Source organism: Lutjanus erythropterus, chromosome 13 (genome assembly GCF_056507025.1).
Source record: "Lutjanus erythropterus isolate fLutEry1 chromosome 13, fLutEry1.hap2, whole genome shotgun sequence".
Lineage (NCBI taxonomy): Eukaryota > Metazoa > Chordata > Actinopteri > Lutjaniformes > Lutjanidae > Lutjanus > Lutjanus erythropterus.
Window position 1 is genome coordinate 16,104,246 of NC_139329.1, and position 288,358 is coordinate 16,392,603.

General features: G+C 39.4%; 12 protein-coding genes across 14 annotated transcripts; 6 read left to right on the forward strand and 6 right to left on the reverse strand.

Annotated features, from left to right (window-relative positions):
* The first annotated feature begins 42,561 nt into the window (after positions 1-42,561).
* rag2 (recombination activating gene 2) lies at positions 42,562-44,541 on the forward strand. The gene has a single exon (XM_084733900.1). It carries the CDS (start codon positions 42,567-42,569, stop codon positions 44,166-44,168), a length of 1,602 nt encoding a protein of 533 aa, XP_084590026.1. The 5' UTR covers positions 42,562-42,566; the 3' UTR covers positions 44,169-44,541.
* Positions 44,542-49,031: 4,490 nt separating this feature from the next.
* On the reverse strand, positions 49,032-55,098 carry rag1 (recombination activating 1). The gene is made up of 3 exons (XM_084733546.1): positions 54,770-55,098; positions 52,290-53,395; positions 49,032-50,860 (listed from the first exon to the last, which is right to left on the reverse strand). The coding sequence occupies exons 1-3, from the start codon at positions 55,096-55,098 to the stop codon at positions 49,113-49,115; spliced, it is 3,183 nt and encodes a 1,060-aa protein (XP_084589672.1). The 3' UTR covers positions 49,032-49,112.
* A 17,141-nt stretch (positions 55,099-72,239) lies between these two features.
* LOC146316334 (uncharacterized) lies at positions 72,240-76,837 on the reverse strand. Its single transcript, XM_084734424.1, has 3 exons — positions 75,794-76,837; positions 72,966-73,157; positions 72,240-72,529 (listed from the first exon to the last, which is right to left on the reverse strand). Exons 1-3 carry the CDS (start codon positions 75,984-75,986, stop codon positions 72,243-72,245), a joined length of 672 nt encoding a protein of 223 aa, XP_084590550.1. The 5' UTR covers positions 75,987-76,837; the 3' UTR covers positions 72,240-72,242.
* A 108-nt stretch (positions 76,838-76,945) lies between these two features.
* On the reverse strand, positions 76,946-90,677 carry accs (1-aminocyclopropane-1-carboxylate synthase homolog (Arabidopsis)(non-functional)). The gene is made up of 16 exons (XM_084734425.1): positions 90,414-90,677; positions 89,600-90,263; positions 87,366-88,129; positions 86,716-86,775; positions 86,501-86,571; positions 86,290-86,359; positions 85,171-85,237; positions 83,332-83,429; positions 82,580-82,657; positions 82,272-82,372; positions 81,691-81,780; positions 81,538-81,583; positions 81,247-81,388; positions 80,203-80,345; positions 79,896-80,049; positions 76,946-78,245 (listed from the first exon to the last, which is right to left on the reverse strand). Exons 2-16 carry the CDS (start codon positions 90,237-90,239, stop codon positions 77,827-77,829), a joined length of 2,943 nt encoding a protein of 980 aa, XP_084590551.1. The 5' UTR covers positions 90,240-90,263; positions 90,414-90,677; the 3' UTR covers positions 76,946-77,826.
* A 1,289-nt stretch (positions 90,678-91,966) lies between these two features.
* On the forward strand, positions 91,967-194,810 carry furinb (furin (paired basic amino acid cleaving enzyme) b). Of its 2 annotated transcripts, none has more exons than XM_084733566.1 (16): positions 91,967-92,762; positions 103,071-103,350; positions 143,064-143,162; positions 151,995-152,090; positions 154,491-154,619; positions 156,262-156,338; positions 173,094-173,182; positions 176,557-176,729; positions 182,976-183,188; positions 184,527-184,627; positions 186,867-186,970; positions 189,388-189,505; positions 189,732-189,911; positions 191,094-191,221; positions 191,875-192,003; positions 193,788-194,810. In XM_084733566.1, the coding sequence occupies exons 2-16, from the start codon at positions 103,174-103,176 to the stop codon at positions 194,492-194,494; spliced, it is 2,520 nt and encodes an 839-aa protein (XP_084589692.1). In that variant the 5' UTR covers positions 91,967-92,762; positions 103,071-103,173; the 3' UTR covers positions 194,495-194,810. The 2 variants fall into 2 exon arrangements, with proteins under 2 accessions (XP_084589692.1, XP_084589693.1); XM_084733567.1 differs by lacking the exon at positions 91,967-92,762 and adding an exon at positions 101,930-102,041.
* A 6,383-nt stretch (positions 194,811-201,193) lies between these two features.
* Positions 201,194-223,577, reverse strand: man2a2 (mannosidase, alpha, class 2A, member 2). The gene is made up of 23 exons (XM_084733844.1): positions 223,456-223,577; positions 221,065-221,989; positions 220,384-220,641; positions 219,648-219,792; positions 218,286-218,457; positions 217,919-218,046; positions 215,987-216,160; positions 215,288-215,474; positions 213,537-213,714; positions 213,021-213,223; positions 212,009-212,191; positions 211,673-211,787; positions 211,488-211,558; positions 211,217-211,382; positions 209,458-209,694; positions 209,088-209,210; positions 208,680-208,794; positions 207,636-207,769; positions 206,428-206,569; positions 205,952-206,085; positions 204,928-205,122; positions 204,710-204,823; positions 201,194-203,041 (listed from the first exon to the last, which is right to left on the reverse strand). The coding sequence occupies exons 2-23, from the start codon at positions 221,194-221,196 to the stop codon at positions 202,889-202,891; spliced, it is 3,459 nt and encodes a 1,152-aa protein (XP_084589970.1). The 5' UTR covers positions 221,197-221,989; positions 223,456-223,577; the 3' UTR covers positions 201,194-202,888.
* An 8,248-nt stretch (positions 223,578-231,825) lies between these two features.
* On the forward strand, positions 231,826-239,723 carry unc45a (unc-45 myosin chaperone A). Its single transcript, XM_084734060.1, has 19 exons — positions 231,826-231,835; positions 231,933-232,157; positions 233,111-233,286; positions 233,418-233,507; positions 233,651-233,818; positions 234,104-234,272; positions 234,383-234,553; positions 234,808-234,979; positions 235,438-235,738; positions 235,840-235,934; positions 236,088-236,229; positions 236,383-236,523; positions 236,641-236,768; positions 237,097-237,163; positions 237,268-237,381; positions 237,480-237,595; positions 238,308-238,425; positions 238,898-239,053; positions 239,150-239,723. The coding sequence occupies exons 1-19, from the start codon at positions 231,826-231,828 to the stop codon at positions 239,435-239,437; spliced, it is 2,847 nt and encodes a 948-aa protein (XP_084590186.1). The 3' UTR covers positions 239,438-239,723.
* A 1,268-nt stretch (positions 239,724-240,991) lies between these two features.
* rccd1 (RCC1 domain containing 1) lies at positions 240,992-244,457 on the forward strand. The gene is made up of 8 exons (XM_084734701.1): positions 240,992-241,292; positions 241,500-241,703; positions 241,790-241,955; positions 242,263-242,384; positions 242,475-242,579; positions 243,457-243,627; positions 243,736-243,765; positions 243,903-244,457. The coding sequence occupies exons 1-8, from the start codon at positions 241,091-241,093 to the stop codon at positions 244,076-244,078; spliced, it is 1,176 nt and encodes a 391-aa protein (XP_084590827.1). The 5' UTR covers positions 240,992-241,090; the 3' UTR covers positions 244,079-244,457.
* cib1 (calcium and integrin binding 1 (calmyrin)) lies at positions 244,231-247,008 on the reverse strand. Its single transcript, XM_084734702.1, has 7 exons — positions 246,950-247,008; positions 246,509-246,543; positions 245,878-245,977; positions 245,576-245,729; positions 245,368-245,486; positions 244,554-244,642; positions 244,231-244,454 (listed from the first exon to the last, which is right to left on the reverse strand). Exons 1-7 carry the CDS (start codon positions 246,998-247,000, stop codon positions 244,433-244,435), a joined length of 570 nt encoding a protein of 189 aa, XP_084590828.1. The 5' UTR covers positions 247,001-247,008; the 3' UTR covers positions 244,231-244,432.
* A 1,955-nt stretch (positions 247,009-248,963) lies between these two features.
* Positions 248,964-256,999, reverse strand: LOC146316341 (titin-like). The gene is made up of 4 exons (XM_084734884.1): positions 256,849-256,999; positions 256,181-256,295; positions 249,226-255,477; positions 248,964-249,072 (listed from the first exon to the last, which is right to left on the reverse strand). The coding sequence occupies exons 1-4, from the start codon at positions 256,867-256,869 to the stop codon at positions 249,038-249,040; spliced, it is 6,423 nt and encodes a 2,140-aa protein (XP_084591010.1). The 5' UTR covers positions 256,870-256,999; the 3' UTR covers positions 248,964-249,037.
* A 168-nt stretch (positions 257,000-257,167) lies between these two features.
* gdpgp1 (GDP-D-glucose phosphorylase 1) lies at positions 257,168-260,381 on the forward strand. Of its 2 annotated transcripts, none has more exons than XM_084734341.1 (2): positions 257,168-257,253; positions 259,068-260,381. In XM_084734341.1, the coding sequence occupies exons 1-2, from the start codon at positions 257,169-257,171 to the stop codon at positions 260,165-260,167; spliced, it is 1,185 nt and encodes a 394-aa protein (XP_084590467.1). In that variant the 5' UTR covers position 257,168; the 3' UTR covers positions 260,168-260,381. The 2 variants fall into 2 exon arrangements, with proteins under 2 accessions (XP_084590467.1, XP_084590468.1); XM_084734342.1 differs by lacking the exon at positions 257,168-257,253 and adding an exon at positions 257,558-257,646.
* A 7,124-nt stretch (positions 260,382-267,505) lies between these two features.
* Positions 267,506-276,556, forward strand: rhcgb (Rh family, C glycoprotein b). Its single transcript, XM_084735141.1, has 11 exons — positions 267,506-267,854; positions 270,135-270,327; positions 270,942-271,092; positions 271,607-271,754; positions 271,857-272,023; positions 272,589-272,726; positions 273,048-273,184; positions 273,345-273,469; positions 273,637-273,710; positions 275,075-275,142; positions 275,818-276,556. The coding sequence occupies exons 1-11, from the start codon at positions 267,632-267,634 to the stop codon at positions 275,849-275,851; spliced, it is 1,458 nt and encodes a 485-aa protein (XP_084591267.1). The 5' UTR covers positions 267,506-267,631; the 3' UTR covers positions 275,852-276,556.
* Positions 276,557-288,358: the final 11,802 nt, after the last annotated feature.

Below are 288,358 nucleotides of genomic sequence, written 5' to 3' on the forward strand. Positions count from 1 at the left end.
AATGCTGATTATTACAGTTCTTTTTGTTTTCATCCAGAAACCCTTACATCACCCAGTTATAACTCAGACTGAACATGATACCAGCCTTTGACTTAATTTTCTTAGGTATATCCAGAGTTCTTTAAGTGCACAGCAATCAACCTGTCAGATATATTTTAAATGTCATCTAAATCTTTCAGTGTAGGCCTCATATAGGTTCAGTAAGCACTCTAGCACTATTGTTTAAAAAAACAACACTGTGTGTGACTCAGGATTGGGAGTAGAAAGAATCAGCACATGCCAGATAATTAGATTACACAACATCACATTTTTCTGGAAATATAACTGTCAAAGTTGGTCTGAATAGTACATACCATCAATTAATTTGTGATTCCTATGGAACGTTGTGGAGTTACATAACGCTGACACCATTTGTGCCTCCCACAGACGAACAACAATAGGTTAATTATACAGATGTCACTTCTTACCCACTTACATGCTATGTTGTGAATGTTTGCTGTCATCATGTATAACATAATTGTTGACAATAAGTTCAGAAAATTATGAACCAAAATTGACAATGAGTCATAACGTTAGGAAGACTGGGTCACATTTTCCAACAGAAAAAGGTGGTCTGACCAAAACCTGCAGTAAGTGTAGTGTAGCACACAACAGATCGATTTATGAGCAACCATGGCACCATTCAGTGCCTTTACAGATGTGTTTGAGAGGGAGGGATTTCAACAAGTCTTCTAAATTAAATAACAAACTATTGTTTGTGCCCTCTGGACTCACACTCACGAGTATTTTCTTATCTGGTCAAACTTCTAAAACTGTTTCGAATCACTGTTGGAAAAATGCATTTGTTTTATGATCTTACCACCCTGTAGTTAAGGTTTGGTTAGGCACAAAATAACTTGAGGATGGTTTGGGAAAGGTTATGGTTTTGGTATTACCATTTTGTCAAGGTAAGAGGACTTTTGTTGTCATGCTAACAGTGAAAAACACTGCATTATGGAAGAGGAATGATCATGGCCATGGTTAAAAGTGAAAGACACTTATAATAAACTGAGTTAATAAAAATGATTAAACACTTACTTGAGTCACCTGCAGTTACCACAGTGGGCTCAAAGGTATACATTAATTGTCAGTGGGCGCTGCAAACACGAGCAGCTTTGATCCCTTCCTCAGTCCAGGCCACACGTGTAATAGCTTGCAGCTACCAATTGCCTTGACACAGTTGTGATCCTGTCAGTCGACCAGTGGCATATTGATGCATAGTATATACAACAACCAGACATTTTGGTAATTTGGGTGCTGGTAAAACATTTAATTTGCAGCTTGATAACTAGTCTGGATAACTCGGGTAGACCACTGCTTTTGTTGCCGTGATGTGTGGGCTGCTTTTCTATGATGTCAGCTGTATAAGTCTACCAGTCTATTGGTGAAGGTTGTGAGGGCTGAACACAGCCTGAAAAAAAAACCTGCAAACACTACTCAGAGCAGAAAAGAGGTTTTACAACATGTTTTTTCTAGTAAAAAAAGTAAATCATTAAACCTATATGTTATTTACAATCAGTGTGGGGTAGCATTACTTTTAAAAGTAACTTGTGACATTACAAGATTACAGCCATACAAAAGTAAATTGTTAGGTTACAGTATTACCTACTGAGAAAAGTAATGTGTAATAATTTTGCTTTACCAAAAAAATGAAAAACCCTTTGTGATTCCTTGTGCATGAGGTTATACTGTCCTAATGATCTGACAGTAAACCTAAGAGTGATAGGGGGTTATAGTTCCCCTTTTTCCTTTTGTTCCTTGTCCCCAAACCTTTTGTACAGGTTTTCAGATATGGTTAGGCTGTGTGTTATTGAAAATGCCATCACTGTGGTGTGTGAAGTAGTTAATAATGGGACCAGGCTCAAGTTTGTCAAGAGCTACATGTTCACTACCTTCCACCTCAAGGACTTTTGTATGAAAACCAGCACTTGTTTTAGGATCCATCCACCACCAGCATAAACTGAAGTGAACAAAACAAGATGGAGTTCATGAGAACAAGGACCCTTAGTAAGTAAAACCTCTAGACTGGACTAATCTGCAACAATGTAAACCATAAAAGTGCACAGGCTTTTCACATCATGTAAACTCAGACTTCCAAGGGTAAAAAGCCTCTCCACAGGCACACTAGTCTGGATGGTGTTGAGTATTGACTGGAAGAAAGATTTGATCATGGGGACTTTGTTCACCCTCTGGGGACAGATGTAGGCAGCACTAGTTCTTTCAGTGGTGGAAATGTGGTAAAACTGTAACATTAGCCACTTGCTTCTTTGAAAACATAACTAAATAATGGAGTACTTTAACTACAAAATGAATGTGTTATGTGGCTCATTATACCGAGTAATCTAAGTACTCTAATGACTTACCTTGTATTGCATGACTCCCAACAGTGTTTACAATACTAAATATGTTATAGTTGACCATTGGTCAAGAATATATATATATATATATATGTGTGTATATATATACATACATGCATTTTTTTTCTTTACTAAAGAGGCAAAGAAACAATAGAACTTTCTCACATCAGACTTCTGACATGAAACAGTAGAGTAATCAAAGGTGTTACCAGTGATACTACTAATGATCAGGGTGGCTATAGTGCATGTTGGCTCTGCTATGATGGAATGGGGCCTTTATTAGTATCATTGATGTGTCATTGAACACCAGTGTTTACTCTACAATTTCATATCAATCTTATTCATCTTTAAATGAAACTGAACAATAACCAGTCTGATCATAATTTATTTGTCTGATGTAAATATAAATTTCATTCACCTATGTATTTATTTATTTTATTTCATTGTATCCCCCACACCTCTGAAACCCTGTGGACATAAGTCAAATATCCTTGGGCCACTACAGGGCTTTCCAATGCAAACATGCTTTCCTGAATGCTGTCTGACAGATTTAAGATTATGTTTCTTTCAAGATAACATTGTTTTGGCTGAAAGTGTATTCATGCAGAACATTCCTTGTCATTCATCTGATTTTGACCTTATGAAGGTAGTGCAGCAGAGGTTCACAGTGAATCAAACATACAAGATCTAACATTCTGTATTTGTCAAGTGCTTTCTGGAATTGTCCACGCGGATGATATCTCAAACTCAGTAGGCTTTGGCCAGAAAACCCTTCAGCCCTGTTCCACACTGCACTACAGCTGGATGTGTCTTGTAGAAAATGGAGAGAAAAGAGCAGAAAAGTGCAGTTTTCTTTCAAGTATTCAGCTCTGCTCTCTCCTCCTTTTCGAGCTCAAGCCAGAGGAGGAAACTGGCGAGTGCACACAGGAGGGCGGTAATGTGGTTTCAGTGTCTGGGCCCCTGTGGTATAGTACCCTCAGGTGGAAAACCTCTCAGACTGTGTTGGCACATCACTACTCCAATTATCAACAGCAGGAGTGCCCTTTCATTTCTATTACATCTTTCTTCCTTTCTTCTTACTGCACCCCTTCTTCTGCTTTGCCTGTGCTCTCATCTCTGCTCCTGGCTCCTTCACCCTACTCACCCTCAACACTTTTCTTCTAATCTTCTGTCTCAACAATCATACCTTTTTCCCCCCCTCTCACCACTGCGTTGTACTGCACTGAATGACTACCGCTCTCACCGAAGAATTACTTACTTTACTCAGGCCCAGCCAGGATTTGGCCAGGAAACGTCTCTCTAAATGGAAGCATATTGGGCTGTGAAGATGATCAGACTGGAGACGAACTGATGATTCAACTCATCTGTCGCAGACACAGACTATCACTAAAACACTACAATCCACAAGAGAACTATACTATCACATTTAAGTTGGGAGTCTCTAATCAAAAGACCAGTCTTATTGATTTCCTTCTCCCTACTTTCACATCACAAGTATCTCCCTCTTCTCTACCCTTGCTTTTTCATTGATTATTCTTTTTTTACTTTCGTCTCTCATTCCAGTGACTTTTTATCTGTCCTGACAACCATCTTCAAGTTTTTCCCATTTCTTTCTGCTCTTCATTCCTCATCTGCACTGCAACTTTCTCTTTTAAAATTATTTAATCTAACATTTTATAACATGAGCTGTTTGGCTGTATCACCATTTTAGAAAATTAGTAAATTATACCTTATAGTAAAGATTCAATAGAATAAACTGTGAAATTCCGAGGCACTTGCATTGGAGATTTCATTTATTAGGGAGTAAGATTGTGCTCTGATATAGTGAATGTGACATTTTTTCCTAATAGCAAGCTAATGCACTGTTTGACAGTTTGCAAATCAGACATCTTGCTCACATTTTCTGCTCCACCAAATCAGATAGAATGATCACTAGTCATATTCGTTGGAAATATCTGCAGAGTCTAGTAAGTGATTTATTGAAGCATCCCTAGGTATGACGAGAGCTACCGTCCCCAGAATTACCTCTCGATGCCTGTGACATTTGTTTCTATAACCACAATTTCACGGCGCAATTATCCAAAGACAGCCAAGCTACTGAGGTGGAATGTGAGATCCCTCGAGGATGAACTTTATACTTCATGTTTTTGGTAAAGTCACCAGCACACAGTGCTACAATTATCAAGAAAGCTAATTTCATAAATATGATGTTGTTGAGGGAATAGTTTGACATTTAACTTATCTGCCTTCTTGCCAAGAGTTAGAGGATAAGATCAATATGACTCTCATGTCTAGACATTAAATACAGAGCTAGAGCTAGTAGGCAGTTAGTTTAGAGACTGAAGGCCTGGGAAACAGCTGGCCTGGCTCTATCTGTTCAAATATATGCCAACCACGCCCCTAATGATCACTCACTAATATGTTGGTTTAATCAAGTGGTTCTCAAACTGACTGATTGAAAAAATGTGGGTTGGGGAGCATGAACCTTTTTCTGCCTCTGAAGGGGTCATGACATTCATGATATGGAATATTTTAGTGTTTGTTGAAACGGGAAACTCATTCATTCGTTCATTCATTTTCTGTAACTGCTTATTCTGGAAGGGTCATGGGGGGCTGGAGCCTATCCCAGCTGACATTGGGAAAGAGGCGGGGTTCACCCTGGACAAGTTGCCAGTGAAACGGGAAACTGAATTGCTGAAAGGACTAAACTGAATTGCTGTTGAATAATACCAATAGTGTAGGAATGGTGTGGAATACTGTATCAGTGTATGAGGAAGCAGGTGAAGGTGAATGAATAGTTAGAAAAGTAGGAAAGGGAATGGAGATGCAGAATATAGTGTAAGGCAGGAGATTCCAGCATTCATGCCCAGTAACTATCCAACTTCTCCACTGGTTACCTGTCGACCCCTCAGTGACGACAAGACTCAGAGCGTCATTGAGATAATCTGTTGTTTGCCAAGAAATAGCCTGTAAAACCACAAATTGTCATTTTTACATTTAAGCTAGGCTGACTGCCTCCTGTCTCCAAGTCCTCATTGAAGAAGTTCTGCAAGAAAGTGAAACATATTTCCCAAAATGCCAAATTATACATATGAGCCATCTTAAAGTTGATGGGGTATTATGCTTCAGGGGGTTTGTTGTTGTTGTTGTTTTTACTGTTTTCAATAAAGGCAATGCCATAATAGGTATATAAAACTCAGCCAGATACAGGTCATGAGATGTAATCCACTTAACTTGATTGCTTAAAATCATCCAAAAGATGAATGAAATAAGATGGAGGACGTTTTCCAGATGACAAAAAAACGGCCTCTTTAATGCATAGGTCTACAAACATGTTGGCAAATTCAAATTTGCTGTCTTGACTGTGATTCATCATGTGTTTGTATTGCAAATAAGCGTGTCTGCTGCTCCAGTGCCCCACAAGGTCCAGTGGCATCATCAAAGAAAAAAACGTGTCCTCTGCCCTGAAGAGAAGTTTGCTTGAGTTGGTATTGTTTAACAAACACAATTCATCATTTCAGTACCAAATGACTGCATGCTGAGAGCAGTGAGTGATAAAATAATGAACTCCTTGTAGCTGCGGAACTAAAAGACATGATTCATCATTTTGGTGATCCTACTATATTTCTCTTTACTTGCCCGCTGGGGAGACTTTGTCTTCCCATTATAATTAGCATCAAGTCTCCCTCTGTCTAGAAGCCAGCCAGCAAGGGCACTCAGGGATGGTTGAGTCAATATGTCTTCTCTGCACTTTTAATACAGAAGTGCAGACTGACTGACAAGTCATTTCAACAGGGCTTGATTCCCAGATTCCCATCCCTTCTCACAGTGCAGTCTCTTATGGAGGTAACTGACACAAAGCAGCTGCTTCAACCTTACCTTCAACACATTTTCAAGGACTGACAAAAACTTGAAAAACTTAAGGGAAAAACATGCACCCTTTTCAGTCACGGCACAGCGCATTAGTAATATTACATTCAATTTTACAGTAGTTGCAGACAGTTAAAATAGTTCAAAAATGGATGTTGAAATACTGGTATATTATGGATGGAAATTCTGGACAAATCATCCATCAGTAAAAAGATATGTATCTTTATGGAGCTCTGACAGGTGGAAAATGACAGTCCCACCATCCAAATAAAAAAGAAATAGAAATGTGTAAGAATGTGCAGTAACTAGAAAATAAAAGGTGATGACTGAGCAAAAACTTCCCACAGAAAGCTTCAAACAGATACTTGACAAAAAGCAAAAATATATTGTGCAAATCTCATTTGTTCCATACGCCAAGTTACTGCACAGTAACACATTACTCTTAACCTAAAAAACTTATATTGCTTGCCTTTTTTAAAGTCAAAGGTCTGTGAATTGCAGCAGTGCAAAACTGTCTCCTATAAAACTAGTTTATATGCCAAATACCTTTGGAGACACCACAAACATAATAGCTGCCTGGACTGTGTTCAATGGCAATGTTTTATCTAGGACACGAGACATTCTTATACTGAATGGAGGGAGGGATTTTGGGATGGATGGGGGATTTAGGTTTTGAAGCCCAGTCAAGTCAAGCCCATTTAATCGAGATAGCGCTAAATCATAACAGAAGTTATCTCAGGGCACTTTCATATAGAGCATGTCTAGACTGACTCTTTATAGAGGGACTTTGATACAGGAGACTGATGTTCATAGCTTCATTTCAAATGTTCATAGATTTAAGCTTTTCAAAGACTTAGTTAATGCTGGGGTAGGCAGTGCATTTTTGGCATCACTGAGTAAAATTTTCAAAATAACCTTTGAGCATGGCTCTGTTTTCAGGCTTTAGAAAATACACCCTGTGACGGGAGATTTTGGCCAGTCACAGGTTCAATAGATAGTTGATTGACGAGTATTTGACAACCTGGGAATAAGACTCAACATGCACCTACCTTTCTCCAGAACTGCCTACCCCACAGTGGCTTTAAAGTTAGGTATCACGGTTTTGATAAAATATTGAAAAAGTCAACACAATTGAACAATAAAACAGGCTTTGTACCATTTACAAATGAGTGGATTCTGACACTGGACACTAAGGTTCCCATCCTAGTAGGGTATTTTCAACCATGCTGGCAGCGTGGCTCCAAGGATGGCTATGTTGTTCGGTTTGTCCACTGTTTTAATCCAGTGTATTGAACAGATTGTCGTGAAATTTCTAATGATGTTAGTGATGCCCTGACTTTCCCTCAAGTGCTAATTAGCATATGTTAGCATGCTAATACAGTAAAACAAGATGGTAACCATGGTAAATGTACTGTGCCTAATAATGTCAGCATGTGAGCACTGTCACTATAACCGGTAATTTACACCAGGCGCGGCTGCTCCCAGAAGCGGCTCAGCGCTCCGCTCCACAGAGAATACACAGCAAGTCTATTTTTGGCGGATGGTGCGTTAATTAGCACGGACCAGGTTGAACGGGTAGGAAGTCATGCACGGAAAAGGCAGGGAGAATCCAGTTAATTTTCAAAATAAAAGACCCCGGGCAGACACATGATCATAAAGACAGAAAATAAACTATTTAACTTCATAGCCTGCTTATCCGTGGTAGAAGCACAAAAAGCAAGGAAAGAGGACTTAATCAACAAAATCAGAGTAAGTAAACATAATCAGACGGGCAAAACACTCAGCTGCTGAAACGCTGCTGGTGGAAATTGCAGTAGCTTGTATGACGGAACAAAACTGCGGCGCACACGCGACGTCACAAAGCCACATCTGGTGTAAATTACAGGCAAGAATCTTAGCACACTGAGGTTAGAATGTAGCTCATATCACTTCCTCATGCCTTTAGCGTAACTCTTTAATCTTTTCTTGTTACATTTTGAAGTTCACTTTAATGGTTTCCTTGTTTTCTCATATTGATAAAAAAAAATCCAATAATCCAGGAAGCATCACATTTCACACAAAACACTTGCATTCAGTCTATTGATGGTGAGAAAATCTTTCTTATTTTGTGTGGTATTGTGTTTTCTGAATGGAATAAGGTAACCTGTTATCACTAAACAACATACACAAATAAAAGACAAATAAAAATTAAAATAACATATTTATCTTATCAGACCTGAACCCATCCTTTATCATCAACAAACATAAATTTCACAGATTTAAAAAGCATGTCAGTGATATCGCAGGGTGTTATCAAATAGCAAATATGGCACCACCTCAGTGATATAAAATTATGAAACAACAGCCAAGCCCTGTTTCCTTGCCACCTTTACAAAGATGCAGAGTTCAGACAATCACTCAAAAAGTTGGAACTGAAATGTTAGAAGTGATTGAAACTGAACACTTTGCCCTTTAGGAGATGAATGACCCAAAATCACGTGAGAAGAAGCGGCTCACACTTTTTTCAGTGCCACCATTAGTAATTGAATTTTATAGACGTGTTGCCATGAACGTGGCCACACCCTGCATATCTCAGGTATCCTGCATGCACTCCATGCCCTCATGGTGCTGTGCTGGGACTCAACATGCAGCTATACACTGTCAAACTAAACTATTTGTTTTAACTTAAAAAATAACTTAAAAAGACAAGTTCAAATAATTTTATAATGATTCATAACAAATAGATGTTTGAAAATAATAAACTTGATATTCAGTTGAAACCATGTTCAATAATCTTAAGATATTAAGCTGAGCCAACAACTCTTCAGTCATACTGACAAACGTTATGAATAACTTTTATGTCCTTTGTCATTTTCTCAGTTTGATAATTCTGCTATGCTGACTGAGCCTAAATTTAAATCAACCTATGTATGTATATTAAGTTAATGAGAAAAGATAAGTTGATTCCACTATTTTCCTGTATGATGTTTTACAGTGTACAGCAGTAGCCTTTTCCCTCCACTCTGTTTTTGTCCACCCCGCCACTGTAATGTATCTGAGAGTATAATGAAAACAAATAACACAAAACAGCGACTTCACTGGAGTTGAGTAATGAGAAAGTGCGGCTATAGAGGATGGGTTGGGGTAGTTGTTTAAAGGTAACACAAGTGAAGCAGCTCTTTCTTTACCTCTGAAGGTTACAGAACAACAAGATTAAAGGAGTGTCAGTCTGCAGCTTTAAATGGCTGGCAATGAATGCATCTCTGCAAAGAAAATGAGAGAGCAGCTGACTGGGAGAAGGAAAATGGGAGGTTGTGCGAGGGATAGCTGAAGAGGAGGAACAATGGAGTGAAAAGTGAGAGAGATATTGGGGGAGTTTGGTGAGACATTTAGGAGGAGACGACAGTGTGATGATGGGTGAAGAGGCAAGTGATGGATGAGACAGAGAGAGGGAGAGGGAAACAGAAAGAGAGAGGGAGGATGGGGGAGAGCAATTGTGCTGTTCTTGACACCTCCACAGAAAACACCTTGGCAAGCTGTCAATCAGACAGGCTCGCTTGATTGATTTTCTCCTCTTTTCAATCAGCATTTCACTTTGCGTCCCTCTCTTCCCTCAGAATGTGCCCTGATGCCAACGTTTTGCTTTTTTTACGTCCTTTATGCTACACACCGGGGCCAAACGGTGTCTGTCACGTCAGTTGTCCTGAGGCAGAGACATAAATTAGGTTAGAAATTTAAAAAATACAGTGTTTTTAATAACGCCTCTGCACAATTAATCAGGGCAGATTTAAACTATTTTTTTACATGGGATATGTGCACCTGGGAAATACTGTACTAAATACTGTGACATTCAAACTGCACTGCAGCAGTTCAGTAGCAGGAGGGTCTTCAGAGCATTTGGTGATAACTATTTTCAGAGATAAGTAAAATGACTGTGGAGTGGTTTAGACTGTTAAAATTCTAAGCATGGCCTAAAGTTATGACAAACCTTTCAAACCACATATATTCCACTAACACTTTAATATAGCCTACAGTACACAAAATTTTAGTAGTTACCAACGAGCAAGAAGGGAACACATCAGAAATTGTCAGTTTGGTCTCATTGCCTGTCCCACATCTCCACAGGTAATTCTAGACACTTTATCACATTGGTTCCCAACATGGGGTCCGGGTCCCCCTCAAAAATCACCCCAAGCCTTTGTCTGCTCTGGGGTTAACAAAATTGGATTTGCACGTTAATTAAAACAATTTATACAAAAGATATATTTTTCAAAAATACTGTAGTAGGATACCCTGAGATGAATCATTATTATTCCTCTGGTAAGGATGAGCATGAATAAAACTACTCTGTTCAGGTGTTTAATGGAAAAATGTTAACTAGAAAGGAGACATTTACCAAAGGTGAATGTTCTAAGATTGGAAATGATGACACTTAATTGATGTTCATTTTTGACAGTAAAGCTTTGGAGTGAATCGCTTATTCTTGTTAGTGCATCTGTGCAGGATGGGGCACTCTGACATAGAAGTGGGGAGGGGGGGTACCATGGAAAAAACTGGGAACCCCTGCCTTATTACACTGGTGAATGGTTCGTACTACTATGTTTGCATTTGTATTTTTATGCTTTGTGTATGACTTTGGTCTCCACCACTCCTGATGGAAATAGCTCACTCTCTTTAGTAGCTAATATCTAAGTAATGAGTAATTAATGGGTAGCATTAGGTTTTTGCCACTCAGCAGCCTATTGAGAGTAAATCAGAAAGATATTTAAAGCTATTACAGGGAGTATTTAACTGGTTGTGAAACAGTCTCTGCTTATTAATGATGCCTTTATATGACCTACATAAGTTCATGACACCATGAGCAAGAAGACTGGCTATTTCTGCATAGTTATTCTTTATGTCTGTCACCTGGTTGGATTCTCCATTAAATCAGATAAAACAAGTCTGTGTTTACAGTTTTCCAGGCAGCGTTATAGTGAGTCCTATGTTAGCCAGTTAAAATGAAGCAGGAGGAGGTTTTTGTTTTGATTACTTTATTTTTGAGGTTATATTTTGTGGTTATGGCAATGCAAGTACTCCGGCTTTTGTCCACAGGGGCCTCCCAAATCATCTAAGATAAAAATCATTTAAGATCTAATCATTCTATATTGTTTCATTAAGAACATGCCTTGAAGTCTGCTCTCGATGAATCCATTGTATAGCACTCAATCAAGAGTTATTTAGGAACATGAAATGCAACTTGGTATGGTAAGATGACAGTCACCTCCTTTTGCTGGCTTATACCAGCACCAGACTGCATGTTAAGTGCACCTGCTTGGCCTCTGCAAAAATACATGCAGGACTGTAAACTTATAAATCAGAGGGGAGAAAAACAATAAGCAGAGTAACCTTTTCATTGCTATCTAAAAGGTTAACAAGCAGCCAATAAAGCCTGGGGCAAAGCCACTAGTCTCATTTGGAGAAGAACAAAGGCATACCATGTGTTGTATTAACAGCTATACAGTATAGCTACATAAGCTGTGTAAAACTTCACAGCTGTCAGTCTGTCTCTCAGTCCCTCCTCTTCAGGCCCAAATTGTTCTAATCTTATTTCACAGCAGTATTTTCTGAGACCGGGGATTTCCTAAGGAATAATAGCCTTTTATCTTTAAAAGTGTTATCATATCATTTGAATTTATGCAGATAACAGTGTTTATTGCAACAGTGGGACTAGTTGTCTACACTTATGCAGCTGACTCAGATGGTGGGCAGAATTCCTGTGGTAAAAAAAAAAAAAAAGTGAGCGTGGACAGAGGGGGTGTGTCTGAGAGACAGAGCCCATTGATTTCCATGCGGATGGATGAATAGATCAAATGCTTTTGCTTTTTCTCCTCAATTCCCCCAGCATCCGTGAAGGCCAAGGCCAATCAAATAGCCACCAATTGTTTTGGTTTTTCGGTGAAATAGTGGGGCAACGGGGAGCAGGTTTTATATTAATCAGAGAGACAAATGGGAGAGGGCATGTGGGAGGCGTCCTGGGAGAGAAATTCTGCAGTTATTACGAGTGAGGGGAAGTAAAAGCCGGCACAAAATAAGGAACAAAGAGGAGGAGTAAATATGACAGCACGGCACATGACAGGCGCAGATTTTAATGTAAAGGACACCAACATGCATAAAAAGCCGCTTACTAAATGCTAAAAAAAAAAAAAAAAAAGAAGACGAAGAGTGATTAAAGAGAAAGTACATGCATGCACTGATTTGGAAAAAAGGCAAACAGAAGACAGAGAAGGTGCAAGTAGACAGAAAGCGGGAAATTACTCAAGGACGAGAGATGTGCAATTTGCCCCTCCGCCAGCCACAACAACATAATAAGGTGATAAAATCAGACAGCTTTGCTTGTTACTTTGGCAATGACATCTATCCATCATTCAGTATGCATCTTCACAGCTTACCAACATGTCAATCACTCCATCCTTCTCACTTCCCACCAGCACCAAGACTGTCCAGAAAGTGAAATCAATTATCTTACTGGCCCTTTTTTCCCCAGAGCTCTTGACCCTGTTGCTTTTTAGCATTTACCATGAATATGAAATTCATGATGTAGATTACATTCCTGATTACAGAACTGCCGTCTTCCTTTTGCAATGTGAATAGTAGGTGGATGTAATCGGGGCCCAGTGGCAAAGGGGTCCTTATTTAGTTTGTGAGTGAAGATAGCAACAGGGAAATGAAAAACCCTGTCTCATTTCCTGTCTGCTACAGCAGCTATGAGGTTTCAAAGCACAAAATGTTCCTCTGGTGATACATATCGCTCAGCCCTTAGACTCCAATCGTAAACCAAACACAAAATTGCTTTTTTTTCACGTTCTCTGTAGGCCACCCTGAAGCCTATGCTGAGGAGGGCATGTGAGGGGGGCCATTATGCAAGGAGCTATGCATTTCACAATTTCCTTTTGTCCTCAGCATGCTGGCCAGCCCTGGAAGTCTCATTCACCAGGGTCACACTGATAGCCATGACTCCAGGCCTAATTAGTCCAGGGGAAATATAGTAGCATTTATTGCATTTTATATCCTGTCTACAACAGATACAGGCTTCATAAATATTATAAGTTTGAGATACCCAGACGCCAGACGGTTATTAAAAATGAAAGGCATGCTTGACCTCCAGGCACACCATACATTTCCTCCCATTGTGCCCTGCACAGCACCTGCACAGAGCCTCTCAGGGAAAAGAAGGATGAGTGAACTGAGAAGAGCCTCAGCATCATGTCAAAGATCCCTCGCTCCTCATTTTGCTCCGACAGACACAAGTGTTGATTGTCCTGAGCCTGCAGAGAGCCACCAGGGAGAAAGGCCAGAGATTAAGGCTGACAAGTCAGCCCCCACTTGTGAGAGAAAACATGTTACAAACATACAGCAGTGTCACATTAGACCCACTCCCTGGTGGGGAAGGAGACAATGCTGAATTGCTGAATTTTAAGGCAGCCATGTTGCTTTGTATTGCAGTTTCCTGGATGTCTTGTGTTATTGAGCAGGAACACATCCATGTCACACTTGCAGCCTGTCATTTAATTCCCCCTGAATGACAGTATAAATGACTGAGAGTCATGGGAAAAATGAAAATCAATAGGACACATGTGGGGTCCAAGAAACTGCACAGAAGCTCATAAACTGAAAATGTTTCCACAGAAGGTTGCTAAAGGTCCAGTGTGTAAGATTTACAGGGAATTATTGGCAGAATATGGCAGAAATTGAATAAAATATTCCTAACTATGATTTAGTTTATAACCACCTGAAAAAAAACAATCATTGTGTTTTCGTTACCTTAGCTGTTTATCTCTACAGAGGGGTGGGTCCTCTTCCACCGAGTCAGACATTTTGAAGCAGCGTGACTCTACAGTAGTCCTTACTACATTCAAAATGAACTAGTCAAGAAAAATTAAATGCAACAAAGAGAAATATGGATGCCAAACCTGACTGTTTTAGTATATTATCTGGTGTTATTATTTTTAGCTAATAAGGCAAAAGACTGCCATTTACTCAACATTAGAACTGTGCAAGCAGATGACCATGGCTATAGCTGCAATGATATAATGTCAAGTTCAGCCTGTGATCTGTCACTGTCTGTCTGAACAGCCTTATGGAAGTGATATTTTACAATTCTTCATATTATAACCAACTAAATTCTAATGGCATTTAGGGGCTGCTTGTGTGACTCCCACAGTGCATGCCACAATGTCAAATATTGTCAGTCTAATAAAGTCAGTGATTACTCAAAGTTATTAGGCAAAGCTCTTCAAAAGCTCTCACTCACTGGGTGTGAGATTTTTGATGTTTTGTTCGGGAGATTATTACTGTCTTTCTTCAGCGCTGCTCTAAGAGATCGCCCCACCCTGCTGTTGAAAGTAAATCCATCATTAGCTGCAATCTCTGCCAGTTTTTCCCAATTTCCCGTCTTTATATTTCCTGGGAAATGGTTTGGATGGGCATTCCCTACAATTCAATTTTGCAGGATTAAACCCTAGGACAAACCAAACACTGGCTCTAAATACAGCCTTTTATGTTTTACATAAGTCTTGTGGCCACCATAGGTTCTCCTGCATGCTTGGAGGGGGGCTCAGCGCTGGGGCCACCAAATCCTGTCTCTAATGGTCACCAGGAGGGGGACCCATTCCATTAGCTTATTGTTGTTTGGATCAATATGAGATTTCTGGTTAGTGAAAATGAACCACTTATTAAGGTATACTTGTATCATATGTGACTGTGGTTCTGTTTATGGTTTAAAGTGGGTGTGAGTGAGGTGGTTACAGTGAATCAGAAGTTGCACTGAGCCTAATTCAATTCTCTAATGGAAGCTGTCTCCTTTATTACTTCAGTATATTACCTACCTCACCCTTTTCCTGTAACATTCAATGTGGGTTTCTATAGGTAGTATCTCACAGTGTTGTGAAGTAACAATGTGAACAGATAATGTACTCCACACTGCTGTGAATGGCATCCATTGCATTGTTTGTTTCACTGTGTGGTCCTGTCACAATTATTTCAACTGATTGCGAGTGAAAAAACCTCAATGCAGTCTTCTACCCCATAACCTCCCAGCAATGCCACTGTTACCTTAACATTAATTAGGGTGTGTGTGTGTGTGTGTGTGTGTGTGTGTGTGTGTGTGTGTGTGTGTGTGTGTGTGTGTGTGTGTGTGTGTGTTAGAGCCTTTTGGTCAGATCTGGATTATAAAGCCACTGCACACACCTCCAGTGTCACTGTCCTTCCTTCCATCACTAAGCTCTTTTAAATGAAAACAATTCAATAAATCAGTGTTCAGTTGCAAAAAAGACGTTGTCTGATCATGGCGTTGGTTATTGTAATAACTGTAATAAAAGTGTCTGCATGTGTTCCATGTGATGCTTTTACAACTTGTATTTAAAAGTCAAGCTTCATCTCAAGCCTTCTGATGCTCTGCAGTGCTGTTTTCCAGTGAGTCATCAGTTACATTTATATTCTATTTACTAACATTTTAATCCAATGGAAATGCTTTTTGTGAATCTAAAAAAAAAAAAAAATGACTGTATGTGTGCTTTTTAGCCACACCAGCAGCGTGGCATTGGGGATAGCAGAACTGGTCTGTCCATTGGTCTTAAGCCTAGACTGATATAGTTCATCAACTTCTGGACGGACGTTTTGAGTGAAATGTCTATTGAATGGATTGACTTGGTACAGACATTCATGTCCCCATTTGGATGAATTGTTATAACTTTGGTCATTTCTTAACCCTAATCTGCTAGTCAAGGTTTGAATTTCCCCAATAGGCCTACTTTGGTTTACAAGCAGATAGCATTCCCGGTTTTACCTCGCCTCAAATTTGAGATTAAGGCTGTCACATTCTTGTTGTTTTGGATCCAGAAGTAATCATGTATAAACAAGAGCGTGGAGCTGGTTGGTGACATACTGCAAGTTGCAGCACTTGGTTTTGGCTTGTCCGATGGCAGCCTGCCTGGTCACAGTTTTTTTGTATTACAATTTAACAGTGCACCAAAATATGTTTCTGAAAACATTTTTGTGAGATATAGGAAATATAATAACAGAATCTTGATCCTTATCTAATCTGCAGTGCCTAATTGTGCAACTTGATCTGAGTTTCACACTGGACAGACTCAATGAGAATGACCTATCAATCACAAGGTAGCCATGCCCTAAAGCATATCCTGCTTTATTGTCTATTTTACTCTAAATGAAAACATAGTTTAGGAAATGAACATTGTGCGGTATAGAAGACTTGCGACTCATTAGGAAACTGTTTGCTGAGATAATAAATCAAATGAGAAGCAGCATTATTTTGCCATAAGATTACATACAATTGGACTTCTTTTTGAAACCAGTGGAGCTGCCCCTTGCTGACTATTGTATACAGGTTTAAAGCACTTCTTCAGTGGCTTCACTTTTCAGCCTCTTTTCAAGCTCTGTCTGCTATTTATTATACAGTCTATGACTTTCCTTTGTGTTTAGTGCTAATGAGCAAATGTAAGGATGGTTAACTAAAGCCTCATATGAAAGGAGATTTCTAATTTTCCAAATTTTCCAATCTAATGAAGTTATTGCAAGCCATACTGTGTGACATGGATCTAATGAACTTGGGAATGACATCAAGTTGATGAATGTAGCCTGTACAATGAGCTACTGAATTGTAGGTGTGTAAGACACAAGACAACAGTATTCGTAGTATGTGAAAATATCATACATAAACATTTGTGCATTCCTGTCAATTGGTTAGTAGATGCGGGCCATAGCAGCACTCACAGTGTAAGATTGTTATCCTAAAATTCTGATACTGTCTGAATTTTGTCCCTGGTTAACTGTGGTTGCAGGGAACAGCTGTCTTAGAAACTCTCTCACAGTACGATGTAGGACCTTCATTTTGGAGCCACAGCCAACACTATTGCCACGTTTCTTCCATGCTGGCCATCTTTCATCAGGGACAGCTCAAATTAACACAGTGTACCCAGCTTAAGATCACAAACATGGTAAACATACCTGCTAAACATCAACGTTAGCTTTGTCATTCTCAGCATGTTAGTATTTTGACATTTAGGTCTAATGCTGCATTCCAGTCAACTAAGTATTCCAGGTGTACAACACATAAAAGTAAACAAAAAAACATACTTAACCATGTCAAATTTCTTTAGGAAGTGTACATTGACATGTGACACAATGCAGCATAAGTTCCAGTGTCCAAAGTCAACAGCATGGCTCTCTTTTCTCTTGTTTGTTCATTTGAGAATCCATTGGTTACTATTAGGGGGATAAATGCAGATGCACATACTGAGTGTAGCTTTGCTTCACACCCCTGATATCAAGTGTACTGACTCTGAAAAATACAGTCACGCTTGGCTGCACAAGGTCAAGAAAAGGTTGTGTCATATGTCATTGCAGCGACTGCTGTCTAATCTCCTCTGATCCACATTAATGACCAAACCTTATGCTTTGTATGTAAAGGTCAAGTTCATTAGACATAATACAAGCTGCAATAAAAAAAATTCAAAGAAGTTCATATCTCATTATGATCCTAGCTTAAAATCTGGTGAGAGCACGAAACAGCTATTTTTTGCCTCCTAGAAAGTGTTTAATAAAATCACTACAGACTGACTTGAACTTGAAATACCCTGCCTCTGCTGCTTTTCTCCCTACTGTCCATGTCCTCATCAGGATTCAAGCAGGTAAAGTCGAGCTGAGGAGCAGCACAACCAAATTGAGTTTTCGGCAGCATACATGGAAGTATACAGTGGCAGTCTGTTTGTCCCCGTAAATCCCACTGATCCGCCACAAAATCCAGTCTCGACCACAGAGGGCTCTGTCTGGGGCCCAAGGCAAGCCCTGACAGGTGGTGCCGTCCTGAGTACTGGCAAGGTGACTGTCTGCCACAAAGGGACAGCAGGGGTAACTCCTAAAAATATTGCGTTAGACATCCAAAGCCTGCATACTGAACCACAGTATTTCTTTTTCTCTTGCTGTGTATTCGTACACTGACATGATGCCTCACTATCATATGTTTTTAGAACCGCATCATTACGTTCTAACATAAATCAGCACTGCCTGCTCCATGAGATATAAATGTGTTTTGCGGGAGATCTAGCACAGAGGAAATCAAATTACACAAACCTTCTATGTTCACATACATATCAACACAAGTAAAAGGACGCATCCATGAATCACAGCCACCACAGTCCATTTATCTAAAGCTTTGAGCAACATGACAGGCCAGAAAGGTCCATTATGGCAATAATGCAAAGCTCACTTACACCAGCAGGGCTTCTCCTCTATCTTCAAAGCTATGAAATGTACTTACTATTGCAGCTATTTTAGACCAATTGCTTGGCTGTCTTCCTCTGTTTGTCTAAGAAGTGAAAGCAAAGCCCAAGTTCCGCCTTAAAAGACTCTCATACATCCAGTGTAGAAAGCTCCCTGCTCTCTGCCTCAGTCCTCACTGCCGGGAGCGTGTATGCTCACACATGTATAGGGAGCGTGTATGTGTGTCCAGGCCATGTGTCTGAATGTGCGCGTGTGTTCAGTGTTGCAGAAATTTGGCGGTCTGTGTGCAGCCGCCACCATAACTCATTAGTGCAGTGGGACCATTGGACGAGGCTCGGTGCCTCAGATGTGGTAACAGTGACACCCACAGGATGAGAAATGTACTGACCAACCTTCCTGCCAGAGGGAAACAAATTCCCACTACCTTCACTGATTATACCCTGGGTGCAAGCAGTTCATGGAGACATATTGGGCAAGGGTAAAATAATAAAATATTAATGGCACCTATTTTTTATCCCTTTCTTAAATAGGCCAGGAGAAAACTTTCTCAGCAACAGTATTACAAATGACATGATATGCTTTGTCCAGTGTGCTGTGTTCCACGGAGCTGTTTGTACCTCACAGTGGTCTGTTTCTCATTGCACAAAGTAAATCTGTTCCTTCATCAGTGCATCTCTTGAAGATAAAATTCCCACAGTATGATTCCTGTGATCATTGTCATCGGTTTACATCTGACACATTATCTTGGAACTATTAAAATCATCATCAGCTATAAAATATTTTTGGCTTACGGGAGTTCAAGAGGGACTGCAGTATATGAAGTGTGTTTACTAATGTACGTTGGAGCTAAAGGCTGTAAACACAAGAAGCCAGCTCCTGAAAGGCAGAGGGTTCTGTGATTGGTCCAAGGAAGAAAGAAAATGTTCCTCCAAAAATGTGGTTTCTACATGCTTTCATTCATTCATTTTAATGTGCACAACAGACCCAATTAACCAGACATGAAACTTCCTTTAGTCAAAACACCAATAATACAATGTATTCACAATTTGTCTTTTTGTCAGGTTTGAGATACAGATGTTTTTCATATTGATGTTACTTAATTTTCCATAGAAGGAAGCAGATGGCTTCTGGAGCCACAAATTATCCTCATTAACTTCTAATTAATGAGGTCTATCTGCAGTGGTCAAAAGCAACTAAGATATGAAATAGATGTCATTATGTAAGATACAAAAAAAAATTATAGATATATATAGATATGCATATAGATACAAATAAGATGCATAGACTCAAAATACTGCAGATAAGTTAATTTGTTTAATTATGACATTTTAACAAAGTATTAATTGTCACGTTTTAACAATGTTGCAGCCATGTCATTATCTAAGGTAGAGGAAATGTCATGCAGAAGACATTAAACAGAAGGTGTACCATAGAATACCTTTTGCGTTGTAACATTTCAGCAACATAACAGCAACATAACTGTGTTATCACTGTAATACTGCAATAAATACAATGTTATAAATGAACCGTCACAATCACAACATTGGAGGAACATACCAAGTAAATGGTCACATTTTAGCAACAATGCAGCAACATTATAGTATAAAATACAGGAAACATCGTGGAGAGGACGCTGAGCAGAGGTCGCAAAAACACCTGGGAATGCCTGTTTCAACAGTGGCGCAACAAAGTAACTTATGGTAACGTAATTGTAATGTTGCAGTAACGTCATTACAACATCACAAATGAAATGTCACAAACACGATGTGGCAGGGACATAGTGTGTGGCTTGGGAATGTACTTTTTACTTTATTACATTTGTTTTGCATATTAACACAAAAATGTAATAATCAAATAAGGTATAATGCAAGACTTAACGGTAAATTAAAGTAGGGCCTTTAGCAATTTAATACACCAGTAAAAATATAATCATGTAACTCTAAGTCTGCAGCCAATTGCATAATTAGCAATTTGCTGTCTTATGCAAATGTTTTTGAAGATAATTACCTGCTTCTGCCTAGGTCATTTTGAACTTTACCTGTACCATATTATTTTTCATCTTACTGCTATTTTTGTTTAAATAAACAAGCTGAGTATTTTCTGCCATCATCATGTGTGCACCATGGCACCACACCGCGTTTGTACTTGTTTGTGTTATTACAGACATCAACAAAGGATCTGAGATAGGATTAGGCACATAACAGCAAAGAGAAGATGAAGTTAAGTGAATCATCTGTCACTCTGGTTTCCATCTGCCCATGAAATGGACAAATTACTCTCCCCTCCATCCAGGCCTGAAATAACAGCAGTCAGGTGACTTACAGTTGCCTCTTCTGTCCTCAGTACACACATTTAGGTTCTGTATGTCATCAAAAACACTGCTTTCTTACCTATTACCATGATCCTCATCAATTACCCATCTGGCTGAGCTTAAAGTTGTTTTGTTGTGAATGTCCTGTGAATGCCAAATGTTGCCTGTACAATTTCAGCTGCACGCTCTCCAGCTGCTGTCTGCTTGGCAGTACATCGAGCTTAACTGGCTAAATGGCCATGCTGCTTGTTGAATCAGGGTGGTAAATATAGTATTGCGACAAGCCAAGGCCCAGTGTTTCTCCGTGGTCAGAAATTTAGCTGCTGTGCTTTTTAGAAAAATATTCCAGCCGTTTCAGCCCATCATGGAAATGTGCTAATTATATCGAGACCCTGCTACAATGCCAGAAAACTGAAAACTGTAAGGATTTTTATCATTTTTCATGTGTAGTGCATTTGCGTTTCTAGTACAACTTTATAATATTATGGTTGCTGCATTTTTTGCTGCGATTCTATAATCACTACTTAATGTTTGGGCCACACTTTATTTTACTGTACACTTATAAGACGTATACTTCGTACCACATTAGACACAAACAAGAAATTATATGTTCTTCATTCGACACTATTTAACTCTTTATTAGAACCTTATTAGAATTTATTAGAGGGTAATTAGGGACACATTACAACAGGATTGTGCTGTAAACTAAAGTGCCACTTCACCATTTAAAAACTGTATATGAACTCCAACAAAATTATAGAGGTAGAGGAATATTTAGTCTATGTTTGGCTGCACAGACTTATTGTATTACAGCAGATAATGTAATTTGATTAATCTAGAAGTAGGACATATGTGATGTTATTTCACTTGTTGTTGTCTGTTGTAATGAGTCTCACATCACCCCCTGAGAAAGTCTAGAAGGGTCTAAACAAGGGGAAATAATACATTTTAGTTTACAGTACAGTTCTGTTAAAATGTGTCCCTAATTACCCTAGTAAAGTGTCTAATACTCTTCTAATAAAGAACACAAATTTCACTTGTTACATCTTATTAATGTACTGTAATGTACAGCTTGTTATGTCTCATTAGTGCAGAGTAAAATAAAGTGTATTGTATGAGTGTGGGTCAATTCGATCTGATCCAGCAGGATAAATATACATTATTAAAATACTGAGTGAATCTGGTTCAATATAGGAACAAAGAGCGTTAAACTATGAACAGCTGTGCCAGATGGAGGCCCCTGTGTCTCTCTTCTGTTTGATTTGCTCTCTCTCAGCCTTATCACCTGGGTGTTACTGTTGGTGCCCCACTAACAGTGCACCTGCACACAGCGGTGGGGGCAGACAGGAGCTGGGGGTGCCCTTTTATCTCAATCCTCATCTCTCCTGTTGGGGTAGCACCAACTGAAAGGCTGTGGTCACGGCCCTTACTTCTCTGTCACCGCAGGCAGCGGCACCACCTGGGGGGAGAATGAGCTTGTGCTTTAGTGCTGCAGGACTCCCACAGCACTAAAGCCTATTTACCCGTGTAGAGTCACTTTCTCAACCACACAAACAAAAACAGGAGTATACTAACGCACATCAGCACAACATCAGGCTTAATCAAAGCAGAATATCAGTCACACTTTATTCTATGTACACTAATAAGACATAACAAGCTGTACTTTGTATCAAATTAGACAAAAACTAGAAATAATGTTTTCTTCATTAGACAGTATTTATACCATAATTAGACACCATACACACAACTTCACACTAAGTCATACATTGTATCAAATTAGATGAAAACTTTAATAGTAATATATAATAATATATATGTTCTTTTTTTACACAGTATTAGACCCTTTATTAAACCTGTATTAGATGCAATTAGGGACATATCACGACAGAACTGTACTGTAAACTTTCCCATTGGTAGATCCTTATTAGATTATGCCATACACTAAAGTGAAATCACATATCTTCCCTATTTAAAACAATATGTAAACCAGATCTACCAAGTAAAGGCCAAAATTACAGAGGGAGAGGAATATTTTGTCTGTGGGTGACAATTATAAGGGACCAGCCAAAGAAGGTGTGTCTCAAGCACCAGATATGTTATTTCGCTTTAGTTAATAGTACAGTTCTTACCCTCTAATAAAGTCTAATAAAGGCTGATGTCTGGCTTGAAACATCTTGTTAGTGTACTGAAAAATAAAGTGCAACCAGAATATTTTATAAATTAAATGTGCAATAAAATGTGCTGCTTTGAATCAAAACAAAGACACTGTGTGAATTCATATTGTCAGATGATCTTCAGCAAGTGTGTTTGTCCAATCCAGATGTGAGTCATACATGAATAAATACTCAATACTCCTGATACAAAATGTTGCCAACGAAATGTGTGTCAATGCAGTGACATTTTTTTCCTACCGCTCTGAAAGTTTAACATAGCCCTGAAAAGGTCTTGTCCTTTTGGTCTTGCTCCACTGTGCCATCCACCAATTAAATGTGAGGAGACAGGAGCGGACATTAAACATGCATAGCTTCAGACTCAGTACGCAAATGTGAACACATTCTTTTAATGTTTAAAAGTAAAGTAAACCAACATGCGTACTGGAAAATGTGTTCCGATTTTCTGCAGTATGAACTCGAGCCAAATCCTGTCACGCACGCTTAGTTTCTCTTTCTAGCACAAACATTTCATTTATTTTCCCCTCTTCCCCACTCAGCAACACAAATACATACTGTACGGGCAAACACACTTCCTGGTACATAAGAGAACAGCATCCAAGAGTGGCAAATAAAACTGAGACACAGAACAAGAGAGCCTTTGCAACCTATAGCCAGCTGGAGGAACAAAACAAAAAGGATTCTAAATAATAGCAGTGCTAAATAAGTCACTGCAACTATCCGATATTAAATTAGCTAACATACTCTTTGCCATCACCTCCCAGGTTTCCAGCCTTTGTAACCCATTTGTTTCTACAGAAAAAGCACAGAGACACAGACTGTAGCGACATGAAATTAATTACAGTGCTGCATGTTCACCCAGTGGGCTACAAACACTGAAAAGCTGACAGTTGTACCCAACTAACACCTTTCCCCCAAACCACACACACAACAAACACACACACACTCCTTTTCCCTCATGCAAAAACTTTAGTTCTTAGTTATTAAAAGACCCTTTAGACCAACCTAAAATCAATTAATTTACCAAATATCCACAAAATTTAGCAAGAAAATGTTGTTAACAAAATGTCTACATATCTTTCATGACGGGTATAGCATCTTTTCTTTGTGTCTGTCTTGCACATCCAAGAACTGTTGAAGGACAATTTGAACATGATTATACCTTTTTCTTGTTTCCAAAATTCTCATTTTCATTTTCACATCAAGGTAAATCTTTAGTTTTCAACAGGGGGTCCATCCCCCCTAGTTTGTCCTCAGAGTTACTGCAGAGGGCCACCAAATTATTTCTGACATGTTATTTATTGTTTGTTGTTTTTTCAAATATAAAAAATGTCACATTAACATCACACATTAACTTGAATCCAACATATTATTAAATCAGTCAATTCATTAAAAAAAAATCAAAACATTTACTTTGCAAAAAACTTTTTAAAAGGCTACCAATGAATCCCTGTGCAATTATATCAGCTAACTAACCTAATAAATCACTTTTGCAGCACCTATCTATAAAGGCAAACTAGTTAGCTATGTATGATTATAACATATTGGCCAATTAGCTGTTTTGTTACCCCAAATGACTATACAGACACTCTTGTGGGCCACTATGGATTGACTGAGTTCACAAGCAGGAGATTCTGGCATACTGTACAGCTCAGCAACCACCGGCAAAACTGCAAAGGGTAAGGCTAACACACCTGACATTAGTAATTTCAGGCCACATTAGAGAAGATCCAAAAATATTCAATCCAATATCTGTAGTAGGGGGTTCTTGATCCATCTCTCTATCAGCTAAGGGGTGTGTGACCTGAAAATGTTGAAGCGGTAGATAATTCTCCGGTACTTTGCAGTTTTCTCTTGCCTTACCTGTTTGCCTTACCTTAAAGTGCCACAACTTCACAAAATATGTGGTTATGGTTCTTATGGATGAGCAAAAGAAGAGCTATGGTAACACCCTTGCTAAGTGCTTAGTGTCAGTCAGCAAGCATGTTAGCGAAGGTACAATAGCTTCCTCCATTTAGACAAAGGTCAGCACTGTTAGCACTGGTTTTCTAGTGGTCAGTGCCACAAATCCGGATGTCACAGTTCACTCAACTTTAACTCAGCCTCAAAAAAATATGGAGCAGATTTACCTTGCCCTAGTGAATGAAACCCCTAATTCCAGGTATATGCTGGTGTGAGTAGGCCTTAAAGCTTTTTATTAAAACTGAAAATTTTACACTGTTCTGCAATTCATCTTGACTGGTCTTTGACAGAGATGGTGGGTACAAACATAACTGCAGTGACCATTAGGTCAGTTGGTTAAAATGTATTTTCAACAGGAATGCATCAACAAATAGTCACCAGGAAGCATACTACAGCCAAAACTGGAGTCACATCAATATGCACATCAAAACTGAGCTTCTGTCAAAATTGTTGGGTCTAACAGTTGGCCGACATTAAGCAGTCTTGTTGGCTTCTTGTTACAGAGATGATCTAACTTGAAATTTATTTAAGTTTTTTATTGCGTTGCATGCACATAAACATCACAGTTAGCTCTATCAATAAAAACAGACAGATGTTGTGTTTCACAGCTGCTTATCGTCATCATTTCATCACAGACTTTTGTGGCTGCCAGGTTTCATTATTGCGATCAGTTGTGCTGTGACATTTTGTGTCTGTCCTCGGGGCCCCTGGCAGCGAGGGTCAGTTGCAACTGCGTCAGGTGACAGAAGCAGGTGAGTCAGTGCAACATCATCCTCACCTTCCTGGTGGGACATCGCCAACTACAGCATCACTGAATGACAAAGAAAGGACAAGTTATCCTGCTTTCTTCTTCCTTTACTTGACAGGACAGATGAAAGCATTATGGGTACATAATGTGCGCAGAGAAATGTAAATGCTTTCACCTCAAGTCGCTCCTGCTACACTGACACAGTAATAAATGCTGCCACCAGAGGACACTTAATTGCATTCAGACAGGCACATGGCGAGATGTGGAAAGACAAAACCATTAAGTCCTTTTCCAGCTTTCCCTTTCCTCGTGTTGGACGCTCCACTGGCTCTTGCTGATTTGGAATGACAGCTTCTCTTACCTGCATAGCAAATCTGTTGTATTCCTTAAGATTAAAATAAGTACAGCATTACACTGCAAATGATTATCTCATTGGCTTTGTTTTGTGTGATCATCAAACGCAATTCAGGAGTGTGACAATCAAATTAGTGGAAATGAGAGCTGACTCGCTGTTCAATTAAAATCAGGCTCCAGTTGTTTCTGAAAGGGTTGCTTGTCAGTGTAATTGAATTGTATCACCAGGAAATCATGCATGGAAACGATAATTTTGCAAAGTAATTATTTTACCTTCTTGAATTCGCAACCAGTGGACGCTGCGAGCGCTGCGTCTCATATGCTTTGGGAGAGGAAAGTGGCTGAAAGTGCTAGCAACGCCTGCCAAACACAACACTTTTATTTGACGCAATCTGTCTCTCAGCTCCACCCACAGCCCAAGCAAACAGCTCTGTCTCACTGAGAGAAAACACAGGCTTCAGCCAGCATGGCTGCACTGAGGGAGAATTCCATCAAAATGAAAGGCCTTATTAGTTGTGTCAAATACTGATATTCACCATGGCAAAGTGCACAGAATACAGATAGCATTACACAAGCATACAGTGAGCCATATCAACAGCTCAGGGAAAAGGGCCCCAGACAATAACTTGAGGGATGGCGTGATGGCAGGCCTATGAAAGGCGTCACAGATGACGTCTAATCTGTATTAAAAGCCCTGGGCTGGCTGTAATCACCTCTCTGTCACTGTGCTAATGGAATCCAAAGGCAGATAACAGACACGAGAGAGCAAGGAGGGTCAAAAACAGCACAACACACACACAAAAAAAAGACACGTGCAGAAAAAAAAACTGATAACAGCAGGCAGACAAAAACATCACAGCAATTGTGAAGGCCAAGACAGAGCAGGCTTAGAGCCGAGAGAGTGGAGAGCAGAGGGCAACTGTCAAAGACGGGCCGGGGTATACGATTATGTACTCCCCTGTGTTCATAAAAGGGAATTTCAATCAATTTGAAGGAGCTAACACTATTAAATATTGACACTCTCCTCCTCCTGCCTGCCTGCTAACCCTTCCTCCTCCTTGGTTTAGCAATCACACATGATTGCCAGATGATGTAGATCATAATTAAACAGCCAGCCCCTCTTTATCTTTTCACTCATTTGTGGCATTAATTAGGCAACTGAGATTTTCCTAGAGACGTCACCAGTAGCTCATAAGCTACGGCTACAACATTACATGACTGCAACATGCGTAGTGGAAGTAAACGTGCATTCAAAAGCTTAATTAACACTCTGTTAGTGATGCCCTGTTTAAAAATGTCTGTTGTTTTAATCTGAAAAAGGCGCCTAAAGGGTAAAATGTTCCCTTCTTGTCTCGTTGTGTGAAAACATTTCCTTTTTATTGGCAGTCAAAGGTGATGGTAGCCATTTTAAGAGGCGCTTGAGCTGCATAACATCTCAACATAATTAGCATGACATATTAAACATAACCACTTCTACTAATGAAGACATTAAATAAGCTAAATAACAAGTAGACTGCAGAAATCACAGCACAGTGTAGACCACAGACATCTTAAATGTCTGACAGCAGGTGTTAAACACCACCTTCAACAGTAATTGTAATCAGTCACAGACATGGTGGGCATGAATGTTTATTTGCTCTTCAAGGGGATGTTGCTTTGAAATTTTAAGAGGAACACTTGTCCAGCTTTGGTCATTTCTTTTTGAGTCCTTTTTTAAAGGAGATCAATAGATTGACAGCCAGTTATGTTTTAGCAGCTGCAGTGACGCGCCAAAAAAGTCAGAGGTCAACCACAAAGCACAGAGCTCTATGAGCACTGCTCACCTGTAAGATATAAGAAGCTGAAAAAAGGTTTGCTTTGCAAGGTGGTCTGTCTTAGTGATTATAGTCTTGCATGGCCAGACCTGTCTCCACAACACTGAGTCAGCACTGGATAAACATCTGGCTCCACCCTTTTCACTCTGCCATAGAGAGGCAAGATCATGCCCCTTTCAGTGGACCACCATGGGACAGAAAACAAACAAGGATCCGACTGATAATGTTTTGATCCTGTTCTAATTGTGCTGTGAATTACACATCTGATGTTAGTTCATTTAAAAGATAATTTTACAATTCAAGAAAGTCAGCATAGACCCCTTTGCAGCCAACGTCATCAAAAAGCTGCATGCGCATTTCGGCAACAGAAGTAGCGGTCTCCCCCAGTCATCCAGATAAAATATCAAGCTGCAAAGGTTGAATCAATCATTTTACCAGCACCAAAATCACCCAAGTGTCTGTTGACTATATGATACATCAGATTCAATATTCCAGTTTCAGAGCAACTGGTGGTGTCTACGGCTGTAAGCTATTAAATGTATTGACTGGACTAAGGGCACGATCAAAACTACTTGTGTTTGCAGCGCCCACTGACAAGCTGTTCTGGTCTGCCATACAGACCACACACAGCTTTCTCATAGTTTTCAAACTGTAAAAGAGTCTATTTGTTGTAAAACTGTTGAAATGTAAGACTGTGAAAATGTTATTAGAAAGACTTCACACTTAACGGTCACATAAATGCTATCATGACATTCACATTTTCATGCAGGGAAGCAAGCCTGGTATTTAAATGTCTAAAAGCTTGCAATAGAAAAGATAACACCTGCTAGCCTGTTTGCGTTCATATCGTTAGCAAACGGGTTAATGCTAATTTAAGCTTAATGTTGGACACACATAAAGATACAGACAGTTTTCTGTTTGTACTCTGTGTTCATCCATATTTGTGCACGCTTTCTGAGAGCTCCACAGAAGAAATGGAGCAGTACCACTGGAAGTCATGGAAGCAGTGTAGCAGTATAGCCAATAATTTAAGAAAGATACGACCACAGGACATGATGTAGAAGTTTTAAAAATCCCAAACTATTGGAAATACAACATTACAATTTCCTTTAGTGCACTGGTTCCCTAATTGGGGGACGTGGCCCCCCTGGGGTGGGGCATAGAGCCACTGCAGGGGGGTGCATGGGTGACCAGAGGAGAAATATATACTGAAACTAAGTTGAATAATTTTGATTTGTGAAGGAGAAGGAAATGCTGACCTTTATTTATTTATTTATTTATTTATTTATTTATTTTTGTATCAATTGATTTAATTACTGTTAATGATTGATAATATTTGTTGGGTGGGGGATGCATGAACATTTTTCAGCTTCTGAAGGGGTTTATGCTAGAAAAAGTTTGGGAACCACTTCTTGCAAAGAGCACATGGAAGTATTTCATCAGTGACGGTTACAATGTTTGAAAGGGACATATCTATTTATGTAAAGGGGGTATAAATGAGCTTTTAGGGTTGGGGTAACTTGCCATTTTGAGTATGTCAGCTGTTGTCTTGGACATTGTTGTTTCCCATAGTGACAGAGATTTTGAAAATGGTAACACAAAGATAGCAGAAGGGTAGGAGAAGGCCGCATTAAATAGGAAGCCGGTGGCAGGCTACATCCAGTGAGTCAGACTATGGTGATCATGACAGACCGAAGAGTCTCCAGAGGAGGTGGACCAGGAACTGCTTACTGGGAGGAGATCCAAGAAACACAGCAGCACATCCCCCTGCAAGAACACCTGGAGATCCCCAGAAAGTGCTGGAGGAGATTAGTGGGGAAGGAGATAAATCAGGACATTTTTGGCTGCTGTGCTTAGACTGATGGATGGATAGATGCATGGGTGGATTGTGTCATGATAAGCTCAGAGTATATGCACCTTTTCACCTTGAAGTATGAAGTGTATTGTTAGTCTCCCTTGTCACTCCTCTTGATGAGCTGTCTGCCTTAAAAATGGCTTCCGGGCTGCTGCATCCACAGAGCCACCACAGACAGAAGCAGAGATAAAGCACAGACACAGACAATACAATAACTTCTGCTCATGTTTATTCAGAATTTCCGCTCTTCAAAACTTACATTTTTACATCACTATTTGGACTCATCTGCACTTTATAACTGCAGCCAATTTCAGTGCTCATCACACCCGCAGCAAAACACACAAAAATTACATCACAGACAAAACTGTATCTGGCATACATGCTATGCAAGCCCCCTCTAGACTGTACTGTAATTTTCATGAGCCAGACTAGACAATCAGCTCTTAACATGGTTTAGTCTGCAGGTAGCTACGCACTACATGTTTGACACCCACAACCGCAGATGGTAAGGTGGGGAAATTGACACGGGGGAGGAATTGGTAGGAATAAACAGTATCAAGGAGGAGGGAGAAGTGTCATACTGTGCAAACTCTGACATGCTAGTCTGTGTATCTGAGTATCATGGGGTGTCCCTCACTCAGCGCTGGTTGTCGTCCATCATGTCATACTAAATGGAATATCATTGTTCTCATTTTTATTCTCAACACGTCACCCATCCATGACTGGCAGCACGAGCCATTACTGGGCTGATAGGTGGATTCTTAGGGCTGGCTTTATATGGTGACTTTCACACAACTCGCTGCAGGTGGTAAATTGCATGAAATTTTCAAGCATCTTGAAAGCAACACTATGTAGTCTAAAAAATCTAAGTCTCATGCAACAGGATTTAATAGTTTATTTCATTAAAAATAGCTGGTTAGATTGATATTTTTCATCTGTTTTACTGCTTTCTGTCTAGACTACATCAAGTAGGAGGTGTCACTGTAACCACATTTACCACATCTACATACAAAACCATAATTTCATTATATGCATACATATATGTGTGTACAGTATATACACTGTGTGCAGTGGTTGAAGAATTGTTCAGATGTGAGTGCTGATTATAAGTTATTGAAACTGAACCTAACACTTAAAACTTGGCCTAAATCTCCCCAAATAATCCAGACAGGCTGATTCATCCAGATGCCAAATGCTGAGCAGTCATTGATTGTGTGGTAGAGGCAATTACAGGCCGCTAAGTGTCAAAGAGACACAGCCACTTTCCAGAACGCCTCCTTTCACTCTGATTTTACGCTTACTGCAGCATATTTATAATTACACATGCTAATCAAGGTGGGAGTTCACAGTAAGCCATTCCATTATGTCAGCATCTCTGAGTGGCAACAGAGAATCAACAGCCAAATCACTTCTGTACCGTTTGGCAGAGATTATACAGAGACGACCCCCACCACTCCAAAAATCCTCGCCCTCCACTCTGCTGTGTCAAACACTCAACATCAAATCACACACATGCTGTTGATTGAGCAGGTCAACATTACGCAGAACACGTATGAGCTAAACGCACTCACAATAAATGAATTATTGTAATATTGGCTTTTAAGTCTGTGATCAAGGTTAGAGCTTTGGTATGGAAGGTGCATCGAGAATAAAAAACGAGAAGAGCTAACAGCAGGACAGCTACGCAATCTGCATGTTGATTATCCATAAAAATGGTAATATAGACCATTTAAAGGGAAATGACTTCCTTAATCACGCACATTATATGCATTTAATATTATCTATATTCTACTAAATTAAAGGTTGACACATAAATGCCTTTCAAAGGCTCACTGAGGAACTGTTGCCTATACTTCCTTGGATTAAAAAACATTTGACTTTTATTGAGTTTCCCGTTCTTTTTTGTGCAAATTTTTAAAACTCAGTGAATGTAATTTACAGCAGAGCCTCGATTAAAAGAACCATTCTCCGTGAAATAGCATTGTGGCCATCTCAAAGCCTCATATCAATACAGCATGGCAAATTCCTACCTCTCTAATTCCAGCATAATCAGAAAAAAATGAGGATAAATTGATATTAATGAAGATCCATACGCACAATTAAACAACCTTATTTTAGAATAACAAGAATGTCATTACTATGCTCTTCCCAAAGAACACCTGCGTTAATATGCCAATCTGAATTCTGATGAGACACAGGGAGAGAGGTTTGAGTGGAAACAGAACATTTCTCAAAGGAGGGCTGTTATACAGGTTAAAAACTCATCTCAGTAACTCTTGCTGCTTGAAGTAAAACTCTTTCATATAACAAGACTAACAGACAGACAGACTAGCAGTGTTGCCATGCAGCGATTATCGGATTTGTACCATCATTTTAACAATTGTACAATATATGATCAATAATTCCAAAAATTGTTCCATTTCAATAAAGCCACAACAAAACCTTCTTTGAGATTTGAGAGCCACCCATCCCATCCGCGCTAGTGATCAGACTTCATAGCAGCACCACACTGATCAAGCAGCTGGCAAAGCAGCGACGCAGTCTGTCGGATAAAAACGGATAAGAGAGGAAGGAGTGATTGTGTGATAGCTACAGTTGACTGTGGTGTGAAGCAACAGTTGCCATCTTGTTCAGACGATGGAGTATCCATATAATATGGTGCACATGGCACAGTTTTGCTCGTCGCTGTAGTGTCCTGGCTACACAATAATTTTAAAGCTCCAGTAAAATACTGCTGTATTTTCCATGTGGCAACAGTGAGTTCTGTTGACATACACTTAGTGCAGCTGTGCTTTGCCCTAAATGTGAATGTCAGCATGATAACATTCTGGCAATGACGATGGTAACATGCTGATGTTCAGCAGGTATAATATTTGCCATTGTCACCAGCTAACTATCATTTTTGCATTTGATCTAAAATTAAAGTTTAGGCCTAATTAAAATATTGATTAATATAAATTTATTACAATTTATCCCGTGGTGACTATGAATGTTTGTGACAAAATTTATTATAGAAATCCATCCATTTGTTGTCTCTGGTGAATGTAGGTCCAATATTCACTTTCCCTTTAGCTCTGTTTCTGGTCTCTATTTACTATTTAGGGCAATATGAGCCTTTAGCCAATAAATGTCCCACTATGTTCACCAGCTAATTGTTAACTTTGTATTTGAATGAGGTGCTGGGAAAGTAGTGAACAGTGGGATTTTCAGAACCAGGTTGGTGAAAGCAGTGAGACTGACCCAAAACATTAAAGTCGAGTGCTGTAAAACTGTTTTGAAAAATAATGTGCTGAATGACACTAGGCTGAGAGGATCTGCCAGTTTGCGTAATAATTCTTGGTTTGTCACTAGGATGGACACTTTTCATATTACACATAGTCATTGGATCCATTGTTAATATACAGAATATTGATTGAGCAGATTTAAAATAATAAGATGCCACTGATATGCCAGTTTTCAAATTGACGGAGAAGTTTTCGTTCCACCACATTCAAAAGCTCCATCTTCTTACAAATACAAAATATATCCGAATTGAAATTATAAATGATTTACTTAATAAATACCATCTCCATTATACCTTGTAAATAATACTTGGTGCAAAATCAGGACCTCCAGCCTCGCCTCCGGCGCTGTAGCATTAATTCCCACAGCTGCTACCTGTCAAACCAGCAGCGCCATCATTCATTACAATAAGATAAGACTCTCAGTGAAAGAGAGCTGTGTGAGAGGAATATCTTTCATCATACTCTTATCGTACAGTGTACAGTGTCTAGCAGCCCATAAAATTTAATCATGATGATCAAGTGGTGTTATTGACTGTAGTTGTTACATTCGATGTCCAACGTGTTTGGACAGTCAAGGGCCTCTCATGCTGAACTGGTTTTTATGCTAAGGGATCTTGGGCTCACTCAGCTGCCTTTTTAATCTTAAAAATAATCAAAGGCGTGATTAATTGTAAGCCAAATATGGGATCCTATCTGAGACCATCAGTTTCACTGTGCAGTTCACTGATGTATGGTATCGATTGCAACAGGGAGCCCTCTAATCAGAATCATGGCAAAATCAATAGCTGGCATTGCCTGAGGTCCTGTTCATGCTTCAGTGTACACATCTGAAGTAAACTCCCCTGCGCTGAAACAGTGCGGCCATTTGCTTAAAGAAAATCGAGGCTCGCTGCAATGGGGGAGGACTGTGGAAATAAACTGGAGGAGACAGACAGAGATAAAGGAGGAAAGCACAGAGACAGGTGAAGGAGAGGAGGGGGTTATTCAACAGGGGGATTCAGAGTGATTGAAAACTTCTCTGCAGGTTTTCTCACTCAAAGCTTCTATCCATCAAGCTTCCAGGGTGCAGCGGAGGATCAACAAGCGGCTGACCTCAACCTGATCCACAGGCGAGATCCAGCCACCAAGCTGTCCTGCTGTTGTCACATCTCACTCCCTCTGCGCTCTGACCGCTCTGTTCCTCCTCTGTCTCCTGATCCCTCCATCTCCCTCGGGAGCGAGTTAAGTTGCAGGGCCGCACTCATGTGTCTACTCACAGTATTCCCTGTAGGGAGATGGTAGAGGCAGGGTGAGGGCAGATCTGAGCTTATCAGCTTAAAACATGGCTTCAGGTCGCCTGTTCAACATATAACAGTCACAACCCATGAACTGTGACACTGTCCTGAAGACAGTTAAATGAAGCAGACCTAGAAGTGCTCAGAGGAGCTGCAGAAAGACTCCAGGGCTTCCACCAGCATCTGGTGTGGTGCCAGCGTATCCGAGGCAGTCTGCACGACTGGCATCCTGCCATGTACCACAGCATCCAAACCTTTCTGCTCACCTAGAGGGAGGACAACAGAGGAGAAACACGTTTAGTGGAGCAGGGAATCCAAGAACAATAGGAACTGGATAAAAGAGGAAGAGGGATTTGGAACAAAGGAACGTTGAGTGTGCAAGGGGCACTGTGGATTCAACAACGCTATTCCTTACAAAATTCACTTATATATGAGTGATTTGCTTTGGCAAGAATGTTTTTGAGGAAACATACTGCTCATGGATTGTGTGAATTGGCAGTGCTTTTTCCATTTCAGGAAGTCAGACAGCAGTAATACTATGAGGGTAGTTTGTGGACTTACAATACACATGTAAGTGCAAATACAAGACAGAGTACTTTGATGTAAGGCTTTATCTACCCTGTTTCGACACATTAGCTTTAGGCTACTGAGACATTTAAGGTCAGGCTTTTATCAGAAAAGTCACTTCCTTATGTATATTTAAATAGTCAGTGCTTCAAGCGAGTTTTGACTTTTCCAAAATTTTAACCTGCATAAATTGATTTCTTGTGTTTGGGGGCAGCACAACAAGCTATGCATACACTTTTGAAACATTATCACCTTATACAGTCGATATCGCTAAGATGTCAGTCCTTCCAGGATGTTCTGATCCTGGAAACAATTCATGCAAATTCAACCACTCCACATCCTTGCAATTTTGTCACAGTCCCCCCCACCCACAGATTTTGCTTCTTTACAAAATGCCCCCCTGGTGCATTTCTTCATTTACAAATAAAGTATATTTTGTCAGATTTTTTGTATTCCTGAGCATTTTTGAGAAGGTTGCTGAGAACACTCAGAATAGTGTGCTTGAATTCTCCTGGGAACAAGTCGGCTTTGATTTTGAATGAATTATATAAATAATAACAATAATAATAATAATAATAATAATAATAATAATAATAATAATAATAATAATAATAATAATAATAATGAATCACAAAGGTTGTTTCTTTTTCTTTTTTCTTTCAGTTTTCACTTGCTCTCACAGTTTAATTCCAAAAGATGGATGACAAGTTTTTAGAAAAGCTGCCATGAAATCAAGCATTTAAGGCTGCAACTATCCTAAAAAAAAAAGCCTACAAAATCCTGGAGGGACTAAAATACAAGCAAAGAGTTGCCTATTAATACACTCAGAAACATAAGCAAACATAAGCACTTGACTGGAGTTGTGTTTCTTGTCAAACTTTTTCTGGCATGACCGCCTTCAGAAAGAAGCCGAAAAAAAGTTCACACACACACACAAGCTTCACCCCCAGTTTTATCAATCATTAACAATGATAAAGGAAGTTGAATTTCAGTGGAATAGGTCAGCGCAATAGCATCAGCAAACTCTTGTTTGGTTATTGTCCCTGCATAAATCATATTCAAGCAACTTCACTCTGTATTTTTCCTCTGGTCATCCACCCCCCTACCCCCTGCAGTGGCTGTATGCCTCACCGCTTTCAGAACCCAGACTTCTAGACTTATATTCACTCTTCTTTAAGCTCTTAAATGCGAAATGGTCCACTATTGTCGCTACCTATTCACCAAACTTATCTGTCTGTTGTTCAGTGCTGGGCAGGTTGCACACATTTGGTTTATCAGAGCTTTTTCACAGAGATGAGCTGCCTGCTGTGACTGGAAACAAGGTTGATGAGAGTGATGAGAGTGAACCAAAACATTAAAGGGACAGTTCCTCCATAGAAATATGAGTCATGAAACTGCTCACAACAAGGTCTGTGGTTTATCTTGAGTAACCAGGTCATGATTTCTGGAAAGAGACATTCAAATGCTTTTGCACGTTAAGCTGAGTGTCATCTAGTTCCATTATACTGGAGAGAAGGTTGACATCTCTACAGCCAATATCTCCAAAACTCTGCAACTCACATTAAACAATTTATAGACTTAACAACAAAGCAAAAAACAGACTGAAAGTTTTGAAATGGGACCTGTAGGGTTGGATGATAATTATCAGTGCCTTTATCCCTACAAGCATATTATGTGTAGTATTTTTTTAATTGTTAATTTAAAAAAAAATATTAGAAATTAGTGCAGGTTTAACCTAATGCTTTGAGTTCCTTAAACATAAACACAAAAACGTTACTGTTTAAAGGTCCAGTATTTAAGATTTTTGGGTATTTGTTGGCAGAATATGGCAGAAATGGAATATAATATTCAGAAATATGTTTTTATTAACATATAATCATCTGAAAATAAGAAATTTTGTAATTCCATTACCTTAGAATGAGCTGTTTATACCTACAGAGGTTGAGGATCCTCTTCAGGGCTGTCACAATATCAGATTTATTCTGGTCAAAATACTTCACAATAACAACATTACTGCAATATTTATAAAAGATTATATAAATAAAAATGCTATCTGTAAAATCCATTTTAAACTTTGCTTATTGCTTATAGTTTCTTTCTCTTTTTTTAGAAAACAAACTATACAGAGATATAGAGATATAAAAGAATCAAGAGAGAGTCTGTTCAAAAGGGTAGGTACAAAGGCACTGGATTATGATTTGTGTAAATAATTTGTGTCTTATTAACATTTTTATTTAAGCACCACTGTAATAGTCAATACTGATATATACTGGTATGGAACTCCACAGAACTGTATGTGGATATATTCAATAAAAATGTTTCCTTGTTATATTAACAAATAGAATAAACTCTGAGGCATTAAGTTTCTCTATTAAATGAATTTGCAAACTAGCAATATGTGAACATAATATTTTAGGAGGTAGGGTTACACTGTGAAAGGAAATGAATCTGAATGCAAAAACTGAATTGTGATATTACAGATCACCCGTCACCAAATGATAACCACCGTACCGCAGCAATATTAACCACAGTGAGGTGGAAGTTCCCCACTGGCACTCAGTACCAATCACCACAAGGGGAGCAATTACCGTAACATTAAATAGTGATAAACACCACTGCACAGTGATCGTCAGAACATCAGAGCTGTCACCGCATCATCCGTCAAAACCCCGCTTCAGGGTAGCAGCAGTCAGGTAGTGATACATTACAAGGGACAGAAACAGGTGCTACCATAGATTCTAATTACTTTGTTCTATCAATTATGTACAAATCCTTGCATGGCCTGGGGTCTGTCACACACTGCTGTGCCTCCTACTCACTCTCTGCACCGTCCCAGCTGTGGCTACATATAGCAGGCAGCAGCACTTTTCAACAGCGCTTTATGTGGATGCCTTGAGGTGACTAGAAAGGTTTATTTTTCCAAGGCTGAATTCTTACGGATGGAACAAAAAAATAAAGAGAAGAAAAACCCATTCTGCATATCCCACTGACATCTGAATTCATGCGTTATATCCTCTCTAGTAACAAGAGTAAATTCTTTTCTCTTCCACTCAGCCCTGTAAGCATCAGTTTAGACACACAGGTGCTCTGCTGTTTTGTGTTTTCAAGCTGTAACGGTCTTCCAGGCACTTGTGGTTTCTCTCTTTGTTTTGCACACTCCTCAAGTTTTCTCTCAGCCGCTCGGTGCACAAAAACATTATGCTAATGAGTCGGTAGACATCTGCTGCCAGCTCAGTTTTTCTCTAGGTGTTTAGGCGTGTGTGTGTGTGTGTGTGTGTGTGTGTGTGTGTGTGTGTGTGTGTGTGTGTGTGTGTGTGTGTGTGTGTGTGTGTGTGTGCATGTGTGTGTCACTCGTATAGGAGATCTGCTTTTACATACAGTAGGTCAAGTCTTTAAAATGTATGATATGCAAAGGAATTTCAGACTTAACCAGCTGCTACAATGTATTCATCGTTGTTTAGGAGTGATGTTTTGTTTTTCCTTTGTTGCCCCTCGTGAAACAGCATCATACTATGATAATGCATTAGGTTCAGTGCACTGTGAGAATTAATGACTCACACTCTCGATACAACATGTCATTCAGCACTGAAGGTGAGTGTTTATGCACAAGGCAGGCTGCAACTAATGTGTATATGGTTAGCTATAAGAGCAGACTGACAAGTGTGTAAAGGATCAGATCATTTTTGGTGCCAACCGTGAGGGAAAATGAGAGGCAAAATGCTTAAAATGAAGGCAAAGCTCAGGAAAAATAAGGGAATAGCAGAGACATCAGATACGAAAACAGCTTAAAGCTGAAAATGTGAATCTGGGCTGCATAACAGCAAATTTACCTATAGAAGTATGTGGAGCAGTGCTCAAATAAATATTTCTGCTTTCACATTTGAAGTTTTGCCCTTGACTTGTTTTTTTTTTTTTTTATTCCAATCAAAGATCATTATATACTGCCTCATAATTAAAGTTTAATTAGAGCCTGTAATCAGCTTTAGAAAGATCTAGTGAATTAGGAGTCCTGTCCTTAGTGAATAAACTACTGTGAAAAGAAATTATTTCAGAAACCAGGGTTAGTTAATTATGAGATTTTAAGGAATTTCAGGATGTTCAATTTCTAAATTACTGTGGGAAGCATATTAATGAACTCAAATTTAGCTAAAAGCAAATTAACAGTTTAAAACGTTTGCACCTTCATCTGTTAATATGATAATTGAGATATTATGGTTGATTATTTTTTTCAAATACTCTTTTCAGTTTTGTCTCGTTAAGTTGGTGAATGTGTTGCAATGACTGTATATTTGGAATTTGCTTCAAAAAGCTTTATTTATATATATTTTAATGCCACTAAAACAATACTAAAGTTTAATTAATAACTTTATTGATTGTAATTGTTATTGCTTTTAATGTTTTAATTGCTTTCATTATTTAAGTATTTATTTGTCTTGTCAATACCTTTACTTTTTAACGTTATTCATATTTTCCTTACCTGCAAGCTTTCTTTGATGATTTTAGTTGTGTCTTTTCTAAATGTCTATCCGTACCTTGGCACTATTGTAAATGAGAGTTCTCCTTCGATGTTTTTTCTGAGGATTTAAATAAATAAAATGATGATGATGATGATGATCACACATCAGAGGTGGGTCTTGTTACGACAATAAAAAGAACCAATAGTACTATGTTGGGCTAATTCCAAACATTGTAGTCATCATGCCTCTCCTCCACAATGTAGGTCATGTTTTGCACCATCTGTTATGAGCATCAATTTTAATTATATATTTCTACTGTATCACTTAATTAGGCCAGTTTTAGATGTTTATTCAGTTTATTAATTTAATGTAAAAAATGCATTCCCCTAAAAGAAAGCATTGTGGTAAAGCAGAACAAAGCAGCGTGTCCTTCTTCTTTTGGATCTGATGTTCAAATGTCTTCAGCTAACATGAGAAAAAAATGCATATAATACACAGTTTTTGAATTTCTCAAGGTATTACACAGGTTATGATTGTTCAGCAGTCAATAGTCTCACAGCAGCCAGTTGTACCTTCTTTAGTATAACTGATATCCAGTGATATCAATGAAGTGACTCAGTAAATGCATTCAGGCAGCACACCTGCCAGTGAGCTGCAGTCACAGACTGTTAACCTCAAGATCTGGAAGTGTTTGTGAGTCAACGAAGCTTCACAAACTGTGACGCTGTCTGCCTTTGTCAAAGTTCAGATAGATAAAGAGTGATTTAGGTTCATTTTAGTGACTGTAAGATTCACACTGAAGTCAGCTCAAAGCACTGCGTCCTAGTACTGTCTGTAAGGTAAGCAAATTTAAAATTCTAAATTACTGGAAGAGTGAAGAGTTCTCAGGCTTTTTTTTAATCAATATGGTTCTGCTGTTGCCTTCAGCTGACTTGTAGGGTTTATGCTGCTGTTAAATATAGTAAAAACTGTCTGTATTCAAGTGACTCATACTGTCCATAACAGTATTAATGTTGCTGTTAAAACTAATGCATGTATTGTTATACAATGATGAAGTAATGATGACACAACAGATGGCTCAGTCCAACCAAAACTGGAAATTGAAAAATGACTTCATAATTTTATTTGAATGCATCTTCCTTTCAAAGGTAGAATCCACATTATATATACCTAAAATACCTGATACGCAGTGTCCCCACTGTGCCATTGGTCCATCATTTCATAATGCTACTGACACTGTTGTACCAGATTGTAACCAATTTTCCAGGAAAATCATTCTGAGTGCTACTGTCACCTTGCAAACATTCCCAGAAAGTTAGAAATGACTCAGTGAGGCAGCTGCTTAGAAGTGTTTGTGTTTCATGCTGTGGTAAAATACACCGTTTAAGGCTCTGATTCAAAGACTGAAAGTTTATATGAGGTTTTGTTTGTGGTTGACAGTGATAAAGCGACCCCATACAAAGGTCATTTTTCCTCTCTGAATTGTGTGTGTGTGATTAGATATTGTTGCTGCTGTCTGATCTGACACAGTGTTATTTTGGGATGCCAAACACTAGCAGCAGCAGTGGCAGACTCAGACTATCTGAGGAGCAGGGGCGAAAAAAAAATGAGAAGGGCATCAGCACAGTGAAAGTCATGATGCATTTATGGTGAAACAGTTCAGATCCCTGGTGCAGATAAACAGTGTTGTATTTAATAATTTAAAGACATTAAGAGATTAAATAATTTTCTGATTTTCAGATCGCAACGTAGTAATAGTTGTAGTTACAGGTGTGGGTAGGTGTGTCAGTGTGCACCACATCCTCAACATGTAATATTTTGGCAAAATGGGTCTTTTAAAAGTTCAGTTTGCATCCTACGATTTTCACTGTAAACTCTATTTTTCATATGAACATAATAATCAGTAGTAGTAGTTATTGTGTTGTTGTTGTCTTGTTGTTAGTAGTAGTATTTCTAAAAAGCTTTGTCACTGGTTTTATTGAAATTTAATTCCTTTATTATGACCACTAATATTTCTCTATTATACTACATCTATATTGGTATACTGTGACAGACGGCCTAAACACAGAACTTTTACACACCTGAGAAAGACATTGACATTGTACAGAGTGACCACCTGGCTGCCCAGAGAAGACAGACTGTGCTGTCAGTGTGATGAAGGAGCTGCAGAGGCAGAAATTCACTTTTAACACAATGTCAAAACAACATAAATATCAGAGAGGAATTCTTTCCAAAATTTGAAAAATATTGTCCCGACTTCCAGAGTTTAACAGAAAGGGAGGAATTATCCTTCATTCTAGGGGAAAAGAAGTCATGTGCAGTGTTGGCTGTCAAACATGTCGCCTCCTGCAATACAAAAGAAACTATCACTGGGCACAGACATATAAATTTTACTGTATTATATAATTTATACTATATTCAACCTACTGCCACCATCTCCATTTGTTTGTTTGCTTGTTTGTTTTTCTATGTTATTGATAGATTAAAGGTTATCCTTAATACTAACATTTATTCATTTATTCCCATTCTTATTGTTGAAATCACATATTTACTGATAGCTTGATATGTTTGAATAATAGCTTGATTACTAATATTAATTAGATAAGGTATATTTAATTTCATTTATGTACTTCATTCCTTTTTTATTTTATTAGAGGTACAATGAGGAACTTTAATATTTTTGATGATTTTGGAGGCCCCTCTGAACAAAAGTAGTTGCTTTCGGTAATAGTACTTTCCACCAAAATTACCACAAAATATATTTTTTAAAAAACATTTATGTAAATAAATCTCTCCCTTATTAACTGTCACATGGATTACTCATTGTAACTTTGCTTGCAAAAAATGCAAACATAGGCTTGTTTTATCTGATTTCAAAGAGAATCCATTACGAATATTGAAATAGCCAATGAGTATTTAACTGACTGTTTCAAACTCCTATTGATATTTACATTATTATTGTTGATTTAATTCTTTAATATTCTTTATTATAATAATTTTATAATTATGCTCTGACAACACATACCAATAAAGTCTACTAAAATTGAATGGACTCGAAAATGAAATGCCCTTATTTATACATTGTGCATATTATGATGATGTGGATTATGGTCCTGCAGGTGTTACTGTAATAAACAGGAAGTAAAAATTTAAAACCCCTGAATGAAAACAATCAACAGCTGACTGTCATGTTTTGTTTTGTGTCTTTGTGTTCTGTTTTGACGCAGGCACCTGCCAGTAAAATGACCCTGCAGCCATTAACTCCAGTGAACTGTGCAAGCCTCCTGCAGCCTGGCTGCTCTCTGCTGCAGCTGGACGGTGAAGTTCTCCTGTTTGGCCAGAAGGGTTGGCCTAAGCGTTCGTGTCCAACCGGTGTATTTGGGGTCCGGTTGAAGCAAAGTGAGATGAAGCTGAGGGCCATCTCCTTTTCCAATGACTCATGCTACCTTCCACCATTACGTTGTCCAGCTGTTTGCCGCCTCGACCCCTATGATGGGCTTCCAGAGAGTTATCTCATCCACGGTGGCCGCACCCCGAACAACGAGATCTCATCAAGCCTGTATATGCTGACTGTGGACAGCCGTGGCTGCAATCGTAAACTGACCTTGGGCTGCAAAGAGAAAGAGCTGGTGGGAGAGGTTCCAGGAGCCAGATACGGCCACACGATGAGCATGGTTCAAAGCCGCGGGAAAACAGCTTGCGTGTTGTTTGGCGGTCGATCTTACATGCCCGCAGGAGAGCGCACCACAGAGACGTGGAACAGTGTGGTCGACTGTCCTCCTCAGGTGTTCCTGTTCGACTTGGAGTTCGGCTGCTCCTCCGCACACACTTTACCTGAGCTCAGCGATGGACAGTCTTTCCATTTGGCCCTCGCCAGAGAGGACTGCGTCTACTTCATTGGCGGTCACTCGCTCACGTCTGACTCCCGCCCTCCTCGACTCTTCCGGCTGCATGTTGAGCTCCTGCAGGGCAGCCCCCTTCTCTCCTGTGAGACTCTAGACACTGGGATATCAATCTCTAGTGCCATAATCACTCGCACAGGTCCCGCTCACAGATATATCATTCTAGGTGGCTACCAGGCAGACTCTCAGAAGAGGATGGAGTGCAGCGCTGTGATTCTGGATGAGAAGGGGATCCGCTTTGAGCACGTGGAGGCCCCTAAGTGGATCCCAGATATCGTCCATAGTCGCACTTGGTTTGGTGGCAGTGCTGGAGAAGGAAGTGTCCTTCTTGGTGTCCCTACAGAAGGAAGACCATCCCAACAAGAGATGCATTACTTCTATCAGGTGAACTTCCAGACAGAAGGAGATGGCAAAGAGGAAGACGGACTCCAGGGCTGCAGCCAGGAATCAACAGATTACGACGACTCCACTCCTCTTGAAGACTCTGAGGAGCTCTACTTTGGTCGTGAGCCTCATGAGCTGTTGGACAGCAGTGACGGAGAAGGGGATATATACAACGAGGATGACGAGGAGGATGAATCACAAACAGGCTACTGGATCAAATGCTGCCTGAGCTGTCAGGTGGACCCCAACACATGGCAGCCATATTACTCCACCGAGCTCCACCGGCCAGCCATGATCTTCTGCTCCCGAGGGGAGGGGGGGCACTGGGTCCATGCCCAGTGCATGGAGCTGTCTGAAACCCTGCTGCTCAGGCTTTCGCAGGGCAGCAAAAAGTACTTCTGCCTGGACCACGGAGGACTGCCCTACCAGGAGACGACCCCACCTCGACAGGTCATACCTCTGAAGCGGACCCCCATGAAAGTTAAGAATAGGAAAACTCCTCCGATATTCAATATGTCACCTGCCAAAAAAAGCTTTTTCAGGAGACTTTTTGAGTGAATCCAGTTTTACATATAATGCATGTAGATAGACACTGTTAAGAATACTACATAGATAGGCTGAGCAGGTATCTTGTCTGTATGACTAAATAACTGTGGAAAAATATTACAACAGCAATCTGATATTTCATGTCTAACAGCTGTATATTTTCATTACAATTTTACAATGTTTGTGAAGTCTGTCCACAGTGTTTCTAGATTGTGTTTCTAGCAGCTGCATAACAATAGTTCTGTATTCCATTAAGAAGACAGGTTTTGGTAACACTTTGTAATAACAATCATTAAAATATGGTATTTATGCTTAATTAAACTTTAATTAATGGTTATTTCACTGTTAAGAATGCTATGTAATGTATTTTGAGGCAATGTCCTGTTTATATTCATTGAATAAATGGTTGATGACAAATGTTGATCTATATTAAATGTGAAAAACTTTGTGGAGAGAAAAAACAATAAAATTGCAACCTGATATTTTGTCCATCAGCGGCATATTTTTATTATAGTCTACAGTCTGTCTGCAGTGCAGTTTGTGCTTTTATCAGCATATTCCAGGTTTTGGTAACAATAACCATCATTAAGAAATGGTAAATTGATAGTTAAACTTCAGTTAATAATTATTTCAAAAATGAGATGATAATTAATGTTTGCTAATTATTAGTAATGCTAGAACTGACATTGTTAGAGATTTTTTTATTATGTCTGCAATAATAATTTAATTTAATTTACTAATCTAGTCAGAATCAGCTAGAATTTTTATTATATATTACATTTATAATTTTTATTATAGATTACAATTTCTACAATTATAGCCATAGTTTAACCAAACATGATTTATGATAATTTCATTGTTTGAGCAAAGCAACTATTAATGGTGTGGCAAATGTGTGTAAGATTTGGGGGGATGAAAGTGGTATAAAATGGAAGAAATTTAATATAATACTCAAGTATGTTTTGATTAGTGTGTAATCACCTGAAAATAAGAATTGTTGTATTTTTTTTACCTTAGAAAACCAACGATATCTACAGAGGGCCATGCTGCACTGCCATGTTTTTATAGTAGACAAATCAAACGCTGGCTTTAAATATTGGCTTTCATGTTTTGCGTCCTACATACTTGCAAGGGGAAAGTGAGACGAGGTGTTTGCAGTCTGCAAGCCCACTGCTAGATGCCACCAAATACAAAACATGCATTCTTTAGCTGAGTTTAATTAACCATTAATTCACCATTTATTAATGATGGCTACGATAAAGTGCTACCCATGTTTTACTTACACTTTTATCCACAGCTAAATGAAGCTGAATTCTTATTGCAATTCTTTATACAATAAAATAATTACTGATTGGAAAGCTGGTCACTGTTAAGAATGCTCTGTATATCAAGGAGGGCTCTTGTTTATATTCAGTGAATAAATTATTGATGAAAAATACTTAACATGCTGATCTGTAGTCAGTGACGTCAAAAATAAACAGCCTGCCTCAAATTATATGTCGTTCTGTGTCTTGCATGTTTATTCCTAATGTGTTTTCACAAACCTTTCATGTGACAGAAAATCTATTTTAGACAGTCTGACAGTGTTTCTAGTTTGCATTTTTAGCAGTTGTATATCAATTTGCAGTCATTTTGTATTCCATCAAGGACCGCAGTGAAAATTAAGGGTTAAATTCACACTTAACACTAAAATTGGCTTCCAGGACCAAAGGAAAATAAATTGTTTTTACAGTTATATATAATACAATAATACAATAAATCACAATGAACAACCTGAACCTAAATATCTTAATAAGTGCATATTTTTCAAGGGCTTTTACAATCTTGATATGTGACAGATCATCTCTGCAGTGTTTCTAGTTTGCATGTCAGTGTTATTTTGTATTACAAGACTACAGTGAAAATTAGCAATAAGTGCTGTCATTCAAGACCAAGTGTGAATTAATGATTTGTTAAAAAAAAAAAAAAAAAAATGTTTAAATGTCAAAAACAACCCAGAAAATTAAGTCAGGTTTTGAGTTTATTAATTCTTTGAGGGAAACAAGGACAAACAAAACACAAACTCCCTCTTCCATAACTCAACAAAAGGATGGTAAGTTGTTTGTTTCAATGGAAATACATATGAAATATCTGAATACTCTATAACATTGAAAAAAAACATTTAAAAACTGAAAAAAAAACAAGTTGTAACTTCAGTATAATACTGTACTAGTAAACCAGTCACCACTGAGAGTATTATGCAACCAGCAGTTTACTTGATATTTAGTGTAATGTGGAAACAAAAATGAGAAAATACATGGTGAAAAGTGAACAAGTGGAATTCAGTGACTCATCCATCATCCATTACTTTGGAAATGCAATTCATTACAGCAAAAAAACAAATATGAGACAAGTTGCAATATAATGCACTCTAAAACAAGATGTTATTGTAGGGTGGTGACAACTATCAAATGAAATGTGAATATTTCACTGCTGTCATATGGTTAAACTTATGACACTAAATAAAATCAAACATTCAATCAAATAAGAAAACAAAATTGCCTGTCACGATTCAAAATTGTGAGGGCAGAAGAAGAAAATATAATCAATCAATCAAACAAATAAAGTTGCCAACAAATCGGTTTACATCAGGTCTTTGGGGCTCCCGCTCATCCCTCTCCTCTGTCAACCGTGGCAATAGAGAAATATTAGCAGAGAAGAAAAAGAGCCAGGTTATATACAGAAGTTAAGAAAAATCCCTGCCTGCCAGAGAGTCCATGGGGTATTAGGCTTCGTAATGGACCATACTGTATTTTTATGATATCAACAAAAAGGTCAGTATATGCTTTATTTTATGTGAGGAACTCGAATAAGTATCATCTATTCTCCACTGTGCAAAAACTAAAAGAGATAAAAATTGGTTCAAAGTGACCTGGCATCTATTCTGCCCCTCAGGGATCCCAAGATAAAGCACTAAAGTAATTTTTTCAGGGGGCACTCATGAAACAAAGAACATTTGGGTCTCTGTGATTGCATTTTGCTGCAGCTCAAATGATATATTAATACGGTGGCCACAAATGTGGTCTTTTTAACGCAATTTCCCTCCATGACTTACAGCGCTTTCATCTGTTTCCATAAATATCCTCTCTATATAAATTCATAAATGTGTCACATCCTTGCAATACAATAAACTGCTCCATATTTCACAGACGGTGAAGATAAAAAAGACCTTTCCTGCTAAGAGGAAGAGAAAAGAAACCTGTGTGTTACTTCTATGTTCTTCTGCTGTCCCATATTTGCACTGTAGTAACTAACAGCTAACAGAACAGGGCAAGGAAAAAGTATCAATGCAGAGCCTTTAAACAACAAAGCCTAACACTTTATAGTGAGGGCACATGAATTCACACTAACTTCATGCACTAATTCCTCCATGTAGTACCAGGAATGTACAAGAACGAACAATATCTCATGCAATAACAACATATTAAAGCCACTGCAAGGAGTTTTTACCTGGTTATGAAACAGTCTCAGTTTAATACTGTGCCTCTATATGACCTACATAAGCTAACAAGACCCTCAGCAAGAAGACTGGCTATTTCTATAGTTATTTTTAATGCCTGCCACCAGTGTGAAATCTGATGAAACACGCCTGTGGTTACATTTTCACTGGCAAGTTACTGTGAGAGGTATGTTAACCAGTTAAAATGAAGCAGGAGGATATTTTTGAATTGATTTTATTTTATTTTTAAGAAACAACCATGATTCTTTTTTTTGTTGTTGTTGTTGTTGTTATTATTATGGTGGGGGAAATGTTACACAATATGAAAGTTCCTTGTAATAGCCTAAAGTTATTAACAAAATATGATTAGCATATTAGCATACTTCACAGTATGCAATGTGTGTCTCTTATGAGACCCATTTATTTAATACTTTGAAGAAAACATATATGATGAAAATTTGTGTGTCGCAAAAACACTTTAAGATCAGTCATAGTTGCTTTTTTTCACAATAATACAAATGCTGTTATAATGAAGGTTATTATTGAATTAGTTAATTAAAAGTTAAATGATTATAATAAATGTTAAATTCTGTATTATATATTATGTTTGTCAGTGTGACTGAAGAGTCAGTGTCTTAAAAACATGTTTTCTCCAGTACAACTGAATAAATAGCAAGTATATTTTAATAGAAAAGTTCATTGTTTTGAATCAATGTTTTCAATCAATTACAAACTTACCTCAACTTGTCTTTTCAAATTCATTTCAGTTAAAATTTTAAGGCAGCCCAGATACTAACTTTATCAAGTTAAAACAAATAGTTTATTATTACAGTGTAATGCTAACTTCATTCGAATTTTCAAATTCAACAGAATGCATGTGCACAGCTGTGACTTTTTCACCCTATGCCTTTAACTGCAGGCTTACCTCGGAAGAAGACGTAACATAATTAATATTAATTAACTCAGAAATTATAATGACTTAGTTGTTCCATTTCTTAACATATTGGTCTTGCATTAAGTCATGCATGAGATACTGTTCTTATACAAATACTACATGAATTAATTCTTTTTTTTTTTTCATACACAAAGTCATGTATAAATTCATGATAATGTACCCTTACTATAAAGTGTTAATCACACATTTAAAAGCATGATGGAAGAAAAACATTAAAACATTTGAAAACAAAAAGATTAAAATTTTGAAAATTACTATATTCAAGTATAGAAAATTGCATGATTATTCACTTTAAAAAGTATTTTGTAAAATCCAAAAATAAACAATGATGATGTTTTAACTTGCAAAGGATGACAATGTGACAAATGACAAATGATGTCAATATTCTAAATATCAATCAAAGGGTATAGAAGTAAATGAAGCATATTGGTAATCAAGGCTATTAAAATACAAGTATGATACAACTATCTTGAAATCAATAAAATGTTAGTACTTAAGGTTCACATTTAAAGAAAAAAAAATGTCAGAAATCATCTACTTCCAGGGACATGTCCTCATCATCCTGGATCTCTACTGGGTCAATGGTGGCTTGGAAAGCTCTGGCAGAGTCTTTGTGAGCTTCCATAAACTTCTGCAGGTACTTGGAGGTGTAGAGCCAGTGATGCTTCAGCACGTCCTCCAGCTCATAGGCCTTCGACTGACGTGCATTCATCTTCCGGAAACGCCTGAACAGTTTGTTTGCCGACTCGTTCCCCTCGCTGGCCCAGGCTCCAATGGATCCATCTCTCTCGATGATTTCTGGCACATGAGCCAGGGTCTTGTGCAGGTAATTGGTTATCTTTCCGTTGTACCTGTATTTGAAGGTAGAGGAGAGGAGGTCGGCAAAGCGCTGGGAGTTAAAGCTGTAGCGGCACAGCTGGTCGGGGCACTCTTTGGCTGGACAGGTGGCCCGCCACACAGGCTTCATCTGGAGGTAGAGCCTCATGAGCTCCCTCAGGGCCTCCCTCCGCTCCTCTGTGGGCACCAGCTCGCACACCACCTCCACAGACTCCATGGTCATTAGCCGCCGGGCATAGTTCCCATTCATCCTCATTACCGGTTTTAGCTTCATCTTCTTCCTCAGCTGTTTATCCAGGGCTGTCCTCCAGCTGCGCCGCTCCTCCCGGCTGGGGCTGACCTTTTGGTACACCTCCCCAATCTCATCCTGGAAGATTTTGTAGAACTCAGTGGCGTTACCGATATCGCAATGCAACGCATCCAGTGTGGGATGGGTCTCCAAGAAGGGCTTGGCAGAGACCCCTTTGACTCTGTCTCGCAGCTCATCTGCAGACTCAGAAAAAGGGTTGGTTCTCCATATTTCGTAACGCTCCAGGTTCTCTTCATGATTGCGGGTGACGGAGTGCAGGACCATGTTTTGCGAGGCCTCTGCACGACTGGTGTCGCAAAGAGTGCAGACATAGGTGGACCCTGAGGCCTCGAGGCCCTCCATCTCACGTACCATTTTCTCATCATATCCCGTGCCTCTGAAATGGAAGCGGATGGACCGAGGCAGTCCACCGATAGATAAGATGAGCCTGCTCTCTTTCATGGCATTACGCTCCGCAACTATTGGCCAGAGAACAGCAGTGAGAGTCTCATGGTCCGACTCATCCACAAACATCAAGCAAAGCGGCTTACAGGACAGTTCTGAGTTTGGCTTCGGCTCTGTGAAGATTCTCACCTCTTCCTCCTTCTCATCTGCCAGGACAGAGACAGACATGATAGTGAAAGAGAAACGAACTGCCTTCTCAGGAACAATCGGTCCTCCGCCGTGCTTCTCGCTGACATCACCCATGCCGTCACAAGACTCCTTGATCATGACACTGAAGCCCGAGGTGCAAGCACTGTCTTCCATCCCGCTCTCCCTCAGCCCCTCCATGATATCCTCCTCCAGATCCTTTAATGCTGACACCAGTGCCACATCATAGCGAAAGCGCCGAGTGATGGTGTCAGCCAGGGAGTCATCCACTGAGGAAGCCCATCCAGACAGCCCATTAATAACGCCAACATTGCAAGATGTCGACACATTCTTGAGAGCTGGCTGCCATTCAAATTGGTGAAAGCCAGGGAGAAGCTCCTTCTCTGTGTTTCGCAGGGTTTGCAGGGGCTGAAAAATTTGGCGTCCACTGGTGGCTTTGACAGTGCGGTACATCTTGTGATACTGGCTGCAGCTCATGAACGTGTTGACCCGAATGGCCAAGCACACAGCAGGATGCAACCCAGAGCCTCTGCCTGCAGAGAAGGAGGGAAAATGAAATGTTTTAGAGACAGAAAGAGGCAAAATTTTAAGAAAGGAAGGCAAGAAAAAAGGATAGAGACATGAAGAGAATTATTTAATAGAAAACTGTGGAAGCCCATTCGTAGCGCTTTAAAAAGAACTGCAGTATCTAACATTTCCTCATTTCATATCCGGCATTTGGAGTCATTTATACGATGAGACAGAGAGAATCGCAAATTTAACACCCAAATGTGAATGTATCATTGTCAAAAGCCCACAAGCCCATGATTACAAAATCCAATATTTCCTAATTTCCAAATGTTATAAGGGGACAGAGGGTGAATCAGTGAAGCTGGCAAAAGTGATGTATTGGCTGCAGATGAAAACAGACACCAGCTGGCTTCTATTCCCCAGAGAGGAGGATGGTGCTGTCTGTGTAATTTGCAGATACAAGAGCTGCTGATGTTGTTTTGATTCTAACAGCCCCTTCACAAGAGTTGTTATTGTGCATTAAAGGGAGTGTGAGACTGAGGGACTGACAGACAAGCAGCCTGAGAGTGAGAGTGGGAGAGAATCAGAGAGGGGTTGAGCATGTAACAGTGGTGGTTCAATAAGCAGAGATGGACAATAATGAAATGCTTTTCAATCAAAACCACAGAAAACTTTCTTCTCTCTCCTTAACAGTGAACTTTTCAACTCATTGTTATTTATGAGATGGCTGAATTCCTCAGAGCTAGGCGGAAATATTAATGAGCAAACAGTATCATAATTCTCATTTGCTTGTGTCCCTCTTACTTGGCTGTGGAGGGTTATGTTGATTGAATGAAAGCCCTATAATACACATCATACACAGTAAAACTCATAATTTCAAGGCAATAAATTATTTTACAGACTAAACAAATTTATTTTTCTTCTTTAGATTAACTTGAATCTTTGAATTTTAGAAACTGTAAAAAGAAGAAAAGTAAATTATCTCAACAACTTTTTCAAAACATAAGATTTGGAGTCAGGCTCAAAACTAAAATAAATTAAATTAATTTAAATTGTCTAGCTTTTAGTTTCAGACCACTTCAGAACTTATAAACATGATTTCATTTTGTTTGAGTCAAATGAATGAACTGCTGTGCGTTCACTCAACTCATCAAAAGGTTTGAAATAAATTTGTTTAGCATATTGTCACTGCAGAATTCCCCGCATGCAATTGTTTGAGAGTTATTACTCTCTTCAGAACCCTCTATTTTGTAGTTTGAATAAAACATAGAAACTTGCTGCATGTCTTTAATATATATAAGATGAATCATGGTTATTTCTTCATTCTCTACCCCCTTACATTTAGCTGATTCAACTTAATATCTTGAGACTAATACATTATATTTTTTTAAGTTCACTGAGCTCAGTCGGTTTAACATTTTCAAGTCGATGATTTGCATTGTAGTCTCTTACCTTGCATTATGGCCTCTAGCTCATCTGCCTGCCGGTGTTCACCCCCGGATCTCAGCGAAAGCAGAAACAGAGTCATGCACACAGACTTCAGGTCACCACCTTCCTCTTTGTCTGCAAAAATCTTCACCTGGTTCTTCAGTTCTTTCAGACGGTGCTTCTGAGCACGACGGGTTAGGGAAAGCAGGTGCTGACGGGGTCTTCCTCCTTTACTGGCTAGCAGGAGGCTGTCAGTTTCTGATGACTGCTTGTTTGCATCCTGTTTGTCCAGGTCGTGGTCCAGACAGTGAGCTTTGAATGAGTCAAGCCGTACCTGCTTGCCACAGCCATTTTTGGGGCAGCGCAGAGGCAGAGATCGCAGGGCTGATAGGAAAGCTTCACCAGGTGGGGTTAGATCATCAGGGACACACCGCAGGTTGCAGGCTGGGCAATGAGGTCCCAGAACATAGCTATATTTTATAAAACAGCTGCGGCAGAAGAGGTGTCCACAGGGGGACTGGACGGGATCAGAGGCCAGGTGGTCACACACCAGGCAGGTGAAAGATAGGAGGAAGTCCATAGGGAGCTTCTCGGTAATCAGCTTGGTGCTCAGGTGGTCTTTCTGGCAGTGCGTGATGTTCCTTACCCACTGCTCTCTCTGGGTGCTGGGCTTCCTCCAGGACCTGAGCACGTGAGGTCTCAGAGTCCTCCTCTCACCAGTGCCGTCACTGTGGTCCCACTTGGTCCTTTTTGCCAGGCTCTGCGCTCTGGGAATGGCCTTCCGCCTCTTCCTCCCAGTCCGCTGGAATGAAGGTTTCCTGGGAGAGCAAAGGTGGCAGGGGGAAGAGTGGGGTTTCCACTCAGGGACTCTTATTTTAGAGAAGCTGCAGATGCCCCCTCCCCGTATAGCAACCATCCAGCAGCGATGGCAGAAGGACAGTGGGTGGACAGCTTCTGTGTCTTCTGTCACGTCCACTTTGAAGACTTTGATGATGACCTCTGACCATCTTTTCAACTTGCAGCCCATTTTACGCAGGGCACCTTTGCTCACCTCATCCAGCTCCCCCTGAACATCGTGCATCGGTCCTTTGACTTTTCTCAGCAGCATCCCACAGAGACGGCACAAAGACCTGTACAGAGGAAAAACAATGAAATCAAATCCTTAGAAAGAAATGCATATGATTTAGGGTACAGGTAACACTTCATAATAAATATTAATAAAGGGTAAATTTATACTTCATTAAACATTAGCCAATCGTGTAAAACACTGGAATTATGCATATATATATGCTTTATAAACCATTTATTGAGCAATTGTAAAGTGTTCTAAACATCAGTTGCAACTTGAAAATAGCCATTCAAATAATATTTATGGTTGCAGTATTAATTTAGCCGTTAATAAAGTATTAGAAACAACACTTTACAACTTTACAACTTCACAGATAATTTTTCTAACCAACAACATACAGCAGCTTTGTCAATGGCCCTGCGCTTCAAATTATGACGCTGTAGGTACCCTGCTAGAGTAAATTTTGCATACACAGGGCGTATTGATCAAATTACCAGTAATAAATGTGGAATGGCCATGTTGATGTTATTTACTTTAAGTTAACATAAGTGATGTAACATTATGAGGAGCCATATAAATCTTAAGCCATCTGACCCTTGCACATACATACATATATTCTCCTTTCACATAATATATTTTCACTTTTACATATGTATTTGACACTATTTTAAGTCAAACCATGATCTTTTCCTAAGCCTCACCAAGAAACCTAACTTAAACCTAACAAAACTATGACAAAACACTGAAACCAATTTTACAAAACTGCTAAGTATTTTTAAGTCTAAAAAAAATAGTAACAATAAGCTTTGCATGGAAGTCAACCCCCAGTCTCCTGGGTGGAGGTTTAACTCTTCCACCACAACCTGCTCCTGGTGGGACGTCTCCACCAGAAAACCCTTTGTGTTATGTTAACCACATCTTTAGATCGGCTTTCTGGCATGTACTTCACTGTGCTGGATACCAAAAAACAGATGAGACAAAGTCACATGCATCTGAGTGTCAAATATACATATGTGAAAGTGACAAAGTTATTATTATCCATTGAAAAAGTGTTTCAAATATCTGTCCCATCTCTCTATAAATTGATTTCTTATAAGTTTACACATTATTAGGTAATCATTAACAATGATCAAACAAATGTCACAACAATTAAGTTTACCAGTTTGATCAGAATGTAATCGTGACAGTCTCTTATCAGCTATGACACCATATAATTTATAAACTTATGATTTTATATTATACAAACTAATACCTAACTAACATAACTTAATATAATACAATAGTTAGTAAAGATAATTAATTACCATTTCATTGCTTTTAACAGTGAAATATCTATTAACTAAAGTTGAATTGATATCAATTTACCATTTATTAATGATGGTTATTAAAAAAACGCTACCAGCATGGTTCATACTGTGTAGTGACATTTGATCACCTGAGGTTGTTCATGTGGGTGTCCATTTCCTGCAGCTTCTTATCCACCCTCCGGCCTGGGCCCTCCACACTGTCCTTGCTTTTCCCCCCAAGGCACAATTTCATAACACTCCCTGGACCCGCACCATTATCCGCCTCTATATTTGGAGCTGTGGGAGGTGAGATCCCTAACAAGGCTCCTTTCTCAGGCTGTGTCTCACTGGGCAGAGGTGCCCTCTCCATGGACTTCACCCTAAACAGCTTAAACTTCCACTGGGAGAACTCAGAGTGTGGATAGTGGAGCTCAGCCGGCACGGACGATCTGGGGTCATCTGGGTTCTCCTCCGCCATGATGCAACTTAGACCTCAGACCCTGGAAAGGAGAGGAAAGCTTAGTTTGATGCATCAGAAAAGTATAAAAATAATTTCATCTGTCCATGAGAGGCTCATTAATGGATACAGAGAAAAAGATTTCAAGGTTGAAATGCTCAGATATCCCCAGTGTCTTCTCAGCGTTGAGCCTGTGACACAATCTAACAGCTTTACGTGATTCCTGTTGAATTTATATACCAAGTATCCTGAAATCCCCCTGAACAGCGAGCAGTGAGCCCCGACCTAGAGCGCTGTATTATACCATAAGTGGCATTTAGATCTTGTGTAAAATGCATGAGACAAGCATTGGGGGGATCGATATGGCACCAAAATCTTCATTTCTCTCATCTCCAATCCCATCGCTCAAGGGAGCCATTGTGACTTTTTTCCTTTGACACAGCGAGTTTGCTAAATGGGCAACCTTATCCCTGCAAGGCTGTCAATCATTTATATTAGTCATTTTCTTGGCTGGAGAGAGAGAATTGGAGCCCTGGGAGCCTCCGACTGGCATTTTAAACGCAGTGAAAAAAATCAGAGACACAGGAAACTTATTTCATAATACACAGATATTGACCAAACGGGAGGGAAAAGAAAACAAGAAAGCATCATATTGAATAAAGATCATAAAGAATTATTCCAAACACAACGTTGTTCAATTTAGGAGACCCATTTCAACAGCCAAGTGCGCCTATGATACAGCACAGGTAAGATCAATGATACCACTGCACTGACAGACCTTATTTCATCTCCTCCCATACTGTCTAGGTTCTATTGCCAATTCAGGCAATAAAGCAGTCAAACAATCTTACCATTGCACACCTATAGCGCGCACACTCTAGCATCTTCCGTCTATCCATCTTTCTCACTTCGTTTTCTCCCTGGGAGGCTTGAATCTGGCAGTCTCCTTCATTTCCTGGCTCTCCGTGTTCTTCACATGCTAAACTCTCCTTTGAGACAAACAGCTGAGCCTGTGTGCGTGTATGTCAGCTGGGCTCTTACCTTGTTTTTCAGTCTCAGCTGGCGTCAGCTCCCCTGGGGGCCCTCTTCGCATGGGAGCACAAGGGAAGCCCTGGAGCCAGGCCTTAGACACTGTGTATACTGTATATGTTTGTGGCTGGAGCACACAGCTTGGAGCATCTGTTGCCAGTGAGCTGTGGCTCCATACAGTGGGATAGCTCCCGTCTCTCTCCTTGTGACTTGTATTTATACCCTTCCTTTGGTGGGATCCCAACAGTCAACTCCTGACACCTGACACAGGCAGCTGATTTGAGAAAAAAAAAAAAAAACAAGGTCAACCCCAAAGCACAGTTGCAAACATGTGTTTGTGTGTACAGAATCCAGCAGCACACCCCAAACAAGCAACTTTCTACCACAGCACACTGATCCTCAGCTGGAAACACTTCTATGTCACCTTTATCTCCCCTCTCTCATATCCATCTGCTGGCTCACCTCATCCAGGTGGCCTCACTCTGACAGAAAGACAGATACTGTTAGACTTTATGAAAAGGCTACTGGTGCAGAGACACTGCAGATCATAGAATAAATGCATTTTCCTGTCCCACAGACAAATAAAAAGTCTGCCAAGTGTTATATTACAAATATTTTAAAATAGTGACATTACAGTTTAAGAATTTGTCTTTGGCCAAATCTTTGGCCTCAGATCTCATTGCTTACACTACTTATTCTGTTTTCTCCATCGGCAGGACTTATTCTTGTCAGCATCATCAGATATTCATCAGTAAATTGCTAACATTTAGTCACTGTCAACGTAATTTAAATGTACAATATGTAAGTTCTGCTGCTATGGGAATCTCTCTCACAACTAAAACCCCTTATTGGAGCACAGAGCAAAAAAGGGGTGAGACTTTGTAAGGGTCAAATATTTATCATGATTCAAAGAATAGCAACATGTTAAAGATGGTCACTTTGTTTGTTTGTTTGTTTGTTTGTTTGTTTGTTTGTTTGTTGGTTTGTCATTTGCTAATTGTGCGGGCAGTGTTAAGCAAATGAAAGTGTCTTTAAGTCTTTTTCTTTTTCTTATATTAGTGTGATCAACCAGCTGCCCAGCCTGGAGTCTGGCTCTGCTTGAGGTGTTTGTCTGATAAAGGGAGGGTTTTTCCTCACCACTGTCACACTAGTGCTTGCTCTTGGTGGGGACTGTTTGGTCTATGTAAGTAATATTATAAACAGTATGGTCTAGACCTCTTCTACGTGTAAAGAAGAATGAATTGTTATGAGTTGATTCTACATAAATAAAACTGAATTTAACTGAATCTGTCAAAACATAAAGAAAGCATGTTAACATCTTGAACAGATAACTGTGATACCAAAGAGAGAGAAGGTAATAAATGTGTCATATTTGTTGACAGGTAGACTAATTAGGCCTATGCATTTGTATATGTTACACATATGTAAGTGTGTGTTGCAGCGGCAGGAATAAATAGATGCACTAGGGTGTGTAATGGTAAATATATGATATAAGAGAGATGGAAGGAAACTGAATCATGATTTAAAAAGGGCAGACATAAATAAACAAAAACAGAAAATAATAGTAATTGTAGCAAAAACAATGATAAAATGACTGTGTTGTTATTGTCATTCTAATTACTCCATTATTGGGACTTTTCCCCTTGCCACTCAGTTACTCTGTTTGTGAGTGATGCACCACGAATTCAGGTGGTGACTGCTGTGAATCAAAATGACAAAAGGCAGCCACGCAAGTGAGTCATATTAGGTTGAATACTAATTAGCACTTGGCTGTGAGAATCTCAGTGTTCATCTGGCAATTACCATTTTGATAAGTGAGTTTTCAAAGCAACATAATGCAACTTACACGGGTGTACAGAGGCCTTAGCCACTACCTGAATCGTTGATGCACAGGTCAAACAAACCAGAATGTTAACAAATTATTCCTTTTTATTCCAAGGCACCTGCATTGTGTTGCATGCATTGTGTGACTGTCATCTTGTCTGCCTCTTGTGGTTTTTTATCAGTTTTTCTTCTCTCTGTAGAACATCATCACATTTCATTCACTTCTCTAAATGCCGTCTCTCTATCACCATTGAGAATGGGTTTTAATTAGACAGCATCATTTGATGTAATGTCTCAGTAGGTATGGGGAGTATTTGCCCAAGATCATTCTTGTTTGTAATTATCCAGGGGATTAATCTGGTGTATTCGCCACAGGAGCCTGTTGCTGTTGCGTTGGATTTGCCAGCCAAGTCATTAGATACACAGTCAGTGGGCACCAAACAACAGTTGGGTCTCTCCCACTCTTGTCAGCTTAACAGGGGAGCAGGATGAGTACTGGCAGGCTTTGCAGCTTATATTCTGTGCATATGGTCAAGTGTGACCTTAGACAGCGATAGTTGTTGTTGTTTTTTGTTGCTGTTTCTTTGTGACAAGCATACTTATTCACAAGAAATCCTGATGAACAAATAGTGGTAAAAAAGTGCTCTTTTCCAGGCAAATCCATCAGACACAGCTGGGAGATTTGAAGTATACAATGCTTGATGCATTGCATATCCAAGAACAAGCAAATGATGGATTGTAGCAAGATGTTCCCAGCCTATTTATAGTTGATATTTAGATTTATGATAGCCAGCTAGCCACATGTTTCCAAGGTAAACGACACACCTAGCTCCGCGGCAGACAGGGACAGAGCTGCAGATGTCTGCCTGACAAACAAGCAGTGACCCCCTGAGACCCTCATCTCTCAGCGCCTGCTAATTGACTTGTTATTGATCAACTCAAAGACAGTCTGATTTATGGGGAAGAGGACTTGTGGAGACAGCCACCTGGCATGGAGCGGAGTGTTATGAATGTGAGGAGCAGATCCTGGGGGACTCGAGGCTGCAGCTTAGGAGGACATACAGGAGTTTGCAATGCACCAGTGAACTGACACCACGCACTGTAGGAGAGGGTGTTTTTTCTAATATGATGAATCCAAACAACATCAGTGTGTGTCTTTTCGTGTGTGTGTGTGACCATGTTGCAGGTGTGTGCAGTAGTTGGGATGAGTGGGAATGTGCAGAGGTGGGAATTAACAAAATACAAATACTTACTGTATTGTACTTAAGTTGAGTTTTCAGGTATTTGTGCTTTGCTTGAATATGGATTTTTCTGACAACTTTTCACTTTTACTGCTACATTTTAAACGTGCAATCTGCAGATTGGAGTTTGATACTGTTGTGAAGTAGCCTGGGAGCATGGCAGTTGTCTTCACTTTAAATCTACCACTGATTCTGGAGGCCTCTGTGGAAAAAAGTGGTAGTTTTGGACTGCCATAACCAGAAAAAACATCAAAAATAAAACTATCTAAACAAAAATATCCTCTTCCTTCTTTTAAAAGGAGAAGTATGTAGTAATTTCGTGAGGAAAAATGAGTACTGCAGTCCAAGTAAGTTGGAGCCATAAAATGTACATTAAATAGGTTGAGATCCTATTTATTATATGATCTATAGTTGAAGTGACTTGCTTCCCCTGCCCCCCCTTCCCGGAGTGGAGGAAGCTCAGACAGGCTGCAGGGGCACAAAACACATGCAACATCTTGAATTGACAATAACAATTCACGCTGACTTCCTTCCTCATTCTCTGCTGTATTTGACATACAGAGTTATATAGCAACTATCTAGCAACAGATAGCAAGAAATTACTGTGCAAAAATTACAGATTTCTCAGAAAATTGTTGGAAAAATTTGGAAATGTATGTAGACAACTCCAGAAAATGTATAATATAGGACCAGCGTTTTTAGACATTCAGTGTGGAAAATGTTACATATTGTAGCTTTAACTTCTTCCATTTTCAAACATGCTCGTCACATTAGTTTTAATGCATTTTAGGGGACTTGTTGATTATTTTTATCTTGCATCATTGCGCCCCACTTTCTCAACATCAGGACCAATTTCAATCTAAATGGATAGGACAATAATACATAGAAAAGATGATTCCTTGGTGTATCTATCAGTGCATATCAGGCACAGCATGAGTAACAAAACAAAAAGGATGCAAAAGATGCAACGACACAGGGAAGAGGGAGACTCGACCACAGAGAAAAAGTGAGATTCAGTTAATAGAAGGTAGAAATCTCCTTAAGAGGGATACTTTTTATTTTCGTACTTTGGGTATATTACAGAGCCTGTTCTTTTTCACTTTTACTTGAGTAAAGAAGTTGAATTGGTACTTTTACTTTCTTTACACCGGTATCTGTACTACTTCAGTAAAGACAGTGTGCACTTTTGCCTCCTCTGAGAATATGGTGAGGGCAGTACATGTGTTTGGGAATAGGGGAGGTGAAGAGAAAAAACGGGCAGTTGGGAGGGGCCGTGTGTCTGTCTTTGCGAGTCCTTGCTGGTGTGTAGGTGATGCCCAGGAACAAGACTAAATAAATATAAAGCAGTTCTACTAATCCATCCCTGAGAAACTTCAGCACTGTTACTTTTGGGTGTGTAAAACAAAGAGACAGACAGGCGGAGAAAGGGAAAGGGAAAGAAGGTGTAAGAGGTGAAAGACAGAGAAGGGGGGATATACTAGTGATCTTGTGTAAAGGAGTTGCACAGGATAACAGGCTTAGCTCAGAGTGGAGAACACAAAAGGGCTTAAGGCTGATTGCGGGCTGTGACAAGGAAAGGGGGGAAGAGATCAAGCCTTCCAGGCAGAACTATGTAAGCCAAAGGTCCAAAAAAGACCCTCTGACAGCTCAAGTCACACAACAGCTTAAGGGAAAGTGTCAATAGCAAGGAACGGGCAATGAATGAATTCCACTGCAGCGTCTGTATCTTCCTCACAGGGAATAAAATGTCAGCATCGTCCAAATTTGAATAGACCGACCAAAATTGCAGCATGATATTTCTAAATGTCATGAAGAATGTGGGAATCTTTGTGATTGTATTCAGGGTAAAGAGGGCATTTCGCTCTCATATTTCCACTGAGTGTTATGCAATATATCGAGCCTTTAGTATGCTAATTCTTAATTGCATTTTCATAGCACGTTCAACAACTTCTTCCTCAGCCTCGCCCAGCCAATTCTCGGCGAATCACCTCCCACTGTCCACTTCTTCCATCCCTCATCCAGACACATGATTTGGTAGATTAATGCTCAAAGAGGTAGACTTCAATTCAGAGCTATTCGTCAAAGCTAGCTGCCAGAACAAACCCCTTACCCCACTACTCAAATACCCCCTCATTCATCTCCCCCTGTCTCTCCCTCTCAAAGTCTTGTTTCCCTCGTCTCGGCCCTCTCTTCTCACCCTCACCTTGGGTTTTGTTAATAATCAATTATGCGATTATTCCAATGAGGTGATTAATTACTGCCTCTCCCTCCCTCTGTACCGCAGGTTAGCGTGCTTATAATCACACAGTGACAGCCAGGGGGACGGCTGAGTTGAGTGATGCTGTCTTGAGACCTCGTGTGACCCCACATGACTCGGCCGCGTTTGTTGTCGGCTCATCCTGACTGATGGAGCTTTAACAGAGAGCAGAGACACACCACAACATCACAGCTTCTACAAATAACACCCCCCACAAGCTACTGACAGCCTGACACCACAATATCTTCCATGTCCAGCTATCCAAATATTCATTTTATTGGATAGTCTAGTCTTGGGGCCGCATTAATTCGTTCCAAGTCTTGCATTATAACTCTCCCTGAGGCACTGCAGAGTTATTTTGGTTTTGGACCGGTTCCATTCATCTCCTCTGTTCTGGTGAGTTAGACAATATGGAGAACAACTTAAGCTACAGCAGCTGTGCATTTCCATTAAAAGAATCTTTTTTTATATAAACAACAAATCCTATTACAATAGCAAGATAGGCCACAGAGGGGTCAATGACATGCAGAGATCCCAATGTAAAAAAAAAAAAATACAGTAACTTCAGTGGAATCAACTAATCTTTTCTTATTAACCTAACATAAATATACAGGCTTTATTTATTCAAGTTAATTAAAAACACAATATTCAAATTCTGCCACTAGGAGTCTCTCTCACTTTAAAACTATAACAAAAGACATAGTCTGATGATGTCATTAAGTGACATAGGATCATGGGAGTTACTATCTTCACTTTTAAACAACCAGCTTATAAAATCTATCTGACGTGAGGCAGAATTTGTGTCCATGGACGAGGTAAAATTGAAAATTTGATCACATTAGCTAATCATATTTGCAGACCATTTGTTGAACATGTTTTCTCAAGTACAACTGAACTGATATATAATTTTAGGGCAGTACGGACACTAACTTTTTTTTTTTTTTTTTTTTTGAGTTACAACAAAAGTTTATTTTTACAGTGCGGTGTGATTGTGCTTGAGTTTACAGTAGCCCACCATAGAAAAAGTCAAACCTGCATCTGAGCAGACAATCCAGATGGATGTTGATCCACTCACAGTAAACCAAATGAAATTAAACCCTAAGCCGGATTCAGGAGCACTAGAGTAGAGTGGGGAATCAAGACCAGTGTCTTTAATCAAAATAACAATGCTCTTTAATTCTATGTTAATTAAATGTAGATTTCCCTGATTGAAGAGCAGTCCCTTTGATGTCAGGGGACCTCCAGTCACATAAACATCCACTCACTGGATTTGTGTTGTGTTTAACCATGTATTAGTCTTCTTTCCTCAAACTGTCTGTTGCTGGTTTACACAGAAGGTCTGTCAGCTGAGGGATAGTAGCTCGCAAACAACTCCTCGAGTTTTCAAACGTTCAGCATCCTTGAAGGGAGGATTTCTTAAACACCTTAATGAGTGGCTTACATCTGTACAGTTCTCGAATGAAATGAGAGTATAGTTAAAACATCTTACATTGAACATGTCTGTCCAGGTCAAATTGAACCCTATAAGCACAATGCAAAATACCAGCGGTCACATGCAGTTGTTGCTGAAGTGAAAATTAAATTCAAATTTAAAAAAAAGCACTACCCATAGCCTTCTTCTATAGGTAGCGCTGCTGAAAATGGTCTGCATTCAGCAAACCTAAAGTTACCTCGTACAATCTGGATTTTTTTTTTTTTCTTCAACATCATGGTTACACTAGGTTAAGAATACACTCAAATCTTGTACATAGTGTATTGACTCTCCGAAAAGACAGTATAATACATACCACATCCGCACATGTGTGAGGGTCTGCTAGGCTCAATGTGCCATAAGGTTCATCAGAGGGTGTAAGCATAGGATCTGTGTGGACATCAGAGACTGATCTACTGCGCATTTGGGAACACATCCTCCAAACAGACTCCAGAGACTGACGAAGATAAGTTGTCTGTGGTGTCAGCTGCTGTCCATGTGTGCATCTGTTCGGGACTGTAGACCCCTAAACATCACACTGGAGAACCAGTTGCTAACAGGTATTTTACATACTGACTATAAGCAGATATTTATTATTACTAATATTTTTCTTCACCATGCTTCGCCATCTATTTAATCTTATTGACTGTTCCAAAAATCAGTACAGTTGTTCCAAATGCTTTTCAGTTACTGTACAGATTAAATTACTGTACTGTGTACAGTTTAAATACACTGTAATACAGAACAACACATTGTATAAAATATAGGTTACTGTAGATTTGCTACTGTGGTTTGTTTTTGGCAGTTTGTCATAAGCTTTGAGGAGACTATGTTTTTATTGCGAAAAAATGATTTCCCATCCTGTAAGTATTATGGGAGTAAAATAAACAAGTGTGAGTTTGCAGTAGTTGCTACCAAGTGTTTTGACATGCATGTGCATATGTATCCACAGTTGCATGCATTCACACACACGCACACACACAGGAGTCATGGAAGGGGTGTGGCTAAAATGTAGGGGGCGGAGCAGCAGCAACTCAGCTGAGTAAGACTGGGTAATGAGGTTATGAACAGAGATGGACTAATGGACATCATTTAAATAGAAACGCTATGACAAATGGCTCACAGCTTAGTGGGTAGAGTGTGGTCAAAGTGTAGGGGGTGGGGCATAAGTCACTAATGAAAAAGGAACTCTGATGAGTGCAATGATGCCTTCCACATAAATTTGGTCATATTACATGAATCCATTTATTAGTTTGTGATAAGTCACGCCCAAAACCACACCCCTTTTAGCCAGTTACCATGAACACAAACACACACCTTCACAGACATGTACATACATTTAACCCTCCAAATTTCAGTCTCCTAGAGTGAAAAATGGGGCCGCCAAAGGCCTGGGAATTTTTGTGGACTGACTGACAGAGCGACCTACGGAGCTGCTGGTCACAGATAAAAATAAAATAAAATAACCATAGTTTAAAAAAATATATGTTGTCGTGTATTTGTGTATTCATACAGGAATGATGACTGTTGATTTGTATAGGAATTGTGTACCAAGCTTTTTGATCTGTGTAAGAGGTTGATTACCATAATCGTGATCACTATAAGTGGTTTCCACTGTAATAGTGAATTCTAAGCACTAACTTGCACGCTATTTGTCTCTTGACTGGTCATTCACCGTCTTTCCCTTCTTATTCCCTCCCTTAGTCCCCCTCCATCAATGTAATGAGCAAATCATGGCCACTAGGGAGAGATGTAGAGAGAAAAATTGGTCCCATTATGTGTCAAGGAGTGTGAAAAGAGCAGCGCTGTTGTCTGTCAACTCTAACCCCCAACTGTCCCTGGTCTTAACTTCCCACCAAACACAAAGGGCTCCTTTCCCACACGTAGATCTGCTTATTATTTCCCTGTCTTTTAACTACAAAGTCCATTATAGGAAATGCCAGGACAGCCGTGCCCTTTTCTGCACCAGCTCTGCCAGAGCTCAGACAAGGGAACAATGGACACAGTAACACGCGGTGATTCAAGGCTGATTTAGAGTGACTGGTCCTAAACCCGACTTATAGAGTACAGTAATTATAGGAGGTGAAGGGAGGGGCTGTGTGTGGAGGATGCTCCGGATAGGTGATGGGGGCTTGTGGGGAGAGAGATTGTTGTCATTTGGCAGCCAGTCCAGTTGGAGAGAGAAATTACTACTGGAGCCAGAGCCTGGGTGGTGGAGCATTTATCAACCAGTCATCGCAATGATTCACACGATCCAGCGGGGAGCCATTATTTTACCACCCCGGTCTCTCACGGCAACCTGCTGGTGGCGAGGATGATGATAGCTATGGGCTTTATGAGCGCAGGAGCAGACATATACAGTAATTGTTTGAGAACTGATTTGGAAAGTCCCGTCTCTTTTCAGATATGCAGTGTGTGGATTGGACGACACTGAGCCCAACTCAGGGGCATATGGCGTCTGTTCACCGCAGCAGAACACAGAGACGCCTCAGGATAGGACTGACAAACGTGTGGTCCCTGTAGCTGGGGGGGGAGAGCAACTAGCACGGAATACATAAAGATCACAAATAAACACGCCATCCACCTGCTTCAGCGAGCACTTTGGGGACCGGGTAGCTCCGAAGGCGTTGATACAGTTTTGCATTTGCCGGTCTGCCCGTACAAGCGAGTATAACAGTCTGTGCATAAGCAAATGAATTCCTAACTGAATAGGGAATAATGAAAGAGGCGAGGGAGGCCTGTGATGGCCTTCTCATAATAACAATCATAAAAATGCTATTCTTCTATTCAGACTCCCCTCACTCTTCCTTTACCAACTTTCCCTTTTGACTCCCGTGGGAGGCACATCATCCTAATATACACAGGTTTTCATGCCATCCTCTTTTGTGAAAGACCTGCAGGAGAGACGGAGACAGAGACAGGAGGAGGGTGAGAGACGGGACTGTTTATTCAGTCAGATGGTCTAACGTGTGTGGAATAGATTTGAGCTGAAGAGGAAGCTGTCTATACAATGGCAGTTGGCATCAGTGAGTGAGAGAATGATGGTTTATCTAAAATCACTCCTTCTTTCACTCATTCACTTTACAGTATACAGTATCTGTAGTGAGCAGTGAATCGAGATTTTGGATATTTAGGAATCATCATCATCATTAACAGTAATGTTGCATAATGGTAATTGTTGCATAGCAGTTATCAGTTGAGAAAGCATTCAGACCCTTTACTTGAGTAAAAAAAAGTAAAAATTATATTATATTATATTATATTATATTATATTATATTATATTATATTATATTATTAACATGCTGAGTATTTTCTCAGTTAATTGGTTGATTGTTTGCTTGCACAAAGATTTTTGGGTAGCTTTTTGTGAATGAGGTGTAAATGAAATGTTTAGGGGTTTTATGAATAGGCCAATTTCTCCTTAGTTACAATTTGTTGGATTCATGTTAATGTGTATTTCCCTCCCACACAAGTAGAAAGGAGAATAAAAAGAAGACTCACGTAATGAACAAGTTACTCAAATTTGTACAAAAGTGGGCCTACATGCTCAAGTAAATGTATGCCACACTAGTCACATTTCCTCTACTAGTAGTAACATATCTATTATGGTAAAACATTGCGTTGTGGTATATTAAGCAACATGAGTAGGATTCTGCAGCCATGCTAGTAGACTTGAACAGTGCTAACATGCTGATGTTTAGCAGGTAGCCAATAATATTTATCTCCACACAGTGTGTTAGCATGATAACATTTGCTTATTAGCACTTAACACAAAATAGCCTACAACTGAGAATTGCCATTTGCTTTGAGAGTCAACATATTGAACAATTTTAATTTTCAAACTGATGATGGTCAGGCGATCACTAATATTACAGTTCTTTCCAAGATTAATGTCTGTACCAAAAGCATAGCCATCAATCCAATCCAATGGTGGGATGGAAAGCACAGACAAAATTTGTTTAAAATTTGGTACCAGTCTAAGAGTCTAAGAGAGTCTAAGCCTGATAGTGCTAGATGAAAAATCAAGGGCTCCTTAGGACTCTGTGGTCTTACCAACTGACAGACTGACATGATCATCCTTTGAGTCACATGTTAGCATGGTTAAAAAGTAGTGAACATGCTTTATTAAAACATATTTTTTGCTCCATGTCAGGGCAGTATAATGTGTATAGATTTTGCACTTAGAAATCAAATAAAAGTAAATACAGTGCACCGGATAGCAAAAGAGTCAGAGTGTTTTTGTCTTCTCATTTTCACAGATCTCCTTGTTGCTTTTTCACTCATGCAAAATTATTTTCCCAAGATGGCTGCAACCACGTCTCTATGTCTCTCTTCTATGCTCCTTTTTTCCTCAGCCTCCCCTGGCTTCACTTCCTCGTGCCATTCACTGTCATTGTGAAAAGGTGTGTGTGACTCCACTAGTAGAGCAGAGCCCATTATCGTAAATAGGCCAATAAGTAACTTCACACAACGTGTCTCCAAAGCAAGCACACTCTATATGCAAAGCAGAGGCACACTGTTAAAGAAACTGGCGGCAAGTGATTATATTTGTAATTTAATTTCCTTGGTCACACAGCGATAAGACAAGGGAGCGGCTACAGTTGGCCAGGGATGAATAGAGTGACGAGAATGGGACTACAGCTTCATTGTCTGGACTGAGATGTCCGAGACGACACCACTTACGAACAAGGGTGCTGGTGGGCAGATATGGTGCATACACAGGGATTCACACACGTCTTAAATCAAAGACACAAAAACAACAGTAGCAGGGATCGCAGAGGGAGTTTTACAATGCAAAAAACAGCTGCACTCTCAAATTGAATGGATGACTGTAAGTGCAGGGAAATCAAGTAACTTTTTTTCCTTGATTCAAGCTCTGTCTCCCCCCTTTCTGTCGGTCTGCTTTGCACTCAGTTCTGCTGAACAAATGTAATCAGCATGGTGGTCTGGGTGGGATGTCAGTCACAAAGAGCAATGGCTCATTGCAGATTCTACAGGCGAGATGAACTGGGTCCCTGCAAGAAAGACGACTGAAGGACACAAGGTGTGCTCTCCCAACATCTCCCTCCCCCCGTCTGCTTTTTCTGAAATTGTAGTACTGCAGAAAATTCCCTGACTTTTCCATTTTCAAAGATTGTCCACTTATACTGATGACAATGCATTGGAGGGCACAATGCTGCAGTGGTCAAACTCTGATTTTGACTATATCAGGGCATTCGGGGATAAGGAGAGCGATGGCGAGGAAGTAGAAGGTACAAAGTTCATCAAAATCTGACACTACACACTGCTGTACAGAACTCAGGGACAGTGTGAAACTATTTTGTGACATCTCAAATCCTCTCTTCCCCCTTTGTTCTCTCCTCCTCTCATCTTTATGTCTGCTTCTCCCCTGCTGTCTTGTCTTTCTGCGTATTTCCTCAGTGTCTTCACTTTGAACCCGACAGCATTAACCTGTCAGGGAAGTTACAAATGTTCTGAGTGAATTATGTAAACCACGGAGAAATAAAGCTGCGAAAAGCATGGAGTTTTCGCTTTATTTCATAATTCATCACGCTCCCAGATTGAGCCAAATAAAACTTGACTTATTAAGCAGTCCGGCACATTCTTGCTCAAAATCCTCTGAAATATGCTCGGGAATATTAATCACTCTTTGTCTACTTCGCAAATAAAAATCAAACACACACACACATAAACATACATGCACAGATTTTTTGTGATTTCATTACTCATCAAATGGGAGCAGTGTCTCCCTCATTTCACCAGATTTCATTGCAAGAGGCAGAGTGATAGATGTTACACCAGCACCACCAAAAGGTGAAGCGCAAAACAGCAGTTTCTTCTGCCTCTTTCTCTTTTCCTTTGCCTCCAAAACACAAACTTACAGCGCTGAAAATCAGATTAAGGATGCTTCGCCTTGGCAGACAGCAAGTTTGTTTATTTATCTCAATGAACACAACCACAGACACACAGGAGAGAAGGGGAAACACACACTTCATACTGGGGGGATGGCGTAGCAGCAGTGCAGCGTAATTAGTAGGACATGGCTGTATAATTGGTCTCTAATTGATATGAAGAGCAGTGGTTTAGCCCAGGTTGTGTTCTACACATGCTGCAGGAAACGCCGGCGGCCCGCTCAATCTTGGTGCCATCTTCTGATTGATGTCTCTGTGGCAAATGCCCTTCAACAATCAGCACCCACAATCTCTCTGTGTCTATCAGGCCACCTGTCTATCTGTGTGTAACATCTTCTACCATTCATGTGCCATTTCTTCTTTTGTGCCTAAACGTCTCACAATCTCTTTCTTTCTATCTCCACATTGATTTGGCCCGCCGTTCTCTGAAGGCATTCTCAACCTTTGGTCTGTTTCTCTCAGTAAAGGTGAAAGAGCAGCGTTTGTAGTGTTGCGAGGTGAAAAGTGGAGGGTTTGTTTATGAGACACTAGCAGCCATAAAAGACTGTGCGCTTTCAATGGCCCAGACAGGCTCCAACTGGGGGAAATAAAAGCAACTTTAGATGAAAAGGAAATCAATTTTAAGTGCTTTTATTTACAATAGAAAGTGGGTTACCTGCTCTCTCAATTTAGCAAATGAGATCTGAGAGGTTTCTTTTAAAAATGAGAATTTAGCTAAAGTAATAGTTGCTGCTGAGAGGTGCAACTGGACACATGAGGTCAACACTCAGTGAAAGGGATGGATTTGAGGTTTGGATAGGAAACAGAACAATTCTGTTCAGTGATCGTGACTTTCAAAGACTTCTCCCTAATTTACACAACAATGAAGCTTTTGTTCATATAAAAAAAAGAGCAAATCAGGACAAATCTTTACAGTATGACTGGGTTTCACCAACAGAGATTAATTTAATCTAAGATTATTTCTAATCAGAGTTCAACAAAACTGTTTAAAATGAGTAAATCCACATTTTAAATTAAGCAGAGCTCTGTTGCAAAATTAAAAATTTATCCCTGTTTAGTAAATTTAATTTCAATATGGAAATACTGGCTTACCCTAATTAGAATAAATAAAAAATAAAGGGGTGAGGCTGTTAACACGCTCTCTGTTCCTTCACAAAGCATTACATTGTTTGCTAGGTAGCAAAAAATACAAAACGTTACACTGTTTGTTCACTAGCTAAAAAGTTAACAAAGAATTACATTGTTAGCAAGCAAAAACCTTAAGCAGCTTTCTATCTCCACATTGATTTGTCCTGCCGTTCTTAACCCTTGGTCTGTTTCTCTCTAGAGGGTGAAAGCGCAGTGTTTGGGGTGTTGGGAGGTGAAAAGTGGAGACACTGGCAGTCATATAAGACTAAGCACTTTCGCTGGCCCAGACAGGCTGCGACCAAGGAGAATAAAACCAACCTCAGATGAAAAGGAAGTCAGTTTTAGAAGTATTGTTATTTTCAAAAGAAACTGGGTTACCTGTTCTCTCAATTTAGCAAATGAGGTCTGAGGAGGTTTCTTTTAAAAGTGAGAATTTAGCTAAACAGTAACAGTGTTGAGAGGCACAGCTGGTCACAAGAAGTCCGCACACGATGCATTGGATGGATCTGAAGTTTGGATGGGGAAGCTCTTTAGAACAATTCTGCTCATGGATCGGGTGCTGATGCAAGACGACCTTCAAGGACATTCCCCTCATTTACACAGCAATTAAGCACTACCCTGTTGGTAAATTGAAAAAGAGACAAAAATCCTCTGTGGATTTAATAACAAACTCATTACCAGGGCCCAACAGGGCGGAACTGCCTTTTAATTAGAGCAACACCTGATTAACGCCCAATTAACAGAGCCAGAGCCACTTAATTCTCCCCCACTTTGGCAGGTTGAGAGCATAAACATAAGCAGTCCAGCATCAGAGTGCTTCCTCTCCTTCTGGGAATGTGCGAGAAAAAAGTAAATAACGACTTTGGAGGCAGTCTGTTGTTTGGTGGTCCAAATGCTCTGCAGAGCCGGGAACGCTGCACTGGAAATGCATGAGGTAAGTGTTTCAAAAAGAAGACAGATGTAGGACTGGCTGGCAAAAACTCTGCTTCGCTACACATGCAACTCCTAGTGGGCGGATGTCCAAGAAGTGAAATATGATGCTCAGCCACAAAATATGGTAAATATAACTCTTGCTCCTCCCACTCTCAGATATGATACACTTCAGCCTTTAAGACAGAAACACTATCAAGGATGTTAACTTAAAACTTTTATTTAGCTCTGAAAACTGAACACCATTTGTGCTACTTATCACTTATTATCAGCAAACAATAATAAAACAACACAGGAACATGGACATTAGTATTTGACAATAACCATGATATCCATACATTGAGACCTGTAGCTCACATTTAAACATATGAAATAAAACATAAAAAAAATAAAGTTTTCTTTTGTTGAGATTTTAACATTCATCAACTACACTGTAGCACTTGCTGAACCTGTCAGTTTAAGGTATACTTGAATGTTTTGTGTTGTGTTTACATGAAAAAGAGCAAAAACTTGGACAGTACTTTATGATTGGGTTGCACCGACAAAGATTAATTTAATTAATTTAAGATTAGTCCTAATCTGAGTTTAACAAAACTAGGTTTAAAATGAGTAAAATTATGCTTTAATTATTTAACAGAGCTCTGTTGCACAATTAAAAACAGGTCTCTGTTTAGTAAATTGTTTATTGATTAAAAGTTTATTGATGTAAACTGAAATTAAATAGAGTTTAATTACAATATGGAGATACTTGCTTACCAAGATTAAATAACTTAAAAAATAAACCTGAGTGCTGTTGGGATGCAGAGGGGACAAACTGTTATCTTTCGGCTGTTCTGTATTCATTCACAAAACTTCACATTGTTTGCTGGCTAATTAAAAAGTTAACAACACACTAAATTGTTTACTTAGCTAGTTTTTAGTGCAACAGGTTAAACCATGGTTATCAGTGTCATTAATCGGTTTTAAAAATTAATCCCTGTCGGTACGACCCAGCATATGAGAACTTTGTAAACAGTTCTACACATCTCTTTGTCTGAGAACAGTTCTCATCTTGTCAGCCAGTACTGTTGTTCCTTAGTGTTTTTTTTTATTTTGTTCAGTCGATACTGAAAATAAAGAGAATGACCACTACGATCAGCTCCTCAGGAAACTGGAGCCTTTAGTCCCACTGACTTCCAGGATTCACGATCTTAATTCCTCCAGCCAACACTTAACTCCAGACACAGTTAATCAATATTCAGTCTGGTTGTATGGATCTATAAAGCAGCGAGGAATTGCTGGTTTCTCATTGAGTCTCTGTGCATTAATGTGCACCTTATACATTCATTTTGTTTTTCATGTCCTTCTTCTCTCCTTCCTCTCATGTTGACATTTAAACCATGTCGCATTTGCTGTAACCAGTGTGATAACCATCACTGAAAGAGCGTTGAGCCTTGAGTTGAGAGGAAATCCGCCATGACTCCACAGCCTTCTCTAAGTCTGGCAGGATTTCTGGCACAACAGCTTGCTCAGCTATAAAGACTATCATCTCCACGACCAACAGCAACACCCATCCCAAAGCCCCCAGCCAATAGGAGGAGCCGAGGCTTGAGAAGTCTCGACAGATTTCTTCACGGTGCTGATAAGTGAAAAGAGACCAGCTGAGGAGGAAGAAGAAACCTGTAGATAGGAGAGGAAAAAAACGAGTCAAATCAAGTATCATTGCAAGGAAAAGAAAAAAGTCATTAAGGTCAATTATTACACGCCTGGAGCTTCAGAAAAGAGTTTCTATGATAATGAACTGCAATTCCAAGTAAAGTAAAAAGTCTCTTTAAAAAGTGCTGCCCTGCAGGGTATGTAAATGAGAAGTACATAAAAGAATTTCCCGAGGCGTGGGTTTGACATGAACTACACAAACCAAAAGGCTATTTGGAGGTTAATTGGAAATGGGGCTATTTTTTTTGTACCACCATACTTGGAATGAATATATTATTTTAAAATTCCCAAGACAACAGCAGGCTAATTATTAATAAAGTCAAACACCAAAAACATGGTGTGTGGCTCGGGCAAACAAGTGTTTCACACAGTGTATTTCTGAGCAGTGCAGTGGTGTTACCTGTAGAGGCCATGGTGAGCAGCAGCAGCGTGGTGGGGTAGAGCGCCTGTCCTGCCATGAGGAGAGCTCGAGTGTTGGAGTAGGAGCGCACTGTCTCAGATGTCCAGCAGAGGGCAAACACCAGACACAGAGACGCAGTACTCACAGCCATTAAGAAGGAGAGAATCGCAAATACTCTCTCGGCTTCCAAGGCTGGGAGACAACACAACAACAGACACATGGACACAGTCCAAAAAGAGAAAATTAAACTTAATTAATTTTTTTTCATTAGAAAGATTGATATTCATTTTAGATTGCCACAGTTGTCACTACAGGAACTACAGTACTAGTGTGCTGCAAGTATTTGTTTTCTGTTAATCATTTGTTTATTTGCACACTCTGAATTCTGCTTTATTTTTTATATCTTATATTTCTTCTCTTTTATACTTTTATATTTCTATACTTTCATCTGTGCAATATATACAATATTATTACAGCTTTGCATATAATTGGAGCATGACATAATATTTCATATTGCTTTATTTCTGTTTCTTCCTCTATTTTTCTATATATTGATGTTATATACTGTAGAATAAGCCACATATATTTTACATACTTCTTATTGTATATAGTATATATTATTCTTATATTATCTCTGTTATGGATTGTAGTAGAATGTACACATTTTTCCATACTTTTTATTATTTCTAATTTCTCTATGCTTATATGTTTTTTTCTGTTTTTTAATGTGAGCATCTGTAATGTGACCAGTTTTCCCCCAGGGATCAATAAAGTATTTCTGAGTCTGATTCTACTTTTTTATTTATGTATTATTCTCAATTATTCATTTTTTATTGTTCTCTTCATACTGTTTTTTAGTCTCTGGGGGTGCAATTGTAATTTAATTGTGTTGTTGTTTTGCAGCAGTACAATGACAATTAAGAATCTTGAACATTGCATGGAATACATTAAACTTCTGCCATAAGAAGTCAGCATGACGAAGTGAAACATGGTGAGGTGACGACACACTCTCATGAATGCCCCCACACAAAGTCCCCTGCCTACAACTGAAACCAGAGGAGTGAAATCAAAAGTTCATGTACTTTTAGGTATTTTTCAAGCACATGGGGCTACTTCACATTACACTAGATTCATTGTGAAAGTGTGTTTGCATAAAAAAATTACACACTGGGGGTGAACAATTTCTGTTTGTTAACTGGGGATGGGAAATACCACAAAATTTGGTTTCAATCCAATAACAAGTAATACCAGGGCCAGGATCACAGATATCAATACCAATATTGATATTTTGTATTGTTAAGAGCAGATAATGCTGATGATCATGTAAGGGAAGGTGTCATAAGTTACTACTATTCTCCTTCTGAATATTACCACCAGACATTCCTTTTACTACCCCTGTTAATTACTTAACAGTAAATAAAGAAACTTTCATTATGTGTATGATCACATAACAGTGGGATCCAATTTTTTGGTATCAACCCAGTTAACACTAATATTGATACTCACACCAAGACTATCAGTAGATACTTTGGGGATCAATCTACCCCCCTCTATTAACAATTACCACTAGTTGGTTTCAACTGGGTGTTTGGTTGGAAGGCGTAACCCTTACTGGCACAGCTACATAGCAGTTTAACTGACATTGTTACACCTGACATTTTATTTCTTATCTGCTACCAAGTGAATATTTGACAACAGTCTTTTATCCACCCCCTTGTTGGAACATTATCTGTAGGTGCATGTACTATTACAGCTGTTTTGTACTGTTTTACTGTTTTGTTCATTTAGTTTTTCTATGTTTACTGCGAAACAGGCTGGCTATTATACAAACTGTCTGAGGCAAATGTGTTTCCAAAACAACCCACAACAAGCTAACTGTTAAACTGCAATCATTGAATTTGTTGGACTTGTCAAAGGCTTTTTCTCAATAGGCTCCAATAATTTGTAAAGGAAACAGTTTTCTTCAACCTTTTTTTGGACGTGAATTAGCTTGCTGCATTCTAGTAAATCTATATAAAGTGAGGGCAGAGGAACTACACTGCATTATATTCACTCTGAATGTGTGTTTCTGTGTTAAAATGGGACTGTAACAAATTTACAGGAGAGCTAATTTCTTTTAGTTAACAGTAGAGCTGCAAAAAGTAGTTGATTAATTGATAAATTAAACTATTAAATTAATCAGCACCTATTTTGACAATTGATTAATCATTTTGTCTTTTTTTAATGTCAAAATTCTGTTCAGCTTCTCAAATGTGAATATTTCCTAATTTCTTTTCTCATTCACATCAGAAACTGAATATCAAAACAACACATTTGAAGGAGTCTCCTTTGGGTACTGGAAACACTGATCAACATTTCCACCATATTTTGACATTTTATGGACCAAGCAACAAATCGATTAATTGAAAACATGAACACCAGATTAATCAATACTGAAAATAATTGTTAGTTGTAATCCTTGTTAACAGTGACAGGAGATGTATCTGTCAAAGACCAGGTTTCAGCTGACCACGACTTCAAAACACTTGCCTTTAGGCATGTGTGGGAGCTTCAGCAGATACAAGGAATGCACTTCCTTGCAGGTACAGGCTCAAACTTGTTTACTTTAGCTGAATTTCAGAGGTGTTTGTTAAGCAGAACCAGTCTTATCAACACAGCACAGCAAAGACATTTTTATGCCTCATTCAATTTGCTGCCCTGCCTCATACATTGTATTTGACTGCTGTCCGTCAGTCCAACCTTTAACCTAACCCTGAGCGACAGCTTCAGACAGACGATTTGATGACTGCAGAGAAATGTCAAACATGCGAGTGTGGCTTGTGGCTCACCATTGAAAACGGTGCCATCTTTGCGATCAGTCTGGTCACTTGTAGTGTTATTCCAGTCTGTCCAGAGTCCTCCCTCCTTCAGCCAGAATGGGGTCCAGACTGCGAAACACACACACAGGCAACCTGCCAACCCCACACAGGACTGAGCAAACCTGAAGCGACTGATGGTGTCCCCCAGCTCCAGTAACTTCATATTGGTACAACACTGAGAGAACAAAAGAGACAGGAGGAAATGAATGTGTTATTAGAGTGTACTGAAGTCTGAAATCTGCCTCCAATCTAACATTGTTATTCAGGTCTTATAAACCCGCTTTCATGTAGAAATGTAATTAAAGAACTGCCTTACCTTTGTTGTTGTAGAGAACAGAAAGGTGTCAGGAACAAAGCTGTGAAGTTAGTCTATACAGAAACTTCTTGTGTTTCCCGCTGCACGACTTCTACTGTACAAACACTTCCAACACCCTGACACATTATTACTTGTACCGCTCATGGCCACAAGCCCTCACTCGCAGATCAAACCCTTCAGTGTTACCCCGCCTCTGTTGCAATGGAAACTCCCCCAGCCACCAGCTGAATTTCCCCGTGAATTCTCTCCACTGTCTGTGACCCACCAACTCACACTGTAGGGAAAGTGAAAGCACCACAAACGGCCATGCAATATTTGAGGAAGCAGAAGTCTGTGTATGTAACAACAAATAACAAGGAATACAGTATTATGGAACATTAAAGGGAAGTTAAAAAGATAAAAAATCCATTCATACTTGAGAGGTACTCTTTAACAGCAACATACAACCCACTCATCTGTGTCTATCAAATGCAGAAACTGTGTGGGGGGTGTCAGCAGGTCATTTCCTCATGACAACACATTTAAGGAAATCCCACTCTCACTTTATTACAGTGGGGCACAGCTGTGCTTGATGGCGGCTTCAACCTCAGATGTCGCTCCCCTTCGTCACAGAACAACCTCCCCCTTCACTTTCCTTTGCTGCAACGGAAGGGCGCCCACAGCCCACCCAAAAAATGTCAGACTGAAATGCAAAGAATGATATGTGCAAAGTAAGACAGTAGACATCTTAAAATAAAAGAACAAACAGGAGATAAGTCAGGATATGCAGAATTACTCTAATGAAAGATTTTAGCCAAATACAAACATAATAATTCAATACTTTATTCAGAGATCATTAACTTTACAGAAAGTACATTACATTCTGATTGTATGTGGTACTTACTGATAGTCAGTGTATTAGTTCCAGTAGACGTAGGTTGGCACTACCCCAGTTTGAAGAAACTGAGAGGGGGCACCAGCACAGAAGCTAAGAAACGTACTGCTGTGGACGGGGAAAGCAGCAAAACATATTTTAGCCACTTAAAAAAAAGTCTACCTGAAAAAAATAAATAGCAGTTTAAGTGTATGCTATATTTGGAATATTTCCACTGCTTTGCTTTGAAATCTGACAGCCTTTTCTGATGGGAAACCACTGTATAACAGCCAAATATCACTCTCTCAACAAACTTCATGGCTGAAATCAGTCATTTTACCTTGCAGAAGACAGGTGCTCCTCTCTGCTTCTCCTAACTGGGGGTGTGCCGACCACCATCTACTGTAGCTAATACACTGATCATGGATGAGCATCTCATACAACCCTAGTTCAAATAATACAAACCTTTTCAGAATCGAATGTGGCTGATTTTGGTTGATTTACACTTGCCATTCTAAATAAACAGTCTGGATTAAAAAAAAAAAACAAGGCTGCCCCCTTTAGCATCTTAAAAATAAGGCCTCAGATGCAGAGTGAACAGTACTCTGTACCGTTTCTTCGTCCTGGCCTTGCTTTCATTACTTTTCTTCCTCCCTCCTCTTTATCCTGCTCTCAGCTTATTCTTATTCTCTTCACTCAGAAATAGGCATCAGATTTGACCTTGCGTCAGGTGTTTGTGTCAAGCTTTTCACGATAAACACAGGGAGTAAGAAGGATGCTCAAGTACTGCCTCTTGAAATTTGGCAGCTCCATTCGTGCCTGTTTATCCTAAGCTTACTTTCTGGCTCTTTGCAGCAGGGCCTTGAATACATCAAGAATCTCTGGGTCCTCTCCGGCAGACAGCTCCGGAGTGTTCTTCTCCAGCCAATCGGAGGAGCGGATCTGGTGCCTGAGAGTCCCAATCAGAGAGTCCAGACCCTCTGCGGGCTTCGATGTTTGGCAGTCCAGCAACACAAACTCCTCAGCGTCCAGCGAGCCTGTGTCAGGAACAGGGCTATCCTTTTCTGTCAGCTGGTCAGATGACTTGCTCCAGGGCGATGATGGTGAACTGACAATCACAGCATTGTCTGAATCTGGACTTTCCTCCTTCACTGATTTTTTCCTCTCCTTACTGGCTTCTTTGATAGAGTGTGGATCGGGGATGGTGCTTTTTTCTTCCATTTCTTTCAAAGCCTCCCTAATTCGCTTCAGGCCTGAAAAAGCATCAAACATTAACAGAAAAAGTCCATAACTATTATCCAATCAATACTTAGTTTAAGACACAAAGCAGGAGATGAGCTGGAATAAAAACATTGACTGAATAAATGTAATAATAGATATGATCAAATCAATGTCTACTTTAGAGCAGAAAATTGGATTTATAGAGAAAAACATAATGCACTACTTGAAATTTTGAAAAACCGATATAAACTTGGGTAACTTCTGCATTTTTTCCCCAAGTTTTTGTGTCTAAGTGACAACAATTTTTAGAAATTGGTCCAGTACTGGGGAAGAGCGCTGCAGCCAGCGGAAGTGAAACTAAGCTACAACCTAATCCCTGCTGAAAACTGGGCATTGTCAAAGTATGTCCACTAAAAGTGCTTGTTTGTGCCACTGACAGGCTTAGGCTGTTATTTAAGTCTGGCAACAATATGGAAAGGATAAGAGAGAGATAATCCTTATTTTAAAGAGTAGGATAGGTTTTGTTTAACCAGATACAGCAGTTACATGTCTCTCTCCAAACTACTCCCTTTGCTAAACTGTAATTTTAAAAACATCTTCATTTAAACGCAACAAAAATAACACTCACCAGAAATGTCTTAGCTTGTCATTCCACTGTCATGCTCTGGTTTGGTTGACATAAACAATTTATTCACTGAGGCACAAAATATTCTGACTGTATATGCTGTTCCTCCCCACTGCTTCTCTGATGTCCATCCTCCCGCTCTGTCTCTCCAGATATTTTAACATCTAACACGGTAAATTAAGGGTTTATTTAGACAAAAGCAGAGTTGGTGATTGTTGGACCAGCTGAAACATGAACCAAGATATTCTTGGTGGCTTTACTTTTGTTTCAGTCATGTTTGAATGAAGATGACAATGACAATTTTAAAATTACAGTTTAGCAAAGGGAGGCTGGTTAGTTTGGCCAGAGCAATAAAACAGCGGTTTCTGATAAGACTAAACACTAAACACTCTCTCTTTAAAAAAGGTCTCACTCTGTAATGATCCTGTCCACAATGTTGTCAGACACTTGTAATAACAACCTGTGTCTGTCAGTCGCAAAATACAAGGCCTTTAAATGGACTGCAGCACTCTCCCTCAACACTGGACCAGTTTCAAAAACTGTTGTCCCCATCAGTCACTTCAACACAAAAACAAGGGAAAATAAGGTCCAGGTTCAAAAATACATAAGTTCCCTTTTAAGACTTAAAGTAGCTGAACAAGCTACCCTTCCTAAGCCCTGCCCCGTTTTGCTTTGTGCTTTAATGACAGTTGAGCAAACTTGATTTTCAGACACCTTTCTCATTTTCCTGCAAAAGCAATGTACATGGGCACATCACAAGTTAGCTAATGTTAGCCAAATGCTAAATAACTAGTTTGCAAATGATTGATGATTGATTAGCTTGCTAGTTAGCAAACATTTCGCTAACATTAGCTAATTTAAGATGCAAATTTATGTTGCTTTTACAGGTCTCTGCGCAACATCTTTTAACCATCCTCAAAATTTGGTTTTCTTTCCAGCATAGATCAGCCTAGCACATAATATATCTGAGCACAGGAAACAGACAAAAGAAAAAATTGAGTACCAAAGTACCATGAATGGGCATAAGAAGTTCAACAAGATGTAGTGTAGGACTGACCAAGGTGAAGTTGGTTCTGTTTGTTTGCAAAGACAATGCGGAACCAGCCGGGCGTGGAGCAGGAGAAGGCCTGACCGCAGCTCAAAACCACTTTGTGTCTGAGGAAACACCTCCACATAGACAACTCCTCTTCAAACGACGACTCTCTGAGCCACTACAGAAGTGGAGAGACAGAAGTGACACATCAAGGGCATGGGAATTCACACACAAGAAGTTATTTGCATTTAGCATTTGCATTAGACGTGGACAAGTAAAAATGAAATATCAAAAATATCAAAACGAAATATCAGCCACAGAATCTTGATACCTTTCTGAGGTCAGCCCAGACATATAGTGCAGCAGGCCTGTCAAGGAAGGGGATGCCTAAACTCCGCAGCTCTCCTGTCAGGTAACTGCGAGCAGCTCTCAGTCTGCGTCTGTTCTCAGGCAAAAATGTCTCACTGATCCACTCTACAACATGACAGTGTGAAGTGACAATAGATACGTGTAAATTAAATGTTACAAGTCTTTGTGCAGCCTGATGTTCAGCAGAACCCCATGCTGTGCTCCTGTCATATCAGAAGAAGCCAAAAAAGGGATGATATTTCTCGAAAGCAGGGAAACTGCTAGGAAGTACATGTTTGAGTTGTTTGAACAGCTTACATCCAAAATAATTAGTATTTATGAATTTATACTCAACTAAGAAGAGCTGATTGTACACTCTTAGAAATAAGGGTCTCTAAAGGGTTCCTCATGAAGGGCTGCTTCTGAAGAACCCTGTCTTGAAGAAAGGGTATCTGAAGTACCCTTTTTGGAGGAAAGAAGGATTGTTGAAATCCTCTTTCATCAAATTTCCTTTGTCCCATAATATAAAAGGAAAGAGTTCCAAGTAAACACCCCTGGGTGGGTTCTAGATAAAACCCTGGAAATATAAAAAGGGTTCTCTGGGTGGGCTCGAGATAAAACCACTTCAATAGTGTTCTTGGTATAACTCTGGATACAACCCCAGGAGACGGTTGTGGGCAAAACCATGACACCACAGTATAGTTTTTTGTAGAGCCTCTCATGGGAGGTTCTAGGTAAAACCTTTCACAGGTGATTTAAGTATAACCCATTATGTTATTACTATGGGGTCTCCATAGAACTCTCTGGAAGGGTTCTTAGGGGCATCTTTATAAAAGACTCTACCAGGAACCAAAAAGGGTTCTTTTATGGAGACAAGCTGAAGAACCCTTTATGGTTCTTGTTAGCACCTTTATTTCTCATAGTGTATTAGTGTGACTTTTGACTGGTCTTTACCAAAGTGGGGTTGGTGTCAGGATTATTTTCCCTGCACATCATGGAAGGAGAAACATAGCAGTTGGATCCTTACCTCTGTCCTGAAGCAGCTGTGCTACCTGGTACTGGCTGGTTCCACAGATACCATGGAATGAACCCAGCTGGGCCAGAGCCTCCACAAGGTCTCTGTTCTCAGTATACAGGGTGCCTATTCTGATTCCCGCCATGGCAAAGTCCTAGAAACGACAAGATAAATAAAACGTAAATGGAAAAGAACTGTGAAAGCAAACACCTACTAAAAAAGATGACATTTCACTGCACTTTCAGCAGGGATATAAAAAGTCTCACAGTCTGGCACTCACGTAGAGCTTGGCACAGGACGTACCTTGCTCATCCCCCACATTACATGTGTCCTCTGTGGGTCGGGCAAACTGAAATAAGACCACATCATTAGCAGTTAAGAGGCTGTCTTCAGCCACAGTTGTTATGATTAAGGGTCTAATAGAGTAATCACGCAGAGGTTAGGTTCATGCAGTACCTGTCTACACTGAGGACACTGTGAAAGGTGACAGATTCATCAAAGACCGTCAGCATGTACACTTCATCTACGATGGCATGGAGCTCATTTCTAAAGCAGAAAATGAAGGACAAGAAAGAAAATATAAATAAATACAGTGCGGCATTAATAAACCTTGTTTTTTTATGTTGCTATAATGATTGTTAATGACAAAGAAAATGCAACATAAATGTAAAATTGTTCCTTCAACGTCCTATGTGAGTGTAAATGCACTGTGGTTTATGGTTACAACAACTCAGTGCCTGCAAAGGTCTGCAGAGGGAATTACTCTGGCAAGATCATTCAGAAAACAATAGATGATGCAGGAGACTCCTTGGCACATGGCTGCACTTGACAATATGCTGATGGTTAGGAGAGGTGATAAAACTCCATCAAGAGCGCTTGATATTCCACACACGGGACAGAGCCATAAAATAAAAAGAGTTCACACTAGGAACTGTATGCAGTGCCTTGGCCATGTGCTTAAAAGGAGCCACAGGACTGCACACCGGGAGGATTACAGTGTTAGGCCACAGTGTGAGATGATAACGGGGCAAACACACCTTTTGGCAAACTCCAAGAAGGCAATCATCTCCTTTGGGGTGTAGATCTCTGCCAGAGGGTTGTGGGGGTTCATCAATATAAGTGCTCGGACGATCACCCCCTAAAAGAGTCGGCCAGTTTTTAAGTAAATATAACGTGATATGCAGTATCTTCACAGTTTTTATAGAGATAAAACCGGAAAATAAATCACAGAGAAGAATAGAGTTTCTGAGGCGTTTATCTAAACTAAGAACTTTGGAGTGGTTCAGTCTTTCTTTAAATATTCATTAAGGGTAAGTGCTTAAGAAAAAATGCATTCATGAATCACCTCTTGCTTTGCCCTTTTCAGACCTTCTTCTAGTTTCTCTACAGTGAGGTGGAAGGGTCGACTGTTTTTACCATCAGCCTATAAATAAAGAATAACAACAAGGAAAAATACATAAACATCCACAGTAAAGAAGAGACAAGGTGAAGGATCACAATGCACCTCAAGGTGAATGCAATGTCCATAAAAATGTCAGTTACATTGAATGTATACAATCAGCAAGGTACATGTTCAAAAAACATTTTATATAGTAGGCACAGGGTAACTACACCTTTTCCAAAGTTAAATTCAAGGCTGTTTCAAGTTTCAAGTGCATTTTCAAGCTTTTCTTTCTGTAATAAATAAAATGTTTTTTCATGTCTTCCTCAAATTAAATCATATGCTATTGTATTATAAACAACCAAAATTCTGTTTTGTTATAGCATTCTACAGAAAAGTGACAAATTAAAAGAAAAACACAATATGTTTGAAAATGTGTCAGCTGCCTGTAAGAAGATTTGGCAACCTGGCAAAGCCAATATCCAGCTAATTACCAATTTTACTTTTTTATCTAAAAGAGAATTGTTCAGTCAGGTAGCAATTTATTATGAAAGTAGTGCAATTACAACTTCAATCAGTTTCAAGTACTTTATCCAAAGCCCTAGCAATTTTCAAACCTTGAATACTCTACATTAAAATTCAGGTGTTTTCAAGGATTTCCAGCCCCTTTACAAAGCCTGTAAGCACTGCAGGTAAACCAGGCTCTGTATTCCTACCTCACAGTCAAGAGGAACGTGAAAGAGTTTGACGTCACTGTACAAATGTAGATCCTCAGTGATGACACCGTAGAAAGGAGTAGGAATAAGTATGGCATCTGCAACATGACAAACACAAGGAACAAATGATATCAAAATACAAACACATACTACATCATCTCATCACAAATTGTCACTATGAATGACCCTTCATGTACAAATGCGTACAAGCCTATCATGGATGTATTAATGACCAATCTTTAATGATAAGCTAATATTTAGGTTATTAGTGTCCTTTTTTAATTAGTAAAATTTACTCATCCAAATTTGCCTGGCATGTTGTAAATAAATACATGAACATGGGCTGCTTTTTATGCCACTTTGTGAGCAAAACAAATAGCTTTCCTTTAAATTAAGGCTTGCTTGCAGTGGCACTAAAGAATAAGCAATTTACAGTTTTATAATTATTACCCCTCTATGAAATTTAAAGTTTTTTTCAAAATTTAGTGCTTTTTTAACAGAGGAAGGACTTTTCAACATAGCATTTCTAAACATACTAGTTTTCTTTAGAAAGTATAAATTATTTCTATTTGCACACAATAACAGAATTATTTCAGAAAAAAACAAAAATTACCAGGGTCAATATTATTATCCCCCTTAAGAACTGACCTTTTTTATTGAGCCAAACCACTGTTGTGCTTTAATTTTGTAATGCTCAAAGCTGTAAAATCAAGTTAAACCTGAGGGTTATCTTCCAATTTCCACACAGTATGAAAACAAAACACCGCATTTCAAAGTGTCAAGGACTGGAGTGAGAAGTATCATCAAGAAATTCAAAGACAGCCACACAGTACAGAACAAGTCTGGCAGAGACAGGAAGCGAAAGATTTCAAAAACTCTGGAAAGAAAACTAGTGAGAGATGTGTCTAAAGACCCCAGAACAACTGCCAAGACACTAATGAATGACTTAGCCAAGTCAGGAATTGTAGTTTCAAAGAAAACAATCACTAGAGCCCTGCACAGGAGTGGACTGTGGGGTTGAAGACCAAAAAAAACTCCACTTCTGCAGAAGAGACACCTTCAAGGAAGACTGAAGTATGCTAAGTAAGGACACCCTGGAGAAAGATTATGCATACTGGAAGAGTGTCCTTTAGTCAGATGAGACAAAACTAGAGCTCTTTGGCCATAGAGACGTTGCTTATGTTTGGAGAAAGAAGGGAGAAGCGTATAACTCAAAGAACACAGTCCCCACAGTGAAACATGGTAGTGGGAGTGTTATGCTGTGGAGATGATTCAGTGTGTCTGGAACTGGGAATCTGGTCAAGGTGGAAGGAATCATGAAGAAAGAAGGATATCTGAAGATTTTGAAAGAAAACCTGCAGCAAAACTGGGTCTGGGTCGTCGCTTTGTCTTCCATTTTGACCCTAGTAGTTTTTGGGGTTTTTTTAAATAATTGTGTTTCTGTGTACAAAGTAAAATAATGTAAGCATCCAAAATAAAACTAGGATGTTTGCAAAAGCTGTGTTAAAAATCCTTGCTGTTTGACAGCACTTGGGAAATACCTTTAAAAAAAGAAACTGTCATAGGGGGGCTAATAATTTTGTCCTCATCTGTGTGTTGCTGCCTGAATAATTTTAAGTGTTACGTTTCGAAGATTACACTTCCTCCCCCGTTCTCTGTTATACTTTATATGATAATCATTTTTAATAGAAAACAGGCAGAGAAGAAAAGAAACCTGGCAAAATTTCCTGTTGCCATTCTACACACATTCGTATTCATACAATATAGACATGGATGTATAGTGTGTGTGTGTGTGTGTGTGTGTGTGTGTGTGTGTGTGTGAATGCATTCTGAACTTACCTTTGGGGTCACAAATGACTGCAGCGATACATGAGAAGAGGGAACCACAACCATTCATCACCACAACCTGAAAAAAACACACATCCACCATATAATGAAAGACCCTAATTAAGGCACAAAGGGAGACCTGATAAATATGATTCTGATTCATCCACCTACTAAAGGAGCCATCCATTACATCTGCACATTAAGCTGGTTATACTAAAAGAAAGCTATATTAGTTCAATTGCAGCATTTGGCATCTTTATAATCATTATAAGGTTAATGAATTAATTAATTCAATCCACTGACTTCATGAAAATGAATGGCTATAATCCATTATTATCCATTAGAATCTTCTGGAGCAGCAGTACGAAATATTTAAAAAATGATTGTTGTTAGTAATTAAGTAATTTGCTGGACATCAGTATAAATCATGAAAAGGGAACCTTCTTAACACAATTCATAGAAATTCAAAGAAAATGTATATGTTCCTGTGGAAAATGTAAACAATGTAACTTTGACTAGACTAGAGTAAAAAGAAGAACATTATTACATGTAATTTAGAGTCATTGTGAAGAATGATTGCTTTTAGAATTTAAATGATTAACAATGAATGTTATGGTAGAACAGTAACACTCTAACTGGCTCAGACATTGTAGTATTTAGTAGACTAGACACTAAACTTTTATACTGTTAAAGCACAACTGTTAATTGCCTCCCTCAATCATCATCTTGCACAGCCTTTTAAACAGTTCATCTCTTCCTCAGTCATCTTGTTCTGTGCTTTCTTTCTTTATTAAATTTGGTTTCTAGTATATTTTTTAGACTTGTAAACAGAATAATTGGTGTAGAGACATAGCAAAAGAGACATAGCGAACTAAAACTTTCTTTGCATTAATAATGTGTTTACTTCTGCAAATGAGAATAAAGACTTTAAATCATATGAATCCTTGAATATCTTTTACCTTTTGCACATATGTGGTGTGTGGAAAAAGTGCCTGCTATCTACAATCACAACTGTGCTGGCATCCACTTTCCACCTTGTCATTCTCTCCATATAACATGTCTAGTGTTTTATTAGTATATTAGTATAAATGACTGTTGCCTTACACAGGAAAAGCAATAACGTTCACTCACATTGTCAGCTTTCAGTGGGTTTGGAGAACGGCAGTAGTGAGTTAGGAACTTAGCGACCTCCTCTCTCAGGCTGAAAGAGAGCAAGATGTAAAGGTTGAAAGGGTTAAAGTGTTTACTCTGAAAGGTCCACTAAAGATCTAACTTCACTGGTCCGTTTGACAAATGTGCTGCTCATTTCAAATGAAAAGAAAAGTCCACTTTAATCTCTTACAATGCACGTCCTCTCCAGTCTGAGTACTGCAACAAAGACGGGTCGACGTGCAGCATGTCAGGCTTGGTCAGCTGCAGCAGTAAGGAAAATGAAATTCATTAGTGAATGCAGGCAGAATCATTAAGAATAATGCGATGTGGCAAACACATATTATACAACATAACACTCTACAGCATTATATCATCATTACCAGGATATTCTTGTGTTAATCTTACCCGGTGTTGAAGAAGATCATAGCAGAGTTTGTTCTCACTAGTACCCATGTTGATTATACCCTGGGAGCGAGAAAAAGAAGAGTACCTTATAAAATACTCATTAGCGATTTTTTCAGTTCCAATCTGATTCTGATAACTGAATTTGGATATCTGTCAGTACCGATACTGTACCAATATCAGCACTCCATTTTCTTGATGATTATGTTGGTTATGAGGATGGTTTTTATTTTTACTATTATATACTTACTATATGTGTGTAGTAGTAGTGGTAGTGGTAGTAGTAAGATTACATGAGGCTGAAACTGAACTTCTGTCTGGAAAGCTTGTATATTTTGCATAATGAATCTTGTATAATGGCATCCTTCAACCTTTGTGGGGTGCTGTAGGATTGTGGCTTGTGACATTCATATGTGCAGCTGATAGGCTGAGAGACGCCCCTCATTTGCATAATTTCCCATGACGCATTGCTGCGAGCGTCAGTTTGCTATTTTATGTTCCAAAATGCAAATGTTACTTTTTATTTGTGTCTGTAATGTGTTTGTGATGTGTTAATTTAGTAAATGTTGGTTCATGGTGGTGTAAATCCAATCTCTAATAATCATTATTTTGTGTCTGAAAGCTGGGTGTTTACGTGACCTAACTCCACTCACATCAGGGTTATCTGTGTCGTGGTATTTGTCCATTCCATATTGGGCAAAGCCTTCCTGGAGAATGCCTTGCTGCTGTCGGATGCTGTTACCACGGTTGGACAGATACACGCTAGCACCAGGAGTCTGTGCACCTCTCAGTGTTGCCAAAACATTCTGAGACATTTCACCCGTCTTCACACATGTGGGTCGTGTTGACTTTATTGTCTCCTGAGTGGAAACGGCCTGTGCTGTGGGAGCTTCTGAAGGCGGCTGAGATAAGGATGATGAGACGGAGGGGGCAGCAGTGGTCATCAGTGAAGCTGACAGATGAGCTAGGGGTGAGACAGAGGGGTCAGTCAGGGTTGTCTCGGTGGTCGGAGCGCCCTGTCTGACAGCAACCAGTGCCCCCGTGAGCATGCTGAACAAGCGGAGCTCGTGCTGGCGCTCCCGCTCTGCCCTCCTCTCCTCCCACTGTTCCCTGCGATGCTCAGCCTGCATCTCTCTCTCCAGCCGAGCCTCCTCAAGTGAGAGGAGGCGCTCCTCTGCCAACTGCTGCCTGTTCAGGAAGCTGACCAGGGCTTCATCAAGGTGCCCCTCAACACCACATCTAGCACCACCTTGATTCCATGACGTTTTATCAGCCCGGTGACGTTTCCTCTGTCTCACAGAAGTTAAGGTATGAGGACCCTCTGTCCTGGGCTGCCCAAATGTGTTCTGTGGCACGGGACCACCAACAGTCTGAGTGGCAGCTGTGGCAGAGCTGGCAATGTTCAGATCACTAAAACCTGGGGATATGAAAAAGAGAAATATTTCAACTATCTACTGCTCTCTAATCTTATGTTAATGATCGTATTAGTAATATTGCTAACACTTTAAGGGTACGTGTAGTATCATGATTTCAGTCATGAAAAGCATGAGTTCATTCATTTGGTGCTGCATCACCTATCAGGAATGTACAAGAATTAATAGCATCTCATGAATAACTAAATTCAAGAACAACATGGTAATTTAAGTGAAACCAATGTAATTCAGTAAGTTATTAATGATGTTCATGTCTTCTTCATAGGTAAGTCTGCCGTTTAAGAGACCTGACTTGTCACAGCTGCACGTTTCTGCTGAATTATGAGTATTGTAATCATGATAAACTAAGGATCATTTTGGCATTACTTCATCATATTAGTAGGCCCTTCAAATAAATTGTCTGTCTTAAACACTAATCAATATCACAATTAATCATGGCATAATTGTGAAACCACGTGTATTAACAATTTGCTGGTTATGCATACATGATACAAACAGGACATGAACATAATGAGGTCATGAAAAAGTGATGCTTTGTCAATCATGATTACAACACCTGGAATCCAACAGAAGACATGAGCAGTGCTTCATCTGCTCAGGTCTTTTGTCTTTTTGCATTAACTGCAGACTTGCCGATGAAGAAGACATTAACTTCATTAGTAACTCAGAAGTCATGATAATGAAAATGCATTAGTTGTTGCATTAATTATTGTATGGTTTTTGCATTAAGTCATGGATGAAATACTGTTAATTTTTGTGCATTCCTCATAGATCTTGAAGTACTAGGGAAAACCATGTGTTATTATGAGCAATACACAAATGTCCTCTACTATTACAGACTATTTTTTAAAACTTTTGGATAAATAAGCCCATGTCTGACGGGATGAAAACACAGGTGCAGGGTGAATGCAACGGTTGAATAAAATCAACAACAATAAAGTACTTAACATTTCTGGCATATAATCCTCATTAATGCTTCAGTCAGTCCTCTAAGCAAATGACCATGTTACTCTAAAATCAATGTATCATGTTGAATGTCACAACTGTATAAAACTGGTCCAATGCATCAAAATCACCTGAGTACATGATCACCTCTTACACACTGTCCCTCAGTTAAAACAGCCTTATAATCTCTGGCATACACATCTGGACTGATGTCACCTCTGCTGGTCTTCTTCACCCTATTCCTGGACATTTCATGCACATATAATGAGCAAATAAATATATATTTAATAATAAATGATTTCATTTTGTATTTTTTTTTCTTTTGAAGAGAAAAACTCGTTTTTCTACTGCCCCATGCTACATCTTTCCCCACATACTGCTACCCCCTACATGACTGAATTCATGATTTTTCATGCATCGAGTCTTGAATAACTCTTGGTAATTCATGTATCTTTACCATAAAGTGTTATCATAATAATAATGGTGATAGAATTATTTGGACTAACAACCTGAAGGTGAGATTCTTGCATTTGCTGTGCTCTCTCCTCGGCCCTGAGTGTCCTCTGGCCCCAGCAGAGACTGCCCATCAGTTTCCTGATCCTCACCAGATCCATAGTATATCTCAGGGGGTGGGACACCCGAGTTCATCATGCTCTCGTCAACAACTTCACATTTAATATCCAGCAGATCTTCACTTTTTGGAGGCTGACCAAACAGAAAGCCACCGGAGGAAACGGGACCAAAGGAGCCTGTTGGTGCTTTTTGCACGTATACTTCATGCCCACTGGGGTTCTGAAACACATGTTGAGCTATGACAGTTCCGCCCAAGGAGGAGTAGGTGATCGCCGGTCGGTTGGCCAGCACCCTGTCCATCACATCATAGAACTTCCACGATCTCATCTTGTAGTTGTCCTTAATGCGGCGATACTCTAGTTTCATCTTCTTGATCTTCTCCCTGCACTGGTCACCAGTGCGGTAGATGCCCTTTTCACGCAGGATGTGGGCCATACGGTCGTACACACGCTGGTTGCGCAACGAGCTCTCCAATTCAATCTGGACCGACTCGTCCGACCACAGCTGGAGCAGCTCCACGATCTCCGGGTCGGTCCAGTTGCTGCCTCGCTCATGCTTCCTGCAGCGAAAGTCCATCCTTTTTAAGTTACAGGACGTATTCTGCAACACAGGATGAGAAGGGGGCGATACAAAGGAACATCAGTGGCGTAGCTCTGTCATCCTAACTTCAGGAACACAAAGAAACGCATGTGTTGTTTGTGTCCGTACTTTATGTAAACAGTAAATATATAAACACCTGTATTTGCTCACCGTAAATCGGACGTGCAGCTCTTCTGACAGACTGCTGTGGAGCTGTCACGCAAATGTGACATTCACGCTCACATGTCACGGTTTGTTTGCCCGGTTTGGACTGGTTTGGAATGGCATAGAGCTGTGTCCAGTCGGTGCTGTAACATATAAATCATTTGAACAGCAAATTTGTCATAACTTGGTGAGACGGCGAATAGACGCGGACAAAAATATCCACATCCGGGTTGACGGCACATGCGTGCTGTCCTTATTCCGGGATAACTTTGGTCCGTGTTAACGGGGGTAGCTGCTGAAAGCGGGCTGGATTTCACTTATACCAGGCTGTAGCAGGGTAGACAGAGCCATGCGAGTCAGTCACACTGTGTTTTAGCCCCCTCTACCGTACGAAGTAATGTTTCCAGTGTTGCCAGATTGGTTTGATGTTTTCCACCACAATAATTACTCAAAATCCACCCAAATCGGTAAAATAAATAAATAAAAATGAAAAACACACAAATATTATCTATAATGAACAAAACAAATTAATCCATAAATAAACTAACAGCATTGTCTTTCATCACAATTTTTCAAAATGACATAATAGTAAAACAAGCGTTCACCAAGTAGGCTAGAACGCAGATAACGCGATACAATGCAACTATAAAACTTTACATTACCTTTAAGATAAAGAAAAAATAGGACAGTTCAAATTACAAAAATATTAGCTTTTTTATGTAAGTTTGTACTCGGCAGCAAGCCTTTACATTACAATAGGTGTCCTTTATTATAAATGCATTGTAAGTTGTACATTAGTGATCTTTTACTAGTATGCAAATACTTACAGTGCTAGGTTCGTTCACGTTTGAAAAGTGTTTATTTTAATTATTTTCAGGTCTTTTGTAATACACACGAATGCTTTATTAAAGTGTACTCTTATTTCACTTTATTAGAAGTGTATTTATGTAAGCTTACATAATGTGCACTAATATGAGTTTGCGCTGACATTTAATATATTTAACATATTTATTTTTCACCAGCCACGCAACCCTGAACAGCCCAATCTGGCAACACTGGTTGTTTTATTCATGCGTGTAAGTCCAATAGATATCCACACGATGGCGCTCACACACAGCGGTACAAATCATGATACAAATCGGCGATGTGGAGAATAAGGGTGCGTGTTTGTAAACTGGCATACCCCGGAATTTCTTTGTAATGACAACATAACTATAAATGCGATTGAAAACAATACAAACAACCATCATTTTAACAAAAATACGTTTAACATTACAATTAAGGAAGCATCAATCGTGATTTTGTTGTTAAATATATTTTGCTTGTATAAATGAATACTTTTTACTATTAAAATCACGAATTCATGGCTTCATATTATGCAACAAATTAATTTATTGACGCGCAAAAGAAGCAGAGCCATCAACGTCGAATAACAAGTGGATAAACGTGACTTTATGTAAGGTTAATCTTCCTCCGAGCTACATTATAAGCGGTGACCCGCCCCTTTCGACGATCACGGTGTAACGAATCAAGCATACGCGACGGTCCAGTCGGCTCCGAACGTGACGTATTTCCTGGAGAAAAGGGTTTGTGGCAGTTTGTTGTCATCTCCATCCAGTAGTGAACCGCTATATTGTTTTGGCACATAGCCCTTTATTCTTCCCCTTTCGCCTCTGCGTGTTTACTTTGCGCGTGTGAATCAATGCCAGCAAACAAGCCACAAGAAATAAGAGAAACCGCGAGAAGAAACCGGTGAAGAAATATCTGGGTGCGACGGGTCGAAGTTAACTGGTAAAATATGACCATGGTGTCAAGTTGGTGGCGGATGACAAGGAAGACGGGATAGTTGAATTCAGCGCTTTTTGGAGGAGAATGGGTGTGTGCGGATAGCGTTATTAATATTCATCTCCTGGACCAAGTAGAGGACGTACAGCGTCAGGTTAGATGTAAAGTTGAGAGTGAAACCGCAAGAGAAAGAAGAGGGGAGTCTCCACCCGCCGGAGGGAGAAGAAGAAGAAGAAGAAGAGGAGGAGGATGAGGAGGCATGACGTCTCGGCTCTTCTTGTTGGCATCTTAGTTTGTGTAAAAATCCACGAGTTACATGTGTTCAAAGCAGGGAGGGGAGCCGTGGCAGAGTGGGTGGGAACAATGGGAGTATTTGCGGAAAGCATGACGGCTATTTCAGCATAAAGTCTCTGCCAGCCGCTGCCGACAGCTTACACCAGTCCTCCCAGTCCAGGTAAATCCATCCCCAGTCAGAGTGGACAACAAGCAGGCTTTCTTCATCCCGTATGGGTGGACCTTTTCTTGCTGAAGGAGACATGACAGCAGCTTCCTCTCTGAAGTTTATTGCTGGTAAGATGACTGCATGTTTGTTGTTTGTGTTTACACTGTTGTTTTCTGCTGCATGTCTCATTAGACTGTTAATTCAGATCCCGCTTTCCTTCCTCCTCCTCTCTGTCTCTCTGGCACTCACACTCTTACATTTCCTTTCTCTCCTACTTATCCACCCTGAAGCCTTAATAGGCTAAACCCCTCATCAAGTACTTTTATCTGTGTAAGGTGGGAATTGCTGTAATAATTTTCAGTTAATTCTGCTTCTTAGGCTAAGCACAGAATCTTTACACCTAATAGTTACGACTGTTCCTCTGCACACTGGCAGCATACATGTGTGCCTATTTTAAGACAAGCAAAGTGTGCTCAGCTTGAACTAACAAGCTTAAACACTAAACTTGAAGTGGTTGAACTCATCTTGTCCTGTCCTCTGGTCACAATTGTTATATGATAACTCCAGTACAACTCCTACTGAGATCTCAACAAGGGAGGAAGTCAAGGTCACCAGCTACTGGGGCAAACAGCAGGGCTCCAAGATTTCTTCCTCAACTGGATTTTAATACCTCAGCTGGGTATCATTCAGAAACTTTTGATTTTAGTACTGCCACCGATACCTTGAGTTCAATACTGGTTCCTGAACAATACCAGTTTTATAAAAGCCATTTTCACAAAAGCAAAATAAGATATATTATGTTACAAATCCCCAGTTTTATTTTATCATCTCACTCACAGCAGTTTAACAATATAAAAAAAATAAACTGCAACTTTGAGATTTACTCTTGAGGTATTAAAATTTGGTATCGATGTAGATACTTGACATTATTGATGCAATTCAGTCAGTGCCATAAAAGTATCCTGAGCAATTCTTTTTTCAATACCTATTTTCTAAGTCCATTTTAACAAAATGAAAATTGGATAGATTATGATACAGATCTTTAGTTTTATTTTTCAGCTCCTTTTTACACACTCAAAGCAGTTTCATAACTTAAAAATATGTGGTTAATTTTAAGTTGTCTTTTTGAACTCTTTAGTTTTCTGTTTTAAGAACCTTGGCCTTCCGCTCAAAGCAGTTTTACAACATGAAAAATGAACCACAATTTAGAGATTTACTTCTGAGGTATCAAAATTCGGGATCAAATGACAAGGTATTTTTGATATTTGACAGTGTTGAAGCAATTCGGTCGGTTCCATAAAAGTATTTAAGTTCAGTCCCCAGCCCTTCCTCACCACATCAAAGATTTCCCTATAAAACCACTCTTTTCTGTCTGTCTTTTTTGCTCTGGCCAGTTATGAGATCAAAGCTATTAGAGGCGTTGGTCCTGCCTTATGTTTATGTCTCCAGAGGAAGCCTGACGGAGTGGTTCACATACGCACTTCGCCCTTTTCAGCTCTGTTAATTCGTACCCATTCGTACCCATTGTTAGAGCCAGTACTGGGTTTAACAATACTGGTAATTCTTGAGTTGACAGTTCACACATTTTATAAGGGGCATAAAGCATGGATGCAGTGGAGGAGAGAGAAGCAGGAAAACAAACTTGTCAACAATATAACTCATCTATAAACTAGGGCAGAGAGTGTTGTGGATGAGAGGAAGTTTGACAAGGGGAACAATGCCAAGATTCAGATGGCTGTGAAAAATCGGGTTGGACCTCTCTGTGGGACATTACTTACAGAATTGATTCTTCCTCCTGGACACATTGCTGCTGCCCTAGACAACATTTTATCAGTCTTTTCCATCTCCGTAGTTCATAGACAGTGGGAGTTATAAGATGGATCAGGCTTTAGTGGCACTCAGTCACAGTGTCGTCGCTCACTTCGCAGCGTCCCTCAGATGATCGCCGTACAGCTCATTTCCAGCTGTGTGCCGCTGCACAACATGCCTGTGCACTGCCTCTGGTTTTCCAATCGCACTCTAACTTGGAGCAAATTTCCCTCTCAGGAGAGGGTGCTTTGGCTGTCAGTGGTACTTCACAAATGCTGCAGCTCTCTCCTGTGCCTTGGTTTTCTCTGAGAGGGCAGCCCAGAGCACATGGTGGGTGTTGATTTGGCTGGTGGGCAGCCTGAAATAGAGCTGGAGTGCTGCATATGGTCTGTCACAGCTTCCTGTGGTTGTCATTAGCAATGGAAATCGGCTGTTCATCCCCATCAAGAGTAGATCTGTTATTCTGTCACATTATGTTTATTGCATTTTCTCCAGAGTGATGCTAATGTAGAGAAAGTTAACTGAATGCAGATGCTGCAGATACATCGCATTTTCACTGCTGGACATGTTCGTGTTCATAACTGTAGGCGTCTGCTGTTCTTCACTGCAGCTGGGGGTCAAGTGTTGTCTCAGGGCATATGAATTTTCCAGATGGATAGAAAAATCAAACGGGCAACTTTCTGGTCTCACGTCCAGTTCTCCAAGTTTACTACCTGTACTTTATAACAGCTAGATTTAGAGCTGAGCAATGCTTATAAAGTCAAATGTTGCTGTATAATGGGTTTGACTCAGTGCCATGACATTAATAATGAAGCGAGATTATCGGCGTTGTTGTTGTTCTCTTAATCAGCAGTGAAAAAGATGGCAAAGCACATAGTCAGTCATTTATTAATCATTTCGCTCAGCTACAACCGACCAGTAATGGATTTTTGAGGCCAATACCAATGTGAATATTTGTTAAAGGAACCGCTCACCCCCAAAATACATATTTTTCATCTGGCCTGTAGTGCTATTTATCCATCTTGATTGTTCAGGTGTGAGTTGCCAGGTTTTGGAGATATCTGCTATATAATGGAACTAGATGGTGGTGCTGAAAAGCGTCCAAAAATCAGTTTGAAAAACTCAGAGGTAATGCCTCTTTGGGTGTTTTCACCACCAGAAGCCGAGCGCCATCTAATTCTATTATATTTGAGAGAAGGCAGACATCTCTACTCATCTCATTTCCAAAACTTGGCAGTTCACCTAAAAACAATATAGATGGATAAATAACACTACAGTGAAGTGGAGAAATATGTTAAGCTTTATTATCTAAGGTGGCAGTAACAGTAAATATAAGCTTTTTCACTTTTACTTCCAGCATATACTGTATAAATGTAGCCTACTTACTGCTGTTTTCTTTGCACATCTGACAAAATATGCCAGAACTGCCACTGATGTTAATATGTCTTTGATAAGCCAGTATTGCCTAATAATATACGTCATGCCAGGGGACAAACTCAGCACCAGCCACCAACCAAATGCTGGTAAAATATGCAAGTAGCTGGTAATTTTGCTTCACTTACAAAAAACACAATAGTAATCTATTGAGTGGTTGGTAAAATTTGAACATTCACGAGCCATTTGGCCAGTGGACAAAAAAGTTAATTTCACACTCTCCTCCGCTGATGTGTCTGTAGCTGCAGCTCACAATTAGAGATCAAACGGTATGAAAATTTTGTTGCAAGATGATAGTGACGGAAATTAACACTGTTATCAGTGTTATTGTGGTATTAAATGTTAAATGTCCAAAAATAGTTAAAAAAGCACTGAAGTCATTGCACAAAGTTTAATATAAAACTTTGTGGAATCATGTCCTGTGCGATTTCACTGTTTTCACTGATGCAAAACAAACCCATGTTGCTGCTGTTACTGCGTCTGTGAGACTGCTGCCAACTTTGATTGATGGTGGACAGTATTATTTTTAAGAAGGGCAGCAATCAGACTTATTTTTGACGACAATTAAAATGCAAATTTGAAATCATAATACTAATCATCTAAAATTTTATTGTAGTTTATTGTGAAACCAGTAATTCATCCCTAATCTGTCATAAAAGTGATACAATAAATTAAATAGCTGTTATTATAGTAATTTGCACCCCTACCAAAATATGCCAGAACTTCCACTTGTGTTAACACATCTGTGATAAAGCCAGCACTGGCCAATAATATTCATTTTGTTATAGCTATAACAGAACCTGTAAGATCAGCAAGTAAGTAAGGTCAGATCTTGCTAATCGGTTTTTAGTAGTCTGGCTCACAACAGACCTGATAAGCTAGTGTTCCTCAAAGCTGCAAATCTGTAGGATCTCCAGCAGTGTAGAAGCTGTTGCCCAAGGGCTTGATGGTGGTATCAAGACAATAATGAATGCACAGTGTTGGTGCACTGCTGATCTATCTCCCCTTCTCCTCAGTAGTGTTGAAGAGTGAGGGGGCGACACAGAACAGGAATCACTCTGTGGTTAGTTTGTACAACACAGGCTTGTTCTGTTGGCCACGGAGCAGCTCCACTGGAGCAGCTGGGGGTGAAGTGTGCTCCTCAAGGGCACCTTAGCTGTTGCTGCAGAGGCAGAGGAGAGGACCACTCATTATGAATTTTCTAAACAGAACTTAAAGCTGCCACAACTTTTCATATTGTGTTGATTTTGGAGGGCCCTGTGGACAAATGTGATAGTGTTTCCACTGTCATAACCACAAAATATATCATCCAAAAATAAAAATTTCTCTTCAAATATCTCCTCCCTTTTCCTCTTAACTGGCTAATGTACTACTTACTTACTGTAACTTTGCCTAGGAAAATGTAAAAACAGGCTTGTTTCATCTGAAAATCCAACCCGGCGGCAGACATTAAGAATAACTACATGCAAACTACAAACTTTTTGTTGTAGGTTTTAACCAAGTATTTTATTAGGAACAACCTGAGGTCTGTACTACAAATGGAGCTCAACATCACCAGGCTTTCTTTGCATGAGCTGGCGTGATAAAACCTAAAACCCCAGTCAGAGATAACGGGTATCACAGTGGTGGTTATCAACATTCTTTGTTAACTCAGGCTTTCTTCTTCAGGCTCTGTGTGGTTCACATAAAAGGGGGCATTTGGGGTGTTATTTGACTCTTTTTCTGCACAAAATGGACGCATCACGACATCTGCTTCAATCAAGAGGAACAGGTTGTAATATGAAGAATATAAAAAAAAATTATGGCAAAAAAAGCAACATCATTGCTGCAAAAAAAGGCAAAAGAGGGTTGCTGCCAGAAAATTACTAATCAACTTATGCACTCTCCTGTTTATTTCTAATGTTACAGCTGCACATTAAACAATTAGTCTTGATAAAACTCATTTTAAGAGGATACTATCGGTCTCACATTGTTCCATAATGAAGGACATGTGGAAATCACTGTTTTGGCCAAGTCAAAGTTAAATGAATGTTAATGATTAAATATTATCCATGATAAATTGAATATACTAAACAATTTTCTAAGCAGTGTCCTGAGCTGCAGTAACAGCAGTGTAGACTTGGCAGCAAATCAGGATCAAGCTTTAAAACATCCGTCAAAGTAGTCTCTAATTGCTTTATCATTATTCTAGTGCATGGATGATATGACCTGAACTATACGAGGAAAATGATTTTTTGCATCACCAGCTGAGGATCTCAGCAACACGAAAAATACAGTTTGTCTTAGTGTTCTTACATGGCTTTGCTCTGTGGCATTGCTAATGTACGGCTCAGCAGGTTTGTATATATATATATGTGTAGTCCCTCCTCAGCTGAGAGTCTACATTGCTTATAAAGAACATTGTCAGGAAAAGAATCTGTTAAAGTGTTCATTGCCGGGTTAAAAAAAATACAGACTAATACATCCTGCCACGATGATGAAAAAAATACATAATCAATACTCTGGGCTCTTCAACCACATCCTACTTTCCTTTCTTTACCTGCTAAGAAGATTATTGAAAATTCTTTCTCTCGAGAAGAAAGCGTCAAAAAGTCAGATGTGAGCTTTTCACGTCAGTTTATGGTGTAGCAGGGATCAAATCACTGAATGGTAGTTTGATCAGCATTGGGACTGGACTTCCATTTAGACCGGCATCACTTCCCTCCTCTTCATCTTTCTGATGATGAACAGATATACTTAGCGGATTCATGCACCTTATAATCTTTCTTCTCATCTCATGGCAACACATCTCATACAGCTGCTATGATTATATTACATGCCTTCTTCAATGATATTACTAACATACAGCTCAGCAGGTTTGTGTATATAACATCTTCAGCTAAGAATCTATGTCACTCATAAAGAACATCATAAGGAAAAGAATTGGTTAAAGTAGCAACAATTAATTGATTATTAATTTGCTATTAAGTTATTCGGCATCTTCTCTGATGGTCGATGAATCATTTTGAGTCATTTTTTTAAATGAGAACCTATCCAAAATTCTTTTACATTAATATTTTCTGGTTTCTTTACTCCTCCATAGCAGTAAACTGAATATGTCTGGGTTGTGGACACAAAAGACATTTGAAGACGTCATCTTGGGTTTTTGAAAACAATGATCGACATTTTCTGATATTTTATGGCTCAAACAACTAATCAATTCATTGAGATAATAATCAAAAAAATTAATAATGAAAATAATCATTAGTTGCAGCCCTAAGTTAAGGAGTGATGCTTTGCAGATGCAGTTTAAAACTGTGAACATAACCTGTTCCCAACCAGGTTAGGAGTTCACCGTAAGTTAATGACATAATGACACTGAAAACTCTGACTTTAGCCTTAGCAAACCTCATTAACCCCTTAACCTCACTCCTTAGTCACAGTCTCTGTTGTCACTGCTGCTGTTGTATAAGTCAGAAAGTCATTTTTGAACAGGAATCTCTGATCAAAATGTCTCGCAATCCTCATCATCATGAGATACTGATCTAAATTTGGACGTCTGTCAATAGCTTGAAACAGAAGGCGCTGCATTAATAATTCATAGCTGTCATGTTATTTTAGAATACCACAGGTCACTTATCCACCCCTGCATTTCTACCGGCTCACTTACTCTGCGTATGGTACTAATGTTGGGAGAGGTTATGCAACTGATTTTCTATTTTCATTGTAGTTTAGATGCTAAAGTCTTAAGTTGTGCCATGGTTTGAAGGCTGAAGCTTCATCACAGTTTTCAGGTCTTTGATGTATATTGTAAGAGTAAGCAGCCTCTTGTTAACTCCTCTCCAGGCTGTGTTTTCAGAGAAGGTGTTTTGAGCGTCGTGTTATTATGTGCTCGTTATTTTCCGCAATGCCGTACGGAGGAGGGATGCCGCCCCTCTCTCTTCCTCTTACTCCATCTATTCCTCCCTCTTCCAGCCCTCTCAGTGACAGCAGACCCCCCGCTCCTGTTTTCTGTGACTCCAGCATAGCATCTAATGAGCTCAGAAGAATTGCTCCGCAGGAAGAGTGACAGCCCCTGGTCATGTTTCCACCACCTTTCCCGCTGCGCTCAAATCACACCCACTCCTAAATGTATCTGTGAAGCCAAGATGTATTCAGTGAGTTTCTTGTCTTTGAGTAGTTTGGATACACATAACTCCTCAGAAGGAGGGGATAATTGTTTGGAATTGTCTGTGTTGGTGAAAAGTGAAAGGTTTCCATGTTTTGGACAAGGGGTGGTATGGAGAACTTAAGGGGAAAACAACAGCTCACCTACAAACCAATTACATTGTAACATTACAAATTGCCTACTGCCAATAGGCATTCTTTCAATCAGAATTTGTAGGTTTTATTTTCCAAGTCCTTGAGAAAGGGTTTTTTGACAGGACACATATTCACTGTGGAAAATCAATATTGATACACTCAGTAAAAATACATTTCTGTGAGATGTTCTGTCCAAGCTTAAGCAATTGTGACCGACCTTCAGCCCTTTTTCACAAAAGTGTCTAAAGGCCACAATGTTTTTATTCCTATTCAATTGCTGTGGACTGCGATCATTAGAAGATAGAATGTAATTAGACAGTAACATGATGTCATATTCACAGCTTTTCCCAAGTATGACTGGATTGTCTCTATTCCCTGTTGCCTTTTTCTGTTGTTTTCAACTGCTGCTATTTGCCAGCTTTGTTACCAGTACAGTGGTGTTGGGAGGTGAACAGACTTATGCTTTTAGACAGTGCCAGCTACTGCCAAAAATACCCATAGCTTAATTTGAATGTACTGTGAAAAAAACTTTATTTTTCTTTCACCTTTAATTCCTAGAAGAATGTAAACACTCAGCCACAGTCAGTGGAACAGTCTGCTCTCCTGCAGGTTTACCTTACCTTGCAGAAGCCATAGGCTCCCACTGTTTTTCAAAAATCCATTAACAAGACTGAAAGTCTAAAGCCCCATAGCAGCCCCTAAAGCCTGCAATGTTCATTACGCTCCCCAATTTGAAACTGTTTGACAGAATGAACACCACACTGAGGATTTCGCTATTTTCAGAGCCTTAAGGGAGTGAGGATAAAAATGTTAATTTGTCCTGAGGGTGGCCATAGGGGAAAGACCACATGGTCATTAGAATCAAAAGGGTTTCTTATCTCATTGGGAACCTAAAACCGCAGAGCTGAGCTGAGCTGACTATGACAGTCTGACTACTAGATTGTGAGGTCAGAACAGGTGAAAATTTCATTGGCTTTTCAAAATAAAAGGATCAAGGGTACTGACATGTAGAGGCCTAACTTTGGCCTGGTGTGGCAGCAGTGGAGAGGGAAGGTGATTAAAAAGGAATGTTCACAGCATTTCTTGTGTAAAGGTTCATGTTTTGGCCTGATGGTGGCACTGGATGATATATGCTGCAGGGGTTAGGGATAGGGTTATGGCCAGAAGTTAGGGTAGTGTACCGGGGTGTTGGTGGAAGTGTAGCGGGGATGGAGGTGGTGTCTCCTGGGTATAAGTGGTGAGCTAAAGTTTTTATTGTGATTCTGTGACAAAACAAAAAGACAACATTACAATAAAAGACATTGCAGACTGGACAAAGAGTTTAAAATTCTGGTATTGTGACAACTCTAGTGGCAATGATCATTTTTGCATCATAACTTTCAATTTCACTGAAAAAAATTAAATGATGATGTGACATTTGTTGAGGTCTGTACCAAACAAACATTTTTTTTTACATCTGGAGAACAAGATTTGTAGGCCAGGGCATCTCTGCAGCACTAGAGTACTTCATTGTGGTGCTTTTTTTCCTTTATCAAAAAACTGCAGCTTCTGTGATTTGGATATTGCACTTGGCCATATTGCAATTTCGATAATATTTCGATTCATTGTGGAGCCCTACTTGGCAGTCGCTAAATCTCAACAGAATTGAATAACTGTGGTAGACAGCGCCATCCATCAGATTTTGAGTCTTTGCCAGTGCCCATGGACATTTTTGTTCTAGGGGCTTTTAATGGCCCATCACCTCACAAAGGTATGTTATGTTCATTGCCAGGTTAAAAAAAATACCGGCTTGAACATCCTGCCATGACGATGAATAGAACAACCGGTCCATGTGCTCAGCTATTCTCCTTCATCCTGCTTTCCTTCCTGCACCTGCTAAGAAGGTATATATTGAAAATCCTTTTCCCAGATTGAAATTCTCTCCTTGATCGAAATACAGAAAAATCAGAAGCGAATACACCAGGCTTAATTTGTTCATTTCCAAAAGGCTTAGACTGGACGCTTAAAGTTATTTCTATGTCTTTTCACATCAGTTCATGGTGTAGCAGGGATTACCACACTGAGTGGTAGTTTGATACCATGTTGGTGGGATCAGCAGTGGGACTGGACATCCATTTAGACCTGCATCCCTCCTCTTCAACTTTCTTAGGATGAAGAGATATACTTAGCAGATTCACACACCTCATCATCTTTCTTCCCACTCAGAGTCAGTTAACTTACCACAAAGCGTTCCTTTTTATGTGTGACTTACGGGCTCCTTTCCTACGACTCAAAGAGCTACAAATCAAAAGCCAACAGAATGTCCCAGTGAGAAAATCTTCTTCGTTTGAACACATGCTCAAATAATGGCCCTTTTTTTTATCACGCTTGTTATTTTACTCTTCAATTAAAATATGTCATACAGTACCTTCACAGACCTAATAAGTCGCTGGCAGAATTTAAATTTTGGAATATGCTAAAATTAACAGCAAGCAGTGTCTGAGTGAGCGTCTAGATGTCCTCTCCCTCAGATGTCTTGCCACAAGTAGCTGTGTACTGGTTTGCTTCTAGCTCGTCCTGTATTGCAGCAACATGCCTACTGTATATCATTATCATACATTACCATTTCAGGTCTGAAAAAAGATGAGGGAGGATTGAAAAACAATTCTGTTTTTGGCAGAGCCCTTGTCTGTTTTGACCTAATATTTATGCTTTGCACATTTATGAAGACATTTTTTTTTCTCCTGGTTTGACAGTTGACAGTGAGCTAAGTATGATGCATGATAAAGGTCTGTGGGTGTGATGTTTATTTTTGCTGCAGTTTTGGCTTTGTCTTCCGTATGGTATCTGCAGTAGGTAATTCAGGCCCAAGAGTGACCCACTTAAGAAGGCCATGTTTGTGTTTATAGCTGGCTCTGTCCTCTCATCTCTAGGCCACTGTTCTACTTTGCTGCTGTAAGGTGGAGCAGCCCCACTCTGCCTGGGAAGCAGTGCCAGACGGACGGATAGACGGCCCTGTGAAGTGTTCTCCTTTTCATGGATGCCAGGGTGGCCCTGCTGCACTTATGGACAGTCCTTGTCCTCCTGACAGCAGAATGGAAGTGGATTGATGCTGCAGAGGTCTACACCAACACCTGGGCTGTCCAGATCAAGGGGGGGCCAGAAGAGGCTGACCGCATCGCTAGGGAACATGGTTTCATCAACCACGGCAATGTAAGTCCTGTTTTTTATTCTTTGTATTAGGACAGCAGTTTATATCACAAGGTTTATATTAGTGTTGGGTGATTAGTTAATTTTTCCAACTGGCCATCACAGATGGGACATGTGAGCAAGCTGGGAATTCACTATGTTACATTTACTACATCCAGTAAACAAAATGAACTGTCAGAAGTGAAGAAAGGAAATATTCTCGCACCTGTTCTCTTTTTTACCAAACAAAAATGAGCTTTAATTGCCTTGTTAACGCTGTCAAACACACTTCATTCAAAGTCCACAGACAGAAACAAAATAAAACTCACCAAAACCATCTTGGTTAGTCTTGTCATTGTTATGACAATCACCAGTTCTGGTTTGGTAGAAATAAATCCATAAATGCAAGTTAGGTGAGAATATAATCTGGTTCTCCACTGGAATTGCGATGATTAATCGATTAGTTGTAACTTTAACTATTAAATTAGTCAACGTCGTGTCTCCTTGTCTCTATCAGAGATTTTTGAGTGCTCAGTACCATCCTTCCCATTGGTTTTCTTGTCGAATGATGATTGCTCATTAAAACCTACACTTTCAGTGCCCTGATAGTTCAGCTGGTAGAGTGCACACCTCTTCTACAGAGGCTTACAGGTTGATTCCATCAAGCATGGCACGTCTGCACCACGGTTCTGATCCATCCTCTGCACAGCTGCAAGCCCCACCAGCAGCGTTCCAGAAACATTTCAGCAGCACAGCGTTTTGCCCGCCTGATTAAGTTTGCTTGCTCAGATTTTGGTCCTCTTTCCTTGCTCTCTGTGCTTTTACCATGTATAAGCAGGCTACATGGTTAAATAGTTTCTTTTCTGTCTTTCTTTATGATCGTGAGTCTGCACGGGGTTCCTTATTTTGAAAATTAACCGGATTCTCCCTGCCTTTTCTGTGGGTGTCTTCCTCCCCATTCGATCTGCTCTGTGCTAATTGACGCAGCATCCGTCAAAAATAGACACAGCGTGTATTTGAAGTGGAGAGCCGCTTCTGGGATGCGCCAAGACTCTGCTGGTGGAATCGCAAGCATTGTGTAGAATGGCTGCGATCAGCTCCGGCTGACGTGGCATAGCGGTAATGTGACACAGCTGCGCCTGGTGGAGTTTTAGCCGTAAGTCCTCAGCAGCAGTCAAAGGTTTGATTCCAGCCTTCAGCCCTTTGTTGCATGTTTTTCTCCCTCCCTCTCACCCATTTCCCTGTCCTATCAAATAAAGGATACAACCCCCCCCAAAAAATTCTTATACTTCTGCAACGACAGGTATGGCTGGCAGGCCTGACAGCAGTCAAAAAATGTTAGCTCTACATGGACATCCTGCATTCTTTGCAGAGACAATAGTGGTTTTATCATTTTGATGGATGTTCTCTACATGGAACAATCTGTTGCAAAGTCACATGGTGCAAACCCATATAATGGAAATGCTTTAGTTAATGCTGTTGAGAGGATCAATTCTAATGTTGGCATATTAGTCTGTTTTAGTCCTGTGGGATGGGGGGATACATTGGTTTGTTATTTATGTCCCATGAAGTTTGTGTCTGTCTGTATGCATGTATTTCTTTTATAATCAATAAAAAAAATTATCACAAAAAACTATTAGTTACCAATTTTTTTTTGAAAATTGATTAATCAGCCTGAGTAATTTTTAAAGAGAAAGAAGTCAAAATTCTCTAATTTCGGCTTCTTAAATGTGGATGTATTCTGTGTTCTTTACTCCTCTGTGACAATAAACTGAATATCTTTGGGTTGTGGACAAAACAAGACATTCGAGGACATTATTTTAGACTTTGAGAAACACTGATCGCCATTTTTCACCCTTTCCTGTCATTTTATAGACGAAACAACTAATCGATTAATTAAGGGCATAATCAACATATTTTATTGATAATCAATAGTTCCAGTCTTACTCTATTGGCTTTCTTCTCACTTCGTCCTCCAGCCTAGTGGGTGTGCACTGTGCTGCTGAAAGAAAGCGCTATTGCAGGCCATTAAATTAGCAAAATAAAGTGACAAAAATCGCTCCAAAAAACAACTGCTGATGGACAATTCCCAACAGCCAATATATTCAGCCAACCCTAGTATATAAATTAGGACGAGGGCAGTTCCATTTCCTCTGCTGTCCAGACAGTGTAAGTTCTATTTACAGTATCCTCTGCGTGGTGTGTGAATGCAGTGAAGAAGTGGCTCTTAAACTTAATAACAATCCATACCGCTCCATGTGAGATGGTATCCTTACACAGCTATAGCTTGTAGGTGAATATCAATGTTATGAAACTGTTGTACATCAAAGCCAGGCATCAGAGAGCCTGACATGACACCTCCAGGCAATCCTGTTTGTGCATTGGATTGCAAAAGTGTGGCCTCCTCCACTTCTTGTAGCTTAAAGTGGGGCATGCATGACTTCCTAACACACTGGCAGACAGTTGTGTTTACTGAGTACTGTTAGGAATAGACACGAATAATAAGGCTGTTATTTCAGGGTCTCCAAGAAGGTTGTTATATTTAATTGCGATGTAGGTAGTTCAATTTTATTGCTTCCACTTTAGTTTCTATTTTTGAGATTGGCAAATCATTTTAATTATATGTCTGTGTCACACAGTTTACAGATAGGAGAAAGGAAACATTTGTCAGAAGAGGTGAAGGAGAGGGGGGAGAACTAGTAGTGACTTATTGTTCTTTCAGGGGTGTGTTAGGTCCCTCGAATAGCAAAATGCTTCTAAGGCTAAGCTTTTTCCATATTTGTGCTCAGCAGTTGACAGTGAGTTGCTGTTTGGTCCCCTCTTCCCCTGTTGCTCCACTTGAGACTTAACTTCATTTGCATGCGTCTTTGTGGAGCTGCCTGAGTGCTACACACGCCAGTGAACAGCCTTCTGGATTACTTCTTAGGAATATGCGTAGGAGGTTCTGCATATTCCCACCCCACTTCTCCCCACCTCAAATAAAGAGGATTTTCTGAAAGAGAGGTTTGCAAAATTAATTCAGGCTTATCTTTGCTTGCTTTATTTTGTCAAGGATTGAGCTTTGTCTTGAGTGCAAAGCCAGATGCTTTTAGGCTCCCTGTTATCAGAGTGAACAGTTGTCACATGAGTTTACGACAAACTGGACAGGATTAGACATGTGCCATTATTAAATGCTCTTTATCATCCACCACATCATATTAAATTGTATCCATGTGACTTAACATAGACCTTGTCTAAGGGACTTGAATTGAGGTTGACTCTGGAGTTCATTTAGTATTGATTTGGATTGCTGCAGTTGTTCCAACAGGCTAAAACTATTGTGCTGCACAGTGAAAGAAAGCGTACATTAGGTGTAATGGCCCCTAACAGACTTTTAGTCCTAATTGCTTTCTGTGAATTCTAGAAAGTGAATCAATCGCTAGTCTTAGTGAATTGGGTAAAATGAAATATTCAATATTCTGCTCACAGAAAACACATACATATTCTAGACATTCACCCAGGGACACAATGCAAGAAAAAAGCAAGGAAAAAGTCTCTCCGCCGTTGAACGAGGCAATTCTTCTTTCTTTAATATTCCCCTTATGTGATCACTTTCCCTAAAAAAAAACTTTTATGGCTTTCTTTCTCCTGTTTATCTCTCCTTTCCTTCATTTCATCCTGCTACAAATACATCTACAGCCTCTATTCCCTCCATTAAACAACTTGATTAATGGGGAGATGTGTAGCTTTATTTTTTCCTCTCTGTTAAATAGGGATTGTGTCAAAGGCAGGACTCTATTGGTACTGGATACCTTTAAAGCTATAACACGTGACATTCCCATACTAAAATGTCTAAAAATGTTAGACACGTTATAAATTTTGTTGGGTTGTGTGCTGACACTATCTTATGATTTCCAACCATCTTTAAACACAGAGAAATCCATTATCTATTCAAGGAAGCGGTATGTTTCCTGATAGCTCTTGTTAGCTAGTTGCTATAACTTTGGGAAAACACAAGATACATCAGAGAATGAGGAAGGAAGTTGGTTAATGTGACTAAATGTAATGCAAATAATGCATTAATGTCAGATAGATTTTCATCAGCTATGGTGTTTGTTTAACAGTGAAGATCCTGCACTACTTCATGATGCCATTAAACAATGTCTTATTATTTTAATGATAGAGAGACCCTTAGTGGCGGAACTTACACATTGTACATGTAAGGTGTCAACAAAAATAACCCAGCACCAAGTAGTATTGAAACCTCCAGTCAAATAATACCTGCACTTCCTTTTTGCGAAATAAAAGATGCAACATTGATTTATTAAAACAAGGTTGCATAGCAAGATGTAAATGTATTTCTCTCTTTGCTACTAATAAAATGTCTAAATTTATATGCAGTAGATTAGTTGAAGAGATAGTCAGAACTATTTTAGATGGAGGAATGCTGAGAATGAATTAAGCAGTCTCACGGCCTGAGGGAAGAAGCTGCTCTGTAGTCTGGTGGTATGGCAGCAAACACTTGTCTATCTCCTTTCCAGATGGCAGCTGGATGTATCTAGATCAAGTAAAAATGAAGCTGAGCATAGTTGGATGGAGTTGGCAGTTCATCGTGCCAAGATGCCAACGAAACGTTAGAAATGTGGCTGTACTACACACCCGTGACGTCTGTTAAAAATAAATGCATAAAATGCAGAAGCATCATTTTCCTCCATTCACGCAATGAAATAGAAAAAAAATCTTATGAGGTACTCTGTTGGTATCGGTATCACTTTAAGAGTACTGGGATTCAGGATCCGACGTTAAGGTTTTTTCCTACTTGCCCTGCAGGGCAAGTACTTCTCAAATCTACTTGCCCCATCTAAATTCCTACTTGCCCTGCCTAGGAGGTTCTTTTTATGATTGTGTGGTGCATACTTTCCCTCACAGCTTATAACTAAAATCCATTGCCTGTTGACTCTATAAAACACTACACAACACTTACAGTATTTCATCAGAGAGCAGTATTTATTAGCTATATTATAGCTATGTGACCACATTAAGCACAGACACGGACATCAACCTGCAAGCAGAGCTGCTGCTGCTGCTAGCGCTGCTAACGTTAACCACACTGTGTGTCAGGCTGGCAGCTAACGTCAGCTCTGGGTCCTTTACCCGCAGACACTGTCATCCTCTTTGGTCTGAAAAGGTGAAGCATTTAGTGAGTTGTTGTCATGTTTTGTACATTAATGTGTGAGGTTTGTATGGCACAACACAAAGTAGCGCGCATTTCAGCGGCATTTAAAGTACGATTTGGCGATTGTAGACTGCGATTAACGGCTTCAAATGGCTCTTTTCCGATAGTGTTTAACATTATAAATTAATAAATTCTGCTGAATTTTAACAGTTTTCTTAGTGTTAGACTAGTCGACTAGTCTAAATTAAATTTTGCATTTCATCAACAGGGGAATTAGTCACCAGGAACATCCCTACTGGCTACACCCTCCATGCTCTCTCTGAACAGATGAGCCACCTGTTAAATGCTGTCATTGCCATGGAAAAACTATCCATTTTTATTGGCTTTAGCTGGGAACTCTCTGCAGACAGTGCAGTACATAGCTGGTATTGTGGCATCGTACTCCACCCATGGATATATTTCTTTCGACGAAAGGGGGAACGTTCTGTGTCTCTTTTCTGTCTCATTAGCAAATTTAGCTAACTTTAGCTGCGAGCCTTCCGCCATAATGTTTGATGTTGTTTGAAATTGGCCATGCCGGGGCTCCATTGTAACAGAAACGAGAGAGGAAAAACATAATGATGATAATAAAAAAATGATCGGAGTCGGTGCTTGCCTGATCGGGCATGTCGGGGCAGGTTTTGCTTGCCCACCGCTTATTTTTAGTTATTGTCAGACCCTGGGATTGATACTGGAATCGTCTATTTTTAAATGAAACCCAGCCCTAGTCAAAAGAGTAGAGCTAGACATGAGCTATGTTCACGATGCAGGCAAAAGTGACCCAAATCTTTTTTTTTTTTTTTTTTTTTTTGCTCCTATGTGCCTCAGATCTGTTTTTTCATGGCAGTGTGAACAGCACCAATCACATGGAATCTAATCTTTTCAAATCAGATGTTCACATGTGGTTCTAAATCAGATACAGGTCTTAATTTTTTGCAGTGTGACCTGGAATTTAATGCAACTTTAACATCATTTGGTTGAAGTGTCTTGAAAGATAAAGTTAAAGTTAAAGTTGTATTAGTTAAATAAGTTAAAAGTAGCCCTTGACATCCTGGGTGAAATCTGTGTCTGTGAGGCCATTCAAATCCTGCCACGTATGGCTTACAGTGTAAATGTAGCCATTGTCACAAGAACAAGTCCTCTCATGGCTGTCTGTTACTGAATCTCTGATACCATATGGCAGCTTGTCATTTTAGTGTAGGTGACATTAAACCGCACAGGTCCTGGAGCGTGAAAGAGGAGTTGTAGCCCCATTTGACAAGGTGGGTCCTAAAAACAACCCAGTCATTTATTCCATCCCAGCAAATCAACAGTACTTTTTTGTGCTTCTGGGTGTATGACTCCACATCCCACAATATGTCTGTCTCCTTTACAGATATTTTTTAATCTGAAGAAATGGTATAGCAGAGCTTCTCTTTGCCGTTTTGATGTGAGAGGGAGATATTTCAACAGTGGATATAGGTGTCTGCAAGGTGGAGACGGATAATAAAAGGAGAGTGGGGAAGAAGGTAGAAAGAATTGAGATAATTGACAATTTCCCATCGGAAAAGAGGGTAGAAGTGAGACATGTGGTGATAGCAGGACGGCTGTGAGGACGTGTGGGAGACAGCAAAAAAAAAGGGAAGATAGCTAATGGAGTATGGTATTACGGGCCGAAAAGCATGAGCGCTGCATGACTGGAAGGGTGAAATTTAGTATTATCCGCTGTCTGGAATTAGATTTTGTGGGAGTACATCTTCAGTCATTGTTTCGCAGAGGCACCCAAATAAGTTTTATTTTAGTCTCTAGTCCCTGAGTGGGTGCTATGAGAGAGGGATGATCTACAGTATTTGCAGTGCCTGTGTGCTCTGACAGTGCAGTGTGGGTTATGTGAGGGTACGGGTTAGGCAAGGCTTTTGTAGGGCTATGAGCTTAGAGTGGAAAGGACTTAGTCATCTTTCCATCATCCTTCGTGGTTGCTCAACGGGCACTTTAAGGGAGCAAGCAGGCTGATGTATTATCAGGAGGTAATGGGATTTTGATCTCTAATGTGATTACGGGATCATCACGTAACTGATTATATGTTCACCACGGTGCTCAGAAATGCTGTATTGTCGTGGTGCGTCTTAATGTATTTGCAGATTCACTCATTATGCTTCAGCTTAATTTTTTTCGAGTGGGTGTGAGGGGAAGAAAGGGTCTTAAGTGTGTGTGTCCGCACCATGCGTTCAACACCAGGATTTAAGTGTAAATGTCATCAAGACTTCCTAGCATGCATCGGCATTTTACAAGTTGTCACAAAGGGTTGTTATATCTGTTTCTCTGTAATCAGTTCAGTTGTGTTTTTTTCCAATAATGCTTTTGTGTCTGCGTGGGAGTGCCAGACCAGGGTTTAGAGCTAAATGTCATGTTGTGTTCTTGGTGAACCGAGTCAGAATTGTTGTTTTTATGAGGATGGGCAGGCTCTGTGGGCGTTGACAGACTGAATCACCCCGCTCTGTGGAAAAGACGTCTAATGCCAGAGAGCTCTCCGTGCCTTTATGTCTCTCTATCTCTCTCACTAGTACATCTCTCCATCTGGGTCTCTCGGTCTCATTCTATTTATAGCTAATTTACTCAAACCGTGGCCATAGTGTAATCTGAAATAAACAACACGCAGGTTTTGTTATTCAACTTGCTGCCATCTGTTCCAGCGGCTGCGGCCCTCTTCAGAAGCCACAGGAAGGCAGCACTCCACCGAGGTAACAGGTCATTTCCAGGTATTGAGCAAATGTTTGACTGCAGTCACCTTGTGTCAGCTGATTGTGGTATAATATTCCTTCAAAATCCAATATTCCTGCTGCAATTTTTTGGTTTTCCGAGCGCTGTTTTCCAATTTCACACCATCACAGCCCCCAAACACACACAAACACATACCCGCCCTGTGCTAGGTAGGATGTAATGCGCTCCAAGGCCATTGTCCATTACTCTGCACATGATACCCTGCCAATTGTGTGATGCACCGGCCCACTGGCCAATTCTCTCTCTCTCTCTTTCTCTCTCTCTCGCTGCCTCTCAATTCAATTCAAATGAGCTGTATTGGCATGAAATGTAACAAAATAAATACATGATATACACTGCGCTCTCATTCCTTTCCTTTCTCTCTCTCTGGCCTGTTTATCTGGTGGTTGTGTGAGATGGTCACAGCACATCATGACTGAGTTAATGTTTTATTTCCTAAAAAAAATGACACATATGCTTTTAAGATTGTACATGGGCAGTTTGCTCCGTGGGTGAGGAGAGTTTGATAATTTTATATTCAAATGTAATTTGTGAAGCAAGCTCTTGTCAGGCTGATTATATCAGATAGCGTCATTGCTTTTATCTTGCTTCCATTTGCCGAGAGTGCAAACCGGAGGCATTTGTGTTCTTGTCTGTGTGTGTGGCACTTCATTTATTTGGCTTGCTCATGTTTTTGTCCTCATTTTAAGGTAATAGTTTATTAAAAAGGAACATCAGAAGTGTCTCTAGTTCTCAATCTTCATCTCTGCTCGTTGTTTTCTCTCCAGTGCATACCTGTTCTGAGATCCTCACACTTCAGCTCTCTAGTTTCACTCATAAACCCATACTACACTGTTCTGCAGCACACAGACAGGCAATGACTGCACCTGCAGTATTTGCTGTCTTCTATTTCCCACAGGACTTTGAAGGGAAAATAAGGAGTGTCTCTCTGAATAAAAGCTGTGAAGTCTTGCCGTTGGCACTAACGAATCTCCATAGAAAGAGTCTGCGGAGGTGCTAATATATTATAATGGTACCAGGAGATTATTATTATTATAAGAGAGAGTAAGATTCTCTCTCAGCAGAATCCCAAGGTTTATCTTGCTCTATCACAAGTCATTTAAAGAATGATTTATCTGTCTTTTTTTCTTTTTGGTCTTTCTTTATTTTGTCATAGGTAAACATTTTGTGATGACTATGAATATTCACTTTGAAGGAGTAAACATTCTCTTGTTTTTTATCTCAAGCAGAACTGATCAGTGTCACACTGTCTGATCCCCAGTCTACACAGGCACTCATATTCAAACTTCAAGCTACTGACTAAGCATGGTGTTCAAGACCGTTAAAATGAACCTTTTGTATTAGTATTTCATAAATAGTAGCCACCAAAAATGGATTCTGACAAAACTGACCAAATCCACAGAAAAACTGGAAGAAGTCTTGGACAACGAAATATGCCACTGAACCTTGCTTCCATTTTTTCTCAGTGGCTACTCCTGGTATTGCAGCAAAAAATCTCCCCGCAGCCCAAAAAACTTTTTTCCCCATAAGCCACCATTATATAAGAGGCATTTGTGAAACTGTTGACAGGACACTGAACAGCAGAAAAGCTCAATTATGACTCTTTCTATTGTGAGTTTTTTGATCCATCGAGGTTTTATATTTGTAAAACTTTCCTAAAGTTGAGAAAAGTGAAAATAACCTGTGAAAGTCTGTAAGCTAGGCAGGATCTCGTAAGCAGAGCCAGCAGGAGAAACACATCTGCATATATTCAGTGGGCCACACAATGCAAAAGTAAACCTGGAAGCTAGTAAACTTTTTGGGCATATGTGCCAGACGAACAATTCTCATTCGACTGAATAGATGCCATCTTTGTGTCTGGTATGCAGTTCTAAATAGTACATCCATGGTCCTTATAAGGTAAGCAAAGATAACTGGGCAAGACCTTGTTTGTGTCATCTGTGATAATAAACTGGTAAACTGGTGTGGGGTGATTATATTGTTATGTTATAGGGATGTATAATAATATTGGCACGTGATTGCTGTTAATCGATACAGGCTTTCAAATGACATGCTGTCCTGAAATGAACATTTCTGCTGATGTTACAGACCAATAAGATGTTGCTTAATTATGTGGTGTAGAGGGTTTTTGTTTGTAAGATTTTTATTTATATTTCTCAATATATACACTTTCCATAGCAAAATACCACAACAAATAAAACAAGACAGAAAACCAAAACATTTACAGCACAGTAATTCAACAAAAACCTACAAGCTCAGCCTCAGTATTTTAATATCTGATCAACTTAAATGGAATATGTTAAAATAAATAAACATGCACATACATATAACTCTTAACACCATTCTTCTTTATCGAGTCCTTCACCAACCGAAACTTTCATAAAGCAGTCCTTTAGTGTCAGACCGCTCAGTTGTTTTGCCCTAAGTGGAATTCTTGTTTACCTGTCCTACATTCTGACAAAAAATGTGTGGAGGTTTTTTTGACGTGTCTGAAACAGATAACGAAGTTGCTATTTGCAATGATTGCTTTGTATTGCGTTGTATTTCGTTTGCATCTGCCAGCATCCATTAAAGGAAAGACTTAAAATTCTCTGAAATTTGGTGGAAAAAAATGTGTGCATATATCAGCCAAAATCAGTTGGAAAATACCAGCACATTGAATATGGCAAAAATACAATATCATGCATCCCTATTGCACAATGTTGTTTGGAAATGTTGTCTTACACATAGAGAAGTCGTGTTGTAGAGCTGTTACTGCTGGGAAATCACTATATTTGTGAAGTGTTTGCTCTCTACTTAAGTGGAGCTAACAAATGTACAATATGCAGCATTCCTCTTGGTGTGTTTCATCTTGTTGGGTAATATACTGTTTGTTTGTTCATCATTATTAATTAAAAACATTAATATTTATACAGATTGATTGACAAACATTGCCCTGATTCACTTCTGCGCTTGCAGCACCATTTCCTTCCAAACATCATTAAGCTGCATGACATGATCCAAAACCCCACAAATTTCAAGATGAGGGCCCCCAGATGCCCCATTTTCAGTCTTAAACATCTTTTTTTCTTTCCGTCTTCCTTTTTTCTCACTCTCTATCCCCTCTCCCTGCCTGCTCCTTTTTCTTCTTCAATGCCTCAGTCCACAGAGCTTGGACAAATCGCTCTAGAAAGTTTATAAAATTGTGTTGTAGATAAACAGTGACTAAGAGAAATTATTTCATGTGGATCAGTCATTTCTCACCAATATCTAGTCCATTTAATCAATACCAATCCAATACTAGCATCACTAACACTTGTTGTGTGCTCCCACACAACTGAATTTGTGAAATGGCTGTGAATCTGAATGGTCATTTTAGTCTGAACTTGTATTTTGTCATTTCAGTTTTCTTCAGTGTGTTAAAAAACAGCTTGGCTGCAGAACCCTTTCTGGTGAATCAATAGTGGAAAATGTATGAAATGTTGATATCTTTGTCCCTTGAGAATTTTGAAGAAAAGTTCTCTTTTCTGTAATAGCCTGATTATTTTGTCAGCCTGCTGCCTCATATTGAAGTATTTGCAAGGAATATCAGAGTTTCAGAGGATTTGAAAGATCAAGCAGAGATTTTAAAGCTATTCTATACAAGGTAACTAAATACAAGGTAACAGACATTAAACAGTTGTTGTGGCTTTGTATCACCATTTTTATCACTTTGAGATATATTTAGGGCTGTCCCCTGAAAGGCAAAGATTCACATGAGACAGCATGGCAGGCTGTAAACTTTACAAACCAAGTCTGAAAATCACCATAAACAGCCACTTCATGCCAGTGCACTGTAGAGCTTGTTCTTGTTTTTTGTGACTGACAGGCTCAGAGTGTCATTCTAAATATTTGAACATTTTATGGAAGGGATCACTACAGTGAGAACTGAGCGCATTGAACTGAAAAAAAAAGTACTAATCATCAAATATTCGTTTTGTACGGCCAAATCTGATTCGACAGTCAACAGTGATTCAAGTCAGGCACATTCCTAAACGGAGTTTGAATCTGAATTTGTGAAATTGAAACAGCCATGAACTTGAATGGCCATTTCAGTTAAAATTTGTACTTTGTCATTTCAGTCTTATTCAATGTGTTGAAAAATAGCTCAGCTCCAGAGCCCTTTTTGGTTATTAGTGGAAAAATGTATGAGATGTTGAAATCTGTATCCCTTGAGAATTTTGAAAAAAAAAGGTCTCTTTTCTGTAATAACCTGAGTAAATTTCCCAGCCACAGCCTTTTGACCTTTTCAAGGAATTCGAATCAGAATTTGAAAGATTTAGCAGAGGTTGTAAATCTGTTCTACCAAAAGTAACTAACATAAGGCAGTCGCTGTGGCTTTGGATCACCCTTTATATCGCCCTAAGATATAATGCTTTTTAATCCACTGTTAACATGAAAACATTTTTCTAGAACGAATTGGTTCATAATTTATTGACATTATTCATCTTTAAAATTCCAAATGAGTAATCAAGTACTTTAATGAGTGTTAACTTGCCTGCTGGCATCGCAAATCTCTATTAATGTATTTAACCTTGCATCCTTTTTCAGTTGCTGTTTCTGTATTGAGCAGCTCCATGCTGTTCTCTCTCTTTCTGTGTACATGTGAGCGCATTTGTTTGTATGATGGTTAGTTATCTTAGGATGGTACAACCTTCTGCTCCTTCTCACTGCCTCATAGTCATACTGTAAAGCCCTTGTGACTGTCTGCCTGCTGGCACACCAATCTAAAGCCTGTTCTGGCATTAGGTTGCCATGGAGAAAATTGCCAGCATATTATTTCCAGTAGATTGACTCCAGTGTTGGGAGAGGGGGGGTCATTTTTTGTTGGTAATACAATACCATTCCATTTTTCAATATCTCAAGGCCACTTGGCATTTAAAAAATGAGGCTCAATTGAAGGCTTCCTTTTGTCAGCTCGTCTTTCTTCTTACTTTTCTTACAGGTATATGAGGTATGTTACACCTGCCTCATTCTCTTGCTTCTACAGTCCTGTAAAATCCACCGCAAAATATTGCTTTGCAGTCTTATTCACCTTTGTTACTCTGCCTTTTTCACCTCCTGTCCTCTTTTAAAAACCTCCAATATTTTGCTGGTTGTTTGCAGGTCCGGTCTCCAGTCAATGTCCTGTCTTCTTCTTCTCCCTAGTTTCTTTCCCCCATCTCCCCTCGTCCATTTCTTCAGCCTCTAGCTTCCACTTTATTTCAGTGTTTACTGATCTGAGTGAAGTGTACCTCCCCGTCCCAGAGCTGTCTCTCATTTAAATGCACCACTTCATTATATGGAGCCCGCAGCCACAGACCTTTTAGCTGTTTCCAAAAACGTCTCCTAGAAATGGGTTGGTGCTGTGCCAGAGATCCAGAGAAATCATTACTCAAAAGGTACTCAAAACGAGGTTTTATAACTAGAAAAATCTTTGACCTATAAAATTCTGACTCTAGCCCATCGGTAACCAGTTTGCAGCTGGATTTTGGACTGGAAGAGAAGGAATGTCAGAAAGAGGGTTGTTGTTTTAATGGAAAAGATGGTAGGATGACTGAAAGGCCAGATGGTATAGATCAAGTGAGTGGAAAAGGATAAAGTCTATCAGACTGCTCTCTGTTCCTCTGAGATATGGAGCCAGCCATGCATGTGCATTGTCTGCCTTCATTCAAGGCTCTTCTCTTCAGGGAGGTCTTTTTTAAGACCAGTCACATTCATAATCTGCCCATTATTGACTTTGGATGGCTTTGAGTAAATTGAAGATGGAACTTTCCTTTTGTGGGGCATTGACTTTTGTTCACAGGAAAGAATGTAGCTACAATTTAATTCAGCCTCAGCTTCAGCTACAATAGCCGCCACTTTGCTGGTTTGTGTTCCTCTTCAGCTGCAATATTTCACTCCTACAGCTGTCCACAATGGGATATATGTTCAGTTTTATAGCATGGTGGAGTGTAAACAACATAATGTCATGGCTCGTGACTAGATGGACATTCCATTGCGATGTGCAACCCCGGTTATAGATTTCTGTGTTTGCTTGCATGTCTGTTCATTCCCTCACGTGCGTTTTTATTTGCACACTTGTGTCAGCATCTACAGTTATTGTACTTGTAGTTGTGGTCCCTTGGGAAATTACTAGAGAGTGGAAACAACACAACATTTAATTCCAGCTCATTAGCAGGTATTATCAAAAGTAAAAAACAGCTTTGCACACGAGCTAGCAGGGCTTCTCAGATGTTTTGTTTATCCATCAGGGTTTTCTTTTTGGCATAAGTTTGACCCCACCCAAAAAAACAAAAACAAACAAACACTATAATCTTAATTACACTGGCAAAATTAATTGAATACTGTCAGTATGGGAATATGATAATACCCATTCAGTATTACTTTTTACATTGCGATTGATCCGATTTATCCAAGAGTTCCATGGTGAATAACTGAATGTTTTTTCATGAACTTATGAGTTATGTAAGGATTAAGCTGCAGAAGAGCTCTTTCTGTTTCTGATTTTACATAAGCATGTCTCTTCCTGTCTGTCTTTGCATCATTGCATATGTATTATGCAGCTCAGTGAAAATAATACCAGTGTAGTGGAATTCAATAACAGAACCTGATAACAAATAAAATTTATAATACCTATAATCCTGGTGTTTGTTGAGACTTTATGAGAGTGGTCTTGATTCGACTGCATTGTAATTTTTAGGGGTTCTAGTTTGTGTTGTTGATTTGAAGAGGCAGGGTTAGACAGGGTTAGCTTTAGAAAATATGTCCTCAAAACTCATTACACTGTTGAATGAACACTTCTTTGGCACACTCTTAACTGAAATTGACCATTTTTAGTTTCAGAAGGGTAGTGCTTGCTGCAGGGCTCTTTTATTACATTAGTTTGTACAGGTTGGGTTACTGTGATATCATTTGTCATTCTTGGTTCTCTTCACTGAATGTTCCTGAAGGGTCCATTGGAGGAGGCCTATAAATGTATATGACCTCAGCCTGGGAAATAAAACAACAATAATAGGTATTGTCAGTAAACACTTCATCAGTAGCAATAAGAAAAATGTTCAGTAGTTTCACTTAAATGCATTAAATGAAAACTACCATGAAAGCACACAATGAATATGCCCTGGCTCATAAACGGCCTGTCATATCTTTTGATTGGGAGCGTGCCACGAGTAAAACAAAAACAGTCAATCATGTGAGTCAGATGTACTGTACAGTTAGACCATTGACATGAGACACAACGACAGAAACAGGGCGGAGTGAGAAAATGAGTGCAGACATGATGAAATCCTTCCTAAAAAAAAGGACAGGTGAGCTCCCCAGTGTTTTTTGTAAAGTCTGTTAAGTCTGTTCACTGAGTGCTTTGATAAAAAATATGGCTGAATTCAAAGTAGCTAGTAAATTCAAAATGAAGTAGTTTAATTTAACCTTTTTCTGCTTTAAGAATAGGTCATTAAAAATGATCAGTAATTATCGATATCAGCTGAAATGAAACACTTTCTCATGATACATTTTTCAGCAATATCACCCAGCTCTAACGTGAGCAGATTATCAGAGGCGTAGATCAGAGTTAATTTACTGTATGTGTGTGTGTGTGTGTGTGCAAGTGTGCATGTGTGTGTGTATGTGCATGCACACGCATGCAGGTCTTGAGCGAGACATTATTCATACAGATTTTTGGCTTTTGCACATTTGCACTCAGAGTCGGGGTTACACTCTACTACATGCAGCACTCAGGTGTACTTAACAGAATAATTTGTGTACCAGTCAGTGATGGCATGAATAGTTTAAAAGCAGGCTGTGCAATGGGCAGTCAGATATGTGTTGCTGCAGCAGCTCAGGCTTGTCAGGCTGTCTACAGACATTTGCAATATTACTGTGAAACACTTAGAGAAGCACTACCTCTGAATTGCTCTGTAGATGTGTAATGATTCATTCATTGCATTGATGCATCAATTATAAATGATGCCAATTCAATGCATCGATTTGCTAAGAGAAATAATCAAATTACTCTGGCTTGAGCAACAATCAATACGGAACAGTTTGAATTGCAGTAATCAAATTGAAATGAAACTCCTCACTCCTTTGCCAGGATTGAAAAGCGGAAACTGGCACTATTGCCACTCCTGCCATTACTGCTACTACTACTAGTACTGCCACTGAAAGTATGACAGTATAATATTCAGACTACTGCTGTTAATGTCAGTATTACTAAGGCACCTGCTGCTGCTGTCACAACAAGTAGTGTTACCGCTCAGAGTAAAATGTGGGCCCTCTTTAGGCAATCAGTAAACACATTTCTTTAATGTGTGCAGCTCATTTATTTTATTGTTAATCAGTGTAGAAGAAACCGTTTCGGTTCATCGTTACTGAATCAATTTGTTTCCCAAAATTGAACTGAATCACATCAAGAAAGAAAAATAGTAATAATCCCTCTTGAAGCAATTGCCAGCTCGAATAATTTAATTAAATCGTTGTCAAGCCTGTAATCCACACACCTACTAAGCATTTTTTTTAATGTCTGAAAAAAGCCTCTCTTTCTTTGCTGTTCTGCTGTAGAGCTTGGGCTCATCCTTTATCCTGCCCACAGGTTAAAGAAAAGCTATGCACAGACCTTGAGTCAGGCTCTGGCTTTCCACACGGGGGATAACCTCCAAGCTTTCTGTATGCCAACCAACAGGGTTGCAGAAGCAATGTTCAAGAGTTACTCGTTGCTACCCAGCCATGTTTTTTTTTTTTTTTTTTTTTACTGATAACATACAATCAGATGGAATTTCTCTTCCCTCGGTTTCTTCTTTCATGTGAGCATTCTGATCCTGGCTTTGAGGAGATTTTATTAGAAATGTAAGATGTGTGGGGAACAAGATGGGTATAAATGAAAATAAAAATTAGAAATAAAACAATACAGCTATATGTGAGGGGAAAATTGTTACCCAGAGGTGCGAGTTAGAGATCAGATTAGTGCTCAGCCAGTATTACATTCTGCTGGGAAAACCCCTGAACACCTCTTTTTGTCCTTGCTCCTCTAGAATATGAAATGGCAAAGACAGTGCAACGCAACCTGAAGCCTGCAAGTGTACAAACAATAATTTGACTGTGACTGAGGACATGAGACAGGTTATTAAGAAGTTATTAGTTTTTTTTTCTGCATGAAATGTCTTACATCTTTGGATATCTCACAGTGTTATCTTTTATTTGATATTGTAGTGTTTCATTCTTCACTTTTTAAATTTAATATCCTCTTTGGTGCCAGTATAATGCCTTGGATTTTTCGTGTAATGTTTTTTTTAACGTGAAACCACTAGTCAATTTGACATGAATATTTTAAGACTCCATGAAATGTAAATCAGAGCTCCGTACACAGAGTAAATTTTGATAAAAGGGAGTCATAGACCGAATGTCAGCAGGGGGCCATGGTTGAGTTTTCCTTTAATTTTGAGAAGATATCAATTAATAACACTAACCTGGGAACCAGAGAATCTGCAAGCTCTCGTTTTATTTGGTCTGGCAGATGTGTCAGAGTGAGTTCCACCCGTCCTGAATCCCTTTGGGCCAGCCACAACCATATTGAATTTAATATGCGTCAGGTTTGATACAGTGATTGACAGAGGAGTGTCACTGGTCCAGATTTGAAAAGTCACACATCACGCGTCAAGTGCAACACACCAGGCTCGCAAATAGGGTTGGGTTTCATTTGGATTTTAACAACTGTCATTTCCAATTCTTTGACTGCGTTCTTCACAGCAGCTTACTGTGAAACACTAATTACAATAGTTAAATGTTACCCTCAGAAACACTGAGCTAAGCTAATGTTAGTTAGATAACCGTAACAACAGTGGCCAACTTCTATGTATCACTCAGAGCCATTTTCCACCAAATTAGCTCTGGTTCTTGAACCGGTTCCGTTAAAAATGCTTGGAACCTTGGTGCTATCTGCTGAACCAACCCTTGTTTCCACCAGTTTAGAGCCGAACTCTTTCTATAAAGGATGTCATCAACAGAGGGCACTGCACAATACACGACACAATAACCCTAGGAAAACCTGCTATTTTTTGATACCGGCTGGGAACCGATTTATTTGTGGTTGAAATGCACTGGCTCTGATTTGGTTGTGGGTCTATCCAATCAGCGGAGGCATTTTGGTCTGCAGCGGTTGATAATGCCCCCTTGGAAATTTGCTTTGCGATACCAGAAACATGCTGAGACAGGTGGTTGTGAAATATATACTTACAAAGAATTTGAGCCCATATTGCCTTGGAAACCCTCTTATGCTATATGCACATCAAGTTCACAAGATAACATAGGCTGTCAGCTCAACTTGATCTTGATGCATTAAAACGCCACATGAATCATCTAACCACACAATGACTCTCAAAGAAAAGTGGGTTTCGAATGTCAGTCTGTTTCAATTATGGATTTCTGCTATGCATGTTTTTTCTGCTGCCTGTGATGTTCCACAAGAGACTGGTGCATCAATTCAGGACCAGCATGCTATCTTTTTTTACTCTTCTTCAGGGGGTCTTTAATGTAAGAGAAGCAGAAATTCATTGACAGTCATTAAGCATTACTTTTCTCCAGGAGCATACAAATGACCATGTTCACTGACCTCCCTGCTGTGTTCTTGCTGCGTTTCATGGATTGTGTGGGAAGGAAAAATAATGTATTCATTTTCCATTAATAAGTAAAAGATAAATCAAGCGAAACTTTTATCAGCCAGCGCCAAAACTATCTACAAAGATTTATTGTCATACTCAGCCAGAAAACACACCATGCTTCATGGGCTTTTTTCTCTCTTCTTTCCCCTTATCCTAAAGAAAAGTCAGACAAGCTGATATGGTGCAGAAAAAGTTGTGCAGAGCAATCTGTGCATTGTGCTGCTGTAAAACAAAGAAAAAATATGACCTTTTGAGGAAAGCAGAATGGAGAAGTAAAAGGTCTGCGAGGCTGGAGATATCAGGCTCCCCTCTGAAGCGTGACACTTGGTCAATTGCAGGCTGATGCGATTTAGCAGAGACAAGACAGAGAGTGATGGTGAAATAACAAGGCAGCTGGGCCTCCCTGGCTCAGGCACTGTTGCTGATCAGGTAGCTTCTTCCACCAACAGAAACTTTGTGGATTAGTTTTCATCAATATCTGCACAGTGTACAGTGATTGCTCTGTTGCATCATACATTATTCAAATGCAAGTTATAAGCATTAAGCCCCTTTAACAGTGGACAAAAAAAACAAGTAACAAATGGTTTTTGTCGTTTTTTTCTTCAGACATGTGCCAAATGCTGCAAGCAGGCAGGGATGGAGAGCACATAACTAATGGGAGAATCACAGATTCTGCCTTTTATGATGGAATCATTTTGATAAATTTTTGATTTGATATTGAAATTCTGATATCCTTAGTTTGCACCCACTTGAAGATAGGGATGCAACAGTTATAGATTTTGATTGTACGATTATAGTCTGAGGAATAATCACGGTTTCACGATTATCACAATTATTATGTATTAATTAATTTCACAACACTACTAATGAACTAATGTATAAAATCACATGAACATTCTAGATTTTAATGTGTTATTTACTGCTGTCAGAAATGACACAGTCATCAAATAATACAGTACAAAATAATAAATAAAGATAAATAAAATCTCTTTCTTTGGAATTAAATAAAAGTGACATACATGTCAGTATTTCCCTTTTGAACAAAACAAATGGAGTCAAAGGCTGCAGGACGTCTGTCTGCACGGCTCTTTTGATCAAAAATATCACAAAATTATTTAGTATTTTCAGTTTCTGTATTCTTTCTACACTTCTTTTGGACCTGAGTCGAGAACTTGAAAACATGGTGGAAAAATATTTGAAATAAAGTATTTTAAGTATTATTATTAATATAAGACTAAGATTAACTTTACTGATCCCCCAGGGGAAAATGTTACTCCTGTCTGTTCTGTTATTTTGCTATCTAAAAGCTGTTTATTATGAAGCTGCAAAATCAGGAAATGTTGGGTTTCATCAGCAGTAACTTGACACAACTACAATAAAGCAGATACCTGCGAGTACAAACAGCAACACAGGAGACAAGCTAAACTTCAGAGACAGAGATGCCGTTAAAAGCTACAGAAGTAGTGAGAGCTGAACACATGGACACTTAAAATGTCTTTCTCTCTGGTCTTCTGCACACATGACTTGGTCATGCACACACTGGAAAAAAAAACAAAAAAGCAAAGTCATCTACTGGCAATAGAAAAGGGTCAATTGCCTGTTTTTAGCAGGCATGTAAGAGCTAATTTTGATGTAAAAAAAACATTTTAGATACCTCTTGTACCTAAACAAACAAAGCGTGGTCCATGAATAGACATTTATATTTTATTAATGTACATAGTGCTTAGATTTACGTACGGAGTGCATATGGATTATTCTCTCAAACTATGAACATCTGTGCAATTAGTGGCTAATGATCCATGTGGAGCCATTAGAGAGTTCTTATATATGGGTGGATGGGTGCTATCATGCAACTCCTCACCCACAGATGGGAGTTGTATGTAGTAGTTACAGTTTAATGCAGCCAGATCATTCACACCCCGAATAAGAGTAGAAAGAGTGCCTGCCATGTGGAAAGACTACTGTTCACAGCGGAGGATGAATGCAGAATACTTTTCGCAGTGTTCACTCCATTTTCATTCTCCTTTCGAATCCTTTGTGGCAAAGACTGAGTGTGCAGCGCCGCATGAGCGCTTCGCTCTAAAATTTAAACGATGCAGGGGTTCTTCAAATTGTGTTCTCTAAAATAAAACTGACATGAGAGAATGGAGCAGTTGACCCAGAACATACCAGGGGCTTTTCGTTCAAATGGCACTTACAACACTGTGGCTCTTAGCTCTTGATAAAGAGTTTGTCTCAGATATACAGTAATTTAAGCTGGGATTGTGGAAAATGGGCTCTATAGGGCGAGTTTATTGAATGCAGTATTCACATGGAGCCCCTAGCAATGATGCTCATCCCTTGTGACTCTAAACCTACTTACTTCTGTGCACACAGAAGCCTATACTTTTATTTCTGTTTTCTTTAACTAAAAGACAGTTTCCACATATTATGATTTATGCTTTTATTCCAGACACTGGACAAGCAAGTTTATTTATGTATACTACTTGGTCATAATAAAAAGTAATGCACCAGCTACTTAAATGCCTCCTCATTAAGAGGTTGGGAACAATAGGGAGCACTATAAATTTCTACTCTGCATTATACTGTAATGGAAAAGATGACTGCATTATTTATTACTACTTTTTGTGTACACTTGTAGCTGTTGTAAAGCTTTCTCCCACCATCATACATCTGTCCTCCATCTGTGCTGCATTACTACTGCAATTGATGCTGCAGGCTATTCTGTCTCAGTTATTTTACAGTAGGACTGATTGGGAATATTGTAATACAGCACTCTTAATTATCCAAACAACGCCTTTTGGCAGTGCAGTAGTTTCTCTTAGCCAGACCACTGTGCATACTTTCTTTTTGCTGCACCAACGCAGAGCAATAGCATAGCTGAATTGAAATTTAAAGGAGCAATATGTAACAATCGCGCGTCCAAAAATAACTACTGCAGTCCAAATAGCAAGTTGGAGCGAGACACGTCTTGGGTTGAAGCAAGTTGTTTTCCCCTGCTCCCTCCTACTCAGACTTGAGGAAGCTCAGGTAGGCTGCAGGAACACTGTAAGATGAGCGATGACAATTGTTGACGAGTCCTACTCTGTAGGTTGATCAGCTGTTTATAACTGTCAATTATCTGTCCACATAAGGCTAAGCCCGTTATCTTGCCAACAAAGGAGCACTGCTTCAAAAATACCCACTCTCAAGTTGGAGTTCAGTGACTGTCTGCCATCATCAAACATCTACTCCCTCTAAAAAATTAATATCAATTAATATATTCATTTATATGAACTCTAGTTAATGTGAAACAGGCAAACAGTGACACAGGTTTCAGACTGGAATAGAGGTCTCAAAGGAGGACTTTGCAGCTGTCAGAGAAGTGGGTGTTTCAACTTAGCGTGTTTCCTTAATTTCTAAAGACATATCATGCATAGCGGGCGTGACACGGTGTGGTCACCCTTCTAAAGTGGCGAAGGGGTGGAGTAAATTTTGTTGAGAGATGATCCTACAAAGTTAAGAAGATTTCTTTCAAGCTATTGGCTCAATGCGTCAGAAATGCCTGAACCGCTTCTCCTCAGCTTTTCATCATCAATTCAATGCCATTCTGCTCCTTGCTCCATTGTTACGCCTGTTGTGTGTTGTAGGAGGATTCTGGAAGCAAACAAACAGTGCCGCACACCAGGTTATCTCAACCCAGCCTTCAGAAAATGTCTGTGTCTCAGTTATGGATATATGAGGGGAAATTGAAAAAAACAAAACGAGGTTAAAAAATAATAAAGGTTCCAAGGATGTTAATCCCTTGCTCTGTTTTGCAGAAAAACTTCCCAGTATGCTCCCGTCCTGAAGGTGCTAGTCATATGATGTAGCTTAGCAGAATGCTCCGGCCATTTATCATTGTTATGAAGGCTATCATGGGACCTTGCACAAGAGTCCTTTATAATAAGTGCTCTGTTCTCTCATATGTTCAGCACTGCCACACAAATGCACACAGCCCACACAGCAAATATGAGTGGTAGTGTAGTCCTTCTGTTTTTGCTGCATTAGATTTATACACTGCTGCAATAGGGTATCTTTAAACTGTTAAATCATGAAGATAAAAGCTCTATGGCTGAACTTCTCCGTTCCTCACAAATAGCTGTCTTCTTCCAATTATTTAAAATTCCCCTCCTCCCTTTAGACTTTGTTTTTGTGATCATAGGCATTTACAGTAGTGTGTAAAACCGTGCTTCTACTGATCACACTGTGTTGTGTTAAGATGAAATGGTTGTAAATGTCATGCCCTTTCCAGCACAGGGATGTTTTGCCTCGAATAACACTATAAAAAGCATACCTGCCATGGCTGAATGCCACGCCAGAATTTTAATAGCTTAATTTATGCTTGGTCACTTCATACTTCGGCCGTTGTCCCTACAACACTGTCAGCACCGTGATGTTTATGCCTTGCTTACAATAAATTGGAACACAAGAGAAATTATTAAATGGAGTAATCAAACAATTAACTTCTTCCACTCTGCCGGTTTAATGTGGGCAGCTCACTCAGCTATAAATAAAGTTTGTGTCTGTATAACACTCATATATATATATCGCCATATTTTCTTAATGTTTTGACAGCTTTGAAGAGCAGTTATGACCACAGCAGTGAACTTTCAGTACCACTGCACAACAGTGACAGTTATTCCCTGTGACATTTATGACACTTGGAAATGTGTAATTTTTTGTCATGGCAGAAGCGTTTAAAGGGACAGTTCACCCCAAAGTCAAAAATACACATTTTTCCTCTGGCCTGAGGTTCTGTTTATCCATCTAGGTTGTTTTGATGTCAGTTAAGTTTTGGAGATATCGGCTGAAGAGATGCGTGTCTTCTCTCCAGGCAGGGAAGGCAGACATCTCTGCGGCCAACATCTCCAAATTTAGATGGATAAACAGCCCTACGGATAACAGGAAAAAATGTTGCTTTTGGGGTGAACTGTCCCTTTAAGTGACTACTAATTAAGATTTAGGTTTAATAAATTATAGTATGTGCACACGTTCTTACATGGATAATATGTTCTGTACATACAATTCTGTATTTTTCTTGCCATTTCTTTTTGATTCTTTTGTGCAGTAACTCATTGTTGTCCTGAGTTTAAACTGCTTCGCCCTCCCATCAGGTTTTGGCACAGAGCCAGCTCCCTTACTGAGGTTATTTCAGGTTCTCATGAAGCTGTACACAGCTCAAGTGCCAATCCCCTTTGCACAGAGACCCCAGCTGTCAAACTGTTAGGATGTTGTTTTGACGTCTTATACTGTCTGTGCTTTTGTGGTTCAAGGAAGGGGCTTAATGTTCCACAAATTTGAATGAGGCTTGGTTCAAAGTTGCACACGCCCCTCCACTCATGCTCCTGTAGCTTCAGCTTCAGCTGCTGCATGTCATGTCCTGGGCGCGTCTTGGGAAACAAATTGAGGGTGCTGCAGATGTGTGTCATGAGAGTCTTGTTCTTGATCTATGAGGCCACTGTGAAGGTTCTACTTTTTTCTGGTGTGCACAAGCGATGTAAGAATATGTGGAACTCTTTTACTGCTGCTGAGGTGAGATGATGCTTCATCACATGGTTGGTTTTGTCATATTTTAAACGACTGCTTTGTTGTGGTATATATCAGGGGTTTTTTAACCTTTTGCAACTTTAGGCCCACTTCTGATTCATTGTTAAAAAAAGATTCTGAGGACCACCTTCTGAAATAAATGAGAAAAAACACAACATGAAAAAATAAAAACACACATTAAACTGTGCTTTTAGCCCAGTGTTACTGACTGCTATTCTGAATCCAAATGTAATATGTTTAAGGTCATATTTCCTCACCATGCTTTGAAGCCTTTACTAGCACAGGGCCATCTCACATATTACTTTTTAGTTTCAGAAACCGATCCATTTTGTGTATCCACTAGCTAACATTAGCCAGTTAACATGCTACCTGATGATGTGTCTTGATTGGTGTGATGATATTAAAACGTAACTGATCATTGAAATAATGAATTTTAATTGTACACCTTTTTTATATAAATTATTTAGCCCATTCCGTTATAAAAATAATTAGCTTTGTAAATTAACTTTTTTTTTTTTTCTAGTCTAAGCATTTGGCAGTACCACTACCTCTGGGCACAATTCACTTATTTTTGTCCAAGGTCTCATATATCACACAAATAAGGTAAACATTTTAATAAATAAAAATTTTAAAAATGAAATTGAAATGTAAATGGAACACATTTTCAGGCACTTTTGCTCGCTTTAAGGAAAATGGATAGAACTAATTAATTATACAGTGAATCTTATTAAACATTATACCTCAAGGTGCACATTTGTTTGTATGTGTAACTCTAAGGTAGCACATGCACAGGTTCAATTAAGAACAAAATGGAGTTGTCATTTCATATTATTACCACGTGTTAATATGACTGCATAGCAGATCTCTGTACTTACTGTACTTTTAAATAAATTGTGTAGGTGGCATTCGGTACTAAATCTGTAAAAAGCTGAGAGTTGGTGCTGAATGCTTTCTCAACATTACAGTCAAGGGTAGTTACTGTTTGTTCTCATATTGTAGTTTTAGACAAAGTTCTTGTACAGCTGTCCTTTTCCACAGAATATTAATCAGTCATGCCCTAAAGAAGTCTTAAGTTGCTAAATGACAGAAATACCTTTTGTCTTTTAATGCCTTTATTATCAATACAGTGTTTTGCCAATGCAGTATCAAATTGGCAACAGTCCGAAATCAAGATGGGGGTCTAATCAAAAATTAATGTATGTATATTTTTGTACATCGTTAAGGCTTGTTTCAGTTTTTATGCATCTCAAAACTTTGTTAAAGCATTCATGAAGACTAAAAACATCAGTCTGGTATAGATGAATCTGCATCTGTGTAGAAATTGTTTGGCCATTGAGCATCATTTTCCTTTTAATCCTCCGTTACAACTCCAAATTTAATATAATTATTCTACTTTGGGCAAACGACAGTCCTATTCAGATATGCAATTCTGAAATGATTTCCCAAAAGAATCTGTCATTTCAGGCAAAAAATACATGTTCCAAAGTTTCATTTCACTTAGAATTACTTTTGTCATTGTTGAAACTTTATCTCAGAAACTCATTAGTGGGATAAATATAATTTATCCTTTTAAAACGAGCTTCTTCAGATTTCTATGTGACAGAGGTTTTGTGGGCAAAAATGTGTTAATACGCATCAGATAAGGTATTGAAAAAGGTATTTGTTTCGTTACTGTTAAAGAAGGTCAGTGATTAGCACAATGACAAAAGGGGTGATCCCCATTCCTACTTTATTTTGTATTTTATTTTAAAAGGGTCTTCTGATTTCCTAGTTTACCTAGCTACGTGTCTTTGCTGGTTTGGTCCACTTAATTCTAGACAGCACGTGCTCACCCTCAAACCACTGAAGCAGCTCAGACAGACACATTCATCAGATGCATATGGCAACGGGGTGAAATAAGAAAGAATCCATTATCATATATTGTCTGGAGTTTGAATGATCCTAGACAATAATCAGCTCCTCTATGAAAATGTACTTGAAACATGATGTACTGTGGGAGAAAATAAGCATTGTTATATGAGAGGTGGAAAGTCAGTAATATACAGCAGCCCAAACATGCTGCCAAGGTTATATGATGTCTCTTTTTAAGATTTTTGAAGAAACTCTGGCGGTTACCATGGTTCCTGTGTCTACTGATATTCATTTGGAATAACAATGATCGACACAGTTGTGCAGTGCTGAGGAGTGTTTTGGAGGTTGTGTTTACTTTTTGAAGATGGTTCAGACTTTAATCTTAACTCTAATTGCATTTTTCTTTCGCAATTAAATGTGTTTACTGGTCGAAGCATGTTTAATAGAGATGAAACAAGCGCACAAATAAAAATAGGTCTCTGTGGCTTTTGGAGAGGTTTATTTATTGTGTGCACCTCCATCTATTAAAATGACAAAAAGGTTGAAGAATAGAGGTGCGGCATGCACATAGTGCTGTTGACCTTGTCTGAGCAGACAGGCAGCAGACAGCACAATCTTGACACCAAAATTACAGTGCGCCGCTGCCAGTGACAAACCTAACCTACTGCACCTTCTGACCCGCTGCCAGGCATGGCCAGTCACCAAAATGCTGAACTGTGCAGGCAAAGTAAAAATAATGAAAAATGCTGCACCTCAGGAAAAGGCTACAAACATAGAATTCATAATGTCCTGAAATACATACAGCATAGTACACTCTGTACATAAATGTGCTCAGTTGGTAGAGCATCTGCCCCATGTTTGGAGGCTGTCAGTCCTCTGCAGTGGCCACTGGTTCACCTGTGGCCATTTGCTGTGTGTCATCCCCTCTCTCTTCACCCCCTTTCCTGTCTGCTCTGAAGCTGTCCTATCTAATAAAGGCAAAAAGCCCAAAAACATAACTAAGAAAAAGAAAAGTATTAAATGTAATATTCTCAGAGACGTATTGAATTTCAGTCACAGTGTATTGAATTTTGTTTACAAAGGTCTTAAATTGTTTTTCTTGTCCTTTCGTGATTAAATAAATTCTGTAAAGTTGTAAATAACTGTCATGGTATGTATGTTTTGTGTGTGATGAATGTTACAGTTTACTCTGTTTGACTTGGATGTTAATAGTGTGTACAAGTTCTTGCACAAAAAAAAAAACCTCCTTGCATCTCGCTACTAACAAGCTAACTTAAGCTTGTTGCCTCAAAATAAGCATCATTCTAGCCCCAAGTTTAGTCCTAAGCCTTTTTCAAGCAGTGATCATGAGACCCGATGCTGTTTCTGCCGAAAATCTTTGAAGCTGGGGACGATGGGACTTATGGCTTTGGACTTAAATATGAAAAGGGTGAAACACGTGGCATGTGCAACAGGCGCCTAGAGCACAGTTCTGTGCAGAGCTACGCTCTTCACTAACAGTAGCATGTAAAAATGGGACCACAGCTACTGCTAACTATACTTTTTAATATATATATATATATATATATATATATATTTGGGGGGCATTTTATGCCTTTAATGACAGGACAGCTGAAGATGTGAGAGGAAATGGGGAGACAGAGTGGGGGAATGACACGCAGTAAAGGGCCATGAGCAGGAGTCAAACCCACGGCCGCTGCAGAGGACTGACAGTCTCCGTACATGGGGCGCACGCTCTACCAACTGAGCTATCCAAGCGCACTGCTAGTTATACTTAGGAAACTGCAGGTGAGTATAATTAAAAAATGTTCAATTTAATTCAAATACTTGGTAAATAAGTCTTTGACTTTCCATTATATCCTTCATACTTTTGCCAGTATTGCCTTGAAGTCGGCATTCAATCTCATTTTAAGTGGTATTAAAAAGGTCTTAAAAAGCCTTAAATTTAACTTGGAGAACCCTGGGGTCCTCTGTATAAACTGGGAAGAAAACCTGAGCAGAGAGGACGACATGAATGATTTTAATAAGGGTCTCAACATGAAGAGAGGGATAAAATGTAAGCAGTGAACATGTCAGTATTAATAGCTGGAACCAGAGGATAAGTCACAGTGGGGGTGAGTGAAAGACACAGTGAGTAAAGGAATTAAATTGACAAGTCCTGAATGGAAATGGAAGTGGAACCTATTTACTTCAGTTCTTTAAAACTAGGGTGACAGAGCCTGACAGAGGCTGTTCTTGCACCGGGGAATTCAGCATAGGTGATGTGGAAAAGAGCAGTGGGCTGAGTTACACCCCGCAAATGAATAAACCAGCAGCTGCACAGAATCCTGGCGCTCTTAAGCAGGCCACCGTCTGAGGAGCGAGCCGGAGGGGACAGCTGGAGGCAAGAGCTGCCTTTTTTTTTATTGACCTCATCACACACAGAGAGTGGAAGACAGAGACGTAGAGGTGTGAGTGTCTTAGCGACTGCAATGTGCGGGTGTGTCTTCGTTGCTCTGTGAAGTTTAAGTGAGAGTGTGACGTGATTTTTCTCTCCAGGGGTTTGTTTTTTCATGAAGCTGGGCTGCGTCTTCTTGCTGTATGTCTGAAGGTGCTGACAGTAACCATTTTGCTGAGCTGAGCCCTTGAAGTGAAGGACACATACTAGACAGAGGACATTTTGCACAATTCCTTTTCAGTAGTCCATCATTGCTGCTGTACACCCACAGCGTCTCTTTCAGTGCTTCTGCCTCTCCTCTTGCAACCATTGATAGATTGACTGATCTATGTCTATGAAAAATCAATAGGACAACCCTTTGAGTGCTCCTCAGATTGATTTTTCATGGACAGTAGTTACTGTACTAACAAGTAGCAGGCTTTTTATTCCTTGGGAAAGTCAGCTGTTCCATGACTCTGTGGACAACAAGCTGAAAGAAAGTCTCATCAGGGCACAAGGGCACAAAGGTACTATTAACATAAATGAGTGGAGCAGAAAGAGGAGGAGGAGTGAAGGATTGTTTTTTTGCATGGCAGAGTCAAGTGCAGCCTTTGTGTTCTATTCACCTCCAATCAGAATAGCTTTTAAATTTTTATGACATGGCAATCAAGGCGACATGATGCCTCTAGGCATAAACTAAAGGCCAACACCACTCAGGATCTACTAGGACAGCACAACACCTTTGAATAATAAACACTGTCCTCATGCAGGAAGTAATTTATGAACAAATTTCTTCTTATTTTTTGCCTATCCACAAAAAAATGTACTCTGTGGCCACCAAATATTTGATGTGTGGCCGCCAGTTTTCATCCTCATACTATGAGTCATGCAAACGTAACGTAGTTCCACAAACATCCCGATTCCTTTGCACCTTTGAGTCCAATATTCTACAAAAACAGCGAACAGTACTCGTCATTGGCTAGTTGCAGATATGGCAAGTATGGGATTACTAAGCCTTCACACTGCTAATACAATCTGTACAGAAGAACCAAGAAATAAAAGGAGTGAATGGATGCAGGAGTTTAGGTGGCTAGAATATGACGCATCTGAGGATGTAATGTATGTATGTGCTGCAAGGTCAGCTAGCTGAGAGGTCTAGCTTGTTTTTCACAGGAAAGAAAGGCTGTGTTCAGTTGAATTAAATGTACTTTTCTGTATTGCTTTTACACAAATACATTAATAAATAATTTGTGCATTTAAATGTTTAAAATAAAAATGTAAAAAAAAGATATTCCTTTAAGCTCTGTTCAGTTGGTAGAAAATAGCAAAAAGCTTTAAATATCTTTTCTTTTACTGTACCGTACGTCTCTTTGGTCACATGCCATTTACTGTATGACAGTATGTCAACTTCACTATAGAGGGTATGCACATGAAATCACAGTAGGCGTAGTCACTGTGGTTTCACCCACTGAGTTGCAAAATGACTGAGCTTTCAGCTTGAACATGATAAAAAAAACACATCAACCAATGCCAAATGCTGAAGTCCAGGCAGTGAAACGTGGATTTGTGGTCGCCATGTAGTGTCCCATACGTTGGATTTTGAGGTAAAATTATACCATAAGTTATATACTGTATTGATTACTTTTTAATTAATTGTTACTTAATATCTTTCATTTATATTCTGTCCTACAATCACACTTTGTATCTTGCATCCTCAACACTAGCTTTGTGTATTTCCCCGGCATTGAAATCAGATCCATGTCAGGAAACCCACTTCTTGGCCAAATATCAATGTCCATGAACGATTGTGTCTTTGGTAGGTTGTAAGGATCATTGTCAAGTCCATCTGACCTTAATTTAAGTGATTTATTTTATTTCAGGTTATGTAGTTTCCCCTACTTACCCTTGCCTAGCCTTTATTGGTGCCGTTTCTCCAATTCTTGGCCTTGTGCTACAGTATTTGCACACTATACAACACCTGTCCACCCCCTCCAGTTTATGATCAAGTGGGAGTCATCATTCAGCACACCTGGGAAAGAGCAGATTTGGATGGTTTTGAATGTTTGGTGCATCGAAAGTTGACTTTTCTTTTTTTTTTTTTTCCTCTTAGCAAAAAATTAAGAGTGAATATAAGATAAATTTAAGAAAATGCTGCTGCATGAGGCCCACTATTTGAGAAGATTTCCAGCTGCAAAGAGGTTTGTCTTTTATTTTATAATTCACTCTCCAGCTTTTTTTTGTCTTTCTCCTCATTTGCATAATACTATGCTTCATTGCCTAAGCGCTTTGACAGATGCACTCACCATGGTGGCACATTTGTTTCCATAGCTTCTTTAGATCCAAAGAGCACTGATGCTGTTCATCTGCTCAAAATGTCTATGTACTCTACCTCTCTCCCGACGGCTTGCAAATTAACCCAGTTTGATCTCAGTCCTTTGCTTTCCGCTGAAGTTGTTTTCATATATCATGGAGTCTGCTCGTGCTTTTCCCCATGGCAAGACAAGGAGGCCCCTTGTGGCCATATTTTCAGCAAAGACTGTTTACCTGTGTGTTTGAATCTGTGTTTGTCTATCTCGCTTCTTTTTTTCTCCTCTCATTTGTCTCGTATTTCTTGCTCAATGAATGGTAACGGCAGCATTACATGGAGCAATGCCTATCCTCCTTCACCCCTGGGCTCGACACACCATTGCTCTGTAATATCAGAGCAGGTTAACAGTATGATTACTGATATTACCAGTAGTAGGAGAAAGCAGCCCCACTGCTGCGCCAGAGCAATGCAAAAAGCAAATGGATCCAACCTTCCCTTGACTCCATGAATATTCGATGCTCCGGTGAAGCATAGTTAAAGTTGGGTGTTTACTAATTTGGTTAGCGCATTTCTCCGACCAAGACAGGGATTTGAGACTTAAGAATCACCCCGGCGGGATAAATCTCAAATTAAAAAGGCGAGGAGCCATCTGAAATATTTAAGGTCTCTTTTTCGTGCGCACACACAATCTCACTTGCAAGGTCTTTTTTATCTCTCCTATTTCTCAGCGCCGTAGCTCAGAATCTTGAGAGTGCATGTGTGCGCGTACACGTGTGAATCACTTTGAACACCGACATGTTTGTGATTTCGAGATGCTGGCTGGATGGATCAGTGCCACTCTGAGCGAGGTTTGGCTGACTGATGATGCACCTTGACTCTGCATGCATGTGTGTGTGTGTGTGTGTGTGTGTGTGTGTGTGTATGTGTGTGTGTGTGTGTGTGTGTGTGTGTGTGTGTGTGTGTGTGTTTGGTCTATGATAAGCTCCCCTCTCCCTGCTCTGTCCCTTATCTTTTCTCTGAAAAAAAAAATCAGGGACCACAGAGATAAGTTACATCAGGAACTCTGGTTTTTCTACATTTTTTATGTCCGCAGCAAATGCATGAGATTCGAATACTCAGGCCATTTAATTTTCTGGTTTAATCTAACTCTAAAACCCTTTGCATCAAGGCATAAGAGATACGGTATAGATTCACCATGTTTTATTCAGGCATAGAATCACAGAGGGTGATACCATCATTGATAAGAATTACAAGGCAGTAGTCATTTACTGTGACAGATCTGTTTAAATTTAGTTTTATGGTAATATTAGCCAAAGGTCAGGCATCAGTAGGGGCTGTATTTCTGCTATCTTAGTTTTCACCATGACGCATGCCTTTTGTAGCCATTCCCTGCTTAGTTCTCCACCGTCTCCACTCATCTATTCTCCTGTGATACATTTCTTTCCCCTGCTTCACTTTTATTCCTTTTCTTTCATATTCCACTGTGTCCTACTACTCTCCCAGAATAGGAATAAGTCTAGCTGGACACACCTTGATTTAGAATCTCTTTACCTTCAAGGTTTTTGTGCTTTTCCCCCACAACTGTTTCTTTGTTTTTATTAAAGAAAATTTATGCAATGGCCCAAATCGGTTTTCACACCTTTCATGCTGCTTCTGTTACCTCACCGCTACTGCAGAAACGGTCTTCATAAGCGTTTTGTTAAATCTTTGCTATTCAGCCACATAATTAGCCAGAACAGTTTTTTTGTGCCTCTGCTTCTCCCAAGACAACAAGTCCCTTGAGCTGGCGAATGTGGTCGAGGCAGGCAACACGCAGAATCAGAGCTCATAAGATGCAAACAAATAATTACCCTTCATTTGAAAACACTCAATTAGCCTCTGTTTCAGAGTAAAATAATGAGCTTCTCCCACTAAGCGGAACCCCAGAGTTTCGGCTGTAATTAGTCTAAGAGATGGCAACCCAGTGGCTCAATGCAATGGACGATAATAACATGACTGTTTTATTAGCTCAACAGCAAATAGCACACCATACTGATGCACAACAACACATTTGGTGTGTGTAACCTGTAAGTAAGTAACAAAGAGTGCTCCTTTTTTCTGTAGGCTTTTGTGTGACTAAGCAACATAAATAAAAGGAAAGGGTGATGTATAAAAGGAAAAGAGAAAGAGGAGAAAGGACCGGTGAGCTGTGTGGCAATCAATGAGCTCTGCCGTGCCGCTGACATTTCTATCTCAGATGTGCAACAGAAGCTGCCTCTGAGTGCCTCCCTGCTGTACAGAGGAGCAGAAGAGCATTGTGTGCATTTCACATCCACTGTATGTGCCTACTGTAGCATTTTCCATCAAGGTTAGTGGATTCATATATGCCACAGGCTGTGAATTAAAGTGCCTGGTGTTAAGAGTGAATTACTATTATTGCTGTGTCTCTAACCAACCATTGATTGCTAGTATTTTTCCTTGAAAGATGGCTCTGATTGACGCCGAGTCCAATAAGGTGGATTTGCCTCTCTGCACTTTGCTCAAGCTTAAGGGAATACACTTAATGTGGAACTCTGTCACAGTCAATATGAGCGTAGTGGACCTTTTAAGCTCCCATGCTGAATACTGAGTATTTGTATTCAGTTCCCATGCTGAATGCATACAAAAACACGCACACACACACACACAGTAGTTGGAATCCACACACATACTTTCACTCTCTACTGCCTCTACACTGCCGCTTCTCTGAATATTGGAATTCTTTTGAGTCTCCCTGCAGAATTTCAGTTCGGTGATAAGAAAAATTAGATTTTATTACCTTTTCCATTGCCTATCACTTGAGACAACCACAGCGTGTCTGGCACGAAACAAATTTCAGGCACATTTCTCAGCAAGTGCAGTGCATAATTTTATCCTCGTCTAGTTTGATGAGAGTGGAAAGAAAACTTTCCGGCATTACAAATCAGTTTGAAACATTGGAGAGTTGCCTAAACACTTGTATGCACATACACGGCAATGTGAAATAACATTAGGTTACAGCCCAGTGAAAGCTTGCTACATTTCTGTTTTCGGCACCACTGATCTGAAGCCAATCCCCTATGGCCAATATTGACTTAACAACTGTGGCAGGAGGGGGATGGAGACCAAGGCAGCCACCATAGAAGAGACCAGGACAGGACGGAGCAGAATATGGGATGTAGGAGACACACTGTGACATTACTTTTCAGTCACCTTGAAGTCTAACAACCACTCTGGCCGATAACGTCAGCAGAGAGCTCGAATTCCCTGGTGGAGTGTAGAAAAATACTATGAGTGTGACCCCGATATGGAACATGCTGTGGTAAACACTGTCCTTTTAACTTTCATTGCCCAATAGTGAGTGGGAAGATAAAATGGGTTAGGTAAAGGATTATTAGAGAAATAAAAATCAAAAGTGAAACATTGATGTGGTGAGTGGGCTGAAGAAATAGTGAAAAACCCAGTGTGCAACTGATTGGTGCCTCTTTGATGCTCTTGCATAGCTCTCGGACTGACAGAAAGCTTTTGATAAGTGATCTTAATGTCAGTTGCAGTCAAGTTCAGCCAACGTGTAGACAACTGCACACTCTTGCAAGTTCAAAGTTGTTCACATTACAAACTTGAAGTACTTGACATTCACATCAGATGAACCCAATTTAGACAAATTTCAGTTCAGAAATAATGTCATTTTAAGGTGTCAGAATTCAAATTCTTTTTTGTAGCTTATCAAGATTGTTACTACATTGCATATTTCTCACTTAAAATGTTTTCAGAAACATATTTTAGTGACTATTTAGTTGTAAAATGAGAAATATTGTAACCGTGTGGCAACTATCCTTGGCTCTCACGTCTAGAATGGAACCCCAGACCTGCGAAAGATCTCACAATAGTGAACATTTTAACCCAAACTATTATCTTTCCCTAATCCTAACCAAGTGTTTTCTGTCCCTAAACCTACCCAGATTTTAAACAAAGCGTTGTCACATAAAGCATAATTAGTTTGTACAATGTGCACAATGAACAAACATCGTGCACAAATCACAGAGTTTAAATCTATGGTTCCTATGGTGTGTTTGTAATGATCCATATTTAGTTTAGATAGACAATGAGAGAATCTCAATGCATCTAATAAACTCTTTTTCCCCCCAACCCGAGAACACAGAGTGAAAAAAGTAAATTATTGTGCTCCATATAATATATTATATCTGAAAGTACATTACAGTGGCTACTTTCACTGGAGTTTACAAGGACATTTTTATTGTACTGTCTGTCCTTTCACAAGCCACTGCTCTCACAATCTGGGAGCATAAAATTTACTGAAATATTCCTTTGGATGAAGTAAAAAAAAAAGGGGATAATAGATGTCTCTTTAAAATTCCACAGACTCCAAAGTCACTTATAAGTGAGCCATATTACCTTAACCATATTAACAATATACCAATATTCTTCTACAAATCTATTGAGATCTGTTATCCTCTATTGTTAGCTTGTCCTTGACTCACAAAGGCCTATAATATGTTACTGAAGAAGTGTAGCAGAGTGCAACATTCTTGCTGATGTCAACAGTCATATCTTATTGTTCCTTTTTATACTTGCTCTACTTACACGCATGCTGATGGAAACACATTTCTGAAGAATGCAACAGTTTTTCAAGTACACAATACGCAGATTTGAATTTTGCCTGAGGGAAACCTCTGGGCACGTCTTAAAAATACAAATTTGCTGCAGTGTCCCACCCCCTTTTCATAAATGAAACATACTTCTGCGTGGATGCATATTTTAAAGATCACATGGAATAATCTTGAATTAGACGTAGAACGTATTTGGACTTGTTTTTATTGTAAAAGGATTATCTAATGCTGAAGTTACACAAAGGTATAGACAGGATGGAGATGGGGGTGAAACAACTAAAATAAGGAGTACATGAGATAGCAGCTCCTGGCACTGCTCAGTGGGGAGTGTAAAGGGCAGTATGCCTCTAATGCAGACTCAGAGCATAGTGGCAGGGTGACTAATGACCCACAGTGCTCTCAATTATTATCGCTGGCACGCATGCACACGCACACACACACACAAACACACACACTATATGATTCATTCCGGTTCAGACTGTAGAGAGGCATGACTCAGCCACACTCATGGGCAGCTACACCAACAGTTCTATCTCCATCTCAATTTCCCAAGACCCATAGACTCTTGGTCTAAATGAGGACATCAGCACTCCAGGAAATAGGTTTGTCCCACAGAAAAGCCACCCTGGTGCAGCACAAATTAGCTTTCTGCCCTACCGCAATCAATGTGAAAGTGGGTCTCATTAATTTCTCAGGTCACACCTCAATCTTGCATCATTCTGAGGTCCTTTCCTTTTTTTCACGGCTTGGACGTTACTTTCGAGATGGGGTGTCTGTAAGGTCAGTTGCTGATTGTCTAATTTAGTGAAGATGTCATGGAGTCGGCATCAACTGAGGACCTTGCACAACAGCGTCTCTGAGGAGAATATCCTCTTATAGTGGCTCTAATGAACCTTTCGGTCTGGTACTATTAACTATATAACTTCCAGTGTGCCAAGGTAACATATTTATATCTGGTTGGTGTCTGGGAGTTTAATGATAATTATCAAGTACAGTTTGACTTGAAGACAACTACTTCACCCATGTACATGTAAGTTTAAAAGGAGAATATGCAGTTATGTTTTGGGGCTTTTCTTGCCTTTGTTAGATAGGATAGCCGAAGAATAGATGGGAAAGGGGGGGTGAAGAGAGAGGGCATGACGTGCAGCAAAGGGCCACAGGCGGGAGTCGAACCAGCGGTTGCCACAGAGGATTGATTGATTGACAGCCTCCACCATCTGAGCTAAACAGCTGCCCCAGAATATGCAGCATTGATTGTAAACTCACCATTAAAAGTTGGCCCTTTTTCTCAAAGCAGTGCATCGGACAAATAATGTTGTTTTCTAATATAGTTTCACAGTGGTTACATTCTAATGCACAAATAAACACACCACCACCTGAACAATGCTGGATTTTATGTGAATACAGCAGATGCAATCCTTAGTCTGCTGTACCTGTGTGTGTTTGTGTGTGTGTGTAAAACTCTTTCTGCAGCTCTCACAGACGGACAGCAAAGGAAAGAGACAGAGAATGCAATGTATCGGATGTAACCAAGCCACAATCAAAATGTTCAATAATTCCACAATGTCCATGAAGTGATATTTATTGATATATTTAAAAAAATGAAGAAAAATTATGACTTAAAAAAGATGCCCTTTATTAAATAATATGTCTGACTAAACAGTTCTATTGGCATGAACTGCCGTCCCTTTATAAGATAATATAAGACTAATAAAATAATTAACCATATAATGTAAGATATTGCCACAGTGCAGTGTTGTATTGAGATATTTTTGATTGCAGTATTAGAAATATGTTTTTCATCCTTCGTAACAGTTGGTCTCTATAGAGAAGATCTTTACAGAGATTTTTATAGAGTCCTGACCTCACAACCTGCACGCTGTATTGGCTGGGGGCTAAACACCACTGCCAAACAGGCTGAAGTGCAGAAACGTCCCGTGCACAGCAAAATATAAGAAAATAAGACACTACAGGCAGAGAGCTTAATCTGCATGGATACAGCCATCACCATACACTTCTAGTGGGTCAGAAGTGATCATAGAGGGGGATTATGTTTATATGAGTCTTTACTATGGCAGCCACGATGCCCATGACCTCCATGCCCCCTCACTTTGGCTTTATGCCCCTGAAACAGTTATCTGCCCTGTGGCCACAGTGGCCTTGATTCCCCACCAGCACAGCCCCAGCTGATTTTGCCGTTTTCTCCTCTGTCTCTTTTCTTGTCAGTCCAGTTTTTAGACTCCACTGTCTTTTTTCGGAAATTCTGACTGGGAAACATCAAGTGAAACACTGTGCACATAACCAGCAGTGGGTTAGATATCAAGCCTGGTATGAACCACTGGAAAACCGGCCTGCAGCAAACTCGCATCAGAGACAAGAGCGCTCAGGAGCGTGAGAAAGCAAATGTGCTAATGGACAGAAGTGTCGACATGATGTAAACTTTCTTTGATCATAAAGCCTAATGTGTCTCTACGATTCTGTGGTTTACATTGCAGACTGGAGTCTGTTAACAGACCTGCGTTATGTGCACTCATTTTCACTTCATTGTGCTGCTGGATGCATTGTCTCTCACTATGGACCCATTAAAAATCATTTTTAAACTGTTAAGTTCAAATTCATTACGTTATTTCCGTGGACATTTGACCTTTCCAATTCTTGTCTGTAAAATGTTTTTTTAATATGCTGCACGGTATGCCTTTACATCAGAAAGAAAGCTTTTGTGTTGATATTTTTTCTTGTACTTGTGATATTTTTAGTCATTTAATCATTCCTTTTTCAAAGCCTTCTCCTCACAAAAGCAGCCTTATTCATCTTTTCAACGTGAACTCCAAGGGAGAAAAAAAAAAGATCCTTTTTGTATAACACTGAGTAATTTAAGACTGATGGCCACTCGGGTTTATGTGGAAATTATCACAGCAAGTGATTTCAAAGTCAAGTCTTAATTACAAATATTTGACAAATGAAGTCAAATTGGCCGGCACTGGGCTGGCAGCTTTATTTCAGTGCTGCCAAACTAGGCCTCTGAGCTCCATCCTCCAGTCTGGTCGACTCGCAGACAGCCAGCCGGCAGAATCAGCCTGCAGCCCCAGGAGAGCCTTCCATCCTGCTGCGTCTGCTCTTCTCCCTCCTCACACGCATCCATCCTGCCTGGTCGGCCTGTCAAACCCTGCACCCCCCCCCCCCCCCCCCCCCACCCTTGCCCATCCCTTCGTCATTCCCCCTCCTCCTCTCTTCCTCCGCTCCACTGGGCTTGTGAAGGTGAGCCAGTCCCCGGTGGCACTACTGTACAGATTGCGATGCTTCCTCTTCAAATGGAGGCTGCTCTCATGTGAATACCCGTGTTAAGAGTGGCGGGGCCGCCCCTCGCTTTTGTTTTCCTCTACCTTTTGTTTGGTTATTTTTGTCTTTTTTTACCGTGCACTTATCTCTGAAGGTCTGTTTTATGTAGTCTCTATCTTGCTCTCAGGTCATCTGTCCTTGACCATGACTTGGGGGAGGCACAAGCTGCTTCGTGTGTCACTTAAGAGCACGGCTGACAGAAAGAAAGCACTCCCCGAGGCTTTAGGCTAGTTTGGTGACAGCTGTCACCCAATTGCTTGTCCTTAAAAGCTCTTTTATGAGCAAGGCGTGTGAAGGAACACTGACAGTGGCACAAGGAATGTTTCAGCCTAGTTCTGAAGTGACTCTACCTCTAATGGATGCGACTAATCATTTTTCATAGATACTGTCCATCTGCAGTCGTATAATGGATGTCTTTCTGTCAGTGCACTTCTGTGTGTGTGTGTGTGTGTGTGTGTGTTTGACATTTTCTCTAGACTGCAGAGAAGTCACTTCACTCCACTTCCAGGTTAGCTTCTGTTCCTCTGGGTTTTGTTGCTCAGCAGAGTCGACAGGTTCTTTTATCATTCTCTCTGAAGAGCTGAAACATGAATCTGGTTTTTGCTCAAATAGCTAAGTAGATGTCTAACTCTGCACTGGCTAGTGGAAATTTAAGATCTCCTTTAAACAATAATAAGAGACCCATTTTGTTAGCATTCAAGACTACAAATCTCACATGGCTTATTATAGCACGTCTGTGGCAAAGCCTCACGCGATATGTTTTGGGTGCTAATAAAATAATGGTTGTTTTATGTGTGAGAAGGTGAAGAGACACATTTCTACGAGCCAGCACAGGAATAGATACTCATTTAGCTTTGCATATGGACAGAAAATGCCAGGCTTCGATGTCCAAATGGGCTGTTTCCGAAATGAAGACTATCTGCTCGTGTCTGCACATGAACGCGTTGGTGAGCACGGTGTTTTATCTGTCCGTCTAGTTGCTGCAGGTGAACTCATTGCCTTTCCCTTTGTGTTTGTGCAGGTTTTTGGAGATTATTATCACTTCAGGCATCATGCCGTGGAGAAGAGGGCTTTGTCTGGCCACAGGGGGATGCACATCAGACTGCAAAAAGAACCACAGGTAAGACTGGTGTCAGCTCCCACACAGATCATCGCAGCGCTCCATGTTGGCAACAAAAGGCCAAAAGACAGATTGGATTACACACACACAGAGTGTGTATATCACAGGAGAAAAGGATGCCAGCATCAATGACAGCTTGTCAAACTCTGTATTCCTTTCAGTCCACACCGGTCCTTCCATCTGTCCCCCTGACCCGATCTGAGGTACCACGTAGCTGTAAATATGCAAAAAAAAAAAAAAACTCCCAAACATGACGACAGCTGGGAGTATCTCTGTGTTTAGCTTCACATTTTCCCCAGTCATGTAAAATCATTATTTGCTTCTAAATGTTAACTAAAATTCCTCAATCTAACATCCAAAAACACAAACATTTTCCATCCCTGAATATATAATATATATCTCCATTTGGGCATCTGGTTCAGAATTTGCACACAGCCCAGCCATCACTTTATACCTGGCGTGCAATAACTGCAAAAGTCTTTTTTTCTGTGTATACCAGATGTAGTTGAGTCAGCATGGAAATGCCAATGTAGTGTTGGGACGGGTTTTTTTCTTACAGGGGATTAAGAGATAAACAGTCTCACATTGCCAGACCTATATCTGTACTATGTTTGCACTGTTCATACAGGAGGAAGATCTGGCAGGATGCACTCTTATTCTGTTGTTAGTTAAAAAACACACAAAAAAAAAACAAAAAACAACCTCTTTTGATTTTATATCTTAAACTGAGAATTACACTCTGGTCAAATTCATTTTTCTGACAGCAAGTTTTTCTTCTCATCGACAGTGACAATGGAAGTCAGAAGAGAAAGTGAAGGAGGGCAGAAATCACTTATTCTATCTTGTTGTAAATCAGCCTTCATGAATAACAAGAACCTTTTTCTGTATTTAAAATCATTATCAGGTTTCTTCTTTGCATAATGAAATTCATGCACTGGCTTGGAACAAATTTGTTGATTGATTGATTTATTAATTTTGCTTGGTTGTTGATTTGTTCATTTTAGTTAACATTTTTTACACTGATTGAATTCACATAAACACATTACTCTTGAATTTTTATTACACCTAAATCTTCACAATCCAGCAGCCTTCAGATCAAAGCACGTCAACCCGAGCTGCCTCACAGTACAGAGAAAATAATCCTCGAGGAAACACAAGATATGATCTTTAAAAAAGACATTTTATTGTATATGAAAATGATAATAAGATATTATTATTACACGGCTGTCTTGTGAAGACAACAAGAGATATGCTGATAACAAGCCTATATATAAAAACTGTAATTTTACCCAGAAGCTGGCATTATTTGGGTTTTATTATCTTATCTAAAATGCACAGAAGAAATGTTGCAGTAAGACAAAGCAAACAATCTTTTCAGATGTACTCTATACTAATTCACTCTGTGCGCATGTGGCTTGGGAGGTGTGTGTGTCTAGAGGGGACAAATAACGTAACAAAAATAAACATTAATATGGTACATTTTTGACTTAAAGAATGTCATAACCTTTTACAACATGTGTTCATGAGCTTTACTGTTTTTATTCGCTCCTGAGCTGTTGAATGAGGAAATTTATTCAGACGTGAGCAGGCAAAATGCCACACAGGTCCCAGGAACAAAGACGGGTGCTCCACAAACCTCTCTGTAAATGGTTTTCTATATTTTCTATATAATAATGTAGAAAATAGTTCTGTCGACAGTGAGAACCGTGGAACATTGATTCTGAAAAGAGACATGGCTGTTGTTTTTCTATTGTTATGTTTTTACGCTTCGAGTGCTGTAAACAAAATGCTCTTCACCTCCACTGTGTGTGAATTCTCACTGGCAGCAATCTCAAAACCTACAATAAAACCAAATATTTTTTGCATGGCAGGATACATTTGCACTTGGGGTAAAAGGGAATGGATATTTTCCTTTGTGAAGAGCTGCTGCCACCTGATTCAGCAGCACACTGCTGCCATGTTTACATTGGAAACACTGGAGGCAGCAGTGGTAATTGCTGCTATTTAAGAGCATCTCAAGAGGTACCTGACTGGTGCTAAAAAGGGGGCAGTTAAGAAGTGAGAGCAGACTTGGACCATCTGTAGCAAGCAAGGGCTGCCAAGTAGAGCCCAAGGACTACTCTCTTGCTTTTCCTGAGCCCGAGTCAAGCTGGCTGAGGAGAAAACTGATGTGGTCTGACAAGCACAAAGGCCCCAAGACATCATTAGTGAGATATGGTGACATTCACTGAGGCCAGTGGTGTCAGGGGTCAGGCTAAAGGGACGTTAACAAGGCTCTGAGAGCGTATGGGTTCAGAGGTGTCTGCCGGGAAGCTGGGAGAGCACCATGACACTTAGATGGTTATTTGGGATCTTCCAAATCAACAACAAATGAGATTTAGTATGGGCAGTGACAGAGTCGAGGATAAAGGATTGGATTGCATAAACCACTTTAAAAATACTGCAAGGAACTTTCATATTTGGCTGATTGTGGAGGCCCCTGTGGACAAAAGACATAGTGTTTCCACTGGAATAACCACAAAATATAACGTCAAAAATAAAATTATCTAAATAGAAGTCTCGTCCTGCTTTTTTTTAACTGGCTAATGTACTACTCACTGTAACCTTGATTGGAAAAATGAAAATATAGGGTTGAAGAAAAATTAGAACCATATATTGTGAACAATACAATATGGCAGGTGATATACTTGCTTTTACTTACATTTCACATATTCGCATCTATATGCATCATGGCTGCCGCACATGTCCTGCATCCATTTGGAACAATAGTTATATATCTCTCATAGTGTCCAGTGGTTTTTCCCTGTCCTGAAAAATGTGTCTTGGTATATCCTCCTTCCCTTCAATCCCCATAAATTAGCTGTTGTCTCAACAAATCATTTCATTTTTATGAGACTGTTATGGTTCCCTTAAAATTTTCTGTAGTAGTTTAGAGCAAATAGGAAGGGTTTTTACTTTCAACATCCTAAGGAAAATTCTGATGGTGATTTAATGCAACTCATTTTTTCATAAGGTGTCCTTGATGAAAATTTAAGGGCAACTCTAGTCATGCAACCGGGCACTGGATTTCAGAATTGTATAAAATGGTGAAGGATGAAATGCAGAATGAACTGTTGGCAAAAATTGTAATAATAAACAATCAGTTGAAAGTTGATGTCCTCCTAATAAGTTGCAGGCATGACTAGAATTAATTTGAAAGATTGAAAGTGATTTTTACTGTGTGCCTAGATTGCAATGCCAAAGCATGTAGAATTTAAAACCGGAGCCATACCAGCAGCAGGGAGATAAAGATGTGTCAACTATAAAGACATTTTTGACAGAATATCTTTCAGGTTCATCTCAGGCAGTAGTTCAACTTAACACCGTGCTTGAACCTCCAGCTATTCAGGGCATCAGGCTTCCGGCTAGGGAGCAACAGTTTGTCCTTAGGTTACCCACCCACCCACACAAGCAGCAACAGTCCAAACCTCAGGCACAGCATGACCACTGCCAAAAAAAAAACATCATAGCGTAAGTGAGTGGGTTTGTGTTAACATGTGTTTATTAATGTGCATTTGTATATTCACAGGTGTGCATGAGACCATCTGATCCCTGGAAAAGGGGAAAGGAAAAGGTTCTGCTTCACCTAGTTTAAATAAAACACGTTTAAAAGGCAGTGAGAACATAATGGTTGGATTTGGATTAGTCAATGCTAAGCTTTGAGCTCGTTACAGTGTTTCCTCTCTGTAATTTGGCTGCTGTCTCTCACATTACTTCCATTGTCTCTTTTCCTCTGCTCCGCGGTGCTAACATGCCGCTTATCGCCATTCCCTTTGAATAATCACACAGTGGCACGATGACATTGGCAGCTGCATAAGCTTTTACCGTTTTGCTTGCGAGGGTTGTTTGTCATCTGCTCTCCACACCCCACACCTTCTCTATGAGGGAAGGAATCGATTTGTTTTGGGGTGGCTGCTGCTGGTTTTGTACAAACCGCAGTGTAAGGCAGCTTACTGCATGCTGTGTTTCTGAGGGACCTTTCCCTACATCACTCTTGCTCTCTCTCTTTCTCTCACAGTTTCGCTACAGTCTCAGGCTGTAAGACTGCATTCCATCTTAACTGTGCAGAGGCCTCGCTGTTAAAGGACAAGGCTGCTGATATGCTACATTTTTGTTATTGCCAATAAATCCCATGAAAAGAACAAATCCCACAATACATTAGCAGTTTCTCAATGCATTCTGGCTTCCCTAGCTTGTGTGAGGCACCCCGAGCCCACATATTCCTACTGAAGACATAAATCTTTAAATATGAGTCATGACATGAGGGACATGAGGAAATACTGAATTTGTCGTGCGCTGGGGTTAGGTACTCAAAGTCGCAGGTTGCATACATCCACAGGTTGTGAATAGTTCAACTCCGGTCTGACAGAGGGATTTTTCCCTCTCAGATATGAGTTATTTTTAGAGGCCTGAAGATATAAAATGATCCAGGAAAATCAAATATTAAAGGAATGTCTGCAAAGTAAACATAGGCCCGTGTAGCTTTTTTTTTTCTGCTTTCCTATTCTGTTTATCGTCTCACAACCCCTCAAATTTATCTTGCAGCCCCTTGAGGGGTCTTGGGTAGTGCTGGGCAATATAGACAAAATCAAATATCATCATCGATATTTACCAATATTGTGACAGTATATTAGGCAAACTATAAAATGATGAGATTTTTTGATAAATAATCATCACTAATGTAGATATAATAATTAGGTGATTAAAAACAATTAATAGAGCAGCCAGAACAGTCTGTGAAGTTCAGAAAATTACATCCAGGGTTCATAAAAACTTGAATTTTCAAGGTTTGAAAAGTCTTTGAAACTGCTTTAAAAAATAAATTTCACTGCTTTTATATTAAATTACTTTCTAAGCAGTTCACTTTTTAGATAAAGAAATAAAATAAGTTGGAGAGAAAATGAAGACCTCTGCCCGTGTGGCTACATTTAGTGTGATCTGTCAGTCTGTGTTGATGTGTGTCCTCTGATGGAACAGTGAGTTGAAGGCTACTAGACAACAACATGCCAGGAGGCTGCTTTGGCTTGAAAACAAATAATGAAAAGGATTTTACTGAAATTTGAGATGTTTAACCAGTGATGGCTTGAGTAATTGTTTTATATTGGCTCAGTCAGGTTATATAGGAAGTGAATCTACTTACAGACAGGTAATGCATTTCGAATAATGAAACTTTGTTGTGTTTTCTTTTTAACTTATCACCCTTCTGGAGAATGCTGTCACAAAACATAATACAGTATGTATATAAATATGTAATTAACCACAGCTATAAGGTGGACATTATTGTAATGCAGCCTTTAAAACCAGGAGAAGACAATATTTATAGCATATAACAATATCCAAAATCTAAGACGTTATCTAGTCCTCTGTCATGATTTCAGTATAAATGATATATTGTCCAGCCCTAATCTGATTAGCAGTACCAAAACAGTGTGAGAAAGACTCAAAATAAACTACAGTGCCCATGTCTGTCATAATGTGTGGCTCACTGATGGGTTCGTAACAGTCTTTGACAACAATTGAGATGTATGGCTCAGAGGAGGAAACTATATCAGGTTTTGGATACACAGACAATACTTGTTACTCAGCTCAGTTCATTGTTGGTTCTGGTCTTTTCAAGGGATTTTTGTTCTTTTAACATACATTCTTTCCCCATAAACTGTGAGAGCACAGATCCATAGATCAAAGCACAGGCTGTGTCTCTAACAGTGTCTCTGTGTTACAAACAATACCAGCACAGCTTCGTCTTCCTCAGTCATCAGACAGGAAAAGCCCTCAGGACAGTGTGCAAGAGATGGAACAAATAGTTTATTTCTCAAGTGGATTATGGACCGGGGCCATGTGGAGACCTCCTTCTTGTCTCGTGATTGCTTCTTCGTGCGGTTGTGTTTGGCTACTCTTTGTCTTTGTCCCAGACCTCATGGTGGTTCTTGTTTCTACTTTATCTCTGTGTTCTTATTTATTCTCCATCACTGACTTGTTCTCCAGGGAGATATCGATTAAGAGTGGGTGATTTGGCTGGAATGTTGCGTTCCACATTTCTCGTACATACAAACACATAATTACACAATTTTCCATAATTAAAAACATTTCATCCTTCAGATCTAACAAAAAGTTGTCACTCAGACGTGAGATATTTTGCTAAAGTGTTGTGTTCTTAGCTAAATCACTGTTTCTGTGCAGGCTGCATTAGCTTAATGAGTTAAGCTAATGTTAATTTGGCAGGAAAGAGGGTTACATCAAACTATGCTTAAAAAATAGGTGAATAAAAATTAAAATGATGAACGTTTAGCATAGGCATTTTTATTTTTGTAGTTGTGAAATGGATTTTAAACCTGCAAAAATCCTGCTTATATAAATAATCTGAGTTGAATGTGCTAACGTTTAATCATCTGTATTCTTTGACAGTGAATCGTGAGTATCCTCAGCGGATGCTGTGTCCAGCAGATCATCGTCTGTTTCATGTATCAGTTGTAATTTTGCTCTCATAATAATGTGGTGTGCAGTGGGCAGCAGTGCAACGAGGTCAGCCATGTGCAGTTATAAATGTAATGAAATGAGATAAATGTTAATTAGTCTAGGGTCACTTGAATGAGGTTAATGGCTTCATTTTCTGAGGCAAAGTTTTCAACTAGGTTAGGAGCCACACCGCCCCCAGTAGCTGTGCTGAACATGTTTTTATTCAGACCACATTCTTTATAAGAGCATGTAATCATCAAATCAAGCAAATAGAGAGGCCTTGCCACCAGGAACAACTCAACAAGCAAAAAGAGATAAAACTGACTGAAAAGAAATTAAAATACTTAAATAACAAGGCATACATCAGAATCTGCAGGGCACTGCAAAGGAAATTCACTGAGTTAGACATGCTTCACTTGAGTGTTCTTTATAGAAGTGGAACCACTTAAAGCTTTGTCACCTTCAGCAAAAAATAAGCAAAAGATGCATTTATCACTGACAATAATAACGCACAATAGCATGTACTCAAACTGCTGGAGAGGATAAGTGGCTCTGCTTTGGTTTCACTCCATCTATGCAAATTCCCTCTGCAACAGTTTTAGTTTAATCCAAGTTAACTTTTAAATATTATTTGAATCTGTTACTCCATAACTCACACTTGCAAGAATAATAGCAGGTTTTTGTTAAATTATATCAAAGTGTAGCATTTCTTAAAGCAGTATCTCCGGTCTTTTACGCGAGATCCAACGTTCTCTGTGGTTTCCTAATGGCTTCATTTCTCATTCTTTGGATCACGCACATGCTGTGGGCTAACTAATTTATTTATGAAAATATTCATTCTGTTATAGGAAGACATGAAACCCTTGTTGGCATGCTCGTCTAGGTGGAATACCGTTCCATCTGTGAGAAAGTATGGAAGTTGACTGGTTGTGTATTCCATATTCAAACTGAGCAGACTTCACAACTAAGAAATCAGATGTTGTTTTTGTTATTGAACAGCAGACAGGTGTTTCTGTTGCAAGTGGAAGTATTTTTGACCACTTTCAAAATGGAAGAGGTGCAATAAAATATATGTCTTTAGAGTCCATCACACCACAGAAAAATGTCTTATTAACCACCCAACCAAATTTGAATGATTATGAAAATCCATGAAAATATAAATGTACTCAATCAGGTTTAAAGATTGTGAAAAAAATAAGCGGTTTTCTCCATTCTGACATGCTGGGGCTGTGTTCACTGTCTCAAGTGTCAGATAACACTACAACCTGAAAAATGGATGCTCCATCTAGCAGCTTTATTAGACTTGCACAGACATGTTTGAGCCACCAGAGCCGAGGACAGTGACCCACTCGAGAATTAACTCATTCCCCTTAATCTGCAGCAAAATTATTTTCTTCAGCATCGGGTTGTTATAACCAGGGCAGGAAGTTCATGAGATGCCATGAAAGTTGAAAATCCTGAACACAGAAACAGTTTAACAGTCTAACTTTACAATTCAGTGGTTTCAATGGTTTGCAGTATCTTCACGTTTTCAGCAATTATTTTCTAACATTTATTATGTGTTTAGAAACAAATCTCTGAATTTCCTGAACACAGACAAATATTTGGCAGTTGAAGAAGAAGGTTGCCACATCTGGAGGAGGCGCTGCTACCTTCACGATGCAACTTGATAAACTCAAACCGAATTGTTTTGTTTTTGTCTAGTATTTATGTGGTGTGAGTTTAAATATTTAAGCATAAATTGAAATATTAAATTCCACAGGTGTCTTTATTTATTTTTACTACTGGCAACCATGCTCACAAAGCGAAGTACCTGTCAAAATATATTGATGCAAGCAAGAAAAACCTTCATTGTAACTGGCATGTGGACAGACATTCAATAATTTGCTATTGTGTGGTTTTTGGCAAGCATGTTTGGTTCTCTTTTTTTTTTTTTACAACTTTAGAAACAAAACTAATGACATTTATTATGTGTGATATTAGCAATTTCTGTCACACACCCCAGCCAATCCCATACAAACCCCTGCAGCCTTCAGGACTTCAAAGGCCCCTACTCTGACACACTGTACAGTAGCCACTTTCCCCTCTGCATCTTAGGAATGAAATAAATTAGATTTGCTTCACATCTCTGCCTCTCTTTCTGGTTATTGCTTTTCGAACACAGCTGGGGCCGTGTTTTTCCACGTCTCCGGTCTGTGGGACATTGCAACACTTTCTGAAATTAGAACATTAGTAATGACACAGGAGCATACGAGGATAACTGTGTAAACTATGAATTTTCTGTGTGTACGTGTGTGTGTGCGTGTGTGTGTGTGTGTGTGTGTTTGGGCACCGCAGGTCCTGTGGGCGGAGCAGCAAGTGGTGAAAAAAAGGAAGAAGAGGGACGTCTATGAAGACCCAACAGACCCTGATTTCCCCAAGCAGTGGTACCTGGTGTGTGCTGTTTTCTGTTTTCTTATCTTTACAGCTGAGACCTCATTAGTCTATCATTATGGCAAATATGTTAAAAATTTAGTCACGCTTTATTTTACAGTACACTAATAAGTTGTAACGAGCTGTACTTTTTATTAAATTAGACAAAAACTAGAAATATATGTTCTTTAGTAGTCAGTAAACAAACAGCTATATCTTAATTAGACACCATACACCCAGCGGTACACTAACAAGACATAACAAGCTGTGCTTTATTTCAAATTAGACAAAAACTAGAAACAATATGTTTGTAGTTATACCCTAATTAGATACGATACACCTAATGGGACATAATATTTAACAAGCCATACTATGTATCAAATTAGAAAAAAATAGAAATAATCTGTTCTGTATTAGACAATATTAGATCGTAATTAGACTTTATTAGATTGTAATTTAGGACACATTACGACAAAGAAGTAGACATCGGTCTTGCCTATTCTGCCAATTCTATTTCACTTAAGTTTATAGTACACTCCTGATGTAATTTGTCCCTAATTACCCTCTAATAAAGTTTGATAAGGGTTTGATATTGTCTAATAAAGAACACTATTTCTAATTGTCATCTAATTCCATACAAAGTACAGCTTGTCATGTCTGTTTAGGGCACTGTTAAATAAAGTGCAACCAAACATTTAAATATTCAGTATATTATTTATAAATTGGTATACATAGTGTAATTTGCAGTAGCATGCTTATTGTTGAAATCTGTGTCATATTACCACAAAGAAAGATGCACAGTAAAGCTGAATATAAGATGACTTAAATTTTTGAATTTCTAACTTAAGATTTCAAAGCTATGGAGAAGGTCTTCCCCTGCATTCAGATTTTTTGAATAGCAAAATGCACATTTTTTCAGTTTTCGCCATGCAATTATTTCTGATTAAACACTGAAGGACTCCTCATTCATCCCTCTCTGAGCAGAGCAGCACTCTGTGTTTTCAGCTCTGTGGAAGCATGTGAGGATACCTGATTGAAAGATGTATTCATTATCGCAGTGGCAGAAGTTATTAATTCCCTTATGGTCAGCCAGATAAGCATAAATTGAATTGCTTGTCTTTTGGACTAACCCTGAAGGGCTTAGTTACATCAGCTTCACCACCAACACAAGGTTTCCTCCGCGAAACGTATAATACAATGCTTCCCAGAATGCTGAGATGAATGTTAAAATTAAATGTCAGGACAGATCGGCTCCTGAGCGGCATCACCTGTGAAACATTGATAGAAAATGGTCCTGGCTCCATGTCTGTTTCGTTATTCACAGCTTTTCTCAGAGATGCTTCAATTTGCCCTAATCTCCCCTTTTTCCTTTTTTATATGCACAAAACCTCTGTCACTGCAAGGGATTAATGACAACATTGACTATCCCAGACATAAATCACCACTGAATAGAAGTTGTGAAACCACCTCTGCCATTCAGCATTAGACCTCTAATCGTTTGAGGACTTAAGCCCCTTTTTCTCTATTCTACACAGCTCTTACTTGAGAACCAAACAAAGATGGTTTCACTGAAAGTACATACTGCCAGTACTGAAGTTTTGTCTTGGTATCGCAACCGTTTTGTTTTGTTTTTTTCTATTTAGTGAGCTTTTATTTTGGTTTACTTGGGTACATCAGTTTGTGGCAAACATTTACTTAAAATGTATTGAACGGTGTTTGCAAGTTAAAAGACTACATTCAGGAATTTAGGCTTACCTAAGTATCTAAGCGTTCTCACAGAGGTGCACATGCAGTAGTTGTGCCCGGTGGAGAAAACTCAGCAGGAAACAGAGGAGGGGGCAGAGAAGGTTGTCTGTGATGTTTTTCCATTCCTCCGTCTACCTTACATGTTTATCCGTAACCATCTCTTTCACCTCCGGCGCTCACTTCTCTTCATATTTCTCACAGTACGAATTTTCCCTTCTTCATCCAAATCACGCTTTGCCACCCCGTATCCCCCATTTGTCTCCCTCTCCCCTCCTCTTCTTGAAGCTTGCAGACAGTTATTTCTTCTGCGAGAGAGGCAAATGCTCTCACCATGATTTCTGACCTGCAACAGGTTGTCTGTCTTCTTTCTGACAGCGTAACTACAGCAGGATGCTCGTGCTGAGCAGCTCAGAGCAGGCAGACGTGTCCGGGTGATGCATTAAAATTGGATTTTAAGTGTTCATGAACTACCTCTGATCTTTCCTTTTATGTCTTGTTTTTTCTTGTATTGAGCATTTCTGTTTTCATTTCTAACATAGGATTTTTCAGCGAGAGAAAGGTCTTCGCAGATGATTTGAGCTGTTCTCACATGGACAGACCTTTTCTGCTATTATGTCTGGGCAGTGTCAGTCACAGCAGATTGACAGCTTAACAAATTCCTTGTGTCTCCTCCAGTCCACCCCAACACATCAAGACCTGAATACCAAAGTAGCCTGGGCTCAAGGCTACACGGGAAGAGGTGTAGTGGTGACTATTCTAGATGACGGCATCGAGAAAGACCATCCGGATCTCATCAACAATTACGTAAGTCAAAAATACAAAGTAGTCTCCTGATTTGTAATCAGCATTTCGGTTACAGAAAAATGATAGTGTTAACTTTGACAAGAATTTTTTATTTAGTTTTAGTCTTAAGCTGCTTTTACACTGGATAAAAAATCTACTAACACCCAATAAGAACTGTTTTTTGTTGGAAAGGGTGCAGTTGGCATTCAGTCCCAGGTCAAGTGTCTCTGCAGTGGTCACAGGTATTTATTGGCTCCAGCTCCAGTCACTAATGAAGGTTTGCTGCTTTTGTCGGTAATAAAGCAGATACCTGAACTTTCAAACAGCAATGCAGGAGAAAAACTAAACTTCAAACCGCAGAGATTTAGTTGGAAACTAGAAAATTACTGAGAGCTGAACAAAGAGAGCCTTTTCTCTCTAGCCCCTAAACAGACATGAGTTCAGTATCGGCTTTCCAGCACCCATCAGGAAAAACTGACAAACTCATCTACTGGCGATGGGAAAAGGGTCTGTCGCTTATTCTTAACTATTTTAGCTGCATATTCACACTAATTTTGGTGTTAAAATGGTATTAGTTGCTTCCTAAAAACTGTAGTTAATTAAATTCTCACATCTTTTGTTTTGCTTTATTCAAGATTTATTCAATGATTTGGTCATAATTTTCTTTTGCTGAAGGATATTTCTCCTGGCTGTATAAATACTAATGAAAAGTAGGTATACCTTGAACTGTGTTAGGCTGAGAAGGTGTTACTGACACATTCTTTCATGTAAAAATGAATGCATAAGTCACTATGGATGAGTCGTTATCGGTTTTCGGACACTGATGATGTTTATTATCTGACAAAACAGACTTTTTATATTATTATATTATTACTGAGGTCTTCTGCTAAATTTGACGCCATGCTTCAAATTATGTTAAATGTTAATCAGAAGAGTTGGTCTCTGTTTATGAAATTGTAAGAAATAATAATTACATTTTAGAGGGAGTAGATATGTGCTGTAAGATTGTCTCCGTTAAATCTGACAATATGTTAATGAAGCAAGACAAAGTGCCCTGAATCCACACAGAACTTTTTATACATTAAATATAGTCCTAAAATGGAATTAATATGTACATGCTATCGACTCAGTCTACTCAAATAACTTATATAAACCTGAGCAGACACGTCGTGACAGTGTGTTTTCAGGTGTCTTTTCAAATTGGTTGCGTTTTGTCCACACGTCTTTAATCCACAAGGTGTTCCTCACTAGTGGAACGCCTCAGTCTGTCCTCTGAATGTAAGAGAAAAGTGTCCACAAGTCATCTCTCCTCTTTCTTCTGTTTTCTTTCTTTTCTTCTCACCTGACAGGCTGCTGGTGAAGATGAGGCATGCAGCTTTTGAGCTGGCTTCATTCTATTAGTGCTTTGAGATGGTTAATTATTGCGATCTGACTAAGGTTTTCCACCTGAAAAGAGCCAACTATTTCTTCTTGTCATGACTCATCAGCGTATAATGAACAAAGATTTTATCATTTTTGTCAATATCTTTTTCATTCACATCATTAACACAACTTAGTCATGAAATAAAAGGACTCCAGTGAATATTTATTTATCAAAATCTTTGTTGACAAAATAAACACAACTTTATTGAATGGTGTCCTAACCTTTTCATGTCCCTTGAAGGACCCTGAGGCCAGCTACGATGTTAATGATGGAGATGCCGACCCCCAGCCGAGATACACGCAGCGAAATGAGAACAGGTAATTTGGCAAGAGCGGCATTCTGGCAACACCATGATCCTAATTGCTTCAAACAGAGCTTTCAAACTTTATGGAAATTTGGCAAGCAACAGGCACAGACATGATTAATTTCTTTGTGAGAGTGGGCATTCATGAGCCGAGGAGAAAAAAAATTGGACTGGGATTTTCTCTTCTACCAAACAACACTTGTCCAACCCTCATTGTTTCTGACTCGGCAGTAGCTTCCTACAAATGTTAGCTGACAGGGAATGGCACTGGCAGGAATGCACCATGTCTATACAGCTTGTGGCCCAGTGCTTTTGGCTGAAGCATTTACATTGAGAAACCAATTATATAAAGTTTGAAAGCACTGGTGCAGTCACTCTGAAAAGTCTTGAAAGATAGCGCTGTGTTTTTTCTTCTTGCTTCAGTACACAAGCTGAGCTGCTATAGCTGTATTTCAAGGTCCAGCCCATATAGCCCTTGCAGCCTCTTTGGCACATATTTGTTGCTAATATAATAGTTGTTTACTTGCCCTCAGTGATTCTTGCCCTCGCCTTCCAGTCTATGGTGATCGTATTAAAACATGTTCACCCCGATTTAATGATGGAACACTAAAGCTCCAGCAAGGGCGAATCCTAAACCTTCATCCCCTCCCTCTCTTTTCCCGTTTCTCCAAACACCATGGTCCTCAGCCTTAGTCCAATCCCCCTGGAGCAGATGAGAAGCTACATCCAGCCTCTGAAATGCACAGCAGGATTTGTCTCAAATCTCTCCCTTTTCTGGGACGACTGCCACCGTGTCTTTTTTGTAGCTGTTTGTTGTTTGTTTTTGTTCTTTATTTCGGCTTTCAAAGCGCAGCATCCACTTTCAGTTGGTCAGAAGGAGACGCTAAATAAGCTTAACAAGTTCCATGAGATTGTAGAAACTAGTGTGTGAGAACAGAATCATTTCTGTGCCGCTGTTCTGATTTGAACTTTCACGTTTCTTATCTCTCTAAGCCGCCTCTGTTGTACAGGTAGCGCTTGTTTTTCTGTCTTCATCTGAAATGTGATCTATTCATCTACAGCGTTTACTTATCTTGAAAGAGGGGGTAGCATCAGCAGGTTTTTTTGAACAGAGGCCTTGTTTCTTGTCCTTGCCGACAGCTCGAGCAGCCATGCGGAGCGACCCCAGCCCTTTCTGTCGGTGCAAAGTAGATCCCACTCTGTCCTGCTGATGGAACAAAGCACTACTGGAGGGGATTACTCCTTGCCTCTGGTTCAATTCAGCTCCCCAACTGCACCGTGCTATTACTTCAGAAAGACGCTCACATAATAAAAACACGGAGTGCGCTGATTTGCACTCGCACACACACTCTTATGCTCATGTCAGTGGAATTGCAGAAGCAATTATCTCGGATTGGATCAATTTATGGGCATGGAATGAAAAGCAAGGGTGTGGCTCTGTTTGTACAAGCGTGGAACTGCGGTGTTGGGAGTGACCTGTGGATGAGTTATATCCAATGAGTTATGTAAATCACCACAGAGTAATGCAGGCCGACAGTGAGTAATGCTCACAACCCCCTCACAATGAGATTATATGAATATATTCATAGGACAACAAAAAGCAAAGGAGAGTCAGAGGCGGGCATTTTCCATATCCGTGAAGGCCAGTTCATTTGTACTGATGACACGCAAGGCTGATTTCTGAATTCTCATCTCTGGCTTGTTCCATAGAGATGCTCTGTACTATTGAGTTGGCAGCCTGGGCAGATTTTGCTGAAGTGGGTGCAGCTCAGGCTAAGTTGAAGGCTGGTTGAAGTCTGGCCAAGCAGGTAATCCATTTGTGCTTCGTCATGACAATATTTGTCTTTTTTTCTCTATTTTCCTCCACTTTTCCTCCATTATGTCAGCGTGATTCGGATGTGGAGGGCGAGCGTAGAGCAGGGGATGGCAGGATTGATTCCTCTTCCTGTCAGTCGAGCAGAACGCTCTGTGTATTTCTGAAAACCTCAAATAGCGACAGGAGGGGCTGTGCAGTACAGGCAATCAGTGCTCAAAATTAAGGATGTCCCGTTGTCCCCAGGACAATAAAAATAACACCTGGGACACAGAGATATGGTGTCTGGGACAATTCTGGGACAGTAAAGAAACTTGTTATTACAAAAACTCAGCAAATTTCCAATAAACTGACCACATATTAGGAATTTAAATGGTTACTTTCTCATTTAAAAAATATTAAAACTTAATAAAGTTAGCAGTCCTACAGCAAATTTAAACAACAGCTACCTCTCCAGTCGTTCATTATCATACACGTAGGTGTATTTATTATGCCATGAATAATCCGGAAACCTGTATAGTTAAACAAATAACTCAACTCTGTATGTAATATTAGTTACTCATGTGTATTAATATTCGTAATAACTTTGTGGAAAATATGCAGTGTTACATTCACATCTTAGACCTGAGGGCAGCTGAGTCTGTAATTTCCCAAACTCAACCACCACTGACTGTTGTCTGACAAAAATAATAATGGCATTGTTAAAATTTAGTTGTGTACAACCTATTGTACTTGTCTTTATGAGAGTTTTAATGAGCAGCAATTTCAGAATGAAAAAAACAAGTTTTGGACAATGGTGGTTAAGTCTGGGACAGTTCAAATAGTTGCAGGACACAAAGAAGCAAACAATATCATCATGAGGATTAAGGGTGTCAACAGTAATTCACAGTTCGATTTGACTTTAAATTTTAAGGTCATGATTCGATTAAATTAAAAAAAAATTGGATTTGTGAAGGTCAGCAAGTAATTAGTTTTATGCCCCATCCATTCTCATTTTTGAAGTTCTTATTTAAAAAGATTATTATTGCATATAAGTGTCAAGCGTGATAAAATGGCCAGTAAGCTACACTGTGTCGTCTTTGAAGGATTCTTTTTTTGGATGCAAGCCAGAAGCTGCAGGTAGGCGGGATGGAGAGGAGAGGGAGAATCACAGAGTCTGCCTTTGATTTCAAATATTGAAATTTAAAGTTCATTTCAGGCAATTTTCAATATAATATTGATATATCAGGATATTAATTGTGATACTAATAGATCTTTTACACTCTTTATCAATATGACTGTGTTAATTTTCAATTACTGCTTGCTCGGAATCATTAATTTGGAAAATATTTTATGGTTTTAGTCATAGTGATTGAATTTTTTATGCCTCTGCACTAGTGACAGCCATGGCAGGAGATATTGTGTTTTCAGGTTGTTCGCCAGTGCATCCCATTTTCATGAACACAGTATCTCAGGAACACCTTGAGGGAATTTCTTCCAATTTGGCACAAACTTCCACCATTATTCAACGGCCATTATTCAACATCATGGCTCAGGAACAGAAGGGGAGATAGAGACCATATTTCACATTTTGTCGGACACCGAATTGGATACTAATCTTGGATGCCCACCTTGAAGCAACGCTGTACCTTTTATTACATTAATTCAAAGTCTTCGCTACATAAACTGTGTTATATGAGTGTGGACATGCAAACTGGAGTGGTTAGCGTAGGCGTACAAACACGAGGCAGTAATTCTAGTTTCTTTCAGGTTGTCTATAGCTGCTTGTGTTAATCTCCAAAATGAATACAGACAATCAAAGAAAATTCACTGCCCCCTCTACTTCAAATGTATTCAGCTCCAGACACACTGTCTCTGTCCCCCTAATGTCCCTGCCAGTAGCCCCTGTAGGGAACTTTTCACAGGCATCCGTTAATTGAGACCCACGTGCTTTCACTGTAAGATTGTGTAGTGACAGCCTTTATTAGAAATTTTTTGGCATGCTACACAGACGTGAGTGTCCTTCAGTCCAAACCAACCCATCAGCACCTGAATACTAAAGTGACATAAACTGGAGGCGAGGAGGATGAAGGAAGAGGTGTGTGGTTGGCTAATCTGGATGATGGCATTGAGAAAGACCAAGAGAAGCGTTCTGCAGGCTTCTTTCGCCCTGTCAAATTGCTTTGTCCTTGGTGGCACATGGCTATTTGTTTCTCTGACCATGAAAGTGCACCTTCAGCAGAAACGCACTAGATAGGAAAAATGGTAAATGCACCTGCACCCGTCGCAGTAGAAGAGACACATCTTAAGTTTAATTTCATTAAACTCTTAATTTCTTATCGCATTAGTCAAGGTCGGGCAGGCATCCCCTGCAATAGATGGACGGGATAAGCCCTGCAGTTGTAAAGTAGCTGGTAAAGTAGCTGATGACTTGTAGTCCCTTGGAATGTAATATTTTTATTAAATTCAATGAAATATTTTTGAAAGGTTTATCGATTGGAAAAATTAGCTGTGATGGTCATTAATTAACTAATTTACCTGACTGGGCATTTGGGGAAGTGAAGAAAACATTAATGTTGAACCCTGTAAAATGTGAAACTTCCATGAATAAAATATCTCATCTGTCATCACTGATTTCCTGCTGACATTAATTCATGGTGTTTACCTGTTACAGTTTGTACTTAATCCAACAATATTATTCGACTCTGACAGATTACTGAGGTTAAATGTTTTTGTGCGTCACTGTCAACACAGGATTTTAAAAGTGCCACTTTGGAGTATTTTGTTTACTTATTTGAAAGAAAATAAATCTCTGTCCAATTTGAATTCTAGCCACGACAGCAGAAAGAGGGAAAGTGGCAGAGCGGTTAAATACTATCTGTGGGCATTGTGCCTTTGGCTAATCGTTGCCAGACAAGTGGCTTCTCAGGCCTGAAATGTTCCTTATTTGAGAATGTAAATGCAAATGAAAAGCGCCTGGATAGATTTCTGCAAATCCACAGCCCCGCTCTACCCTGCATGCATATCTAAGTCTGTATTGAGGTAATAAACCTGCGTCATCAAGGGGATGATACAGGACAAGTCAGACTGAAGGATGGCACAAATCAAAGCAGACAGCTTCCTCCTGTGTCGTCTGCTTTAGCGCCTCTGTTACAGTGTTTGACACGGCAGGTCGCACATGTGCCACGTTGACTTTGCTGATGACACATTTTAAAACAGAACATTGCATAGAAGTGACATTCCCCGAGCATCCGCATACATGCTTTTATGTCAAGTATTTTTTTTTTTCTGACATAAAGAAGTAGTTTATTTCCTCAGTGGTTTGCAGAGCAGAAGACATTTTTAAATAGTCAAACATCAGTGTAAAAATAGTAGCAAATGTATCTCAACACTGATTCCAAAAAAGTTCCATTTTCACATGTGCTCAATTGGAAACAGTGCAAAGACAGAATATTTGATGTTTTACCAAAGCAGCAACCAGGGCTGAAAAGTGAAGCCAACACAGAAGTGCCAAAAACTGCAGCTCCTCAAATGTCCACCTGAGGTTGGCTTCAAAAGTAAGTCAATCCCCACTCAATCTCCACTGACCCTGTACAAAGGTTGAATTTTATGAAACTCATGTATTTAATTTATATTAAGGTTTAAAGTTATGCAAAGATAAGATAGAACTTAATTCTATTTTTTTCATTCTGTTTGTTTGTTGGTGTTTTTGCTTTGCATTTTACTAGGACTGGGTATTGGTCAAAATTAAAATAAAAATTGTTTTGATACCATTACCAGTAGTTTGGCTTTGATACTGGTTACTGCACAATACTTTTTTCCATACTAAATCAATTTTAACCAATAGAAAATTACAAGACACATCAGGGCACACTTACTCACTTTAAAGGAAGAAGTTGTTCAAAGACCTGGTGGTAAAAAACAAAACAAAACAATGATACTCACCTCTGGGTGTAACATAGTGTTTCTCCTGCATGTCTCTTCCACATTAGACAGCCAATCACCAGCATTATTAGATCTTTATACAAGCATACTGCATGTTTAATGGCTCATTAATGCTGATGAGATTTACTCTTTAGATATCAAATGACAGGGCATTTTTTGATACTCATTAGTATTGAAGTAATTCGGTCCGTGCCATTGCAGTATTGAAGTTCAGTACTCGGCTCTATGTTTCACAAGATGTTCCAGCTTTTGAATTCAGGGTTATAACAAGTAGACGGTGAATGTGCTTTGGAGAAAAGCAAACATTTGTGATCTCTTTGAGACGCTTGACTGTTTGACAAAAGTTTTCTCAGACTTTTAAGTTAACTGCTGGCATTATACATGGAAAAAAGACCAGGGAACCTGTGCACAGAACATATTTTCTCTATTTACTCTGGCCATAGCATGCTGCAGATAAATGCCCTCCACTGTTTACACTGAGTTTATCAATTATTGTTTACAAAGCTGCCACCCTTTGTCAAGCCTGAATAATGTAATTCTGCTTCCCCTCGTCTTGTTTATTCTGCCGAGGATGCTTGTTTATTTTTCAGACAGCCAGGCAGACTTTTTCTGAGGTGATGTTGGCAGGGACCTCACTCTTAAACTTGATTCCTCTGGCTTTCTGTCTGCTCTACTGCTATTATTTTTGCCAAAGAAAATGATTGCAAGCTGCTTTACATTTTTTTTCTTGGTGATTGGAGGTGGCAGTCAAACCCCATTCTACAAGACATTACTGATCACCTGAAGCCAGTCAATATTACCTTGTCATGTTGACTGGATACTGTCAAATATGGCATCTAATTTGTTTTAAGTAACCCACTCTGAGAGGCTGTGCATCTCTTTGTTTTTATTTATATCCTAGATACATTATCATTCAGCAGTGGTCATTTTAACCAGAATAGCCCTATTAAAATAGTTTATTTCTTCTACCACTGTGCTCCATATAGCTCATTAATAAGAAATTTTATTCAGGGAGAAGCACAGCTGTTGCCTTAAAGTTAAAGATTAAGATTTCTGGCCCACGTCGCTTTTCGTTTTTTTCCCTCCATGTCCGCATAAGTTTCCTCCCACATAAGGTCATGCAAGTCAGATGGATTGGAGACTCTAGCATGACACATGATGGACTTTGTGTTTCCCAACTGTTCTTCTTTCTGCCCATTGTATCGTAACAACAGAAATCATCAGTGTGAGCAGGCGGAAATGCCCATATGCATGTGGTTTTCTCAAACCCAACACATTTTAATCTGGAATTTGAAACAAACCTGTCTGATCATCTTTACGAGGCTGGAGACTGCACCCCTGTGTTTGGCCACACAATGAAGAGATCTCCACTTCACACTCCAGTGTAACCATCTGAACAGACCTGCCTGAGGCCACAGCTGAGCTGAGCAGAAAATAGCCTAATCCTTTTGGCAGCTCCGATGAACGGACCCTATTCAGTTCCTCTAAAAACAGATATAAACCAACAAAGCAATGCTGAGAGACTGATCCTACAGTTAAGCCAAGCATGGGTTAGACATCAGTCACACTTGGTGATGCATATTTCAACATGCAGCACTGTATACAACACAACACAAACACTGCATAAGTGTGTTTGTGTGGTCACATCCGCGTACCATCTGTGATCATAAATGCTTGATTACACATCTTTCTGTTTCAAGTACTGTACTGTATGAGAAAGTAACATGCCATGTAAGCATGGAGCAATAATGTACCGTTCTCGCTCATCTGCTGTTAGTAAAAACAACAGAATTTTGAGATTTTTGATCATTTGGCTTCACTCCTGTAGCTTAACAGTACAATTCACCCCAAAATCAAAAATGCATACTCTTTCGCTTACCTGTAGTGCTATTCATCCATCCAGAGTGTTTTGGTGTGAGTTGCCGAGCTTTGGAGATATCGATGTCTGGCTTCTCTCACATATAATGAGAGTAAATAGCCCTTTGCTTGTGGTGCTCAAAAATTTTTTTTTAAAAAGTTAACAGCAGTGTCTCTTTACAGAAGTTATAACTCAAAGTAATCCACAGACCTTGTTGTGAGCACTTTCATGTAAGAACTATATTCTTTCTACACTCTGCCAGAACTACTTTCTAACTACTTTCTTTCCACTAGAAAGAAAATAGTTCCTACATGAAACTGTTCACGACAAGTCTGTGTTATCTTGAGTAACCAGATCATGATTTCTGGAGGGAGACATTGCTGTTGAGTTTCTAAAATGTATGTTTTTGGTGCTTTGAGCACCACAAGCCGAGTCCCATGTTGTACCATTATATTCGAAACAAGGCAGACATCTCGACAGCCGATATCCCTAAAAACTCTGCAACTAGGACCAAAATAATCTACGTGGATAAACAGCTCTAAAAGGAGGGTGAGGAAGACATTTAAAGGAAAAGTATGCATTTTAGATTTTTTTGGTGAACTGTGCCTTTAAATGGGAGCCTGATTCTACATGTGAAGTTCAGTTTAGTCATCACGAATCAGCATCAGCCAATGCCTACACACACAAGGTCGATAAACAAAAAAATCTCTTCATACACATCTGCAGGCAGCTTTGTCAGTGTCGCTGCTGTGGAACAATGTAAGCGCTCCCCCTTGTGAGTTTTGGGAAGGTGGTGTTAGTTTCGAGCCCTGTTCTATAACTCTGATGCATCCTGCTGTAAATGTTTGTTTAAATTTCTTCAGTCATCATCATCTGTTTGAAATACAATCTAAAGCTGTTACTGGCTAGTGTTAAGTATATATTTTGTTATAATGTATGGAATAATGCAGTTAAATGATGTTCCTGCTGAATATCACTAATGTTCTGAAATGTACAACATAACCCAATGTATTTTTCAGTTTCATTAAGTAGTAAAAAGTCAATCGGCCATGGCTTCTCCGCTCTCTAAATAACAGCATCGGCCTTTGAAAAACCCCTATCAAACCCTGTCACCTGGGTTTTCTCAGTTTGGGTTTGACACTTAAAATTTGTAGATTTGTTTCAGAGTTATAAACTGGAGGCACTGTGTTTGAAAGTGGGCAATTGGAAGGTGGGGAGAATCTAAAGAAAGGGTTTGTTGCATTATGGGAAAAGAGGGATCCAGTGTTTGTAGAGCTTGCCCTCTCTAGGAACCAATAGTTATGACACATGGGCCTTTGTGTTTTGGTTTTGACTATTATCTTTTCAAATCTGTCTCTTATGAGCAATATGAAATCTCTGCAGCACCACTTTAAGGTAGATTAGTTGTTTTGCATTATGCATCTGAAGGTGTAAGCCTCCTCAGAAATGTAATTACACATCAGGCCTACAGAAATACCACATGGAGACGAGAACTGTGACTGGTCAGCATGGGTTGCTGATGTTGTTCCTCTGAGTTTCTGATACCTGTCAAGATTGTTGTGAGAAAAGACAAAATGAGAAATGTGAAGAAAGACTCAGTTATCGACTCCTTTTCAGAAACCCAGCTTCCTGTCACAGAAAATTAAAGAATGTAAACACTGTGACTGCTTGGAAATAGTCTTATATTCAGTAATGAGACAGCGCAAACCTTCCCACCATCACTCATTTCACAAAGTAAATGAAAGACTGTTAACACAGTGAGGAGTGTGAGGAGTATAATTAAACCACAACATAGTGCCTCACCAAATGCAATACATCTGTCTACTGCTGCCATGGTGATATTAACTGGTGAAATCAGATAAGGGCCTAAAAATCAAAAACAATGGTAGAAATATCTACAGCATTAAACCCATGTTTCAAGAGTATATCCAACTTAAGATTTAAATGTAAATTTCAAATGTCAGTTTTTGCCTTTTCCATCTGCTCACTACTCCTTCCCAAGGTGTCTTCATTTTGTTGTTATCTTTGTATTAAGTTTATTTAAGTCTATATATATTTTTTGTTGCACACTATGCCTTTAATTAATACAGACAAATAATACAGCAAGCACTCACAACAACTCCAACTGCATGAAAAATAAAAAGGCAATTAGACAAAATAAAAGAAACATAAATGAGAAAAGAAGAAAGATAAAATTAAAAAAAAACCCTTCAGTATTTCAAAAAATCTGATTTACAGTACCAGTTCAAAAAACTGAAATACAGGTAGGGCTATTTAGACTTTGGTATAGTCCCACTTTTCACTAAAACAAATCTTTTCCCATTATTTTGTTCTCATTTGTAATGGTTTGTAGTGATTACTTTTCCAAAATAAACTGGCTTTGCAATGTATTTATTAAGAAAATTAAGTTCATATTACTTCTTGATTGAGCTTTAACTATAAATACTTTACTTAATAGAATAATTGCATTCATTACCTGGAGGCATTCTTTAACCAGAACCCCAATATCATGTTTAAAGGAATAAATTTAAAGTGAGCCGATGTTGGAACAAAAAAACAAAAAAATTTTAATAAATTATTCTAGTGACAAACTCCTGGAATCAGTCATGAGCACATAAGCTAGGATTTTTTTTTAATTCTTATAGGAATAAACAATAACAATTTCACGATAAACCACAATAAAATTCCAGACAATTAGTATATCATGTCAAATTATCATTAAACTGTGTTTTATTACCAAGCTTTAAAGAACTGACTGTACTGTACATACTGCTCAGCATCAACTAAAATTAGCAAGTCTCCCAGAGGCAGGTGCAATGTGCAATGTGGGTTTGTTTTACGTCAATGAAGACAAAAAAAAACGTGATTTCAGTCCGTATATCAGTACTTTTTTCAGCACATTTCAACCATGATCATTTTAGTCACCAAAACTGTGATGTTTTTTTTTTATCTCTAATTGTTTATTTATTGTTACCCTTACCCCTTACTAATTATTTAGTCATTATAGTGGCGAGAGTAAAAATTTTGTGCTGATCAAAAGTTTGTTTTGTATTGTTTTTATTGTATTGTAAATGTATCAACACTTCAATACTTTTTGCAACCTTAAAATGATGCAGTTTTTGCAAAGTTAAATCCTCTGAGTTGTATGCAAATGCTGTATGTATCTGCATACTGTACATTAACAGACTGTACTGTGCAGTGTATTGTCACTGCATGGTCTGTGGCTACAATGCATCGTATCCAGAGAGATCGCGTCAGGTGACATGTCTACATTCTTCAGTAAATGGCAGGGCAGCAGCTTGACCAAATATGGTCCCTTGTCCTGAGGAGGAGAGATAAAAGCATTACCTCACTCTGTCCCTTTGCTTCTGATAAGATAAGGGAGGTCACATTGGCTGTGTGAATAGAGCGTCTCAAGTTCAGCAGCCTTTTATCCGAGCTTTGTTGGGTCTTTTCTCCACAGCTTGTCTTTTGAACAAAGCATGTAGCTTTTCCCCATCCTCTGGCTCACATACTAATGATTTATTTACTGTGATTGTCTTTCTTCAAGATGAGGCCGTGCTATTTTTAAAGCCTGTTTTCCCACATCTCTTATATAAACTTTTAACTTTACAAACAACGCTCGCGCCTGACCCCACGAGTGTGACACCTCTTCCGATCTATTTTAAATGGATATAGAATGGAGGTATTCAGTAAAGTGTCTCGGAAATCATTTAATTTCATGGCCATTTGACAGATAAAATTGTGGCTTCGTCTCAGACCCTTTTGTCCGCTCTGGCACATCTGAGCCGCCCTGGATATATTAAGCTGTCTGGCTGTTTCAGCTGAATTCAATCCAGGCCACTCACTCATTCACACTCGTACACACACATGCATGTGCACATGCTGATAGTATTCAAAACAGCTGCATCTTGGTGTGTATAAATGTCGCTGAGGCCTCTGGCTCTGTGTTCTCTCTCTGCTCGTCCTGGCTGAATCCCCTGCCTGGCACCTCATCTGTGGCCACAGCTCCTTGGTCTGAGGATATGTGCTGTCTGGAGCACAAATGCCTGTTTTATGATGCTGTGCATGAAACTGTACCTGCAGGTCGTTGCAGCACTTGCAGAACTTGGTCAAGCTATTAACCATGATGGACTTTCCTTTGAGTTTTAAAAATAACGCACCTCATTGTTTCAGGCTGAGAAGTGATTGTTTGGCTGACTTACAGTATTGCTAATCAGATCTAAAAAGGGACTGTTTATTTCCCTGACACAAATTCAGAGCGTCTTTGTTTCAAAAGGCAAAGCTGATCCAAGCATTTCGTTTATTTATTTGCTTTTAAACAAAAGTCATTGACAGTTCACGCTGCTATTTGCAGTGTAATTCAACTGCACATTTCTGCACAGAAAGCGTAAGCATGTAGTATTTTGGGCCAAGCCATCTGGCCAGGTCCCGGTGCTGACTGTGTGTGTTTTTGGCCAGTGTGTGGATGGATACAAGCTCCCTGGCCTGTGTATTAAAGGCGAGTGAAAGAATGGGTTCCCATTAGAAATTAGAGCTTCCTCTGTGTTTACTCAGTAGTGATACATCGCAAGGAAATTAACAAGACTGCAAAAGAGACTGTGAGGTATAAATTGCTTTGAAATGTAGCTAAACTTCAAACTAAAACAAACACATGCAAACCTAAAGTTGCATTTATCATTTCCAAGAAGAAGCTCATAAATTGGAACCTGCACTGGCTCCCCACACATTAAAACAGAGACTGGGAGATAGCAGTGACCCACTGCTACATAAAATTACAGGGGAAGCACTTAGTGTCTTGTAAGTCTTTAAAAAGATTGCATCTACATTTGTCTTTATGTTTTAAAGGCACCATGTAATTTGAAGGGGTGTGCATAAGACTGCATCATCATTAGATCATTACACTGTCATAACCATATCATGACACCTGATGAAGGCGTCTATGAATGTTTATGACTGTTGTCATGAAGTGTCATTTGATCAATTATGTCATTTTTAATGACAACTTGACATTGTTTGAGATGTCTTTGTTATGACAACTTGAAGACACGTTTAGCTCTTTGTTTTAACATTATACAATACTGTCACTTGTAGGTGGTTTTGACACTGGACGTCATGAGAACATTATAAATGAGTCATGAATAATTTCCTGGTCTTCAGCTGAAGTGGAACTATTTGGACTTGTTCTAAAGATTGATGACAGAGTACAGTACCAAGGTGATTTCGCTTACAGAGTTAACTGATTGACAGATAGCAGTTAGCTAGTTTACTTGTTGCTAAAGAAGGTTAACCTCAGTCTCCTGTTATCTGTAGCTGGTGTTATAGCTAGTTAGTTTGTAAGCTGGTCACCTTATTAGCTGACTCAGCCTCGGGGTGCCAGGAGCCAAACCTAGCAAGAAAATCACCTCGGTACTGTGTTCCCTTCCCTCAAACTGTCCATCATCAGTCTCTGAGGTTGTGATTGAATGATGCTTAATGATAACAGTCAAAACGTAAGACATCATGTTCATGACAGGTGTCATGACATGATTATCAAAGTGTAATTTATGTGAAGCAGATTCACTGAAATATAAAAAAGGCAGTGGGTGTGTCCCAGATGAGTCCTGAGCAGCACTGATAGCGAGGGAAAGAAAATAACTTCATCACTCGCAGTAAGGTTAGTGGTCTTATAGCTACACTTGTTTCTGGCTTGAAATGACTGACAGTCACCATTCAGCACCCACTCTGCAGTGTTTCAACACATAATAACATGATTGATTTGTGTGGACGAGCTTGTAGAGCCAGTCAGTCAGACACTGGCAGGCGCGCAGTGGTGAGCTAAAATGTAATAAGTGGGCAGGTCTGTTCCTCTTTAGTGCTCTGATTAAACAATACATTCTCACTTAGAGGTCTGCTCACCACTTAACATGCAGACAGAGACGTCCTGTTGTACATCAGCAGTCTGAATAAGTGAGACCCTGAGCTATGCCTCAAGCTTTTTCGTACACTCAATGTTTCTTTAATAACTAGATAAAATGAATGATTTGTGTGTGTGAATTAAAGTAATTCTCTCACATTTATTAGACCGTCGGTTCAAAGCCGCAGTTTTTCCCATAAAATGCGGTTGCTATGTGGTAATGTCCTCCCCACATAATATGTCTCAATTTAACCCATGAGTACAAAAATTGTTCTTGAGGGAGCCGTCAACTTTCCATCAACCGCTGCCATTTGTACAATATGAAATAAGCTAGTTAGCAGTAAAACAATGTAGTTTAACCTCTTGATAGCAATGATAACACTTCAACTGCATTTGTGATGTATTACACCCTGCCATATGTTGTGTCAAGGTCTTTGTGTAGTAAGGGCAGATTCATCAGTGAAAAATAAGCCCTGTCAGGCCAGTTGATTACTTGTTTAAAAATCACTTTAACACTTGTAGTTGTTGACAGCCTGGGTCATGTAATAAATGATTTGTTCAGAAGCAAGAGTCTACTGCAACATTGTTTTTTCTACCCCATCCTTTTTTTGGTTTCCTGTTTCGTTATTTGACATTGTAAATCCTGAGATTGTAAAAAAAAAAAAAGGAAGCGAGAAAGACAGAAGAATTAGGAGGAAGACAGGAGTGATCCTCTCCTAAAATGTTTTAGAGTGAGAATTAGCGGGTGGCTAATATATCACAGAGCTACACAGAGTCTAATCAGGATCCCAGCTGGAGGCGTAGCCGTGCTCTGACCCTGTGAAATGACTTTGTCCTCTGCCTCATCATCAGGGAGGTTGGGAGATCAAAAAGGAAGTAATTTTTGGCTCTTTCAAAACAATACTGTGGATGTAATTAGCTTTGTTCCCGATAACGTTCACACAGCTCGTCCCAGAGACGGGTGTGAAAGTGTGACACCTCCCAATCAGATATCTGCACTGTAATCAGGAGACAATCTTAAAGACCTGCGTTAAATTCTGCTCCATCCATTCACAGTCTGATCATTCAACCCCAGATGTCAATGAAACGAATGAAATCCATTTCACTAATGATTACAGTTTTGCCTAGGATGATGCAAAGCTGTAAAGGTTTCAATTTAGACTTTGCATTGTCTTTTGTAAGACCGGATCTGTTGTTGATAAAGCACATTTTGTGGGGTTGGAGTGGTTTCTTGTCTGTGAAGTGTTTGTGTTTTTGATACAAGACATCACTCTATGGGGAACCTGTCTGTTCTCTGAATCTCTAAGCTGGTTGAAGATATTAATGAGGGACTCAGTGAATAATTCATGCACGTCAGTAACACCTCATATCTCATTTGGATGGCCTGTGGCCAGTAAGTGTCAAGGTAAAGTTAGTTTTCGACAGGTCTTTGTATTTGTCCTCAGGTTTTCGCTGTTATTTTTGATTGGAAGAGGGTGCATCCGGTAACCCTGCAGCATGCACAACAGATGTCAGAACAGGAAAGATTTCCAATATTTTCTCCCATAAACTGAGAAGAGGTGAAAAGAGCGACTCTCTGAAGCAGCTGTAAACAGAAGATGATTGTGCAAATACTGTATATTGACTCTGCTCACCATTGCATTGATTTTTAAACTGTGGTTCAGGGGCCAACGGGGGTCCTCGTGTGAGTTGTAGGGGGGTCCCCAGCAAAAGGATGAATAGAATACTCTAGGTTTTATCATGTTTTTTGAAAGTTGAAATAGCAAGGGAAGAAATAGAGCTGGCTGTTTACATTACTTGTAATTTCTAGTGATACTAGTTTGATTGTTAATTGACTATAAAAATGTTATTTTCTTCAAACTTAAAAAAAAAAATGATCAGAGGGGATTCCTTAACACAGAATGTTATCAGATCTCATACTGGGACTCCATGGTCTAATGTGCATCTATTGTTGGGGTCCAGGAGGAGATTTTGTCTCCTGTCCCATCCCACTCCCACAAAAATTCTTATGTCTCATCCCAATCCCATTCCAAAGCAAAAAAAAAAACTCCTGTCCCATCTCATCCCATTACCATCAATCCACAGCCCAAATACATCATGCACTAATATAAATGGCTCATTCTAAAGTAACGAAAACACAATAAGTCTTATTTTCAGGCAATACACTAATGAAGACATGCATATGAATATTTTATATTAAATTTCTTTCATGTTCTGCAAATGAATCACCCTAAATCTTACACACTGGACCTTTATATATTACTCTATAAACTGGGATATTCTTGATAAAATAAGCAACAATTAAAGCTAAATTCCTTAATCATTATATATTAAGAATCTAACACTCAAAACCTCATAAAATCTGTGACTGTGTGGGTGTGTTTGATCAGATTTGATTGGCAGTGCTGGCAGCAGAAGCAAACAACCCCACAACTGTCACCAGATTTTGATCCAAATGTTACTAAACCCCGATTGGTGCATGAAAATACGCAATATCACCCTTTTTCCAACTGTAGGTGTAAAACTATATACAGTAACTATATAACTACAAATGTACGACAAAAACACAGATCTGGAAATCAACCAAAACTGTTCAGACTTTGGTAGAAAATAGTGTTGTTGTAGAAGCCTGTCACTCAGTGTAAGAAGCTGATTTAGAAAATGTGTTTTCAAGGCCTTTCAACATGAACATTTCTGTTATCTAATCATTAAATTGCTTTGCTCGACACACTCTTAATGCTCCACGTGACTCTTTGAAAGTGTACAGGTTCAGAGCAGTGCTTATTGTTTATTGTGCGTCTTATATTACCTCATTGTAAAACTGTTGTGCCTGTGGTGCCTCGAATTGCACATCATGTTCAGCGTTAAGGTCGTGCTTCTCTCTCTCTGCTGTTATAAGTCTTGAATTCTAAAACTCAATTCAAGACTTACTTACAACAACACAGCCTGATATGCCTTCAGTTCATAAGACGTATCATGCTTTCTGGCACTTACTGTTACAACTCTAACATGAGTCTGCTGCAGTTACAAAAGGGCCACTGGGGTTTGGAGTTTTTTTTTTCTTTTCTTCTCTTTTGACAGTGATGTATTTTTAGCAACACTTCAGCTACAGTATTGTTTAAAAGCAGAGTTCAGTTCAAGGAGCTACAAATAATTTGCTGCTTTTTTGCTGTCAGTATTTAGCTGAGTTATGGCAATGCCCCTGCTTGATGTCTTGTTTCTTTGTAATCTTCCTGTTGTTTTATAACTCTCCTTTGTGACTGTGTTCTCTTCTCAGACATGGAACTCGATGTGCAGGAGAAGTTGCAGCTGCAGCCAACAACGGCGTGTGCGGTGTAGGTGTGGCCTATAATGCTAAAATTGGAGGTGAGTGAAACATACCATTGGGATTTTTTTTAATTGGGAGCAGTGTTTAATTAGAAATAATATGAATTTAAATGAGTTTTCATATTATTTTAATTAGAAATAATATGTACAATGATATTCACACTTAAAGTAATTAACTGAGCAGTGGATTTCTTTCAGCTAGGTTCCCTTTAATCTGGGACCTGAATCAGAATCACAGCTTTAGCTGTGTCTTCATATTTTATTATAGACTCAGTGATAGATTTTAAAGCTGATATCCATAATGTATTTTTTCTGGACCATTGACTATCTTTTACCGACCCATTGCTTCCCTTTTGTTCAGATGCACAAGTGACAGCGCGCTGCACAGATAGGCAAGAGCGGGCAGTGAACAGTCCTTGATCTATTGCCACTGAGAAGAATAGCTTTTGATCACTTTCTGTAGGTTTTTTATTCCTCTAGAAACGAATAGATAACAGCTTTGTTAGACCTGCCGCCTGTTTGTAAAAGCAAATAAAAGAGTCAGTCTCATGATCCTCATATCTGAATCTGATTTTTTTGTTTTCCAATCAGTACAAAACTCACCCCATCTTTATTTGGCCTGACTCCATTCTTTGTTCCACCAATTAGATAAAAAGCACGTTCAATTTTTTAAGTGTTTTAGTGAGTCCTTTGTGATGAGAGAACAACCTAAGTTAAGTTTATGTTGATGCCAAGAAGACTGGCTTCACAAAACAGTGGACATCTTCTCAGACCCCTATGTAAATCATCTGCCTAAAAAGCTTGTCAGAATAAAACTCTTAGACCGGCTTCTTGTCCAGACAGTAATGAAGCTGTCAGCATATCCAGATATGTATTAAAGGAGCAATATGTAACACCCTAGTGTTCACTAATGAATGCTGCAGTCCAAATGTTGGAGCTATAAACGATATATATATGAAACAGAACAAATCCCTATTTAATGCATAGTCTATGGTTGAAGCAAGTTGTTTCCCAGACTCAAAATCTCAGGCCCACAGGCTGCAGGAAAAACATTATGGTTTGTGCCGGCCCTACACCTAAAGACTCATGAAGCAGTCTCACTGTCACAGACAAATTTCCAATATCAGAGTAAAATCATGGGAGTCTTACAGGAGGTGAGGCATGTTCCTGTCGTTGCGATTGTTTGGTGTAAGGTGGTCCTAAAAATCAGACTGAGCTGTCTTTAGACAGTCTTTATAATCGTGTGTGTGTGTGTGTGTGTGTGTGTGTGTGTGTGTGTGTGTGTGTGTGTGTGTGTGTGTGTGCATGCGTGCGTGCGTGCGTGCGTGCGTGCGCGTGTTTGTCAGGCAGGAGGACATAGTGTCGGTAAGAGAGAGAGTCCAGTTATTGTAGTAACTTTCTGAAACTTTCTTTGTATATGAACTTATTAAAGTGCAAGTGAGTGTCTCTCACTCAGTATCTCTGGATCAGGATCCTGTAGCTTGAAAATTTATAGTTCATCTGAGCTTCTCCTCTCTTGCTCTTTGCAAGGAGATCAGAACATACAGAAATCATTTATCGGTTCATATTGTAAAACGTTATAAAGGGAATATAAATTCAGTGCTTTGATGTTACCCTTGTTTTTTGGAATATACGATCAGATTAATGTATTTTGACCCCATTTTCAAAAATTAGAACTTATAATGTTTCCTTGATCTCTGATAACATATGGTCATTTTATGATTTAGCACTGTAAATATATGTTTCTCCTTTACAAAAGAAGATATTTTGTTTAAATTAAACCTGGGTTCACAAATTAAGTCTGAAAGGATGTTTTATTATTTTTCCTCCTGAAAATGTGTCGCATTTGATAAAGTATTCCAAGGAGGCTTTCAGTAACTTTCTGTCACCAAACAATCTGTCAGTGACACGATTGCAGCCAACAAGACTCAGCGGAGCCCCGAGCAGTCCCGTTCACAGATGTTACTCATAACTCTCCTTCTTTGTCTTCATTACTATTCATCTCCCGACGGATCCGTGCATTGGCCCCGCTCTCATGAATTACTCCTCTGTGAATCTGTTCACATCACGGGGGTCAGCGGATTGTTTATAAACAGCTGTGATTTGCTCCCAAATACCAATAGAGAGTGTATGTGTGCACAAGTGCAGTCACAGTTGCATAAAATGTGTGTATCCTCACTGAGCTATGATTAGTGATTAGTGTTTAAAACTGGTTAATTGACCCTACTTGGCTCTCTTGGTGTTTCCGTCCTACTGTACCTGTTTTCCCAACACACACACATGCATAGCTGCCTCCCTACCTGCTACCTCTGACTCACAGGAGCTGCAGGGAACTCGCACAGCGGTGTCTTAATAAGGTATTGTCGAGCTGCAGGAAGTTGATGAGAATTGTTACAGACAGTTATTATCATTACTGCTGCAGTACAGCCTGTGCATAATGATCAGCGAGCAAACATTGTGCTTTATGTCACATGTTTAGCCAAGTTAAGTTCATTTATTTTTTTCAGGCTGCTCAGTATTCAAACTCGCGTTACGCCGAATCCCCACGCCAACAGAGTAATTACTGCTTTGGCTCCGTCCCTACTGGCACGTGTTTATGCCTCCGGGGCCAGGCAGGTTGTCTAGAATAGATTATTGAAGTCTTAATGTGGACGTCGTCAGTCGTACTGTTGCCTCTGAGGTCCGGGGGTCCTCTCTCCCAGTAATGGACCCTATTTGAGGGTGGTTCATTTCATGCCTCTCTACAGCCATTAATGTTTAGAGGAGTGATCTGAGGCTGCTCACTTCAAAGGCCCAGACAGGGTTGTGTTCAGGTATGATGAAAGGTGACATTTGGTGCTACCCTGTGGACACGCCAGACTGTTGAAGGCTCTGTAAACTCTCTGCTCATCTATATCTGTGTGTGTGTATGTGTGGTTTTGTTACTTCTGGAGTCTGTTAGATTTGTCTACTTGTCCCTTTTTGTGAGTTTGTCAGGGTCAGGGAGAGGCCTTTCTTGGTTTAATAACCAGCTGGGGTTTTTGTTTATGTGACCGTAAAGTGGTGTAGTATCTGTTGGAGCAGCATCTGTGGCTGAAGCTTTGTACGCGCACTCATTAAACTGGAACTCTGTGAAGTCTTTGGCTTCTCTTATGAAGTCTTTTGTTTCGCCCGTTTTTATGTTTTGTTTGTTTTGTTTGTGGCAGAAGATAAAATGGGAATTTGCCGTCCAACATTTCTTTCAGTCTTACTATGACAGCTTTTCTCTTCTTGTCATCTCAGTCTGGGTTTTCTTCCCTCAGGTTTTGTCACCTCTCCACCATCTGAAACTAAAATTCTCACTATCTCTTTTCCATCTGCCAGTCTGTCACTCTTTCCTCACCACTTTTCACATCTTTAGTTTGGTAACCTAATCTTGTGATCATTTTTCACAGGAGTTCGTATGTTGGATGGGGAGGTGACAGACGTGGTGGAGGCACACTCTCTTAGCCTCAACCCTCAGCACATCCACATTTATAGTGCCAGCTGGGGCCCCGAGGACGATGGCAAGTCACTGGACGGCCCTGCCAAGCTGGCAATGGAGGCCTTTCTCGAGGGAATCACCAAGGTCAGTCAGAGCATGAGCTTGGACTTTTAATCGACTAACATCTACCCCATTTCTCACTTCTAGCATCACTATTAAACTCACATCAACTCTTTAAAGGTTTGACATGAGTTTGTCCTTTTCTTGCTGAGATCCACTCCATGTCTGCATGTAAATGACACTGAAGCCAGCGTGCAGGTAACTTAAAATGCATTCACATGCTCTTCATATGGCCCCATTTCATGAGTTGGTAGGGAAAGGTAGGGTAGAATAGGGTATGGTTGGGTAGAGTGGGTTAGGGTAGGGTAAAGTAGATTAAGGTAGTCTAAGTGTAGTGTAGGCTGAGCAGAGTAGGTTAGGGTGGCCTATGTTAGGATAGAGTAGGTTTAGTGTAGAGTAGATTAGGGTAGGGTATGGTCGCATAGGCTAAGTTTAGTGTAGGGTATGGTAGGTAAGGGTAGGGCAGAGTAGGTTTAGTGAAGGGTAGGGCCAGGTAGAGTAGCGTAGAGTAGGGTATGGAACTTATACTGATTAGGTAGAGGGAAATACAACTCTGTGAGAAAACAGATTTAATGAGCTTTAGAGTTGGTGGCAGATGGATTTAATGACTTTTGGAGAGAGTCATGCTAGCTGTTCCTCTGCTTCCAGTCTTCATGCTAAGCTAAGATAACCATCTTCTGGCTGTAGCTTTATACATGAGGGTGGTATGAGTCCTCTCATCTAACTCTCGGCAAGGAGATGAGTCCTATAAGCCTATTTCCCAAAACATTGAACTGTTCCTTTTAAGCACCATATGGTTCAGTTTCTGACAGCAAGGAAATCAGAGATCTGAACATTTTTCCAAATATACAGTCATACTATATAAATACTGAGCGGAGGGTATGTCTCAGAGATGCACCGTAGAAAAGGATAAACTCAAGGTGAGTTTGGTAATTGTCCTCTGACTAGTTCTTTAAGGTTGGATAGAGTAAGACATTAAAGAGTATGACACAATATCTAAGGCTAATGTCATCATTTCTCATGTGTCAGCATGCTACATCAAAAGGCGTTAGTGGAGCAGCTAAATGATAAATGTGAGATGGGAGAAAATAGAAATGGAGCAGCCAGCCCTGATGCAGAACAATAGTTAGATTCAAAGACCACAGTAATTAGCGTATAAATGAATGAAACTGCAAATTTTCTTTGCAAAAGAGTGATTCATGTGTCACGTCCCGAAATGTGAAATGCTGCTCCACATATCACGGTGTGTTAGTGAGGAAAAATTGCCTGACAGCAGCACAACAGGACCTTTCTGGATCAGCGTGTGTTCTCCTGGCAGTGAGATAACCTCTGGCACTGAAAGTGTTATCTTGTGGCCTCCGTAACCTGCAGCAAAGGCAGAATCAGGTCGTAAATTGGGCTGGAAGGTTTAGGAGTATTTGCTGTAGCTTCAAGACTCTTAATGTTAGGATACAGTACGTTTCACACAGTATCACTATCAGAATCAGAATCAACAACGCTTTATTGATCCCCGGGGTGAAATTAGTCACATTACAGATGCTCCCAAGTGTAGAAAAATATTAAGCATACAGAAATGATGAGAAAATAGAAATAGAGGTATCATACACTCTTAGAAATAAGGGTTCCGAAAGGATTGTACCTGTAGGTTCTACCCAGAACCAGTTTGCTTTTGAAGAACGCTTTGTCTTGAGCCATCTGTCTTCAGTTAGTGGCGCTTTTTGCCACAGTCAACTGCTGAAGGTAAACCCATCAGATGCTGCAGTATTTCACCCACCAGAATTTTGGATGAAGTACAAATCCAGTATTCTTCCACACTTTGGGCTTTAACTTTTGTTTGAGATTCCAAATGTTGCAGCAACCCTCAGTCCAGCACAATTTATCTCTGAAGAACAGCGCACAATTAGCATTTTTATTGTATTTTGAAGTATTTCCACGCAAGGCTGGTGGCACACATCTTGTTGTGTGTCTAATTTGGATGGTAGAGTCACAAGTTGCTGTATGAAGTGCTTTAATGATCACTTGTTTGAATTCATGGCGCTTTGTGCTTGTTAACCAATTAATGAAAGCTCTCGGCTGGTAACACATAAGAGCAACAAAACACACTCTGCCCCACATGAAAATTAAATTTTAACAATATAGCTTATCTTATGACTTTATTTGTGATCCTTTCAAATGGCATGAAAATTTATTCGTCTATGGCAATTTCACAGCTGCATTTTTTTCCTGCTTTGCCTCAAGATTGGGGGGTCGCTTCACTCCCAACTTAAACTTTGAAGGGGCATAAAACCCAGTGCCCCCCGTAGATGGTGCCTATAGGTGAAACCCTTATAAAACATACTTTAGTTCCCCCTGGGTTGGTTCTATATGAGACCCCTTAGAATATAAAAGAGTTTTTGGTGGGTTCTTTTTAACACCCTTACAAAGTGAAAAGGTTCTGGCGAGAACCCCCACAGAGGGTTCTAAGCTTCTAAGTGAAACCATTGCGCTATAGAAAGGTTCTCTGTAAAACCTCTCAGGGGATTCTGAAAATCTCACAGATGATTCCAGATAGAACGTTTTATGTTGAGTTCTAGGTAGAACCCTCTGAAATGGTTTCAAATGAAAACCTTGGAATATAAAAGGATCCTTGGTAGAAGCCCCTGAGTTGACAATGTGAGAGGGTTCTTGTTAGCACCCTTAGAAGGTGGAAAGGTTCTGAATAGAATACGCAGCAATACACAGCAACCTGTAGAATATGACACAAAAAAACTTTTCAGGTTTCAAACCAGTTCATTTTTGTTGGAAACGCTCAGAACAGCTTAAAATTAGGTGTTTGAAACAGAATGGTTCTGGTTCCATGCTGGTGGAAAAGGGCCCAGAGAGGGTTCTAAGTGGAATCATTACACTATAGAAAGGTTCTCTGAAGAACCTCCCATAAAGGGTTCTGGGTGGAAGCTTTCACAGATGGTCCCAGATATAACCCCTGATCTTGAATTCTAGGTAGAACCCTCTGAAAGGGTTTCGAGTTCAATGTTTGTAAAATGTTCAGGAACCAAAAAGGGTTCTCCTATTGGGACAAGCTGAAGAACCCCATATGGTTCTAGTTAGCACTTTTATTTCTAAGAGTGCACATACAGTGGTAGGATAATTTTCCCCTGCTTCTGAACGGAGGTCATCTGTGACATGGAGATGTGAGAATCCATTAAGAAAATTAAATTGATAATCATTTAAAACAAACCAATTTCAGGTCTCTGTTTAGGTCACATTGAGGTCCCTTTGTACACTTAATATTTGATTAACTGTGACAGAGAAAACTGTGTTGCAACAACAGTGATAAGGAAGCATAGATTCCAGTATCTCTATATTTGTCGGGACTGTGAAGCTGAAATACTGAAACGGATGATGTGACAGGACTTTTATTTCTTTAACAGGCAGGCCAGACTCAAGCAGGCAGAGAGCAGAACAGACAGACAATCACAATCTGTAACAGCACGAGTAGCAAAACATTCCTGCAGCTTTTTCCCATCAAACACTCTGACTGACAACTTATGTTTCTGTTTTTTTATTTTTTGTAGTTTTGTATATCTGTGGGTGAACAAGAGGGTAAAAGAAGGAATCATATAGATCTATTTTCTCTCACCTTATTAATTTCTTGCCTGTTTCATTGTTTCTGCTTTCTGTAGGTGGGATGTACTGTAAAATAAGTCTCTCCACTTACTTTTATCTGTTTCCTTCATCATATGTATTTCTTAGCCTCTTGTTTTGTTCTCTAAAATGAATATTTTATCTGCCCACTTGGTTCAAACTGTAGGTGGAAGAAGAAAAGTTTCCTTCAGTTTTATTCTGAATGTCACTGTGTCTTAGTTGCTGCTTTCACACTTTGATGGAAGATTTTGCTTTTAATTGTTTAATTAACTTTTGAATGGCAGTGTGTGATTCACACTGAATAGAAATGCGAGTTGTGAGTAAATTATGAAAATAACATTTGTTTATTTGGCAGTTTTCAAAAAAAGTGCTTCACAGAAGAATAAATATAATAATTTGCCTCCACATAAAGACAGAGAGATAACAAGCTCCAACGAAGAAAAACATGCTTGCTAAATATGTAGTTTTACAACAAGAACAGCATAACAAAACATGACAGCAAAAGTTAAACTAATTAAGAGACTATTTAAAATACATGTCTGTAAGACTTTAGCAAAAGGACACTGAGGTTGTCCTCTACCCAGAGGCTTTCAGAGCTGCAGAACCCTGACTGCAGATGCTTGGCTGCCCTCTCTCTCCAGCCTGGCCCGTGGGGACAGTCAGCAACAACTGGTCAGCAGACCTCAGGCTACCATCAGCTATGTGTTGAGAAAAAGAAGGTCAGCAGTGTAGGAAAGGGCCAGACCAAGCTGTGCCTCAGAAATAAGCAGTAAATCTTAAAAATCGATTTTGAAGGCTGTGGGTTACCAGTGCAAGGAGGCTAAAACTGAGAAAATATGCAAAAATTGTCTAAAAATCGTGATTGAAACTGGAGCATTCCAGCTGGTAAAGAGTTCCAGCCTAATTGACTGGAGACAAATACTGTATATATAAAGATTTTGTGTATTCTGGAACAAAATGAACAATCTAATCATAATGATTGTCTTGGTTTGTTACTTGAAAAAAAAAAGGAAATTTTAATCTTAGTCATAAACCAACCCAGGATTTCTAGCTTACTCTCGGCAGTCCAGACCCAACTGGACTAAATGCACATCTCACTGTGTGTGTATTTTAGGAGCATACTGTATAATCTCACTGCCAGACATCATATTGTTATTTATCAAGCCCCTAAACTATATTCAGCCTGAGTAGATGTTGTAATTACATTTCCTCTGTTTGTTATCCGATGTTCTGCCGCAATAAGTTGCCTGACATTATGATGTATTAATAACGGTTGTGCCTACAGCGGTTCACTGTTTTTGAACGAAAGTACATAAGTGACAAGGCATTTAAGCAGTGAGACAAACGCCTTTGTCAAAGGCAATTTTTCACACTTCAACCAGCTCTTATTAGTGTCTTTCTCTTAAAGGGGCGGTTTGAATTATTTGAAGTGGGGTTATATAAGGCAGTTGTACATTGTCAGTGTATTACCTACAGTACATGGTGGTCAGCACACCCCCACTTTGGAGAAGCAGAGAGAAGTCCCAGTGTCTGAACTTAAGCAATAAACTGCTATAGACTGAGTTAAGAGCAAAATGTATTTCAGGCTTTGTACAGCTGCTAGAAATTCTTGAAAACACTTGAATTTTATTGTAGTGTTGTCAAGGTTTAAAAAGTGCTTTGATATTAACTGAGGTGCTTGAAACTGTATTCATTTCATGATAAATTATTAAATTGTGAAATAAAATAAGTTGGTCAGTCATGTTGTATAGGATGCGAAGTCTACTTTGAAACAGGTGAGACATTTTGAAAAATTTGTCTTCTTTTAATTTGTCATCCTTCCTTTAGAACATAATCTTGGTTGATTATAGCACAATAAAATCTCATTTATTGTGATTAAGAAGAGAAATAACCATTTTGTGAATAAATATATACTTTATTCATGAACGCTTGGCCACCACAAGCCAGTTTTAAGCAGGAGGTGTCAGAAAAGTTACCACAGGGATCTAAAAAAGTCAGAAGGATCGTGAGGCCCCGCTTTCACGGTCTGTATTCACACTAAAGTATACTTCACAAAGCTGTAAGGTCCTGGAAAAGTTTGAAAATGAACCTTGATTTGGAACCCTGAATTTTAGCCACCAAAAAAGACCCACCTAAAAAACTCAGTATCAGTTTAAGTGTAGGACTATAATGTTTTCACCGCTTTACTTTGCCATCAGACATCCTTTGACCTTGCAGAACACAGGAGTTGCTGGTCTACCGCTGCCTCGATCTCTTTGTTTGTGTTATTGTGACTTTGGTAAATCTAAACTATCCTGTCCTCCACTGACTAACACGTTGAGGCAGCGGTAGACCAGAATCTACAGTGTTCTGCAGGATAAAATTAGAAATTTTGCCCATAGAGTCTGGTTGGTTTGGAGAGAATGATATTTGGATTATATAACAGCATTTTTTTCTGGCAGAAAAGGCTGTCTTATGGCAAGCTAAAGTGGTGAAAGTATTCTAAATATAGCGTACATTACAACTGATAAAGTTTTTTAACAGGTCTGATTATCAGTAATTGTCTCATACAACCCCACTTAAATAATCCAAACTATTCCTTTAACCTATTCTCTGTGTGTTTGTGGATTGCATCTATATGAGGATATATTTGTTTCTATATTACAGGGACGAGGCAAACTGGGCTCCATCTTTGTGTGGGCCTCGGGGAATGGCGGGCGGGAGCAGGACAGCTGTAACTGTGACGGCTACACCAATAGCATCTACACCCTGTCCATCAGCAGCACCACGCAGTCCGGCAACGTGCCGTGGTACAGCGAGCCCTGCTCTTCCACCCTCGCTACCACCTTCAGCTCTGGAAACCCGGGGGAGAAACAGATAGTGGGTGTTCATACTGTACACACACACTCACACTTTGAACATCTCAGATTTTGTGCAGTTTGTTTACACTTCAAATCTTGAGCGCACTATAAATGTCAGCATTGCAAAAATAACCGTACATCTCATATCTTGTACCTGCTTTATCAGTCAGCCCAAAGTTGATGCAGGTATATCCACAATGAACCCATTTGGAGTGCAAACACACGTTAATTTTATCTGTCTCACATCAAAAACTGTCAAAATCAGAGTGACTGATGTGTAACATACAGTGAGCAAAGCTGACAAACACTGAGAAAGGCCACATGCCTCCTTCAAGCTGCTTGTCGGCTGAAGAAAGACTTGCCTCAGGGACATAGAATAACATAAAACAACCATAAATCTGCCATTAGGAACACTACTGAGAAGCTAAAGAATGATGTGAAAACCTCAAAAAATAAAATAATGGACCTGTTCTTTACTGAATGTACTTAGTCTTATTCTAAAATGTCAGAATATAGTAAAAATATTCCCAGGTGATGTTGTCAGATTGTTTGTTTTGTCAAACCAACAGTCCAAAATGACATTACATACATTTAGACTGACAGAAAAGAAGAAAATAGCTGAAACCAGCAAACATTTGATTTTTTTTTGTTGATAAATTACTTAACTGATAACACTTGTTAAATGATAAATCAATACATTGTTTAGCATTAAATCAGTCTGTAAAAGCAAAAAACAACTAATGAAATATGACGACGTCTCTGTGTTATTTTGTCCATGTCTGAGATCTAACAGTTGGTCCCTGCAGACACCTGCATCCCTTTGTTTACCCTTCTGACACATCTTTCTGCAGATAATGGTCATTAGTGCCACAATCTGTCAGTCCAAAAGTTGCAAACCAAGAATGTGTCCCTAACCTTCACAGCTCGCCTTGCCCTCTGGCTTCTTGTCATTTCTGACGTATCCCATCATGACCCAGACAGGCCTCATTAGCTTTCTGGCAGTGGCACAGACAGAGAGCGGAGGTATACCTGGAGTGCTAACACACTTTGTCTCACCACCACCGCACGACCTGGCTGCACTGATTTGGCTGACATTCACTGCCCCGACTGTGACCCTTTGGCAGGGATCCACAGACCTGAGACTGAACCTACCTGCACACTCTCTCCCCCACCTCCTCCTCCTCATCTCCTATGGCTGCAGGCAGACCTCCCATTGTCTCCGGCCCTCCCCGGTCTACCTCTCAACCTCTCTCACCATGAACTTCACTCACACTGAAGGGGGAAACTCAATGTGTCATATTAACTGTGTTTCTCCTCTGTATGTCTGCGCGTTTCTCTCTCTTCTTCTGTCTCCAAGGTGACCACAGACCTGAGGCAAAAATGCACAGACTCTCACACGGGCACGTCCGCATCGGCCCCACTGGCTGCTGGGATAATCGCTCTGGCTCTGGAGGCCAAGTGAGTGAGAACAACAACGCCTCCTGCTATAACCACAGAGTTATTTTTGTAACCAGTACAGTTTTATAGTAAAAGAAAATTAACTTTTTTTAAAAAATTTAATTCGTAGTAATTTTAATCTTCATGCTCCATTTGTGGTACACCAAAGTGGCTCTTTTGGCTTTTCCCCATATGAGAACCCTTTTTGGTTCCACTTAGAACCCTTCTATGGTGTAAATGGCTCCACCCAGAGCTCACTCTGGGGGTTCTATTCAGAATCTTTCCACCTTTTAAGGGTGCTAACCAGAACCCACACAGAAGGTTCCACCACAAACACTTTTACATTTTAATAGTTTTCAAATTTATCTGGAACACACTCACGGGGTTCTAGATACCACACAGGGGGTTCTACTGTGAACCCTTTTTATACTGCAAAGGCTTTATTTAGAACCCACTCAGGGGGGGTTCTATGGAGTACCCTTTTATATTATGGTACAAAGAACCCTTGATTAATGAGTTTCAACAATCTCTCCAAAAAAGGGTTCTTTGGATGAAAAGGGGTTCTTGAAGGAACCTTTAGTAAAGAACCCTTGACAAACCCTTTCTTCAAAAATTAAATGGTTCTGGGTAGAACCTCAGCCTTTCAGGAAAAACTCCTTTGGAACCCTTATTTCTAAGAGGTCGGGTGAATGTGTGTGTGTGTGTGTGTGTGTGTGTGTGTGTGTGTGTGTGTGTGTGTGTGTGTGTGTGTGTGCACGGGCACGCACGCAGTCGCGTCTGCAAGTGCGCGCGTGTGTCTGGGAGTCGGCGCTGGCCTAAATCCCAGCCCAGAAATTCTCTCCTCAGCAAATTAAGCTTTTGATAATCAGTTAATTAGCAAGACAAATCAGCAGCTGCAGCCCACACAGACATCAGAATACCTGTAGGGCTGGTAGTGAAGATTTGAGAAGATGAGAATGCCTCTCATTATCGCTCACGCAGGACTCCAGGCGTCAGAATCCAAGTTTCTGTCAGAAGCTCTAATGTGTTCTACATTATGTTCATATCTTGAGTCATATCTTGCGTGTTTTAAGTCCTCTTATCATGCAGCAGTTCTCCACTCACGCATAATTTCTCTTCATTTCAACATCAGCAATTAGCTGACAGGTGTCACATTCGGTATTACCTCAGCCTGGTTTTAGTTCAGGTGTACATCCCCAGAGTCCCAGGATTATCTTAGCACTGTTACCTCTGATATCATAAGAGAGGCTCAGTGACTGACAGGCGAAGGTTTACACGACGGACTATCTCTCACTTTCAACACCAAACTAGAGTCAGTATTTGTCAGGGAGAGGCAGCAGTAATAACAGGGTAGCTGGTTTATCAGACTGGGACTACACTGGAATTCACAGAGATGGAATCATTTAATAGGCAGAGTGTTTTGGTTTTCTGGTGTTTTATTATTTTATTATTTTCCCCTTCGCGCTCGGCTGAGGTGACATTGAGTGGATGGGGGATCTTGTCCATTAATAACACATGAGAGGATGTGAGATGTGAATGCTGATGTGGAGGTGATGCGCCACAGTGCAATTCTGTGTTTCTATTTCTGTCGACTGTGGTGTTGCACTCAGCAACCAGTATGATTCATGGTTTGATTATCCTAACCCACGGAGCAATGTTTTCCTCATTGGTGACTCAAAGGCTTCTCCTCTGAATGTCTCTCTGCTGTGCCTCTTAATAAATCTCTATAAAAAAAACCTCTTTTATTGGGCTTCTACTGTGTGGAATGTGACCCCCATCCCCCAATCCCAGACCTCATTAGAAGCTATCATTACAGAGTGGTCTAGACACAGCCCTCCACGGTATTGTATCCACTGTTTTACTGTGTTCCCTGACCTTTCAGAACAATAGGTTATGATCTACCTTTAATACTGGTGTTTTGCGCTGGTGTTAAAACCATAATGTGAGCCCGTACCTTTATTATGGTTGACTGACATATCCCCCAGGCCTTCCTCTGTGTCTCAGTATAATATTTCATATATGTATGGCTGTCCTCACTGTATATACTCAGTGGGATCACATTTCAGGTGTGTCTACAGACTTCTGACCTTTTCCATATCCCGTTGCTCCTCACATTTCCTCTGCTCTATTGTCATACAGTTTAGGTCAGCGAAACCTGGCTTTTCTCATAATGTGCATAACATAGAAAGTAGTACCTTCAGCTATTACATGACACAAAGTCAATACTGTTTACTTAGCTTTCCTTCCTGTGTCTGCGCAGCATGAACCTGACCTGGAGGGACATGCAGCACCTGGTAGTGAGAACGTCACAGCCTGGACGCCTCAGCGCCGTGGACTGGAAGACCAATGGAGTGGGACGCAGAGGTAGAAACTGGCTAGTGCCGATGAAGCACAGATGGTATTATGTGGTGTTATATTTGTCCCTCCATCCTCGGCAGACAGTGGGACGTTTTGAGCATGGAAATATTTTTTTTGTGAGCACATAAATAATATTTGGTAGAAAGTTCATTATCATGCAGAGACTAATTTAATTTAAGCAAACAAAAATCAATTCTGTGCACAGTAAATTTATTTGCGTGCATACTCTTCTGCACATAAGCACACAGTAATAACCTCTCTCACTCAGTTTGAAGCTCCCTGCTCAGTGCACTCCCAAATCCTTAGGGACTTCCTTGCACTCTCAACATCTCGCTCTGTGCGCTCTCAGGTTTGTCCACAATCTGACAAAGTGTTACAGTGTTCCACAGTTTCAGCCAAAAAATTGGGCTATAATATTTTAATCATTTCTGATTAGTTTTCATCTCCAGTCCAGTTGCTAGTGGGATTATCAGTTAGTAGGGGCACTGGGAGAAACAAAGTTAATTTTCCCCTGATTTGTCTGTCTGAAATATACAATTTTAGCGTCCGAATGTTCAGATGATATGTGGCTCATGAAAAATGGGTCCAATAGTTACTTTGGTGACTATTTAGGAAAAGAACTGGCCATAATCTATACTCATGATCGCTTCTCTTATTGATCTGAATAAACTCAGGACCTGCTTGGAGTCTCCTGTGGGAAACCCTTGTGACACAGATACCTGAAATGACTCAAAAGTGCGCTCACCTCTTTAAACTGTCTCTGGTAATGTCAGCATACTAACATACACACACAGTCACATTGACTACCAGCCAGACAGCAGCCTGCTGCACAACTTGAGAGCCACAGCTTCTGATCAACAACTGACATTATTTTTCCTGCTTAAGCCTCCTTTTCATCTAACTTACAAACACACGTCATGTCCCTGGGAACCAAACAAACTTTCACCAGGGAGAACTGCACTGCCGATATAATTTTCCAGGCTAGATAAACTAATTGATTAGTTTCTCAGCTGCAGCACATTTAACAGCATGCAAACTTGCCTGCTAATATCAATGTGGTCTGTTTAGATTCTGGTATGGTCCACTCTTAATAACACGCTGTCTGCCAATGGCTTGTAAGCTACAACGCAAGTTTGTTTACTTTGTCTCTTGTTTAGAATCACAATCAGGTTTATTGCAAGGATGTTTTCAACTACAGTTTGCCTTGATTTTTTGGTGCATAACAATGAAGGCAAAGGTAAAAAAGTAAAAGCCAACTTTATTGTGGTCATACAATCATAGAGAACAGTTATGTAGTCAAATTATTCTCTGCAAACCCATCCTGGTATCAGGACTGGTGGGCAGCTTAAATTGACCTAGTATATGTGTTTTTGATGGTGAGGTAACTGGAGCATCTGAAGGAAAACCCACGCAGGCACAGTGAGAACATGCAAAGTCCACACAGAAAGGCCATGTCAGAACCAGGACTCGATCCCGTGACCTTCTTGCTGTGAATCAAAAGAGAACAAAGAAAAAGCAAGTACTAGCTAAAGTCAAGAAACAAAAACAGAACAAAAAAAACCAAAGAAGTTGTTTAAATAATATATCCGTTTTTAAAATGAAAGATCTGACAGTGTTCCTGTCAGGGCTCAGCCTGCCAGCTACTGTCCATCAAACATGACACACCCCTCCAGCCAGCTTAGCCAAAGAGGAGCATTTCTGATATTTCTCCCAAGACCTTTTTTCTTTCTTTTAAAAACAAAAATGACTGACAATAAATAAAAAAAAAAAACATATTTACTAGGGATGTAAGGAAACCAAAACCCCAAGTCCATGACCCTTTATTGCAACATTTAAACCAAGATAAATTATGTCTAGAAAAATGTACTTTATTAAATAATAAATCTGATGTCTTGTCTTTTCTTGTTTTTCATTTTAACTTGAAGTGTTTCCACTTTCCTTCCATAATAAAATAAAATGAAATGAAACCAGCCATGACCTAAGCATGTGCAAAACATGGCATGAATTGTCTGGCAGTTAATGTTTGAATTCTGTATGTACAATTGCAAAACAAGCAGTCAGTTTTAATCAAGCAATCATGGTAGATATTGTCACAGTTTTATATGGTATTGAGACACTTTTTTACTCACGATATTCAATATGTTGTTACATCCCTAATGTTTACATTATTTAGAACTTCAAAACAAAAAGGATAACTAAATTTCAGTTGCGCTTGAAGTTCCTGAACACAGTAAAAGTCAGTATTTTTGAAGGAGCTGTATTTATCATTGTGGGCTCAGGACTGAGAAACAAATACACATTAGTATTACTGTAAAGAGTGGCTTTGTGACTGACTGTAATTTCTCCCTCTGTGATGTTGTCTCACCACTACCACCCACCAATCTGCCACTCCTGTTATCCCTCCATCGTTTTTTTCTCCACAGTGAGTCATTCATACGGTTATGGGCTCCTGGATGCAGGTGCTATGGTGGCTTTGGCACAGAACTGGACCACAGTGGGGCTTCAGCATCAGTGTGTTCACACCATGCTCACAGAACCAAGGTGTGTGTGTGTTTGGGAGTGTGTGTTTGTGTGTAAACTACAGTGCGTTTTAGTCTCATTAGGAGCACTTGCTGTTCTGTCATCCAGCTCAGCCTGATAGATGTCACCGCATTCTGCTCGGAGCTGGGACACTTGCGTAGATTTGCAGCACGGTGCTATTGTCTGTGTCCATTTTCTGCAGCCACACAACATTAACCACTCTCCCCTCCACTTGTCAAACCTGCAGAGACATCGGGAACAAGCTAGTGTTCAGCAAGAGCGTGGATGCCTGCTGGGGACGACCGGAGTATGTCAGCTCTCTGGAACACGTTCAGGCTCGCCTCACTCTCTCCCACAACCAGAGAGGAAAATTGGCCATTCATCTCATCAGCCCACTGGGCACACGTTCCACCCTGCTGTTCCCCAGGTACACAGTAAAACACACCACCATACACACCATAATATAAATCTCTCTTTGTCCGTGTCTCTGTCACACACACACACACACACAAAAACAGTGTGCATGTGTGTGTGTATCAATTTTACTCATGCACAGATACTCCCACAAGTATACTCTCTGGAAAAAACACACTTTCTGCTTTCTAGCACAGAAAAAATAACACTCTAGTGCCCATAACCCCCTCATTCTTCAACTATGGAATAAACAGCCCTCAAGCTCTGCCAGGACCCTCCAACTACAAAGGTTGACACCTCTAAATATCAGTTACAGACCATTTATTTACTCATGTATTCATGTTTATTCATCACCTATTTATTACTCTTTTTAAATTCTTATTATTATTATTATTAGTAGTAGTAGTAGTAGTAGTAGTATTGTTATTATTATTATTATTATTATTACAGAACTTTCTAAAATACTCATTTAAATCACAGTAAATGCTTGTAATTACTATTTCATCCTTGTTTGTTTTGGTTTATATATGTACCATGTCGAACTGTCACACCACTTGTTTTTTGTTGGTATGGGTTTTTTCTGTTTGTTTGTTAGTTCTATTTTTTTGTTATTTCTTTTTTTCTTGCTTAACTTTCTTTGTCCTTGTGTATTTTGACCCTGTTTTTGTTCATTGTTGTATCTGTAAAATTGCCACTGTTTTGTTCTTGCACCACTAAAATAAAAAATTAATAAAGGGTTTTTCAGGGTTTTTCCAAAACAAAATAAGATATATTTTAAAAAATGACAAGTATACAGAGCAGGACTGATAGAGAGTTGAAAATTATGAAATCACAGTAAAGACCTTTGACCTTTTAGATATAAAATGTTATGACCTCATTATTTTTATCCTATTAGATATTTGTGTTTAATTTTGTCATAATTAGTATTTGAATTCTTAAGTTATGGTCAAAAATGTGTTTACTGAGGTCACCAAAATGTAATCAGATCATCCCTGAATCCAAGTGGACATTTGTGGCAAATTTGAAGAAATTCCCACGAGGTGTTCACTAGGATGGGACAGATGGACAAATTAAAAATACAATGCACCTGACCACAGCTGTCACCAGCACTGAGGCATAAAAATAAATTTAAAGAATTAATAAATTAAGACAAAAAAATAACACATACACCTTTCTCTCCCCTCTTTTCTATCAGGCCCAATGACTTCTCCTCAGAGGGATTCAACGACTGGGCCTTTATGACCACCCACTCGTGGGACGAGGATCCTCAAGGAGAATGGACCCTGGAAATAGAGAACATGGCAGCTAATGGTCGTGACTATGGTAACCCCACTCATCACCATTAATTGTTCAGACTGGTCACATCATATCAAACCCACAGTCATGCCATCATTAACTGCCCCCTCATCAACTCAAGTCCTCTTGCATATTTTTCATGCTTCTCTAAATAGCCTCTCCTCAGTTCCTCTCCTCTTCTGTCCCTCTCTAATGATTCCTGTCTTTGGGTACCAGCGGGTGCAGCTCAGAAACACATCCGGATTAAAACCTTCCAGCCGCTGAGCAGAGAAAAATTGTTGTGCAAGAAAGTTGTGAACAACCTTTTGATTATCAACTTTAGTATCTTGAAAATGTTTTTTTTGTCGCAACTATCTGGCTGGGTTTTCTTTGAAAAAAGGCAGACGGCAGCATATTGTCCAGAACAGTTAACTTGCTAAGTCCTAGAGCTTTCCTGTGGCTTTGTTTACTGTGAGCAGCCCGGGAAATGAGATAGCAACGCGTCTGTATCCTCTGCTGCTGTTGATCCTCCTCCAGTGTTTTGTTTGGTCCACTCTCATCACTTCTTCGCTTTCCTTCCACCCCCATATCCTCTCCTCAGCCAGTTCACACTGTTCCCTCTCTGAAGTGTTACATTGATATTCTCTTCCATGTCTTCATAACCCCTCCTCTCTCGGTCTCTCTCTGTCCTTCTCTCTCAGGTGTGCTGAATCAGTTCACCCTCATCCTGTGGGGCACTGGACCCAGCGTTGTCAACCCCTCATCGTCTGACTTCCCTCGCCCATCCAACAACAGCTGCAAGACCTTTGATGCCCAGCAGATCTGCATCGGTGAGACCATTGAGGCTTCTGCCAACACACAAAGTCTGAGCAGGAGCCACTTAAATTGAATGGGCTCATTTGTATTAGCGCTGGCACACAGTCATTGTTACAAAACAGGCTTTTGGTCAGACTGTGTTGGGTATTTCAACTTGTGAAAAACGAATGTTGTGAATACAGATTGCCCATTTACAAGCCTCCTGTGCATCTGTTTACAAGCGCACTCTGAATATGCGCATTGCCATATGTCATATTAGTTTAAATCAGAGTGTGGGACGTATGGAGGAGCAGCAGGGAAGATTAAAACTGCGTCAGTGCAAGAGGTGCTACGTTGTCAACAACTGTTGAGAAGGATGACTCCCTCATTGAAAGGCAGATGAGGTCGGAAGCTTCGTTCCGCTTCCAAGCATTCAGACATTTTCTTGTTAATCATTCCAGACTTCTCCATAATTTAGTTAAAATCTACATTTCAATAGTTGCTGGTTATGCTTTATTTTACAGAGCCCCACTTCCCTAATAACTCCCTAAAATTGAACTGGAAGGCTCCTGGAAAGCCTGTAATTTGGTGATAATTATAGAGAGAAAAGACACAATGTTCAATTGGTACAACTTCTCTCAACAAATTCACCATCTTTCAGTCAGGAGATCAGTTGAAAATACAAAAATGGAGACGTTTTTCCTTCTGGGTGGTTGTAAATTACAGGCAAGAATACAATTCAGCAGATATAAAGAGTAAGATTTCTAACAAATAAAATAATATTGACATGATTTTAAATGAATCTCAGTTTTTTCCAGCCATTAAAGGAACAATGTGTAGGATTTACTGGCATCTTGTACCACTTTTCAATACATGTGCTTGTTTGACTTGACTTGGCAGCAGGGATTTGCATCTCCATTACAGCAGGGCTACCCGCTGTAAGGTGTGTCGTTTAACTGAAGACAACTTAGCTCGAGTCGGGTGGCTGTAAAACAGAAACAAACATTTCATTGTCTTTAACTTCTTCACAATAAGAGTCATTTTGCTATTTAAAAGCTTTTATCATGAAGAAATGTTTGATTTTCATCAGCAGTAACTAAACACAAGTCCTACCCAGCTGAAAGTGAACATGAAAAGGTTAAATAAATTAGATTCTTGAACATAAAAACACTGACGCTGGAGAGAAACTAAACTTCAAAACACAGAGATTCAGTCAGAAGCTGCAAAAGAGCTGAGAGCTGAGCATACAGACACTTTTTAAAACACCTTTCTCTCTCTGCTCTCCTGTACACACAAGATGATTTAACAAAAACTCCTTAGAGCTGAACTGATTAGTCGATCAATTCATTAGTCAGATAACAGATAATTGATTGGCAACTATTGTGATAATGGATTGATCCTTTGACTTATTTCTCAAGCAAAAACACCAAACATTTGATGCTTCAAGTTTGTCAAATGTGAGCATTTGTTGGTTTTCCTTGTCTTACACTGACGTCAGGGGGTTTGGAATATATCTGCCAAAGAAATGCAATTAGGAGACACCACTTTGGGCTCTGGGAAGATGTGCCATTTTTCACTGTTTTCTGACCTTTTACAGACCAACTGATGAATCGAGAAAATAATCAGCAGATAATGAAAGAAATAATGATGATGAGAGAAAATGCTTGCCTAAATTAAATCCACAGTAGTTCTGTCCAGTAAATGTCCAAAGAAATTGTGAAGACATTATGGGACCAGCTATTTATGGATGTCATGTTTTATTAGATCACATGAGACTTAACCTCTCTCACTGTATTTTCATCTCCCATGTTCCGTCCAGAGTGCAGCCCCGGCTTCTCCCTCTTCCTCCAGGGTTGTGTGAAGTTGTGTCCGCCGGGCTTCACCTCGGGGCAGCAGCTCCTCAACCTCTCCCTGGAGAATTGGGTGGACCTGTCCTCCGTCCAGGCCTGCCTGCCCTGCAACCCCGCCTGCCTTACCTGTTCTGGCACCGGGCCTACAGACTGCCTGTCTTGCCCGCCTCACAGCCACCTGGTCCTCACATCCTGCCTGCACCAGAATCAGGTCCAGCGTAAATCCCCACTTGCGGGGGAACTCCAGGGTGACGAAGCCCAGCCGCAGGGGGAGATCCCGGCAGCAGCGGACGACAGCGGAGAAGGCGAGGAACCTCCGGGGCTTAGTGTAGCTCCATCCAATCAGCTGCCTGTGGTCATCGCCGTGCTCAGCTGTGCCTTCATCCTGGCTGCCTTCGTCGGGGTCTTCCTCTTGCTGCAGGTGCGCTCAGGTCGCACCTCCTCGGGCTGGAGGACCAAACTGCCCTCTGTGTATTCAGAGACGAGGGGGGTGAGGGTGGGCTTTGGTTTTGGCTTCAGCCAAGGACGGGAGAGGAAAGCACGAATATGCTACAAGGGTATCCCCACTGTGTGGGGGGACGAGGACATGATCGCCTACCAGTCTGAATCAGACAGCGAGGAAGTGGACAGTCACAGCGAGAGGACAGCTTTTATCAAGACACAGAGCTCAATTTAGCTGAAGCCGCATCAGCTCTTAGATCCGACTGCACGAAGCGAATACATGAAGGAGAATCACACAAAACGCAGGCCTTACTGTCCCATCAGCACCCCGTCCTGATGCATTAAAGGGATAGTTCAGATTGTTTGAAATGGGGTTGTATGAGGTACTTATCCATAATCAGTTAAAACCAGCATTATATAAGCCAAATATCACTCTCTCCACACCAACCAAACGCCAAAGCCACTTAATCACCGCTGCCTCGATCTGTTAGTTTTTGTTATTATTGTGTGACTTTGGTGTTTTAAAATGTTTGGATTCACTCAAGTCTCACATTAACACAAATTAACTAACAAATCAAGGCAGCAGCAGACCAGCAACTCCCATGTTCTGTGAGGTAATATTACTGTTTTTGCCAAAGGAGCCTGGTTGGTTTGGAGAGATCTGGCTTATGTAGTGGCAGATTCTCATCAGAAAAGGCTGATGGAAATAAGCTGAGAAAATATTCTAAATATAGCATACACTTAAACTGATATTGATTTTTTTAAGTGGCTTTTTGTTGCTGACCCTGTTCACAGTAGTGCATTATTTAGATTCTGTACTGGTGCCCCTTCCTGCTCCTCCAAACTGGGGACATGCCAACAGGCATCTCATGTAGGTAAAACACTGAATAGGGGTAAGTACCTCATACAGTCCTGCTTCAAATAATCTGAATTACCCCTTTAAGGAGTCAATCAGGTATTAATTTATATTTGAGAATTTATCTTATTTGATTAATATTTTGATGTCAGATGTATTCATTATGCAGTTGACTCTTCGTCACCAAGTTAAGGTGTTATGCAACTGCTTATTTTACTTTAATGACCTGCTTGACCTCATTCTGTCCAGTTTGTCAGAGGGTTATTTCAGAAATTTTGTATTTCTCCCCCTAAAGCTGGAGGACTTACAGGAGACAGAATGAGTTTAAATCAAAGCAGCAGTGGCCGACATACCCTGACTCTTGGTCCCAAGTATAGAGTGTTTTCACCACACATCATCAGTCCACAGGTCAGCCATGTTAGAGGTACTGAACATAAACAACGCATCTGAACTCGCAACTGCTCCTGATTTTTGTTGTTAGCTAACTAGATTTTCATAAACTGAGTTCTTCGGTAAATTGGTTGAAGAGCTATGTTTGCTTTATACGTTCATATAGCTTGTAAAGATCTTCACCAGCTACTGTATTAACCTCAGTTCCTCAAAATATCGCACCCTTTCCTGCTGACCAAGTCCTTCCCTGTAAGTTTCCCCAAACTTCTCCATGGCTGAGTCTTAAAATTCCTAAAATTGGCTCAAATTAAATATTCAGCGAGTCATTCTGTTGTTTACATCCCAGTACCTCCAACATTGCCATGCATCTAGTTTCTAAATTGGACATAGGTGCAAACACTCTGTAGGTCAAGCTCTCAAAACATTCAATCCTACATTTCCTGTAAAATCAGTCATTACAGCCCCCCTGCCTGGTAATTGCCCATGTCTTTCAAGCTCCACTCAGCCAGTTGCTGGGCAAAACTTGTAGTTTCAAAGCCCAGTAACCACTCAAAGCTCAAAATAACCCTGATGTCCTCTTTGGGGTCATTTTTCAGACATGTCCAAACTCCTCCAGAGCTAAAGAATATATTATACAACTGTTTTCACTCTCTGTGACGAGTAAACTGCGAGTCCCTCCCGGCATCTGATTTGTCACCAACACAAGCATCTGGTACATCAGCTCAGGCAGAGTCATAATAAATTGCCGTTGTTGTATTTTATCAGATTGCAGGCAGATTGGGGGCCAGGGGTCGTGAAGCCGACATGCTGCTCATTAATAGTAAGAAAACTTTAAATTGAAGCTTTCTGCAGCGCGCTGGGACGCCGTAATAAAACATCCTGCAGGCTGTTTGATAAGCAGGAAACTGTGGAGGATGCTCTGTTTTCAATCAAGGCACAGTGGGAATTGCCACCACAGCAGCACAGACATATCAGATGTATCAGTCACAAAATCTCATTGACTTTTTAGAAAAGTAATACTGATTTTGAGTGAAATAAAAAAAAAACACTTAGCCCAAAGCTGCTTGGCTGACCTTTACAACATTTTTCTAGTTGGTTGGCTGCTGGTAAGAAATAAGATCATTTTTCTCTTCATTTTCCCTACAGAGCGTATATTGATTTGGGGGCTTCTCTCCCAGAATGTCTTCATCAGTTGTAAACCTCTTTCCCTTTCCATTGTGAGCACCATACATTGAAAGCCCTGCTTTATTTTCCATCTAAAAACACTGAAAACTTGCCACTACACAAGTCGAATCAAAGCCTTTGGATCTAAAGGCCAGAATGGTGAGAAATGAAGAGATCTTGTCTCTTTTCTATGTTTGTTTTATATGGTTTTTTATTTAACTGACAATGGATGTCAATATTGTGGAGATCAGTTTCATGCTGGAATAAAGCGACTTTGGCTGTTGCATATATAGACTGTTTGTGCCTTTACTGCCAGATTTGAAAACCTTTAGGGTTTTTACGCATCTTAAACGCATCCCCTGACACACAAACACCACCCAAGAGAACAGATGGCTCATTACTTCTTCATGGCCGTATATCATTGTTGCAAGTGTGTTCACTCTGGGCGTTTAGCTTTTAACAGGGTGCCAGCATTCTGTCTTCTCCCTACGATCCAGTTGCAGTGAGCGAGCGTGCTGCCAAAAAAAAGCCTTCAAGAAACTGTTTTTCTCGAGCTGCAATATGGTGGCCCCTTAAAGTTTAAATTAATATAAATGGAAAAGGTTTGTATGCATGCAGGAAAACAATGCCCGCCGGTAGCTGCTTTGTTCATTAGCAGCTTTTCTCTGTAACACTGTCTACAGAGGCAGGTAACCGGGTTCATGGGTGAAGGTACATTCATTCTGTGGCCCATAATTAGATCTGCCGGGAGAACTCACTGCACATTTCAGTGCCCCTCAGATGCATCATGGTTTGCATTACAAATCTGTATGTGTGAAAGTAAAGGTGTGTGTAAAGGCTCGTGTAGTTAAAAAAAAAAGTGGATGTGTTTGAAAGCCTTTTATCTCCTCATTCACACCTTCATGTGAGCTGTGATGAGTTTTGTTCCTTTTTTCTTCTCTGTGGCCTTTAGCTCGTATTAATTAGCTGTCATGTTCTGTACAATGCTGCCCGCTAACTAGGCTTGGCAACAAGAAATATTACATTAATTAAAACAACAAATCAGCTCCCCGTTAGCCGATTTCACATGGAGATCAATTGGACACTGAGGTTCCACTGTCATTATTCCGGTTGGTCAAACATTGTCTGTTTGTGCCTAAAGCGACATGTCACCCCAAAATCAAAAACAGAAATTTTTCCTCTGGCCTGTATTGCTATTTATCGATCTAGATTGTTTTGGTGTGAGTTTTGCTGCATTTTGTTGATACTGGCTGTAGAGACGTCAGCCTTCTCTCTAATATGATGGGACTAGATGGCAGAGGTGGCAAAATTACACACATCCTTTAGTCAAGTACAAGTACAGGTGTAAAAAAAATACTGGTAAAAGTAGAAAAACTGATTCTACTTATTTACTCAAGTAAGAGTACAGGCTCTGAAATGTTTCGTCTTATGTTTTTTACATTGTTTTGGTATTGTTACGTCATTTTTCATCTTGTTACAAAATATTTGATCTGGTCATATCTTTTGCATATTGTTCAATGTAATTTTTGGTCTTGTTATCTCTTTATCATTTTATTTACCTTGTTTCATCTTGTTAACGTCTTTTTGTTGCATTATGTCGTGTTTCATTTTGTTACATCAATTTTCATCTTGTCTTCTTATGTTTTCCGTTTTGTTAAATCATTTTTAGCTGTTACATATTTTTCCTTTTTTAAGTCTTCTATGTCTTGTAACATCTGTTGTGTGATCTGCACTGATGATCCACCAAGAAATCATCTTTTCTATGTGTTATTGTTCCATTTACAACTGTAGGTTGAATTCAGTTTTGATGTTGGGAAGGCAGTGTGCAGTGATGCAAAAAATAAATAATCCTCCTCAAATGTATTACTAAAGTAACACGCCTATTTTTTTTAAATGTAAGGAATAGAAAGTACAAACATTTGTGTTGAGTAAAAAGTGGTCAGAAAAATTCTCAAGTACTGATACTTGAAAAATCTACACAAGTACATTAACAAAGTAGTGGTATAATCTGCAGACCTTGTTCTGAGCAGTTTCATTAACTACTTTCTGTCTCTAGAATCTACTGGAACTTCTTTCTTTCTACTAGAAAGAAACTGCTCACAAAGGTCTGTGGATTATCTTGAGTCACCAGAACTCTGCAACTCACACGAAAAACAAACAAGATGGACCAATAGTACTACAGGTATTGAGAATATGTATTTTGATTTAGGGATGAACTGTTCGTTTAATCTGAAAAAGAAACCCTGTCACTTCTGCCTCCCTTCCCACACAGGAAGGTTGAGAAATGCACATGGCAGTTGGGAGTAAAATGTAAAGGCTCACTGTCCCCAGGGTGCCTCCAGAGACATCATCACCCCCACACCCCACCCAACACACACACACACACACAGACCCACGTCCTCCCTCCTGTGCAGTGATCACTCGGGCCTCCGGCGTGCCTGCTGCCACCACACTTTCTTTCTTCTTCTTCTGGTGTCCCTGATCCATTTTTATGTAGCGTGAACAAAGAAACATCTCTTTTCATGTTCAACTCCTGCTCAGTGCTGTCACAGATACCGTCAACACCTTCGCCTCACACAGGAGTAAACACGGCTGAAAACATGCTGCAGTTAATAACATATGATCTGAAGTGCGAGCTGCTCTCGCTTTAATGTCAGGTTGAGTCTCTGACAGCCAACCAGTGAGAAATGAAGCGTTGGACAGTCTAGAAGGGCTGATATCTAACACTTATCTGAGACTGACAGCATCTGTAGGCATGGACTGTACAGCTGCACTGACTCAATGTTGCCCCCTACTGACAGAGAATTAATTAAGCACTAAGAAGAAGACATGAAAACAGTAGATTCATGAATGCTTCAAAGAGACTGAGGAAGTCAAATGGGTTTCAGATAAAGTGAAACTTTTTAAAACAATCTTTGAATTTTGCTCTTTATTCACTCTCCATCTCTTCTGTTCTACTGCAGCTTTAATCCATCATGAATAAACAAATACAGACGAGACCTTGCCTTCATATATTACCTCTGAACAAACAAAAAAAAAAAACAGCACTACAACACAGATCACATTTTTAAAAAGAAAAAAGACATTTATACAGAGACTCAGACGCCAACACCGAGACAGCAGGAAGAGAAGGTTATGACAAGGTTATAAAGACAACGGGAGAAAAGTGCAAATTCGAGATGCGGTGAAGTCTGGTCTTACAGAAATGTTAATCACAGCTGGAGGGGGGTGGGAGTCTGCAGCAAAGAGGCAGAATGTGTTGAAGGATGGCCGAACAGACATCAGGCCAGAGGAGGAGAGTGACAAAGCAGCTGCAGACCTCCTGTGGAAAATGAAGATGACCAGTTAAAAGTGATGGGGGACAGTGGGGCGTGGGGACATGGTGGCAGCGCGGTACAAAGTGTGACACAGGTGGGGCTTCAAGATGTCTGGCCTCAGCTTTGGACACAGATGACAACATCCTCCACGGTCGCTGTGGAAGCGGATACGCACCGGAAAAAGGCTGAGTGCCTCCAGACTGCCTCAGGATAAGAAGCACTGAGGAGCTTAAATATTAAAAAACTGCAGCTCATTTGAAGAAACTTATTTTCTTCTGTCTGTGAATGGTTTGATATAACTTCTTCAGGATCAGTTCACCCAAATTACAAAAATATATTTTTACTTAAGTCTCAGTCATTTATAGTGGTATCTTTCCATGCAGACAGTTTTGGTTTTCTGAGAAATCTTTTTCTGAGATTTCTACCACCAGTGGATTTTTACTCAAAAATTGCCTCTAAAAAGCTACATTTCTCACACACATTATTGCTTGGTCCCAGTTCCATACTAAATATCTGCTGATCATACTATATTCTAGTCTTAATAGCAATACAGGTTTTGTTAATAGCACACAAGAAATCAACATACTTTACGGTTTTACATGAGCAAGAAATTATTCAACATGTGCATCCTAGAAGGGCAGTCACACTTGGACTTTGTGTGATGTGTAACAATGGCAATGATATGCTAAAATGAATAATAATTATATTGCAATTATTTTGACAGATACTGCAATTGTGATATGCTTTACAATTAATGTGAATGATTATATTTGAACCAGAATTTTCATTTTTACAAAAAACAAGTAAAATCACGTGACAAACACTTTTTCTTGAACAAATATTTGGGTCAGGACATCTCTGCAGCACTACAGTACTTCATTAAAATGCTGTTGTGTTACACATTTTTCTTTTATAAAAAAAAAAAATGCAGTTTCTGCAATTTGGGTATTGCACTTAGCCTAATGCAATTTTGATAATATTTTGGTTAACTGTGTAACCCTATACCAAACTGACAGCAAAATTCAAGTTTTCTTTTTTGTTTCTGGGGTGTTCTGGAACAATTTTACTAACATTTCACTATTAATTTTGTGTATTGTTGTACAACAATACAACAACAGCATGCTCAAAAAGCAAGTATTTTTTCATATGTATAATGTCAGATTTTTTGTACATTAATTTTACCACAAACAACACATTCAAAACCTGCTTCAAGTTCTTCTTTCTTGGTTTGTGAAATCTCTTCACAGTGAGGGCTGTGGATGATACAGTTACAGAGAGACATTTTCAGGGAAAAAATGTTGCTGTCATGAAACATCTGAATGCAATGAGCACAAAAATTAAATTCCGTTCAGTTTCATTGTTTCGGAGTGGTGGCAGAAATCACAGAGACAGATAAAATGCTTAAACGATTCAAAGAATTTTAAATCATGAACAATTTTGGAAAACATTTCATCAGTCATCAGGCATCATTTCTCAAATGAGTACTGTGCTACATTTCAAATAAATATTTGAAAAGTCTAATAATTCTGGATTTTGGATTGCTCTTTGTACAAAATAAGTGATTTTCTGACACTTTATAGTCAGTTCATCATTAATGAAAACAATTACTAGTAGCAGCTCTTGACTGACATCTAAAAAACAGATCTGTCTGCAGCTAGAGGAGTCAATGTATCTATCTTTGTAATTTGGGTGAATTACCCCTTTAATGATCCAGTCTTCAATGGGAGGCTCCCTTCATCCTGCAATGATATGACCCACTGCTCAACACAGACTGCCAAACTGATCAACTGATGACACCTAACAGTACTAAGAATGGTCCCTGATAGTACACACTGTAACCTCAATACACCCAAAAAAAAAAACCCTTCAAGTACTCACATTAACAGACACACATACAAACACACACACACACACACACACTCATACTGATATATCTGCCATATGGTATATATGAGGTATAGTCTTTAGTCTTCTGTACTGCATATAGCATGGTAAACAACACCACCCTCTCAGCAGTGAAGTACGAGCACAGGAATGACGGACAGGGGCGTTCAAACACCTTCCACAGTTTTCTCATCAGCAGAGAGGAAGCACAGGGAGGGAAAAGAAAGGTCTTCAGACTATCTAACAAGCAGAAACAGCGAATAGAAGGTAAACAGTCGTCTGATATGATTAATGATCACATTTTTATCGCGTAGTGACCGACATGGGACTCTTGGACTCAGACATAGCTTAAAAAGAGCTGCAGCTTTGGGTCTCCTTGCAAGTGTGAGATGAAAAAACGACACATTCTCTGTGCTGCATTCGAGTCTGTCGGAAAAAAAAAAAAAATCAAACAAAATTACATTGACAGGTAGAAAAACAAAAAACGCTGTGATGTGTGTCGTCTTCACTGCGTACATTTAAAAAAAGAAAAACCCATACACCAAATAAAGCTTTGAAAATTGCACTCTGATGTGGCACAAGTCCCAGGCCTCCCCACCACCCACGCCCTCGTCATTTTGGGATATTTACATTCAGTAGTTCAGTCCAGGATGGAGCAAAGATAGAAAAAGACGAGTTCTTACAAAGCAGGACTGAATGAGACCTTGTTTCTGATTACAGAGACAAACAGGTACCCGGTTGTGTCTGATGAGTCGTCCTGGCAGTCTTTGTTTTTGGAACAACTGCGAGTTCACCCGGGTTTCGTCCACAGTAACAGCTATCGCCTGCCCCCTGCTGTGCAGTCAGTCCTGTTACAGTGGACCCTTCCTCTCCGAGCTGTAGTGTTTGTAGTTCTGCTTGACAAAACAGAGAGACCCACACCCCTCTGTTGCCAGTCTGTGGCCCTGTGTAGGGCCTGGTTCTTGGTCCAAGGAGTCTTGTGGGTTTTTTATTGCCTCTTTTTAGTTCCACACAGCTCTTAGCGCAGTTTGAGCTTGAAGGCAGAGATCTCCATGGGATCCAGGCTGATGGTGGAGTCGTTGGCCAGCGGCGTGCTGGAGTGCATCAGGGTCAGGGACATGGGCTGGAGCAGCTGCAGGTCCAAGTTCTTGAACATTCCAGATATATTCAGCTGCAGACAGAGAGAGAGAGAGAAGGGCAGGAAGGCCGAGGATGTTAGAAACACAACAAACTCAGAATGCAAATATGGGGAAAATGACGTTTCAAGTTTATCTCACTGCAGGTACAAAAAACAAATCTAAAGCTGGAAGAAGTATTCAGATCCAGCGCAGGGTTATAACAGGTTTGTAATTTTCAAAATAAAATACTATTTTCAAAAGAAAAAAAATCATAAAATCATGTGAAACATACAGCAATTAATAACACATTTATTACACAAGCAAATATTTGTATAATTAAATAAAAATGCTTGCACTAATAAGTGTAGAAAAACTCTTTTGCAGAAATAATATAAGAAAAATGATAGTAAAATAAATAATTGTTTTCTTGTTTTTGTTAAGCCTCCTTATAACTTGCAGTGTGTGTTGTTTTTAAATGTATGAGAGGCCATTCATGTTGCTGCTGTGTGCCACTTTCTTGTCACAATTAGTGCATCTTGCTGTATTTTTATTCAGCCTACACACAAAAGGTTGCACCACACCATGCAAGGTTTCCTTTCTGCCCTTCAAGTTTGTGTTTGTCTGCATGTCTCATAGGTTTCTACAGTCATGTGACATGAACAGCTACATAAAAATGTCAGGGCTGTTTGTCTGGCACAGACATAAAAAAAAAAAATAAAAAAAAGCATGAAAAACCCTTGGAAGTAATGCTGCCACCCATGTGGATGGCTAGGAGTATTTATATAATGTTTTTTTTATTGATACTGTTTTAAAAGAATCAATGTCAAATGAGTAGCTTGTTAGAATTGATGTTTCAATCCCGCTGAATCAATCCACCCATCCCTATTCAGATCACTGAGGTAGCAACAAACACACTTTAAAATACTCCATTACAAGTAAACTAAATCCTGCATTCAATGTTTCACTTTAACAGTAAGGAAGTATTAGCAACAAAATAGGCTCAAAAAATAAACAATAAAAGTAAACAGTATGCACAATGGCCCCTGACAGTGTTATATTATTAACTGCTTCATAAACTGTTTGGTAGTTTAACTATATATATAATACAGCATCATATTTTTTCAGAGGATCGTGTTTTGCAAGTAAAATATTAATCTGAAAATTAAATCATAGCTATACCTGTCAGATTAAGTACACAAAGTAGCAAAGAATATACATATTAAAGTATATATTTTGGTATTAAAGTACTGTATTTGAGTAACTGCACTTAATGTAGTAGTATGAAACACCTAGTACTACAGTACTGCAGCCCAAACAAACAAGTGCAACATTATACACTGAGTGTGACTCAATGTAAACCTAAGCTTGTTATCTTGAAAACAAAAGCCCCTCGCTGCAAAAATACACTCTGGAGTTGGTGGTCAGTGACTGCCTGCCAGACGCCGTTTCACCATTATTAACATCTACTCCTTCTACAAGATAATTAATAATTGATGATGATAAATGTCAGAGAATCCAGTAGTTCAACTCTGCATGTTTCCTTAATCTCTGACAACACATCAAGCACATTTTATGATTTAGTACAGTAAACATATCACAGATTTAAGTAATGTTGCTATTTCACAACCAAACTACAGAAAAGGCTTTTGTTTTTTGTTTGTTTGAGTATTAATGAGACTATGTGTGCGTGTACGTGCGTTTGTAAATGTTTTTACGCTGACCTGTCCCTGTGTGGTGGTGCAGTTGAAGCCCAAGTTCTGAGCCTCCAGGCTGCAGTCCATTGACAGACGGTGAAGAATCATGGCTGTGTACGGAGACGGAGAGTGGGGGTCCTGCTGCTCAGACACACACACACCACAGGAAAATGTGTCAATGTCAATGTCAATTTACAGACTATCTGAATCCAAGTGTGTGGGTTTTTTTTTTTTTGTCTGGTCACCTGGCTCTGGATGCTGCGCAGGTTCAGCAGGTGGAAGTCGCAGGGCAGGATGGACTTGAGAGGAGAGAAGGTTTGAAGAGGAGGGATGCCGCGTCTTTTGGGCAGGACGGGCAGCGCCAGGACCTCATGGTTCAGGAAGGCATTGGTCATGTGACTGAGTATAGACGGGAAGCTAGTTGTCGCACTGTCAATCATCTGCAGGGGCACAGAGACAGATTTGTTCCACAGTGGTATGTGACAGCATCACTATTACAACATCACTGAGTCGTTCTTTTGCTATCACTGCACTACATAAGGAATGGGCCCTAATTACTTTGTAAGGCTATGAGGTATATTTCTAATTCTAGTCCAGACACAGTACTAATCGATCTATATTGGTTTTGTTACAGCCACAGCGTTGCAATGTCATTTTTAAATTCACGGCATTACAGTGGTTCAAACATGATGTTCATCCTAAGTACCATCAGCAGTTTTTTCACCATAGAGCTGGATGATAAAACTGCAACCACTGCCTCCCTTTCTCTGCCAATGTGTATCTATTTACTTGACAAATGATATCATTTGTTACTTTCAATGGTGCCGTCATGAAGATAGACCTGTTTGGCAATGGCTACGAGGTGGAGGAAAGCAAAAAATAGGAACTGGAGCTACAGCTACGGCCTATGATGCAGCCTAACAAGCATCCTCACTGTTGCCACGGCAACATTACCTCTTGAACTCCGTCACTCAAGATTTTGGAGAGAAAAGATTGAAACAAGGAGGAGAGTTTGGCAAAGATGCCATCATACTGAAGGTAATGAAGTGGAAAAAGAAGAGAAGGAAAACAAAGTTAGCGAGATGAGAAGATAAAGACAGATGGGCTGATAATGAGTGCTGAAAAAAAACATATGAAGACAGGTGTTAATGAACACAGAATGAAGGACATAACACTTCCACACAGCTTATATAGAGTCATTCAGTGGTGTGGGAATTTGAAGAGGACTCAGTCAGCCTCCTCATCCGCCTTCGCTGTCATCTCACTGACCTTGTTGCCCATGGATCTCCTCTCCAGCAGCAGGCGGAAGCGGTTGGCTGTCTTCTTGTTGTCCTTCAGGCCCTGACCCAGCCCACGATTATCATCCTGCATCAGTCGCCGGTCCATAATCACTTCAAGCTGGCCTGAGGGAGGAGGAGCAGCAAGGACAACAACATTCATACAAAGCCTGCATAATGAACTTTCAGACACCAGTCGATGAAGACAAACACTATTAGCCAGTTGTCCTTAACAAACGCATCCATTACTCACATAACAATGATAAAAGGATTAGCTCAGTACATTAACGTGAGAGCGTGAACTGTTTGGCTATCTGAAAAGCTCTCGATGGAGAAGAGGGAGAGACGTTCGCTCCTGTGCTTCAATACAACATGTTACAAAAAAGCTAGGGACAGTATAATAAGACAAAGAGTGGATTTCAGGCACAACATTAAACTGAATGTAATAAAATGTACTGAAATACAGACCACTCTCCAGGCTGCTGACACCCAGAGACTGAGCAGTGTGCAGCGTGAGGCGGTGATGGCTGTCCTGGATGTACGCCTGGCTGGGCATGGGATAGAAATTGGCCTGCAGGGGGAGCTTTGTGTAGTGGCGTCGGGGCTGCATCTACGAGAAGAGATTCAACACAGAATGACTCAATATGACAAACTTGCAGCACAAGGAAAGATGTGAAATCAACATTATGATCATAAAAAAATCTATTAGAAACTCAGTTTAGAGGTATTTTTCTCTCAAATTAATAATCAGGTTATTAACTCTGGACTCTATACTAACTTTTATTCACCACTGTACCGAAAAACAATTTTAACTGCCCCGAAGTGAATGTAAACCTTCCTAAAGTCAAGATGTTATTAAATAATAATTACATTTATTTATTCTAAATTACCTGCTGTTTAGTTTTATATTTATTTTTATGTAAAGCACTTTGTGATTAACAGCTACTAGGATCAAGAAACTCGCAGTCTTTAGTCAAGGATCAGATCATTTTTCAGATCAGCAAAAGAAAACAAAGGGGTTAGGGTTCAATTAATTTAAAAATGCAAATTAATTGGTTCTTGAACTGCTTCTGTTCAAGATTCTTGGAACCTTGGTGTCATCTAGTGAAGCAGCTCCCATTTTCACCATTTTTGAGCAGAACCATTGTAATCGAGGATGTCAGAGTACGTTGTACATTGCACAACACTTCCTTTTTTTTTTTTCTAAGACTCCGATGCCACACTGTTGCGCTTCAGTGTGCATGTGTCTTGTCTTTTCACTGCAACTCTGCATTGAGATTCACAAGTTTATTACTTTAAAACAGTTGCAGGAAAACTTTTTTTCACACTGTGATGGTCAAATTTTGTCAGTCTCTTGCTGAGTAGGCAGCCACTGATAGTAATGAATGTGACAAGATGAGAACACATGCTCTGCTGTAGCCTGCGCTCAGTTCAGCTTCTCATTTACTACGCAAAAGCGATACACAGATAAACTACATAATAGTAAAATCTCTTTTGTTCTGGAGGCGTGGATCTCTGTTTGTCCCAAACACATTTTCTATCCTCTCAAAGATGACAGAATGCTGTTAGTCTCAAGCTCTGTTAACTACTTGCCAACCATGTAATTAAGTCTTCTTATGTTCTGACAGAATAAAAGTAGTATGTTAGTCTTCTCTGCTGCAGGGGGTGGGACTAACCTGGAAGCCATTGAGATCTGTGTAGAAAACTTCTCCACTCTGGATGTCAGTGACTAATCGCATTGCCAGCTCCTTATTGGTCTGATCTCTGATGTCCACCATGGTGGTGATATCGATAGACAACCCATCAACTCCTGAAAATACAAAACAATAAAGCCTCAAACTCAGGTTGCAGATGGAAAGTCCTTGGAAAACTATGATCCGCAAATGCTACTTGCAGTTGCAGTATTTTAAGTAAGTTTTGCTGTGTTTTATGTGCTTATTTCATAGCTGTTGAACTCAGCATAAGCATGTTACTACAGCGATGTTGGAGTAATGCTGTAATATTCAAGGACAATCAAGAGAAACTGTGAATGTTAACCTCATCTGAAGGCAAGAAAATAACAAGTGTAGTAGATCAAATGCTGGTAACTGTTTTTTTCGTGTTGTTTTTTTGTCAAAGTTAATAATGCATCAGCTTTGTTGTTGTATGGTAGCTGGCTGGTCCTGCTCTCTGTGCTCCTCTCACTGGTGTGTGCATTTGTGTGTTTGTGTCGCTGCTGTATGTAAATTTACATGATAGACATGCCCTGTAGGTAAAAACAGGGAAAAAGAAATGGTTAAACTGCAGGAATTCATTTGCAGCTTAGTACCATAAAGTTCCCTACTGGGCAGTGAGGTAATGTTCCACTTAGAGTTACTGCAACAAAGTACTTCAGTTATCACAAATGAAGTTATTCACAAAAACAAGCAAAAGAATGGCTCTAATACCACGCTTTTGTGCCAACCTAAATAACAACACGTGAAATTCCATCACTGCCGCAGCCATCATTATTACAGAATTTTTGCCCAGTGATACCAAAAATAAACTGCCTACTATGGCTTAAAAGGTAAAAATTAGGCATCTGATGAGGAAAAAAAACTATTTGAATAATAAATTGCCATTTTGTCAAACATATTGTCATTTGTTGTATTGTACCATCTGGTGTCTTTAACTAAACATTAAAAAGCTTTTGCAAAAGCCATTTGAACTGATTCCATTGTGCAGTTTTGTGTGTTTATTACCTGGCACGTTGTGTATGCGAATGGTCTGCTGGAAATGCTGGTAGTGTGCCACCACCTCCGAGAAGAGGGGCCCCTCAACAACACGCACTACAGGGGGCTCTTTCTGGTTGTAGGGCTGAAAACCGGAAAAGAGGAAATGGAGTCATGGACAGAACAAGTGCTAAAACTGGGAGAAGGAGAGAAGCAGAAGCTGCCACCAACAGAATAAGTGATTAAGTACAGTGTGGGAACGAGGCCCATACACTCTGTTGTCTTTAAATCAAAGAAAAGATGAAGCAGCACCTAGTCTGCCTGCCTTCCAGCCCCGAGCACCCCCAGCACGCTACAATGACACAATCCACAAGGGAGACGCTATCAAAGCATTCTAGAGGCAAGTAAACATCTGAGATACTACAGCTGAGAGAATACCTTTGCTTTTCCATCAGGTAGGAAGAGGTAAGCTCCACTTTTGTCTTTAGAGGGACGTGTGCCGTAGACCATGAACTGCATCTGAACCTTCACTTCCTGAGGATCATCCTTGCGCTTGATACTCTGCAGATGAAGACGCAATAAAAAGAGGAAGAAAGCAGAAAAAAACAGAATGAGAAAAGAGATGAAACGACATCCGAGTAGCAACATGACATGCCATGTTCACTTTGATCAAAAAGCCAGGGTTTATTGGGAAATCAAGATCATGGTTTTTTTCCCTTTCAAAAGATCAAAGTAACAACAGATGAGCAAATCCTTAATTCAGATGTAAAGTCAACACGAGAGAGATAAGAGTCGATAAAACTCAAACCTGTAGCAGGCCAGTGGTTCCGGAGAAGCCCAGTGTGAGAGACTGGCTGCTGATGTAGAAGGTCTGAGGGTCGGACTGCTGTGAGCGGACAGGAAGTGGGTCCACGGCTCGAGCAGTGACCCCACGACCTGACAGTCTGAGCAGGGTGTCGGAGCGAATCGTCATGGGAGAATCAGGAGAGTCGTAAACATTGAATACGGCAAGACCCAGAGGGGGCAGACGAACCATGAATGTTGCCTAGATGGAGGGTCAGAGAATGGTTGGATATAAATAATATACAACGCATTCTCGCGCACACACACACACACAAAAGTGTACACACACAACCAGCTTGGTTTGATTTTCACTGTTGATCTGAACACAAGTATTGACTAAAAGGCGTTCATTAAAAGTTAAAAGCATTTGCACATCAGCAGCCGTGTGTTTAATTAACAAACCATCAAAGCAAAGAGGCAAAAAGTCATAAATCTGAGGCCTTTTTATTCAAAATTATACTTTGTTTTGAAAACTTTTCATTTTATGTCTACAATCATGTAAAGCAAGTGACCAGACTGCTTACAGCAGTTATGTTTTAAGCAAAATCATCCCCACACACCCTCAACACTGCCCCATAATCATTCCACAAAGGCCGATTCTCTCTGAATACAGCCTTAATACTGTGATACCTGAGCGACAGCTGCCCTGATTTTGACTGAAAATTTGTGTTCTGAATAGGTAAAGATGTGCAGAAACATGGTATTTCGCAGTTTTGTTTTGGGGGGGTTTCATAGATATAAATATTGCCTAGTGAAGCTTAACTCACTAGGCAAGATACAATAAAGGTACACAGATATAGAGTATCCCACTGACTTTGATTTGCACTCCTGTAATATTGTTGGACACACAGATGGACAAAACCGATGCAGCAGAATCAAAAAGAGACACTTCTTTCTAACAATGCTTCTTAACATACAGTGAGCAAACTCGACCAGATGGGGGGTAAAAAAATTTCCAGATTTACTTCGAGCGATGTTGCAACATAATTTATTAAAGTCTGTCTTGTTTTTATATTCTTGAGCGACATTTGCTTACTTATAACTCTTTCTCTTTCTTCCCAACCTCAACCTTTTTGAGGATAATACTATAAAAAGTTGCCATGGATCAGATAAAATGTGCCCGTTCTCAACCTTGGAAATTAGTCTCATGTTGTCCCCATTGACTGCTTTGACAAGGGAAAAGTGAAATGTCAAGGACATCCATGTCAATTTTGACCAAAGAAAATCAGTTGAAGATGAAGTAAGAGCACAAACTTCACAAAAATAGTAGCAGGGCGAGTGATTTTTCAAACAAGCAGTACATCGCTGACACGCGGAGCAGATTAGGACATCCTCATCAGGGAAAAAAACAAAGAATCTCTGTTGACTCGCCTCCAGTTAGGAAGTGGTGTAACTCGACACCCCTAGATTTTCTTTCACTTTCAAACTTTCAGTCTTCAGCCCCAACAGACACTGCATCAATTGACATCACTTGAGACAACGGATCAAACTTCACAGAGCTCCCTCTGGAGCCACAAAAGCCTTCATACAACTTTTTAACGTATGCAGTAGTACTCCCTGAGAAGGCTTCCAGTCTATTTTCTTCCAACTTAAGCACATAACTATATTTACTTTGTACTGGGCTGTGAGCGCTGTCAAAATGCTTTGAGTGCACAGCAGCTCGCTGACTGAACAGATCCAGCAGAGACTCCACTGTTCAGACACTAATGAATTTAGTCTCTCACCTCAAATACCTCCGCACTCATCTGACTAGCGGAGCTCCACTGAGCACTCAGCTGCACAGGGAGGGTTTGTCCATCCTCAGTAAGCACCCGCACCCGGACCGTGTTGACCAACACTGTCACCACACACAGCCGCTCCTGCTCCACAGGGTTGAACAGAACAAGGTACCTGGTAGAGAGAAATGAAAAAAGCAATCAGACACACAGGATGGTGGAGAAGTGGCTGAGGGAGGGGGCACAGGAGATGAAAGGAGCGAAGGGATGCTGATAATACCTCGGCCCTGCTGGGTCCAGCTCGATTAGAGTGCGCTGAGGCAGAGAGTCTTGTGTAGCACGCCTGTCATCCTACAAAATGAAAAACGCAAAAAAAAAAAACAATGAATGAAGGAGCAAAAAATGCAGGTTTTTCAAGCAGATTAATATACAGCAGCGAAAGTGTCACTCCATGCTTCCTCTCACCGTCTCCAGGAAGGGCTCTGTTTGGTAAAAGCGATAAAACTCTTTGTTCTTCATCACCAGGAAATGAGCAGCATTGATGATTACTCTCTTCAGACCGATGAGTGAACGCAGTAATCTGGGAAGGAGAAGGAAGAATCAATGGCTCACTGCTGCAGTCACAGTAGACAGCTTCTTATTTTGGCTTCACAGTATTGAACACTAAGTATAAAATAGCCACAGCAAGAGAGGATTAAACAGAGGAGGTGCAGGTTTTTCTATTTCACATAAATTACATTTTCAAAGGCTTTAATCTATCCAATCCATAGTGACATTTCTTTCTAAACCCTTAGATCTTACTTGGTGCCGTAGTCAACGACAACATTCTCCTTTGCGGTGCCAGTGATGGCATCATGATGTTGGAAGAGGCCAACAGACCGCCTTGCATCCACCAGCAGGGCATAGTCTGAGACCGGGTAGCGCCCCTCCATGCCAGCATGCCGAGCGTTCGCAACCGCAAGGCTGTAGAGGATCTCTGCCCCCCTGAAAGGAGATAAACACACAGTTATTAACATAAGCAAAACCATCCTTAGAGTATTATTTGCTATGTTCCAGAAAATTGCTTTGGTTTCATTTTGATTGTTTATCACTGAGGAACCGGATTAATAAAATTTTAAATCTGTAATCTTTACAACCACATGACATTAAAGTGATAGTTCACCCAAAAATGAAATTTCACTCAATATCTACTCACCCCTGTGCTGATGGTGAGGAGGGGTGAAGATCTCACATCGGCACAGGGGTGAGTAGATATTGAGTGAAATTTCATTTTTTGGTGAACTATCATTTTAAGTTCTGTTCATATATCCGAGCAAAGAGTGTGACATACTGTATATATGAAAACACTAACCTTTTTTATGTAGCTTTTTTCCTTGATGTATATGAAAAGCAATTACAGATATAAAAAACACAGATACAGTGGGAACTTCTGACAATGATTAGGAAATAAGAAATAAGGTAATTCTATTTTTCTTCACTCCTATGATATTTTGCCTGATCTGCTTCCAAGTCATTTTCTCTCAATTAAAAACAGTCTCCTCGACTCAAATGGCCAGAAATGAGCAATGGTACCATGGGAATGGCACCAATTTCAAATCCTGTGCTCTCCATTATGCCTTTCATTTGTACACAGGATCTGACAGGTACATGTAAGCCCTTTAACCCAGTGTGCTACATTTCCATCTTCTTTGCAATGCAAAACAGAAACTAAGTGCCTGCTGTAGAACTCACTCAAATTAACAGCTACAAAGTTGCTATACCCTGCAGGTTGTTGGTGTCAGTTATCAGTGAAGTGTGATTAAATCTGCCCCACCTGAGGTGTGACTCTATCACACGGTCCAGGCTCTTGTAAAAGGGCCGTGAGGTGAAATAGCCGGTCCAGTAGTGGTCTTCACGGTCTGCATAAGCAAAGAAATCTCCACTGAGCACTGGGAAGTCTGCAGGTCTGGATCCCTGGACCACTCCGTTTGCTTTGTACACAGCATTGAAGTAGTCTGTGAGAGTCCCAAACTGAGCCTGGAGGAGCCAATGAAACAAAACACACTCAGCTCAGGCTCAGCTGAACAGAAACAAAAAAGAAAATTTCTCATCATTATGCGTGCGCCTTTCATCTTACATGGCATCTTCTGAAGAAAACATTGAGTCGTGACAGATTCTTTGTTCTGTCAGCAAGTTAAAATACCACTGCATGATTCATTATCACACAAAAGGTTGTATACTGATATAGTTGATACAAGGCACGCTGAGAGGCACAACAACAATGAAAAAGATGCAAAAAAACATATATTTGGCAAGAGCATTTGTGACAGTTGACAAATTATTCTCTCACTTGTACGTGCATCTCTGGGTGAGAATTCATGTAGTCAAACAGCTTCTGGTAGTTGATATACTGCTGATCCCACTCCAGAGCCTTGTCATAGCGGAAGTCGTCTCCCAGAGGGACAAGGAGTACCTTGCTGCGGTAGAGTTTGGACTTTTTTCGGTACTGATCCAGCAGCAGGTGTGCCCTGATTGAAAAAGAGGAAGAGAGAGCGGTGGGGAGGGGGGGGTGAAAAAAAGGGGGAAACTGTGAGGACACATTTCTTGGCATCCAAACTGCCCTGCTTTCCATGCGCCAATTCTGTAGGAAATCACTATGACCTTGGAAAGAGGAGGATCAAATTAGCCCTGGGGGTATTTTCCATTAGCAACTGAAATATGTCCTCTGTTAAGTTCTTTAGGTCCTCTAAAAGCAGTTTAATGTGACTGCAAGACTATCTGTAGCCCATGTCTGTCTCCCTCCGTTCATCCACCTTCTCTGGCTGTTGTCATTGGCGCAAGTTCAAGTTTTAGTTTATTTGTAAGGGACCAGAACAGATAACAGTTTTAACAGCATGACCAATCTGGTATGTGTGAGTGTATGAAGCTGGGGCCAAATTCCAATATTACATAAAGTAGGCCGAGACTGTTGTTTTACTCTTTTTTTTTTTTTTTTTTTTTTTTACATAACCATGTAGCAAACATTTTTGAATATGATCCCTTAAATTTAGCTATTTTAAGGACTAGCATGTAAGAGTAAGGTTATGTATGTACACTGCAGGCTAAAGTGGCCCACTGGCATGTGACTCAGAGCATATTTTTTTCCAGGACAGTGTGAACAGCACAAATCACGAGGAACTGTAAAACTGTTTTGAGACACTTTCATCTATGGTCCCAAATCAAATACAGGTCTGATTTTCTGCAATGAGCCCTCAGTGAAAACATAATTATTCTTATTTTCAGGTGATTACACAATTATGAATACATACTTATGAATATTATATTGCATTTCTGCCAATAAATCCTCATAAATCTTTCACACTGAACCTTTAAGTGAATGGGTGCAACGTTATTGAGGAAACTCTAACTGTTAAGAGTGGAGTGCTGTGGTAGAACAGAGTTGTGGTAAATAAAAATGACCCAGAAGACAAGATATTAATTAACAAACCTATTATGCAGCCAGACAAGTGGTAGGAAATTCTTCTGAGCCACTAATTAATGAACATGTAAACACAAATCATCAGTGTCCTGTGGTTGTTTTACAGGTATGTAAGGGATGAGGGTGCAAATTTTTGCATTTCTGTATTAGCATTTCTTGTCATTTAATTTGGCCATCTTATACATACATACACTGCAGCTGTACCCAACAGTCACTTTCATTAACTGATTCACTAACTAATCTGCCCATAATTTTCTCAATATATTGACTGTTTGGTCTAAAAATGTTAGTAAAGTGGTGAAAAAAAAACATTTCTCACATCACAATGTCACATCTTCAACTGTCTTGTCACATCATTATACAATAACATAAGACAAAGAAAAACAGCAATTCTTAACTTTTCAAAAGCTGTGACTACAAAATATTTGGCCTTTTTGTCAAAATAAATGCAGCTTAATTTTCTGAAATTTGACTTATCAGCTCTCATATACAGCAATAATGATGTAACTGCTATAATCAAATTAAATTGAAATTTGTTCTCAAAGTCAGGATAGACCCAAAGTAGTCACCTCCACCCTGTAACTAACCCAAACTAATAGACAACCAACGGCCACATGTCTCACCTCTCTGCTACATTGGCCTCCACCACAGTTTTTGGTGGTACTTTCCAAGGGCAGTTTATCCGACCACCCGGCAGCCTTTTGAAATCAAACTGGCAGCAGATCTTCGGGTCAGGCCCACAGGTGTGAGGCACATCATAACTGTAGAACGGCATCATGTGACAAAAGATGTCTGTGCTCGATCCAGTGTCTGTGGAGGCAGTTAAGGAAAAATCAAAACACTGGCTTAAGAGACACGCATTGCTGTCAGTAGCCTCAAATGACCAGAATGAAATACACTAATAAAAGACATGTTGTGCTCTGAATAAAGATGGTATTTGTGACCACAGGCACACAAGGACTCATAAACATGTTGGCAATGAAATTCACCCCCACAGTGCTCTCCAAAGTCATTCTGACAACAGTTCATTGTAAAAAGAACCCCTCAAAGAACTATCACAAATTGATCATATCTAACACTGCAATATTAGAGGATTTTTCCATTAAGAACAAATGGACAGTAAATCCTCAGCAGATGTCCAATTCATTAGGAAATAATAATGAAGATAGGTCCTTTGAGGCCATTACACACTGGTTGCTCTTCCAAATCCCCCCTCTCTTTCAAAAGGCCATGACAAGTGGCATGACTCACTCTGGTCTGCAATGAGCTTAACAAAGATAAGCACATGAATCAGATGACGTTGCTGGCTCTGGTCCACTCACCCCAGGCCTGCCTCCACATAAACTCCAGGCTGCGGGTGGAGGCAAAGTGTTTTTTGATGGAATAGTGGACTCTCTGGATGAGCATGCTGGTTAGGTTGGCCCTCTTCAGCAGATAGGGCATCGTAGCGCTGTGACCAAAAGGGTCCACCGCCCACCCACTGCGAGGAGTTATACCTATAACAGCAAGAAGGAAGGAAGCGGTTGAGTTTTATGCTCGGATAAAGGGAAGGGATGCATCTTTTAGAAAATCATTCTCCTCAGCAGGGAGCACTGAAAAGTAGCACAAAGTATTTTATCACCCACTGAGTGAAAGGCTGCCACACCTGCTGCATGCAGGATGGCAAGCTCACATTTTACCATCAAGCATGAGAGAACCGGTAACATTTAAATTTGAGACTTAAATGTAGTGAAAACGATTGGAGCGAGGGCAAAATTCCAAAGATTTCACCTAGGGGTGGGTAGTGTAACGATGACATCACAATACCACCATTACCGTGATTTTTATTTACTTAGAGATACCATTTTTCATCTGCAGTCTTTTGACACGTTACAAAGTCACTCTAAAACATTGGATATAAGATTAAAAATTACAGTTATTCATCATTTATATGTATGCAGGTCAATGATTAAAAATAAATAAAAAGGACTGATAAACGTTTTAGCATATTAAAACAAACGTGCTTTACTGTGGCTGCGATAACATGCATGTAGAGGCCTACACACATACTTGTAGAACTGGAGTTACATCCAATTTTCCTTGTTAACACCGACTCCAGTACAACTTGCAGACTGTTTAACACGAAGATGTGGGAGGTAACATTATGAGCAAAACACGACAATTTCTCTGTTGTTAGCTGCATGAGCCAACACAAAAGTCCTCATCTGTTACAACCATCTGCAGCAGTTAAGATCCACTGGAATAACTTTTAGTTTTGATGGAAATGTGTCACAACAACTGGAAAACTCATGTGTGCACTAGTGCCGACACATTTTCAACTTTGATAAAATCTGATTAACTGTTCAGCCCCAGTGTGCGCCAAATTTACCATCTTACTTCAGACTGCTTTCTCATTTTGGGGGTCAGTACAAAGCAAGCATCACTTCATAACTAAGGCCAAAGGATCAAATGATACCAACTTCAAACCTGGAAGCTGTGAAGTTTTGCTTTTTTTTTATGTTGCTGTACCATGTTTTGGCCTGGATGTTAGCATTTTGCCATGGCTTGAATCTGTTGTAGTCCCTCAGACTGGGACGGTGCTGGACTAATGTTGCAATGTTGAGACAGTCAAGAGAAATTATGAGAATGTTAAGCAGAATCTGAAACCAGTTAATGAGACAGATAGTAGCAGGTTGGATGTGGGACAATATACTGTAACACAAGCTCAGCTGGTTTTGTTGTCACACATAAAGCCCCTTCTGGTGTGTGATCCATGCTGGTATGTGTATGGTGCTGCAGTATGAAAATATACTGATAGACATGCACCGTGCTACACTGAGTATTTTATTTATATTCATGTACTTTGGGTTTTCTGCCAAATAAAAGCCGTTAAGACTCCTAATCCTAACCAATGTCTAATGAATCACATTCTGTTTACTAATTAACCTACATTATGGAACAACCTACTCCTCCCAAAGCACATGTGGGTCTATACCTCATTTTTATTCTCATTTGGAACCAATAAATCCCTAACATTTAAAGAAAAGAAACAGAATCATATTTTGAGAGGATCATCCCCTATTATTTTTGTTTTACTGTGATAACATACAGTTACCGTAAAAAAAAAAAAAAAATGTAAAAAGTACTATGATATAAATTTTGGGTCATATCGCCCATCCTAGAGTCACAGAGAAAGGAGAGCGTTTTAAACATTTAAGAATTTCTGCAAATATAAATGAAAAAGCTTGAGAAAGCAGTCCTTTGTGATTTTGTACCTAGATTTCTCTCCAGCCACTGATGTCCTTCAATGAGCTGGTCTATCATGGCAAAGTAGTGAACGTTGGCTTCATCCGTCATCACCCAGCCTCCTGTCACAATCTCTAACTGCCCTCCAAGGATCAGTCTGTTGAACAGAGAGGATTAAGAAAGCAAGGTGAGGATAATCCAGCCCTAAAGAGGGAGAGTCACATTAACCAGATAACAAGCTATTTTTAGAGAACCACAATCAGCCAGAGGACACCATCCATTGTGGAAAATAGTGGACTTAAGCCCAGCAGGCATCAAAGGAATCAAACAAACATTCTCAGATTTAGGTGGGGAAACTAAATGCAAAAAAGTGTGCTTCACTAAACTGTGACTCACTTGCGCACAGCCTCCTGCTTGTGTATGTCTGCAGTCTCCCACCACTTGGAGAAGAATGAAATCTCAGACCAGATGAACTTCCTGCGAGGATCCTCGGCCAGCTTCACCACCATGTTGTTTAGAATATGTTGCGTCTGGTCTGTGAAGTACTTGTCAAAAGTCTTGATCCAACCTAACAAGACAAGAAGATAAATGTGAGCAATTTTCACAGCAGTTGGCAAGCACACCGACCACCACAAATTGGACTATTTTTGAAACAATACACCTCCATGCATCCCTGCTCCCCCTCGTTTTATCTAGCTGGCTGATACACAGGCAAGAAGACAGGGCAGGTAAGAGCCTCAACTCTGTGGAAAAAGTGCTGCAACGGATCAAAAATAAAACTCATATTTTATTCAAGTAGAGCTGTTCCCCCTCAGAAAGCTATTTAGCAGAGTGGTTTCAAAGAAAGTGACTAAAAAGCACTTTCAGTATGCAACAGTGACGAATACCACAGCCTTGAAATATGTTCTCAAATATTTATCTCACATATTGTAGGCTAGATATGTTTCATAGAGATCAAAGTTCCACATCATTCTGCAGTTCAATTGTGAACAACAACGTTGAACGTTGAAATGGCGACAATTAAGCGAACTAGCACTCGTACTCAGCTGTGAGGAAGAGGACTATTTACAGCAGTCTTTTTAACACTGTGCAACTCTTTTGTGTGACTTGCTTAACTGTAGTTGACTAAAAACTTTTAGATTATTACCACTAACCCTGCTTTCACGTGTCTTCAGCATGAGAGGACAAATGGATTTTCTACCATCTATTAACCCCATGACACTGAATGCTGCATGAAAAAAGAGACTGTAGAAAACTTTGCAGCAGAGTTTAATCAAATGCAGATCCAAATGACACTTATTCTCATTGTTGATGGGCAGAATTTGCAGGTCTCTGCAGCCTGTCAACATATCAATAACTGTCAGGTAAGCACGCATGTGGCAGGCTGGTAAACAAGTTTAATGGAAATGTCAGTCCGAAATAAAATCTCAGCCAATCCAACCTATGAATAGCTAGAGTTTTCCATTGCCAATATCAGTCTAATCCCATTGTTTGTGGCTAAGCTGTCAATCATGTCAGCATTATGCTAATAATAATGAGAACAAATGAATAACATTTTGAATGATTTCTGTCTCCCAGTCACTAGCCTCCATTCAGGTAGCTTGCTTGTCTACAGACAAGACTATTTATAACCTGCGTTAAAAAAAACAAGCGTTCAGATTTGCTTTAGGCTGAGTCTTCAGACACAGTTTGATCAGACAAACTTTTAAACTGCTTTCAACAAAGTTCTGCTGTGTGTGGTATGCCCTCTCAACTCACCTGGATCATTATGGGAGTGTGGGACTACAAACACTTGCAGCGGTTCATTGTCCCATTCATCAGGTTCATAAGTAATATCAAAGCCTTGTTTCCAGACGCCGCCATCAGGGTTGTCAAACTTGAGGAGGGAGTACACATCCAGCATCTAAAATGAAACACAAATTCATTATTTGTTCAAACACAGCCCCACAAAATGTATGCAATAACATCTAGAATATAGCAATATAACCATTTAGCCAGTTATTATTTAAACAAAGATAGAAGTTTTCAAAGTGGGAAGCAGGCCTCCCCGTGGGGGTTCCAAACAATTTCAGGGGAGGCTCAGTGAACAGACATAAAAAATATTAACAAAGTTATAACAATAGTTATCAAAGTATATCTCATAAAATACCCTAAATGTATGTGATTTGGCTAAAGAGATACCTCAGAGTATCAGAGCATTTTTCCCACTTTCACAGCATCAAGAACTAATAAATGCCTTTGGAAAGACCTTTTTTATGTATGTGATAGTGTAAAGTTACATAAAACAGCAATATTAGGCTATCTTGGGTCAACTGTTGAATGTCTTTGGGATCAAATAATGTAATCATGATCCCATAGTCATCCCAGAAGTGAGCAAAATAAGCAAGTAAACTAAGGTGACACCTTTTTCCAAACTTTGTCTGAGGTCCACAGACTCAGACTTTTAAAAAAAAACCCTGATCTAAGGGATCAACTGGTAGTATAGTAAGCTCACCTGAACATCTGCTTGACCATGGTTGCTTGCAGCAAATTGGCAATCCTGGGGCTTGACAGCGAGGAAAGTGGGACGGCCATCGAAGGGCAGCACCCAGGATCCATTGGCACTTCTGAATGGCAGGTGGCCGCTGGGAGACACAGCCCCTGTGTCTGTGAGCTCCATTACAGAGTCCTTTATGTGGCTGATGATTTGGTGGTTTTCCTCCAGGAGCTGCTCCAGCTGCTCTATCCGGTTCTGCAGAACTGAGATTTGGCTCTAAAATGCACACAAAAACAATAAATCACACAGCTGTATAACATCATACAACATCTGTTAACCAAACTCAAATTCTTCTTCTCTGCTATAGAGAAAAAATCTTCTGAGTCAGCCAAGGTAACAAACAGTATAAGGAGTACAAGAACTATCCAAATGAAGACATGTACAGAATGATAGATACATGACTGTACATCTATTATTAGCATTTGAATATTCAAATATGAAGAATCCATATTTAACCTTGAGTTTGCAGGGAAAAATATATGTATAATAACAAAATCAGCAAAGGGGCCTTTGAGAAGTCTTTATGTCCATTTCTACTTTGATTATAAACATGCCAAAAGAAATGCAACAAAAATAACTATACAAAGGCAGTTTTAACACATCATACTATATGCACAACAAGAGGGCAATTATTCTTACCCGTGGAAAGTTCCCGCCACTCTGTCGCCTTGCAGGGTCATGTTGGACTCGATCCAACATCAGATATAGTGAGAACACAGCCACACAGAATATGGCCCCTCCACACACTGTCACCTGTTTCCTTAGCTTCATCCTCTGGAATGGTCTTCTTTCCAGGGTTTGAATTTAAAAAAATGACCTTGACTGTGATGTTTTTTTCCAGCACAGAGGAAAAAAGTCCTAAAAAAACTAGAATGCAATCCTTCACAGTGCCGGAAAAAAAAAATGATGGAAAGTAACCAGCTACACCAGTGTTAATGGTTCAGTTCCACTCCTGCGATGCCTCCAGCCTCCACTCACCATAATGGAGACCACAGCAAAGAGGGATACAACAGTGGTAGCAGCGGACAAGGGTACTAAATCAGCAATAGCTGGCAAGCAGTCTGTCAGCTTTGGCCAAACCACAGCCACCGGTGGGCTCCTTCAAAGTAGCCCTTGTACTCAACCATCCAAACCGATGAGACTGCAGGAAAAGAAAAAAAAACAAGCGCCACACACACAGAAGGGACTCAAACAGGGACCCTAGTGTCCCCACAGCATGATGTGTGTCACTGTGGGCCTGCTCTCCTGGTCCAGTCCCCACTCCCACAGCACAGTCTAATCCTCCAGTACGGCCCTTTTTGCTCAGTTAGCCTCCAGTGCCATAACAGTTTGCACACTAGGCAGCAAAGAAATGGGCTGAGAAAAAGAGCAACTTGGCTTAGAGCAGCAACTTTTTAAGCAAGCCTCAACACTGCCCCGAAGCAGCTCCAGGAATTAAAATGAGACAAATGTCATTCTTCTCTCAGTAGCATAGTGACAGCATATCGGCTGTGGCAGCATGGGCAGAGCGTCTGTCCTTGATCTCAAACGCCAAGTTGAAATCACATCAGAGGGTCTTCTTCAGCTGTTAGGAAAGGTTTTGATTAGTGGAGCACACAAAAACTATGCACTCAGGCTTCCAGAGAAGAACTGTTACTGACAAGGAGCACAAATGGAAGAGAGAGTGAGAGAAAGACCACCTTTTTGATCTGACAATTAAAGTGTACAAGGGGGAGGGGAGACCAAACTCGGCACAGTGGCCTGCGTTTCCACACAGCACTAATAGGTGTTCCTGTTTTCCTCTGTGCGCAAATCCAACACGACCATAATCCGCTCACTTCTCAGACTGGGACTGTCTTAGCATTACTACAGCGTTGGGATAATAAGCTGGCACTTATATTTGTTCAGACTGAAAAATAGCCGCACTGTCAGCAGGAAGACTATTATTTCTTTGACTATTTATCAGGGCCAGATGACAAATATATCAAACATGAAAGGGTTTGTTAGCTGGGGTGTCAAACAGAGAACTGAGCATTGAAATCTTATGAATAACTTAATTTAACTTAATAATAACTTGCTTACTTACAGCCCAGTGCATATATACCGTCTATTCTATTTTATTATCAATTTTACTTTACTAATTACTGCTATTTAAATTATTATTGTTAATTCTCTTTAATAGTTGGTGCTTTGGTAATACATGTCAGATGTCATGCCAATAAAGCCAACTGGACATGAAAAATTGAACTGATAAGGTCTAGAGTCCTGCACATTTGTGTGAGTAAATGCACCACAGATCCCAAGCTACTCACATGATGGCATATTAACATCAATGGAAACATAATATAATAATGTCTTATGTAACTAATGTCTTATGTAAAGTATAAAATTCCCCTTTACAGTATTCCTCGGGTTACTGACTTACTGAATGGGTGGCATATCTGTTAAGATTTAACTTGGGTGACTTTTAGTCAGCTAACCTTGTCGCTGGGCAGCTAGCCAGGCAACATTGCGTTGCTTCAAACTTGAGAGCGTTGGCATATCAGCATTTGGACGTTTCACTGTGTAAACTCAGGTATACGGCAGGTAATTAATACTTGTACACGATTTACCCACTAGCTACATTGACGTACTCTGTCAAACTTAAATAATCCCGGTTACTTTAACATTAGGTAGCTATCACGAATATGCAGCTAAACAAGCTAGCGCTAGCTACCAGATGTTCCTTTATTAAGTTACCACATCAACTCGACTGGTTTACGAGCTAGCTTCAAGAGTCGGACAACGTTACTACGAGGGTTGTCATTTACTGATAAATCTAAGTGAACAGCAGTCACATCCGTCTTTCTACATCCGTGAAAAGCCTGTGCTGCAAAGCAGATTTGTCTAACGTTACAGACGATAGCAAGTATTGGCTTGATAACATTAAGACAATACGTGACTGATATTTCCTGGCAAACGGTCCACTTTGCATCTAAACATCGATTAACATTCATTTACGACCTTGGGAGCCTGTCTCTTTGTGAACGAAATGAAAAAATCTGACGTTACCCATCAAAGGAGAGTAATCCGGAAGAGTGTAGAGCCCAGCAGTGTGCGTGCTTTTAGCTCCAGGCTGTCAGATTACCAACTGAACCAGCTAGCTTAGCTGCTAGCGCCCACTGAGCTGCTGCAAAGGCTTATGGGAAGAGAGGAGCTGCGCACCAGTCGATGATTGGCCAACAGCTTCAGCAGATGGTAAAATAAATGCACCAACTTCTCATTTCTGTTGGGACGTGGACTTAGCCAATATTTAACTGTTATTATTGATTTTTTAAATCCATAAGTTTATTATTTTAAGGTTTGCCTTGTCTAAATCACTGGAAGAATTAGTTAAAACCCCCGAGTAAGTCACTGAAACTGATCAATGATAAGAAAGCTCATTACCAGATCTGTTTAAATTAATTTAAGATAAGCCCTTTAAAAAAAAAAAAAAATCATGTATTTTATTTTTTAGTAATTTTGTATTTGGTTTTATTCATTCGCAACCTGATGTAGAATTTTAAAGGATTAGAAATGTGAAAGTGCCTTATTTGTCTGTATGTTATATGCTTAATAAAGACAAGAAACCCTCTAATTTCTAGAGACACCTTATTGGTGGTATATATGATAGAACATTGTATCAGTACAAGAATTGTACTGCAGATCACTTAGGTCTTTGAAGAAAATAGAAAAAAAACATACTGAACATTACTGATACCTGAGAACTGTAGTATTTGGTATTATTGTTTATTTTCTGTATTTATTTTTTTATTTATCTGTTCTTTGTAAGGTTTTTATTTCTGTCTACTTTGTGCACTTAGTTGTCTAAAGAGCTTATAAATAAAAATGTAACACTTGACATACATTGTTCATGTTCTACTTGAATAAAAAAACCTAATTTCTGGACTAATAAATACAGTGGGTAAGTAAGACTGTCTGCAATGCAACACGAGTTTATGAATTAATTAATTATTATTGTAGTAATATAATGACACAGGACAACTGCCAGAGTATGTACCATGTATTTAAACAGATGACTGCATAATTACAAATAAACAGTAAATATAGAAAAAGAATTGCTATAAGAAGACAGTAAACAAGCACATATAGTCACACAGGATATGTCCAGTGGTGGAAAAAGTTCTCAGATCTTTTGACTTTGGTAAGGGTACCAGTACAATAATGAAGAAATACTGGTTCAAGTAAAAGTTCTGCATTTAAAAAAATAAATTAATAAAGTAAATAAAGTATTGGCAGCAAAATACACACTACAAGTACAAAAAGTTAAAGTACTCATTATGCAGATGGGCCCTTTTAAGAAAAATGTATATCATATTATTGAAATAGAATTGCTTATATGCATTAATATATATATCGCTTGATCACAGCCGGCAAAGTTGGGACTTATTTTTTTTATCTAAATATACTGGACAGTCTTTCCGTTTCATCAAGGAATCAATTAAGTATTGTCTTTACATTTAATAAAGCACCATAATTTACTTGTTCTTTATATTTTCTATTGTTTATCTGAATCTGTGCAGTAACTATAGTATAACGATATTTCCCTCTCAATCAGTAGAGGTATAAAGTGTACACTGAGAGTGGGAACATCCGTTTTTAACTCAATTCACAAGACTCAAAAGAGGGTCCACATCAGTACAAAAAAGACCATTTACAACACTTTGTCACTTATGACCTTATGTCTAACATGACCCAGTTACCTATAATAGTTAGGCCCTATTGCTAATTAATTATTGTAATATTTAGAACAATCCACTCAGCAGTTCAGATACAGAATTGTGTCAAACTGTAATGATACATAATACAAGAGACATTAATCTACAAAAGAAATAGCCTTCATGAACTGAATTTACAATTAGGTCTGTAAATCATCCTGAATAACTGGTGCATTGTGTCTGGAAAGACACACTGAAAACTTTAAAATATTGTATGTGGGTAGCTGTTGTTTCCAGTGAATAATCAGTATATGAGCCAGAAGAATCACATAGGTCATTACTGTGTGGGCTGCACCCATGATAGTAGGTCACAACTGCATCTGGTTTGATCATCTGCTCTGATACACCAAAGTCCAAAATAGAAAAGTCCAAAAATGACTTAATCTGGGACATGACAAAACATATACCCTAGTAAGACCAGGGCACTACTCTATTTGAAATGGTAATTTGTGAGTTTGGCTACACTAAAAAAACTGATGCAGTCCAAACAAAATCCTACTGGACCCCAAGCAGAATGAAGAGATGATGATTTATGCTGGGGTTGTTATCAAGAAGCTGGAGCAATGGGGCACATGTTGTATGACTGTGATATATATTTAAGGATTTATGATTGTTAGCAAAATATTTCATCATGGTTTGCAGCAACTTGCCTGATTTGTTCTTAGGTTGCTAGGTTGCGAGTTCATCTGAAAATTAAATGTTTGAAAATTTAAATGTCAGTCCCCTGCATGGATACAAAAATACACTCTGTCATGAACCCACTTGTCATTAATTTGAACCACCAGATCGAACAGCACACAGATAATCGCAGCAATAGGGCAACAATGCAACACAGGTCAGTTCAGTATAAATCAGTGTATTGATGGGACAATGAAAAAAACATTGCATGTCTGCAAAAGGTAGTAACCCAGCCAAAACAGATGTTGTTCAGATGTTTTTTCAGCATGGCAGTCAACCCTGGAAATGTTTCTTACATACAAATCTCTGTTTTGTTCAACTTTTCTGTTGACACTGTTTGCTAACTGTGTTATACTAGATCATCAGTTTTATCTGAATGCTGTCGTGTATCTCAATGAGCTTTCGGATTTTAACAGTAGGTAGAAGTTTATTGAGAAAAGTCAGTACTGTTCAAAACTGTAGTACACAGACAAATGATATGCACATTTGCATGTATTCAGTAAATTTATTTGTAGCAATGCATTACATGTACTGTAAACAGAAAGTTCATTTTTGGTCTTTCATGTTAAGTCCAAACATTCCATGTTATAGATATTTATGGATTATGCAAGTATGTCTAACAGATTTGGTAACTGCATGGATCATATTGCATGTGATGCTCCAACAATGAACAGATGTGAAAGTGAAAGTGCCAAGAGTTTTACAGAGATTCAACTCATCATTTCTGGTCAGTGGGCCATATGCAAGTGGTCATTGTGCAAATTGTAGAGAACCGTTTTAACTCCTTTACACACATGCCAAAAAACATGCAATTTGCTTGCATGAATGAGAAATATAAATCTTTTGTGAACAAACAGTTTCAAAAGTATTATTTAAAAAAAAATCTTTAATAATTATGCAGTCTCCACACATTTGGAGTAGAATGGGCACAAAGTGCACTTGTCAGGCTGCACCAGAATCTTTCTTTGGTGTTGTTTTTCAGTTATGTGTTGGTGTGGAGTTGCAGGGTTTATTCAGTTTACTCAGTTATCTGCGGATTAAGTCAAATCCTCAGTACCTGCCCAAAATAGTTAGAGCAGAGTGCCTACTGGCCATGAACATAAAGAGGGTGATTTAATCATCAAGCAGTATAAAAGCTGCATATGGCCTTTATTTATCTCAAGAAAAGAGAGCACCAGATGTTTTGCAGACAGGCTGTTATTGTTTCAGGAAGGTTCAGTATGCCTAAAACACAATGTTATTTATCTTATTCTATCTAGTGCCAAAGAATATCACTGGTAGCAAAGACTCAGGTAGATCGTGTCAGTCAGATAATAATGCTATAAGCCAGAAACAAGGTCACTTGTTATTCCATCATGCAGTGCAATGGAGATCAGAGCTGCCAAACAGCCAGAAATATGGAAAAACAGATGATGAAGACATCTTCACATTTATTTTTCACTTGCCTGATCAGACAACTGCTTGAGGCCTTCTAATCGCCTGAACGCAGAGTTTACTTGCCCTGGTCAAGTGTTGAGCCCTGTGTCAGGCTCGAGTATTTGGAGTTTCCATTTTCTAAACTTATACAATCTAAAGTTTCTTCTTCTTAATTAATGGTAACATGTGCCAGTTATAGTTACAGACTCTCCCTACACTTTGTCCACAAAGAAACAAAATGCACAATAAACAAAATTAAAGATGAATTTGAATTTGTTGTGTCAACATGAAGCCTTTGGATGATTTTTTGGAGAGTCCAAAATGTAGACTGAAGACTGTGAGGTCAGTGGAGTGTTGGAGTCAGTTCATGCCAGTTCCAGCAGTATTTTACTAAACACAGTTAGTATCATATTGCCATTTACAATGAAGTTGGGCATCGTCGCTAATGATATGTATAGCGTCACTCCTCTATTAACAGGATTGGCTCTTTAGGTTTATGAGGTCATACACCCAGCCTGACTGAATCTGTAATTTTGAGTATGCCCTTGCTCACTGCAGTTTCAAAGCAAGAAATGCTCAGACATGGTGTTTACTCCTTATTTTACTCCTGATATGTCTTCTAACACATAAAAAACACCACATGGACATGTTAGCAAGATTGAAAATGTGATTCTCACTGGAGGGGTCTTTTATTTTGTATAACCCTACAGTGTGCCTTGGAAAAAACTTGCACGTTGGATTTTTATTTTCATTGAGACTATATATCATATAGGATAGTAACTTGCTTGAACTACAGTGGAGGTTACTTTCATCTATATCAGGCAACACACTTACCTTTTGCAGTCAGAGAGCTTTAACATTGGGAGTAGAGTGTGTTTCTTAAGGCTAATGTACATTATGTAACTGTGCAACTTTTACAATGGTACCGTTATGGGCTTTCTGTGGCTCCTGTACTGGCTACCTCCCTGTTTGAGCCCCTTGCCTTTAGCCAGAGGGACTCAAGCAGTGCTGTCCATTCATTCTGTCATTGTATCACTAAAGCTAAAGGCCAGCCTCCTGCAGAGAAACGAACACCATTGTGCAGGTAAACGACACCTGAGAAGCCCAGTGAGGAACATGTAATGATGCCTTGCAGGTGAGTCACATTGTTGTGTTCTTTTAATGGCTCATTCAGGAACTCTTTATGTGTTTATGGAAACAGGAGCATAGCTCATTCTTCAATAATTAATTAGCAGACTGTGTGGGACATGACAGGAACAGATGGTGTTGTTTTGGTTTTGCTCTAGCCACAAGAGACTGATAACCTTTCATGGGATCTACAAAGCCATTCAAAATGTGTCACTTCCAGACTTAAAAATTAGGTTGGGTACCAGAAAGTACGCCAGCATTGACAGAATCCTCTTCTGAAAGCATAATCTCTTAAGCAACAAAGTTGTGATAAGGAACAAATGTTTACACAGCTGGTTTCGATTGTGATTTCAGGCCTGGGCTCTTCTCTTTTGGATCCCTGCATGGTGCTGTTGCTGAGCCTTGTGGGTCTCCTGTGGCTCAGGAATGTAAGAGGTTTCACAGCAAGCCCACCCCTGAGGATATATGCAAATATATATATATATATATATATACCAACTATCCATGTTGGATATTCTTCTGAAGTCACAAAGCTGCCTTAGTAATATGAGAGTCCTAACAGGTGTACCTGAACACAAAGCCCAAAGGGAACTACCTGGTCTCCACGGCAACAGAGGAAACATAATAATAGTGCCTTGGTGTCCTGGTAAATGAGAGTCCCTAGGTGACTGATGTAGGAAATCCCATACCAGGACACTTTTGTTGTGTTGACCTAGAAGGAGACACGGTTAACAATTTATGGCACGTCTATGTAATACTCAAAATACGAGGTCATTTTCACTTTTGCTCCAAAAACTGACAGTGACATTCTTGTTTTTTTAATCTGTCATGATTTTTAAAAAAAAAATAATCCACCTCATATACTTACTGAAATGTGCATTAGTATAATTCTGATTTATAGGCACTCTTTTTGAGTGTTTCCTTTATTTTGATGGACTGCATTTCAGAAGAAATTAAAGCCTCAAGCAGTGTTGTATGGGGCCTTGCACCCCCATGCCCTTCATGGTGTGCTTGGTCCGTGACCATGTCTCTAGATGCCGACCGGTTGACTAGGTGCTGAATTTTCACACACTTCAGACACCACAGAAAGGAATTCGATGACACTTCCTGTCTCCACTAGGTGGCGTTATGACCATGACTCCTGATTAGCAAGTAGATGTGTTCGGGGTGGTAATAGACTGGACCATTTACACCAAAGCTATAGCTATTTCGTGTTTAATGGCGAGACATCAAAATTTGACGCTACATCACAGCCACGTCCTTCAACAAAAGCAAAATCTTTCAATAACTTTTGATCACAAAGTAGTGTAGATGGCAGACAGTGATTGATTTGAAGTCATTATGATGAATCGTGTAGGAGGAGTTTGTGAAAATATGTTAAACATATGGAAAATGCCCAAATTAACTAGGAGATTCAAAATGGTCAACTTCCTGTTGGGTTTAGGCGATGGGTCCAATCAACTTTTTTGTGTGTCTGGGCATGATACATGTGTGTACCAATTTTCTTGCACATGGGTGAAATGCTATATGCCATATGCCAGAGCAGCTGTTTAAAGGGTGTGGAAAAGCCACACCCATTGTATACAAGCTTATCACGTGTACATTTTTACCAGTACTGATGTATGTGCCAAATTTGGCGGGTTTTTGAATGTTTTCTAGTTTTGTATGATTGTATAATCAGGTGTAATATAATATTGTGTAGTCTAATCTGTAGTCTAATCTGTGTCTATAGTGGTTGTGGCTTCTTTAACTATAAATTTAAACATACATGGTACCATGTTTTTAAAGGCATTTTTTACAAAAGGCGTATGAGGGTTTTATTAAAGGATAGGATTTCATGGCATCTAGCACTGACCTTGCAGATTGCAAAAACCTTGTCTCACCCTCCCCTTCGAAGCATTAGGAGAATCTGTGATGGCTGCAAAACTTGCAAAAAAAAGAAAAGAAAAGCAACAGGCTGTATCTTGTTTTTCTGTTCAGGGCTACTGTAGAAACATGGCGATGCAACATTCATTCTAAGGCAACAAAAACAGAACAATTTTTATTTTCAGATGATTATTACACGTCTGAATATTATTTTTAATTTTGGTCATATTCTGCTGATAGAAAAAAATCACTTTCACCGTTGCTTATTCTTTCTCTTTTTGAGGTTTATTGGCAGCTGGCAAAAAACAAATTAGTGCATTACTGCCACCAACTGGTATCGAGTGAGGATCTGAATTTCTAATATTCACACTACTCCAAAAAAACCACCCTCATATCTCCTCAATCATATTTGTCAATCTAAGATACTGACATATAACTCAATAACACACGTCTTGAGTTCTTTTGTTAAATATCTATTAAATTAAAATATACTTTAATTTTTCTGAGGTTTTGAATCAGGTGTCTCCTTTCTTCCTCATATCTCTGGCAGTGTAGCATAACTTTCTTTTGCCCACAGTAGTCACATCTGCCTGTATTATGAGTTATTATTATAGTGTGCTGTTAAGTCCCAGGTGTCCAAATCTCAGTCTTGACAAAATTGTGCCATCTCTTCAACTCCTTCCTGCACACCACACTTCTCCCACTTCTCTTTGAACTCCCTTTCTGTCGATCTCTCTTAAATTGTTTGATTTTTGATTTGGCATGTAGTTATTTTTGTGGCTTCCTTTGCAGCCTTATCTGCCATTTCATTTCCTTTAACACCAATATGTGCTGGTACCCTGTGAGACCATTCATTTGAATTCTGTATAATGTCTTTTGTAGGCTACTTCTATAAAAATGTCTTGCTCTGTTGTCTGAATGACTGTTTTGTAAACTGGCTAGTGATGAACCTGAGTGTCATATAATGATAGCTGTTTTTTGTTTGTTAGATATAATGTTGGTAATTCATCAATAGATGCTCATTAGTTTCTCACTTTCTAATGAGCCACCAATGTCTGCGGCTATACATTTTCATAAGTCATCATTATAAAGTGCTTTTTTTTCAAGTCTGTAGTTGAAAATGTTGCAGGTTGTTAATGAATAAATTTTGACACAAGTAAATGGTCAACACTGAGTAATTAGACCACCTGAGACATTAAAATACTTCCTATAACTGAATGCATCCAAACCTTTAATTGCTGGCTCACAGAAACATCCTTCTTTTATTATTTCAGCAGGTGGATAAAACCCTCTGTGTCTGTGTTGGCTGAAGAAAGCCACAGAATGAAAATGTAACCAAATAAAGCAGATGGAGATGGAGACAGGACTGCTCTCTCTCCTCTCTTCCTATTATGGTCATGGAGCGTGAGCATGCGGGCGTGTCTTTTACGTAAACGTCATCACCGTGCTCCGGACACCCGGAAGTGGAGGAAGTAGTAACATGTTTTCACTGAAGTTAGCGGTGTTTGTGACAAAATAGAGTACAATTAAACTACTTATTCGCTGTTTCACATACCACCGTGTTGTTTGTAGCGCCATGGAGATGAGTGTGAGTGAAAAAGAGAAGGTAAGGTGACCGCTGTTAGCTAGATAGCCTTTTAGCGTTGAAGATTACACTCCTTTCAGCATTTCTGTCATCCTGAGCTCTTGTTGTCTACTTTTTCTCTCTCACCCAGGACCCTGCAGCCCTGAAGGAGGAGGGGAACACCCTTTTCAAAGCAGGAGACATGCAGGGCGCTGTCTGCTGTTACACCAAAGCATTAAGGCTGAGTGACAAACAAGCAGAGAGTGCAGTTCTGTACCGCAACCGATCTGCCTGCTACCTGAAGCTGGAGGAGTATAACAAGGCAGAGGCTGATGCCTCCAAAGGTGGGCACAGTCAGGATATTGTGAAGTTCATTGAAGACTGAGTGCTGCACACACATGCTTTGATCTTAGCTTAAATGATGGGACACTTAAATTCACAAATGAGCTTACTATACCTCGATTGCAATCTGTCTTTCTAGGTAGATTTTTTTTTAATGACCTGCTGAGGTTTGGACTTATGGGCTGTAGGTTACCCCAAACCTGGATCCTGAATGACATTTGGTTTGGATTTTTGATGATACCTGATATGCCCATATTTTCGAACTCATTTTGGCCAAATGCTGATCCTGACGTGTGCACATTTTTCCACCTAATTGCAGAGATCATCCAGCTTTTCCTGTAATGTAATGATCAAATTATTATGCCTACTCTTATCATGGTGGCCCACTGGCAGATCCAAACATAAAATACAATGCTTTTCTAAATGTGGGCAATTTTATTTTCTGCTGTTGCATCTTTGTTCTTAACAAATTCATTGTAATGAGCAGGATGATGGCTCTTAAAATTTGCAGTTACATTTGTAGTGTTGAAGGAATGCAACTGGCTCCTTCTTCTCACATGACAGATATTGAGCTTTCATTGCAAATAGCAACTTTGTTATCAGTTTTGGACATTTCAAAAAACCTCCACATCAGTGATATACTTTCGTCATGTGTGCATAATTAAATCACCATCTTATCAGCTTACCGTATTGGCAGAAATGTCCATTTCAGACCAATACCTATGTTTCATTATAAAGCCAGTTGGTATCAGCTGATACCGATGATGTGCCTATTAACTGTCTTATCTTTGATGAAGAAACTATTTACAGCAATTCTAAGTCTGTATGTTTCACATTTCAGGACAAAGTAGTAATTATAGATTGTTCTGCTGTATGAGCTGTCACTCTAACTGAATTAAGATTTATGGATGTATGTACAAGTTATATTGAATGTGTCATGTCTGTCACTGCCCAGCTCTTGATAATGACCCGGGTGATGTGAAAGCCAGGTTCCGCAGAGCTCAGGCCTACCAGAAACTTGGCCGGCTTGACCAGGCCTTCATGGATGCTCAGAGGTGTGCCCAGCTGGAGCCCAAAAACAAAGCTTTTCAGGATCTGCTCAGACAGCTTGGAGCACAGATTCAGCTGAAGGTGATATGTTTGGTTTTCTTTAATAAAGTGGATGAAGGTCAACGAGGTTTTTCTTAATCTTATCTGACACAGTACTCTGAAGAAACTGTTACTAATTACGTTTTTTTTCTCTCTCTCTTTCAACTGTGTAGTCGCAGCAACTAAACTCCACAGATGCTCGTGTGCAGCAAATGTTCTCCCTCCTCTTAGATGCATCTGCAGAAGACTCAGATCGACAAAAGGTAAGGGTGGCTGATAAAGCAGGAACATTGTAAAGTGCTGTAACTCACCCTTTAATTACTTTATGGATGTTTATCCATTGTATCTTGATCTGTCTGTTAAGTTGTCTTGCACCATAGTAATGTGGCATATTATTCAATTCTAGGCTGCTCAGAATCTAGTGGTATTATCAAGAGAAGATGCAGGAGCTGAGCAGATCTTCCGTAATGATGGAGTGAAGCTGATACAGAAACTTCTTCAGTCAAAGCAGGAGGATGTTGTTCTTTCAGCCCTGAGGACCCTGGTTGGATTGTGCACTGGGCATCAGTCCAGAGTAAGCTTCACAGTTCCCTCCAAAATTATTATTTGCATCACGTTTGAAGTACCTTTTCAACAAACATGCAAACTTTTCAGTCTTGGAAAACATAGCTAACACAGGCTGTGTATCCAAAGTCATGGTCCTCTTAATTGTATTTTGTCTTTTTAATTTATTTTTCCCTTCAGTCTGTACATTGTTCATTGTTGATATATCCATGCATGTGTCCTATTCACCATGCTAGTAACTCTTATCAGTTGCTTTGCTGCTATTTATCGCTGACATCCACCGTTTTATTGCCAGACTATGGCTATAGTGAATGAGCTGGGAATGGAGCAGCTGTGTGCAGTAATGGGATCAGGAGGCTCTAGTGTGTCTCTGGCTGCCTGCCACCTGCTGCAGGTGATGTTTGAGGCTCTGACAGAGGGAATGAGGAGAGAGATCAGAGGGAAAGATGAAGCCATACTTCCTGGTAAGTTTTGACTCTTACCATGTTTATATTGACTACACGTGTGTTTTTTTTGTACATCAGCATATTCTACTGTGCTTTTTATGATATCTGACTGTATGAATTTGTCACAGAACCCTCTAAGGAGCTACGCTCAATGTTACGCCACCTCTTGGAAATGATGCCAGCATCAGATGTGTCCGGGCCGGGCAGAGATAGTGCTATTAACCTCCTGGTCAAACAAGTTCCCCGCAAGTCTTTGAAAAACCCAGATAACTCCCTCACGTTATGGGTGATAGACCAAGGTATGAAACACACCTGCACATTATGTAGAACTTATCACATTCCTATGCTATGATGGATATAAAACAGACATAGACCTGCCAAAAAGACCTGTTTCAGTTTTTCAGTATAGCTGCACTACTATGGGAAAAAGAAAGAAGTGTTTATTCTGTCTTCAAATGTCATGAAATGGGCCCCAGCACATTTCAGACATTCTATCACCATTTTTGTCTGACATCGCCGCAGACAGATAAATTAACTCCCTTTCCTCCCGCAGGACTGAAGAAGATCCTGGAGGTGGCTGGGACAGTCACTGAGCTCTCAGAGGGACCACGTCTGACAGACAACTCCCACATGAGCTGCTCCGTTTTGCTTAACAAACTCTACGATGACCTAAAGAGCGACAAAGAGAGGGAGAACTTTAACAAACTATGTGAAGAATATGTCCAGTGAGTTGACCATTGAAAGTTGGGTTACTAATTTCCCAAATCTCTGTCACTTAAGCTGCTTCATACTGCAGTAATTAATCTTTATTGCAGTCTGGGGCTGAATGATTTAGAAAAAAATATCTATTTGCAATTGTGGTATGATTTGCAATGATAGTTTTTACATCGTAAAATCCAAATTAAAATAAATTATGATGTTTTTTGCAGCAATCTGTACTGAACAAATATGTTTTTTTTAGGTCTGTGGAATATGATGTATAGGCCAGGACACAATATTTAGTTTGGCATTTTGACACAGATTTTGCTTTTAACAAATATTTTACCTCCTTTGATTTGAAAATTGCAGTAGGCCAGATTGTGATTTCAATAAAATTTTAATTAATTGTTCAGCTCTATTACAGACCATAAGTCAAAAAGTGGTATTCTTTCACTGACTTTCTAACTGATGTTTCTCTCTCTAGGACACACTTTAGCCGATCTGGCCTGAACGCCAAGCTGCGAGCTATCCAGACAGTATCTGTGCTCCTTCAAGGGCCGAGCGACGTGGGGAACAGGACTCTGGAGATGTCTGGAATGATGGATGCAGTGATCTCTCTTTGTGCCTCCCAAGATGTTATTCACCAGCAGGTAGCAGTCGAGGCTCTCATTCATGCTGCAGGGAAGGCCAAGAGAGCCTCCTTCATCACAGCCAATGGAGTGGCACTTCTAAAGGACCTCTACAAGAAGAGCGAGAATGACAGGATACGTGTGAGAGCCCTGGTGGTAAGTACTGCAGCAAAAGTATATTTATTTCAGACAGTTGGAGAAAAGAACATCTCTAAATAAAAAGAAATTAACTACGGTGTCTGATGGTTATTACACAGGGTTTGTGCAAGCTTGGATCAGCGGGAGGGACAGACTTCAGCATGAAGCAGTTTGCAGAGGGATCCACACTAAAGCTTGCCAAACAGTGCAGGAAGTATGTGTTGAATCTTGAACCTGGGTATAGACCAAGAGGAATGTGGCATGTCTGATACACATTGTTGCATAACTTAATTAATTAAAAACAGCAGATAATACGTGGTTTCTTGGATTTGAAATAAGAAGCAGGCCGTATTTCTTTCACTTTCAGGTGGCTGTGTAATGAGTCTCTGCCCCCAGCGTCGCGCCGATGGTCTGTGGAAGGTCTCGCCTACCTCACCTTTGATGCTGATGTGAAGGAGGATTTAGTGGAAGATAAGAACGCTCTCTTGGCCATGTGTGAACTAGCAAAGGTTTGATTGATGGCTGTTGTTGTAGGTTTTCATACTTAAATGGTTATTTTGGTATTTATTTTTGTGTAGTATTTGACACCACCATACACATACTTTTTATAATGTTGACTGGGATAGTTGACAACTTTGTTGTTTTCCTTTGTGTTCCTGCAGTCTGAGGATAAGACAGTGCTCTTTGCTGTGGGCTCCACATTAGTAAACTGCACCAACAGCTATGATGTGGAGAAGCCTGACCCACAGATGGTGGAGCTGGCCAAGTATGCAAAGCAGCACGTGCCTGAGGAGCACCCCAAGGTACCATTTAAAAAGCTTTCACGTAGAGCAAATATCGCACAATATACCTTTAATATTGCACAGTAGCTCTAAAACCTGGCTGTTTTACATAAATATGTCTGTCTTCTCATGTATCAGGATGCACCTTCCTATGTGGAGAAAAGACTGGTGAAGCTGCTGGAGGCAGGTGTGGTGTCTGCGTTGGTCTGTATGGTCAAACAGGAGAGTCCTGCCCTCACAGAGGCTTGTAGGGAGTGTATCGCCAGGTAGGAAAATGACTGCAAGGGGCTGTGTCCACCAAAGTATTTTAAATTGTTTCCAATGGGAGCCCCATGTTCTTATACTCTGCTACAAATGCCCTCGGCATGAGTGACAACATTTGGTAATTTTATTCTGGTTGCTGAGAGTTGATAAATTCTGTCTTATCTTGAATTTTGCTGCACCCCCATGTGCTCATGTGCCCCCAACTGAGTGTTTTCAGAAGAATGCTGGCATTTTCAGCTGGGAAAAACAATTTGGTGGACACAATGCTTTAGTCCTTTTCACTTATTGTTCTCTCTCTAGATTTTCTGTTAATGCCTTTTCTCACGGCAGGGTCTTCTTGGCTTTGGTGGAAAGACAGGAAGACAGAGGCACAGTGGTAGCACAGGGTGGAGGAAAGGTAGAGCACCCTGATAAATATACTTAGTTTAGCCCGCACAGTGATCTAAACCTCTTGCTGTATCTGTGGTTTACCTGATTTATGTTTACTGTCCTCCTACACAGGCTTTGATCCCACTGGCATCCGACAACACAGATGTAGGGAAAATCAAAGCAGCACAAGCGCTGGCAAAAATAACCATCACATCTAACCCAGAGATTGCCTTCCCAGGAGAAAGGGTGAGAACTGCATCCTGAACTGCAGCCTATTTAATTTGAAAAAAAAAAAAAAAACTAAGGAAATTCCAGTTTAACCTTGTCTCACTTTCTGTTGTCAGATCTATGAGGTGGTGCGCCCCCTCGCCAGTCTTCTGAGTCTTGAATGCACCCTGCTGCAGAACTTCGAAGCACTCATGGCTCTCACCAACCTGGCTGGCATCAGTGAGAGACTCAGGTTGGCCACTAGGGGGCAGTCTCTCCCAATAATACATGTACAAAACAGTCAGTTGTAATGATACACAAATATTTAACTTATTTGCAGAAACCAAACCAGGGTATAATTATTTTGTTTTACTTTCGTGCATTTGAGAAATCTTCTTTCCTTAAAGAAAGGAGCAGCATTTTTTAAAGGTAGTTAAAGATTTATGTGTCATTTTTATGGTTAAACATGCACGGTCTTAGTGTTGTTTCCCTCCAGTGAAACAGTTAAAATATTCTTACCAAAGTTTTTGTAGGAGTTTGGGGTCAAATCCAAGACTCAGGTGATAAACAAAATGCAGGTCAAGATGCAAGTGTTTCGATATGTACTCAGTGTTAATCGTGCTAATAGTTTGACAATGTTAATACTGTTTTTTACATCAGAGAGAAGTCCAAGAATGTAAGTGTAAGAATCTATGCACACATATACCTGTAAATATGGGCCAGACAGTGAACAGGCAACAAAGCACTCACACATGGCAGACAGGCCCAAAGCTTTCCTCTACTGTGAAATTTCACTGGCATCTTATTTATGTTTTATTATTCTTGGATTTTATAATGTCACTGAAATATTTTTGCTTTCAAGTCTTGAGTTTTCATTTCCTTCCATCCATAGTGTATCTTTTATTCTGACATCAAAGTTTGGTACCAGTTTTAAGAGTGTCTTCTTTTATTTATGTTTTTCTCAGACAAAAGATCATAAAGGAGAAGGCTATCCCAAAAATTGAAGGCTACATGTTTGAGGAGCACGACCTGGTCCGAGCATCTGCCACAGAGTGCATGTGTAATTTGGTTTTAAGCACAGAGGTAAGACACATATTCATAGATTGTTGCATTTGCACATTTGTCTTTTTAATGTTTTTTTCCTTTTTCATTGATTTATGGAGGAAACAACGCATATGAAATATTGAGGGTGCATAACACATCTGTTCATTTCCACTGTACATTATGAATGCACATAAATTTCGACTCACATATTGACACTGAATAAAGTGAAATAAAAACAAAAAAGGAAATGATGTTAATAATACAAAAAAGAATATAAGAAAAGGCCCAAATAAGCACACTCAAAATATTTCATGGAGATCCAATTACTAAATTAATATAATAAAAAATAAAGAAAATACTTGTACGTGTGACATTGGCATATATACTCATATACCCATAAATTTATACAGATTGAGATAGCTATGCAATTTTCATCTTGGGTATAGTGTAGCATAGTGCATATTTCTTGAAAAGTTGAAGTAAAAGTGGTGGGTGTTTGGTGTGTCCTCAGGTGCAGAAGCTGTATCTGGCCACAGGGAACGACCGCCTGAAGCTGCTTGTGCTCTTCAGTGGAGAGGAGGACGAGAGGCTGCGGAAAGCTGCTGCAGGAACTCTGGCCATGCTGACTGCTGAGCAGCCTGAGCTGTGTGCCCGCATCCCTGGAACGGTAAGCCCACATCCATCAGCTCAGCACTGTCACATACTACAATGATTGATTTTTCTGTTTTAGCTCACAAGTCCCTGTTGTTTTCTCCTCTCGTAGACGACCCACTGGCTAGAGATTATACAGGCGCTTTTGCTCAGTGAAATATCTGACCTGCGTCATCGTGGCGTGGTCATAGTTCATAACATGATGCAGGCGGAGAAGAGTCTGGCTGAAACGCTCATGGAGAGTGAAGCTCTGGAGATTCTGTCTGTCCTGACGAAGGGAGGAGAGAGTATGCCGGAAGCTGTTTCTAAGATAGCTCAGAACTGTCTGGACAAGGCTGTGGAGTACAACATCATCAAGACCAGGGAAGGAATGGAAAACCGCAAAGGAACTGAAGCCTGAAAACACAGCTGCAGTGGGATGGATATGCCTTCTGGCAATGTTAAAGTGCTTTGAGTATTATGTGGGACCAGTGAAGTCATTTCACTTTTGCAGGAAATCAGTTTTGGTCTGGATGGGTACAAGCTGATCCTGAAGAGTTGACATGTCATAACCAAAAACTGTGGCAAGCAATAAAAGAAATTATTGAAGAAAGGTATTAAATGATACAGCAGCGTATTGTTGGCATGCCAGGAAAGAAAAACGAATCAGCATCACATTTCAATGTGAAAAGTTTTATTGCTGTAACAAGAAACCTTTCACCTTTCAACAGAATATTTTCATGTTATTACAACATACAAATTTGTAATAACAAGAAACAAACAAGGACCTCTCTTATTCTCAAAAATATACCATTTATCTTGTTATGCCATGTTTCATGTTATAACTTGGTAACTTACTGTTAAAACATTAAATGTTTTATGATAAGATAAATAGTATACTGTTAAAACAGAAAAGTTTGCTATAACAGAAAAATATGTTGTTATAACAATATACTTTCCACATTATACTGTGATACTAATCTGTTTTTCTTTTTCTGGCAGCAGCAATACTCATCTTTAAAATGAAAACCAGTTGATGAGCATTGATTTGTCTTTCACATCGCTTTTCCACTGATTGTATTTATCTTAATTATACTGTGTTCCACAATAAGGCATTTCTATACATTTGTGCTAAAGATTGTCATTCCTTGTTATTTGCAAATGTTTTTATTTGTCTCTATTATTCCCCCAAATCATTGCGTTTTTCCATTTATACACTACTGTATTCATTCTTTTTATAATATTTTGCCCTAAACAACACACCAATACCACAAATATTTCATTCATCTAATTGCTTTTTTTGTTTTTAATGTTTATTATTGTCACTATTATTTTCACTCCACTACATTCCCAGAGTTTTCACTGTATGGCTGGTGGTTTTGTCTGAACAAATGGAAAGAAAAAAATAAAACCTCTGGCTGCATACAAATTTGTGTATTATTGAATCCGTGTTACCCATCTCACCCCCACCCCCCCACCCCCGATTCTTAAATAATAAAATTATTATTTTATTTTATTAATAATTTTAAATTATACAACTGAGACATATTTATATAGAAACAGGGCTATCTTGGATAAAAGCCATTTGAATGAATCTAAATAAAAAGACAACTCTTTCAAGAATATAATGAAATGCTGGGTGGTTTTAAAAAAATTACATTTGTGTAGAAAATATTTGCCAAGTAATACCAAGGTATTGTAGATAAAAACACATTTTCTGTCCACATTATGAAGTCAAGCCAGAGCTGGCAAAATCAAATCATTCATTTTCCCTATGGTGAAAATCCTCCAAAAACAAATACACATCTGTTGTTTATTTGTTTCTATTGAGTTTTACAAAATGCACATTCGTTAGAATCAATACTGAACCTAAGTGGTGAAAATTACAGGGATAAATGTTAATTATTTAACAAGGTGATCTCACACATCTTCACCATCTGTGTCAATACTGAAGCGCATGCGCAGTACACCCTGGTTCTGAACACACTAGTGAGTGTTGAAACTTTGCAGGAAACTGCGTTGCACGGCTCAGCTGCATTTCCATGAGAAACTACGCAGAGTTAAAGCGAGTCCAATGCGTTGGTTTGGATTCGGTTTCAACGCATTTGGACAGATATATGTCCGTGAGAAAGTAATTAAAGGAGAGTGTAACGACCCAGCAAAGGAAGTGAAAGTGATTAGCCCAAGAGAGCTAACGTTAGCTTGTCATGTAAACAAACGTGACTGCTGTCAGATGAGAGCAAGCTGGAGTCGCAGAGCATCTTTGCATTTGGATGGTGAGTCTGTTTGATATAAAGCAACTTTTACAGCTCTGGTTGGACATTAGTACTGATTGTAATATAAATAGAAGGTCTGCAATATCACAGTCTTTATTTAGATACTGATTATACCAACATTTCAAAACTGCGTCTGTGTCTTGTTTACATAATTGTATTATTATTTCATCCTATCTTAACTCATGTATTATTTTTTCTCATTGCTAGGTGACAGCTGTGTGTGTCTGTCAGGTTTTGGGGCGGCCAGTGAGTCCTGTGGTATTTCTGTCAAAGAGATCCGTGGATGTAAAGATGCCGCCATCAGTGAATCGCACTTGACCCTCAGTTTCCCAGACAGGATTGAGTCCTGGGACCTGCAGAAGGAAGACAAGACTCCATCATGGAGCATGGAAATAAAAGCAGAGAGCTCTGGTAATGTGTGTATCCTAACCTCCTTTGACATCTAATAGAAGTAGGTTGACGATTAGCTAAAAAATATACTTCTTGCTGCTTTTCAGGACACCTTCTGAATCTCCCATTGGTCCCTGGGGGTTACATAGCCGCAAAACCACCCTTCTACCGCTCCTTATCACCGCACCTGAAAGCCAAGAGTCTGGCACTGAGTGCAGAGCATGCCATCCTTCTCACTGCCTCTGGATCTGTGTATACCTGGGGACTGGGCAGGTACACCTAATATTCACACATCTGTCTTAATAATATTACAATGGTAGTAGACAGTTATTTTTGGTGAGTATTTTAAACATCATAATGGGCCACAAAGTAAACAAAGTAAAGGATGCTTTAGATTTTGCTGCATCTCATATTCTGTACTGTTGGCTTATTCTGCCATATTTTGTGTTAGAGTGTACTAGCTGTCTTATAAAGTCATATGGGAAAGTGAGTACACACAAATACACAAAATAAATGAAAGTAAACTAAACTAAAGCTGACCTATATCTGGATATTGTGTGTGCATGTGTGTATTCAACAGCCATGGTCAGCTGGGGCACGGTGGCCTCACCTCTGAGGAGGAGCCCAGGGCAGTGGAGGCACTCTGGGGGATGCCCATGACCTGTGTTGCTACAGGAGGCTGGCACTCTGTCTGCATCAGTGGTAAGTGTCATACAAGATGTTGGCAGTGAAAAGTGTGAATAACCCCTCAACCTGAGAAAAAGCAATGAGCTCAAATGTCCTTTTCTTCAGACGGGGGCGATCTTTATGTGTGGGGCTGGAATGAAAGCGGCCAGCTTGGACTTCCATCACGAGGTCTGAGGAAAACACTGCAGGAGCAACACAGCCGACAAGCAGGTACATCTGTATTCTTATCATATGAGATATTGGAGAAATACATTGAAGGGACATTTCACTCAAAGCACAATCAAACCTCTATTTCCACTTCCATCAATCCAAATATTTTTTTGTGTAGCCTGTGAACTTTTTCACAATCCCTGGACAGTATTTTACACATTCTTGCTCAAACTGTGCAGCTATTTTCTATTTTTTTATGTATGCGTCTTGACTTGCAGTACTTGCTTCCATCTTTATTCACATTTTTCTCATACTAGGTTTATTGTTATGCACAAACTTACCACAGCAAATTCCTTATATGTGAAAACTTACTAATAAATCCCAATTCTGATAGTTACAGCACTTCACGATTTAACCATACTTTGAAGGGGTCATGCTTTTACCTGCGTCTGGACATGAAAAAAAAAAAAGATATAGTCCTTATGACAGTAAAATGGGCTGTTTAAAGCCAATCAGCAGTAATTATTTTCTCATTAGAAGAAAATGTGGGTAAGAACACTATACCGTCAAATACCATGAAACCGATGAGTTTTCAAAAAAACGTGATATGAAAATTTTGTCATTCTGCCCAGCCCTAGTTGAATGTGTCAAATGCTATCCCGAAAAACGCAACTGCGGTTGTTTATAGCACAGTAATATTATTTTAAGTGATTAAGAAGTGAAATAATTGTTTTGAGTATATAATGTATGTATATGAATATCGAATTTACCACAGCTGTAAGGTGCAGGTAAAGCATGAAAATGCACCTTGAAAATGCTTGAAAAGTGCTTAAATTTGACTGGAAAAGGTGTATGAACCGTTTATTGTAATATAATTACGTATACAGTATATTGCAAGGAATGTAATATGAACTGCAGTATGAACTGTACTGAACAGGAGCACCATGTCAAGATGGCAGCATGTCTCCAGCTGAAGAGTCACAAGAAGGAGACAAACAAGAAGAGGTTTTCATATCGATCCAGGCGTTCCCAGCTCTGCTGGATATCACTCCATCATGTGAAATCAGAACCATAAGCTGTGGCTCCCGCCACACAGCTGCAGTAACAAGTAGGAAACCTCAACTGACCATAAGTGTATATTGATGCGTATATTCTCTTGGCAAGTCAATGCCATTGATTCTGTATCTCATATTTTCTTTCTTCTTATTTATTTCAGCCTCAGGTGACCTCTACACATGGGGCTGGGGTAAGCTCATCAGATTTTGGGTCTCTTGCAAATGTCTTACATTTCTCTATCATGTTCCCAGTTACCCTTTAATTCATCAGTAATGTTGTACCACTACTTAAAATTTATGTTGACCTTTCCTGCTTGTGCTATTTCAGGTGACTACGGCCAACTTGGACACCAGACTTTAACCACTTCAGATGAGCCCCAGCGTGTGGAGTTCTTCAGGGAGCAGCAGATGCATGTGGTTGATGTAGTTTGTGGGCCGTGGAACACTTTTGCTGCTGTTGTGAAGAAGGAAGTAGCGCTTAAAAATACTAAGGAATCCCCTTGATAAACATGGACACTGGACTTTAGATGATAAACCAGGAAGGAAGTGTAATTTATTACAACAAAAACAAGACTTCAATTAAATGTATTTTGTACAATATACATATCGAGTTCTTTTCATTTATTCGTATAAAAATGGAACTTCATTAATGTAAATTAGTTTTTGGAAATATTTTTAATTTTCTGTATAGAAATAAAAAAATTACAGATTTTGCATTTCACAAACATAAAACAGTTAAGACAGTAAAATCCACAGGTAAATATAATTTAAAGCAAATATCTAAAATTGTTCTATCTGAAAATTAAACACCATATGAGAGTTAATGGGCGACGCATTTCCACAGCCTACTAGAGGTCTTCACAGCACAATCTTGAAAGAACTGTAGAAAAAGCAAAACATTACAGGAGCAGTTAGAGGGAACAAAATGGTGCTGAGTAAATTACATATTGGTGATAACAGTAATTAGATTTATAGTCACCTGACAAAATCTGGCGACCTTGAAATGACATGCTGAAACTCTGAGAGGTTCACAGTTCCGTCCTTGTCAATGTCAGATTCTTCAAGAATCTAAAAAAATATATGTTAAGAAGACAAATGTTAAGCCCACTGTCACATCGATGCACCGATCCGCAACCGCAAGCTGTTTTAACCATCTAGTCTTTCTCCACTTCAAAGAGGAGACGCTGCAGTTTATGTTGTAGAATTTATTTAAGAAGGGATGATCACTTAAGTTTAATCATGCACATGTGCCAGATTTAGTCATACAGGCTAATTTTCATTTGCAGCCCCATAACCACATACAGAAACCACATAAACGCACAGCAAAGCACATAAGCACAATCAGTGAAACAATGACATAACCATACACCCATTAATGTCCAACTGGGCAAGTGGTAAAAAAGGAATTAAATTATTAACTATTTTGATAATCAATTAATTGTTAAAAGTCTCTCTTTTTTTTTTTGCAAAAAAATGCAGAAAATGCTGTTTTCAGCCACTCAACTTATTACAATGTCAAACTGAAAATCTCTGGATTTTACAGTGACAAAATGAGACATTTTAAGACATGAACTTGGGCTTAGGAATTTACACACCTTGCAGCCCTAGATTACACATGACAATTTAGTTTTTGTTATTTGATACCCGCTAATAAATAAAACAATTTGTACATTGATTTATGGTGAGTAGATTTATGATTCACTTGCCCAACCAGGTGAAAACATTTAAGTTAAACATACTACATATGAGCACATACACCCATATCCATGAACAAGTTGTGACAGTTGACTCACATTGTTGATGAGCTGTCTCATTTCATCAGGTGATAGTCTTGTGTCATCTGTCTCACCCGTCAGGCAGTTAACCAGCTTCTCCAGATCACCACCATCAAGAGTTCCATCATCGTCAAAGTCTGGGAACATCAGTATACTTATGATATTGATTGACAGCCTTACATGTATGATTGAGAATCAGCTCATATTTTATTATTAAGTTATTTACCAAAAATACGGAATGCATAGTGGGACTTGATTTCTAAAGTAGCAGAGTCACTGAAGGCACTCAAGAGGTCCAGAAAGTCCTCAAATGTGAGACCTCCATCTTTCTGTTCAGATGTTGAGAATACATAGCAGATTCTTTTCCTAAAAGGGTTGGACTGTGACGGGAACAAGTACAAGGGTCAGTACAGTTTATCAGTACTTGAAGTACTTCCTCAAGAACACAGAAAGCACAAGACAAACCTAGTCATACATTTACACTGCACATAACACCACATCTCTGATTACTATCATACAGCTTTTCACCTTGAGCTCTGGCAGAGTAAGAATCCTCTCCATAGGAACTCTGGTATTTGGGAGGTCTTTCTCATCTTTCGTCAGTAGTTCAGTGAATCTCTTGTGAGCACTAAAACAAACAAAAAAAAAGCTGAATGATGGATTGCAATAAGCAGTGTTTCACTGATTAAAATAAGGCCTGCATAATTAATCAAAATAGCAGTATGGCCAAGTGCAATATCCCAGTCACAGAAGCTGCATTTTTTTGATAATGGAAAAATGTGTGACAAATCAGTATTACAACAAAATATTGTAGTGCCAGAGACGTTAATTTTGTATCATCATGATTTTAATAGCTTGTAAAACGTTTTTCAGTGAAAATGAAAACTGTGATGCAAAAATGATCATTCTCACTAATTGTGATTGTGATTCATACTGCACTTTATATAGCTCATCTCAACTCTCAACCTTATAGAGCACTTTATACAGGACTTACGGAATATACATTATTATTAATAACAACAACAACAATAATAATAATGATAATAATAATTCTGTTTAAATAATCGCAACATGATCTTCTTTCCCATATCATGCAGCCCTAATTAAAATCATTTAAATAAATAAATAAATAAATAAATAAATAAAAATAATCACTTACAGGAGAATTTCTTGTTTTGTCAAGAATGTCAGCTCCTGAAAGTAAAAGTGAGTATTATTACAATGACAGTCACAGACTAACCTGAAACAACTTTTTCCACGTTTGAATACTTTTATTATTGTTCCTATAACACATCCATCGTTTGAACACTGATATTAGCAACACTAGCTTAAGCGTGATGGCAAATAGTTCAGCGAAGCTGCTAGTAACATTAGGTTTACTTTAGTTTACTTTATCCTTATAGAAAGTCGTACAAATACAGACCACAAGTAAAAAAATGCGTACTTCTGATGACAAGGCTCTAATAGTTGTCTTTTGATCGCTATTGCGTTATCCTTGGTTATTACGGGGCGTTACAACAACTGCTCTCAACTTTAGCCACTCGGTTAACGATATGACGTTAAGTTATAGCATTTGGTTTTCTTTCCTTTGGGCACTTACTTGGTACTCTGAGAGTAAGTCCTTCCCAAGTTGACTTGCCGTAGTGCCCATCTCGAAACTTTCCTTTTTGTGCTGAAAACACTTTGGTTAAATACCGAACTACTAGACTATAGTTAGTCACGCATCGCGTACTTCCGGGATCTGGCTCCTGTCGTTCCCGTCAGCTACGTATAGTGACGTACATGTAAACAGATCGTACATAAGGGCGACAACCAACAGATGGCACACACAGACAGGTGACAGGGCTATAAAGGGCATAGTATAAGCTTTTTCATCCTATTGTATCGTTAGAGGACCACTGACTCTATTATAACTAATTTTGTAAAGTTAATCCTACCGACTGGGGTTCCCACAGACCCCAAAGTCTATGCGTTTTGTCATATCTCACAGGTGCTTTACTCTATCATTCCAATTTCACATGACTTTGTCAATCTTTTTTTTCTTAATGACTTTATATCATTGTTGTCTCTAGCTCTGTAAATGAGTGATTTCTAAAAATAGCCTACTAATGTATTTGGGACCCTAGTCAAAAGAACTCAAGTCCACCCATGCAGTTGTACTAGGCCTAAACAGAACTATTTATTGATTGAGTTCATGTTTGCCATGGGTCCTAAGTTTAAGTACCACACACTAGCAGAGGGTTACAAGGTTGGCTGTTAGCTATTTTGAAAGAGACTAGTACAGATGCAGCAGACAGATTTCCTCATGTGCTTTGTCTATTTTTGTTTTACACAATATGCAAATTTAGTGTAACTTCTCTAAAATAAAATAAGGCATGTTTTAAGATGTCATTAGTTATACAGCTACTAATGTTACGAGAAAGAAATAGGTTGAGGTTTTGCCATGACGGTTGTTTCTTACAGTAGTTTATTCTAGGGGGACCCCGGCTCAGTCAGTAGTCCTTGTATGTTAAATATGTTGGCGGGATGAGTGTTGCAAAGTTTTTGGGTTTTTTTTTTGTTTTTTGTTTTTTGAGAGTAACAGTTGAGAGGTGACAGGAAACAAGGGGAAAATAGAGAGACAATGACATGCAAAAAAAGGGCCCTGGATGGAATCAGACTGGAAACATTGCAATCACAGTATTACCAAAAGTGCCATCACCCCATTCTTAAAGTCCTTCAGTATGCCACAATATCTGTTCCAGCAAAAGTAAAACTATTGCATTCAAGAATGTAATGAAAAGTAAAACTGTGCAGTGAAATTTTAATAAACTATTATGTAGGCTATCTAAAGTACCCACCTTCTTACTGTTAAATTTAACACTATGAAATTAATGCAGGAGGGTTTTTTGCAGGAGGTTCAGTGAGTAACAACTATCTCTGATCTCACAGCAATGATGCCATTTATGCTTATAATATTGAACAGTGTATACAAAATAGAAATAGACTACTCAAGTGAAGTCTCAGTTTTCTACCTCAAATTTTACTGTACACCTGAAAATATTTTACTGAAATTGATTCAGTAATCATTTGGTTTAAATTGATTCATTAATATTGTCTTGTTTGGATTCTTTTAGAATGTCTCAAAGCCATCCAGTGTTAATAGTATACAACTTCCCTTAACAAATCCAAAGTAAAACTCTAATAACTGTTACAATCATCTTCATTTTATTGTCAATTTATTATTGTTTATTGCAACAAACAGCATCATATTTTGGCTGTTTATTTTAACAAAAAACAAACAAAATCAGGGCATAAATGTATTTTCTCCTATAAGATGTAAGTCATTAATATGGCTTACTATAAAACAAACATTAAATTCTAATAACTGTTATAATCATCTTCATTTTATTGTCAATTTGCAGTGAACAGCATCATATTTTGGCTGTTTATTTTAACCAAAAACAAACAAAATCAGGGCATATTAATTTTGTCTCCTATAAGATATAAGTCATTAATATTGCTTATTAGTATACAAACATTAAAAAAAGTAATACAATTATGTATCTACAAAAATGCCATATCTGGTAATATAATAATTCACAGAGCATATGCTAATTTATTTTTCTGAAGAACTCTGGATGAGGATGAGAAATAGACAAAGATCTTGACAGGAAGATCAGGAGATGATTTCTTCATCCCTGAAAAGCTAAGCTCCTGGATTTGTCTCCCAGTCTGTTGTATCTGAAATTAACAGAAACAGATAACATTAATAAGAACAAAAACAGAATTCCTCTAATGCAACAAAGAGGAACTACAGCAGTCACGATAATTGGTTTTTTTTTTATTCTTACAAAAAAAAAGAAATGTTATGTGTTTATTCTAAGCAGATTGTACCTGTCATTTTTGTCCCCTCCTTGGTTTCAGCAGGAACACCAATCCCATACTCGTTTTCAGCAGTGACTCTGAAGAAGTAGATTCCTCCCTCCTCCAGGTCAGACACCTTGTAGGACAATTTGCGACATTTGTCTGTGAGTCTAGTCCACCCTCTTCTGCTGAGGTCCCGTATATCTACAAGGTAGCTCTTGACAGGAGCTCCTCCCTCATTCTCAGGGATGTCCCAGGTGACAGTGGCAGAGTTCTTGGTCACATCTTTAACCGTTACATGTGATGGTGGCCCAGGTGAATCCAAAACCTTCACGATCAGTGTCAAAGAGGCAGATCCAGCAACATTTTGCAGTTTAACTGCATATTTCCCAGAGTCATCACGTGTTGCTCCTTCCACTGTGATAGAGGTAACAGAGCTGCTGGTGTTGATCAATCCTCTGACTCTCAGATCTACATCTGCTTTTTCCCATGTCACAGTGGGAGCAGGTTTGCCTGTAAAAGGTACAATCAAAGTGAAGGAGCTGCCTTCTTTAACAAGCAGGGTCTTCCTCATCTCCGGGGTAACATCAAATCTGGGCTCCTCCTCTCTCTCCATGGCCACTTGAGGATCTGTTTCAGGACTGGGCTCACTGATGCCAATCTTGTTTATGGATCTAACCACGAACACATATTCTGTCCCTGATGTGAGTCCAGTGACTGTAAACTCTGTTTTATCTGTGTTATTGACACCTACAGTCCAGTCTTCTTCAGTTGATTTTCTGAATTCAACTTTGTACCCAGTGACTGTTGCTCCACCATCAAACAACGGCTTGTTCCATGAGAGAGTGATGGAGGACTTGGATGAATCGATTATGGTGGGTTTTGCAGGGGGGGAAGGTAGGAACTTTGGATCCTCTGCCAGAGTGAGCGGGCATGGGAGGCTGGGTTCACTTAGCCCTGCAGCATTCTCAGCAAAAACTCTGAATTCATACTCACATCCCTCATGTAGGCAAGAGGCTTTGACTCGTAGGTCATAGACTGGTTTCTTATTGACACGAACCCAGCGAACACCCTGCTTCTCCCTCTTCTCTATGATGTAACCACTGATGCGGCTGCCACCATCACTGGCAGGTCTCTTCCAGCAGACAGTCATGGTATCACTGGTTGCACTTGTGACCTCAACATCTGTTGGAGCAGATGGGATAGTAAAGGGATCCATGGCCTTGATAGGCTCAGTTTCCAAAGTCTCACCTTCCCCATACTTGTTCACTGCCCTTACCCTAAACAGGTATTCATTTCCTTTGAGGAGCTTGGTTATTTTGCAAGTAGTTGCCATCATGTCTCCATACACAGCAATCCAAGATACACGGCTGGTTTCACACTTCTCAACAATGTAGTACATGATCTCAGCACCACCAGTCTCCTGAGGGGGTCCCCATGACAGGGTGCATTTCTCTGCGGAGAGTCCAGACACTTCCAGTGGTCCAGCAGGTGGGCCAGGCCTGTCCAGGACCTTGCAGGTGATAAACCTAGATATGGTACCACCTGTATTCTGCAGGGTCAGAGTATACTGTCCAGAGTCTTTCCTAACACTTTCTCTGATAAGTAGAGATGTATGCATCTTTGTTGCAGTTATCTCAACCCTGCCCTTGCTGCCAATATTTCTACCATTCTTCAACCAAAACACTGTCGGGTTGGGGCGGCCAGAGATGGCAGCATCTATCCTTATGAGGTCTCCTGCTTTGACAACCATCACCTGTATAAATTTGTCATCCATGACAATTTTGGGTGGCTCTACGTCATGCTGCACTGTAACAGGTCCTGTGGTTTCAGAGGGTGCACTGAAGTGCTCAGCTGCATTTTTTGCAATCACACGAAAATCATACTGTTGACCCTCTGTGAGGCCAGTCACTTCCAAGAAGGTGTCCAGTAAGCTGGTGAAGTTGCACTTAAGCCAGCAATTCTCTGGTAGCTCTTTACGCTCAACAATGTACCCAGTTATTTTAGCCCCACCATCATATTCTGGTTTGTCCCATGAGAGTGAAACTGAGCTGTTTGTTATATTGGTGACAGTAAAGTTGCGTGGAGGATCACACTGGTCTCTTGCTGCCACAGCTTCAGATGCCTTACTGCATGGTCCAACACCAGCCATATTCTCAGCACAGACCCGGAACTCATACATCAGACCTTCTTCAACACTAGTCACCTTGAACTGTGTCTCAGTCACTGGGCTTTTGTTTACCTTTGTCCACAAAATACTGCTTTGATCTTTGCATTCAATATGATAACCAATAATGGGGCTGCCACCATCACTCTCTGGCTTGCTCCATGCAACCACCATGACAGATTTTGAGGCACTCACAACTTGAAGACTGGTTGGTAGACCAGGGGGCTTGAAGGGATACTGGGCAATAACAGGGTCAGACTCAATAAAGTGGCTCTTGCCGTAGCGATTCTCTGCAGCAATACGAAATTGATATTCATTTCCCTGTGTCAGACGGGAAATTTTGATTGATGTTCTGGCTACTGTAGCCGACACAGTCTGCCATATGGTACTGCCTGTATCTCTCTTCTCAACAACATAATTACTAATTTGGCATCCACCAGTATAATGTGGGGGCTGCCACGACAAAGATATGAAGTCAGCACTCACTTCGTCCACAGTGAGGTCACTTGGTGGTCCAGGTTTTTCAAAAACATTAACAAATATTTCAGCAGATGTGGTTCCAACCGAGTTGGCCAGGGTCACCTCATACACACCAACATCTGTTCTGGTTGCATCTTTGATAATGATCTGAGATGATGTGTCAGATGTTTGCACATTTACCCTGCTTGTCTCTTTCAGCAAGTTGCCCTCTTTCTTCCAGGCTACTGTTGGCAGTGGTGCAGCCTTGAATGGCACATCAATCTTTAAATCATTTCCTGCCTTCACAGTGAATGTGTTGGACAGCAAAGTAATAATGGGCTCAGCATTAGTAACATTAACTGTAACAGGCACCAAAAGGGACTTTGGTTCACTTTTTCCTTTCTCATTCACAGCACTTACTCTAAAGAAATACTCCTTTCCTTTAGCCAGTCCGTTAATAGTCACCTCCAGTCCCTTACTCTGTGAACATATTGTCCATGTATCATCTCCTTTAACCTGCATTTCTACCATAAAACGAGTAATTTTGCTTCCTCCATCATGGTCAGGTTTCTCCCAATAGAGTCTTACACTATTGGAAGTAACATCAGCAAGTGTGATTTTGCCAGGAGGTGGAGGAACCTCACAGACTTTGACAGCATCAGTGGTCTCTGCTGGAAGTCCAGTGCCAAATTCATTCACAGCCAGGACACGGAAGTAATAGAAGCAACCTTCCTGGAGATTGTCAATCTTGTACGAGTTTCTCACACAGTTGCTACAGACGCTTGTGAATGCCTTCCTAGCCTCCTCTCGCTTTTCAACAATGTAGTGTGAAATCTTTGCTCCTCCATCAATTAGAGGTGCCTCCCAGGAGATTGACACAGAATCTCGCTTTACATCCTTTACTTCTACATTTGTTGGTGCGCTGGGAGAATCTAATATTCTGACATTGATGAATGCTGATTTAGTACCACTGTAGTTCTCAGCAGTCAACACATATTTTCCAGTGTCATTTCTATTGACATTCTCAATTGTTAACACTGTGTAGGAGCTTGTTACCTCAATTTGTGCACGCTCACTGAGAGTGCCACCTTCCTTTGACCATTTAACCTCAGGCTCTGGGCTTCCTCTGATGGTGACACAGAGACGTAACATAGAACAAGCACGGACACTGACAATCTTTCTTAAAGCAGTGTCCAACTCAATCTCAGGTGCCTCCAGTTTTTCAGAAACTACCACAGGTCCAGGTAGATCCACATGCTCTCCGACTCCAGCAGCATTCATTGCACGTATACGGAAATTGTATTCTGCATTTTCTCTCAGTCTCTTCACGATGTAGTTTGTGTCCTCTACACCTGTGCTCGGTGAGCATGTGATCCACTCATCCTCTGCTGCTTCTTTCATTTCAACAACATATCCACTGATGGCTGCTCCACCATCATAGATAGGCTTTGACCAGGTAAGAGACACAGTACTGCTGGAATAGTCTGTCACTTTGGGGTTGGTAGGGGGACCAGGTGGATAAGTTGCTTCACATATTTTTATATACTCACTTGGCTCACTGGGTGTGCCCACACCACCAGCATTTTCCGCCAGTACCCTAAACTGATAGTAATGTCCCTCAGCAAGCCCTGTGCATCGGAAACGTAAGTCATTCAGTCTTCTCTTGTTGCATTTAGTCCACCTGACACCTTCTTTGTCACGTTTCTCCAGGATGTAGCCATCAATCTCTGAGCCTCCATCACTCTCAGGTCTTTCCCATGTGAGTACAACAGAGTCACCAGTCACAGTGCTAGCTGTGGGGGTAGAAGGTGCACTGGGTGTTGTAAAAGGGTTTTGTGCAATAAAGGGGTCTGATTCCAAAAATTCACCGATACCAAATTTATTCACAGCAGCAATTCTGAATATATATTCTTTACCAGGCACCAGTTTTGTCACTTTGTAACTGAGAGCTTCAACATGATCCTCAACTCCTGTCCATGTAACACGGCTGGTCTCCCTTTTTTCAATGATGAAGTGGGAAACACTGGCACCGCCATCATTCACAGGAGGGTTCCAGTAAAGGTTGCACTTCTCCGCACTGACAATTTTTACTTTCAGATGTCCATCTGGAGGACCAGGTCTATCCAGGACCTTCACACTAACTGGGATAGATGCAGTTCCAGCACTGTTACTGAGGCTCAAGAGAAAATGCCCCCCATCCACTCGTGTACAGTCCCTAACAGTCAGAGTTGTATGAGTGAGGGTGTTTTTGATCTCCATTCTTGGTGTAACTTTGTCAATTTCTTTTCCATCCTTCATCCATGTTACCACAGGGAGGGGCTTCCCAAAGTAATCAGCATCAATAACAAATGTCTCTCCAGCCTGAACAACAGTAGTACTCTTAAACTTAGGATCAATGAATGCTGTGGGTCCTTCAATAACATCCTGAGCAATGATGGTCACGCTTTCTGAGGGCATGCTCCAAACACCTGCTCCATTCTTGGCAGTTACTCTAAACTCATAACTGTCGCCTCCTGTCAGACCTGTGACTGTGAACTCATTCTCAATAACATTGGTGAAGTTTGCCTTCATCCATCTGCCATCTGGGAGCTCCTTCTTTTCAACAACATAGCCTGTAATGGTGCTTCCACCGTCATACTTGGGTTTTGCCCACTGGAGTGTGACGTTGTCTCGAGTAATGACAACAGCTTCAGGTTTACCAGGTGGATCACAGCGGTCTCTTGCCACATAGCATTCAGATGTCTTGCTAGATGGGCTGAGTCCAGCAATATTCTCAGCAAAGACTCTGAATTCATACTCAATACCTTCCTCCAGTCCACTTGTTTTGAAGCGAACATCAGGTATAACAAGTTTGTTCAGCTTGGTCCATAAAATGCTGTTCTTCTCTTTGCGTTCAAGGTGATAGCCAATAATGGGGCTGCCTCCGTCTTTGGCAGGCGGCTCCCATTCAATCACCATGCTGTACTTTGTCACTGTGGATGCAAAGGGTGTGCCAGGAGCAGTGGGCACACTAAAAGGATATTGTGCAGTTACAAAAGGAGATGTGATTGCAGTACTCTTTCCATATCTGTTTTCTGCTAACACTCTGAATTGATATTCACTTCCTGTCTTCAGTTTGGTGACTTTGATTGTGGTTCGTACAGTCGTTGCTGACACAGTCTGCCAATCTGTGCTTGATATTTCCCGTTTCTCTACTATGTAGTTGTCTAACTGACAGCCTCCTGTGTATTCTGGTGGCTCCCAAGAAATGCTTACATAGTCAGAACTGACCTCATCGATCCTGACAGGCCCTGTGGGTGGGTCCGGCTTTTCGAGAACAACCACAGTGATTTCACCTGTATATTTTCCAGCACTGTTGCTTGCTGTGATAGAGTATGGACCAGCATGCTCCCTGGCACCATGTCTGATGTGAAGAACAGTTAATGATGGCATATTTGAAATCTCCAGCCTTGATGTCTCTTTGACGGCCTGACCATCTTTTTGCCATTCAATCTTTGGTGTTGGGTGCCCAGTCACTGGGATCTCTACTTTTAGATCTGCACCATTCTTGACGGTAAATGTGCTGAAAGTTATCTGTAGTTTTGGCTTAACAGCATTTTCTGGATCTGTGACAGGGTCAGGTTGGACCTGACAGTCTGCAGAAGCAGCAGGCTGACCTGGTATGAGGAAAGAAAAGCATCAAAGAAGCGAACATTAGATGAGATCACTGTGCAGAGTCAGGCTAATTCTAAGAGATCTAGATAAGATAAGATAAGATAAGATAAGATAAGATATGTCTTGGACACTGGAGAAAATGCAGGCGATACAACCACACACATACAATCAAACTTTTAATTATACATATATAAACCAAATCAATCTATGTGATTTTTAAAATGCATTTAAACACACTAATCTGTTGAGAGAATTTAATACTGTGGATCAATTATTTAATTTGTTTTGCATGTATTTCAATTTATTGTATATTTTGAAATTTTTGTCAGAATTAGGGATGAAATGATTATGGGTTTCATGATAAACTACAGTAAAATTTGCAATAATTAGTATTGTTCTTACTAATTTTGTTTATCATTGAAACTGTTACAATGTGTGCATTGAAATACTTTTATTGTTCAAAAAAATGTAAAAGAGTTTCTCATTAAATACAGAAAGGACAAAAGAATGCAAAACAATAATATAATGAGTCTTATATAGAATATATAATATAATAAAAATGAGTCTTATAGTGTTTTTTTCTACACAGGTATGTGTATGGCATTTACTTTCAGTTTTTAAACATGATTTCATTTCAATTTAAATTAAAGTACTAATATTCACTATTTATACACTACACAGTAATTAGATGAATGTATAACATACCTTGGACAATGGCTTTGGGGGGTGACTGGGGATTCTTTGGTGTGAGTGCTGCATCAGTATCCGGTTTCACATTTATATTTAGAGTGTGAGCTTTATCCTCTGCTTTTTTCCCCACCTACAAAAGAGAATGAATGGCACAAAACTGTCAGAGAAAATTAAAATGAAGACAACACAACCAGGGCAATGCCTTTCTTTTTCTCCTTTCTTTCTCTCTTTCTTCCTTCCTTTTTTTTATGGTTCGATTGTTTGAAAATAGACTGTAGTTTCATGACCACATTAGAAAATGCTACCTGCATATACAATCATAGAAGGATTTTGACAAAACTAACTTTAGTGTTTTAAACAAGCTAGCATGTAGGCTATTTTAGTTAGTGCAATGTGTTGGTAATAGAAACTCTCGATGGTGTTTAAAATAACTAGAGGCATGGCAGACCAGACTGCCATCTGTTATCCTAAACAGATAAAACTCTATTATTATCATACTCTTAAATCCCTCACAAGGTTTAAACCATTTCACTTTGTAAGAAACACAAAAGATCAACCAATCAAGAAAAAACAAAAACAAAAAGTAATTCTTAGGTGCCCTCAACTCCCTCTGTACTATATTACCCTAATTTTAAGATATTACTGCTTACAAGTATTATACTTTCAACAATAACTGTACTTACTTCATTGTTGCTGGCCTCCATCCTTTCTCTTGTACTTCTTAGTTAGAAAAATGAAATATTAGTTCAGTAATATCTTAGTTAATATGCATCGACTGCGTTGAGCCCCAAAACTCTGTGGCAGACATACAGCTCTGCTCTGCCAATCACTGCCTGCTTTATCTCCAAGAGCATGCAGTGACTAAAATAACCATGATGGCTGATTGGCCAGCTGCTCATTCTTTCAAAGTTAGTGTAGACTACAGCAGGGAAAATCTGGAGAGTTGCTCAACAGTAAAATATTGCATTGCACATACTAACCCAGTTACAAGGGGATTTACCATATGGCTTTACAATTTTTTAATAGCCTGTGTGTTCATTGGGGGTTATGTGTGAGCACAAGAGCCTTTATCAAATGGCATAAACGAGGTAAGTCTAATGTTACATGCCAGTTCCCCTTGTTTGTCAATATAGCTGTTTCCTGTTTTTAATTGATTATTTGTGTGTATGTTTGAATAATTTGCCTACCTCTAACCTACTATTATCAACAACTAACAAAATGAAGATAAATGCATAAATGAACCATTAAAACCACATTTTAATCAATTGAAATGTAATTGCTGGTACAACGTTAACATGATTAATGCTAACATAAATGTAGTTATAACGGCATGGTTATACTATTATAAAATAAATACTTTTATAGGTACCTTTATTCTGAAAATATATAACCGGAAATGCAGCGATAAACGGCGACGAAGAAGAAGGTGACGTGTAATCAAGTCAGTGGAAGCTAGCTAGCCTAGCAAGCCGGCTTTAGGGGTAAAACGAGATTTTAAAAAAATTATGCGAGTATGGATAGGAATGAGTTGTGTCTTTAAAAAAGCGTTTAATGTGCTGAGTGTGTGTGAAGACACTGACTTTGACACGGTTGTATTGAGTCAAAAGCAAAGGTGACTAGGCTACATTGTCAAAGAAATTCACTCATTCGTGGGGAAATAACCAATGAACTCCAACCAACAGGTCAGTCTTAGTCTTTCTAGAGAACTAGCTATATTTTTCTATGTTTGTGTAAGTGTATTTGGAGTGGTCGATTTGTATTATGTACAGGTGGCAATTAGTTTCTGTCACAAACCTTTGCTAGTGTGAAGGTGGTTTATTTAGTGTGTCTGCCCTTTTACAGTTCTGATTTCAGAGCTGCCACTTAATGTAACTTACACTGCAACTAAAATTAAATGACATTTTAGTTACTCATCTCATCTTTGAGAAATTGTGACGGATATTTCTCACTATTTTGTGACATTTTGTTGATTATATAAGACAATTCATTTTACAATAAAATTAGTAGTAGGGTGAGATGTATGAACAATATCAAATATCCCAATATTTTTGAACAAATACCTCAATATCAATGTGTATTGAAGTTGTGACAATAGTGGGTTTCACAAAGTATTAACACAATGAGATTTTTTATCATCACCAGCAATGTGGACATATTGATGAAGTGTGTAAAGAAAAATAAGAGAACAGTTAGAACAGTCTGGTATGTTCAGAGTGTTACATCACTTTACTGTAATACAGGCTTAAACACCAGGAAAAGACACCAGTAATGCCATATCACCATATAACCATATCCAAAATCTAAAGTGATGTCTAGTCTCTTATCATGATATTGATATATTATCTACATATTGCCCAGATCTAATCAGCATTTTCTACGAGAAATATTCTGATACCAATTTTCTCTTCCTGATAGCTAAATTTTGTATATTAGCTGATACTGAGTACTGATCCAATACCAGTGCCCTTAAAAGAAATACATAAATTATATTTTATATGATTTAACAGCTGTATACTACTAATCCTGTATGGATGTGATATATGTGTTATCATTGTTGTATAATGCATGGGATGCTGCTGGAAGTAGCAAAGTGATATTGGATCAGTGCATAGACTCACACTTGCTGATACCCAGTCCAACATTGTAGATAGTGTCAGAGGCTTTTCCAATACTGGTATCAGAACAACCCTATTTTTCACTTTTTGATTACATTTTTTTTAACCAAATAGTACAAATAATCAGTTTCTGGGTAGAGATCACAAATCCTTATTTGCAGCCTTATGGTTGCTGGCCCCACATGTGAACAAGTCTGATGATTCAGCAGATGATGATACACCTTGCTGATCTACAATAGTGAACCCTATTGTTAAATATAATGCTTCTCTTCTTCTCTGTTCACCAGCAAATCCCACCATGCCGCTCCAGTTTGTGTACAGCAACCTGGACTTTGTCACAGATGTGCACCGGAGCCCAGGAAATGGTCTTGGAACGGCCTCGCCTCCGGTGAAGTTTGACACAACCATCCAAGCCGGCTGGACAGACAGGATGGACAGGGGACTCTTCCGCTACCATCTGGGTGATTTACAGACACGTATCCTGCCAGGCACACATGGCTATGTGGCCCAGCTGAATGTTCAAAGAGGAACTGAGAGAAGAAAGCCTCAGGAGATACTGAGCATTCAGCAGGAGTTCAGTGCCAAGCAGTTTAATTTTAACAAGATCAATCCAGAAGAAATCATATGTGAGATGATAAAAGTCACAGAGGGAGGGAATGAAAACGGAAAGTTGCATCAACCATGCCGGATGGTTGTGCTGGTGAATGTAAGCCCGTTGGAGTTTGGACATTGTCTCTTTGTTCCAGACCCTTCACAGTGCCTCCCACAGGTTCTGACGAGCTTCGCCATCCAGAGTGGTATTGAATCTGTGCTCCTGAGCTCTGATCCTGGTTTCCGTGTGGGGTTCAACAGCCTTGGAGCATTTGCGTCTGTCAATCACTTACATCTCCATGGGTATTACCTGGACCATGAGCTCAAGATAGAATCTACGCCAGTCAAGCCGCTGGTGCCTGAAAAGGGGTTTTATCGCTTGTTGGACTTTCCTGGCGGCTTTTTGTTTTACACAGAATCAGAGTGTGTAGAGAAAGCTGCCAGAGCCATCTGTCGAGTCACAGACTTTCTTGTGCAAGGTAATATTGCTCACAACCTGTTCTTGACTAGAGGATGTCTGCCCTGTGATCGCATACAGACCAAAGAGGATCGCCATTCAAGAAAAGGCGTTCGTGTCATTGTATGGCCCAGAAAGTCGTGCTTCGGTGCCAAAGAGGAGTCTGCCTTCAATGTTGCTCTCTGTGAGCTGGCTGGACATTTACCATTTAAAAACAAAGTGGACTTTGAGGCTGCTACTGAGAGACATGTAATGGATATTATCCAGAGGTATCTTCTGCCTGATGCAGAGTTTCACACATTGGAAGAGCAGCTTACTCATCATCTGATGGATTTCTAATGTGTGAACATGAAAGCCTTGTTCAGATTTACTCCATTAGAAGCTACACATTCTTCACAACCTCTGCAAAAATTAAAAACTGAAATGTGTGTTTGGTGATATCTGTTAAGGCAGTGGTTCCTAAACTGAGTGGTGGGATGACCAGGGGAGAAATATAGGATGACTGAATAAGATTTATAAAGGGGAAATAAACTATCAAGAGTTTGCTAATGGTATCATACTGAGATTTATTTCACTAAAATTCAACTTGAATCTTTTTTTATTACTAGTTTTCCATTTATCGTTAACTTTTTTTCTGGCTCCTGAATGGGCGCGTGCCAGAAAACTTGATGAATGACTGAGTGAGAAAGAAAATTATCTTCACACTGGATTGTACTTTGGGAACTCTGCTGAATGTCCTTCACTGTGTCAGGTCTAAATATAACATAAGATGTGCACAAAAATGCCAAGTACTGTATATTTATCAGTGAGAATATTTAATGGACTTAATGGATGTGGTGTATTTAAACTGGTTTCAAATAAAATTCCAAAAGCATTTTTATCTAAAAACATACATGTTGTTTTTGAATTTATTTTCTGAGTTCCAGCTCTCAGTTGTGTGTGCTAAAGGTAGAATAAGAAAATTTAGGTAGGTGGAACTGATGAACTGTCATTATTTGTCAACTCAGCAGAAAGATAGTTGATTGCTGAGTCTCATTCCAGGATGTCAGATACTGTTTTATGTGGGGAAAACATTCTGAGTGCAGCAAAATAATGAGAAACATGAAGGTACAGGCAGATTGCCAGGTTTCTGTGACTGCAGGCACCACCACACACTGCTGGTGGGTCATGAAGGAGCTCAAAGCTACCTTGCTCATTAAAAACATTATATTAGGGGAACAGTTTATGTTGGTTTAGTATATATTATAATCAAGAACATCTCCATATAGTCAAAAAAACAGCTATCCATTAGAAAGTGATTATACATTTGATTAAAAATGACATACAATGTGCCAAAACATTTAAATGAATTTCAAAAGAAATGTAAAAATACTCACAAAAAGGTCTAGAATACAGCCTTATCAAGAAAGGGAAGTAGAGAAGACCAGGCAGATACTATTTTAAGTAAAAAAATCAAAACGCTTCTGGCTCAGACTAGGTTTCTACAAGGAGAGTGTAAGGAATGGCCATGATATCCCACAGATTCATTCAGAATTAACATACTAGAAATATGTTAAAAGTAGTGGGGAAAACATTTTAATGAAGAAAAAAAGCTTAATGTCAAGAAAAGACACAACAGTTCTACTTACAGAATAAACAAAGTAAAGAACAGAGCCATTCAATTTGTTTATTGTTACACCAGTTATACAAGTACAGTCATGTGAGCAACCTTGGCTGGGAAGCTCCATTACAAAAAAGTAGGTGAAGTAACAAAAGTAAAAGTAAGTTAAGTAATAAATGATAGATCAATAATAATATACTATATATATATACATATAGTAATAGAACAAAAAGTGCTTTTCTAAAATGAAACATACAATGATAAAAAATTAAATATTGAGTCCAAAAAATATGGAAAGCTGAGTGAGGTTGCACAGTTGTAAAAAAAATGCACAGAAGATAATGTTAATGTTACTTATTGCTCTCCTTGTGAAGATTCATCAGAATATGTGAGATGAAAAAGGCCGATGGTGTAATGTTTACTGATAAAGTAACAAAGGGAACATAAAGGTTGAGGTGAGAGGATTTTACATAAAAATGAGAAACAAAATGTGTTTTTCAGGCTGTTATCTTGTATCAACAGGAAATAGGCAAGAGTGGAATCATTCAACACAAGAGTTGTGTAAACAGAAAATCACTGATGATGTGACAACAATGTGTGTGAGATTGAGCCTTGGAGTTAAAGTTAAAAAAGAAAAAAGATTGTTCTAGTGTGGTCTCCTTTGTTACCTATTGCACTCTTTTTCCACAGTAGACCTTTTTATATAAGGTGTAAGATTGCTGTCTACACACCCACACAGTCCTTTTAATTAGTGACAATAATTGAAAACGTCTGTGTGGGTTTACTGTTGTAGCAATTAATTGTGGTTGTACTGTAGCCACAAGATCTTTTTCATGGAAAACATTTTGACATGTCACAGTAGGAACAGAACAGGTGTAAATAATAAAATGATTGACGGCTGATTTCTGTAAAGCTGATTCAGTTTCAGACTCCTTGCGTTACGTGTGCTGACTCACTGTCACACTGTTATGACTTACTGACATTACCTGTCTTTTTCCTGCATATGAAAGGCTGTTTAGATTGAGTGCATTCGTCTTTATCTGCACATCATGGATTCCTGTTGGGATGTGAAAGTGTAGCTGTGAAAAATGCATCATATTCTACAAGATCCTCATATGTTTGTACCTTTTTTTTTTTTTGAGAAAATGTGTACACATATATATGCATCGTATATTGTGTAATAGCCTACAAAAAATTGAGATATTATTTATAAGTCATATTGCCCAGCCCTACCATTCATATGCACTTGCTGCTTCAGACATTGTGCAGCTAACAGTGGAACTGACACTAAATATAATTAAATAAATAAAATAAAATAAATCTAGGCTAGAAGAAAAAAGAGGAAAGTCCCAGGCACATGCTGCACAAATAAAACGTGTGTAATGTTTTTTACTTGTTACACTGACAAAAAATGATTCCATGCATCTCCCCCTTATTCTAAAGACAACATAAGATACAAAAGCTGCTTCAACGAGCCTGACAGTGGTGCTCACGTCAAGTGAGATCAACGCTACACATCATCCCTGAAGAGCACATCATCTGCCAGAACTACATCACCAAGGTAGCAGTGCTAAGTCGAGCAGGAAGAGCGATGAGCATAGATACCTGCTCACTCATTTTAATGAGGTTATTCATTGGTGAGCACACAACCTGTGCTTTTATCTATCTTTAGCTGCTGACATGCTCATTTTTTTTCCCAGTGAGATAATAATCTGAGAAGATATTTTGCTTTGCATTCGCCTTGACGAACAAAACTCAATAGTGTTAATGACATTAATTTCTGACACAGTGTCATGTTCAGGATATTTGTCTGGCAGAGTACAGAAATACATACTCCACTTTATGACAAATGTTTCTTGTAGTACTTCTAAAATCACTTTGCAAAAAAAATTGCAGCAATAAAAGCTGCGTCTTTAGGATTATATGCAAGTTTGTTGAAAAATGAGATGAAAATGAAATGGAAAAAAAATGCTTATTTATGCAATCTATTTAGCCACTTTGGTCATGTATTATTTATTTTAAATTATGACTAGTTGGTTTTATGCTCTAAGTGGTTAGAAGGCATGAGTCTTGGGAAAGAAGTTACGTCCAAAGAGAGTCACCTTCGTGGCCGTCATCCAGTCATACCTCAGTGCTTGTTGTAGCCCGTCAATATCTGGTCACTGGCCAGACAATCCTCAGCCCAGCATGGATCGTTTAATGGCTACAAATACTGTGGCTGTTGAGTAAATAATCTGACAGTGATTACACAAAGATGACATGTTCACAAAAACAGTTTCGTCATACTTGCATAGACTGTATGTATTTGTTAAACACATGCTGAAAAAAGTTCTAAATTCTGAAAATATATTATGTGTATATAATATGATATTTAGGAGCTGCTGTACTTTTATTTGGCCTTCCTGACAGCAAAGAGTTGGCGACAGAACAGGTAGGTCTGGATCATCTTTACTATTTACATTTGGCAGCCTATATGTATACATTCACCCTTTTTCCACTGTCAGTGTTATGTAACACAAACTCAACAGAGAAAGTTTACTCTAGCTGGTACATTATCAGAGCCGGTCTCGACCTCCATGGGTCCCTAAGCAAAATTCTGCTAACGGGCCCCAAAACTAACCAGAGAGCCAGATGAACCATTTGGTACAGCAGTGACTTCAAGCAGTTTGCTCCATCTGTCAGTCAAAGAATAAGTAGATCTATAGAACGAAGTACAAAAAACAATATTTATTGAATAGAATATTTTTGTGTAGAATCTTAAGATAAGTGAATATTGACATTAAAATAAATAAGAAATTTAAGAATATATAAATATAGAAAACACTAAAACATAACACTGAGGTTTGGGTCTGCTGCCTGGTAATTATTCAGTTAATTGATTTTAAATTCCATATTTAATCAACCATCAGTCACTGTCAATCCACTAATCCATCTTGCATTAGTTCAGAGTTGTACAAAGTGGTGGACTTTAACTAAGTACTATACTTTACTTGAGTTCCATATTATCCAACTTTATGCTTCTACTCTACATCCCAGAGGATGATGATCTTATAGACCATGATGCATTGCTGCGGATTAAACTTAATCACGGGGGTTTTCACTGTATAAATAATTCGTGGTGATTCCCAGCCTACAGGAGAAGCCGCATGTAGCTGTTACTGTAATTATCCAGCAGAACAGAGAAGCCAGGTGCAGCTACGTAGAGGTAAGGGTGGGGGTGTGTGACGAGGACTATTTGCATATTAATGAATCATTGGATACTAAATGAAGGCAAGGTGTAGAGCTATATGTAAGCCTTTTTAACAAGGTATTTGAACTTCTTTTGCAAGAAAAAAAATATTAGAGACAATTTATTACTTCTTGCATTTCTTTCATCTATTAATTTCTGATAATTTTCAGAAGTAGAAGAAGAATATATAAAATGTAGAAAACACTAAAACAAAATTGAGCTTTGGGTCTGATGCCCAGTGATTAGTCAGTTAATTGGTTTTAAATTCAATATTTAATCAATCATCAGTGAATGTCAGTCCACTAATGTCCATCTTGCATTAGTTCAGACTTGTAATCAGTATTGGACTGTAACTAAGTGCATTTACATCAAGTACTGTACTTATTTTGTAATTTACTTGAGTTCCACTTTATCCAACTTTATGCATCTCCACTACATCCCCGAGGCAAATACTATACTTTTTAATCCACAAAGCTAAATAAAGGCTGTTTTCTGACTTTTTTTTTTATTGGTGAAAAAGTGTGGGGAAAAGTGATACATACATACAACATACAAGTACACACACAAATACAGATAACATAGGGATAATACTACTACTACTAATAATAATAATAATAATAATAACTGCAATATATGATAGATAGAATAAAATGTTAATGCTAAGTTGTAAACACTGACACCCGCTTTGACACGAGGAAGAGGCGGGGCCTTTGTGTATCTCATGGGGCCCTGCACAGTTTGCGTGGTGTGCGTATATGGCCGACATATCTTACATTATCATATGATAGTAAGACAGAGAAAGTGACAAAACAAGACAGTCCAGCACATAACCTTCTGTAAAAAGACAAATTGTTGATTTCATACTTTGGCTTTTGTTCAGATTAAAGAAAACAAGATGTGAAGTGTTAATTAGTGAGATGTAGGGATGCTGGTGGGTGACTGTGCTTTTTAAACCCCTGGATAAAGCCAGGCAAGCTTTTTTTTCCAGTCTTTATGTTAAATGAAATGCTACTGGCTCCATTGACATTTTTTAAAACTAAAGTGGAGGGGTGTCCCCCAGAAAAATATGACTTTCATGTGTTTTGTTTCTTGCATTTCCTGCAAGTTGACTTTGATAATGAAAATAACAAATGTTAAGCATTTAGCCTTACCAAGTCAATTTTAAATCTGATTCCAATTATGCAGAAAATATATTTACAAATATTTTTTATAAAGTTAGGTTACTTTGGCTGCTCTTACCAAAAACACACCCCTATCCTTTAAAACTTTCCATAACGAGCAGGAATTTCCCAGCACACTCCAGATGGGTCATATAAACAAAAGTTTGTTGTAGGGTTCATACATGCTGTTCAGTGACAGAGACAGATTGTGATAACAAAAAGGGTGAAAAAGGTGTCAAAATTTGTTATAAATTGGGGGAAGGCAATAAAAAACAGGAGTCTCATGGGAAAATAAGGAAAAGTTAAGGAAAAGTATTCCTTAACATGCAAAATCTGTTATTCATGTACAATTCAGTGTTTTTTTCTTCACTAAAACTCTAAAATCAAATTCTGTTTTTGTGTTTTTCCTTCATTTTAAATAGTTATTTCACTCTTATAACATGCAGTAAATTGTAAATAACTGCCAGATACCAAAAGTTCCAAATATTCTTGAAAAAGGGGCAAAAGCACTTACTCACAGGACATTTTTTGACCTTTTTATAGTTAAAATAAGTAATAAAAAAAAAAGTCTAGACGGACATTTTGAGGCTCATGGGTAAAAGGGTTAATAGATGACAACACTCAGATGACATGAAACAGCTCTATGTGGATGAAAAACAGTAGTTTGCTTGATTTTATGAATCTGCTGAATCACATAGGTCATTAATCTGTTGATTTGGATCACAAACTTACATTAAACTTCCTACCATAATGTAAAATTCTTGTCGTAGTCTGTATTTTCATATTTTGCTTAACTCCACAGTTGTAAAAGCGTGCAGTTTAATTTTTGCAGTGTCAGTTACAAAACCATACTATGTTTACTTTACACAAATGTCATGTTTTTAAACTCCAGAAAAGTCTTAAATGTCCAAGTAAAATGGATCATTTTACAATTTACCTGTACAACAGTACACACCCACCACTCAACTTGAGCCCTGCTGCGACTGTGATTGTTGACTTGGTCAAACCTGTCGTGTGTCTTTCTAATTGGGCACAGCATGGATACACATTATTTACAGTTAATGCTTCACAGAATCAGCCCCGTACAGAGGAGACAAGAACATCCCCACCCTCTGACAAGCAGTTAGAAAAGAAAAAGTGTTGTGGATGTATACTGTATTTAATTTACATACACATTTACATACACATGTACAAAAACTCTGTTTCTCTTTCTCTAACATGCAAAGAGTGTTTGTATTAAGGGAGGAGGTTCCAAGAAAATTTTACTACACAATCCATCTGGTTGTTGGGTGGATTACAACCTTGTATACCCTTTTAAGAAAACTATCAACACAATCTGTTTACATGGTGTCACAGTAAATGTCATCTTTGACTGATCAGGCTGAAGCATGTTTCCACTGTCCTTTACCATAAGACCATAGTAAAATGCTATGTTACATGCACAATTCTTACATTGTCTGATGATTTATACCCATTATATATATACCAATTTATATACATTTATACTCAAAGTGCTTGGAAATATATTAAATTAAATTATGTTAAAGCAGTAAGAGTCAAGTACTTGAACTTGTCTGTATCACCACCTGAAACGTGACTCTGAGTTCAGTGGTGGAGGGAGTGACTGTGGGAGGGTCCTTATAAAGCAAACACCCATCTTTACTCATCTTCATTTGTGGTTAAGATGCTCCAGGCCTTTAGGTGTCTGTCACTTTTACAGAAGACGGCTCAAATGAATCACTCAGCTGTTTACCATCTCTTATATCTTTAAAAAGAAACAAAAAAATATTGCATATTAAAACTAAACAGAAACTATGGGCTGCGTCCAAAGCTTCAGGGAATTGTGTGACCGTACAAAAAATACTAATGTTCGTCTCAGTCTTCCAGCTGTTTGTGTTGTGTGGCAAACAGCCATGATCATTTTGTTCGGGGTTTTTATTCGTTACAATGAAGAATCGGATACACACTGGATAGAGTACAGAAAGGCTAACAACATATCAAGTGATATTGAGAATGACTTCTACTTCAGATATCCAAGTAAGTGACTTCAGTTGGATTCTTCTTTCTTCTTTCATTCTTCTTCTTCTTCTTCTTCTTCTTCTTCTTCTTCTTCTTCTTCTTCTAATAAATTCCCTTTTCCAAATGCATAATATCTCCATCATGACTTTTGTTAATTTGTGAATCTAGCAACCCTTAACTTGTCTGTCTGTTACTAAGCATCTATATCTTTATATATCCACATCTCTGCACATCAAGCTTCTTCTTTGATCATTTTATTAATTTTTGGCTGTGGTCTATTTTAATAACAGTAAAATATGTTTCTACTTGAATTATCACATTGAGGACAGTTCTCAGACTGTGCTGATCAGGTTATTACTGCATGGTTGACAATGAATGATCTGACACCCACAGATGCACATTACCCCTGGGGGTTGACTCCACACAGGCTTTTTTCTTTTTTTTTCCAGTTTATCTGAAGCTGAGACGTCCACGCTTATCTCTTTGTACTGATGCAAAATGTATTGTATACATAGGTGCAACTTGTAGTGTGTGTGTGAGTGTGTTGTATGGGTGCGGTTGTGCTGTAAACTTCCCAAACAGCCCACGGTGTCAGTGTCAGGCTATCATGAAGCCATCTCAGATATGGTGTTGGATGTCAGATGATAGATGTATGCCCTGACACAGTTTGTTGTCAGCAGACCAATGAAACCTCCTCGTAAGGTCACAGGACCTTGTTTTCCAACGTGACACCCGCTGACGGTCCTTTCTCGCTGAAGGCCTTTCTTGCTCGCTAGTTTTTAAAAATTGCACTCTCTCTGATGTAATATAGGATTTGAGGTGCGTTTGAGGCAAATTATTCAATGCAAACTCTAAAGTTTCATAGTGTGTTAGGAACCTATTGTACCCTGAGGTGTGTCGGGCGGTCCCAGTGCTCTGTTGTAAATGATACTGGCTGGTTTATGCTGGTATCCACATACTGCTTATAGCGGATATTTACTGTCTCACAAAGAAGAGACATTGGTGCCAGGAATAGTTCAGACATGTTCAGTTACAACAATAGATCAGGTGCTTTGTTACCACTCTTTTTTGTCTGGTTATGTTTATTATGGTTATTATTACTATTATATTGGAGCTTGAGGGTTCATCACTGACCTTGAAAACAGTAATTTGACTAAAAAAAATCAGTACAAACTAACTAACTTTATGTTTTGTTTGTTTCTGGAGCTTTCAACCACATCTAGTAGTCTAGTAGACCAGATGGAATTGGTTTCAGTTATTACTGAGGCATAATATTTATTTTACTTCATCTTATTCTTATTCTTTTAAGTATTTTGTTTGTACATTGTTATACATACACCTATATGTTTGTATACTTGTAAAAATACATTAATTTTCCAAAAAGCCAACAAAAAACAATTTAAAAACTCCTTGTTATTGATTGTCCAGGTACAGAAGTTGTTTCAAAGATATTTTAGTTTCTGTAAGCCACACACTGCTTCCTGTGTAAGTACCTTGATATAGCTCTGTATCATAATAACATACCACTATCAGCATCAAACTCACACGTCACAGTAAATACATTCATGTCATCTTCGCCTGATTTCCCCTTGTTATCTGACTCTGCATTGTGGTGACATGCTGTGAAAGCAACTGTCAATATACACTCTCATCTCCACTGACATATCAATTAATTCTTAAGTATGTACTAATAATTTAGTGCTTATATAGAAGATGATATGATATAATAACCCTGATTGCTTATTTAATAATGTAATAACGACACAATCGGATACAATTTTGTTTTAATGATATATGACGTGATTTGTTATGTTTAACTTGATAAGAAAAGAAAGGAAGCAAAAAGAAAGAAGTAAGTTAGTAAGTAAACCTGTAAGATGGGACAGAGACTGAGTGAAAACATTACTTACCTTTTTACCTAATTCTAAGAATCCTTATTTCATTTCTTAATTCGCTGTTTAATACATTGCCTCCAATATGATTGGATGTGGACCTTCATATTTTAAGCCATCCCTGTTTGAGAGACCTAATGTCACCTTCTCACCTCCCTCTTTTATTGCTGACATTTATTACTTTTCTTCATCAACATAATTGGTCTTCATTCTTACAAAGTGTCTATTCAAGCAAACCCTGTGTGGTGTGTCTTTAGTTTGAGTCTTCAAGCCAGCTAAGGTACTCCACAAGTGCAGAATATGCCAACTCTGAAAGATTTAATCTTGGTTTTGGTTTAGTGCAGTGAAGAAATACAGTGATTGCTCATCTTCCTCATCTTTCCCTTCTTCTGTCTTTGCTCTATAGGTTTTCAGGACGTCCATGTGATGATCTTTGTTGGATTTGGCTTCCTGATGACTTTTCTTAAGCGATACAGCTTTGGCGCAGTGGGTTTCAACTTCCTCATCGCAGCCTTCGGCCTCCAGTGGGCGCTGCTGATGCAAGGCTGGTTCCACTCCCTGGATTACACTGATGGAAAGATCAAAATTGGAGTTGAAAAGTAATGGTTCAGATGTATTCTCAGTGACCTACAAAGATGACTTTTTCTTCTTATCCTATTTGATTTTAAGTATAACTAACAACAGAAACTCGTGGTTCAATCTAAAACTAATGATGTTACTCAGTACTGGTTCTTCTGTATAATATGTGGGAAATAAGTCTGACGGGAATACATTTCTGTAGCCTCATGGTTTCCACTGAAAAGCTCGGGGATACACAGAGATGTGCAGAAACCAGTCTAACTGACACCACACCTTAAATATATTTTCAGCCTCGTTAGATTAAATGTTTGTGGAATCAGTAGTTACAAGGTAAACAGAAACTCTAATGAGAAACCAAAGTCTCTGTGTCAACAGATATTTAAGGTGTGTGTCTAAATGGGTGTTTGGGTGTGCCTGTAACACATAAAGACAGAGAAACAGAAGGATGACTAGATAAGTTTATCATTGCTTTAAAACAACATAATTGTTCTTGATAAGTTGAACTCTTATTTGATTCTCTGTTTTTGAATAGGTGAGTCAAAATAAATATTGTGTTAAATTTGAACAGTATATATGTCATATAATGTCATATTGCCTTGTTTGTTAACTACGTATTGCTTTTTTCCCTCCTCAGCCTGATCAATGCTGACTTCTGCGTGGCTGGCTGTTTGATAGCCTATGGAGCGGTGCTGGGTAAAGTCAGTCCAGTCCAGCTGATGGTTCTGACTCTGTTTGGGATCACATTGTTTGCTGTGGAGGAATTTATAATCCTGGATCTCATACATGTAAGTTCAAACAATAATTTCTTTTTGTTTTGAAATCATTTGTAAATATATATTCAGCTACATTAATGAAACAGGAGAAAATATCTCCTGGTGTAGCTGATCGCCAAACTCATATGGTGCAGCTGCTTTCAGATTCTGAAATTATATTTGTGCCCGAATCCTCTTTTGTTAGCTTATTCTTTGTAATTTATGCCACATCGCTAGTAAAAAAAAACAACTTAGAAACACCCTTGTAACCCATAGTATGTCACTGACTATCCACAGAGCAGCTGGGTACAGAACAACTCAGATTCTACTGATAGAAACTGAAGCAAAAAACAATAACATAGCTATTTATTATAGTGAAAATTAACTAAAATCATTGCATACATGCATATGCATGCACTTCATGCTAGCCCTTCATAAGTCAGTGCCTCACTTGGGTCACCTTGCTCAAAAAAGTCTAGTCTACTCCCATGACTGTTACTAATATCTACTGCAACAATTCCTAATGCTTATATTTTCTTATCTTAAGGCCAAAGATGCTGGAGGCTCCATGGTGATCCACACATTTGGAGGTTATTATGGTCTGTCCATCTCGTGGATGCTGTATCGTCCAAACCTGGACCAGAGCAGTCGTCTGCAGGGCTCTGTCTACCACTCAGACGTCTTTGCTATGATTGGTGGGCCTGATTTAATCACATAATTTTTACTTTCACATCATTCTTTTCATATTCTGGATGCATGGCTGTGGATTTTTAAGGTCTGTCCTGCTTTCTGTTCAGGCACCCTCTTCCTATGGATGTTCTGGCCCAGCTTTAACTCAGCCATCACAGATCACGGGGACGGGCAGCACAGAGCAGCTATCAACACCTACCTGGCTTTGGCCTCAACTGTGCTCACCACTGTGGCCGTGTCAAGCCTCTTCCAGAAGCATGGAAAACTAGACATGGTAACAACCAGCGCTGTTTTTTTTCCCCAGTCTTAAACACTCTCTTTATAAAATCAAGATATTCCACTGTAAAAAAAAATGTTTTAACTTAAAAAAGTTAGTGTATGGACTGCTTTAAATTTTTAATATGACTGAATCTGAAGACAAGTTGAGGTAATTTTGTAATTATTAAAAACAAATTAACATTTCTAGTAAAATGGATATTAATTCAGCTGTACTTGAGACAATGCTCAGTAAGCTTAAGATGTTAAATTGAACCAACAACTCTTCAGTCATACTGATGAGCATGACAAACACATTTTATTTCCTTTTATATTTTCTCAATCTGACAAGTCACTTCTTCATTTCATGCAAAGAAGTTACAGCTGCAGCTGCTTCTCTTGGAGCTGGTTGTGCACATCCGGTTGTGTATGACTTCTGTCAACCATGTTTTATTTGTTTTGATACTGTGCAAACTCTTTCACACTTGATACAGTAAACACATCAGTCAGCAAGGAGAGGTCATGCTGATACACAGTTTCTTCTGTGAATAAAAGACATATTTTTTCTATGCCATATTTCTCAGGTTCACATCCAGAACTCCACTCTTGCTGGAGGTGTCGCAGTGGGAACCGCAGCGGAGTTCATGCTGATGCCCTACGGGTCTCTGATCGTAGGCTTCTGCTGTGGTATCGTCTCCACACTGGGATATATCTACCTCACGGTATGAGGTTACTCTGGTTTAATTTGCTCTAGCTATTATGAGATGAGCTTCGGTTTAGTGTTTAGTGTTAGTGTTTTTTGTCTGCCCAGGTAATTAGATTTCAAATATTACCAAAGAGCATCAATTTCAATGAAAATACTAAACACTCTGATTCCTCAAAATCATATAAAATGTAGCCTTTTTACCCCAAATATTTTTCCATTTTCCCCAAATGTCATCACTTTCACTGCTCGTAAGTCAGCTGTCAGGTATAATCTAAGTTTTGTAAAGTCAAACTAACCTGTTAAAACTTTTTTTAATCACTGCGTGTCTCTCTCTCAGCCATTCATGGAGAAGTACCTGAAGATCCAGGACACCTGTGGAATCCATAACCTGCACGCCATGCCAGGAGTCATAGGTGGAATTGTGGGAGCCATTACTGCCGCTGCTGCATCTGAGTCAGTTTATGGCGCTGAAGGGTGAGTGGTCCTAGCTTAAGAGGTCATGTTAACTTAAACTTTTATAATTAAATGGACAGAACTAAAGGATTATAAAAAAGAAACACATTTATATTTGTATTCTTGTGGTCTTTTGTTCTGAAAAAAACAACATTGTGACTTCTCCTTTTTTGTGTTAAAGCCTGATTAACACCTTTGACTTTGAGGGTGATTTCAAAAACATGGTGCCAACGAAGCAGGGTGGTCACCAGGCAGCAGGCCTCTGCGTGGCTATCTGCTTTGGTGTAGGCGGAGGCATCATTGTCGGTAAGGAATAACCACAACTCTTCAGTTTGACCATATGACTGAAAATATACAATATGAATGTAAATAAGTGTGACAGTATTGTGTTTGAATAAGATGGGTGTGTTAATGGGTGTGTGGATCACAGACTGTGTGATTTGGAATAATGACTTTATTTGTATTCCTCTCAGGCTGCATCTTAAGATTACCTATCTGGGGAGATCCTGCAGATGACAATTGTTTTGATGATGAGCCATACTGGGAGGTGAGAGATGACTCTTTACAGCCATAAAGAGGTTTTTACAGTTGGAAACAAGAATGTCATATCAAATCACAATAAAGTTGTCCTTTACCTTTATATGAAATCACACTCGAGTCAGTAGTTCATCCCACCAGATACCTTAAAGGGACAGTTCACCCAAATATCTACGTATTTTTCCTCTTACCTGTAGTGCTATTTATCCATTTAGATTGTTTTGCAAAGTTTTGGAGATATCAGCCGTAGAGATGTCTGCCTTTTCTGGGATATAAAGGAACTAGGTGGTACTCAGCTTGTGGTGCTCAAAGCAACAAAAATGCCTTTGAGAAACTCAACAGCATGTTCCTTTCCAGAAAAGTATGGCCTGGTTACTTCAGATAATCCACAGATCTTGTTGTGAGCAGTTTCATGTAGGGTCTGTTTTCTTTCTATGGTAAAATCTACTGGAGCTACTTTCTTTCTGCTAGAAAGAAAATAGTTCTGACTGCTCCCAACAAGGTCTGTGGATTATCTTGAGTAACCAGGTCATGATTTCTGAATTTCTTTAGTAGGGACATGCACAGACATTTTGGGGAGGCAAAAAGAGTAAAAAGGCACTCCAATCATATTATTTATTTAAAAAAATAAATTATACATTTACATGAATATATTTCAATACCCTTACACTCATGCAGATGTTAAATACTCAACAGATTTCTACATTATGAATTCACACCATTCAAAATCAACAACTCTTTACACAAAATTGAAAAATGCTGTTCCCTGAATATATAAATAAAATAAACCAACCAATCTACCCTCCAAACTACAGAGTAAGCCTATATCCAGTTGCACCAGTTAGTGCCTTCTTTAACCTTGTTTTATTTTTCATTCCTTTCCTTTGCTCCCCCTCATTTTTATTCTACTCCTCTCTCTTGATTTTCTTCTCCTCTCCACTACTCATATTGTATATAATGTATAATAGCATTCTGCATTGGATACTTTTAATACTTAAAGTACATTTTTCTTATTATATGTACTTTTACTTCAGTAGCATTATTTTTACAGTGTGGTACTGTGAATATAGCCAATCAGGTCCAGCAGAGATGTATTACAAGAGATTAAAAAAACAAAGATCCTAAATGTATCTAAATATTGACTGACTTTGATTTATAGGCTAGACATGCTTTTAGCTTATTATGCTATTCTTGTTCAGAAACATTTTACTGCTTTGTACTCTTTACCCTGAGGCTGCCATCTCTATTTACAAAAAGGCAGTATATAATTTTCCATTTTATGACATTAAGTGCCTATAGTTTCATGTTTCGTTGTTGGTCAGTCATGTGGTTATTCATTCTCCCCCTCAATCATTTTATTAAAATTGTTCACAGCTTCCTGACGATGAAGAGAACATCCCACCAATCCTCCATTACAACAACCACATGCGGAACAAGGATGTGTAAGAGTCCTTTTTGTTTATCTGACAACAGTGATCTGGTCATGGTGATATGCTCCTTTCACACGAAACATGTGATGCAGGTATTGCTGTCGTTGTTGTGTCAAGTGTCGCGTTCAGTGTCCTCTGGGTGGCAGCAGATCCACATTTGCAGACACTACATGTGGCTCATTGTGATTCCTGCTCTTTGTTGGGAATATCTATTCATAGTGTTTAATACAGTATGAACACAGGATCAGGATGCAGCTACAGACAGGATGGCACCGCAGCCACAGAGGCCTGCCTGTCCCGTGTCACTCAGTGTCGCTTAGATTATGAAATGCTGATGTCGACCCTGAGCTCTGCGCTTCCAGGTGAAGCGCAATACCTGTGCTGTTTGTTGATGGGGGCTTTTCACATGTGCAGCTTGTCAAAGTGACCTTGAAGTAGTGCACCAGAAGTCATGTTTACAGTGGAAATGAAAGAGATATTATTGGAAAAAAAACTAGAACATTTACAGGACAAATCTCAGTGAATAAAGTTTTTTTGTTTTATTGCGGGGCCCATTTATTAAAACAGTTTATTTGAAAATATTTGATTTGATAATATTTACATGTATAGTCTGAGCTACAACTTCCCATGAAGTGTTATTGGTTTGGCACACATTGTTTGATGCTTTTTTCTTTTTTTTTTTTTCAGAGCGGAATCAAATTTCACTGTGGAGCAGAACTGACACGAGGCCTCAGTCTGGATGCATCTTCATCACATATGGCCTGTTTGTTCCTTTTATTCTCCTGCTGGACAGAAATATTCATTTCATATGATTATTTACCACCAATCAAATCCAATTACTTTTCATACAGTGAATTTATGTCTGTTAACAGGGGGTTTAACCTAGAATGTAGTCTTAAATCTTTTTTTGTCTGTTTATTTATGTGCAAAAATTTGCCGGTGGAATAAGATCTTTTCTGTTTTTCAAGATATTTATTTTCAGTTTAAATCAACTAATATTCAATCAAATATTCAAATGAAATAGCCTATGTTAAATGATTGACATTATCTTGGTACAGGTGGAGTGATTTGCCCCATTTCAACATTGAGACAGATACATTTACACAGAAAACTGCAGAATTTTTCTTGTTTCACATAAAACTAAATATACAACATGACTGTGAGAACATGACAATGGTTCCTTAAGGTGGTTTGTGGAGAAATATGTAAAACCACATTTTGTGTTATGTTTGCTTCACACCTATTTGAGTTGCACTTTAAGGATTTTTCGCTCTCATATCTTATTTTTTCCTGATTTAATGTTGTCTCTATGTGTGACGCAACAAAGTTGATGCTGTCGGTTTCATTTGTTGTATGTTTATTTGCATATTTGGATATTCCTCTTTTATTATTGCCATTAGATGCATTAAAGACAGATCTTAAATGATTTTGTGTCTTAATGGAGAATAATTTACACTGAGAATCGTATGTATTGTGTTACTGATTATAGTTTTAAAAAATAAGAACTGTGATATTTATGCTGTGACATAAAGGATGTTTGGTAACACTTTACTTTAACACCCATCACTCAGCATCATAAGCACTCAACACTTATTAGATATCTTACAAGATAGTACAATGTAGTTATAAGCACAAAGAAGGTAAGTAAGCGAATAAGTTTTTAATACACAATATTTTTCAACCTCTCCTGAATACATGTTCTATACACTGTAATTCACTGTAATGTAATTTATTATCTGTTTATAAACCAGCCTCTACTAATGGGTGTGCACAAAATGACTTATAATAAACACTCATGATGGATGCTCACAGCAATGTTTGGGTCAGAATACTTTGAAATGTCAGTTACTGAATACAAATTACGTGGCAATTTTTGTAATTTAAAAATATAATCTAACCTGAATACTTTTGGACTACTTCAAAATCCATCACTGAACCTTATTGCACCTTATAATAAAAAAAAAAAAATACTGACACAAAACTTTGAGTTCCACATTTTTTTTCTGTCCTTAAACATCTCAAAACATTTTCAATGCATATAAAATACATTTTTGCATTTGATTCTTTTTCTCCAGTTAATAGAGCATTGTTTATCATAATTTTAAAACTGCAAAATTTTAAAGATGTAATCAAAAATGTAATTAAGTAGTGACTGACAATCAATATATAATCTAATAGCACTTTTTTCAAGTGTAATGTGGTCTATTTATAGTTACTTAAAAAAAATTATGTAATCCCAATTGCATGTAATCCATTACTACCCAACCCTTCTCACAACTACATTAAATGTATTATAACCCATTTATTAATGATTTATGTACTGGTTTTAAATGCTATAGGACATTTAGACATTGTACGCAGTAGAATATTTATGGCATACTATTTTGAAAAGTGAAAAGTTTGTTAGATGTAATATAATTTTGAATATTAATAAAGAATTATCAAAAAAGCACCATAGTTAAATGTTGTGCCCACTTTATTTAAATCCTGTAATTTAATGCTTTAAACCACTTATGAATAAAAATAGTGGATTAGAAAAAAATGAAGATTTACAACAAGGAGTCTAAATGGTCATGTGTGTCCCTCATTTTGTTTCCTCTCCGGTAGGGTCAGGGTAAAGGTCACACCCTTATTGCTCTCTCGGGAGACTGTGGTGACCAAAAACAAACTAGAGACCAGCCTCATCATCGTGTCCTCGGGTCAAAGGCTAGTAAAAGGGAAAGGTCACAGACAGGGCTGCTCACATATGCTGGAGTCGGTCATTGGAAATTGATTGATAGAGAGAATTCCTGTGGATTCATACATTGAATCTTGGTGCTATTTTTTTGCACCTAGATGGGTAGAAATTAGAGGGACCTATTCCAAAAGACACAATTTTTCAATAAATGGAACATAGTGTGTATAAACACTGAATATTATTTGTTCTATCATAATTTTTTTCAAGAAGGCTATAGTCTGGACGTGTGCTCCGTCTTCTGTCCACCTGTCTGCGGTGTGCCATTGGTCGAAGGCAGCAGCAGGCGCACCAGCAGCAGCTCATGGTGGGAGTGCGAATGATTCCCACACATGAGTAGCAGCGAGGAATCCATCTCCACGTCCAGTCTCCTCGCTAACAAAGGCAGGCTTAGTGCTGTTTTCTTTTGTCATCAGTAACGTGTTTGAGTAAAGGAGGTAATGGTGCCACAAGTGCTCCAATTAAACGAGATGCAGCCCTGCTGGGAAGAAAGGTTCCCCCATTGCCCTCGATACCCCCCGCCCCCCCAACACACACACACACACACACAAACCAGGCCTCTTCTCATCCTACCCCCATGCAGTTCCCGCCCCAACTCTACTCATGTTTATTCATCAGCCACTTAAAGGGCAAATGCAGAGGCCTGTTAAAACTAAATCAGACTTATTTATTAATGATAGCAGGCCTTCCCCTCCGAGGTGGAGGGAGACATACCTTATGGCTTCATGGCAGCCATGTTTGAAGAAGTTCACCATCCTTTGGACAGATTCTGACCACAAGTTGTGACTTCCACAGGGGGAAACACAAACGGAGAGGGGGGACCGGGAGGCCACAGAGAAGGTGAGGTGCATGGAAAAACTTCAGGAGGCAAGGGGGCATGAAAAGGGGGAGGGACAGACAGAGAACGAGGCCTCACTTTCATTGCTGATGACTGACTGCCTGCCATCCGGGCTCAATCATGATCTTTGATTGACAGGTCGAGGGTGGGAAAAGAGGGTGCAGGACTGAGGGCTTAGAATGGGAGCTGCACAAAACATACTCCCATACGGGGGGCTGCGGAGATGCTCATTAATGATAAAGAACATACCAGGAAAAGCATGTTTTCTCTGCATGCCAGCGATGTTTGTAGGTTGAGATTAGTTTGTAATCTTCTATACGTGGGGATGTAAAATGTGCAGAACACTACAGGACTAAGTGCAACGTGGGAGGTCGCGTTATAGCACCTGGTTGTGGCTTTTTGTTTTCTGATTTTTCCCCATTATTTCAAGAAAATAATGTAATCTGATTGTTTTAATCTCACAGTTTACAGATATGTGTCAGTCACTGCAGTAAAAGTCCACTGAATTCACTTTACAGTTACGGGGATTTACAGCAGTTAAAGGGGTATTCAGGGATCCATGTTCACTCCCTTATAAAATGAGCAGTAAAAGCCTCTATTGAAAGCAACCACAAGTCCATAGAACTGTTCATAAACTATTCAAGCTTTACTCTTTTTTTCTCTATACAGCTTCAGTGTCCCCTAAAGGTTACTTCTCAGCAGGTGCATCTGACTTCCAAAATTGTGACCAGATCTAGACTCTTTCTCTTTTTAATGCCCATGTCCTGGCTCCTATAAGTACCCTGATCTCTCACAACCAGTCCTGTCTTCATCCCCAGTGCTGGAAAGTAACTACAGTGAAGATTTTACATTATAAAACATATGATACGCTCATAAAATACAGTGTGATGGCTCACAGCCTTTTTGGCTTCTTGGGGCCCCTCGTCATGTTCCAGATGTCTTTGAGTTGTTAGCAGTTCCATCAGAGTGACTTTCCTTTCTGTCTCAGATCATTTCATTTAAATAATTTATCAATAAATTCACAAATAACAGCAAAGATTAGAGAAAAGTTCCTAAAATCCATACAAATTTGTATAGCTCTTTTTTAAGAATAATTTTGTGACCCACTCATTTGTGGAAAGTAACTAAATACATTTACTGAAGCACTTAAGTAGAAATTTGACATACTTGTATTTTACTTGAGTATGACCCATGGTACAGAATATAGAGGGTTGTGGGGAATGTGACCCCTTGATTGACACATGAGACCCCCACTAAGCCTCAACAGCAACATTTTTGGGGGCCTCTGGAAAAATCTTTTCATCACTTGCAGTTTTCACTAAAATGTCTTTAAAACTTACTCTACAGTATCTATTATTCAAATTGCACAAGATATGAATACAGAAAAATATTGTTGTGGAGTTTCCCCATACTGACACTGAAAACCTGGTTGTTTTAGGTAAGAACTTCTTCCATGGGTGGCACTATTGCAAATGTTGTTACATGTGCTTAAAAATACAGATTCAAATCATGTATGTTATGTATGACTTTGGTAGAACGCTGGAGCATCGGGTCAAAGGAACCCCCTGACTGCCGGGTGTTTTGCACACTGGTATTACCATTACATATTATTTTATACTTGTACTGTATTACATTTCAGAGGTAAACATTTTACTTTAAACTCACGACATTTAATGGCATATCAGTTACTCCAGAGGCATGGACTCCAGTCACATGACATAGACTCTACTTAGACATAAGTCACAAATTGGATGACTTTAGACTCGATTTGGCAAAATCAAAAAGGACTTACAACTTGACTTGGATTTTAACATCAAAGACTCGTGACTTCAGTTGGACTTAATCTGTTTGACTTGAAAATACTTCATTCCTTCACCACTGTCAAAAGACTGACGTGTCATGTAAAAAGTGTGCTACAAATCAGTCCATTTCCCTTCATTTCCTTAATCAACTGATGTTAGCCATAGAAAAATAATATGTAGGCGCCATATTGATGGCTTTGGCCCGTTGCTGCAATATGTCAACGTCGCTGTCATATTGGTCTGGTCAAGACTGGCCTGTGAACAAATAAATGTAAACATGGGAGCTGCTATTTTTCTAAATAAAAAGCACTACTGTTGGAGTAGGTTTTTTTTCTAACTTACTCCATGTAGATCATGAACACTTGAATATAAAAACAACTAATTGAAACTGCTGTTACAATTACATTAGTTGAAGAGCACAGTATGACTTATTTAAGACTTGAAACTCAAATTTTAGGACTTGGAATTTACCCGTCTTCACTTGAGACTTCAGGGCAAAGACCTGAGACTTACTTATAACTTGCAAAACAATGAGTTGGTCCCACCACTGGTTACAGCAGCCATTTTTCTGCAGAACCAGTGCTTTAGCTTTTGATGGTTTATGTGCACTTTACTGATAAAAGTTTTGTACTTTTACTTTTAAATAACAGACTTTTATTTGTTGTGGAATATTTTGATATTGTCGATTGTTGCTACATGCACAAACATACTTAAGTAAATGATCTGAGAACTTCTTCCATCACTTTCTTCTCTTCTTTTTGCAACCTGCTGATGAACCTCCCAGCTCTGCCCGCCCCAGGTATCTGCAGGCCTCCCCACGCCACTGACCATCCACACAGGCTGCTTAAGTGTCCCTATCGGACCACAGTGGAGAGGAACAGCAGATTAACCATGATCCTATCCGCTCACTGCTAGCCCCTTCATACGCTCCGTTACACCAGCATTTAAAAGGAGGAGGGGACGCCATTCAGGCCCCTGATATGAATCCCAGACGTGGGGACAAGAACAGAGCTTTCACCCCCGTTTCACAGAAAAGACCCCTTTCTGGCACCCTCTAATTCTGGTTGCTACGGGCTTCTGGGTTCAATGGTGGACTCCTGTTGTGAGGGGACAAAGCCCCTCAGTCATCCGGCGATGGTTGCTAGGGGAGGCAGAATGTATGGGGAGGGACGGGCTGCCGTTGTCCCAGACGAAATGTCTCTCTTAAGGCAGCTGAGATCTGGTGATTGACAGGTGGCTACACGCTCCACTGCGGATCACCCGGGAGGTCTGGGGGCCTTATATCTGTGACCGTGTGTGTGTGTGTGTGTGGATAAGTGTGTGCTTGTGTCTATGGCAGGTTATGTTGGTTGGCAGAGTGAACAGGGGGTTGGGGGCATATTAGGCCTGGTAGGCTTCCTCTAATATGGAAGTGGCACCATTTATTACCTGTAGAGGGAGCTGCTTCAATTAGAAGTTCAATCACCCTGTGATGATCTCCTGCAGTGGTGTTTTTGCCTGTGAGCCTGTCTGGCAGTGATGGAAGGAGTACTGATGTAAAACACAAGTACAACTAAGATACTGCTTTTAAAACTGGTCTTTAAGCCCCCCTCCAGTCCAAAAATATGTTTTCTTACTGTTACTTAATGTTGATGTTCGGGCTTCACTGTGCAGGATGGTGTATGTGCAAAGTTTAATACTAGAAGACAGCTTTGACATTCAGCTGTTAAAGAGGGAAAGTTTCTCTGTGCTCACTTCAAATCAGTGTTTGAGCAGTGCGTTAGTGTTCTAGCTTATCATGCTGAATCTAGTTTTGACTACTTTATATAGGGATTGATCTATATGATATTGATTATATTGATATTGATGTTATTAAATGATATTTGGAACCAATATACATTTGCAGTAAAAACTTTTTACTGCACTAGGCTGCAATTATTTGATAACTTTAGTTATTTTGCATGTTCAAATTAGTAATACCAAAGAAACATCATCTATTATGAACAATTATATTATTCAAGACTAAGCTACACAGCAGTATATACAGTAGCCTAATTAACAGTCAGACAGTACTGTGGGTGGGACACTGAGCAAGACTACCGAGTGGACGACAGACAGAGACAGGCAGGTACGTTAGAGCCACATTTTTCATTAATGTATTTAATCTGCAACTGAATTTAAGATAGTATTTCTGATTAGAGTAAAAATTCCAGATATTTTGAGCCAATGATCGGCGACCCCTACTTGATATATAATTTGGTAGCTTCATCCAGTGGTTTCCAGTATAATGAGTGTACCTTTCCAAAGAGTCACATGATTAATGTTGTGTGAAATAAGCAAAAACAACGTTTTGCCTCAGAAATCTTCATTTGAGCATTGATGTTTCTCTAATATTTTTCTGTTCTGTAAAATAATGGAACATTTTATACCTCTTTTGGCTTCCAATCAGTTATTTAAATGAAACCAGTGAAGTTTAGAGTGTATGACACTTAAGTGTAACTGCTAACAATTAATAGATTCTTAAAAGATGACTGGAGATCCTGGTGTGATCCTCAGTGATCCTAACCTGGTGTTCTTCAAATGTCTATTCAGAATCCACTTTAAAAAATGTGCAATACTTTCTAAATACAATTTTGTAGATTACAGACTATAAACATTTTGAAATTTTAAATGAACATCAGTCAGTGAATTGATAGACTCTGATGTCTGAATTAAAAGAAAACAAAACCTTAGACTATAAAGACTATAAAAGTATGCTATTATATAACCTAGTATGTGCTGTACATGGTTAGTGCAAGTCTTATATTTTGTCTTGTATTGGTGCATCTTACTTGCATAGATATTTAGAATAAGGATTGAGAACAACTGTATAGTAAATCTATGTGTAGTATATGTATAGTATACTACATACAGGTAAGTATACTTTACAGACCAAAAGTGAGATTTTGGATCATTTTAATTACAATTATAAATTAAAATTCACAGTATTTTATTGTACAACAGCTTGTCCAATAGTTTAAATAAAATTGAAGAGCTTCACTGTCAGACATAAAGCTTGTGTGTGACTGAGATAGGGAGCTGATTGTAAACTAAAAGGGAAATTTAAATCCATGGGTTTGTGTTTATCTGCATCTGAAGGATTAGTGATATTCAGATTTGTGTCTGTCCTCATCCTCCAGCCTGGGAACCACAACCCCGCCGGTGCTCTAGACATGAGCGGCCCCCGTTTCCCCCTCCAGGGCCACGGAGGTGAGTGGGAACAGACAGGGTAGGACGAGGGGATCTAAAGGGGTTCACACATGACACTGTCTCCCCTCAGATAGACGTCTGGGACTGTCTGGGTTCTGCACTCCCAGACAGGGAGCCCTTCCACCCATCAGATGCTCCTCACGCCCCGTCCCCATCCCCCCTTCCCCTTGACCTTGACTCTCTCTGTCACTGTGGCCTCAGACAGTCTGGGGTCAAAGGCTAACACAGCAGCCACACATCAGACACGGTTCAAGTCCCTTGTGTCCATATGAATGCTGAATGGTAAATCACCCTAAAATCAGCCTGTTGGAATGTGCCTTTTGAATTCCTGCAGAGACGGACCCAAAGACCTTAAGGAGACCGTTTGAAATTATTGTGACAAGATAAGAAGACCATAAAAACAAATGATTTTATTACACTTATTGCTTCCGAATGTCTCATCCTGCAGGAATATGGATTTAAAGTCAAATAAAATTGTAAACAGTTGTTCAAACGCACGTCTTTAATATTACTTTATTCATGAGGAGAATCAGCTTTCAGCCGCAGCAAGAACCATTTCCCAGCAGCCATGCTGCATTTTACCTTTCACCTTTGACTGCTGATTCACAGCGTCTTCAGCCAATCACAGCCGAGCTGTACCAGCATGTCATGACAGATTTGTGGGAGAAGGGAACGGCTGCATCCTCACGTGGCTTTTTGAAAAATGCCAACCCTCACAGTCACAGTGTGAAGCTCTGATGAGCCTCGTGTGAGCATGCGCACAGCGGTGACTGTGTCTCAGTACGGGCTCATCTCTCCTTCTGTCTCATGCTATAACTGTCTTTATCCTTTTTCTTTCTAAACAGATGTCCATCTCTGGTTAATTTATCAACACAAATATCACTGAGATCCCTCAATCATTCTCCTTCTGCTCAGATATAAATTTGTAAATCAGCTGATTTCTTTGGAAGACATTTTACATTCTAACAAGCCAATTTATGTGGTGTTTCCTATGACCGTCTTGATGTAAACCACAATCTGAAAAGTGAAGGGCAGCATGTATACAGCACAGTACGCAGTGTTTATATCACATTGAATGCTGTCCCCAGATGCAAAACAGACCGGGACGGTGATGTGACAAAAAGCACATAAAGATTTCGACACACAAAAAGCTCCCTCTCTTCACTTTCACACTCAGGAGGGGCGTCTGATGTGCTTTTTACTGGACTGGGAGTATTGTGACTTACCGGTATTAAAGATAATCGTGATATTGTATTTAAAATTGAAATACTGATATAATGTAAATATAACACATATACTGCACAAAATACCTCCAGATCTGGAGAATGTTTTGTCTAGATATTTCAAACTATGACTCATATATGATGAAATCCACATTGCATAGTCTCCAATCACAGCATTGTAAGCTGTCACATCTGGAGCACATCTGGACCCGCACCACTGTCAGAACATGGAGTTAAGATATTTTTTTGATATGACTGATGCAATATTTTGAATGCCACACACATGCTTCAGTGACAAAGACTGATGATATCTGGTCATATTAATGCCAAATACTGAATCTACATATTTCATTATTTGCCATGAAGGCATATTTTTATTTTTTATGTTTATGCAACATTAGAGGTATCTGGACACAGTATACTATATGAGGTAAATGATGGCTTTGTATCTGACCTGGTATAAAGCATGTCAAAAAAACTTCAGATATGCTCCAAATATGATCCAGATTCTTGAAAGAATTTAAAAAAAAAGATATCTCCAGATTCAGGGTGATTATTCCAACATACTATTTACTCTTAAATCAGTTACAGTTATGGTTACAGACTCTCTTCACCTCCCCCCCAAAAAAAGACAAAATACACAATAAACAAAGTTAGATTAATTTGTCTGGGTATTATTATTTTCCCCATATTTTCTATTAGATATTGAGACAATATCATTATCATTAATTATTTTGGCCAGTGAAAATCTGATATGATGACAGCCCTACTGGACACAGACCAGTCAAGTAAAAGCCTTTAATGGTTCAGACATCAAGTGTCTTCGCCTGTGCAGCACCAAAACCCTCAACCTGCAGATTACCAACTCTTTCCACCTGATTTTTAACCACTTGTATTAAGAGGAAGAGATTGTGTTTTGGCAGATACTATAGAGGACATTTTGAATGATTTTTTTGTTTGTTTGTTTGTTTTAAATGAATAACTAGTAATAGTAAGTGATTAAGTAGTAATGAGTTAAACAGATGACAATAGCACAGACAGAGAAGTATTAGTAAAGTGAATAAAACGATGAAATAAGGCGCAGGTTTTTATTTGAATCCTAAATTCGGCTGCAACCTCTTTACTTTTATTCGTCTATTTGACAGTTACTTGACTTGCCGGTGTCCCCTATGTCATGTCTGATTGTCTCTCTTTTAAAATGTGCATTATCTTGAATCGTGGCAACGTTTGCACTTGACAAGGCTGCGGTGAATTTCGGCCAACGCTTAAAAAAATAATAATAAAATAAAAATTGAAAATATTGTGAGTAAAAAATATCTTATTTTTGTCATGTCGAGACATTATTTTATTACACGTACACGGACCTGTCTCACATGAAAACAGTTACTGTACTTTTTTGTAGCCTATCCTTATCCTATGCAAAATGTAAGTGATTTTCTTACTATTTTAGGCCTATTAATTATTAATAACAACTTAATCTCAACGCGAGCCTTCCTAGTTAAATAAAGGTTAAATAAAAAATAATAATAATAATAATAAAATATTAATAAAACTCATTTGCAGCCCAACTTCACAGCATGGCGAGCGGTCAAAATGAAAACTTCATAAACTCATTTACCCGTGTCTGTTTATTCTAAATTCGTGTTATTACTTACCATTTAAAACCAGACAATCATGTATGTGTCATGCGGCCTGTAACAGGAGACTGATGGAGCACACACAGCTTGTTCAGGTTGGATCTCAGAGGAACCACGTTACACCGTTTGTCCATTAACTGTATTACAGGCCGAGAATGAGCTGCTGCAACAAGAGGCGCTGCACGCTGCTGCTCTGATGACATGACGCACCGACCAACACAGGCACTTTGGCCGTAAACACTGTCGCAAAAAAAGGTATCGTTTAATATCCAGTCTGCTAAAATAAGCACTTAAGAGAACGAAAAAAAAAAACTGATCAGGTAATATTTTTCTTTGAAAGGGAACAGAAATAAATTTGATTATTGATCATAAAATATACAGTGCGTTTCATACTTTAAGGATTACTGGTTTGCTATCAGTTATAGAGATACCTATAAAGTGTACGTATTCTGTTTCTTAAGAATTAGATTTATAAACCCCAAAGCAGAGGACCAATACAACTTTGACAGGATTATTACAGAAATATTAAACCATTTGTACAGAAGATCTTATTTCACTTTGATACTAAGTGGTGATTTTACGTGAGGTCCTTGAACAGTCATTTTGAGGCGATGGTGCGCAGTGGTGGAAAGTAATTATCTACATTTACTCAAGTAATGTAATTATGTACAATTTTGAGGTACTGGTACTTTTCTCGACTATTTTCATTTTCTGCTATTTTATATTTCTATTCCAAAACAATTAAGAGAGAAATATGGTGCTTTTATATTTTACTGTCTATTTATTTGATAACTTTAGTTACATACTGCCTCATAGCTTGAAATTAAAAAACAAAGACATGATCATGTAATATGATAGATTAAGATAAAACTTAAATCTCTGGGGTAAATTCACAAGCTACCCTGCAGATAAAGTAAATAAAAGAGTTTGTCTGGGCACTTCCTTCACCAGCTTCAACATCTGAGTGGTTCTTCCATCTTCATGATGGTGTACATGATGCCTTTTCATCTGTTCCAGGATGAGTTTCTTCTTGGCGCTGTCCTTTCAGCACTACATGCTTTTAGTCTGTACAGAGAGTTCTTTGTGGGTATCAACCCTTGGCAAAGCTACATACATGCTCCAAAATGACATATTAGACTTAGTAATAGACATTTGACTTGCATGAATTAATAGATCATTACACTGGCAATACATATAAATGTTAAAAAAAAAAAAAAAAAAAAGATAAAGATATATGTTCTTTTTACACATTTCCATTCTCCGCACTGTAATTATTTGAGAAATCCAGAGTGGTTTGGATTAAGCATCAGCTCCTGACGGGAGGAACCAATTGATTATAAAGAGACGCAGACTGTATGGAAGGAGAAAGGGCCCCCTGTTGTTTCAAACCAGCTCCTCTAACTTCCCAAAGTGCAGGGGCCCAGAGGCAGAGCTGCATGCATGTAGTGAGTGTGCTTCCACAGAGACTCCTCTGAAGCAGCAGCAGTAGTGCGGGGTGGGCGGTTTTACTGAGGATGAGGAAGGACTTGTAGGACACATTAAATCAGCCTGATTAGGAGTTTAGGCGAGGGCAAGGCTCAGGTCTAGCTGAAAGGCTGCCGGGCAGCCCCATGAGTGATACTATTCACATCCTGGGAGAAAGGTCAGTGTTAGAGGAGTTCACAGGCCCCATCTCCATTCTTATGCTAAAGGATCATACACATAGGCTCATTCAGTGGCTGCAGAGGCATAAACAGCTTCTACCAACTTTCCCTCCAAAATGTTTG

Bases quoted from the DNA above. Each gene is read 5' to 3' on its own strand.
- rag2 (XM_084733900.1), top strand. From the start codon at position 42,567: ATGACCCTGCAGCCATTAACTCCAGTGAACTGTGCAAGCCTCCTGCAG.
- gdpgp1 (XM_084734341.1), top strand. From the start codon at position 257,169: ATGGCTTTACAATTTTTTAATAGCCTGTGTGTTCATTGGGGGTTATGT. The intron at 257,254-259,067 runs GTAAGTCTAATG...TCTGTTCACCAG, and splicing joins TATCAAATGGCATAAACGAG to CAAATCCCACCATGCCGCTC.
- LOC146316334 (XM_084734424.1), bottom strand. From the start codon at position 75,986: ATGAAGTTACTGGAGCTGGGGGACACCATCAGTCGCTTCAGGTTTGCT. The intron at 73,158-75,793 runs GTGAGCCACAAG...GTTGTCTCCCAG, and splicing joins AGATGGCACCGTTTTCAATG to CCTTGGAAGCCGAGAGAGTA. The intron at 72,530-72,965 runs GTAACACCACTG...TCCTATCTACAG, and splicing joins GCTCACCATGGCCTCTACAG to GTTTCTTCTTCCTCCTCAGC.
- accs (XM_084734425.1), bottom strand. From the start codon at position 90,239: ATGGACTTTCGCTGCAGGAAGCATGAGCGAGGCAGCAACTGGACCGAC. The intron at 81,584-81,690 runs GTACTGCATGAA...GTCTTATTTCAG, and splicing joins AGTGTCCTCAGTGTAGACAG to TTTGCCCGACCCACAGAGGA. The intron at 80,346-81,246 runs GTAAGGATCCAA...GTCATGTTGTAG, and splicing joins ACAGCTGCTTCAGGACAGAG to AGTGGATCAGTGAGACATTT.
- man2a2 (XM_084733844.1), bottom strand. From the start codon at position 221,196: ATGAAGCTAAGGAAACAGGTGACAGTGTGTGGAGGGGCCATATTCTGT. The intron at 211,383-211,487 runs GTATTATCAGCA...TCTCTCTACCAG, and splicing joins CTGGACCCAGCAGGGCCGAG to GTACCTTGTTCTGTTCAACC. The intron at 209,211-209,457 runs GTTTGAGTTTTA...CTTCATCTGCAG, and splicing joins GAACCACTGGCCTGCTACAG to AGTATCAAGCGCAAGGATGA.
- unc45a (XM_084734060.1), top strand. The intron at 234,980-235,437 runs GTGAGTTGACCA...TTCTCTCTCTAG, and splicing joins CTATGTGAAGAATATGTCCA to GACACACTTTAGCCGATCTG. The intron at 235,739-235,839 runs GTAAGTACTGCA...GTTATTACACAG, and splicing joins TACGTGTGAGAGCCCTGGTG to GGTTTGTGCAAGCTTGGATC.
- rhcgb (XM_084735141.1), top strand. From the start codon at position 267,632: ATGGGCTGCGTCCAAAGCTTCAGGGAATTGTGTGACCGTACAAAAAAT. The intron at 267,855-270,134 runs GTAAGTGACTTC...TTTGCTCTATAG, and splicing joins CTTCTACTTCAGATATCCAA to GTTTTCAGGACGTCCATGTG. The intron at 272,024-272,588 runs GTAACAACCAGC...CATATTTCTCAG, and splicing joins AGCATGGAAAACTAGACATG to GTTCACATCCAGAACTCCAC.
- rag1 (XM_084733546.1), bottom strand. From the start codon at position 55,098: ATGGCGGAGGAGAACCCAGATGACCCCAGATCGTCCGTGCCGGCTGAG. The intron at 53,396-54,769 runs GTGATCAAATGT...TCCTCTGTACAG, and splicing joins ACCCACATGAACAACCTCAG to GTCTTTGTGCCGTCTCTGTG. The intron at 50,861-52,289 runs GTAAGAGACTAC...CCTTCTCTGCAG, and splicing joins GCTAGAGGCCATAATGCAAG to GCAGAGGCTCTGGGTTGCAT.
- furinb (XM_084733566.1), top strand. From the start codon at position 103,174: ATGGATGCCAGGGTGGCCCTGCTGCACTTATGGACAGTCCTTGTCCTC. The intron at 152,091-154,490 runs GTGTGTGCTGTT...TGTCTCCTCCAG, and splicing joins TCCCCAAGCAGTGGTACCTG to TCCACCCCAACACATCAAGA. The intron at 184,628-186,866 runs GTGAGTGAGAAC...GTGTCTGCGCAG, and splicing joins GCTCTGGCTCTGGAGGCCAA to CATGAACCTGACCTGGAGGG.
- cib1 (XM_084734702.1), bottom strand. From the start codon at position 247,000: ATGGGCACTACGGCAAGTCAACTTGGGAAGGACTTACTCTCAGAGTAC. The intron at 246,544-246,949 runs GTAAGTGCCCAA...TTTTACTTTCAG, and splicing joins ACTTACTCTCAGAGTACCAA to GAGCTGACATTCTTGACAAA. The intron at 245,730-245,877 runs GTGAAAAGCTGT...TTCCCGTCACAG, and splicing joins TTACTCTGCCAGAGCTCAAG to TCCAACCCTTTTAGGAAAAG.
- rccd1 (XM_084734701.1), top strand. From the start codon at position 241,091: ATGCGTTGGTTTGGATTCGGTTTCAACGCATTTGGACAGATATATGTC. The intron at 241,704-241,789 runs GTAATGTGTGTA...GCTGCTTTTCAG, and splicing joins AATAAAAGCAGAGAGCTCTG to GACACCTTCTGAATCTCCCA. The intron at 242,385-242,474 runs GTAAGTGTCATA...CCTTTTCTTCAG, and splicing joins GCACTCTGTCTGCATCAGTG to ACGGGGGCGATCTTTATGTG.
- LOC146316341 (XM_084734884.1), bottom strand. From the start codon at position 256,869: ATGGAGGCCAGCAACAATGAA. The intron at 256,296-256,848 runs GTAAGTACAGTT...TCTCTTTTGTAG, and splicing joins TGGAGGCCAGCAACAATGAA to GTGGGGAAAAAAGCAGAGGA. The intron at 249,073-249,225 runs GTACAATCTGCT...TGTTAATTTCAG, and splicing joins GGAGGGGACAAAAATGACAG to ATACAACAGACTGGGAGACA.